Source organism: Calypte anna, chromosome 1 (genome assembly GCF_003957555.1).
Source record: "Calypte anna isolate BGI_N300 chromosome 1, bCalAnn1_v1.p, whole genome shotgun sequence".
In the NCBI taxonomy this organism is placed as follows: domain Eukaryota; kingdom Metazoa; phylum Chordata; class Aves; order Apodiformes; family Trochilidae; genus Calypte; species Calypte anna.
The window spans coordinates 29,627,263-29,875,111 of NC_044244.1; the positions used below are offsets into that span (position 1 = coordinate 29,627,263).

Below are 247,849 nucleotides of genomic sequence, written 5' to 3' on the forward strand. Positions count from 1 at the left end.
ACTCAAGCTCTTGCCTCTGGCAAGGCAGTCTTTTGCTCTTGGTGTTGCATTATTTGCTACGTGGTGGCACTGCCTCGACAGAAATGGTGAAGATTTCTCCCCTTGCTGCATGGGACTGGCAGTGAAGATAGAATCATAGACTGGCTTGGGTTGGAAGGGACCTTAAAGATCATGAAGATCCAAACCCCTGTATGGGCACGGACCTCTCCCACTAGACCAGGTGTCACACAGCCTCATCCAACCTGACCTTAAACACTTCCCATGAAGGGCATCAACAGCTTCTCTGGGCAACCTATTCCAGTATCCTGCCACTCTCCTGATGAAGAATGTTTTCCTAATATCTAACCTAAATCTACCCCCTTTCAGTTTAAAACCATTACCCCTTGTCCTGTCACTACTCTCTCTGGTGAAAAGCCCCTCCCCAGCTTTCCTGTAGGCCCTTCATGGACTGGAAGGTTCTCTAAGGCCCCCCCCCCCCCGAGACTTCTGCAGGCTGAACAGTCCCAACTCTCTCAGCCCATCTTCATAGCAGAGGTGCTCCAGCCCCCAGGTCATCTGCTTCTCCATGGTGGACATGCAAAGCAGTCACCTGGAAAACAAACACCTACACTCCTTTTGAAGCTTTTTGTAGTCCATCAGTTCCTGACTACACCTGTTTGTAACTCGCCGAGTTTGGACATCTTCTTCCTGGTGTAAGCACTTGTTGCCAACTGGAGCATCAGGAGAAACCTCTGCTAACAGGCTGGGCAGGTGTGTTCCTCAGTCTCCAGTAATGCTGTTCTAATACATTCCTCACAATAACTGCTCATCTGCATTCGCCAGGCATGGATGGATCCAGGCAGAGAAAGGGTGCACCTGCTTTCTTAGTAAAAGCGGAAAGGCTTTTACATCTTTCCAATTTGCATTCATAAATTTTCCTTGAACTTTTTATTTTAAAGTTCCCAGTGAACAAGGGCCCTGCACTGTCAAGTTAAGCATGCCCTAGAGGTAGGCTGGCTTTGGCTAGTTCTTTGTCATAGGCACCCCTGTCCACATGCTGAGAAGCACCATTCTCTAATGACAAAAAGAGGGCAACTACCTCTTATTTAAAGATGTCTGCTGTGCCCTGTGGTGTAGTCAGTGTTTTTAATGTGTGCTGTGGTCTGGATTAGACTCCATAGGTGAAACGTGCAGGCATCTGTAGATGTGAGAGGGCTGTGGGCCCACTTCATGTGGTCTACTGATGCTCTTGATTCCTTTGGATTCATAGGAGTTAGCAGGGGTTTTACAGGTCACTGTACAACCTGAGAACCTGAGAAATGCTGTACCAGTGCATACCAAATACCTAGCTCCACAGCACAAGCAGTAATATAAGAATAAAGCAAGCACATGTTAATCCTTCCTTGGCTCACCTTCTCAGTCTCTGGAGTGCTGCAGCTCAGGAATTTCTGAAGTCAGCTCTGTTGATAGATGGTGGGTGCCTGTGCTTTGTCAGATCCCCCATTGAAAGACATCAGGTGAGGGATTTAGCATCCTATTTGGGAAATGTGAAATAGCACTGTAACTGTAGTATGCAAGCTGTGCTGTGTAATGCTAGTCTGGCAAATACAAAGTCACTATGGAGACATGTCACCAGCTGGTGAGCTGGGAGTAACTGTGAGGACTGCAGCAGCCTGGGGAAATAGTGAATCTGCAGCTTATCTTTCCTCTAGCTAGAAGGGCAAAAGAGACCAGGAAAAGACTTCACGTGAATCCAAGAAATGAGAGGCAGGAGGTACTTCCCAGACACCCAGAGGTCAACTCTTATTCCACTATTGTAAGCCTTCAGGAGCACTAAGGCTATAAAAGATAAAGCAACTCTTGGAGAGGAACTTTTCCAAGAGGAAAGGAGAACTGGAGATCCAGCCCTAGTGGCAACCAAAGGTGTGGTTCTAACACAGTTACTTTAAAACACTTGAGCCTAAGTCTGTTACTAGTCCTTTGTTCTTGGTTCCTCCCCTGTGCTGGCGTTAGTAAAGGATAGATTTGCCGGCAAAATTACCATGGAAAAGGAACTTTTCCTTGACAGACAGATGTCCTGAAAAGACAGATGAATTTCTTGATCCAGTTAGCCACATATCCCCAGGACACCTTGGCACAATGTGGCAATGAGGATGCGTAGCCAACCTTGAGGAATTGTGCTTTCAATGGAAACCCATGCTTACACTGAAAATATCAGAGTAGTATGAGACTATAATGTTTGTCATCATATTGAGATTACCTTGACTAGCTGAAGTCACATCACATCAGCTCCCTCCAATCTGTCAGAGGGATCTGATATGCAGAAGTGGGATCTTAATATCTGCTTCCTATGAAACAAGACTGGTAGATATTGGTATTTTATAGCACATTTTTGGCAAAAGAGGTAAATTCAGAGTCTAAAGCATTTTTTAAAAAATCTCAGTATCACAAATATTTTCCAGTGCATGATGTTTGACAAAGAAATGTTGCACACAAACAAGCTCAATAAGGATTTTATTTTTATCGAAGATGCATAAAATTCTGAATTTTAGTATGCTTCAGAGTCTTACTAAAATGTTTTGATTTGTTTTGTTTTAATAAATTATCTAAATCATGAGTGTCAGGGTATGCATAGGAAGGTTTATGTGTTATCATATAAAGCAACATTTTTCTTGTGATTAATTGTATTTTCTTCCCTCTACTTGAATTAATTTTTCCAGTGTACATTAGGTTTTGTATCTAATCGAAGTTTTGATTGTTTTGGTAGAAAAAGCATATTGCAGTTTCCCAAATTTCAATTAGATTCTTTTAAGTACATATTAAATGGCATTTTGAAAAAGAAAATATTGTTAATAGATTTTGCTACACCATTTTCTGTCATTTCTGGGTCTTGTTTTGACTTTCAGTGTCTTTATTATCCTATGCATTTACTCATTTATTGATTTATGCTCTGCTCATGATGATAATTTACTAAATGCTGTGGTTATAATCTCTATGGAATCCTCAGTTAATTGTGTTCATAGTTCCATAATGGTGTGCAAACATTTTCTCCTGTTGTGATGTTGCCAGGAAGGCCTGTTCCAGGTATTGTTGTAATTGTCCACCTGACAATGGAAATGCACATTTTTCTTTTCATACAGTTTTTATTACTGAAGTCCATACCTGTCTTGAGGTGATATTTCAAACAGTAAACACATTTCCAACAGCTGAAGAGTGAAAACCTTTTTAATGGGCAATGTAACAATTTAATTTTCTTTCTGTGGAGCTCTATTGCCTGTACATCTCTATCGTGACACTCTTGAAAGCTTTAAATTAGGTTATTCTTTCTCTTATTTCAGGATGTTTCACAGAAATAACCATATTTTCACAAGATAATTATAACCTTATAAATGTAGACCACCAGCAAGATGAACTTTATTCCATATAGTATATAAGTCAGAGTGAATATCAACTACTTCCTTCTGAAATATGTGAAAATTCTATTTCTTCAACTCTGTTTGCTTCCAGTAATCTCCATTTCCATACACCTGTGGGTAGCTAAACAAAGAAATTAGAAATAACACCACTCATGGAGTCAGATTTGCTTTTAACTTTGAGGATATGTTTGAAAGATGTTCTTAGCAAAAGGGACTTTGATTTTTGAGCATGCCAGTGTTACTTGCCTGTAAGTCTCAATACATGTAGCTGTAAACAGCCAACACACTGTTCAAGCCAAATAAAAATGTTCTTTTTTTGGGATGGCTAGAGGTTATGGATAGTCTGCTAGTAAGAAGTATTGCCATAAGAACTCATCACTCTCTTGCCATTATGAATGTTTTTTTATTACAGTGTGGACAGCTCTTATTTTATGTTCATCATTAGGTCTTCTTTATAGCACTATGAATATATCTCTTAATTTCTTTATGCTCTGAGGTATTTCTCTTCATTTCTCATGAAGGAGCAAGTAAACTTTTCAACTCCTGTCTCTTAATATTCATAATTTCAGGGGCTTTTCATTCTGGCTGCTTAAACAGCTGATGCAGTAGGCGTTGTCTGTGGGTGGCCAGGAACGTGCTAGATAGACAACTATTTTAAACTGACTTACAATATAGTAGGTAGCCAAGTTTGACATACTGGGTTCTTCCTACTCACTGCCATAGACTAAAGCAGATTTGCAGCAATAGGTTTTGCTATCCTAAAAGTTGTAGACAGCTGATTCTTGTAATGTTTTGGTATGCTTTGATACTAAGAAACAAATGTCCTGTGAAATAAACTGAACAAAACACAAATGGTGGGAATTCCTGTGTTTCTTACATCTTTCTATTCTGTTAAGTGCTTCCAGATGTTGTTAAGGAGTTGGTTCTGAATATGGTTTGTTCATAAGTGTGTTCATTTCTAGCCCTTACTCTGATCCAATAAATCTGTAAGTAGACACTAGACATGGCATGGCTACCTTCTCTGGGCACAGCATATCAGGCCATATGATGGTCAAATTGTTTCATGCTGTCAATGATTTTTAAATTATTACATTAATCAAATGTGGTTTCCTCTTTTATATATTTCAGTAGTAGTGAGAAACTGACACGCAAGTACTACTGCAAAATCATTGTGGAAAATTATTTGCAATCCAGTCTCCCTTTCAGTCACTCTTTTTAGATTTTCTGTTCTGCCTTCATGGTGTATTAATTGAATGCATTTCTGAGGTGCATTAAACTGTATGGGTGATGTCTCTGTGTGTCTTGGTTTTGCCTTTTCTTATTTAAAACCTACGTTTGCTCTTTCAGTTATTGATGACAAGTTCAAAGAAGTTTCCTTGTGCATAGAGCACACAAGAGGCTTTTAAGAATCATTTTAGATGATGCTTAAAGTGATTGTTTAGTAGAAAACAACAAAACCTTTGTAAAGACCTGTGAAGCTCCCTTAGGCCTTCAGAATAGATTTATAAGTCACAATTTCCATCTTAAGCTATTGGAAGCTACTGCTTCAGGCAGCTACTGCATAGGAAGCCTCCTTCCCAGACCATATGCATGACCATGAATACCAGGTTTTTAAATCTGACTGGATTCTAGGGGAGGACTACACAGAAAACAAAGGTAGGACATGATCTGTTCCAATAGAGTGGCTAAAGATATGTAGTAATTCTTTATAGCAAGGTCTATTACATTGCTGTAGTCCAGATTTAAGATGATAACAAGGCAGTAACTAAAGCCATATTGCTCTCTTCATTCAGTAAGAATGAAATCTTCCTGCCACCAAGAGGAAGCTTTATATATCACTTAAATATTTAAAAATTAACATCTTGTATTTCATAATTTCTAAGGCAAGCATGAACTGCTTTTTGGGTTCATGGAAAATCTTATCAATCTAGAAAAAAATTCCAATTTATAATATCCATTTATTTTTGAAAAGGCTGGGTACATTTTATGTCTTTGTGCAGCTTCTCTTTTCACATTTTCACATCAATTAGGACCACTCTACCTTCCACTCCACTGGATTTGTTAGCTATTTCTTGATGAGGAAGAAAATGTGCTAGGGACTTTTTATGTTCCAGTTGGATGATCATGCTGACAGCCCTGAACATGGTGACTGTGGAAGGACCCCTTTTAGAAAGCTACTGAGTCCTGGCAGAGAGCCACCAAACACAGGGCTGTCTAGATTTAGAGTAGACCTTATCTGCCAAGACTGGTAATTACCTCTTGCAAGTGGGTGGCTTGTCTGGCCAGAAGTCAGGTCTGAAGACAGAGCAGCATTCAAAGTTTGTGTGGTCTGGTGATCTGCTAGGTAGTTTTGAGCGCTCTGGAAAGTAGTTATTTTCTTGAAGATTTCCTCACTCCAACACCCTTGTTAAAAAAAATAATAACAAGGCAGATACAATGATTAGGTGAAAATATTACAAAATTTGGAGGATATACTTTTGTTTTCCCTGGAATCGTGTGAAGGATGAATTCTGTAGCTGACCTTGATACAGACAGGACTTGACTAGCAAGGAGAATGTGATCTGCTTTTAATGGCAGATGATCTAAGATGGCACACTGCTGCAGCACTAGTGTGGATCCAGTCATTTTTCCTGGAGAACTTAGAAGAGAGATCCTAGGCAACATTCTCTCCACACCTATTTCCATTTTCTCTTAATATTTACTTTAGATGAATGCATGGAGTCATTGTGAAATGCTACCCACTGAAACACCAGCACAATGCTGAGTATGTGCAGCTGTTTATCTTGTTTTCCATCACTACAGAGGTGGCAGTTCCTCTCTAGTACAAACTAATGACAGATAAAGCAAAAGCAACCCTGGCCAAGGCATTGTTTGTGCTCTGTGTTGAAGACACAAAGTCCTAAGTCACTTCCTCTCTTAACTGGAGTGCTGCAGAGCCTCTGTACCTTGTTGTCTACATGTATTGATAGTTGAAAATTTCAGTCTTTAGTCTTTTTTTTTTTTGACATTTTGCTTATTCCTGAAACCCCAGATTCCTACTTGGTTCTCTATGGCTGTGAATATATTAGATTCCCTCTATGAGCTCCTTGTATTTTTCTCATTGCTGTTTTATGGTTCTTACCCAAGTTTACAAAGAAATTAAGAAAAGGTTCAAGCTGCTGTTAGATAATTCCACCTTTTGATGTAAGCATTGTGAGGACAGTTAAGACCTGAGGGATGCTGAAGCTGGAGTGAAAGAATGGGTGTACATGGGATGAAGGATTCCTCCTACTCATGGGGTCCCACTTGTGGGAGAGGAATTCAGTCAGATAGACCTTTTTTCTGAGTAACATGATCATAACTGGTAGTTACTACCCACAAAATTCTATTAAAAATAGTAGCAAGAAAACATGGGAAGTTTTATCCCAAAAGGCCTGGATGAGGCCAATTAGGGATTTTACTAGTATTTGTTTGCAGAAAGCATTCAGTGATGAGACAGAATAAAACTTGACCATAAGCATTTAATGTTCAAATAGAAATGTAGAAGAAAGGTGGGAATGACTTGCAGTAGAACCTAAAGTAGTTGCATTGTTGCCTTCTGCCATACAGCTCTGTTAGTGCTCAGCTCCTGGCACTAAGTTTCCAGCAGAATAAGACCTCACAGGCACACACAAACCCAGATGAATGCTTTGTCTCAGCATTAGCTAAAGGTCTCCAGTACTTCATTTTAGTTCCAGAAGATTCTACATGAATATATGGTGCTCTACAGAGCACTCACTGCTCGTATAAATGAAATTCAGTCAGCAAATAAAGGACATTTTGACTGCACTGTGCATTCTTACTTGTTTCTCTCAGGCACTTATTCAAAGTGCCTGTCCCTTTTCAATGGATTTCCAGCTGTTAAATAAATTATTACATTTATAATTGTAATTTTTTTATTTTTTCATAACTATGCTATTTCACAGTGCATTAGTGTGAGATAAAAATAACAGGCATTTATTACTGGCTATTTTTGGCCATGAAAAAATGTCTGCATAGTAGATACTGCATATCCCTATAGATGATGAAAAGAAGCTTTAAAGAAAGGTCACAAAGCTTGGTTTTCTCATCATTTGTTCAGAGCTAAAAATTTAACAGCAAACCCCCACTCCTAGGCTTAGTGTAGATGCAACTCTCTTATTAATTATCTCCAGACTATGATTAGCTCTCTCATGTTCAGTATTGGTACATTTGGTTATTTTCAGTGAGATGAGAGTTTTGATTCATAGAATCATAGAATTGGCTGGGTTAGAAGGGACCTCAGAGATCATCAAGTCCAACCCTTGATCCACAACCACTGCAGTTACCAGACCATGGCACTGAGTGCCACATCCAGGCTCTTTTGAAATATCTCCAGGGATGGAGAATCCACCACTTCAGTGGGCAGCCCATTCCAATGCCTGATCACTCTCTCCGTAAAGAAATTCTTTCTAATGTCCAACCTAAACCTCCCCTGGCACAACTTAAGACCATGCCCTCTTGTCTTGCTGAGAGTTGCCTGGGAAAAGAGACCAACCCCCACCTGGCTACACCCTCCTTTCAGGTAGTTGTAGACAGCGATGAGGTCTCCCCTGAGCCGCCTCTTCTCCAGGCTGAACAGCCCCAGCTCTCTCAGCCTCTCCTCATAGGGTCTGTGCTGGAGTCCCTTCACCAGCCTGGTTGCCCTCCTTTGAACCCGCTCCAGGACCTCAATCTCCTTCCTGAACTGAGGGGCCCAGAACTGGACACAGTACTCGAGGTGTGGCCTCACCAGCACTGAGTACAGGGGCAGAATCACTTCCTTGGACCTGCTGGCCACACTGTTCCTGATACAGGCCAGGATGCCATTGGCCTTCTTGGCTACCTGGGCATTCATTTGGACAGCCACACTGACATTGTTTTAGCAAGCACAGCTCACTTGTATTCCTGGGGTTTAATCTGCTGCTTGGACAAGCTGTGCTTTGCACAGGACACCCGTAGTGTCTGCCCCAGCAGAGCCAGATGTGCTCCTCACTTCTGTTAGTGCAGTGTCCAGATTGCCATGGCCTCTGCTGAAACATCCAGGGCAGCAGCCAGGCCCTCATAGCACTCCAAGCCCTGGCTGTGTTTCTGTTTCCCTGATCCACTCAGTTGTGCCAGATCAGCTCTCAGACTCCTTTTAATTGCATTAGACAGCACACTCCAATTTCAGATATGCAGAGATATAAAAATAATTTGTTTAACTGAGTTATGCTAGAGTGTAAAAGCAGTACTTCTGTCAAGATGCAAAATTGTGATGTCATGGTGCACCTTTTTCTTTTTTCTCTAATAGAAATGGGATCAAGACATGGAGTTTATATGATGACACAGTAAAGCCTTCAGATTTTTTTTACAGAGTCAGTGTGTTCTTATACTGTAGTTATAGACAATGCAGTTGTTTATTGCACTGTGGAAAAACATCATGAGATACAATACTTGGAAACACAAGACTTTTTTTTTAGTCCCATGTTTTTTCATGCAGTTAAGAAATTAACCCTCATTATTTTTAATCTCTTTTTTCTTTAATATTGAATAAACCATCAAAGTTTAAATTATTTTGCTTTTTCCTATCAGATAGCAATCTGTGACCTGCCTACATAAAAAGAATATAAAGCTCATACTACACAAAACATGTGACATATTCTTCCTACTAGAGTTCAGCAACATTAGAGTATATTTTCCCTTCTGTTACCATGTACTATTTTACTGAACTTTTGTCTTCCATCTTAAATTCTACCTTTCTGAAATCTTTTACCATTGCAAAAGACATGGACAGTATGTTTAAACAGTGTCCATGGAAGCCTGAACTCAGATACCATTTTTTCTTAATTTGTATTTTCTGTAATTCTCTATGTAGAGCTATAATGTAGCTGCAAGCTGATTGTTTCTTTCTTTTCCTAGTAAAGGTTGTTCTATTAGTTGAAAGCATCTATATGGCTATCAGGTGTATTTAAAAGGTGGTGTAGGTTCACCTCACTAGACAGTTCCTCAGTGATTTTATCTGGGCTAAGTGTGGGAGGTTGTCTGTTGAAATCAGGATGATTATTTCAAGAGAATGACACTTGTCTGGACTAAATTTGTTCTGGATGAACAGAAGTAAATACTACACTCAAGTGGAAGTTTTGTTTATCATCTGATTACAACCCTTGAAACTTTCAGTACAGCTTCTGCTTTAAGCCCTTTATCATTTGAGTCCAGGACTGAAGTTATTTTCCACCATATTTAAAAAGTCACTTCGAGTTCTGGCTCTACATTTTCCCTACAGCTTTTTGTCCAAGTTTCATTGGTAGTGCAAAGTTAAATATAGGTATTAAATTCTGCTCAAAATTTTACTCTTTTTGTTTAACCTATCAACAGTGATCAAACCACCTCTTCAACTTGGTAAAATAAAACTTTCTTGACAGGGATCAAAAAGTACATAATAATCACCCAGAGCATAATTTATACTTGTTAAAATATATATAGCCAAACCTTTTTTTTTCTTTTCTTTTCTTTTTTTTTTTTTTTTTTTTCTGCCTTATAGGAACAGCAGATACAGTTTGTTCCTATTCACAGCCTTCACCACAGTCTTCCATTTGTTTATTCCAGTTCTTCTCCCTTTCATTTTTCCCAGTAATTGCGACCTGAACCTGCCTTTCCCGTGGATTTGCCCATGCTTGCTGTCAGCCTGGGAAACCTGTAATTAAGTAGGTCATTGTATTTACCCTTTAAATATTGTGACAATATTAACTTCCTTCTAGTTCTGTGAAAACTCCCTCAGTATTTAAGAAGCTGTTAGAAAACAAATGTGATGATTAACATTGCTGCCTATCGTATCTTTGGATTTTTTTTCTAATAATTCTTTGACATGCTATTTAAAACTAAACATTTAGTTTAAGCTGCTGCTGTTTACTCTCCTTTTATATGATTGATTTGATGGAAAGTATTTCACTGTTACATAAGATGAAAGCACTGGTTATGTTTTCCAAATATGCAATAGAAATACTTTTGCTGCTCTACATTCTTTTAAACATGTCTGTTTTTTATATATTGTAGTAAAGCAGTACTATTATTTCCAGTGTCATTGTCAGTGATTAATTTGGGTATATTTTTGCCTTTCTTCTAAGTTCTTCAATTATTCAGCTCTGAAGTTATATACTGTTTTCAGCTTCTGGGGTTTTTTTTTTTTTTCTTTCTCCATTTGTTTTGTGCCTCTTTCTCTTTTCTTTCTTTAGACAAGAAGTCAGGGATGCAAGTAATGAATGAGTCTTAAGTGGTACAGCTGGGATGGGTTGCTGTAACTACAACTGTGAAATTTGAAAGGGGGAAATCTTTTGTTTCAAGGATGCTTTTTGCAGGTGTGCTGGACATGACCCAGGATTAAGTGAACTTTCTTCATAGCAGCAATATTGTGCTGTCTGTTTTGGGTTTGTGGCTAAAACAGTGTTGAAAACACACTGCTGTTTTGGCTGTTGCTGAGCAGATATCACGCAGGGTCAAGGCTGTCTCTCTTTCCCACTCTGCCCACACTCCCATCCCTGTGAGTAGGCTGGGGGTGTGCAGGAAGCTGGGCAGGGACAGAGCTGAGTCCAACTGACCACAGGGATACTCCATGCCATTTGACATCCTACTCAGCAATAAAACTGGGTAGAGAAAAAACAGTGGGGTGGAGCTTGGCATTAAAGTTCTCTGTGGGGGACTGACCAGGCAGGCATTGACCTGCTTGTGGGCCTTGGTGAGTAATTGCCTTAGCATAACTTTTTTTAAAATCCTCACTTGTTACATTTTATTAATTCTTCTTTTTATTCTTCACTTATTAACCCATCTTTATCTCAACCCATGAGTTTTCTCTCTTTTTCTCCTACTCTCTCCCCCTGTCCTGCTGGGGATGGGGGAGTGAGCTTGCAGCTTACCTGCTGGCCTGGGTTAACTCAGAACAGTAAGGTGGAAGAAAAATACATAGGAGCACAATCCTGAGTAATGGGAGTTTGAGGGAACTAAGTACATTTTCCAAGCAGCAAGCCAGGAAAGAGGCATTTTTGCAACCACAGATGAAAGAAGTGGGAGAACAGGCTGAGAGAGCTGAGATAGTTTAACCTTGAGAAAAGGAGGCTCAAGGAGGAGGAGTGTACTGACGTATCTAAAAGGCTGATAGTAGGAGTATAGAGGGTGAAGCCAGATTCTTCTCAGTGCTATCCAGACAGGCAATGGGCACAAACTGAAGTAGGAAGTTCTGTTTAACATATGGAAAAAACCTTTTTTTCACTGTGAGAGTGGTTGAACATTGGAACAAATTGTCCAGAGAGGCTGTGGAGTCTCCAGCCATGAAGATACTCAAAGCCCAACTGGGCATGACCCTGCTTTGAGCAGGGAGCTGGACAAGAGGATCTCCAGAGATCACTTCCAGCCTCAGCTACAATGCAACTATGAAGTTACATGAGTGTTAAGGGACCCACAGTTTTGTGGATCAAGCAGCCCAAGCACTTGGCCTATATAGATAGCATGGGGTATTAGAGAGCTTTCTTAGAGGAAGCTGTAACAATTCTTTCTGAACTCCAGAATTATCTTTCAGCTCTGAATACACAAGATTTTATAAGGAATTCCACTTCCTTTTAACTTTGCTTTTGAACAGAGGGATTACACAAGTCTTTTTAGTTTGGACCTGTAGCTTTTTCACTGACAAAACTAGCACTTTTGCTTTGGCATAGAAAAGCAGAGAAACCTGTCTCTTAGTACAACGTCATTATTTTGGAACATCCTATAACTCACTGTGTGTTCCTGCACCAGACAGTTGTCTGAGGCAGCAGAGTCTTGTAAGAGAACTTTCCAGTGAAAGACTAATATGCAGAAGGCTGATTCCTTCCATTTGAGTGTAAAATGCCTACAGAGATTGATTCAGCAGTACCATATACATACTGTTAGTTCAGTAGTCAGAGCTCTCTGCTGGACACCAAGTGTAAAAGAGTAGCCTTTACATGAGCTCTATTTTATAGTAGGAGTGCTGGTAAAATAGTTTCATTCACAAGTGTTGAAACTAGCATTTCAGGATGAGTCATTGTTCTGATTCAACCTGCTTTTTAGGTTCAACTTACTGGTTTTACTGCTAGCCTGTTCAGGTGCTAACAGTTGCCTAGATAAAAGTTTGTTTATATTCTTCTGTTACTGGCAATTCCTGGTTTTTACTGAGTGGGCTTGATTAGTCTTGTCTATTTAGATTATTTGCTTAATTATTGCTACTCCAGTATAAAGTTCATCAATTAAATCTTGATTGCTTTATCTAAAAAAAAAAATAAAAAAGGAATAGGAGTGGTTCAGCTTTTTATATATGAGTGAATTACTATACTTATTGGGAAAATAGTTTTCTCTAAGAAAGCAATTTGAAGGACGTAGATTGTGTGCCTGTGATTTAGGTTACTTTAGTACAAAAGTAGATGATTTCAATTTGACTGACTTAGTGGCTTAAAAACCTTGCTCACTGATTTACTATCTGAAAAAAATACTGTGGTTGCAGCATGGTTTTCCCTCTAAGCTGAAGAATATATTTGTGGTGTGTAGGTGCATGAGGAGTGTGGTATCTTCTGTGGCAGGTGCTGCCTCCTCTGTAGATTCTCATTTGTTGAACAGAAGGAGAATGATTCCTGCAAGTGTGGCAGTGCACACAAAGCTGTTGTGTGAACAGGTAGCACTGCAGTCTGTGTTTCTGTCCTGTCTCATTGCACGTGATGATTTTTTTGTCTGAGTATTTTAAATTTCTGTTTACTGTAAAGGAAGTTTGAGGCACAATAATGTTAAATATAGTTTCATCTTTCTACCTAAAACTGGGGGTCTCATAGGTTATTTACTCCACTGAAGAGGATAACATGTTGATGTCAGGTATCTTTAATACAGTTATGTTTATTTACAAAAATATATAAAACTACATTGCAGTAAGTACAGAAGGAATTCAAAAGTTTTAATCTAATGGTTACTCTTGTTAGGAGTTACCTGACCTTTCACAATACATTGAGGCTGTGTCTAGCAACTTTAAATTGGTTTCATCTATCTTCAGCACTGAGCAGAACTAGTATTGCAGTAAGACACAGTCATAATGCAATGCTAAGAGCATCCTCTAAACGTTTTCCTGGGATGTCAGCAATACCAGCACACTGGCACTAGGGACCACATCCCACATAAAAAGGCTGAAGTGCAATGTCAACAACTCTGTCAGGATGCACCGAGGCATTTTTCCCGACACAGTGACAATACCGACTGTGTATGCACCCCGGAGACTGGCGAGGCCTCCTGATAGCCCCCTCCCATGTGAGCAAAATGGGCATAGACCTCCTCCCCTCCCAAGCATGAGGGTTTTCCTAAATCATCCCGACTGAGCTGGCTGCTATTGCCAACCTTGTGTTGTAGCTTTGTGGTAACAAGCTTGTAGATTTGACCCTATATTTCCCGTATTTGTAATTTTTTTTTTTTTTACAGCTAATTTACTTAATGCTGAAGTGTGACCGCTGGGATGCAATGACGCTCCCTCTTTCCTTCACCTCCCTTGGCTCCATAAGCCCCCGTGGCTCCCAGACCACCATTTTTCGGGGAGCGGGGATAATAAAGTAACTCACGGAGAGAACGGGCACGTTTCTGGTCCTTGCGGGCGGGCTCCGGGGGCGGGACAGCCAGGGGCGCCGGGACCCTGCCGCAGCGGCGCCGCCCGCTGCCACCGTGGCTGCGGCACTGCCGGGCCCGGCGCGGCCGCGATCCCTGCACCGGCGCTCGCCCGGGAGCGGAGCGGAGCGAGAGGAGGGGCGGAGGGGCACCGGGGCCGCCGCATCCTCTCCCTCCCCGGGGCGGCTGGGGGGCGGGACGTCGCGGCAGCGCCAGCGCCGCTGTCAGCGCCCGAGGGGCTGGGGGGGGCCGTGCCGGCTGCGGGAGGAGGGGGCTGGCGGCGTGCGGCGGAGCGGAGGGGAACAGAGGGGAGCGGGGCCGCCCGCTGCTGACAGCCGCACCGCGGCAGGCACGGAGCCGCGCCGCCGCAGCACCGATCCCGCGGAGCCGGATCCCCCGTGGCGGTGAGTGAGGCGGACAGGAGGCAGCGGGGATCGGGCAGAGGGCAGCCCCGGCGGGGCGGTGCTGCGGGGACCCGCGTTCCGGTGCCCCGGCGGGGCGGCGGCTGCGGTTCGGTGAGGCGAGGCGGCCGCGGGTCCCCGTGTCTGCGCCGGGGCGCAGGGAGAAATGGGGCGATTTAACAGGTTACGGTGGGCGTCTGGAGCGCTGCTTTCTAGGTGCCCTCGGTTTTGGCGTTGAGGGAGTCAAGAGCGGGCTTTTTATTAGCGATTTCGCACCGCTGTTCCTGCAATTACCGGCTCCTCATGCTATTTAACACTTCCTCGGAAGCTGCGTCTTCAGTTGGGTGTCTTAATAACTCTCGGGTATCCCCCTGCTGCCAAAAATATCAGGACACAGAATGCAGCCCTTTTCGGGCTTTAAGATGGTTCGTACACCTAAGGAAGGATCGAAACTTTTTCTTCCTGTTATCAGGAAGAGAGGAGAGCGTAAAATAGCTTTGGACATCCTTATAGCTCTAGAAGCAGCTTAGTCTGCCCAGAGCGGTGTCTTCTGAGGCTACTGGACCAATGGCCATTGCTTTAAATCACTTTTTAAATCAAGTTTTCAAAGGGCTGACTCTTCCCTGTGCTGACTTTTTTAACTCTAATGGTTTAATGGTCTTATTGGTTTAATGGGTACAGCATTTGTAGTAATTTTACGGATCGGGTTATAGAGCTAAATAATTTTGAAAGGACTACTTAAAGAGAGACATTGTAATTCAAGCCTTTTCTAAGTTTGCAAAGTGATACTTAGTCAGATGTCCAAGAAGAGGTGTCCAATTGGGTTGGGTTTTTTTTTTTAAGTATTTTGCTAAGAATTTTTTTCTTTTTTTTTTTTTTTGGGAGGCATATGACATTGGTAAAAATTTGTACTGTTCAGCTATGTACACTGTATCCTTCAATGATCTGGTTGTAATAAGCAAGCAATATTATTAGATACTTTTTTTTTCCCCCCCTGTTTTCTTCCTACACTTTGTGTCCCTTGAATAACTGCGGTGTTCCACAGTACAAAGGCCTTGTATTATTGTGCATACAAATTGGTTCAACAGGATGAAACAACTGATTTGTTGTGAATAAAAGAAAAAAATAAATGAAATGGCCAACAACTGAAATGTTAACCATGCTCAGTTGCATTTTTATGAAGCCATATTTCATAAGTAGGCAAGTTTCAAAATACAGTTTTTATGTTGATGCAAAATAGTCTGCTCAGGGCACTCTTATTTTCTGGTTTTGAAAATATGCTTAATTATAGGTGTACTCCCTGAAGTCAATGAAAAGATTTCCACAGGCCTGTCTGAGCTGCAAGGGTTGACTAGTATTTTTTCCATCATGTTATTCCTTCATATAACCACAGGTTTCTAATGCTGCTGGAGTGTATGCTTGTAAACTTCCAAGAGATGAGGCAGTAGAAGAGTTCCCTGGACTTCAGGCTTGTTCTGTGCTTCTCCTATGAAGAGAAAGATTCAGCTTAGGCTTAGCCTGAATGTTTGTGAAACATGTGTTGTAATTTTTTGGAATGTGGATGGGAAGACACTCTGAGTAGCTGGTCATGTTCTTACATGCTGTATTTTCATGCTGCATACGGAGTTGTACTTTTAAAGAGCTTATATAGAAATGTCTGAGACTAAAAATCCTGTTCTGTATAATGTGTATCTATTTGTTTGTTGTTTTTACATTGGAATGCCCTGAAATTTCTGTTTTTCTGTACCTGGATCTGACAGTATCTTTTGATTGAAACTTCCACTGTTAGTCAAGTCAGAAGTGTTAAGAATGACTAATCACACAGTTATGGTGAATTTTGTAATGTGCAGGTATCTCCTTAGTTCTGAAAATCCTGTGTGTCTATAACACTGTGCCTTTATGTCTTTACATACAGGTGAAGAGCAGTTCTGCAGTGTCTGAGGATGGGTAAAGACTTCCGCTACTACTTCCAGCACCCATGGTCTCGCTTAGTTGTGGCTTACTTAGTGATCTTCTTTAATTTCTTAATATTTGCTGAGGACCCAGTATCTCACAGTCAGACAGAAGCCAATGTTATTGTTGTTGGTAATTGTTTCTCCTTTGTGACAAATAAATACCCGGAAGGAGGAGGCTGGATATTTTTGAAGGTGATTCTGTGGCTGCTTGCCATCCTCACAGGACTGATAGCTGGGAAATTTCTCTTCCATCAGCGCCTGTTTGGTAAGTTATATGATGCATCTACTGACCTACTGATAATGGCCTTCTGACTTCCCCTTTTAGCTTTCTACTCATTGTAATTTTGTAAGCTTTGCTATAAATTGCTTCAGATATTTAAAACTGGATAGAACTCAATACATCAAAGCTTACTTGGTTGTAGAAACTAATGCCGTGTCTGCTTCCGTGAGAAAAATTCACAATGATTCGAGTCAAAAAAGGCTAAAAATAGTGAAAGTTGACATATTTGAAATATTTGCGAGGTCAGTGATTTTCAATATTATAAAAACACTCCTTTGTACCTTTAGACCATTAAAAAATTCTTATTATATGATTTTCATTGGCCTTCTGCAGAAAAGGCAGTGACACTCCATGTCTTGTCAACAGTCATATAAGTGGAAGCAGAGGCTGTTGTTAATGTTAGCAGAGCTGTGCTGAAGAGCTCCCATATGACAACAGGAAATCTAGAGAAGCAGGACCTGTCTGTCTCTTAGTACAAGAGCAAGTCAGTGAAATGGAACAGTAGGAAATGGAAAAAACCATGACAGTAAATGCTTTCATACACAAACTGGCACTAAACTGGGGAATTTACTGCACACAGATTGACTGAAAGGAATGGAATGACACTGGATTAAGTTTTGAGACTGAGAATTTAGTGTAAATATATAGAGACAGAAAAATACCTGTCAATGTTTTATATGAGATATGTAGTAAATGTAGAAAAGGGCTCTAAGTTTTAGTGATAAGCAGAAATAATGAAAGAAATTACTTCATTCCAACCAGCTGCATCATTCTTTGAAGTGTCTGATTCTAGATGAACAGTTCTATGTTCTAAACTGGCAGGACTGCAGGATGGATGGTTATTGGAACACCTTGAGGCACATGAGTGATAGGCCATTTCCTTAGTCTGCCTTGTTCTATTAAGATAGAAAAATAATTACTATTGTTTCAATAAATCATATATAAAGCTCTTATGTCAAGGAATGAACAAGCAAAGCTGTAATAAGAGTCTCTTAATACTGACTTCTCTTAAAGCACTTATTCTGAAAAATAATTGAGCATCATCATGGCTATTTGGTAGATGTTTTACCTTAATGTAATGATAAGGGTAAAATATCCCCTTAAGAGAACAAGAGGACATTTTATCTTAATAGCTGGACTCTGGAGCAAGCACTGTCACAGTAATATTTTCCATTCTGGCTTCTGCAACTGAGGAATGATTTTGTTGAATTGGAGAAAATTCTGGAAAAGTAATAACACTGATGATAAATTGGAAAATAAGCCCTACAGTGAGAGTACTAAGAGGATAAAGGAAAGATTGGAGGGTGACTTGCTAAAATTTTACTTGAAGGACAGAACCTTCAGTCCAGCAAATTTATTGCAAGGTCCAGTGCTTGGAAATGGCATACAGCCAGCACTTTTTTTTTTTTTTTTTTTTTTTTTTTTTTAAACTAGAAGGCCAGATAATCAATGAAAGAGGTTATTCTAGGAGGCTGCTTTAGCATAACATGTGAACTTTCTTTTTGGGAATATGTTCTAGTCTGACTACAGAGTAATTCTCTCTAGGTTAAGTTGTTGTGATAATTCCTTCTGGATTTGTAAGCATATATCACGGCTAGGTCGTAGCTCACCTTCAATTTTAAAGTGACTTAAATCAGCATTACTGCCAAAAGAAGGTCTGTCTGGCCTTCAGTGTCTACTTTGTGCTTTTGTGCAGTTCTCAGTGAAACAGGGTAAGTAACTTGCCCACATTAGCAGTACCCATCTTTTATTTCTGTGAGGATCATATCTCTGGTCATAGCGATGTTTGTGGCAGCACAAAGAAGGGATCAGCATTGGGAGGAAATTACCAGTCAAGACATTCCTGCTTCTGATGGCAGTGCTGGCTTACGGACATTTATGGTTAAGTTCTGGGTGACCCATATGGGTGTCAGTACCATCTGACCTGAGGCTGGTTGCTGCACATTGAGTTTCATGGCAATTTGAGCCAATGTGGATCTGCCCAGAGTCCCACCCTCCCACAGCATTTTGGTGCCTCCCTTGAGCCAGCGCTGCTGTGAGTGTGATGGGGCAGTCAGCCAGCTCAGGCAGCTGATCCCATGGAAAACCAGTTGCTTCTGCTGTTGTCTCCAGCAGCTCCTTGAACCGATGTGATCACTCGGATGCCAGTGCTGTTGTGACAGCCAAGGACTGTTCAGCCAAGATAGCTGGGGGCCATGGCAGCCCTACCTGGTGTTGGCTGGAGTGGAACTGCCCCCACAGTGTGTCAGTGGAAATATGCTGCTGCTTGTGATGGAGAGTGAGCAGATGGCAGGCTGTGTGGCTGAGGGTCTGACTGTATTGATGATGGATGTGGCCATGCAAGCTGTAAACCAGCTGTAAACCAGGTAGTCATAACATTGATGATATGATGATGTGTGCTTACAGCTTGAGTGTATTTCTGGGTGTCCAGAAGATTTGTTAAATCTATGCTGACATCTTTACTGCCAGTTATTTGCCAATATTTTAATATATTTACTGCCTTGAATCCTTTATTTTATTGAGATCCTCATTGGGTATGCTCTCTGGATCTTCTGGCATCAAGCTCTTCATTAATTCACCCCTTGATTGTTTTTTTCCCTAGTTTACCTTTCTAAGTAGCTGCTGTTCCCTTTTTTCTATTTAATCCAGTTGTGCTTTTTAATGTATAATTACTTAGAACCATTCTATTTTTTGATCCTTGTTGATTTATTTTTATTTCTCTACTAAATTATGTTTGTAGAGGTAACTGTGATGGGTTGTTTGTTGTGGCCTGTGTATAACTTCCTGCAGTCAGGGAACCAAACAGCACCAGTCAATTTTCCCCTGTCAGATCTTGGTTTACAGCATATGCTGCAAATTGAAATTGAGAAGGATTAGTCTGCACATCTCACGTTAGCTGAAGAGGAATGGAGAGGATTTTCTTTCACTGTGCCCTTCCTGCTCTTCTGTCCCTTGCCTTCTGTAGTTTTTGCTGCTGAGTTTGCATGTGGACTAGAGGAATAGTGTAGCTAGAACTATGTTGTAATACAGCTTAGCATCTGTGTCAGACACTGACTGATGAATGGCCATGATTATTATGAACTACAGAAATAACAGAATTAAGTTCAAGCATGTTGTATTTCTAAAAGTGGAAGAAGGGCTGGAAGCACCATTTAGACATGATCTCCCTGAACTTATTGATATAAGAGACTAGGTGAACTATATTGTTGATAAGTATAGATCTCAACTAGAGAACATGGTAGGATGTTTCCTCTTGATAATATGCATTACAACCTTAAGGGGCTTACTTCTTCAAGGCACTGCTCTTGACTTAAAACAAGATTAGAAAAGAAACACATTTCTTTCTCTACAGTCAAGAAATAAATTCCTTAATTTGGTAAACATCTCCCATGATAAATATTTCCAAGGAAAACAGCTTTTATCTAGTACATGATTTATATCTTCATGGTATATGGTCAGAAGCAATGGAATTTTAAAACTGCCTTTTGGCTGTTACTATCTCCTTTTGATTCATAAGCTAAGCATATCTTTTATGGGGTAGTTACTGTGTTCTTCCATTCTTTTTATATTGCAATGGAAAATGAAAGGTCATAGATGAATATTGGAAGTTTGGAAAATAAAAAATAAGGATACGTACCCCTGTTATGTTTTGTTCTGCATGAGAGAGTTACTTGAGGCAGGGACCAGCATATCTTCTTTGTACTTAGAGATTTCTTTATTAAAAGCAGAAAGAGCTTACAAACTGACCCCCTTTGATGACACTATGCATTCAGAAAATGCATTCAAATCTTAAATCCAAAGAAGAAATTCCTGAATAAGCTCTTGCACATTTTACAAGTGGCTCTGGGCCACTGTCTAGAAAATTATACAGTATTTAAAGTGTAGAAAGTGTATGTTTTAATCACCACCTTCTCAGCAGATGTGCATTTGCAGGTCTGTACTCCAAACTCAGGCCCAAATTCTGAGTTTGGGGGTTGACCCAAAGGTCAGGTTGTGCGTTTTGTATCACTATATATATATTATTTATCATGTAAATTTAAAATAGTCTTTAATTTGAATAGGCTTTTAGCAGTGTGAATACATGAGCAATATACTTGGAAGAATAATATTTAAATTTTCTTAGTCTGGTATTTTTGCTTTGACTGTTTTCCATGTGTAATAATCCTTAGTTTATGCTTCATATTAGATACATCAGTTTTAAAAAACCCTGCTCACTACAAGTATGCCTGCCCATTTTTCTGATCCTAAGTGACTGTAAAGCTGTATTAAAATCTGGTGAAAAGCCTGTGATTACAGAGGCTGGACCTCATTGAATTGCCAATGAGTGTGCCTGGTTTTACATGAGTAAGTTCCCTTCTAAATTAGATGGATGAAACAGCTCTCCTACGAAGCCAGGCTGAGGGAGCTGGGGTTGTTCAGCCTGGAGAAAAGAAGGCTCTGGGGAGACCGAAATAGAGACCTTCCAGTGTCTGAATGGGGCCTATAGGAAGGCTGGAGATAAGGGCTTTATAGGGGCTTATAGTGATAACACAAAGGGCAGTGGTTTTAAATTAGAGAAAACTAGATTTAGATTGGATATTAGGAAAAAATTCTTTACCATGAGGGTAGTGGAATAATGGAACAGGTTGCCCAGGGAGGTGGTTGAGGCCTCATTCCTGAGGATGTTCAAGGTGAGGCTTGATGAGGCTCTGAGCAACCTGATCTAGCTGAGGGTGTCCCTGCTTACTGCAGGGGGGTTGGACTGGATGACCTTTAGAGGTCCTTTCCCACCCAAATTATTCTATGATAAACTAAATACTTAATATGTTATAACAATTTGAGGAAAACATGATATATAGAACTAAAGCCATATTTCTTAAAATAGGGAACTCTTAAGTACTGAAAACGAATCAGAGCGATTGAATAGTTCAGTTTAATAGCAATTGAATGTTCAATTTAATGGGTTGCTCCTTACAGATGTTCACAAAATTCAGTTTGCTTAGAATTAAATGTTAATCTGAGCCTCACAGACACTGAAGTGAATAAATAAAACAGTCATTATAGGAATTGCACTGAGCTGTAGGTGCTCACTAATGTTGCAGATTTTTTAATGGACAGTACTGCCATGCTGGGAGCAATTTCATGACAGACATTTTTAAACAAAACACCCACTGAGGGCCTGCTGTCTGAAACCATTATTCCTTCTGTAAAAAAATTTATCTGGGAAGCTTGAAAAGATATTCTAAACCTCTTATAAACATATTTCACCTTGTGCTTTTATGCTGGAAGTTAAATTGTGTGACAGCTTCCTACAAGAGGAAGTTAGGCAGTATAGGATTTAGTCAGGATGATGGTGCACTACCTAAGAAAAGTGAACCTGTTACATATATAACAGATATAGGATAAATTTGTACAGTAATATGCACATGATAAATTAGTATCCTGATATATTAGGAGTCACGTTAGTATAAAATCTAGACTGTGGTATTGCTGCCAGTATTGCTATGGCATATCACTTCCATAGTGGCACTTGCACAATAGCTGATGTACCAAATGTGACTTTTTTTGAAAAAAAAAAAAAAAGGACTTTTAAATGGTTGTTTTTTCAGCCAGATTGATTCCTGCTCTTGTTTCATAGTAATTTAATTAAATGAACAACTGTGCCACCATCTGTGGGGATAAGGGATGGTTGTATGGCAATACTTTGCATCAAATTCTAACCTGACTGATAGAGCATATTCTTTTCTTTTGTCAGCCCTTTTTTGTCAGCTAGTACCCAGCAACTTTGTTCCAGCTTTTTCTTTTTCATCTATGACTTCAGCCTAATAAAAAGCAACCAATGTGATAGCTGATAAAGCAGAACTGTCTTCCAGAGCCTGTTCAGTATGAATATCAATGACAATGACCAAGGTCTGTTCTGATTATTATTTCACAGTCAATTCACCTCTTGTTTCCAGTAAAATATCGAAGCACTACAATAAGGTTATTTTGATCCTAAAAAATGCGTACCTAGGGGCCAATCTAACAGTTTGCTAATAATAACACAGAAATGACTGTGAGCAAGCATTTTCTAGAACCAGAATCCTCTTTTAAAAAAACCCAACAAAAACAAACATAAAAAAGGAGAAGCTCTCAGCCAGCCCCTGAGTGAGCGCAGGCTCATCAGATTCCAGGTCTAGGGCATTGCCAGTAATTAAGATATCAGTTTAAAATGAACTTTACATCATTCATGAGGGAGACCACAAGTGGCCTTTGAAATATAAATAAAAAGCATGCAGGTGACCTCTTAATTTCTTCTTTTACTTTTGGATTTTAAGAAGAGCTATAACTTAGTTGTGCTTCCTCTCATGGGGCTCAATGAGAGGACTGCCATCATCTGCTCTTTGCATTAATTGTGGAATCAGTCTGATACCATCTTACCTTTGGGTAGTAAGTGATAGAGTTTAATTGGTACAGGCAGTACCTACAAAAAGATTATTCTCTCTTCAGTGAAAGCTTTGATTGTACTGGAGGCTTGTCTCTCCCTCCCCAAGCAGCAGCATGAGACTGCAAGAAGAGTTACTTGTGTCAGATTATCAGTAATGGGAATGCTCTAGAGAATATTTAGCATCCAGTGACTGAAAACTAAAAATAAGTTCATTACTACTTAATGTGTCAGCTGTGTGTTTTTATCTTTTTGTCATGACTTCCAGAGTTTTCTTTTCATTTGAGGCTGGGAGTAAGTTTGGAATGATGTCTGCCACTTAAAGCAATAATATGTCTCCCTTCCCTGATTTCCAGAAATAGAAGTGAGTGTATTCCTAGCAGGCACAGCCTGATGGGCACAATGCAGGTGCAGCTTAGTGCAGGGACAGATTTCCTCTACCCTTATTTCATACCACAAGGAGATGGAGACAGTCTTAATGTGGAACAGTCTTAATGTGCTGTGTGATCAATGGAGAGCTCCAAGGAGAACATGATCTCCATGGTCATCCTGTGTCCTTATAAAGGGCCCCTAGGACTGTTAGAGTGGCATGAAATGAAAGTCCTTTATGTACCAGACATTTCTCTATGTGTGATCCTGCTGGGACTCCAAATCAGACAGTGGGACTGCTTTATGAAGTTACATTTCCTTTTTAAAAAAAACAACAAAATTGCCCCCTCCCCCCCAAAAAAGAAGACAAACCCAAAACAAAACACAAAAACAAAACTCCAGAATAAAACACCTGCGTCCAGGTGGGAAAGAAGCCTCCCAGGGGCAGGCTGGGTGTCTGGGTAGAGGTAGCAGTGGAGCCTCAGGGCAAGGTGAACTGACATATGAGTTGTACACATCGAATAACTCACTGTTGAGTTATTCACTGTTCAGTTGAAGAAACAGTGGCCTGATGTACCTTTTACACACAAAGGAATTTTCATCCAAATTGTCTCAAAGCTTGGTTCAGATAAAATGTTAGTCTCCTCAGTTTTCTAAGTAAGTTTTCCTTACCCATCTACCATATTTTGCTCCAAAGCTGCATTTAAGTCCAAAGCAGAGTTAATTCTACCATATATTACATAAATACTTTTTAGAAATGCTTTTTTAAAAACTTTTTAGAATTTTGTAATTCACAAATAGCCCTCAGGTGTTATGGCCCAGACACCAGCATGTTTGGGTTCCTATGTCCCATGATGAAGACTTCATTAGAACTTCCACTTTGTGTAGTTATGCAGACATCTAGGACAGCAAAAGGGCAGGTAACTGCATAGGTGTTTTGGGAGCAACACTCTTCTTTTTAATTTTCAAGTGAAAATGCTGACTAATATATACTGCTGCTGCAATATAATGACTGTTATGATGATATTTTAATGATGAAAATAGGAATCATAAAAACACTGAGTGTTTTCCTGTTTAATAGAAGATGCTTAAAGTGATGCTCTCCCTTAAGATCACCAAAGTAGGAATTTAAGATTTCTGAGATTACTTAACCAAACAAAGATGCAGGAAACTCATTTTTTATGACATAGGTTAAAAAATGCAGGTGATTTTCATGTTTCCACATTGCCTTCCTGTTTCACTTGTAACATAGTAAATTCTGCCCTTTCCTTTGTCTTACACATCTATCACTTAATTACCTAGAATGATAACAATGAATCTTTTGCATATTCAAATTGACTATTGAATATGTTGTGGCAAAATAGCTGATTCTGATGTGATTGTCACATATTATTTTATGATTTATAAGACTTTAGAACATTAAAAACTTTGAGGGTTAAACCAGTGATGCTTGTGGCTCAGTATCTGACAGTAACCCCCTGTGGATGCTAAGATAAAGTATAGGAGTAGGAAAGACTGTACTGATAGCTCCCAGAATAGTTTCTCAGCCTCCAAAAATTTGTTCAGAGTTCAAACAAAAATATGTCTATTTTTAGATGCCTTTGACAGCAATCTGAAGACAAATAATAAAGGTAGTAGTTAGCAGTAGTCTTTGTTCCTGCCTACCTATTACTAAGAAGCAAGATTCTCTCAGAGTTTCATATACACTTATAAATCCCCAAATTAACCATGTTCTTCATCCTCCTGCTTCTCCTAAGATACTGGGAAACTTGTTGGTTTTGGCCAGTTGTTTGAAGTGCAGATAAACTGAAAATCTAAAAACCAAAATGTCTGTTGAGAAGAGGGAGAATCTTCTGCTGAGGTTGACCTGTCGTTTAACTTGCCTTGAATTCATCTTTCATCTGCAGCAGTGGGGTGTGGTCCTTTAAAGCAGGCAGCTGCTTAGGGCTTTGGAGGCTCACTTATGCACACGCTAAATAGTGTTTTCTATTTCTGGAAGACTGATGCAATATGTGTCTTCTAAGAAGCACACTTTCATTTAAAATTAAAGCAACGAAGAAACTAAATCTCTACAAGATTTAGTAAAAATCAGTCATGCTAAACAAATAATGGAAATAAGATATTGTGGCAGAGAAGGCATAAAGGGATAAGGCAGGAGTGAGGAAAATGTTCCTAGAAAGCTGTTGCAGCATTGTTTAATTTTAGTTTACTTGAGAGAAAAGGAACAAAGCCTAAAATCTGAGGGAACTCAGCTCAAAATAACAGAAAACCACAAATGTCCTAGCTCTTTAGCTAATCTGTGTTCATAGATGTGACAAAAAATATGGATCTTAATTCTTGGCATTATAATGTTTTGGAGTTTTGTGAGGTATAGGAAGTGAAGAATAAACGAAAACCTAATGTTTTATGTGGAACTTCTGTGAAGTTTCTGATCTGCTACTCCAAACATGTCTTTTCCTTGGAGTTACCTGTTTCCTGCAGAGCACAGGCTCTTCACTCATCTTCTCTTATGGGTAATGCCCTGGAAATTAGATTGTCACCTGATGTAATTACAAGACAGAAACTGAGTGTAGAAATTCTCATTTACTTACACTGTGGTATGTTCAATGTAAGCACATATTCAATCCTTCTTTTTCATTTTTATAATTACAAACCTTATCCCTCACGAGGCATGCCATAAAGCCCTCTCACATGTCTTGCTGAGGGAAGCAGGTTAATCCTGTTCCAGCCATTTTCTTGGTGTTATGTATGACAGATGGAAGAGCATGTGTCTTCCTAAGTATGTCAGTGTCACTTGGATGTCTTTGGCAGTAAGAAAAATGACTAAGAAAGTCATTTTGTGACTAATTCATATTATTCAAAGTCCAACCCCTTTATAACTAGCCCTCTCAAGGAATCTCAGTGGATATTTTGTGACCATTGTAAATGCCTCAAGACAAAATTTATGGTTATTTTTCAAGAATGACAAGATGTAGACTAACAAGATATTCCTAAAATAACTACCTCTTCAAAATGAGCAGACATTTTTTACTCTATTGACGACTCTATTGACCCTATTCCTTACGCTGAGAGGGAATCTTCCTCTGAAAAGTTTGAAAATACTAAGCAGCAAAACTGAAGAAGTGGCCCATAAACACAAGGAAACTAGTGCCAGGTAGTATTTGCTGTGCCTATTTCTTGTTAAGACACCAGCATCTTAAGATGGAGAGGGTTTTTTTGCTTATTTGAAGATTAAGATGCTGTACACTGTCCTGCTGCATGTAAAGCATTCTGGACCTGGAAGCTGTATCACTGACATGTCTTTATTTTTCCTGTCTCTTAGATTCTAAATTCTATAAAATATAATCCATCTAAAAGTTGGACAGACGCACCTTTGCAGGTAGAATGCTCTTCTGTAGTAGTATCAGATTTCCCAGAAAACTGCCTTTTGCACATTTAGATGTTTATGGAAAAGGCTTTCTTCCCAAACAGTTCACCAGCAGCATTCTCCTTTGCTTATTTCAATTTCAATCATTCAGACACGTCTGGTGAATTAAACTCTATGTGAGTAACCTCTGAGCTTGGTCAGCCTTTTCCCACAGGCTCTGCAGATGGTCAAGTGGAGGATTATACTGTGCTGGGGAAAGGCCACATGGATGTATCCTCACCAGACCTTCCCGGGGAGAGGAACTTAGTTTTTTAATGTTTTCATAGAATCATAGAATTGGCTGGGTTGGAAGGGACCTCAGAGATCATCAAGTCCAACCCTTGAACCACTACCACTGCAGTTACCAGACCATGGCACTGAGTGCCACATCCAGTCTCTTTTTAAATATCTCCAGGGATGGAGAATCCACTACTTCCCTGGGCAGCCCATTCCAATGTCTGATCACCCTCTCCGTAAAGAAATTCTTTCTAATGTCCAACCTAAACCTCCCCTGGCACAACTTAAGACCATGCCCTCTTGTCTTGCTGAGAGTTGCCTGGGAAAAGAGACCAACCCCCCCCCGGCTACACCCTCCTTTCAGGTAGTTGTAGAGAGTGATGAGGTCTCCTCAGAGCCTCCTCTTCTCCAGGCTGAACATCCCCAGTTCCCTCAGCCTCTCCTCATAGGATCTGTGCTCGAGTCCCTTCACCAGCCTGGTTGCCCTCCTTTGGACCCGCTCCAGGACCTCGATATCCTTCCTAAACTGAGGGGCCCAGAACTGGACACAGTACTCGAGGTGTGGCCTCACCAGTGCTGAGTACAGGGGCAGAATCACTTCCTTGGACCTGCTGGCCACGCTGTTCCTGACTGTTTGAACTGCATGGAGACTTTCTTCCTTTACCATCTGTCTGTGAAAACATCCTTTAACAGCCACTGTCTGGGCTTGAAGTGTTGATGAAATCCAGGCTCTCCAAGTATACCCTTTCCTTAGAAATTCCTTAGTGGTCACTTTTAGACTTGATCCAAAGTCTGCACTTAAAAGAGTCAGAATCTCACCTTAGCCCATCAGTCCATCCTCTTTTCCCCTCTCTCACTTCTCAGCAAAATCTTGCGCAGTCCCAGATGACATAAAACTCTCATTGAATAGCCTGAAGTTTTTAATTAGAAAAACTTCAGTTGTTTCAGCTCTCACTCGAGGTTTTTATTGTCTGTGTGAAGAGCTTACAGACACATCTTTGTGTACCCAGAGGTTATCAGAATGCCTTTCTACGTGTCAAACTGAATCTTAAGTTGGTTGAAACTCATAAAAGGTTGTATATGAAATACAAATGATTCATCCTTGGATTTCCAGATATGGTTTGGTGTCTTGATACTGTTGATGTGGAATCGGTGTAGATCATATGTTTATGTGTGTATGGTTGTCTTATAGGTTGTTTTTTTTACATCAGACTCTCCTTTAGCCTTCAGACAAGTGTGCAAATGTCTCTTTAGGAATGTGTTCTGCCCTAAGTTACTCTTGCAGTGGGTTTTTCCTAACCTTACAGAAACCGTGGCTCTTTAAAATGCATCAGCTCCACCGTGGTTTCTATGCCTCACCTTCCAGCAAAACTAAGCTGCTCAGCAGGGATTCAGATTTATCAAGAAAATGAGTGATAACAGTTCTGTTATTTTCATCCTGTGATAATGGTTAGGGCATATGAGGCCCTCAAGCTGTATAGCAGGGATGGTTGTTGCAATTCTGTAGGTTACACAGGCTGTGTAAGCAACTGGCCAGAACCACAGAGAAAAATTAGCTTTGAGAAGCAATTCAGACAGAAATAATTATCTTTCAACAGAGGAGCACCTTCTAGTGGTGTAGAATTAATATGGCAGCTAGTTAAACAGTTCTCTAAATGAGACATAAATATGCTAGACAAAGAATAGTAATGACTATTTCTGTATAGTACTTTTGTAATTAAATTGACAATTCATTTTTTATAAAGGAAAAAACTAAACCCAAGTAGTGATGCTTATAATTAGATAAAATTCAGCATTTTCCAGTCCTTCCCTGACAACATATTAGCTTAGTCACTTTTTTGCACTTACCATTAAGTAGTATTTTTATGTGTTATATTGTAGAACATAGTCACCCTTTGTTGTTTCACTATATATCTGATGCAGCTTCAGAGGAAAATTGCTGTGGACTTGGTATATTGTCCAAAGTTTCACTGATTGTTAACATGCTTTCTCCATCCTATGTGTTTTCAGTAAAGATTTATTTCTCAGTGTGGTATTTGCCATGGTTACTTACTTTTGCAGATAACACAGCATCAAATGAATGAAAATTAAATTTTCCCAAAGTTTGTACTAAATACAGTGGATATGGTGGTTTAGCTGATATTGTGGATTTCTACTCTTTCAGTTTGAATGTAGTAAATAATCCTTTTTGGACACCATTACATAGTGTACATCATAAAAATGAATAATGTGCTATTTCTAGAAAGGCAAATTAAGATTAATGAGAAATGCTTAATATTTCATTGCAGGAAATTTATGCATTAGTGGAAGCTATCTCTATGAAACAGATATTCATACTCAGATTTTCATTGCATTCCTTTGAGTTTTGAAACTTTTAAAAAAATGTCAAATACATGAAGCTTGATTTGCAGGTGGTTAACAGAGCACATAACTTCAGTTTCCCTTGTTCCACTTTTTAATTCTGTGAACATATTCCTGTGTTATCAGAGTAGAGAACTTGACCTTTTTTTTCCTGGATATCTTTTTCAGCATTTGGAAACTTCAGCCCAAGGTTGAAATAGATCATAGAATCATAGAATCATAGAATCATAGAATCATAGAATCATAGAATTGGCTGGGTTGGAAGGGACCTCAGAGATCATCGAGTCCAACCCTTGAACCACCGTTGCGGTTGCTAGACCATGGCACTGAGTGCCACATCCAGTCTCTTTTTAAATATCTCCAGGGACGGAGAATCCACTACTTCCCTGGGCAGCCCATTCCAATGCTTGATCACTCCTTCCGTAAAGAAATTCTTTCTAATATCTAACCTAAACTTCCCCTGACACAACTTAAGACCATGCCCTCTTGTCTTGTTGAAAATCGTTTGGCAAAAGAGCCCAACCCCCACCTGGCTACACCCTCCTTTCAGGGAGTTGTAGAGAGTGATGAGGTCTCCCCTGAGCTGCCTCTTCTTTAGGCTGAACAACCCCAGCTCTCTCAGCCTCTCCTCATAGGGTCTGCGCTCGAGTCCCTTCACCAGCCTGGTTGCCCTCCTTTGGACCTGAAATGATGATCTTACAATCATTTTAACTAGTGAAACCTCATTCCATATCACTTGTTTTGGGTGTGCCATCATAAAATAGATTTGTTGAAATAGCTAGAATTTTTGCATCCTCTGTCCCTTGATGGTAGGGCAAAAGGATGGTCAGACAACTGGGAACATGGCGCGAAGTTAATGGAGATGGGACTTTGTGTAGTGCCTCTGTAACAGTGGGAACAACATTCTGCAAAATACTGAAGGTGATTTCCACAATCACTTGTTAGAAATACAACTGCCCTATGGCTCTTCTGAGTAGAATAATGATCAGCTTTCCTGCAGTTAGATCTATGTGGCTTGCAGTATGTGCTGTTATTGATATAGGGCTTGATTTCCTGGTTAAATGCCTTTCTGACTCTCAAAGAGGTGTCTGTCTGGACACGTGTAGATGAGAATTATAATGCTAATTATATATGATATTATAATAAGATAATGATATATTATGTGATATTATGATAATTATCATTATAATTAATAGTTGAGAAATATATAGCTTTTCACCAGGTCTGAAAACTCTCAGATTTAAGTGTGTACCCCCATATTTCATGGTAGAAAGCCATCCTCATTGTTACAGAATATACTTTCTCTTGTCCCCAACACCAATTATTCTCCTGTCTTGCTGCATATGAAATGCACACGTGCTCGATAACCCCTGGGGTTTCTTTTTGTGAGGTTTGGTCCCTGTGTCCAAAACAGAACAGCTGCAAATATTTATTGGAAACAAGGCATAGAAAAAGGCTCATGCTTAATCTGCACATACTGGAATTAAATCAGAAAGCTACCTACTCCCGTCAAGGTTTCTTTCTTTCTGCACACTTTACACTTCCAGTTAGAACTGGAGAGAGGAAACCTCCTGCACAGGAGTGCTTTTCACCTGAGGTATTCTAAACAAAAAATAGTGTACTCTGTTCTTGACTAGGAGGGAATCTAGTTCATTTTTTTCTTAATTAAAATTAGCACTGTTTCACTTTCTTTGGTACAGTTTTTTTTTTCCTCAGTACAGCTGCTCTCTCCTGTATTTGACTGACCAAGTGACTATTTTTTTGCCTCAAGAAAATGTAAAGATCTTTTTTTTTTCCCCTCTTTCTGTCAGGCTTTGGTGGTGCAGCGTGAGTGCTTAGTAGGGACCCTTATGTTTCCTGCACTGAGTCCCAGAGAGTCTTAGTCCCATAGAAAATCTTTGGAAAGATTGTGATCAAATCTAAATCTCTTTTGAGTTCCAGTTAGCTGGGGGGGGGGCTCTTTTCTGTTGAACTCTGCTGTGTGTGTTTGATAGAAAGGGATGTTGCTCATTGAAATGATACTAAAGTTTATTATGCATACTTGCTATTGTTTAAACATGTTAAAAAACTTACCTAAAACATGTTAAACTTTGCTAATAGTTTTATATGTTTATAATAAAATCATGTCTGTTTTTTACTGTGCCATAATACTTCATTTTGGATCACTTACTGCAGTGACCATTTGGAAACCTGTAGATGTTCCTTGGTGGATAAGGATGAAATCTGCCTTGTTTTTTGAGTCATAACAATTCTTTAACAATGTTTATTTAAAAATAATGCATAGTATATAGATTTTAAACAACTCTATTTATTCTTAAAGATAAACCTGAGCAGTTTCAGTGCAGCTCAGGAGAAAAGAAGAAATGGCTTTGATAAAAACCCCAAATAATTATTTTGACACATCATTACATTGCTGAGCTGGTATTGAAAAGCAGAGATTACAGCACTGCTCTTTGTTGTTCAGCATCAGCATTATATAGGGTACAAATATGGTTATGCTTCTTTTTAGGTACTGTAAAATTTGGATACCTGTTAATTCAAAGAAGGAAAATGCAGATTTTTAGGTACTACAGATAAGATGATGAAACATTGTAACTCTAAAATGAGAAAAAGGAGGAGGATCATGAAATTACTTCTATAGGTCTGACAGATTAAAAAAAAAAACAGGTTTCTTAAAAATTTTAAAATTTCTGAAGAGTGCAAAAATATAATCAATACTTAACATGCCATCTAACCAATTTTTGTTTTGTTATGCAGCAAGGGCATGTAAGGAGAGGAAATTTTTTATCATTACTTTCATTTTACAGCCCGGGATAGAGTCTTATTGATTTAAAAAATCTGCACTTCAAGAACAAATGCATTAGCATTTTTGTTTGCTACCACAGGTTTTTAATCTGCTTCCCTACTAAAAAATGTTCTAAAATATTACAGAAAATCAATATCTATTTTTACAGGTTTCCTTTGAACTGCATCAGCACAATTGTCTAAACCTGAAGGAATAACATCAGTAAGAGTAAAGTCTATAATTACAATTATATGTTAAATCTGTATAACAGAAACTGGCAGATATAGAAGCCTTCCCACATACTGTAATTCTGGCATAGCTTTAAGTCTTCCAATATTGTCTGCATTTTACTGTTTTTTCACAACAGCAGCTCCAGGTATTGCATCTTGGTAACATCAATGATATTAATGTTAAGCAAAGAGGGAGATGTGGTATGAATCCCCTGCAGAATTTGGTAAAGCCCATGGCACTGACCATTAACCCCTGCTTTTGGTTGCCTTTGGGTCATCCACTAAGGAAAAGGAAATGTCAGCCCTTTCTTTGCAGTAGCTGAAACCTGTTTTCATGTTCATATTTTTTCATTAAAAGATACAGGTTCATTCTTACGAAGATTTCTCTTTGGGTTCTTTTATCTCTGAGAAATAGCAAGCAGGTTTTTTAAGATGGAGACATTTAGAGGAAGACAGAGTGCTATATGTTGCACCTGCATTTGCTCACCTGAGGTTTCTAGTTCATGCCAGGCCCTTGAGACCACCCAAATCAGGTAGAGAGGCAGCAGAAGAATCCCGATGGATAAACCATTGGCTACTGATGTCAGTCTTCTGAGCAGCATTGACTGGACAGGTGGGAAACTGGAGATCCTAGGTTTCTGTTGCTCTAGCACACGATGTTCTTTGCAAGGACATCACTTTTCTAGCTAGGGCAGGAGCTGAGACCTTGAATATATAAGTTTTGTGACATTGGGCTGCCTTTTACCTTAGACTGAAAAGCTGGGCACTGCAATTCTCCCTGATGAAGGTTCACCTTCCTGTCCCTCCCTGCTGAGTCATGTGAAGAGGAAGGGGTGGAGGTGGTAAGTGGTGAATTGGAAGAAGTCTTGAAAATAACGCTTGGAGGGGCCATACAGGTGGTAAGTTTCTGTGTGAGGGTCAGCACACCCCATCTTCTCTGACTGCAGCCTCCAGGCACAGCACAAGGGAGACTTGGAATCCCTGAGACTCAGATTTTTCTCCAAGACAGAGACAGAAAATCTGTATTTTCCAGAGAGGCAGATGGGTGTACTTAGCTTCTTTATGTGCCTCTGCCATGATTCTTCTAGCTGTAGAATAGTCTAGGCATAATTTTTCTTTTGCCTTTGGCTGCCGCTGATGAAACCATTGTACAAAGATGAAATATTTAAACCATTTTTTGGAACTATTTGTTGACATTTTTTTGCCAGCTGAGGTGTTTCTGAGCTGTGGAAAATTAAAACTTTGATATCAGAATACATTAATTTATGTATATTGAAGGGAAAACAACTTTCAGGAACACTTGAATATTTTATTTTAAGAAGATAAGCCTATGTCTTCAGAAGTGAAAATTTCAGGTAGTTTGTGAGGTAAAAGACAGATGGGCAACAGTGGATGCTTGGCTTTCCTTAGAAAGCATCTTTGGAACATTTGTTTCTCTGAACACAGCTGAGCACATACATGAACAGTCAAATCTTTCAGACCTTGCTCTATTTTGTATTTGTCTAGTATATCACAAAGGTGTCCACTACTGTGATATTTTGGGATCTAGATACGGTGCATGAAAGGTACCCGTACCTTGCCATTAGTTTTGTAAGTGAATATGTTATTGCAACATTCAATAATGCATTAAAGTCACTATAACAGTTGGGCATTTAATCAAATATTATGTCCTCAGATTTATTCCAAACACAGGTCTGTGAGAAACCAGTATTGCAACATACTTGCCATAGTATATGATGCTGACTTTGGCTCTTAGCTGTGTAGTTTATTGTTCACTTATTGTAGCAAAGTGCAATAAACTTATTGAATTTTATTTATTTATGTCATGGTATCTGGGGAATATTTTAATAAAACTCTTTTAGTAGCATTTGCTTCCAAGTGAAAATATCACCAAGTACATATGAACAGGTGTCTTGTGCTTTTTAAATCTATTTTGTAAAAAACCTTTCATTTCAGTCAGGGCAACATTAGGATTAGTTCAGCCTGGTTGAACAAAACCACTTTTAACAAGTGTGTTTAATTGATTATAGAATCACTTATAAACAGCAAGCAAATTTCCAGAGGTCTTGTTAGTTATTAGGGTGTATCTAAGTACCATGAGGAACATGAATAGCTGAGAGAGAGAGAATTTTTCAGAACTTTTGTGTCCTGAAGATGATTTTTAAAGATTACCCAGTCTTTGGATGCCTCCCAGCACAAGGCATGTTGTGTGGGATGCCCAGGACAAGAGAACAGATGAAAGAGGGACAGTGACACAGATGTTTTCTGTCACAGATCTTCTTTTTTTCCCTTTTGTTCTTCATTATTCAGAGTTGGCTGGGAATAATCTTTTCAGACATGTAAGGTGTTTAGTTTTGCCTTTTATCTTATGCATGTGAGTACCTTAGGACCTCTGTTAGATGGCTTTCTAGATACAAAACAAATGAGCTTTGTAAGATTATATGGACAATATAGGATTTCATCCAGCTACAGAAACAGACATGGAAGTAAGGATTTAGTTTTGTAACACAGTTTATTCCATATTTTTCTTTCAGTGAGACAAAAAAGGAGCAATGCAGAAAAACAGGTTTTACTAGACTTTCAGAGTCCAATCAGTTTGTCCTTTGTTCTGCAGGTGGGGACAAAACAGTGAACTAAGGAGCTGGGACACCTGCTTGATACAGTCCCACATAAACAGACTTAGAGGAGTCTCCAGTTTGCTCTTGCAAACAGTTTAGAGTAGGGCTGCCATCCACACTGCCTGTATCACTTGTTCAGATTCTTGGGGGTCAAGAGGGTTCATAGGATAAACAGCAGAAACCAATATTTTCTTGTTCTATACCTTTTCATGGCAATTTTTATCTTCTGAGTTGGCTGGGAACTGGATTCTCCCCTATGAAAGCAGGTCCCTGCCTGTTTTCATCCCTAGTCCTTCCCAGATGACAGGCACAGCACAGTAAGGTCTCCTTGACCCATTCTTCCAGAACCATGAAGGTGGCATTGCTTCATCTGCCCTGGACCATGCAGCTCTTTGCTAGGTTGGTGCTGATAAAAAGTGAAAAGCATCTCATTTTGCATCTTTTTATTTGAATGCACTGCCAAACTCGGTCCCACTGAGAATATAAAGGTCATTCTTTTTTCAGTTAAATGCATTTTAAGTTCTGATTACCTGACCAGAATGATATTACTCTGTAGATTTTATTTGAGTCAGATTCTCAATCTCTGACTTGGAAGCATTTTCTTACTGTTGCTTTAGTTTTTCTTTTCATACTGAAACACAGGCAGAGCAACTCCAGGCTTTGCTTGAGAATCTCTGCTATCTGCATTAATGCAGCTTGCATATGAGTTGAAGAAGGGTTATGTGTAAAGCTTTTTAACTATTGTATTAATCTTGAGTTCATTAGAGGCTCTCAATCTAATTTTTAATTGAAATTTCAAATTTTATTCTCACCAACTTTGAGTGCTTGTGAACACAGGTTGCATTCATAAGTGTTATAAAGGGAGTGCTTTAAGAGTTTCAAGATTTATTTTGATTTCATGTTGAATTTTACCAATCCTGAACACAGACTAACTAGCTTGCTAAAAAACAATAGTGAGGTGGAAAAAGGAGGAAAAAAACCCAGTGTATCTCCTCCTCTAAAGATAGACTGAAAGCTACAAATGGCAAGTGTTTGATTTGGGAAGTAGTTTACTGTTTACAGATTTGTGTGCAATTGGGTACGAGCAATAAACCCATTTAACCCAGAGCTTCACTCTAATCTCCTTTCTATCCTTTTTCATGGTGAGAGCACTTTTTTTTAGTAAATGGTATTGACATTTCTTTATCAACCTGAGATCTAAGTGTAATTATAGTAGGTAATTGTTTATGGGTACCCATTCCTGGTTTAAAAAGGTCACTTTCTTAAGGAAGCCAAGGCATTGTAATAACCCTGTCATGTTTCCAATATACAATTCCTGCATTAAAAAAAAAAAGGTGAAAATTTTTCTTTTAAAATGAAAGAAACTGAAAGAGTAAGAAATTATCCAAGGAAAAAAGCAGCACTTAAAATGGGGTGACTATGTAACTCCCCTCCACAGAAAATAGACATGCAATTTTTCTCTGAGATCCTGTGAGATTACACATCCAACCACATCTAAAGCGTTTCAGATTATCAGGACCTGTTTTTTTTTTTATTATATATTAATATATATTAATACACAGTTAATATATATTAATATATCTATTATAGTTTTTATACTATATATATATTATATATAATATATATAATATTTTAATATTATATATTCACATGCATTTACTTAATACAGTTGAAATCAACAACAAAAGATATTTAATACCAATATAGAAGAGAGTTATTTTCACATTGACACGTGAAGACAAAATGATATTAAAACTGTGGAAGTGAAAGAATTCAGACACAATACAAAGTATGTTAAAAAGTACTTTGTCTTAGTAACTTCTGAAAATAAAGTTAATGAGCTCACTGGTATATGGGCTTTTATAACTAATAAGGTATTATGTAGGACTTGAGAATAAAGCAGGTCAGCAGGTGGCTGACTGTGGAACAGGATTGTTTTGCCCATAAAATGTGTTGAGTGAACACATACTTAAGGACTCTTGAATATGGGTGTTCTTTGATGTCTATACACTGTATTGTTTTATTTATGAAAGAGCACCATAAACTAATTACCTTAGACTGTCCTGAAACTATGATGCTAAAACCCTAAATGAACAGGAGAATAACCTCTCCTGTGTAGCAGAATCTCTTACTCTTCTTGCAGCTCAGATACTTTTGTATTTCAGAAACATTTCCCATTCACACTTCTTGTTGATGTGTTTAGAGTCCATGGGAAAACAACATGCTCCTCTGAAGCAGAACAGTTATGAGAAGCAGCTGTAATTGCATAAGGCCTGGCAACACCATCAGTGTGTCCTGCCTATCGTTTTGGAACCACTGCTGCCTCGGGGGAAGCCTTAACAAAGCTCTTCAATCTGTCCTCATTTGCTTCATGAGCACATTCACTGTGGTTCTGGCTGTCCTCAGGGAATTTATCTTACTATTTGCTTTTTGTTTGTTTGTTTTTGGAAATGTGCTGCACTTATCCGGGTTAATGAGGTTCCACTTGCAGTGTCAGAGGAACTGTAGCTCAAGCAGCATTAAAGTGAAGTACTTGTAGAAAACCTTTCAGAAGTGCTCCAGAGGTTCAGCTATAAGCATCATGATTGGAATCAATTGTGCAGTCCAATTGCAGCAGTGCTTACAAACATATGAAAATAATTAACAGAAGCTATAAGAAGTCTCTTCAACATTGTGTGCTACTAATCTTTACTGCTTTTTCTAGCCAAGGATTACAGTTAGCAAGTTAGAACTTTTTTTCATTGTTCATTCCATATCACAGGTACATACATGTACGTTAAGAAGTGCTATAAATTAAGGTACATTAATGACAAGAATATTTAAAATGCCAGTTCTGTAAATCTAGGAGCTAATAGGTTCTCTTCTAGTAGATGTACACATAAAGCTTTACTCTGCCTTGCTGCTTATTCTTGCTTACTCAAGAGATAGCTATACAGTACAGGAGACCAAATTTTAAATGGGTCCGATGACACACAGCCACATGGGCAGTGGGAGATGCATGTCTTTGTAGACTGGTGTTTAAGTCATTGTTTTTGGAGGCAGAGTGATGTCTCTTACCCTTCCTATCAGACAACAGTGGTGCTGGCATTTGCGATGACATTTTGTACTTTTAATTCTTTGATAGAATGTCTGATTTGCTACCGTAAAAATGATTGGGTCAAGGCAACTATTGATGCTGCAGATTATCTCTGTGACTTTATAAATGATACTCAATGTGCTTATGTTCCCACAGGGTGGCTGGCAATTAATTCTGTAAACTAATATCACCATCATCATAACATGATAAGGTATGAAAGAAACAGCAAATACAACCATAGCAGCTGATATCAGTAACAGAGGTCTAACAAGTCTCTTCCTTCTTTGCTGACGTTTACTGAGTTGTAGTAATGCTTTGAGAGTCAGCAGATAGCACGTGAAGATGACCGTGACTGGAATTAGGAACCTCAGTACAATCTTGGAGAGTGTGAACAGCACTACAAACTGTAAAGGTCCTTCAGTGCTATCCAGGGAACCTGTGTTATCCTCTTGTCTTCCAGCTGCAACTATGCAGTAGATTTCTGGCATCGATACAATCACTATGAAGATCCATGCTGCAATGGTACAGAACACAGCCTTTCCTTTGTCCCACCATTTTAATGCAGTGAGAGGATGGACAGCACCTACATATCTGTCAAAACTGATGAGTGTCAGGAAATAGACACTTCCATAGATGTTAATACTGAAAAATAGTCTTATGGTCTGATAAAATGCTTGACTGGAATAAACAGCTAACTTCTGGAGACTATAATATACTGAGAAAGGTGCCATGAGAGTCCAAGTAAAATCACACAACGCCAAATTGAATAGAAATATAGTACTGGTAGTCCATGTCTTCATGTAGTACACATAATGTCGTAGTGCAAATGTATTGCCAAGAAATCCTATCAATAAAGTGAAAAGGCAAACGAGAATCAGCAAATAACAGTACCACTCCAGCTTGGGATTCCTGCTGCAAATGGAGATAGTGCATGTACCATTCATCATCCTCCCATGCAGTATGCCTGAAGGGAAAAGAGAGACCAACATCTTTTAATGTAAATTGATTCAGATGTATTGAATTTAAAATTCAAAACTTTTAAGCTAACCCAGTATGTTTGAATTGGCAAAAGAATTCAGAATATGATATGATATACAAGCTCTCCTCTATCTGGAAAAAAAGATGAATTCCAAGTAGGTGGCAATTATAGCTCAGTCTACAGGAATACCATCACAGGCAAATCTTCACGAACTTTTATCCAAGCCTTTATATTCTTTCTAATATTTATTGTAGTGTACAAGAGATGAGATAAAAAAAGCATACATCCTCAGTAACAGCAGCATTCCCTTGGCCACTAGTTGTATCTAGTGGCATATATTGTATCTAACTTTGGAAGAAGCAGAGGAAAGCACAGTAATTTACCTCACTCATTCCATGCTTGCTTTGACTGCTTTGAGTATCTGTAGTAGGTCTAGAGGTGTGTGTGATGGGTACAGCTGTGCAGTGGCTTGTGGATAAAATGCAGAAGACAATATCAAAGCAAATCAGGATGAAACCCTGCCACAGCAGGCCACAGCAACCTTTCTATGTGAAGTGCTGAACAAAATGCTTTGCTGGGGTTTTGGTGCGGGTTTTTTTATGTTTGTTAGTTAGTTTGTTTGCTTGTTTGTTTTAAACAGTCTTTAAATTAATGTCCCAGGCCAAAAGATTGTGCTTATGATAGGGTTGGAGAGAATTCATTTTGTTTCACTCTTTTTCATAATCATAGAATCGGCTGGATTGGAAGAGACCTCAGAGATCATCAAGTCCAACCCTTGCCCCACTACTGCTGCAGTTACCAGACCATGGCACTGAGTGCCACATCCAGTCTCTTTTTAAATATCTCCAGGGACAGAGAATCCACTACTTCCCTGGGCAGCCCATTCCAATGTCTGATCACCCTCTGTAAAGAACCTAAACCTCCCCTGGCACAACTTCAGACCGTGCCCTCTTGTCTTGCTGAGAGTTGCCTGGGAAAAGAGACCAACACCCACCTGGCTACACCCTCCTTTCAGGGAGTTGTAGACAGCAATGAGGTCTCCCCTGAGCCGTCTCTTCTTCAGGCTGAACAGCCCCAGTTCCCTCAGCCTCACCTCATAGGACTTGTGCTGGAGTCTCTTCACCAGCCTAGTTGCCCTCCTTTGGACCTGCTCCAGGACCTCAATATCCTTCCTGAACTGAGGGGCCCAGAACTGGACACAGTACTTGAGCTGTGGCCTCACCAGGGCTGAGTACAGGGACAGAATCACTTCCTTGGACCTGCTGGCGACGCTGTTCCTGATACAGGCCAGGATGCCATTGGCCTTCTTGGCCACCTGGGCACACTGCTGGCTCATGTTCAGCTTCCTGTCGATCCAGACTCCCAGGTCCCTTTCTGTCTGGCTGCTCTCAGCCACTCTGTCTCCAGCCTGGAGCTCCCCATGGGGTTGTTGTGGCCAAAGTGCAGGACCTGGCACTTGGCCGTGTTGAACCTCATCCTGTTGGAATCAGCCCAACTCTCCAGTCTGTCCAGGTCCCTCTGCAGAGCCCTCCTTCCTTCCAGCTGATCCACACTTCCCCCCTAGCTTAGTGTCGTCTGTGAATTTGCTGATGATGGACTCAATCCCCTCATCTAAATCATCAGTAAAGATATTGAACAGAACTGGGCCCAACACTGATCCCTGGGGGACACCACTAGTGACCAGCTGCCAACTGGATGCAGCACCGTTCAGCACCACTCTCTGGGCCCGGCCCTCCAGCCAGTTCCTAACCCAGCACAGGGTGCTCCTGTCCAAGCTGTGGGCTGACAGCTTTTTCAGGAGGATGCTGTGGGAGACGGTGTCAAAGGCCTTGCTGAAGTCCAGGTAGACCTCATTCACAGCCTTCCCCTCACCCACCAGTCGGGTCACCTGATCATAAAAGGAGATCAGGTTGGTCAGACAGGACCTGCCCTTCATAAACCCGTGCTGGCTGGGTCTGATCCCTTGCCCATCCTGCAGGTGCTGTGTGATTACACTGAGGATGATCTGCTCTATAACCCTGCCAGGCACTGAGGTCAGGCTGACGGGCCTGTAGTTTTCCGGGTCCTCCTTCAGGCCCTTTCTGTGGATGTGACATTCTGGTGTGACATTCACCAATTTCCAATCATCTGGGATGTCCCCAGCGAGCCAGGACTGTTTGCAGATGATAGAGAGAGGCTTGGGGAGCTCTTCTGCCAGCTCCCTCATCACCCTTGGGTGGATCCCATCCGGTCCCATAGATTTGTGGGGATCCAAGCAGCTCAGTAGGTCACTGACTGTTTCCTTCTGGATTACAGGGGGGCTGTTCAGATTCTTGTTTCTTTCCACAACCTCCAGAAGCCAGCTGTCCTCAGGACAACCTGTCTTACTGTTGAAAACTGAGGCAAAGAAGGTGTTAAATACCTCGACCTGTTCTTCATCTTTGATAATTATATTCCCGCCCATGTCCTGTAGAGAGTGGAGGCTTTCCCTGCCCCTCCTTTAGCTACTGATGTATCCGTAGAAGGACTTTTTGTTATCCTTCACAGAGGTGGCGAGATTCAGTTCAAGTTGTGCCTTTGTCTCTCTTATTTTCTTTCTACACAACCTAACTATATTCCTAAATTCTTTTTGAGTAGTTAGCTCTTTTTTCCATAATTGGTAGGCTCTCTTCTTTACTCTAATTTCTTTCAAAATCTCCCTGTTCAGCCAGACAGGTCATCTTCCCCACCAACTCGCCTTTCGGCACACCAGGACAGCCTGCTCCTGTGCTTTCAAAACTTGCTACTTGAAGTATGTCCATCCCTCCTTGACCCCTCTGTTTTCAAGGGCTGTTTCCCAGGGTACACTCTGAATCAGTCTTCTGAATACGCCAAAATCTGCCCTCCGGAAGTCCAATGTAGAGGTTTTATTGTTGGCCCTCCTTGCATCCCTGAGTATTGAAAACTCTATTATTTCATGATCACTGTGTCCCAGACGTCCACCAACCACCACATCTCCCACCAGCCCCTCTCTGTATGTGAACAGGAGGTCTAGCAGGGCTCCATCCCTGGCAGGCTCGTTTACCAGCTGGAGCAGGAAATTATCCTCTATACACTCTATGAATTTCCTAGACTGCCTCCTCTCTGCTGTGTGGAGTTCCCAGCAGACGTCCGAGACGCTAAAGTCACCCACGAGAACAAGGGCTGACGATTTTGAAACATCCACCACTTGCTTGTAGAATAATTCATCACCCTCATCATCCTGATTGGGTGGTCTGTAACAGACTCCCACCAGGATATCAGCCTTGTTGGCCTTCCCCCTGATTCTGATCCACAGGCACTCAACCTTATCATTACTGACTTCAACTTCCACAGAGTCAAGAGACTCTCTAACATATAGAGCTACCCCTCCGCCTCTCCTACCCTGCCTGTCCCTTCTGAAGAGCCTGTAGCCACCCATGGCAGCACTCCAGCCATGGGAGTCATCCCACCACGTTTCCGTGACAGCGACTACATCATAGCTTTCTTGCTGCACGATGGCTTCCAGCTCCTCCTGTTTGTTGCCCATGCTGCGTGCATTGGTGTACATGCACTTCAGCTGGGCTGCTGATTTGGCTCTTAACTTGGGCTCCTTTCTGGAGAGCCCGGTTTCGACCACATCCCCCTTCAAACCTAGTTTAAAGCCCTCCTTATCAGCCCCGCCAACTTATAGGCTAGAGTCCTTTTGCTCTTGCTAGATAAATGAGGGCCATCTGGTTTGAAGAGACTAGGTTTGATGAAATTTGGCCCATGGTCAAAAAACCCAAAGTTCCACTGGAGGCACTAATCCCTTAGCCACCTATTCATATGATAGGTTCTCCTACTCCTCTCCTCATTCATCTCTGCTGATTGAGGAATTGAGGCGAACACCACCTGTGCTCCTGACCCATCAACTAAACCACCCAGTGCCTTGAAGTCCTTTTTAATTGTCTTAGTACTTCTTCCAGCAATGTCACCACTGCCAGCCTGGATTACCAATGGTGGATAATAATCAGAGGGCCGAATTAGCTGGGGGAGTCTCCTACTAATATCCCTCACCCGGGCCCCAGGAAGGCAGCAGAGCTCCCTATGGGATGGGTCCGGTCGACATACAGGGCCCTCAGTTCCCCTCAGAAGGGAGTCAGCAACTACAACTACCCTTCTTCTTTTCTTTGTAGCTGTAGTTGTAACCCGTCTGGTAGACGGGGGGCAAACAGGAGACCTTCCAGACAAATCTTCCTCTTGTCTGTCCTCTGCCTGATTCTCTGAGTCCAGGGCCTCATATCTGTTCTCTAGGGGCACCTGGGGAGATGGTGGGGGTTGGGAGGGGATTCTTTTACCTCTCCAATGACAGACCTGTTTCCATTCCCCCCCATCCTCCTGGTTTGCATCAACTGCCTGATGGCTGGGGGGCCAGGGCTTCACTGTCTCCTTCTGGTATTCTTTTGGGGTTGAAAGGGTGTGACTCCACCAGTCAATTTCCCCTTCACTGTCCCTAATACTTCTTAGTCTCTCTACCTCTTCCTTGAGCTCTGCCACCAGGCACAGCAAGTCATTCACACATCTCACACAGACCCCACTCACACTGTCCTCTGGTGCTAACACGAGGCTCAGACACTACACACCCAGAGGCCTGAACAGCTACGTCCCTCTTGCTGTCCCTCTTCAGGGGTTCCGTCTGTGTGGACACACCCTGTGTCTTAACAGCACCAGGTTTTGCTTTTTTGGAGACCATTGCTCCTTCAAGGGAGCTGGGAGGTGGCTGTGCCCCTCCTGATTGCCCTGCCTGCTTGAACTGCCTCGCTGCCTGCCGTGCCACAGTCCTGCTTGCCTGCTCCTGTTTGCCATACTCCAGGTCACCGGCGCTCCTCGCAGCCCTTTGCATCCCTTTCGGCAGTGCTGGGTGCTGCCCCCTTATCAGCTGATTGGCTTCACCTGAGACCACCAGCCATCCAGTTTGTATCAATTTCATTTTTCAAAGCAAGATTTTTATGCCTGTAAAATCTTAAATTTAATCTAAATGATTTGGTACTTCTAATAAAACCAAAATAAAGGCTGGTATATTCTGCCAGAATTATCTGTCACCAACTGCAGTTTGTCATGCTTCTAGAATTTCTCTCCGAATGATTCAGCAGATGCCAAACTAATGTCTGTTCAAGTAGGACCTTTGTATAAGGGTCACCCAAGTAGCCATTTATAGATTGGAGTTCACTACAGTACTTGATAGGATGCCAGGATAAAATGTTACTGAGTACAAAGCACACTCTGAATGGAAGAAAGGACTTTTTCAAAATGTTATTGGTTCATCAAAAATTTTCAAACAGCTTCAACTGTTAAGTTGATAGTAGTGTTTTTTTCAAACCTAATGTTTTGTTTCCATGTCTACCTTGATGCAATATGACTTTTGCAAAGGTATATTCGCAGACACAGGTTAGAATATAACAAACATGAGCTACAGTTCCAGACTTGCTAAATAGAGACTGCATTATTGTGCTTTACAGATTTATGTTTCACTCAGTGAGCTGACAAAAACCTAGTTCAGACTGTTTGGGATGAAATTAAGTAGGAAAGTTCTTTCTCTAAAAGCTCAGCAACAGAGGCAGTTAAATGACTTTCCAGAAACTGAATATGGGTTGAAAGCCATCTGTTCTGCTCCCAGTGTATTTCACAAGTGAGGAATGTTTGCTCTCAAAATGTGTTTTGTTTAGTATTGAAGCACTGCACTTTAACTTGGGGCATCTGTACTCTTTCACTTTCCCTACTTTACTCCATTCCCTTTGTGAAATCAAACGTTTTGCACTGTTTTCTTCACCTGAAGTTAATAAGATATCTTTATAAATTCTTTAAAATGTAGTTACTCAAACAGGTACAATGCAGTCAATTAGCACTTACAGTGTGCTCAGTTAAAATAGGTTTGAATATTGTATAGGAAAATTATATTTCCCTAAAATCATCTTGGTTAGAGGCCATGTGCAGTTTGAATTCAATTATATATCCTTCCTCTCTTCTTTCCTTTACAATAATTATGAATGCAAGCACTGAGGACTTCATTGCAATTTGAGCTGTAAACCCTAAACTGACTACAGAGAGCACAGCCATTGCCACACGGGGGAATTGTAATGTCAGCTTGCTGAGCTCGTCAGACTCCTGGAAAAGGACTAGAGGTAGATTTAAATGGAAAGAAGCAGACAGCTTTGCCACCTGCTCAGCTTTGCTGTAAGTTGGCTGGAATGTGTAGCCTCCTAACTGTGTTAAGGCAGTTACAGAGCTGAATGAATAAATCTCTTGTTCCCTTCATCACCTTAAAATCATTGGACTGCACCCAGAGCTCCCCCACAGCTCAGAGCTGTAACAAGAATTCTTGGTCTTCCATCAGAAGAATTCTTAGGCTCTTCTGCAATCAGGGAAGCCTTTACTCCACTGAATAAGGCATAGACAGAATTCTCTTCTGTATCCTGAGGGCACTGGAGCTACCATGGTGCTCAGTAGGACAGCATACATCCTGTAATAATTTCCATAAGTTGCATGTTGTTTATATCAAACAACAGCAATTTTTTATACCAAACAGCAGCACCATGATGTTATCCTGTGATAAGGATCCTCCTGATGAGGAGATGCATTTGTTTTTAGTGCTAAGAACAGACTTGCCAGGCTGATGAAAGTAACATTGGGCTTTCAAGACTAGAATGTACTTCAAATTTACTGAGACTGATTTTTCAGCTGAACATTTTTAGCCATTGATGGAGATGGCCTTGAACATTACATGGAAAGAAAGAACAATCATGTGATGGGGCATCCAAAATTAAAGGAATACCTGATTTGATGATGGGTTTGATGTTGTAATACTACTCATATGCCTAGGAAAGGGTTGAAGTTTTGGGCTCCATCACTTATAATTAAAAGAAAAAAGCATACCAAATGAATGAGTAAGAATTTTATGTTTCTTCTATAAGAAACAGTCTAATGAGTCCAACCATCTTATGGGCTGTGGAGCTAAGGATTCTAGAAAAGTTTTTAATTTTTAAAAAAGTGACCTGTTTGATTGACTCAGGTTTTGTACTAGCTTATTGGGTTTTCACTTCTGGACTTGAATGAAAGATGGCTTAGATCTGTGACTCTCTGGCAGTTAAAATCTCCTCTCTCATTGTCCCAGACAGTGTCTGCAAACAGTTAAAGAAAATTAAGAGGGCTTCTGCTGTTGAGCTGATTTCTTGCAGGGCCCTAAATCCCATAGCTTCTGCTTTCCTGTGTCACCCTTGTACCTGTGATCTGACCTCCAAAGTCTTGTTTCAGTAAAAATTGACTTTTGAGAAAACTTTTATTGGAGATCAGAAACACTGTGTCACTGGAAAGAATCTTGTGTATAAACAGCTAATTTTAGCTCCCAATTTATCACTGGTAGCCATATATATAGCATTTAACTCATATTTGCAAAGTTTCATTAGCTTTAACATGTTTGTTTATTTAAAAATAATTCTGATTTCGAATATGTAAATATATACTAGGAACCATATTCTTCCATCATACCTGTGGATTTTTTTACATTTTAAACAAGATCATAGTAAGCTATTAACTTAGGGAAAAAAACAACCAACCAAACAAAAAAACCCAACCAACCAACAGCTTACTTTATGTAATTTTATTTTAATTTTATTTCTTATTTACCCTTTTTGCTCCCATCTCTTTTATGCTTCTAATTCTTTATGGTAGGAGTTCAGATTTTACGTGAACTTTTTTATTTGTTGGGATTACTCTGAGAATTATGTCTACCTGCTTGCAATTGTGTTGTAATCTCATACAAATCTATTCCAATTACCATTCAGTTTTTCCACATTTCTATCTATTCATATACCAATGTATTTCTATATATGTTCTCAAGGTGTATCGTTTAAGCTTAATCGTTAATACCAACATAATAAAGCATTTTACAGGGAGTCCTAGGTTTTATTATAAACATTATTTACAATTTTTGCTTTAGCATCTTACCTATTAGTTAGTTATCTCATGCATTTCCTTTGTATACTCAACTGAATCGGATATAATGCAATGTATAAAGTGGAACATTTCATATATTTAATTCAACTGCATTTAACCTATTATACATACTAATACAATGAGAACAATCAGTAATATACATCAGTATTTCTGTGCAGTTAGGTAAATAAATTGTGCTAATATCCAATTCTTTTCCTAATGATTCAATCAATATTGTAATTAAACTTCTGTTTCATTAAAAATGATGCTTATGTATTGCTACGTGACAAACATCAGCTCCAACAGAAGTGTAGTTAAGGTTTAAGAATTTGCCTACCAAAGACAATATATCTAAAAAAAAAAGTACCTTTAAAAATATGAAATTTATACCTGTGAGATCTTGTAGATCTTAGAGATCTTTTCCAACCCTGACAATTTTGCGAATTCTGAAAACTTTGTGTATATATAGTTCAGTGTTATAGATAAATAGAGAATTTTATATTGCTTTAGAGAGTACAAGTGCAATGAATCCTTAACAAATCTTTCTCTTACCTGTTCTAGAAAAGTTGGAATGATCTATTTTATAGAAGTTTAGGTGCCCAGCTGTGGTTTTCCTCTCCATTAGTCTGGACCTTCTAAAATCACAACTGTATTTTGCAAGTACTGTTTTTGATCCAATGTGTTGATAATATTCCATATGAAATGGCAGTTCTTTAGAGAGCAAGTGTCAAACTGCAAGGTAGATATCTTTCATCATAAAGCTCCTCCTCTCATTAAGTCAGGAGAAATTGCTATTGCCATAGCAGCCTCTGCTTGCTTTTTAGGGAAGGACAGACTTTCTGTCCATGCCAGTCTAGCTAGATCTGGGGCTATCATTGTTTCCAGCAGTAAAAAAAGAATACTAGAGGGGCTTGGGGCACAAATATGTGTTTGCACTGCCCCTTTCTTCCCTGTTCTTCACAGCCAGAATCCTTGTTATTGCTTCCCTGCTGCTGGACTGCTCTGTGTACCTATGTTGCTCTCACCCCATCACATAGGTTCCCCCCACCTACTTACCTATCACTTCTACTGCCCCACAGTTCCCACCCTGTTGCAAAATCCCAGCCCTGCCAGGTAACTCACATCCCCCAACTCTGCTTCATCCAGAGCTCAAATCCTGCCCACCACCTCAGCCCACAGACCAGGGCTGCTCCAGGTCCTCCAGTCTTCCTGCCCCAAACCTGCATTTCCAGTCTTCAGCAGCACACACCAGTCTTGGGATCTTCCTGATTTATTCCCTGGAGGAATACCTCAATTTTTTATTTACTTCCCCCACTTCATATCTTCCCCATGTGTCCAGTCCTAATCTGCCCTGAGACTGGAATTTACACTTCAACCAACAGCACCCAGAGATTGCCTCATGGTCTCCCAGACCGTTCTACCTCTTTGTCTGATGTATCACCTCTTGATATTTCCTGTCCAGCTCATCTTCCTTCTGCTTTCCCTGTTTTGACATCCTTTAGTACCTGACTGAACTACTTCATTAGATGCTGTCCTTCACCTTGAATCACTTATTGTCATCCTTCTTGGCTTCTGCTCTAGCAGTCTCTGCTTTGCAAAAGCACATCCCCATCTCTTTTATTTTGAGGTTTTCATTACTACAAATAATCACCTGGTTTTAGGAAAGAAAAAATTCTATCTGGAAAAATGTAGAACATCTGCAGTAACGCATGATAAACATGGTTGATTTTTTAAATGTTACAACTTACAGGCTTAATCAGTTTGTGGCCTTATTGTGGTAAAATGTAGCAGAAGTCTACAACGTAAGAAAGAGAAAAATATTATTTTTCACCTTTGTGGGTAAAAGACTTGAGCATAGGAATATAGATTCTTTGTCCATAATGTCACAGGAGCTCTCTGGTAGAATTTGAAACTGATTCTAAAGCTTAGCTGGTGAGATACCCAGTGTGTATCTCACCATTGGGTGAGTTCATCCCAGCAGAGCAATTCACTAATATTGGAGAATAAGACTTTTTTAGAGTTTCTGATGTTGATATTCAAGGACTGGCAGACAAGAATATGTGGCTGCCTTGCACTGCCTGACAAAATAGGGGAACAATGAGACTGCAGAGTATTGCCTCAGCTTTACTAAGAGGAGGGATGATTATTTACTTATTACTTATCATGTATTTTTGTGTACTTTTGGACTTAAGCAAGAGTTGTCTTTGATAAGTTAAGGGATGGCTGTTCCTCTGTTACATGGAGTTTAGGCAGTTTCTTTCATCCTCAACTGGTCCTGAAGACACCTCCTTAGAAAAGCAAATAATCTTTTTTTTTTTTTTCATGAACACCAGTACCTCAACTCCCCAGTTTTATACCATGTCAATGTTTTCACAAGCTACACAAATACACAGGATGAAATAGCTCTTATCATGTCACATGATATTTGATCCTGGTGCTGTTTATAGTCAGTGGAAAGAGACAGGCAATCATCAAGACTTTTTGTTACTGATCAAGAAATAGCTGGCAGCAAATAACAGATGTCACCCAGCCTGAGGTACTTAACAGCACTTCAAAATTTATAAATACTCTTATTTCCCAAAACATTTATAAATTGCCACTAAAAAGCATCTCTTGCCTTGAGGTCTAGACTGCTTTCATGTAATATTTCTTATTGTGACTTTCATTTTGGAGTGTCAGGATGTAACAGTTTCTAGGAAATGAGATGGCTTAGACAGTTACCCTTCTAATCCATCACTCCTTCCCATTTTTGCACACATGTGCAGCTGTTCAGTGAGCTTCAAGGTCAGCAGGTTGGTGGAACTAATTCACATGAAAGAAAAAACAAAAAAAAAAGAGTTAAATTTTCTTTTTTGTTTTCTTTTTTTCTTTTTTTTCCTGGAAGGGTCAGTTCCCTGCTCTTGTTCACTCGTGCATGGCTGCTCAGATTGCCGTGCCAGCATGACAGCTGAGTGGATAGAGAGAGTGATGGCTTACAGAGGAAAACATTAAGAGTTGCAGAATCAAGTATAGTGTGTGTAAAACCACAGACATTATTTGTTCAGGTACCACTGACATGATGTGAACTCCTTCAGACCTCCACCTCTGTGATTCTGATTATAAGAGCCCAGGCCAGTTTTTCATCAGTTTGTGAAAAGCAACCTTTGAATTTTGTAGGAATAATAACTCTTAATGATGAACTACAGCAGAGTAGTTTGGCTGCATGATACTAAACCTGCCCTCACCTCACACAGTGGAATAGGTGGATATAAAAAAAAATAAACTTTAGTACTTTATTTGGGTGTTGTTACCATGTAACTGTTATGGTTCGAAGTAACTTACAGAGTCCAACCACCAAAGGTTGGGTGCAGGCATAAATTTTTATTTGACACTTAACACAAGCAAAGTGATAGAACCCTGTGAAGGTATGGCAAATATGTTGTGAGGCAAAAGAGAGAAAAGGAAAAATACAAGGAAAAGAGAGCGAGTGAGAGAGAGAAAGAGGAGATGAAGGAGTAAGAAAACAAGCAAGCAAGAAAAGAATGAGGGAGTCTGAGAAAGTCACCACCATGGGTCCAGAGGTGTCTGGCTTGTTCAGGATGGTGTTCTGATTCTGGACAGGGCCCGATGCAGGGGGTTGGGCTGGTGAAGGATGACAAAGCAATGGTAACCTCAGTGTTGCTTACGTACCCCCAGATTCCTGCTGTTCCAGGCAAATGATTCACTGCCCCTTTGTTGGCTGGAGGAGAGGGGAAACTTTCCACCTTTCCTCCCCAGGAGGAGAATCATCATTAGCATCAGTCAGTCACTTCCCCATTAGCAGGAGGCTGGGGGTGTCCATTCAGCTCAGAGACAGAACAGGAAAGGGGTCAAGAGAGAAAGACACCAGTCCTGGATCCAAGTGTTTGGCCAGCCTGAGGGGAGGGTTGATGTGGAGGAGTCTCCCCAAGCCCACCAGTGCAGCCCCTCATATTTTAGTCCTGTTTCACTTAGCATGGTTGAGACATAGATTGAACAATTGGAGCAGACCTCTGCTCACTTCTCTCTCCAATCTTTATCTCTATCTATATGGAGAACCTATCTGTCTCCTTCCTGTCCAAAATGCAATTCCTTTTCAAAATGCTAATGAGGATTGGGGAGGGGGGGGTGTGTGTGCTGCAAAAGTGACTTGGTGCCTGCTCCCTGTGGAGCATCCTAAGAGGGTCTGATTCAGGGGGTTCCCCATCTGGTCCCTTACAGTAACCATAATGACTAAACTATGCTTTCTCATATTTATACCACAGGTCAGCTGCTCCGTCTGAAAATGTTTCGAGAAGACCAAGGGTCTTGGATGACAATGTTCTTCAGTACCATCCTCTTCCTCTTCATTTTTTCTCACATTTATAATCTGTTCCTCATTATGGCAGGAAATATGAGGTAGGTTGCAGACTTTTTTTTTGTCTCTTTTGCTCTATACTATATTCTACTGGAAAATTTTCATATTGTGCTGCTTTACAGTGAACAAGAGCTTACCAAAATATAAATATACCTTTTTTTACTCTCTTTTTTATACTCTTTTTATATTCCTCTGCTTTCTGAATTTAGGTAGAATAGTAATTTAATTGGTTAATTAGCCAAGAGAATTAAATTATCAGTTAGAAAAAGTGGGGTCCAGTTGTAATAGCAACTATTACACCAAGGCACTAAAGAACATTGTGTATATATTTTTTTTAAATTTAAAATTGTAGCTCAACAAATTTGTTTTTAAATTAGGGCTCAGGTTTTAAAGTACAATCATTCCTATTGTGTACACTCAGGAAATTCAGAGTTAAAGTTAAAAGAAATGGCAGCATCCAAACCTGATGAAGCTCTCGCTACACATTAAATGTGTAGCCTGGTGCTGTTCTCGTTATGTACAATACTTGCTGATCCAGTTTGTTAAAAATATTCTTGAACAATTTTTTCCCCATAAGGTGCTCTGACAGGGCAAAATTATGGCTGGCTAAAGGATGAACTTTTTTTAGTGTCTGGATATATTTTAAATGGAGTCTTTTAATTTGCTAGCCTAAGAAGACTTGCTTTCTATTATCTCAAAATTAATACCTCATTTGCATGTTGATTTTCCTGAGAAAAACTCTATTTTTATCTAATATATACAAAATGAGTTAATTGGACAAAACCACACAGTAATGTTTTTCATGGAAGGCAAGATAGCATCTGAAGAGTTTCTATCATGGAATAAGAAATCCAACATATATATGAGTTGAAGAACAGTGGAAATAATTGGATTACTTGTTCTTAGCAGAGTTATCAAAGCTGTACCAACAGAATCTTATTCAGTGGGCCTTAGTGTGGTGTGTTACAGATCTTGTGTGTGTCAAGAAAACATATGTGGTGTACAAAGTCCTGTTAACAGTGTTAATTAGCCAAAAGGTGAGTAGGACTGGAGGTCACTGAATGAATGTAAGCACAGACCAGCTGGGCTTATTGTGAGATCATGATGTGAAGACTAAATGTGTTGATTCAGATAAGGCAGAATCAACAAGTACTTTAGGAAACCATTACAGTAATGATGTGGTAGATATAAATAGGTGCCCAATAAGAGACAGAAGCCTCATCCCTGAAATGAGGAAGGTTGGTTGGCATTGTTGGTTTCTGGCTTACCTGCTTACATAGTATTGCTGTTATTGGTATTTTGTTAAGCTTTGTATTTGGTATTTCTAATGCTCCATAAAATGTAACTAGCTGTTAGACAAATCATTAACAACTTTGAAAGCTTGAGTCATGTCTGGAAATCAGAGTTAATTTGTCCTTGTCAGCATTCTTGTTCCTGATATCTGTTACAAGCTTCTGTTCACTCACTGAAGAGATTGCATGGCAGTCGTCATCCACGTTCATGGAAATAGACACAACCTAGTACTAAAACTGTTGTTGTCAATCAATCTGTCCTCTTGCTTTCTGAGGGGTGAAGCCTCCCCTTCCCTGAGGTTTATGCCCCCACCTTAGATTCATTGCAACTGTGTGCAAAGAATCACACTGCTTTTTTGAAGTGGACTGAAGGCTTGTTACAACTGGTTTTGGGTGTCCATTCCAGGAAAAAGGCAGTGAGTAGGTATGGAACAAGCTGTTTCAGTCTCAAACTGCACAATGGGAGCCGTCAGTCAAGCGGCCTTTGGATCAGTGCTCTCAAAGTCAAGGTGGAACAGCGGGTAGTACTTTTGATAAGAGGGTTTCTACAACAAACATCATCAAAGCCAACTACTTTATGTTGCCATAACAAAATGTTTCAAAGAGTGGATTATATTTATTATGTTTTCCTGAGTAAACATAAGCCTTATGAAAGCAATGTGCTTCCTGGTTTGTACTTCTGTGCAAAAGAACACCTGTTCCACAGTGCATTATTGCAATGCCTGGCACCAGAGGGACTGCCTTCCCTGGCAAAGGTCATTCTGCCTGCATGGATTTTGCAGTCTTTGAAGAGACATGCTGACCTTTGTTCCCTAGGACTCCTATGAAACACAGCATCCAGAATACACATCTTCCCAATACAAGCCTTACAATTGCTGTCTACAAGACAGAGTAAAAAAAGTCTTTTTTTTGGCTTGCCCTGTGTGCTAGCAGGAGAGTGGTTCTGACAAGTGTTTTTATGTCAGTTTGGTCTCATCAGTGAAAAATCTCTTTGTGGCTCATCAGTGGGAGAATCCCATGCTTTGCATGCTCATGCCAGTGTGGATGGACTCTGCAGAACTAAGATCCTGTTGAGAGATCAAGAAATCTGTGCCACAAGTGCTTGAAAGCTCTGATGTGTTACCATCCCTAAGAAGGTGTATTTTACAGTTGTCAGCTTAAGAAATATTTTTTAAGACACACTTAGTGTGGCAAACCTCAAAATGTGATTGTATCCCTTAAAAAACACATCAGGCCCAGTTCGTGTAACAGTCTGAAGGCCTGGCAGGGTTGAGGCATGGGCTTCAGGAAAAAAAGTGTTTTATCTGGCTTGGTCATTTTCTACAAGAAAGATGTGAAATAGAGAGGACAAATGTGAAAATGATCAAGAGGTAGGAAAGGTTCAGCCATTATTCAGGTTTAGGTTTAGGTTAGAGGACAGCTGGGAAGCATTGCAGGACAAGTCAGTCACAACAGAGTAGCAGCTGTAGATAGCAGGCCTGGTCAAGGCTGCTGTGAAAATAATTCGGAAAAAGCTATTTCTCCAAAGCCTGAATAACCATAATAAGGAGAGATTTATTTTAGAATAGATTTAATACTTGTAGATCAGTAAAACTAATTGTAGAGAATCAAAAAATACCGTGTGTGATACGGGGGGGAGGGCAGGTGTTGAACCGTGCAGTGGGAATGAGGCCTTCAAATTTGCTCTGTAATTCAGAATTTTATGTTTTTGAAGTAATGAGAAGGACACTGCCAGTTGCATCTGCCAATTACATCTTTTCAATGGGTGTCTGCCTGCTTTAGCCAGTCATACAGTGCTTTGCAAGAGGGACAGATGTTGGCTGGAGGATCTGCTGCTCATGCTGCAAGTCTTGTGATGGTTTTGTGCACATCATGGCTGTGCACAATGGTCCACCACACATGTACACCACTGTCCCCTGCACAGCAAACCCAGGCAGCCTTGTGTGGCCCTCTGTGTTAAATCTGTCACTGTCACTTTGCCTGCTCTGTGCTATTCTTTGCCCTCACGTGGCTGGAAAAAGATCCCTCCTCCATTTATCTGTCTTGTAACAGCTGTGGGAGCCTGTTTGGAGATCTTAATTCATACTCAGTGCTATTTTGGTCAACATGAGTCTGCGGACATCGAATGAACAGAAGTTTTTTTTGTATGATTATAGACAAGAAGAAGATGGTGGCTGCTCTCTTGTGGTAATGAGCTTGTGGTTTGCTGGTTTCCCATCTGTAGAAGTGTCTCTCAGTGCTTGTGATAACATTTTCTTTGACCAGCATTCTGAAGAGGGGAAAACTGGTTGGAAGCTGAATCAGAGCATTTCCAGTGGTCACTGGGTGAGGCTGAGAGTTGTGAGATGGTGGCAGCACAGTGTGATAAGAAGTGATGACAAACTATGGCTGCTCAGTTTTGGGATGCCACCAGGTCACACAGTTAGGGCTATGAATGCCCTGCAAAATGACCAGGTGGCCATCTGTCTATCTGTCCCTTTCAAGAGGTCACAGCACAACCTCTTTGGGAACATTTTGTGTCCATGCCATGTCTGAAATCCCCCCATCCAGTCTTGAACAGTGCGGTCCTGTTCATACAGTTTTGAGCAGGAGATCCTTCTCCAAGTACCTTAATGGTCTTTGAAAATGTGAATTGTGTCCTATAAGTGCTTATAATACCTTGTGCTGGACATTATCAATAACACACAGCTAGTTATTGGACAAGACTAAGGTTTCTGTTAGAAGCAGAAAAATTCAGCAAGCAGGAGTGCTCCAGAACATTTGCAGGAAATTTAAACCTAGTGTGTGCAGAAGTAGCTCAAAGCCCAGTGTGCCAAAGTAAAACCTTCAAGAGGATTATGCAAGCAAACTGTTTTGCAGAAGGAAATTCTAGAAAGCTAGGGTCAGCATCACCTAGCTTGAAGGATAACATTTTGCAAACAGGAGTTCCCATCACAAGTGGTAGCAAGGACAACATGAGGATGATCTAAATTTATTATAATCTTTTACAGTATTGCATGGTTAAAAAAAATAAATAAAAAAAAGGGGGGGGGGACAACTAACCTCATCAGAACTTGGAGAAAGATGGACAAGTGTTGAGCTATTGAATTCCTAGGGATTTCCCAGGGTCTCCAAACTCACAGGGTTCGTACCCACATAGGTGCCAAGCTTCTCTCCCATGTACTCTCCCATCTGCAGACCTTTCCCTAGCTCCTTGTAACAGATGGTTTGTGGTATCTTGCCACACATCTGGTTTCCAGCTTTGTCTTTGGACTTGTGGCCTCCATGTTTCAAAACATGGTGTAGCAATAGTATTGAAATTGGAGATAGATAAATGAGTTGTCTGGCAACTTTCACATAGTGCCAGTGAACACAACTCAAATTTTCTGCCCCCTTGTTGAAGGTGCCTGGAAGGCTTGTATCAAGGCACTTCAGTGGAACACAAAATACTTGTCTTGCATTTTGTAACTTATATTTGGCCATTTCTGATAGTTATTTTGGAGCTTGAGTTGAAAGACTGAAAAAAAAAATAATCAGAATTTCATTAAACTTAAGGGTTGTGATGTGCTAGTGAGAGCTGTTAGAATTTTGAAAATTACTCTGGAGTGGTCTTGGCTTTCAAAGCACTTTCAGATGTCAGTGAAAAAGCCTAAAGTAGTGTAAAGAGAGCTGTTCCCTCCTCAAACTTTTATTCTCTTTTATGTGGGAGGCTGACCAAGTCTGTAGATGTTTTCAGTGACCTCTTCTTGTACATGGTCATGGCCACTGCTGGAGGACTAATCAGTGTTGCTATGATCTACTTTATGTTTTAGTAGCATGTGTCCCCAGCACCAGTGGCATCCTGTACATGCTGTTTTGTACTCCAGGCATGATTTCACAGGAAAGGAAGACTTTTCTGCTCTTAAAGGTTCATATAAATGTTCTTAGTATAAATCTGCTGTGCTTGTCTTGATGGAAGATTTAATATGTTAAAAAGTGCCTATGTTGTGTCCAGGGCCCAGAGTTGTCACACTTCTCAACACTTTTCAGAACAAGGGAATATATTTTATTTGGAATGCCCATGCCACCTGTTCAGCATTTTGGAGCCATCTTATACCAGAGGAAATTTTGTCATAAATATTACCTGTATACGTGTGGTTCAGGACTTATGTACTTTAAAGAAACACTGTCTGTTGCTTAAGTTCCATCTAGCTCTCTACATGGTGATGTCTTGCAACAACAATTATGAATTAAATTAAATGAATTAATGAATTAATTAAATGAATTAAATTCATGACATCTGAACAGGTAGGGTTAAATGCAGGTGCTGTAAGTCTTTTATGTAAGCACAACTGAATACTTTTTTAAAAACCAAGGGACTTGTGTATTTATTAAAGTAATTTAGAATCTTGAACTTCAGCAGTGATTTTGAGCTGTGCGACACCTCAAAGATAAGGAACCGAGCGTATTTATTTAAGGCTGCGTCTGAAACATAAATTAAAGGAGGAATTTTGGTTTTTTTTTAATTCAAATGGGAAAAACGAGGTTTGCAAAGAGATGGAAATCATATTACTATTTATCTCCAGTGCATTGCGGCAAGGGCCACGCGGTGGCAGCAAAGGGCTCATTTTAACGATAGAAAAGCTGACTCCAGGGGAAGTATACAGGGACCCATTCTAGCAAACTTTTTCGCTGGATTTTTCTGTGCTGCAAACAAATTCACAGTCCTTAATTTATCTCGCTTTACTTTAAAGAAATTCTGGGTCCTGAAAGGTCCAGGGACTGTCCCATATTTTGTCCCATATGTGACTTTTGTATGGTTAGCATACTGAGATTACCTATGTCAATACCTACCTGCATGGAAGTTTTCCCATTTAAATTGCTTTTAAGTGGAGAATATATTGTCTTAAAGAAATGAATTATCTCCTTTGGGAGCCTGTGTCAGTGAAGAATACTTTGATATTTAGAAGTACAATAAAGTGATGTATTCTTCACATGACATCCAAAAATCAGAGTTGTGACTGAGTTTTTCCCATAAATGTTTGCTGTCTTGCCTTATAAAAAGTGATTTTTCAGTTGACCAAAGGATGCATCATCATTCAACATCGTGAAGTGTCATTAAAATTGTAAACAATGAACATTTTCTCTTTTGATACTAAGTGTCCCATTACTATAACCACAACACAGGTTGTTAGGATTGTCTTTTTTTTCAATGTCAGGAGAAGGTTTTGGTGTGAATTTATTACCTGTGCTGTCAGGGGTTTCAATGATTCTTATAAAGCACTAGGAGACAGTACATCTTTTTGGTCTTTTCTAATCACTCATTCCACAGAAGTGTGGAATAACAATATGGTTTACATTAACAGCAGAAATTCCTTAGAAATAAAAAATATTTCTTTAATTAATTTAATTAAGGTTAATTTTGAAGAGGATTCTGTTTAAGCGATTAATTTGGACCCAATGACAAACAATGTGCAGTTGAAAAATGAATTTAAAGAGGGTTTGCATTTCATTTAGCATTAGAAAACAATGAAACAGCTATAACCATTTAAAAAAAATCACAATAATTGCTTTCTATTAAATACCTCAGTTATATCCAAATGAGTTACTGTTTTATTTCCTTTTTCCCAAATTGCAGCTACATATAGTTTATTGTGTCCCTGGAAATGTCTATTAACTGAGACTTTACGTAGCATCTTGTTCAGGATTCTGTGTTCTAGTTTTTTGATTGCTTCCTAGTGAGTCAAGAATTAGTCATCATTAGCATAATTTTTAGAACAAATTTAAGGAACAAACATGCAGTTTAATCTTCTGTAAAGTAGACTTCAGCAAGCTTTTTGCTTTTCTAAGCCAGGAAATGAAAAAGCTAAGAAAATGCTTAATTTGCGTACAATTAGTAGATGAAAATTCTGACATCCCAAACCTGTTAAAGACAAAAAAATTATATCTGAAACAACATTTTCTGCTCAGAGGACAAAGTACAACATCACAGAACAACCAGATTAGAATCTTCATAGATCTCAGAGTGGGTGGATGTAGCCAGGATACCAAAGAGCTCCCTTATCCATAAAGACATCTCAGGAGTACATTGTAAACAGCAGGATCAAATGCTGTCAAAAAAGATATGGCACAGTTGGAGCTCTGTTATAACACAGGTTGATTGGTTTGAAAGCAATTTTAATCACTTTAACAGAATGACTGAAATTAATGGGAGTTCATGGAGAAAACCCAACTGCAAGGACAAAAAAAATATTATCCAAGCCAAACTATCATACTGTAAATACTTTTAGAAAACTTAAAAGCAAAGGGCAAACCACAGAGATTCAAGTGACACACATCAGTTCTGGAAGGAGTTCTTTTTCAAGATGTAGGCAGAGGATCCAGCTAGGGACTATAATTGTAGCACTGTTATAAAGCCCCCTCTCTCTAAGAGCTTTTTTTCTATTGCTAAAATTATTGAGTGGTTTTAAGAGGGTTGTCACTAATCAGAGATGCCAGAGGGAGAAACTCTTAAGTGCTGAACACATCCAGACCTGTTAGCTAAGAACAGCAAATACAAGAATGCTGGAGGCAGCAGTGGGAAGAGCTTGTGAGAGACAAAGACATGTTCAGCAAAAAACCCCATGTCCTGCTCAAGCCCTGAGTTGGCCAGAGGAGCAAATAGCCCTGTGGTTGTGACATAGCTGTCCTCTGTGTTGCCGTGGTGACACTGATGTGACTTTGGGGATCACAGAATGCTGGGGGTTAGAAGGGACCTTGAGAGATTATCGAGTCCAACCCCCCTGACAGAGCAGGATCATCTAAAATAGGTCACACAGGAATGCATCCAGGCACATTCTGAACATCTCCAGAGAAGGAGACTCCACAACCTCACTGGGCAGCCCATTCCACTGTTCTGTCACCCTTACATGGAATCTCCTCTGGTTCAGCTTGCACCCACTGCCCCTTGTTCTGTCATTGGACATCACTGAAAAGAGCCTGGCTCCATCCTCCTGACACCCAACCTTTACATATTTATAAACATTAATGAGGTCACCCCTCAGTCTCCTCCCAGCTCCCTCAGCCTTTCCTCAGCAGGCAGATGTTCCACTCCCATAATGGTCTCTGTGGCTCTGTGCTGGATAGCTTAGGTCTATATACACTGATTGTCCTTTACAGCCCTAGGGATAACTCACTGGATTAATTGATGTTGTTATAGCTCTCCAAAAGTTAATTTATAACAGTGTTACACATTTTGTTTTATTAGAAAAATTATGCTTGTTTCAAGTAAAAAACAAACAAACAAAACCAAAAAAATCCAAAGCCCACAATTTAAGGTATTAAAAATGTAAATTAGTGTATTTGTATTAGTGTGAACTGTATATAAAACAGTTCATGAAGGAATTGTTACCATGTGAATTTTATGATGGTATACATGACATTATTGTCTAAATTTCATACCACTCTGGTTTGAATTGAGATGTAGACACTGAGAATATTTTCCCTTAATCACTTCAACTTCCCTTAACACTACAACATTGTCACTGTGGCACTGTCTGTTAGGATTATGTGAAACCACTGTTCTCTGTCAGCCCACATGCCAGTTCAGGAACCATAGCATTGCTTCTGCCTATGTGTTTGTTTTCTTTGAGTATGATACACATGAGTTCAGTCTCCTAAAAGCTGTGGGTTATCCAGCTGTGACATTTTGTTTGCAGCTCGTGATATGGGGCCAGGTATATATGGCTAATGATAAGGTGGGAGGATGGAAGTCTGAAGACTGAAGTTTGTTAGGATACAGGCCTATCAGGGTGATCTGGGTAGACTCCAGTTTCTTGTACAGGAAATCAGATCCTCAGATCATTTCTTCTCACCCTGAACATGAAATCTGTAGATCTGTAATGTGAACTATTAAGAGGTTTTTCCTTTGCCAGGGATGAAACTAAAATTGGGACCTAATTTCTGCAGTCCGAGGGGACTGCCAGTTTCCAGCAGCTGAGTAGCCTGTCCATTGCTGTCTCTTTCTTTCTCCTATTTCCTTTGAGTTCATAGGAGGACACTCAGATCAACAGAAATAAAGTTTTAATAAATATGAATTTAACTATGACCACTCCAAAGAAGCAGATTTTTAAAAAGGAAAATGATTCTTGGCACTTTTCAAACTTCTTTGCTTTGGCTGAAAACCTTGATGGTGTCAAGTACCTGGACTGGGAAAACAGGTATCACAGCTGCTATCTGTTTGCTCTAGGTACTGCTGCTGTATTCTTTTTGCTTTTTATCATCCTAACAGAAGTGGGGAGAAGAGAGCCCATCTGTCCCTACCATCTATACCAGGAATGAGGTAGGTGGTAGCAGCAGATGGGTAGGCAGCCTATTCCCCAGCCTTGCAAGGCTGCTGGAGAGGAAGGTGCAGTTGTGATTGAGATTGCTGAGCATGAAATCATGGCAGGGAAATGAAAGAATTGAGAAGTGGAGGAAGACACTTTGCAGGCACTCTGGCAGCAGCAGTAGCAGCAGCTGATACCACTCAAGACACATTTGGCCCATGTTGTGCTCTCAGCTCCTACAGGGTAACACCTGGGGTAAAAGTCTCTTGTGGGCCTCTCCAATGGCCTTGAGCGCATTTAATCCCTCACCTTTGAATGGGGTTCCGTGTGTGAGGGAAGCACCAGAGGTTGTCCTTGCCAAATTATGGCCCTAATGCTGGTGGTGAAACTGCTCTTGCTAGAAAGGGCACCCTAAACAGGTGACACCTGTTGATGAACATGTTCATACCTCTAGAAATTAGCATATTAAGAATGTGCTTGTGCATGTGAACTTTTAAATGTTTCATTCAATTTAACAATAATTAACTGCTTTTCTTCTCTCCTAGAAATTTTGAATTTTTGCTTAAAAAATTATTTTCACCCAAACTGGAGAGCTGTATCACTTTAGCTGTGAAATTGAAACTGTGAATAGTTTCTGATTTTTTAGAAAAATTAGGTATATTTCAGTAAAAGAAAAAATGGTTACCAGAGAGTAAAGGACACAAATGAAAATGACAGAGTAATAGCACATCTGGTGACTTGAGTTACTTTAATTTATACTTGCTTCAGTTAATCTGAAGAGGAACTAGCAGTACTTTAATATGGACCTGGACTTGAATTCTTAGTCTTCTCTAAGCAATAGTCATAATATGGAGACAACTTCATCTCTAGTCTCCTGTAAATTTGGGGAGAAGAAATTGTCAAGATTTGATAAAGGAAATTTAGTCTACCAAAAATACTGGGGAGGCTAAAGACTTTCTTACTTTATGTAATTTTTTCCCCCCACTTGATTAATCAGATACATAGATATATTTGCTGTTTCTTCTCTCTGCTAATCTTCATGCCAAATATGAGTTATTTAGTCAGAATAACCACTGGCTAATCCAGGATTTTTGCTTGGTGATAGCTGCAATACTGCTTTCTTTTACTGATAAACAACAAATAATGTCATAGAATTTCTTCAGCCTTCTTAACAGAAATACACTTTTAAGACTTTTTCCCACTGCACTGATCTATAGGTTTTGAAGTGAATGTTTTTACTTAATAGAATCATAGAATGAATTGGATTGGAAGGGACCTACTTCCAACCTCCTGCATTTGATGTGCTTTGCAACAGTAGGCAAAGATTTGAGAAAGGACCTACTAATATTTTTTAATTGTTTTTTTTGTATTTGTGCCAGAACTGTGTGTTATGTAGGCTCAGATCCCAAAGGAACTTCACACTTGAATAAGTAGCCAAAACACCAGCTACAGCAAATTGACACAGTTATTATTTTGAATAAAACAATGAATTCTTGCTTTATGAAGTTAACAATCTTTAGGAATTCAAAGACAACATTGCATTATAAAAGAAAGAACTACTTATGGTTGTACCAGATGGCAGAAAAAACCCTGTTAAATTAATGAAAAGAACTTTTTCTACTGAATGTAGCCAGAGCTTTCTCCATGTTACCATTGTTCAATTAATTTAAGTGTTAAATTATCATAAGTAACACAAAAATTTTAGTATTATTCAGACAAAATGCAGTTACACCCACTGAGATTTTAGCTTGTCCCTTCTGAAGGGATATTCTGTGAAAAGAGGAATGGTCAATATGTTCAAGAGTTTCTTGGTTGTATTTGTGCATGGGTGCCTATATAGATGTAGAGACTGATGAATTTTAATGATATATGGATGTTTGAAAAAAAATGAAAAGCTCTTTTATAATCTAAATATGTATGCTTTTGACTAAAGGCATTACTGGGAGTTTCTTATATAAATAGTTTTAATATATTTTTTGTTTTTAACTAAGTAAAAACTTAATGTAATTCGCCAGTCTAAGAATGAATGAGCTTTAAAATAGCTGAACAAAAAATTTCCCCAAATCCATGCTGAAATAGTATTCCTATAAGTATGCAAAAAAATTTATGTAAGTTAGGATATAAACATTTTCCAAGGCAAACAGAAAGTTCTTCCAGAAAGTTCTTACAGAAAGTTCTTGAGTGCTGTAGAGATAAATTAGAAATATTTTGCCTCTTACCAGTGCTCACCTAGCAAAGTGGAGGTTGGGAATTTATTTTTAGAGACATTTTTACTGTAAAAGAACCAGCATGACTGTGATGGAGAGCACTGCTGGTTGTAAAAGTTATAATGAAACATTGAAAATGACACGGTTAGAACCTATATAAGTGGAATCAACCTGTAAAAAGAATTGTGATAAAATGCCTTCCAGTGACACATGCTCTGAAAAGTAAAGTGAAGATACACAATAGGTTCTGTTTCTTTCAGGTGGCCCATTGTAATACCTCTGGTCTATCTAACACGTCATGGTAACTGAGAGCATAAATTGATACCAGGTAGCAGCAGCATTTGACACCTACAATTAGTTCTCCAGTGATGAAAAAATGATAATAGAATCAAAAGAGCCTTTTTCTAGCCCTAAAATGCTTGTGAGGCTGAGACAGGTAGCACTTAGCTGTCTGAGGCAACAGGAGGATGACATCCTGCTCTGTATAAAGCACAGTGGGGGAACTTGCAGAGGGCTTTTGTTCTTCTCTTAGAGAAGCAAAGGGCAATAATGTGCCAGCTCCCTGATGCCTCCCCTTACAGAAAATTCTGGTTGTGTGCCACCAGCTATGAGTGACCTGCGTGTACTGTTCTTCTTGGACTTAGTATTGAGGCTTGCAAGACTGGCTGAGGGACCAAAAAAAAAAAAAAAAAAGAAACCTTACATTATAATGTATAATGACTTCAAAAAAGCATGTCACAAAAGCCTCAAAATTTCTAGGGCTGAAAATATTCCCCTTAGTCTCTGGTCATGTGTAAAAATGTGTAACATTTGAGGTTGCAAAGGCATCTTTTAGTTTTTTCAGAGTTATATTTTTTATAATTGAAAATGGCTTTCTCAGAAAATTTACCTGCTAGAAGCATTCCATGCTGAAACAGTTTTCATAAATGCATACAAAAAGGTATAAGTAATGCATACAAAAAGAATATAAGTTAGGATGGAAAAAATGCAGCAAAAAATTCCTGTCAGTAAGTTGAAGCAAAAATTCAGTAAGCTAGAGCTCCACGCCGCCACAACCAACCCACCTATGATCAATTCTTGCTATTCAGAAATATCCATGTTTTTAGATGTATCAGTTTGGGGCTCTTTTTCAAATAAGAAGTATCTGCCTCTTCCAAGAAATGGAAGGTTAGTGATCATTTCTCATAGTGACAGAGTTGAGGAGGAAAACCTTGGTTTTGATCTATTGCTGAAAGCATCCTGTGTCCAGGCTACAGGCCGTACCCCAGGATATTTCCACAGGGTGGATATTAAGATCCAGGTTCTTCCTGTTCTGCTTTGCCTTATGTTGCAGCTGCATAAATGAAGTGATTCACAGGCAGTAAATAACCAGAGTGCAGACAGTGTCTGCAGAGAGATTACTTGAATTCTGTAACGATGAGCATTGCATATGATAGTATGTGCCCATCTGGTACTACTGGTTTCAGCTGCTTTTCATTTTATAATGAGAACATGATGAAAATGACTGTAAATAATATAATTCTTTTGTTTACCACAAACTTATGCTCAGGATTTATACATGAACAATTACAGTTGGCTGGGATGGAAAATGTGAAATGGTGCTAGGACCTCTGCAATTGTTAACCTAGGTTTTACAATTCCACCTTTCCCCTCAGTAAATTTTAACTCTTTCAAAAAAAAAGCACAGTGGTTGGAGAATGGGGAGTATTCGTGTCTCTTGAGGGTGCCCTGGGAATATCTAGATGTTTGGAAACATTTTTTCACTGAGAGGGTTGTCAGGCATTGGAATGGTCTGCCCAGCACAGTGGTGGAGTTACCATCCCGGGAGGCATTTAAAAGGCATTTGGACCTGGTCCTTTAGGACATGGTTTAGTGGTTAGATTATGGTGTTGGTCAGAGGTTGGACTGGATGATTTTGGAAGTCTCTTCCACTTTGAACATTCTTTGATTTAAGGATCTGGTCAGAGATCTCTGTCCCAGTGAAAGGCTTGAGATAACCAGAGTCATTGTTCATTTTACAGCAGACTCCATAGCTTTTGAACCAGCGAGTATCACTGTTTGCTGCCTTCTAGCTGGATTCTGTTCTAGAGGTTACAGGATGATCTGAAAATTGCTTGAGGGTCTCTGGTACCATGATAGATCATGAGTGTTTCTACTGAAGTGAAGGGGTCAAGGTACAAGTCCTGAATGCACAGGATCAGCTGTCCCTGTGTGCTGAAAGGAAAGCCGGAGGGGAAGACAACCGATCTGGCTGAACAGGGAGATATTGAGGGCAATCTGGGTTAAAAAGAGAGCTTACAGTCTATAGGAAAAAGGGCTGACTACTCAGGAAGAGTTTAGGAATATAGTTAGGTCATGAAGAAAGAGTTAGAGAGACAAAGGCACTATTTGAACTCAATCTTGCCACTTCCATTAAGGATAACAAAAAGTCTTTCTACAGATATATCAGCAGCAAAAGGAGGGGCAGGGAAAAACCTCCATTCTTTGTTGGACATGGGGGGAAATATAGTTACCAAAGATGAGGGAAAGGCTGAGGTATTGAACACTTTCTTTACCTCAGTTTTCAACAGTAAGACAGGTTGTTCTGAGGGCAGCTGGCTTCCGGGGCTTGTAGAGAAAAATAGGAAGCTGGGCAGCTCCCCTGTAATCCTGGAGGGAACAGTTTGTGACCTGATGAACCACTTGGATCCTCACAAGTCTATGGGACCAGATGGGATCACCCCAGGGTGAGGAGGGAGCTGGCAGAAGAGCTCACCAAGCTGCTCTCTATCATTTATCAGCAGTCCTGGATCACTGGGAAGTCCCAGATGATTGGAAGTTGGTGAATGTCACAGCAATCCACAAAAAGGGATGAAAGGAGAACCCAGGAAACTCCAGGTCTGTCAGCCTGACCTCATTGCCTGGCCAACAGGTCCAGGGAAGGGATTCTGCCCCTGTACTCAGCATTGGTGAGGCCAAACCTTGAGTTCTGTGTCCAGTTCTGGGCTCCTCAGTTCAGGAAGGAGATTGAGGTGCTGGAGCGGGTCCAGAGAAGAGCAAGGAGGCTGTGAAGGGATCCAGCACAAGTCCTGTGAGGAAGGGATGAGGGAGCTGGGGGTGTTCAGTCTGGAGAAGAGGAGGCTCAGGGGAGACCTTATCACTCTCTACAACTCCCTGAAAGGAGGGGGTAGCCAGGGGGGGTCGGACTCTTCTCCCAGGCAGTTACCAGTAAGACGAGGGCATGGACTTAAGCTCTGCCAGGGGAGGTTAGCTTGGATATTAGGAAGAAATTCTTTCCAGAGAGGGTGATCAGGCATTGGAATGGGCTGCCCAGCGAGGTGGTGGATTCTCTGTCCCTTCACAGTTTTAAAAAAACACTGATGTGGCACTCAGTGCCATGGTCTGGTAACCACAGTGGTAGTGGATTAAGGGTTGGACTTGATGATCTCAGAGGTCGTTTCCAACCTAGATGATTCTGTGTGACTCTGTATGTCTCTTTAAAATGACCCCAAGAACAGAGGAAAAGTAAATGTTCTGGAAGTAAAATTAAAAAAATATGCAAATTATATGTTCAAATAATAAATGAAAATGAGTATTTACTTAAGGGCTTGAATACTTTTGGCAAAAATGTCTCAGGACTGGGAAAAAGCGAGTGGTGCCTCAGTAGTGCTCTTTATGCTGCACAGTGAACAGGAAAACCCATCAATTTTATCAACAGGGGGCTGAGGAAAGAGGTCCTACCTATCTTTGTAGAGCATGGTTTGGGGTTGTAAGCAGGATGCAGATATCACACGTGTGTCACATGTATTCAAGATACGTGTTTCCTTGTGACACTTTCAGGCAAAACTGTATAGGTGTCAGGGTTACTCCAGGTTTACTGTAACACTAACAGGCTTCCTCTCTAGATCAGTGGTTACTTCCTGCCACCTTTCTTTGATGGATTGACATCAATATAACTCCACATAAATCTATTTTATATTATTTATTACACTTCACATCACTATACTATTTCTATTTATTACTGACTCACTTTCACGTAAAATCACAATTTATACCTTGCTGACATTTTGTTTGGCTTTTAATTTTAACCTTTATTTTCATTACCCTTTGTATTATTATAAAGTGAGTATCTAATTTGTTAATGGAAACTTGACATTTATTTGCACTTAGGTAGCTGTGGACTCGGTGAAGAGAAATGGATTATCAGCCATGCATGCCCCTTATCTCTTGAGTAAGGCAAAAAAAAGGGGGATAGCCCTATTTGGAGGAAAAGATTTGAATTTTCTCAACTGTGGGGTTGTGGGTTGTTTTTTTTTTTAAGAGAGTGACTGCATTTGAAGGAGCAGTGCATGCTGATAATGTCACATGAAAGAGGAAGACTGGGCTGGGAAAAGAAAGGCAAGGAAGGGACTTTGCCTTGTCCAAAGCATTGGACAAACTTGAAGCTTACAGGGCACACTGCTGCAGATGGTTCATTGCAGAATAGTGTAAGCAGATATTTATTTTGTGAAGTTATGCAATAGACTGGTGCTTTTATAGAAATGAAAGTGACTATGATTAAAAAATTCCTTGTACGAGTGCCATCTTGTCCTTTAGAGGTTTAAAAAGAAGCTCATTGCGTCTTGTTACAGAGAATGCAGTTGTGAAGGAGAATATAATTAACACACCAAGTAGATCAGGCTTTCAGAGGCTATGGTTTAAGAGGTCTCAAGCCTGAAAAAAACATATCTCAAGAGAAGGGAGGAGTGAGAGAAAAGCAAGTGTCCATCAGACAGTGTTACCAAAAGACAAAAGACTGAAAAGTGACTCAGCTCTTCCCAAAACAGTTGGATTAGGAAAATAAGTTATAAACTTTCTGTATCTGCTTCAAGTGACTGGTGTCATCCAAGGAGAGAGCCTGGACTTCGTGTTTTATCTAGCAGACTGCCTTTTCAGGTCAGCTCAGATCTGCCACTCTTTACTGGTGCTTTCAAGTTCAAAACTGATGGTGCACGTAAAAGTAAAAAGGAGTGAAAGGTAGGATCCCATCCTTTCTGATGAGGTTGTTGATGACTTAATAGAAATTTTATATTAGTTTTTACATTCTTCAGCCTGTTTTCCCAACCTCTACTTTTTAGGCTGGAAAATTCAATATGAAAAATATGTTTTGTTTGTTGGATATTAGAGAAATTATGTTTTTGGGGTGAGGGGGTTGGTGGGTCATCATTATAAGGAAAACCAGGTAGGTGGATCACAGGTAGTGATGCTTGTAGTCTGCCTGGCAGGAATGTGGATTCATTTTTAGTGGTATAAAGCTGGTGGTTCACCCATGTATTTTTGGCTTCTGTGTATGGAGAACTATATTGAAATTATAAAATCAGAATTAAGGCAGCTAGAGGGCACTATAGCTAAACATTTGTAATCTGCCTTATAAGGAGACCAGATTTACTTGCCATACATAGAATATACTCTGGAGTTAACAAAATCTTTAAAGTTACCCCTTATGTCTTTTGTTGTTTCCAGAATGCATCAAAATTACTATAAGCAAGCATATGAAAGACATGCTCATTCTGTCTTTCATCAGCTTTCGAATGAAGAGCCAAAAAAAGACAGGAGAGGATATTATTGAATTGCTGAAAATGATATATTGAATGTAAACTATATGCATATTTAAAGCATCATATACACATTTTCAGGTGTGGAAATCTTTGATCCATTACTCACATTTGACTAATTAATAAATAGTTGTTAAGAGAAGTTGGTATCCATATGTTGTACTAGGATTTTTAGTGTATGCAGGTAAGAGATATTCCTGCATATGTCAAGAGTTGCTTCTCAGATCAGGGATTCAATGCAGTAGATAAAACATTATTTTGTGATTTTGTTTGTTCTTCACTCTGAACATTTGCAAAACAAGAGTATAACCAAAACAGATTACTGAACCTTCTCAGTTCCTTCACACTTGCAATAGTTCATCTGTGAAATAAAGCTCGTGGAAATTTTTCTGAAAAAAGATTCCGAACTTTGACTTGCTGAGAATGGCAGGTTCTGAACACACAAATTAGATTTAGAGTCAGATTTTATTGCTGAAACTTCTTCAAGTTATGCCTTATCCCCCCTGTGTGCTCATTTAAACCAGAACAACCTACTGTGAATTGCTACTCCTGTGAGGTAAGTACACAAAGTCTGTCCATAAGTAAAGTGATATGAGTTAGTAAATCAAGTGACAGACAGTTTACTCTAGATCCCAAGGTAATCTTTACTGGAGATGTGATACATGTACAGCTAATGGAGAAAAAAAAAAAAAAGGCTTTAAAAAAATCTCCCTTTAAAAGTACACCAAAAAGTGTAGAGAATCTTAGGGCTATGGTACGAATTAACATAAGAGATTCACAGTGCTAGCTTTTGTTTTCTTTATAGAAATGCTGATCATTAAATGAAATTTGAGAGTTCTTGGCATAATATATCATCAGGATGCAACCTGGCTCAGTGTACTGTTCTTTAATGCAAAGTTTATGCTCTTTAATCACTGGATTCTGGAGTTTACAAGTGAACATGGCTGAATGCTTTTATCTGCGTAAATCACATACCAATTAACTATCATTATTTAATTACAGCATCTATTTGATGGAATAATTTATTAATCCCACCTACTTTGGAGTGTGCTGATAACTGTTCACAGTTGTGCAGTTCAACTGGGATTAGTTTCATGATGGGTGTTGCAGCTGCACCCTGACTCCTCTGTCTCTCTTTTATTCAGGAGAGTGACAAGATAGGTAACAGCTGAGCCAGTTATCAGTCTTGAGCTTATTGGTGGATTGAGTGAATGCCCAAGGCAAAGATAAAATGATTTCTGTCTTTAGGGGGTGGTATTTTTCCTGTTCAGACTGCTTATGATTGAGCTTATTTTTCCTGGTTTTTGACTTCGCTGTTTTCCAGTGTTGAAAAATAAGTGTCTGCACCTTTGCAAAAGGATTAAGTATATACTGGAAGACATCTGAATTTGCAGCAGGCTCACAAATATAGGTACTGAATTTTTGTCACCCAACCAATAGCTATTCTAGTTCTGTGAATACTGCACCAAGAATACTCTTAAAAATGTTAATTGGGAGTTACTATGCTACTTAGACAAATCATCATGCTAGTTGTATTATATTAATGATTTGTAAGATTTGTTACTGGCTTAACCTTCAGTACTTTTAATTAAAGGCCACAATTTTTGTCAGTTCAGTTGCTCTTTACTTTCAAGGAGAAGACTGCTATTATAAACCACCAAAAAGAAATGAAAATGTATATGACTAGATATGAAAATAATAAAACTGACCTGCTGGAATCCTTAGATGAAAGGGTAACTACCTAGATAGTTGATTTCTCTCATTGAGCCTCAGTGTAAAAGTAAACTCCTTACATTAACACTGTGCCATTTTTAAGGTAGGAATAAAGCAACTGAACATATTATGTTCTTCTTTTATCTCTTTTTTTTCCCTTTTTCTGTCCAACAGGAGACTTGAGTCCCTTCTGTCTTCTAGCATTAAGATAAAAGCCAGAGTAATTCAGGGATTCAATTCAGTGTGTGTTTAAGTAGGAACAATTCTAGCAGTTCACTCTGCAGAACACTATTTTATAAATATAATTTTGTATAATTTAAAAAGTCAACAGAGAACTGGTTTCCTTAATCATTCAGGAAAATTAATGTAAACAAGGAGAGGCTTTGCTCTGCACCAGTGTTTTGTGACTACTGAAACGGTGATTTCATGCACATGTAATATGCATGAAAACTGCTTTTAATCTGGTGAGTTGATAATTCTTTATGTCCAGAGAGCAATTTTTGTGTCCATAATAATTCTTTGTCATTTTTGACAATGTACTGTATGTCTAGGGATTATAAGATCAAGCATAAAGAAATATTTTCTCTGGTACCTGTACTTTCCTTGTTGATGTGTGATAGTCAAGTACATGGTTAGAAGGACAGGCTGGATCCAAATCTGACTTATACTGATAAAAGTCTTTCCCAGTTAAATGGTGATGGATAGGGATTGTCTAAGTATCAAAGTGTATTTTTACTAATGAAATGTTAGAAGAGTATGGTGTATATCCAGTTCCCCACTTCTTGTTTAGCTGGCATTTATGTGGGTACAAACAGGTACAAGTTGGTACAGAGTTCCCACTATTATTGCAGTTTGTGATTCAGGTGTAACCCTTCCCTTAACCTGCTCTTAGTGATGAGCTTACTTGTCAGTCCTCCAAGTCCTCATTTGATTGCTTCCATGGTTGTAGCCGGGTGGGGTTGGTCTCTTTTCCCAGCTGACTTTCAACAAGACAAGAGGGCATGGTCTTAAGTTGTGCCAGGGGAAGTTTAGGTTAGATATTAGAAAGAATTTCTTTACGGAGAGGGTGATCAGGCATTGGAATGGGCTGCCCAGGGAAGTAGTGGATTCTCCGTCCCTGGAGATATTTAAAAAGAGACTGGATGTGGCACTCAGTGCCATGGTCTAGCAACCGCAACGGTGGTTCAAGGGTTGGATTTGATGATCTCTGAGGTCCCTTCCAACCCAGCCAATTCTATGATTCTATGATCAGCACTCACCCAACAGTTGAGTTTGCATTGGTGAGTGCCACACTGTGCAACCTGAACCTGTACTGCTAGGGTAAATGTTATGTCATGAGATGCTCATACTGCTCCAGGAAAGAGATGGGGGGTAGGATTAGAGAAAAGAATGAAACTGTCCAGCTACATAGATGATTGCCATGGAGGTAGAACACAGTAGCTGGCTTCTCATGACTCATTTTGTTAAATAATAAAGCAAATACTGAAATCAGTGCATTACATGTCAAATGTCCTCAGTGGTCAGCAGCTGAGTGTCTTTCAAGACTATGGTGAAGCATGGACAAGAGATGGCAGCAAGGTTTGTCTGGCAGGGGCTGAGTTAAAATACAGCCAGTAATACAAAGTTTAGAGGGCATGTTTGAATCCTGTATACTGGCACTGCATATGCTAGTAAGGAACTGTAGAAGTGGTTCTCACTTTTGGATCAAAAGTATTCTTGTTATGATTATTTGTTTCACATATAATTGTGCTTCTTTCATCCCTTGAGTATCAGACCATCACAGTGTTTACGAAAGGCTTTTTGAAGCTTTTTACAGTTATGGAAAATTACCTTATACCTGCTGGGAGAGTTTGTTGTTCAGTAACAGCTCTTTGTTGGGTTTTGTTGTTTTGGGCTTTTTTCCTGGTTTATAGTAGGTAGTACTTATTTTCTTAATAAATAAGAGTGGCTATTACTAAAATAATTGAAAATTCGCTATTCTGTCAGATTCCTGATTGTCCCCAAAGTGCTCATGATTAACAGTTAATTGGTTTAAATATCCATTATTTACTTCCATTCCTCCAAGTATCCTCAGAAGTTCTGTACTAGTCTTACCTTCTGGTCTGGAATCTCATGGAACAGTGAGACAGGGCAGCCAAGGCTTTGGATTTAGACAGTAAGTAAAGGTGTTATTGAGGTTCTGGTAAACAGATAGTAACTTTAAAACGGTTTTGTTTCTAGATGAGGTAATGGAAACAGTACAAAAGATACACCTTCAAAGCAAATATTAAAAATTTCGTCTCTAGCCTTACACTAGGCAGACTGACGGATTCACAGATGGGGTATACATAGAAATAACAGTAAATTATATTAAAATACAGAATAACACTTTTCAAAATTGCTGAAATGGCACTGGAAAGTTGAGGCATGTAGTTCCTAGATTTTTGGCCATTTTACCAAGCATGCTTTGGAGAGGGAAATGTTGCTATAGTCAAATAAGTTTTGTGGTGCATAGCTTAAAAGTCAAATTGACATCAATTTCAAAATAAACATAAAGTTTGGGGCCATTTTGGAGTTGCTGCTTTATAATGCAGTTAAAGGCATCTGGGAAGCCATAGGCTCAGAAGACCAATATCCCTACTGGACAAGTTGGTAGCATCAATGAACTATAAACCCATATCCTGTATTAAAGATTACTGTGAAAGAATCCTTCTGCAGGAGAAGGTCATGCCTTGCAATAATCTGTAAAAGTCCTTAAGGCATCACTGAATATGTGAACTAATAGATTCACCTGCTATACCTTACCTGAATTGCCAAGTCTTTCAACAAGTCTCTTATCTAAATCTTTAGAGAATCTGGGTCAGGATTAGAGTGAAAATGCATTCAGAGAAGAGCAGCTTGTTAAAAGACAAGAGACAAGGGGCAGAAATAAATTATTGGGTTTTAAGAATGAAAAAAGATTACTAGAAGTGTGTTAAAATTATCTGTGCTAGTGTCTGTACTGCTTGGTGTTTGCAGAAGTGTATAGGAAAGAAGGGTAAAGAGTGAGGTGGATGAATTATTCAGTGGAGCAAAAGAAAGCTCATTGCAAAGAGCTACAGAAGGGTTTCACAACGCCAAGTTAGTAGAAGACAATGTGGAAGATGACATTGATTGCCTCTGAGGGAACTGGGGTTGGAGTTAATAATAGATAGTTGTATAAAAATGTCAGGTCAAAGGTGAGAGGTGGGGAATGGAGAGAATCTAAGGAATTGCTTGAAAAAGAGCAGAGAACGACAAACTTTAGAACAAGGAGCATAATTCATTGTGATGCTCTTCATACCTGTAATATTCCTGCATAGTGAATATTATAGATGGTTCTGTTATACCTTCAGAAAATAACATGAAGAGCTCAAGAACACGTAAAGAAGGGCAACAACGATGATTAAAGGAATACCTTCCGTATAGGAAGTTGTTAGAACAAAGTCTATGAAAAGATCTATAAAATCATGGGTGGAACAGACAAAATTAATGAAGACCAATTTTTCACTGTTTCCAATTCCAGAAAATCTAGGAATTATGAAATAACATGAAGTGGTAATATGAAAAAAACCAGGAGGTACTTTTTTACACAACACATCCTGTGGAATTCATTGCCACAGAATATTGCAGATGTCTGTATAGATGATATGTAAACTTAAGGAACAAAAGTATATTGGAGTTTTAAACACAATGACATCACCTTTGGTAAAAAAGCCCTTGAGCCTCAATGTGCTGCAAGCTGGGAGTCTGTGGTCTGGACTGTCACAGACTGGGGACCCCGTCACCCATAAGGTTTCCCTAATCTAATCTTCGCTTTGGTCACCCTGTCAGAGGTGAAATATTGGGACAGGCAGATGCTCGATCTGGCAAAATACAGCCATTATTTTATTCCTGTTGTTCTGCTTGCATATGTTTTTTAAATGCTAGATCGTAATATTTCAAAAAGTGTCTTGTTTGTATAATCTGTATGAAATACATACCAAAAAGCATTACAGATTACATCTCCAACCTGCCCATTCTACCATTCTATTAAAAGAAAATTCATGCTTTTTGAGGCTTCCTTTAAGTAATTGCATGAAAGTTAGAAATTATCTTTCAGATACATGAACTGCTAATCCGGTCATGAGTGATAACCTTAGAAATCTGGACGTGCTTTGATGCTGAAAGGAAATTTAGCAAGATAGTAGGAAATAAAGTGAAAAAATGTGAACTTTCCTCTGATGACCTATGTAGTTAGACTTACAAATGGAAAGATTGGATGGATATGCTGGCCCTTTACAGTCACTTTAAAAGTGACTGTAGGTGAACGAAACATGCAGAGCCTGGACATGAGAAAATTGAAAGGAATTTTGGAAGCCTTTTGTGGTATGGCAGAGAGAAAATTGTAAATTCCTCAGAGTACACTGTGTTCTAGTTCTGACCAAGTCCTTCTGTTTGTTACCAAATCCACACTAGAGAGAAACTGCCTATTTCATTGTCTCCAGTTCATTCATTCACTTCACGCAGCACCTATCAGACACTAGACCAAATATATTCCATCAAACGTTTTCTCTACAGTCCTAAAATATTAGCTAAATAAGCCATCAGTAACTTGACCCAAAAGAGTGACATCTTGTTATAAATACCCAAAGAAGGAAACATTTGAAAGCCTGACAGGATAAATCATCTCCTCTCAGTCTCTCTGACACCCAGAATTACAAATGTGCATGTGTCATGCTACATATTAAACATTCAGATGCTTAAATTAGTTCAGTATGTGTCCCTGCATCTGCAGTTTTCATGCCGTTTATCACAAGTGCACACATATTATGGTTTCCTTTTTACAAATAGTGTAGATAACACATTTGTGTTGCATGTCAGTAGTATAATTTTGGTTTTGTCAGCAGACTGATAAATGATAGTGTGCATAAGACTGGATAAGGCAGTGTCTGCAGTGTGCATAAAGCTGCATCTTGTAATAGACTGCAGGTCCCATGTGAGAACTTAAAATGAATACATTTAAAGTTACAACAGTAGAACAGCCTGAAACACTGCCAGCAATCATTTGATTGTGGTGTGTGTGTGTATTTTTGACATGCCTGTATGCATGTCAGTGTATATCTTTGGTAAGGATCAGTGACAGCATTATGAACTCCAGTTAGTGGCCCATCCTTTTACTTAACTAAATTATATTAGTTCACAGAGAGAAAACTTGAAGGTCTTGGAAGGCAGTGTTTCAGTATCTCGTAACATGTACCTGCACATTCAGAAACCCATTGCTAAGTCTCAAGGATTTCCTGCACAGGAAAAGGATTGGGGACAGTAGATTAAATTTTAGATACACTTGTACAGTATAAACACAAAGGCTTAATAAAATTTTACATTACTGGAGATGAAATTAACAAATTATTTTTTCTCTTTTTCACTTATACCAGAAAGTCAGGAAGATTTTTGCATTGTGTTTTTTCTTAAATACCACAGGTTTTAGAACTGAGGTATATGGGAGGCATCTCTGTTTACTGTCATAAATTCTACTGGCTTACATTGTGTATAATTCATAGACTTTTACAGTCAGGACACTTCAAAGGTTAATTATTTTAACAGTTAAGACATTTCTACCTTGTTTCTAATTACATTCTTTTTGGTTGGATCGAAAAGCTCTCTGCTATCAATAATCTCCTGTGTAGTTGCTCACATGGTGTAATCAATTCCTCTCTTAATCTATGCTTTGATCAGATAGAAACAGATTCCTAGGTGTCATTGTAAGGCAGGATTGAGAGTCCTCTGATTATCTAGTGGTTCCTGCATAATTATTTCTCCTTTTTTTCTGGTGTTTTCTGTCAGAACCTGAAACAGCACTCTGCAAATACATTTGCTGTTCAAAAATACCTCTGTAACTAAGAGTGATGCCGTTATTGCAGTCTGGATAGGTCATCTTCAGCTTATATTCTCAGGGATGTTGTTATCCATTGGCTGTAGTACTGCATTGGGGAACTTTTGTTAGATATAATGATGCTCACAGTATGCTTCCTCAGATGATATCCTTCTTTTCTTGCAGATCAGAGTAATCTTCTTGAATATTAGAATGTTATTTGAATGAACATAATGTTGTACATGATCCAAACTGCATAGTTTTGCCTATCATTTGCTGTATAATTCTTCAATTTTATTAGCAGTTTACTCCTATTGTTTTCAGATGAGTGACAACTGATCTTGTAGGACTCCAGGACAAGTATGTACAGGGCTGCATAGAAACAGAATTATTTTGTTTGGAAAAAAACTTTAAGATCATCAAGTACAACCATTAACCTAGCATTGCCAGGTCCACCACTAAGCCATGTCCCTACATGCTGTATATACGGATTTTTAAAATACCTTTATGGGATGGCGATTCAACCACTTCCCTGGCCAGAAGAATTCACAATCTATTCTTTTAAAAATCAGGTTTTTAGAACAGGTTTGTTTGTTGTTGGTTTTTTTTTTTTTTTTTTTTTTTTTTTGCGTTCAGAAAACATGATGGTTTGGAAGGGTTGTATTCTGTCACTGCTACAAATGCTGGATGTTTTGGAAAGAAACTTCAATTTGGTAGGAGTTCTAAATTAGAATTTTTAAGAAGACTCACACACATGAGTATTTTGAGAATACTCATGAATATGGAGTCTCTCATGTCATCAAGTGATGCTTTTCAGGATGTTCATCAGTAGAGTGAAATGATGATGAGTCAGAAGTCTTTGTCAGCCATTTCAAAGTGTGGACCCTATTTTGTTAAGACATTTATTTAGCTGTTCATACATAAAGCGACTCTTAAGAGAGAATCAGATCCTATAGGCAGCATCCTTGCAGGCTGGTTGTGAAAAGTGCTGCCTTCCTTAACTCCTCAAAACCTCAAATCTATGGAGCTGTGTATAATTTTAAGTATCTGGCTTAGCTTGTATAATAAGTTTTGAATTCACTGGCTAGTTTGACAATTAGATGTTTTGATGTAAAATTTTCATGAAAAAAAAGTTAAAATAGATGCTTTGAAGATATCTCTATATGCTTAAATTCCCTCCCACTCCCTCCAAAAATACACTGCTTGCTCTCCCAGAGCGGGTGAAGTTTCACAGAACATTAGGAGAAAAACAGAGCTATCCTCCTGGGTGCTGTAGTAATGGTGCCTTTTTTTGAGAGGTATTTTCCACTTCTGTAATCCCTCTTCTTCCAGTCTTTTTCAAACCCAAGTGCCCTTACTGTACAGAATATTTTCTGCCCTGAACAACTTTCAGCATTTGCATTTAAACAACTTGGATTTAGGCACCTAGCAACCTGTTGTTAGGGACCAAGTTCTGCATAATGTTGGTCCAAACTCAGAATGACAGTAAATTAATTTTACTGCTACTGTGGTACAGGAAAAGCTACACTGGGAATTTTATTTTCTGTTCGGTGGAACACCAGTGAGTACAGAAGACTGCAGTCATGAAATACTTGTCTTATATGATTGTTTTCTTCTTGCTGCCATCTGTGAAAATTTGAAGCCTTAAACATTTGTGTTTTGCATTTATGTGTGGGAGGTGTGATACTTTCAGTTTAATAAATGAGTTTTAGCTTGTTTACCATATATCAGAATTGACTACAATTTGGACAGTGTGCATCTGTTCTGGAAAATGTCTGGTGTACTTACTTTATAATGGAGTGTGATTATGTTTATACTTGATTTCTCCTGCACAATGAACCATAATTAAAATTTAATTTGTAATCTGTTAGTAATACAGTATGAAGCGGCTGTCATTTAATTGGAAGCAATTAATTCACTAGATGGAAATGAAAGTAATGCAGGAACAATGGGCATAGATAGCAGGACAGTGAACACATCTTTGGGAGACAGACAAGTGTAATTCAAGTCTCAAGATCACAGATTTTCTTTGGTAGTAGGAATTCATTTGCTAGAAGATGTGTCTGTACCTGTTTTTTAAATCTGTTTTGGCTTTGTAAACTCCTCCTTGGAGTCTGACTTCATTTGTGCATGAGTTGCCATTCAGAATTTGGAAATCTGCTTCAGACTGATGAGCACGGTTTGGTTTTGCCATTCATTGCTCTGCCTTTCTGGGAGGGGTGAGGTATTGAAGGTTCAGGACCAGGCTGACCACTGAGTATTTCTTGATGATTCAGTTACTTCAGGAAACATTTTTTCCATTCTTGGCTAGAGGTGAGTTTTCCAGCCTGGAAAATAAAAAAAGAGGTTCAAAGAGGGGAAGAAACAGAGTCTGCAAAGCAGAGCCCTCTGTCACCACCTCCTAAAAGTTAAATACGAAGCTAAATGAATGCAGAGCTTCATGTCTTAAGACCAGACAAAGCACAAAATCTTCAAATAGATCAGATTGCAAGGTACTGTTCACAACCCAAAGAGAGGAGGGGATTTAGAATGTTTCTTACATATTTAAGTATTGAAGGACTTCAAATGAGTCACTTTACATGTATTAAGCCTAGCTGATTTCTTAAATATGGAAACAATGGACTTCCTTCCCATGGCCTTACTTTTCTGGGACTACCTCTGGGCTCCCAGTTCTAGTCTCATCTCCTTTTCATTGATGTTGCAGCTAAAAAGAAACTACAGTTACTCTCTGTACATCTTCCACATTAACATCCTAACTAATCGGTGTGTTCTGGCCTGTGTTAGCTTCAGGGGGTAACTTCAATTGACACAGCCAAGAAGTACTCTGCTTAGTTTAGTTCCTTATGGAAATATATATTTGATGGAGTTTAATTTCCTGAACCCTCAAATCAATTTGCATCTCAAAGAAGATCAGGTCTGAGGCAGGTTCCATGTCCTGCTGTGCTTATACTTGCTCATTCCCTCGTGGGCTCAATACAGAATGGGTGAGCTCTACCATTCCTGAAGGGCTGGCTCTTATTGTGACACTCACAATGAAAATTCACCTTTTGATTTGGTATGTGTTTTGTGAGCTTGCACATCAAAACATTTTCCTGTGTAAAGCCTGCATCTAGTCTAAGCCAGCTTTGCAGAATTTGTTTTGCCAGGTCAAAATTTGACCTTACAGAGAAAAGTGAAAGACCTGGAGTCTCTTTCACAGTTAGATACAGTCTAAGTGACCAGAATAGGCTCTTTGCCAACCTAGGACTAACTGCTAATCTTCTCAGATGATCAGATAAACATACTGAAAATGCTTTCAGCTAGGCTAGAGAAGCCTATACAGCCTGTATCTATGTTAACAAGTTGTGTGGCAAAACAGGAGTGTATCTGTCAAACAAAAAATATGGTGCTGAGAGCGAGCATCCTCACTGTATGCAGTTTGGGGTGTGTGAAGGAGTTACTTCAGCCCAGCTCTACTCTGGTCCTGGTGTGAGCACCAGTGCACATAGGAGCATAGGAGGTGGGAGCTGAGTAGGAAGGTGGGACCTCTGTAGCATGCAGCCTTTCAGTTTTGTATTTTTCATATTGCTTTCTATGTTGCTCACCACTGGGAGGCAGCTCATGTCCAGGATCCAAACCAGCACTATTCTATTCTGTAAAGCAGCCTGAGAATGGTTTGTGTTTTGTAGAGAGATGTGGAGCAACATCTGACCAGGTGCAATGAAAGCTCCAGTTTTGTTCTGTCTCGGGATAAACAGGGAAGAATATTGCTTCCAGGACACTAGGCTGCTTGCAGTAATTTCCTGCTCTGTGATTTCTCTGAAGGTCTGGTCATTACTAAAGTGAGATGTGCAGAAAGCAATGCTTTTTTGGATGCAGTATTGTAGAGAAGTATGAGCTAAACTGAGATAACCAAATTTTAATTCCTGTATACCAAAGGTGTGTATTTTTTTATCATAGCATCTTTTACTCAATAGATGCACCAAGTTAGGATTGCCTATTGGTATTATGTAACAGGGACTGTCTTGTACTGCTGTTCTTCTGTGGAGAAAAAGTTCTTTAGAAGGGAGAGCTGCTGGTGAAATCTGTTAAACATGCAGAGAGGTACCACAAAGTATTTAAAAAGTTCTGGAGTTGTCTGCACTGAAGACAAAGTGTGATTAGTTGCTCTGTGAAGTTTTCCAAAGTGTCCTTGGATGAAACTCTGTTGTACCAGGAGGAACATTAAGACATGAATAAGTTATTTGTCAGTGTTGCCAGCATATACATAAATAAACACTGTTCCTGTAGGTCACCAGGACCTAGCATCAACAAAAAGCTTCTGTGGTGATTGAGTTTTTCCATCCCAGCTTAAAGGGATGGAAAACCAGAGGATTCAGTAGAACACCTTCTGAAAGTAACACACTAACATATTTCTAATAGCTGTTAACGCACACTGAAGTAATTTTTTGTTTAGTTTTATGACCTGTGGATATCTAGAATCTTAGAAGAATATAAGAAAGGCTGCAATGTGTCACAATGTTCATCTAACTTTTGGAAACATCCTATTTGTGACAGTGGTCAGATGTCTGGGAAAGAAGGATACAGTGATGCTTCCCCCAGCTTACCCTCACAGCTCTCACCAATGCAATGCCTAGGTGTTTCCTAACCTAGATGATTTATCTACTTATTAGTAACTCTAATAGGCTTTCTTCAATGAATTTGTAATACCACTTTTTGATATTACCTGATTTTTTTTTGCTATCCAACAGCAGAACTCCAGACTTATGCACTCCATGGAAAATACTTGCTTTCTTTCAGATAGTGATAATTTCTTTGGCTATTTCCTGATTTCTTGTTAGGAGATAGATTGAATAATGTCATCTGTTCATATTGTTTCTCTTTTATTTGGGCCCTGTGTAGGTATTTCGCTGGCATTTACTTTATATTCTATGAAATACAGAATTAAAGCTTTAAAAATGTCCCTGTCTTCAGTGGCATGACATTATTGTTCATACAGGGTCATCACCAGTGAAATTTCAGTTTACATTGAAGGAAAAATAGCAAGAGAAAGTGCAAATGAAATGAAATTTACTTTTTGAGACATACAAAAGAAATTGAACTAAAAAAGCCCTGAAAACAACAACAAAAAACACTATAAAGGGAGATTAATAAACTTTACATAGACAGATTCCTTAAATTGTCACAGTCTGCATTTTCCTTCATTTTGTTATGTCTGAATGCAGCTGACATGGAAAAGCAATATCTGCTTTTCATCTATTGTACTGGCATTTGTAAGTTAATATACAAAGACAACATGTGCTGAGGATAGTTGGGTCTTTTCAATATACTTAAAAAATCCTCTTGTCCATCTGTGTTTATTGGTAGAAAAGGTGTCTGTGGGACCACAATTTGATTTGCATTTTATGGTTTGCATAGTGGAGGTTTCTACACTAAAAGCTTTTCCCCATCTCCTTTCATCATCACAGAACCTTCATTTAAAAGAATTTTATCTTGCCTTCTGCAGGTGAAACTAGTTAAAGACAACAAGAAACTTTGATGATTAAATGGCTTGAACTACAGCCCAAGGCAGCAAAATTCAGGGGTATCACTGTGGTGCTGTTACCACTTTGAAACTGAAATAAACTGAAATAGTTCAGAGAGTGATGGAGCAAAAATACACATTCTCTTCTATTAGAATTATGATGATGATTTCTCCTGAGATTAGTGATTTCTCTGTGCAAGCACATCAGATGACTGAGTCTCATAGCAAAGCATTATTTTTGCGTGGTATAAAAACTTCTCTGTATAAAAACTTCTCTAGAGAAGTTTTGCAATGTAACTTGAAGAGCTTTATTCTATCTCCTGCTTGTAACAAAGGCTTTAAAAGTGATATTCTGATTGAAAATGCTGCCATTCCAAGGCTGTCCTACTACCTGTGGACCATGGAGAAAGAGAAAAGAAACAGCATGGTTGAATTTGGGTAGGAGACAGGACCTCTCTGTGAGGTTATAAATTCAGGAGAGAGAACAAGAGAAGGGGAGGTATGTTTGTTTCCATTTGTGGACATTGTTGAGACACTTAGGTTTATGTACATACTTCTTTGACATCAGTAGTTGCAAAAGTTGAGTAAAGCTAAAAAGCTTCTTGAGAAGCCCTTCCAGACCCTGGGAACTAGAACAGTGATAACTGAGTGAGGTCAAGAGAGACAAAAGGGAAAAAGCGAGGTATAAGTATTTCCAAATGTGCTTTCATCTCATAGAACTTCCTCATACATCCTTCTAGAGGCCAGTGGGAATCCATACACAAAATACCTCATTTTCTGCCTTTAATTTCTTCCAGTTTGACTTCACCATTGCAGCACAAAAAGAAAAAGGTTAGCTCTGCTTAAAGCTTCTTACTGAGACTTAATAATGGGACCCTATAGTGTCTTAAAGTAATTCTAAACCCTTAATAAATAAACTGATTTTGTTATAGAAGCAGTAATGCTCTTTAGCACTTGGGTAATTTCTTCAAGCTACAAAGAGATTTGCATTCTTTATGTAGTTATATCTTCTATCAGCCACTAAAGCTTCTGGAGAAAATGTGGCAGAGAATTTAAATGACAGGTCTGTAGTTAACAAAAGTTACTATTTCCCTTGATACATCGAAACTATTGAACTACTGGTTTTCAGCACTCCTACAGTATTTTATTAAAAATGTTTCCACATTCCTGTTCCTGAAGTCTTTCCCCATATTTGCTCTGCATGTTTCTGATTTCCCTATGGCAGATTTTTTTTTTGACATCTTCTATCAAGATAACTCAGGCTTTTCAAGTGTGCTGCTTGACCAAAGACTGATACTACAGACAAACTCAGAAGGGGTGAAAAAAACAACTAACCCTCATACCTTTGTATTACAATGGAGTAAATCTTTCAAGTCAGAATTTTCTACAGGAAATGTATTTTTTGCCAGACAGAGAATTTCAGCAGGACACTCTTTGCTTTACTTTTTCACTTTTAATGCAAGGCTGTGATAAATGCTGGTTTTAAAAAGAGTTATTCATTACTCTTTGCATGAATCTAAATTACCATGGTGGTTTATGGGATTACAGGAAATATGGTCTTGATAACTTGTGTCATAGTACTTCCACGTGTTCAACAGCCAGGTGCTTCCTCTGGGGATGTTCTGTCCCTTTTATGGTAGGGGGAGAGTCCACAACACAGTGTAGGAGTTATATCTGCAAATGATGTTTTGTACCTGAAGGTTGCCAGAATTCTCCTTTGCTCCATCTTTTTCCCCATATCAACATTTTGCCCAGCTTTCAGAGAAAAATAAGTATTGAAATAAGAATTATTTTTTTTAAAAAAAAATTGAAAGCGTTTAAAAATTTATCTTAAACATGCATATGAAATTAACATTTTCAAATAATTCAGGACTTTTTCCAGCCACCTTAGAATAAAGTACAGACTATTTTACATATTTAGCCTATATATGGACTATATAGGACATATATGGACTAGGAATTCAGCAACTGCAACAACTTTTTTTACAGAATGCATGCTTTACATTTTAGTAGTTGGTATAAAATGAATATGAGATGTGTTTATGTGGAGAGGAATAGTTATACTGGAATGAAAAATCTTTTAACTCTTTACAGCAGGTATTGCTGATTACTTGAGAAATATAATTGCAAATACAGTGTGATGTATTGGTTGATGCTGAATTCTTTTAAGTTGTGAACATCAGTACACTTCCCATTAGTCATTCATATTGTGCAAAGGAATATTCAGGGTCTCTAAATAGTGAGAACAAGCCTTTTGTAAGCAAAAAATAGCATCAAAGCAGCTGCAGAAAGATACAGCAGGACATACACTGGCTTGTGAAAAGTAGAGACAGCTAGGAAACACATCAAGTTCTACCCGTTAAATACTTCCACAGAAGGAATAGTTCTCTTTAAGCTATAGAACATTTATATAATCAGACTTTTAAAGTACTGCCAGATCTGACACATAGATGACATATATAATCTATTAGTGGTTTCAAACAGATATTTTTTTACCTACTAACCAGTAACTACAGAATGTAGACAACCTTACCATGAGACATGACAAGCTCCTGGGGAGATGTAAATAGGAAAGAGCTTCTATACTTGGCAAGAAAATGGGTTTAATATTAACATGCTGCAAGCAATGCAAATAGTTCATTAGCACAGTTGCTTATGTGAGACATATCTGTATTTTTCTCTTGATTTTTTTGGCAGTGCCTCTGAAGCCAGACATTTATGGAAATAAAAATGTGGGAAAGATCTCTGGGTTACCCTGTTTGCATTACCCCAAAAAATTAACATGAGCAGGCAATGGGCACTTGCTGCCCAGAAAACCAATCGTATCCTGGGGCTTATTAAAAGCAAAGTGACCAGCAGGTCAAGGGAAGGATTTCTCCTGCCTCTACTCAACTCTCATGAAGGTCCACTGGGGGTACTGCATCCAGCTCCAAGGCCCTGGCACAGAAAAGAGATGAGCCTGTTAGAGCAGGTCCAGAGGGAGGTCATGATAATGGTCAGAGGGCTGGAGCACCTCTGCCATTAGGACAGGCTGAGAGAGCTGGGGTTGTTCAGGCTGGAGAAGAGAAGGCTCTGGGAAGACCTTGCTGCAGCCTTTCAGCGTATAAAGGAGACTCACAAGAAACATGGAAAAAGACATTTTAGTAGGGCCTGTATTGATATAGCAAGGGGTAATTTTTATACACTGAAAGAGATTGTAGAGAATGAAGGGGTGTTTTCCAATGAGAATGGTGAGACACTGGAACAGGTTGGTCAGAGAAGTCGTGGATGATGCATTGTAGCAAGACGAACCTCTTTTAGGGCACGGCGCTTCAAGGTCCAACCAGGTGTTCCAGCAGAGACTCATGAATAGTGCTCTGAGCCTATTGCCCTCAGGGTTGACTAGCCTCGATCAGTGCTATTGCTCCGAGAGCAGCTAATCTCTCTGCTGGCTTGCTCAGGACTGAGCTGAACCTGGGAGATTGAGCCTTACCTTTTATTGGCCCCCCCGATCCTGCTCATGCGCAGTTAGGGCCCGCCTTAATCAGGCACAGGTGGGTTTAACACAAGCTCATGCCCACTAACTGGCAATTAGTGGCACCTGGTTGCCTCATTTCACTACAATGCATCCTCTCAAGAGTTCCAAGTCATGTTGGGCCATGCTTTGGGCAACTTGATCTAGTGAACGATGTCCTTGCCTATGTTGTGGGGGTAGGACTAGAAGACCTTTAAGGTCTCTCTCAACCCAAACCATTCCATGGTTCTGTTATTCTCTGGAGTGTTCCCAAAAGCCTACTTATGTCTGACTTATAATTTATACATCTGACTTAACTTATAAATTTATAAATACATAAAGGGTGAGTGCCAGGAGGATAGAGCTGGAATCTTTTCAATTATGTCCAAGGCGCAACAGGTACAAGCTTGAGCATAGAAGGTTCCACATAAATATGAGGAAAAACTTCTTCACTGAGAGGGTTGGGGAGCACTGGAACAGGCTGCTCAGGGAGGTTGTGGAGTCTTCTCTGGAGACATTCAGAACCCACCTGGATGTGTTGCTATGTGACCTGGTATAGGTGACCCTGCTCTGGCAGAGGACTCAATGGTGTTGGACTCAATGATGTTTCGAAGTCCCTTCCAACCCCTAACTTTCTGTGACTTCCATGATTTTGCTCTTTTTCTTTGAATGGAGAAATGCAGGGCAGTCACTTATTGAAAGTAGTTCAGAATTTATAGTAATGTAAGCAACAACCTGAACTGTGCTGAGATAAACACATCAAATTCTGCATCCTATTCTGATGTAGAGTTTGATACAAATTGCACCTTTGTGCTAATCTGTACCAAGCAAACTTCTTTCTTTTTTTCTCTGTAGACTTAGGAATCATTTGAAATGCCATCTGTCAAATTGCTAAACTGTGTTCAGTGCTTTTCTGAGAGCAAATGTCTGTCTAACTAGGAGTTAAAGTAAATGATTTCTATTTATGTTTGTAACCTTGAAAGGTAAGTGGGAATGTCATCCCTTCTGATTTTGGCATTCTCTCAAGCAAGGCAAGTGAATATAGCAGCATAATCTTATTTATCTCTTTTCAGCTGCAGGTGGTTTCCGTGGTGTATGTCTGTGATATTCATTATTAACAGAATTATTTCCTCCTCAGCCAAGCAGATTTGCAGTGTCAGCATCTCTTAGTTCACACTCTAGTCCTGTAATCCACAATCTAAGCAGACAAGATGAATGTTGGCATAAGGAGAAATAATAGAAAACCAAAAGATTGACTTGACAGAACAAGGCAAGTAGATAAAAGATGTAAAGAAAGTTTCAGGAATGGGAATGTGAGCATGGGAATCAGATAACACCCACACTTAAGTATTAATAACAGAGAGAAATTTGTACAAAATGCCAATTACTTTAAATTGCTATAAAACAGGGGAAATAAAAATGCAGTAAAATGTCTGCTGGTTTTAAGCCTGTGTCAAAAAAAGCTCAGAAGCATAGGTGTTTAATCTGTATTGTGAGCTATTAATGTAGATTAAATGTGCCCTTTTTTGTTGATGATGCTGTTTCAGCAGAGCAAATTCTAACATGTAATAGGCAGAAATTTGTAGATATTTCATTCTTAAGTTTGCAGAAGTTTTTTTAAAACTACTATAATTTGAGTCTTCATTATATGTTAATACCAGTATTTGATGTAATCAATCTCTATGCAGTTTAACAACAAGATAATATGCACTGTTAATGACCATCATCCATCTCATCATGGGATTCTTATTTTATTTCCTCTCTGGATAATCACTATCATTAGTGTATCTTAATGAAATGGGATAAATGTGAAAGGTAGGGTCAGCTCATCAGTGGATGTAAATCAGTGCAGTCCAACTGATACCTGTGAGCTCACACCCATTTACAGTTTCCCATAGCCTTGTGCATCATTTCAGAATTACAGTAAATACTTTATGTTCCTTTTGCTTGTTTGTCTTGTAAAGCTGCCATACAAATGGAGTTTAATAAGTGCAAAAGAATTTTTTTATCAATGAATAATGTGGAGCACCTATTTATTGAAAAACATATTTGATATCTGCTTTTAGTAGAGAATCAACCAGATATAGGTGGAGTTTTATCCTTATCTCTTGCATTTACTTACTGATCTACTTTTAAAAAGTCTTTTTGAAAGTAATTACTGAAAACTTGTAATAAACTTGCAGTGGTATCCTGAATGTTGCAATTTTTTATCTTACTCTGTGGAGGTTCAGAAATAGGTAGTTCAGTATCTGATTGATTAGGTGAAAGCATTTAGAATTGCACTTTTGCATTTAGAAGGCCTTATTGAGCTTTAGCCCTTTCTGTTTAAATTGAATTTGCTGTTTATTTTCAACTTATACGACCCTGAAAATGTAAGGAAACCAGTTGAAGGAGGGAGGGCTGTCTGAGGTGAAACCATGAGTTGCTTCAATTTCTAAATCCAAGGGACTATGTGCCTTCCTTAGCTATCTGATCCACTGCTTGTAACTTGGTTGTATGTTGTGACATGGTTAGCTTAGTTATGTGTATAAGGAATTTTTATCCATTTTCCTGGATAAGGAAACATCTCCAAAGCAAATTAGGTACCATTTTCTTTAGTAAGTATATTAATTTCATAAGAAGAGCAACATATATCACACAGAATGGTAGAGAACTAGGTCTTCAGTGCTTGTAATTTTAAATCAGTGATTTTAAAAGCTGTTTAATTGAGCTTCTAGAATTACTGACAGTTACCAGTTTAAAAGTTAATGAATTCCCAATGGGACTTGTTTTGAGGCTGGAACGGATCCAAGAAACAAGCCCTTGGACTAAGTATACATATAAAACCCTAATCTCATTGAGCAGGTTATTTTAGGGAAGCCTAAAAGATTAGTAACATGATGCCTTGCAATTCTATTAATGAGGTCCTGTCATAATAAATTAATGAATAACATACTGATGTTTTAGGCTTATTGTTTGGCAGTGTAAAGCAGTTGTTTAAGAACTCATTGCAGAAACCATTTGCTGATGTGAAATAGTAACCCATGCAGTTACTATATTACTCAGTCATTTTAATAGTAGCATTAAATTTCATGAATTGCGGAATTTCCAAAAGTCTTTTCAGAGAAACCTGGCTGAATATGACTTAGGTTGCACATTAACAATATGAGTTCTGTACAAGACTGGCTTAAAGAAACTTGTGTGTTGATTTGAGATTCATTGTGATTCATAACACCTATCTGGATTGTATCAGCCAGGAAAGAACTTAAATGCCTTCGTGTGCAAGTGCATAATTTTTGTATCTACCTATATTAATTTTTTATTCATACAATTAAGTATTTTGAATTGTAAAAAGCATTAAAATGCATTGTAGTCAAAGGCATTAAAGAAGACTGTTAAAAATGCATCAGGATGAGGGATGCTCATCCTGAATAGGAATAACTTGGTCTCATTTCTGGAATGAACTGGAATAAAATTAGTCTCAGAATATCACATACACACTGATGTTGGAACTTAAGTATAAACATTGTTCAGGTATTTAAATGCCCGGTTTTGGTTTAGCTTTACAAATCTGTCCTTAGCTTGGAGTCCCTTTAGGTCGCTGTGGGATTTGTCTTTATGTTGCACAAGGCTCTGAGAGTGCTAACTGAACAGAAAGGATTGGATCTCAGGAGAGGACATAATGAACAGCAGATCTTAAGCATGTTTGTTTCTAGAATCTGTAAAAAAGAGGAATAAATAGTCAAGGTGCTGAAAACTGGTGAAAATGGTATCTGTACTTGCCTTTGCTGGTTGGACTATGGTCAATCTATTTTATGGTGATTCAGTCTTCTCCATTGATTTTTTTGTTAACATTGTGAGTTTCTCCTTCTGTCCGAAGAACTTTGTTCTAAGAAACTCTTCTCCAATCAAAAGAAGCAGCTGTTTTAAACCAAATTAAGTAAGTTTACACTATCTGCATTCACAAATATAGCTTCACTTTGCTGCTTCACACTTTCACATTCAGGATCTTACTTTGTCAAAGATTCTCAGATGGGGGATAGAAGCCCAGCAGATTTGTGTCCCTCTGTCACAAAAGTGTTGCCCCTGCCTGTAGGGCCCATATTCCTCTTGGTTGAAAATGGCATTTTGATCTGGGGAATTCAATATCCATTGTACTGACCTTTTTGGGTTTTGGTCTGTTATCCCAGAACAGACCCATAAAGAATTCTTTCTCCTGGGCTGGGCACAGAGTGGTTAGAGAGCAGCCAGACAGAGAGGGACCTTGGAGTTTGGATTGACAGGAAGCTGAACATGAGCCAGCAGTGTGCCCAGGTAGCCAAGAAGGCCAATGGCATCCTGGCCTGGATCAGGAACAGCGTCGCCAGCAGGTCCAAGGAAGAGATTCTGCCCCTGTACTCAGCACTGGTGAGGCCACACCTTGAGTAAAGTGTCCAGTTCTGGGCCCCCTCAGTTCAGGAAGGAGATTGAGGTCCTGGAGTGGGTCCAAAGGAGGGCAACCAGGCTGGTGAAGGGACTCAAGCACAGATCCTCTGAGGAGAGGCTGAGGGAGCTGGGGCTGTTCAGCCTGGAGAAGAGGAGGTTCAGGGGAGACCTCATCACTCTCTACAGCTCCCTGAAAGGAGGTTGTAGCCGGGTGGGGGTTGGGCTCTTTTCCCAGACAACTCTCATCAAGACAGGAGGGCTCGGTCTCAAGTTGTGCCAGGGGAGGTTTAGGTTGGATATTAGAATTTCTTTATGGAGAGGGTGATCAGGCATTGGAATGGGCTGCCCAGGGAAGTAGGGGATTCTCCATCCCTGGAGATATTTAAAAAGAGACTGGATGTGGCACTCAGTGCCATGGTCTAGTAACTGCAGTGGTAGTGGATCAAGGGTTGGACTTGATGATCTCTGAGGTCCTTTCCAACCCAGTCAATTCTATGATTCTATGATTCTGTCACTCTTAAGAATGCCTCTAATACTCAACAAAACCAACAACAACAAAACAACAACAACAACAAAAGAAATCTTCAATAATCTTTGTTTGGCATATGTATGTAGTGAATTTGTAAATGTATTAGGAAAAGAGTCCCATCACAAATCATTCTGCAACTTTGATCTGTCCTTGCTACTTGTTTCCTTTGGAGGGTTGATTGTTTTCTGAGTCTAAGTTTGCTAGGACTGTAGAACTAATTATTTTAGGGAAGTCAGGTGGGTTCTTAATGTGTTCATCCAAATTGCATCAATTACCATAAAACTTTTCACACCTTAAAAACAATTTTAGTGCAATCAAATTTAGCTATCATAATCTTTTTCTTTTTTGACTTTGAGGAAGTAGGGAAGTAGACAAAATGAAAAGAGAGGGTAGGTAACAGCTTTTTCCTTCATCCTATAATAAGCAGCCAATTTTAGTACAAAAGCCCCCATCCAAGCACCCCTTCCTCCACGCTCTAGTGAAAGAAATTAATTAATCAAAAGAACTATCTAAATGCAAAAATTTAAGGAAGGGAACTTCAATTTTTCTCATTAAGAAGAAAAATGAACCCTTGTAACTCAGAGATCCGTGCAAGCACAAACCTCACAGTTTAGGTTTGGCTCTTATCTGTGTTATTGAGGTTCAAGTACTTGCACAGGTATGTGCACAGTACCTGAGTAACACTTTGGATGATAATTTCAACAGAATCAGCAGATTTGAAAATGAGTACTTGTACCAGCAATACACTCTCCTGTTCCTGCACCACTCATACAGAGCAATGCTATCTTTTATTTTGTGTGTGGCAGGAGTAATGTTACCATATATCCTCCATTAATGTTCACATGATTTTTAAAAAAACTTGGCCAAATGAATTAATGTAGGAACTTGGATGTACAGAAAGGAATTTCTTCTCTGAAATGAGATATGAATACATTGTACAGATTCCACATGAGAATTCAAACCCACCAGAATGCAAAACCTTAAGAATAACTGAAAGAACAAAAAGCATGCTTTGTGGTTTGAGACTGTTTGGTTTATACAAGACTGGGTCATGAGGAATTTGAATGAAGGCTTTAATTACTGAAATAGAAGGTAAGATTTCTAGTAATAGAGTTTTTACCTTAGCAAAGGTGCAAAAGATGCAGTAGCTGAAAGCAGAATCTAGACAGATTCAAAGTAAGAATGAAATGCAGATATTTCATAATGAGTTTGAGTAACTATTGGAAGAATTAAGTGATGTGTACATTCTCTGTATGTATTCTTAGAGTACTGAAATTGAGACTTTGTCATGGACCTAATCTTGTCTAGAAAAATTCAGTTTCTGCTAGGAAATACTACATAGAATTTTATTATCTGGATTATGCAGATTAGAGTGGATTACTGTGTTTTAGATTTAAGAGCATCAAAATCTGTTAATTCATAAGTAACTACTGTGTTACCCATCATGTCTTATTTTTAAATTGAATAGCAAATATTCTAGACAAAACATGGAAAACAAATAGTTTAAAAGTTCAAACACGGAAGGAATTCACCTCAAATGGGCAGCATGCAGGTAAGAAGTCATGGCCTGAAAATCCTACTGCAAAACTCAAGGTGAATGATCATTCCTTTTTCTCCAGATATAAACTTACCAGCTATGAGTAGTTTCATTCCATCAAGAAAAGACTGATGAATGAAACTAGAGGCCACACAGTGTCTGAAATTACAAATACACAAGAATTCCTCTTTTAAGATCACTTTTTGGCATTGCCACACTAGTGTTTCATGTCCCATTCCAGTCAACAGTAGTCACTTAGTCACTCAGATTGCTTGAAACATATTTTTTTTTTCTCCAGCCATGGGCATCAGTGCTTGAAAGAACTGCCTATTAATAATGAAGGGCTCTCTATTGTGGCAAGAATCTCTTTACAGTAAGAAAGTTTCCTTTAGTTCCTCCATTGCCCAGGAGAAAAGAGATTTAAGATTAACTTTTTCATTACCATTTTTTTCCTTATTTCTGATGTCTTCTGTATCAGGTCAGATTCTTTTGCTTTATGGCCAGAAGAACTTCAGGAAGAAACATGTTGAATAAGGACCTTACTTTTATCTTATATTTGTATACATTTTATTCAAGATTACCGTAATGCTTTTGATTCTTTGAAAATGCCTCAGAAAAAGTATTAAAGAATTCTTTACAAATGAATGAGGTTTTTTTTTCCTTACAACAGTAAAAATACAAAGTGTCAGTGTTCCAAATTTAGCCTGTCAACCTTGTCATTGTATATTACTTTCCTTTCTCATCCTTTGGGGAATTTATCCCCAGATTATCTGTGAGAAAAAATGCTCCCAGTAACATAAAAGCCATTCCATTTTCTAGTTTCTCTTTGCCCTGGAGGTCATCTGAGAATATTGAAAGCTAATATTTGTTCCAAATTGGCACTGCTGGTAGCATCAAGAAAACAGTACTCTTGACTATTTTCTCTCCTGAAGGACTTGAAACACTGAGTGCCTCTACAGACATTCAGCTGCTAGAGAAGTAGGATCAACTTCTTAATCCCACTAAGAAGTCCAAAAGAAATCTTTTCTTTCTTCATTGTTTTTAAGGAACTCTTTGTTTAATGCAGAGATATTTCTGCCACAAAATTGTGTGATGGGAAACATGATCTTATTTTAATAAAAACAAATCCCTGACAAGGGAGTACATCCAAAGCATAGCTGTTTTATATCTTGCTGCTCTGGCTAAATGATTTGGCATTTTACTTCCATATTCACTTAAAGAGCAATCATCTATGTTGTGTCTAGATAAAATCTACTTATTTACCTAGTTTAATGTCAAACTTGTAAATAGTAATTATTGAATCACTGATTTCAATGTAAAAGGATTTACTCCTTATGTTAAACAGGTGAAAAGGCTTTAAAACTAGATTCTGAATATCTAAAAATTTCAGTAATTAGAAGGTAATAGAGAAAAATGCAGCACTACACAGCTACATAGCTTATATTTAAAGAGTGTCTATTTTGCAGGCAAAAAGGCTCATTTCTATATTTTCTGTAAATAGATTTTCATTTGAGAATTTCTTTTTGTCTTGTTGTGACCGTGCAAGATTTTGTGAGAAAGAGAAACCCTGACAAATAAATGTGAAAACAAGATGTGTGCAACAGCAGGCTGACTGCTTGGACTGCAGTAAAGAAAAATGGCCATAAGAAGTGATAAAAAAACTTCAAAAAAACTATTTTGGTGAGGCTGTTTCTGTTCCATACTTAAAGCATGATACCATCAGAGTTCATGTACTCTGACTTACTCCTCTCTCTGGATAAACTCTAAGCAGTTTCTGAAGTGTCATCCTCAACATAGGGGTAGTTATCCTTTGGGCTGCTCCTCATCTCTGACTCAGCAGAAGTCGTGGAGGTCTGAAACTTCAACAACATTTTGGGCTGTGTTCTGCTTTTGAGGGAAGATGTTGACTTCCTTCTACCTCATCAGGTTGAAGTCAGCCCTGCCTTGATCAGGACTTCGGACTAGATGATCATAGAATCATAGAATCATAGAATTGGCTGGGTTGGAAGGGACCTCAGAGATCATCGAGTCCAACCCTTGAACCACCGTTGCGGTTGCTAGACCATGGCACTGAGTGCCACATCCAATCTTTTTTTAAATATCTCCAGGGACGGAGAATCCACCACTTCAGTGGGCAGCCCATTCCAATGACGGATCACTCTTTCCGTAAAGAAATTCGTTCCTTCCAGCTTGTTCTATGTTTTCATGAGAAGTATAAAACAACAAAAATATGAGCAATTAGTTCTTTTGCACTGTGACTTGGCTGTTTTTTTTTTCAGTTGGAATAAAAATCACTGGTAGGACAGTTGAATTCTGGTCAGTCCAGAAAAGAGTACAAGCCATCAGCTTTAGGTGCTGGCAAATGACCACCCCCTATTATAATGGAAAATTTGAAAGCTGGATGTGAAAGAGTAGAACTGGATTCCTGCAAGGGGCAGATTTCCTGCTGACTCTGAGACACAGCCTTTGGGGAAATTAAGAGATGACCCAGTGCAATGCACACAGTGCCTGTACAACCCGTAAATCAAAAGGGACAGGGTCACAGTCCATTCTTTTTTCTCTTATCTAGCAGAGGATTTTGTTTTCATTTGCAGTACAGAACAAGAAATGGAATTTCATTTCACATATATGGCAGGCTACTGACTGAACAGCCTTCAAATAAAGACAAGAAAGGGTTCTTTAGTCATTACAGATGATAAACTCACAAAGATGGGGATACTTATTTTTTAGGTTTTTCATATATCATCTGCATTGTCCTACTATTGTGATTTCTCATGAAAATGATATATTTATCATAAATATAAGTAGATGCTATTATGGTTTCTGGTTCATAAATTCTGAACTGAAGACTTAAAGGCTGTAAACATCCCAGACAATGACTGAAAGTGTATGATATACTTTTGCCCTATAAATAGGATTGCTGTACTTCTATCTAGATTAAAGTGAGTTGAACAAAATATGGAAGGGTTTGGTTTGTAAATAAGTGATGTTAACAAATGAAGGTCAATTGTTTTTTAATTTCTAATTGTGTTTAACATTTAGCTCTAATTGAGACCTAAATATCTCTGAATATAACATCCAAATAGATGAATGTAGGTGCTGTGCATCTCTCAAAAGCAGAAGTTTTGCATTATGATTCATATTTGCAATGATATTATGGTAATATTTAAAGTAAAAAATATAAAATAAAGTCAGGATTCTGTTTTAGGAGTCGTCAACTCTTTTTGCTACTAGAAGGTCAGCAGGAACATAAAACATTGTGCAGGGCTGACCTCAGCTTGCTGCCAGACTCCCACCCAGTCACTCTGTCACACCCCCTCTTCAATAGAGCAGAGGGAGAAAATAACAAGCTTTTGAGTTGAGGTAAAGGCAGTTTAATAAGCAAATGAGAAGTCACACATAGAAGCAAAGTAAAAAGAGCAAATTTATTCACTGTTTCCTACCAGCAGGCAGATATCCAGCAAGTTCCCCAGAAGCAGGACCTCAGAAGTGTAGCAGTTAACATCAGAAGACAATTATAACCCCTACTCTCCTTCCCTCCTCCTTTATTCCCCCACAGTTACTGCTGAATATGATGCCATTTGTATGGAATATCCTTTGAGTCAGGTGTCCTGGCTACGTCCCCTCCCATCCTCAGCCTCTTGGCCTTTTGAGTAGTGGGTTGGAGAGCCAGCCATGATCCTGTGTTTGCTCTGCTCAGCAATAGGCAAAACATCACTGTGTTCTCAACACCACTGCAGCTACAAATGTACAGAATAACACTATATGTGGTGCTGTGAAGGTGGGTTTGTTCATCTCAGCCAGACTCAATGTATATATGGAAAGGAGATGTGCAGTATTATGTCTGATTTATTGCTGTCACCTGTCTTTAGATATGAGTATCTTTTTTGTTCACAGTAGTTCATTGAAAAAGACATTTGAAGAAACACAGTGGGCATTGTATCTGACATGTAGCTAGTGAAATATTTATTCTGAAAAATAATAAAATTTTAATGAAAGTTGTGTTTAAATTTTAAAACCCTGAAATATGATAATTTAATCAAACTTGACCTCTAGCCAGTAGTTTATATTGATTAGATCTCACAGTATTTTACTACCTTCTGTTTTCATAGTGATGTGTCCATTAATGCTTGAAGATGAGCTGTTAGGTGTCTTTATCTTCTTTAGGAAAAAAAATGTTGTTATGCAATGCTTAAAAGATATGTTTTTAACTGAGGAATTACATTCTGTCTTGTCTGCTTCAGAGCAGGCACTAATAACCATTCTCACATCCTCAGCTGGTTTCAGAATGCAGAGAGGATTTTCATAGTGATTGCTGCTGAACAGAGGGAAGGGTCTGTAATTGCTCTGCAGAGCCATCCAACAGCTTTCTATTTCTTACTTACAAAATCTCCCACATAATAAATAAGTAAACTAAGGAAATACTTGCAATTAAATACATTGGCAGTCTTCCTGAGGCTTTGTGTGCATCCAATGTAAAGATCTCAAGGTATTCTTATGAATGACACTGCTTGCTTCATCTAGTAAAGTGGCTGATTTTCAGATGGTATAAAACATTTTTGGATGAGATTAGCATTGATGAGTCGTGCTTTGAAATATTTTCCACAATGATCATCAGACAAAGATAGAATATTTTCTCCATAGTTTATTTAATTATGGTTATGTCTATCCTGCAAACCATCTGTTCAAATTCAGATTTAACTTACTATTTTAATGAAATCTTAATTGCAGTTTATTCATTCTTGTAAAGGTTTCTTAATGATAATGCTTTATCATGTAATCTTTTACACTATTTAGAAATGTCCTTTTCACCCTTATGTCTAAATAAAAACTAAGTTTTCTCAGCTAGAATGGTATTTTCCTAAATGGCATATCTCAACTTCAATCTGTCACTGGTTTCAGTTGGACTTTGTCATGTGTGTAGACTTGCAAGGACATTTTTTAGATCTTCAATCTAATAATCTAAGATGTGCCACTCTTAAGACATAAAAATCCTTATCTTGTCATATCTCATTGTTTATGAATCCAGTAAAGATGAGTTTAAAGATAACCAACTCCTCTAAGGCTGAACCAAAATCTCTAGAAGTTGATTCATCTGATTTGGAGATGTTCTTGCAGGTTAACCTTGGCAGGAAGCATTATTGTGTTAACAGCACAGCTTTGGTCACAAATCTAAAACACAGCACCATATGTGCTGCTATAAAGAAAATTAACTCCATCCCAGCCAGACTCAGTGCAGATGTCTAAGATAAGTAAGATGAATTGCATCTGTAAAGGGCTTATTTTTCTCCATTGACTATGGAGCAAAATGGACTCTTCTAGGGGACCCTAGAATTACTAGCTGAAATTAAGACTTTAAAAAAAGTTTGTTCTTAGATGAGATGAAACTCAGTATTTGTAGCTAACTGACCTTAAAAATTATAGTCAAAGCCATCAATGTTTAATGTCTGGATGTCAAAATGCACATGCATACATCTCTTTCCATTGTTTGATGATATCCTTGTCCTTTTCTTGGAAAAGATCAGATCATTTTTTTTTGTTGTGGATGTAGTTCACAACTTTGTCTTTTCTCCATTTGTGGCACTTAAAGCTGTGCTACAAGTGACAGTGCCTGACCAGATGCTCGCAGTGTGTGACATGTTTGCCTTCTGATATCTCATCTTCAAGTAATTTAAAAAAGACAGTAATGTAAAATTGGCAGTCTTCAATAAAGTTATGTACATTTGAGGATAAAAGCCTCAAACAACTTCTCACAATTTCCCCCCTTTATTTCGATGATAATTTTATTTAAAAGGCTGCCTAGTGCAGAGGCAAAAAATACAGCATTCAATACAACACAGAGCAAATTCAGAGCAGATCCAGTGTTGGTGTCTTTCAGAGATCAGCTTTTTGATGGTTAAGTACTTATGATAAAGATGTTTGATTTGTCAGCCAAGGAGTGCAAGAACAGGCTGTCTTCTTCCCTCCTTTTTCCATGTGAAAACCTCTGCCCTGATTATATGCCAGCTCTTTTCAGATGAGTGGCCCTAGACCCAGTTGTTCTTTACACACCATTTTCAAGTAATGCAGTAAAGAAGCAAGCTCCTCAATTTAATAATTTGTACCTTGCTTGAAGTCTAGTTCTTTTCCATCTGCTTCTCAATCTGCTGCCGTTATTATATTACGTGGGAAGCCAACCAAACCCTTCAACCAGCTCCTGAGTTTTCATGCCACATTTTCCTTCCCTTTCTTCTCAGAGGTACCTGTGAGCATGGGAGATCATTAGTTCTTAACAGCTCCAGCAGTTTCTGTATCTCAGTCTAGTTTTACAGACTGAAGGAAGACTGATGGACATCAGTCACCTTACACAGATGAAATACCAGACATAAGAGCAAGATATTTCCTGTACTTTTGCTGCTCTAAGTGGCTTTAAAGAATAACTTCCTCTCACATATGATTTTCCTAATGCATTTTGATTGAGAATGAGTATTGACTATGTGAGTGCAGGCTGTAGAATCTAGATAGCATTTTAGAACACATTTGCAGAAAACTGTTTCAGGGGGGTCTTATTTTGTGTTCATGTGTGGCCGTATCAGATTGTAGTATCCAGCTTCAATGTGAATTAACTCTTGGGTTTTTTGGCTGAATTATTGTATCTGCTGACTTGTTTCTCTGAAAAGCTTTGCAAGGCTGACATGCTAATGCCATTTTCAATCTTCAGAAGACACCCACGCAGTTATTTGTGCCATTGCATGCTGATGTTTGGGGCTCCTTGCACAAACAGCAGTTTCAGTCTCCTTTTATCTGCACACACCTTTGTACAGCAAAGGATGTATAAGCAGCAATAAGGTTTAAAATAACATTACAAAAAGCTGAGACCTGTTCCTTTGTTTGAAATCAAGATATTAACTGAGTGCATTGCAAAGAAGGATCTTTTCTTTTTGATGAAACTTGCTCTAAAGTGCAGAGTCTAAACACTTTCCCTAAAATAATTTGAAGATTGTGACCACATTCCCTCCATTCTTGGCTACAAACTTTCTTCATTTTAAGACACTTTGAAATTGGAATACATTCCTGCATTTCTGTTTATAGTAATCTTGTCATTTCCATCCACTTTGTTATCCAATTTCCCAGGTCTCCGACGCCTCTTCCTTTTTTAAAGTATTTTTTAATATTCTGCTTCTCCTGTTGCATAAATTTTAGCTGATTGAGGGTCTCCCTGTGGCCCTTTTCAAGTTCAGTATTCAGTAACTTGGCATGACAAGGGATCCCAGCACCCACTGGTGGAATCCATCAAGCAGGTGTGAGAGCCATTAGTTTTCATGAAGAAGCAGCTGAGCAGAGATTTTCCAAGGGCTTTTGTTCCACGTTTTTTTAGGCTTTGCCTATATACAACACAAATAACCTACACTAAATGTAATTTGTACTTAAATTTAATTTTACTCTTCACATTTTGACTTGTTCTGTCTCTCTGGGTCAAAAAAACTAACTTATATTCTGCATAAGCAATACATGCCTGTTTGTATGGTTGACTTTTCTGGGATTTATATTAATATGAAATACCTTGGTCTTCTTTTGTGGGAGAAATTTAACAAATAGTAAACTAAGTAATGAAGTGGAGTAAGAAATGAAGTGCTGTCTTCCTTCAAACTGTTCAGGATGAGGTATAGCAGCATATACTTTATTTTATTGAATGTGAGTGACAGCACAGGTTGTTTGCATAGAAGTATTCAAATCTTTGTCTGCTTTAAATGCTGTGTTAAATGGATGGGGTCTTGACATAATCCAAGGAGACCACTTGAACTAGAAATTGGGAGCAGTCAAATGTAAAGTGCCCTCATTCGTAGTGGCTTTTAAAATCTTGTGCAGACATTTAAGTAATGTTAGGTTTGCTTTTGAGAAAGGATTTAGGTTTAAATAAATAAACTTAAACATGTATAAATTCAAATAATCAATATTTAAACTGAAATTAGGCCTTGGGTGATCTGTTTTAATGCTAGTTAGCCGTGTTTAGCATGATGAGTTTATCACTCGATTTTCCTTCCAATCTAATTTTTTTCCTGTGATTTTTCTTGCTTTATTTAATTCTTACTAATTGCTTATTTGATGGATCTATCAATATTCTAATGTGTGATAAATCTTTGTCTTATCTCCAAATTTCCTTGAAGGCCAATCTCCATTCTTATTCAGCAAACATCCCACAAACTCCACCACAGATATTTCTACTTCTGCAATGCAGAGTAGCAGGACACTTCCCCACCATCCATCCAGTCAGTTTCAGATATTATCACTGACTGGTCTTGTTCCTGACTCATTAAATTCAAATATTACTTGTCTGTATAGAGAATTACTCAAAAAAATACTTATGTAAAAAATATCAGTTAAGTTGAATTGCCTGTTCTACAGCCTTGACAATTCTGTAATATTTTTTGCAATTTTAGTAATCATGATAAAAAGCCTCAGATTGGTTTGTATAATTTAAAATAGTCATTACAGGACCTGCACAGTTTATTTTATACATTCTCCAACAACTTTGCTTCCATAGTGTGGAACTAGTTTCTAAGAAAAAGAGAAGTTTCTTGTGATCAGTAATATGTAAATAGAAGACAAAAAAATTGGTAAATATATTTTGATACTATTCAGGTGTAATTAAGCTTTAAATTACCTTACTGCTGAAAGATGGATGTTTTTCATATCTTCAGTTAAACTCTGAATCCTCTGAAGGAATATCTGACCTTATTCTGTACTGTAGTTTGAGGTAGAAATACATTTTTCTGAGAGAAAAAAAAAAGTACTATAAATGCTAATACAAAGTGATTTGGACATGAAACATATTTTGAGTCTCCCAAGAATTTTTGAAGATTAGAAATATATCCTGTCTCAAACCAGCAAAAGAAACTAAAATAATGAAAATGTGTACGGTGTGCAGGTTTGGAAAGGAAGCTGAAATGATTGTGGAAGCAGGTTAAAAAAAATAAATCTAAGTCTTTCTAAATAGCTTAATTTTTAGATCAAACCACAAGATTATTTTCAGCTTCAGAATTGGAAAGGTTTTTGCATTTTGTTAGTATGCTTGTATTTTCAGATTTATTTTTTTTTCCCAAGCTATTAAGAGCAACATGTTTCTTGAAATGACTGCAGACCCCACATGACCTACCATTTTATAGTAATAGTAAAATGCTCCTAAACTTTTTTACTCCTATTACCAGCAGCACTGCCACTACAAGCACACAAGCAAACCCAAATATCTTCATACCTTATGCTGAAGATAATGGGATTGGATTTCAAATTGTCATTTAAAGCCTGTGTGTCAGGGAAGTCACCTATAAAAGATGTCTTAGCTTCAGGTACTCTGACATGTCTCTGCAGGAAAACTCTGGAAAGAAAATGTCAAAATTAAAACTTACCACATTGTGCTGATTTAGTAAAAAAGAAAAAAATAGTTTCAGCCTATTTAACAGCAATTATACTCCTACACCACACGTTTAGATACTTTGATGCATATCGTAAGGTGGGTCAAATGACAGTCTCCAATGCTTTAAAAATGGGCACCAATATGCAGGTTGCCTTCATCTGTATTTCCAATTATTTCTCAAGTTCAAACTCCATCTGAGAGCTGCCAGTATTGGTCCAACATTTGCTGTAGTGAAACATCTCAGGTTGTTTCAGTCACAAATGTATAGGATATTGTGGTGTCTTCCAGTGTTCAACAGAACACGAGAAGTCCCCTGGTCCATGCTAAAAAGACAGTTCTTTGACCACTTGTCACTCAGGGTCACTGCAGGATATAAATGGTTCCTGAAAAAAAAGTGTTGAAAGAAGGCACATGTCTTCTGCTTCACCTGTTACCCACAGTACACCTTTTGAATTCAAACTAATGTAAGTCTTTAAAAACCTTAAAAGATTCTCATTAAAAAAGGGGGAAAAAATTACTTTGTTTAAACTGATGGGTAATTTTCACATTTTCATTTCATATTATGGGTTTCAGATTTTTTAAGAGCCAGATCGGATTCTTTTCAGTTATGATTGCTGAGAGTCTGTCAGTAGAGATTCTGTGCTGGCATTTCTGTGCTACCATTTTGGACCTTTTTTACTGTAAGACTATTTCGGTAGTGGTTTAGAAGTGTTTCAGGCAATGTGTCCTTTACTGAGTAGTTTGACAGCTATTTGATGCAGAAATGTGCTAAATGCACTTTACAGTATTTGTTTTTCTTTTGTCTGACTGAACAGAATATGCACCAGATGATGCACATTGCACAAGAATAGCAAAAATCTTGGAAAATTTGGAAAAAAAGATCTTATGGCTGTAGTAAATTTGAAACATCAATTTGTTGTGTTTTGTTCCTCAGGTATCTTTTTTGCTTTTTCCTAGACTATCCTTTCCATAGGAAGCGCTTTTGTAGTGGAATCCATAGGGTTAATATAGCATTTTCATCAGAGCACTTACCTAATGATTGAGAAAGCTGCTTATCTGATAAGGGAGAAATCTGGGTTCAGTTCCCAACTCAGTCATTTGTTGGCTCTCATTTTATTTATGTCATTTAAGCTTTGACATTGTAAAAATATAAGTGTAGCAAATCCTGTCATTTAAACTCGTTGGTGGTCTGTGCCAGCACTTAGCAACATTCACCTTTAGCTCTTAGATGATTTCTGCCACTGTGAAACTCTTTTAAATTTACAGATCATAGAATTATAGGATATTAGGGGTTGGAATGGACCCTTAGAGATCATCTAATCTAACTCCCCCACCAAAGCAGCATCACCTAGGCATCCAGGTGGGTTTTGATTGTCTCCAGAGAAAGAGACACCACAGCCCATTCCAGTGCTCCCTCACCTCCTCTTGTTGAGATGGAATTTCCTATGTTCTAGTTTAAATACATTATTCCTTATCCTATTACTGGGTACCACTGAAAAGTTATTGGTCTCATCGTCTTGACACCCACCCCTCAGGTATTTATTGACATTATTAAGATCCCCTCTCAGCCTTCTTTTCTCAAGGCTAAACAGTCCCAGTTTTCTCAAACTTTCTTCATAGGAGAGATGTTCAAGTCCCTTACTCATCCTCGTAGCTCTCTTAGCCTCACTCTAGTAGAACTCTGTGTCTTATGAACTGGGGAGGCCAGAACTGGATCCCTAAGATTTTTCCAGTAGCGATGCAGGCTTTGACATAACCTGGAACTAGTTCTGCCATTATGAGTTATTTTTTGCAAAACTGTTAGAAGTAAGCTGTTGGCCCCAGGTGTGGCCAGTTGTGAAAATCACTTAAATTAACTTCCTTCTCTGGGTTGCTGTCAAATTCATTAATTGGGGAAGACATAGTAGGAAGACTAGCATCATCAGGCAAAAGTTAATCTTTATGAATACCACATGGTCCCTAGAGAGATGGTCAGACTATTGAGCATCAGGTGCTTGAGAATTGTTGGCATAGGATCCACTCAGATCCACACAGGGAACAATAAATTCCTACAATTTGCAATATAGAAACTATAAGGACTCGTATATCTTTTAAATCCTGTCCCAACTTGCTTGAAGCATCTTAATTAGGACTGTACTTGTGATCTAATCCAAACTCCTATCTTAACCAGTGGTGTCCATTCCACTTCACTGAAAGGAGAGGAAAAGGAGCATCTGTTTTTTATGTGAAAGATGATGTCTGTACAAGACATACAATATCCATCTTCAGTTTCCCCTCATCTAAAGGAGGCTGAAGCATGCATTTCTCACCTTCCCTCCTGGAGAGTGCCATATAGAAAAAATGCTGTGCTGATAGCAGTCCATCAGCACTTTTTCCTATTGGGAGTGACAGTGAGATAGATGCATTTGGCATCAATACAATGTCCCTTGGAACAAGGAATGGACCTCACGTGTTCCCTACCTTTTAAGTTATGTGTGTATACCTCTTCTGCATTAAAAAAACAGAAATACAGTTGCTTCATTTTCCAGTTGGCCTTATCTTCTAAGCAGCTTTCAAAACACTTCACCAATGGAGTTCTGCAGGCAAACCAAGTGGAGGAATAACCACTTTGTGAATATCAATCAATATAGGATGTGAGCTAGAAGCCAAATGCTTTGTGTCTGTGGAGAGTGATCAGCTCCTGTAGATACCTAGCAGCAGACCATTAAATGGCTTGAGAGTTTGAAAAGCCAAGTCCCTAAAGAAGGTAAGGCTGCTCTCAGGCCTTCAGACTGAACAGAGTTTCAGTTCTGTTGCCAGAGTTCAAAAAAACACATAGAAATAAGTTACCAACCAGTGATGCTCTGTTAGAGCATCAGTCCATCCATTTCAGTTGTTCTGCACTGTGCTATGGATCTCTCTCACTATGGCCAAGCCATTTTTGCAGCCATTTTGCAGTTTTGTTGTGTCCTGGAGATTATCCTGCTTAGCCTCCTGTGGCTGTTACCTTTTTGATGTCCAGTCAAGTAAAATCCCTGGTTCATTGTCTCTTTAATTTTTTCTGTTCTGGTGTCATAGAAAAAGTTTCATCTGTGCATCCAAAGTGTGTACTGGGGATGCCAAGGGACTGTTTGACTGGATGTTGTTCTCTTTCTACTGTTTGTAGGTAGCTGTGCATTAAGCTATTCTCATTCTCATGTGCCAATTTACAGGACAGCAGGTCTTGTTTACTCTGTGCCTCTTTCAGTTTCTGGCTCTGACTTCAGGTTTTAGCAGTACTGGAACAGCTTTTCAGCTGAGCAAAGTGCTACTAAGTGTCTCATTTGCCATCCTGTTGTTTTAGAGTGACAAATATGGATCAGGAGCTGTATCTGCCATCTTTTAGGTATGTTTTCAGTTATTCTGACAATCTTTGCCTCTGCTAAATTAAGAGTAATGGAAGCTGGTGGTACCATATGAAAACAGGTACTTCTTTGCAGCCTGTGTGAACTCCCATGCTGTCACTTATTGGCTGTTTTCAAGGTATTTCACTTTGTCAGGTGTGCCAAGGAAGATTAGTTGCATATAGATGATCAGCCATTTGGGGACAATGCCAGATAATAAAACCACTTCAGAAAAGCACGCATCAGGCTGCAGAACATGTACAGACTTTGGGTTTGTTTTTTTTTCACACTCCTTTTCAAAGTTTCCATGCTCTACAGGTATAGTTCTTGTAGAACCTGTACAGAACATGCCCTGTGCTCCATGTGCCAGCCCAGTGCTTTTGATACAGTGTATGAAAAATGTATGAAAAAATATATGAGAAGGGTATGAAAAGCCAGATGAAGGGTAGTTAAGTCACCAAGTGACCAAAGGAGTTAAATGACCAAGGTCACCAAAATGGCCTTTAAAAGAAAGTAAAATCTCTCAGAAGTGTCTATGCTTTCATTGCAGTCCATGGAGACCTAGGGTTCAGTTCAGATGCTTTTGGTCTTGTCAGATGCGTCACAGCCTTTACAAGATCTCTTTGGGTTATCATCTGGAGACCTAGATATGTCACAGCACCTGGAATTATTTAGCCATGTAGGTTTAGCAATACCTTTTTGGTGTATGAACATACTGTTTGGATGTGCTAATCATCCTGCAGCAAGATAAGGCAGACGAAACCTTCACCCAAGCATGTCTACAGTAGCCTAAAGACAAATCATGCTGTAATCTACATTGAATATTCTGACTAGGGCTCCACTGAGAATCTGAATCTTTGACTTATATTTAAATGTCTGGATTCAAGCTATATATCTCAGTTTTAGATTCTTGTGATGGTCAAGAAAACACCATCTCCGCATTGAGTTTTAGCCATGACATTTATTTCAGTGCCTGAACAATGCTGATAGCACCACAGTAGCTTATATACCTTCATCCAATTTAAAATTAAAAACATTGAATTTGTCTTCAGACTGTCATTTTGGCAACTGCTTAAGTATCATCTCTCTTTGGAAAAATGCTCTAATGTCTTTCTTTGAACGACTTCTCTAGGATAGTGCTTTTGTTTCCCACTTTGTCTGTTCTGTGCACATTGTGCTGCTAACTCCAGAAAAAATGATCCAATACATTGGGGTTCATACATATTTTTACTAACTGCCTGTTAGTAGAACAGCAACAAAAATTGCAAATTATGATGGGTGTTTGGACTCTTAGAACTATGTGTCTGCCTCAAGTCTCTTTTGTCTTTTTACTCCTCTGTTTTGTCCTATTGTTTCAAAATTGTGTCTGTCTGCCATAGGCTTTGGCCTGCAAAAAGCAATTTCCCTGGCTTTGCAGCTTCCAGCTTTGTTGTCAAAGGTTAATAATGGCTTTGTCCCAAATCCCAATTGCAAACTTCTCCTTTATCTATAACATTCACAAGCATTGCTTTCTCAGCCTTTAATTATTTACAGTTATCCTGTCTGTTTCTGAAGAGCTTTTTACTCCGTTAAAAGCTTTAACTACTGGGTTTTTCCACTTGATGTTTTCTTAGAATGTGCTATTCATGTCACATGAATGTACCTTGCTACAGAATATAAGTGTGGCAAAACAAAAAGTAGGTAGGGAAAATCTGGGCTGACCATCACAGTTAACGTGACTCCTACCCAGGAAGCAGACTAATCAAGTAATGAAAACTGCTCTAATCAGTAGCTAAAGCTAGAAAAAAGTGGTGATTTTTCCACAGCTGAATTTTTGGCCTGTCAATTTGCATGTTTAATTTACTTGTAGAGTACAATGCATAATTTATATTAGACTTAAAGACAACAAGCTATTGGAGAGCATCCAAAGGAGAGCCATGAGGATGGTGAAGAGTCTGGAAGAGATGATCTATGAGATGTAGCTAAGGTCACTTGGATTGTTCAGCTTGGAGAAAAGAAGGCTGAAGAGTGACCTCTTTGCAGGGGAGGTTTAGGTTAGATATCAGAAAATGATTTTTCACCCAGAGGGCAGTTGAGCACTGGAACAAACTCCCTAGGGAAGTGGTCACAGCCCCAAGCCTGCCTGAGTTAAAGAAGCATTTGGATGATGCTCTCAGGAACGTGGTGTGATTCTGGGGGTGCCCTACACAGCACAGGGACAGGAGTTGGACTTGATCCTGATGGGTCCCTTCCAAGTCAGCAGATTCTACGCTTTTTTGATTATTTCATGTTTCTAACATTCACATTTCAATTTACAAAAAGAACTGTTTGGATGATCTGGTCATTTGGTTTGTTCAGGACTTTTCTGTACATTTGAGTATTGTATCCAGCTCATCTGAATGTATTTTAAGCTTTCAGAGACTTTTCAAGTCTGTAAAAGCAATTGAATAAATGGATAATTTCAATTTCAATCAAATAATAGCTTATGTCTAGTTTGATAAGTAGAGCAACCAGTGACCTTTCAGCTTTTTTGGATAACCTGTCTTGTCTATATCTGCTTTGTTTACAGAAGCCATGGGGGGATGGTGGCAGGCCCAATATATCTGACAGGGCTTTAGGAGTTACCCATCTGGCCCATTTTTCAGGCAACTTGTGAAAATGCTCAATTAGTTTCCGTACACCTGTAATAATGTATAATGCATATGAGAATGCATAATGCATGTGAGAAATGGGAATAAAAATGGTGAGAACTGTGGGGCTTTTGTATGCATTTTACACTGATGAAAAAGACACAGGTTGCTTTTGGGGGGAATTCCTTACAACTGTCATTTATTGCCATGCCTTTTTTGTTAATGAGACACCTGCTTAAGGAATGCAGACTTGACCATTTTTAACCTTCACAAATGCTACAAGAATGCAATGGGCAAGATTCAGGGGAAAAAGTAATTCCAAATGCTTCCCAGTTATAAAGAGGCTGGAGGATGTTTTTAGGGGGAGTTTTCTTGCTTGTTCATGCAGTCTTCCCTAGAGACTTTAGGCTGATGCAGTAGAGCTGTTCCTGTTTTCTTACATATTCACAACACAACAAATCCTGAATACTGATGACCTTAATAACTATGTGGAAAATAATTAAAAATAGCTTGGAAAAAAATGTGGGTTTGTGGGTTGTTTATTTTTAAATTTCAGCAGAAAATCTTAGCCAGCATTTATATGCTGCTCAACAGATGAAAGAAAATTAATGGTATTTTTGTTAGTGGGATATTAGCTGAAAAGGTCAAGAAATGTGTGTAATGAAAAGAGTCTGCCTTTAGACATGTGTCATGAAACTATTCAATAACATCGATATTTCTACTCTACAACATATTAACATGTATCTAAAATGTGCTTAAGTCCTGTGCATGGATTTGTGGTAGCAAGATCTCTTAGTCTGGTCAAATATTTAGATTTTAATAGGACTGCCCCAGAAAGTGGAGCAGTTGCAGGGATGTGGTTTAGTTCCTCAACATTACATTTGGTCTATATTAACAGATAACACAATGATTAAGGAGGTTCTTACATAAAGCTGGATCAGTTGTGTGCGCCCCTAAATAGGCATAACATTATATAAGCACTGTTTTCGGGTATCTTGAAAGCACAAATATCACTTGGGAAGTTAAAATATAATCGCTATCAGTATCCAATGTGTTAGATACACATTGAAAAGAGTCATCTCTTAAATACTTTAAAAGTCTTTTAGGAAAGGATATTAGTTTATTAAAAAATACTTTAATCCAGCACAAGTAAGTTTATGTTCTTAATTGTCTGTACGGCATCTTTCTGAACTTGAAAGTAAAGGTCAAACTATTGTGTGATATTTTAAATCCTAACTGTTGCATTATTTAAACAGAATAGAAACCCTTCTGGATTAAAGTAAAATGTATAAATGAAAATATATTGTTTATATCAAGAAACAGCATCTTACTGAAATTCTGCAAAGCTTGCTTGAACTCTTCTGTTAGAAAAACATGAGGTTCTATAAGTGGTGGAGTGAAAAGCCAAGTGGTTTAATTATCTTTTTAAAGATAATTTTAAAGATCTTTTTAAAGATAAAGGTTTTCCCTTTTTGTCATAAAGATTTTGCAAAGTCACTGGTTCAGGGAATGTTGCAGTTCCATTTAAACAAAGGAAGAGGCAAAAAAGTGTAAAATAGTTTATATTTCCAGAAGCCATATATAATCCTAAAGCCTTTGCCTGTCAATTTTTTAGGTCCATCAAAAGAGACATGGGCTGTAAAATCACATTCATATTTACATTTCTAATTGGAACCGACCTATTCAGTACTATGTCAAGATTCATATCTGTCAGAAAAAGTGATTTTGAAAGAAATGGAAAATCTTCCACAGCTAATAGTAAATTTTGTCACTGAAGCAAGTTCTTTATAACTGCATTATATCTTACGGTCTGCATCCTTGTTTCCACAGTGCGTACATTATAACAGACTTCATGGGCATGAGAAATGAAAATTTTATGAAGGTAGCTGCCGTTGGGACTTGGATGGGAGATTTTGTCACAGCATGGATGGTAAGAAACATAATATTACAATTTAAAATAATAGGAATGGGTTTGTTTCTTTCAAAGGAACAAGGAGAAATCAAGAGAAGAGAGAAAACTCAAACCAGCACAAAGTTAGCAAAGGCAAAGTACCATAATAGTATGGTGTTTAATTAGCTGGGAATCCAGAAGACTTTAATTAAAAATATATCAGTTATTTTATTTCTTCTGTTTGTGGATGGAAATTTTGCCATTGACTTCTGCAAGGAAAGCACAGTCACCCTTCTTTGCTATGAAATAACACCATGACCTGCTATCTGGTACAGTGAGTAATGGCTGGAGATAAACAAGTCTAATGAAAAGGATTAAAACAAACAAAAAACAACTGAAAGATGTGATGTGATGAAGAGTGATAGGGTTAATGTACTCTAATAATAATACAAGCCAGTTGCATCCCATAATTTGAATGTTGCCTGTTTAAAGTGAAACTATCAGATTGTTTCTCTCTAATTCAAGTATTAGAAGGGTAAAGTTTAACAAAAGATTAAATCAGTTAATGAAGCTGCTTTTAGCATGGATTATAATTGTATAAAGTTATCTCCCGAAATATGGGCAACTCAAAGATCAGCTTAGTGAAAGAGAACCACTAGGGGACAGTTAGCTGGGAATAGAATGAAGCATGTGCACATGTTTTGTTTATTGTTCAGGGAAAGCATTTCTTAAACACAGAGTGATTAAAAGTGGGGTTTTTTTCTTTTTTTCTTTTTTTTTTTTTCTTTTTTATTAAGTAAAATTAAGTTTCTATGGTTAGTGCAGGCAAGAATTTTAAAAATTATGATTATGACTTTAGTAACTGAAGTGAGAATGACAGTAATTTTAATTGGGAAAAGAAGTGATTTATAAGGTTGTAGAATAGGTTTTATAATTAATGTATTTTTTTGTTCCTATGTTTCATTGATACCTCTGGTTTTCTGCTCAACATAATCAACATAATTTAATTAACACAGAGAACATTGCCTGATGTTGAATGTTTATCACATAAATCACAAACATGGATGGAAAAGATGTCAGCACTGTATGTAGGTAGTGACTTCAATAATTGACATAATAACTTGACATAAGCAAAGAAACAAAGCAAGATGAATGAATTTTAGGACTGTGGTATGTTTTACAAGAAAAACTACAGTTTTAATCAGAAATGACCATAAGATGCTAAGACCATAGTCTATAGGACTGTAGGAATAGTCTCAGAAGGGTCTCCTAAGTTTCTGTCAATTTGTATTCTATCTTCCATGTATTTGGAACATATTGTACAACAGATAGAAGGAAAAAAAAAAACAAGCCATCAAGGACTTTTTTCAGCATATTGTTCTGTATGCGTCAGCAGTTTGTCCAAGACAAATTATGCTCTGTAAAATGGTGGCCATGAAAACCAGCTACAGAGCAAGCCATCTGTATGTGCATTACAATAAGGACAGTGAAGAATTGGTGCATTGACTGATGTTGTCAATGAATGTGGATTTTGTGAATCAGTAATAAATTTCATGGCTACTTCTTTACCTTGATCTTGTTTTTAATAGGATTCCACAGCTTTATCCCACTGTGGAAGGCAAGAGAGAGAGACTGCAGAGACTGTTTGGAGAGGGGAGGCTGTTTGCTTTTAGGAAGAGGGCTGGTGCTTCCTGAATCCCAGAGGGCAGGGTTTTGGAGGGCAATGGGGAAGGACATATTTTGTTTGCACAAGAATTTAGAGGTGTGGTGATTGCTGTTTACATCTTCAGACCAGAAGGGAATAGTAAGATTTCTGCTGCTTCAATGCAAACCTCTAGGCATGGTGTATGAATCAGTCAGTGGAAATTACAGTGTTTAAGGGCAACTAAGCCAAGGAACATCAAGAAAATCTACAATATCAGGTAGAGAGATATGTGTAACAGAGGAGAGTGGACACTTACATTGGTGAATGTACAGTGGTGTAAGCCTCCTCACAGCCTAATTTTAGCAATCTCATTCTATATGAACAGGAATGAGCATGTTGCTTATAATATTGGAATTTGCATGTCAAGCCCAGCATGGAACTGATATCAAAGTGGCATGAGTCTTTGGTGGGTGTATTTTACTTCATGAAGTTCTCCAATCCTGTTTTAAACAGGAAGGAAAAAGCAAACCTATAAAGGAATCTTTGCACATCTTTCTATTCACATCAGTGCTTATATTTTCCAATGCTGAAGAAGTTTCTGTAAAGAAGCCACCCATCCTTAGACTACAAAGTAGAAGACGAAAAAGTAGATGTAGCTCACTTCCAGTGAACCACACTGGAATTAAGATCTTATTCCCTATTTTATTGGAAACTTTGGAAATAAGCAGCAGTAATGTAGAACAGATGGGATTCCATGTTCAAAATGGGTAATCATTAAACAATAACATTGCCCTAGTACATTAAGGAGAGGCATATTAAATCAGGAAATTGAAATGGGAAAATGTTTTGGATTTTTTGGGGGGGATTTAAAAGGCAGAAGGTAGTCTTCCCCTCAACACCTTCTAGTTCTCTGACTAGTTTGGTGACAGGGTCTGTCGCAGTTCCTAATAAAATCATGAATATTTTGTCCATCATGTGTAATGAGGATGGGGCCATGCCATGGGTGCAAAGGAGCTAACTAAAAAAAGCTCCAGGAAGTGCATTTATTTGGCCAAATAGACTACATTTTCAGCCTTATGATCCCATTATGTGTTATGACTTTGCTAGCTGTGAAAGAAATAGATTTTGTTCTGTTCTTTTCAGTCACATTTCTCTATTAGGCAATTTGTATCTTCATTCTCTGGTGAAGAAGACTTCTATATTACCCTGTTTTATGAGACTAAGATGTCTTGCATGGCAGGTCACAACATAGCTAGTAGAGGGGCCTGTGGGTTGTTCATAAAGAATACTCTTGAGAACTGAAGCCTGTGTATGTGGTCCTTGATGCTATTCACATCAACAGCTGACAAGTTTAAGTGAATTATTACTGCCATGCAAGCACACAGTAAACTTGTAGACTCCAAAACCAGAACTTCTTTCTCTGATGTGCACCACATAAGAACTCAGGCTACATCTAATAAGAACATAACAGTTGTACCAAATCAGACCAAAAACCCATCCAGCCTCATATCCTGCCTCAAACTATGCCTATGAGCAGAAGCTTACCAGGAGAGTATAAAGAAGCCAATCTTGTGCCAATCCTACATGGTGGTGTCTTCTAATACTCTTTCCAACTACACAAAGTTTTCTGTATGTGGTAACTCTTGATGGATACCTCTTTCCTGTTCTTACCCAATCTTGACTTGAGCCTGAGAACATTTTTTAGCATCCAGAATTGGCAACAAGTTCCAGAGATCACTGAATAAGGAATCATCTCCTTTTGTTTGTTTTGTTCCTGCTAACCTAATATGATAGCTTTAGTTCTTTTCTGAAGAGACAATGAACACTTCATCCTTGCACACTTTCTCCCTAATATTTATGGTTTTGTAGACATATGTTGCAGTTAGTCTAAATTATCCCTTTTTCAGGCTGATGATCTCTAGCCTAGTAAGTTTTTCCTCATACATGGGCTGTTCCATGTATTTGATTATTCTTATTTCCATTCTTTGCAATTTCTCCAGTTGTGCTGTGTAATTCTTCATAAGGAGATTGATCACAACTGAAGGTGTGAATGACCTATGGGTTTTACAGTGATGTAATGATATTTCCTGATTTTCTGTTCCTTTCCCAATAGTTCCTCACATCCATGGTAGGGAAGTGTTGACAATACATGCCACTAAGAGCATATTTTCAGGTACTGAATTATAACCTCAAACCTTGCTCCTGAGCTATCATGGTCAGGAGAGGGGCGATCGTTTTATAAGTGGTCCTAGAATTGTTTTGTGCATCATTTTGCATTCATCTACAAAGAATTTCATCTGGTCTTTTATTGCCTAGGGACTTACTTCTATAAGGACCATTCCCAATTCTTCACAGTCAGCAAACCATTGTCCTTATTACTGTGCATAACTTAATATCATTATAAAGCCTTCTCACCTCACAGCTCACCCGGGTTGCTTAGGAATATGATGAATGACTTCATGCCCTGCACAAATCCCTGTGGAACTCTGCTAATGACCTCCCTCCATTTCAACAGCTGTCTGGCTAACCCACTTACCTTCTGTTCCTTGTTGTTTAACCATTTATTTATCATCATAAAGACTTTCCCTAAAACTCTAGCTGTTGGATTTCCATAAAAGTCTTTGATGAGGGATTTTTAAAAGCCTTTTAGAAAATTCAGGTTAGGCTATTTCAAGCACATCTGCTTTATCATAGGCTTTGTTAACATCAGTCAGTAATCCTGTTCTGAAATATCCCCATGTCTAATATTTAGAGATCCAGCCACTTAGCACTCTTTTCACAGCCCCAGTGTTTCCTGCTGCCATAAAAGAAGCATTCGAACAATGTTGGGTGGCCCTGAAGGTACAGTCTACATGAAAGACATAAGGTCCCAGCTCAGGAGCTATGAATGTATGGAACAGTGTGGAGTCATCTTCATGTGATTTAGCAGTGACAGTTTATTTCCTAGCAGTTAAACTTTTTTATGTTCATTCCACCTCATTAATTTTCTCCATCCTTTTCCCTCCACACTTCTTAGTCTTATGGCCTGGGTGCCAATTTGCAGGTCAACAAAATTTAAGGTGGAAATATTTTTTTTTCCTACGTTCTTGTACATTGAAGAAGGATCAACAGAGCCAATGGCTGCTGATGTTATTCTGAAGACAGATACATCTGCACGAGATAAGACCTATATTCATGGATATATGCATGGATGACATGTTTCAGAACATCAGCCACAGATACGTAACCTTGCTTTCCTAAAAACTTAGGCTGTGGATCTCAGGCTGAACAGGGAGAGTCTTAACAAGTTTTTGTTATTTTTGTAGGCAGGTGGAATTTTTGAACTCTAACTTTGGACACAGGAACCTGTGTCTGCTAAAGCCATTCTTTGAATCTGGGCCCTTGATCCTCTTGCTGAGAAACCTTTCTGTTTGTTCTCTACTGTACAGGCAGCTGACACAATCTAATTGCTGTAATTTTGGGATAAAAGTTTTCAGCTGCCTCAAATGTATACTTGCTTAGCTCTTCAATTAGACTCTGCAAATGGTGATGTGGTCTTTACCCATAAATTTGAAGCACAATGGTCTATTATACTGTACAGTGTAGCAGTGAAGTTGTGAAGCACATGCATTACACTTTAGTAACCCCATCACTTGATGTTGTCTTCTGGTAGATAGCTGTTACCTGTAGATTGCGCTCCCTGCTTTCTCCTTTATTAATTTTTTAAAATAAGAATAGTTGTTTACTACTGCCATTAAAAATTTTTGATGGCTTGCAAACTTTTAGAAAGAGCGTTAACAATACTAAGAGATACTTTTCATTGTTGTCATTGTGATCTTGAAAAAAGACGTTTATTTATAGAAAAGAACAAGCTGTTAAATGATTTTGAAGGGCTTTATTTATATCCATTAAGAGAGATTATTTGCTCATTTGCTCTGAGACAGAACTATCTAAGTACACATGCTAAAGGAGTGAAAGATTCATTGCCACTGTGCAGAAACTAGGTTGATTTACCTCTAGATTTCATCTTATAATGTGAATGTGTTTGGGTGTGTTCAAACAACATGAGCCAATCCTGATGTGGAAAATACTATTGTGTTGCTGAAAATAGCTGCTACACTGAACTATTACAGTGCAAGTATTAAAGAATTATGGAATCATTTTGGCTGGAGAAGACCTTTAAGATCATCAAGTCCACCATCATTGGGAAAATGATAGGTAGGAGAAAGGATTGAGGACAGCCTTGAGGAGAAGGACTTGGGGGTGGTGGGTGGTGGATCAGAAGCTTAACATGAGCTGTCAGTGTGTTCTTGCAGCCCAGAGAACCAACCATGTCCTGGGCTGCATCAAAAGAAGCACAGACAGCTGGTTGTGGGAGGTGATTCTCTGTCTCTTCTCTGGTTTTGTGAGATCTCATCTGGAGTACTGTGTCTAATTCTGGAGTCACCAAGATAAGAAAAACAGCAGTCCTTGAGTGTGTCAAGAGGAGGGACACTAAAATGATCAGAGGGCTGGAGCCCTATGAAGGCAGGCTGAGAAGTTCGGGTTGTTCAGCCTAGATAAGGGGAGGCTCTGAGGTGACCTTATAGCAACCTTCCAATATCTGAAGGGGTCTACAAGAAAGCTGGGGTAGGGCTTTTTGCATGGAATTTAGGTTGGCATTAGGAAGAAATTCTTTCCTGTGATGGTTGTAAGATGCTGGTTGCCCAGGGAAGCTGTGGCTGCCCCCTCCCTGGAAGTGTTCAAGGCCAGGTTGGATGGGGCCTTGAGCAACCTGGTCTGGTGGGAGGTGTCCCTGTCCATGAAGGAGGGTTGGAACTAGGTGACCTTTAAGGTCTCTTCCAACCCAAACCATTCTATGATTCTCTGAGTCCAACCTTTATTCTACCACTGCCAATTTCATCACAAAGTCATGTCCCTAATAAGCCCATCTACATTTCTTTCAAATACCTCCAGGGATGGTGACTTAACTGCTTCCCTGAGCAGCCTGTTCCAATGCTTGATAACCCATTTGGTGAAGCTGTTTTTCCTATCTAATATCCAATATAAACCTCCCAGGCAGAACTTGAGGCCATTTTCTCTTGTCCTATCACTTGTTACTTGACAGAAGAGACTGATCTGCATCTTGCTACTACCTCCTTTCAGGTAGTTGTAGAGAATGATAAGGTCTCCCCTGAAGCCTTATTTTCTCCCAACCAATCAACCTCCGTTCCCTCAGCCACTCTTCATAAGACTTGTGCTTTAGACCCTTCACCAGCTTCTTTGCCTTGCTTTGGTTTCCAGCATCTCAGTGTGTTTCTTGAGGTGAGTGGCAATCATGCTGCATGGTCCAGAAGCAGAACATCTGACATTACATGTTGAGATAGTTAAAAATCCAAATACTAATGCGACTGAAAAATGAAATCTTCTTTAGTACAGGGAAGGACACCAGTTTAAGAAATATTCTGAAAGTTAATGTAACATCATCATTAAAAAAATATTAAAAATTAAAGTTTCTGGAACTTTCTATGTAACTTTTTAAACGAAAAGATTAGGCACAAATATTTACTCTGTGATTTATGTGAGACTCAGTAAATAATTCTTATTTCCAGGAAATGCTTTCCAGCACAGCATAATATGTGACTTTATTAGCAAGCTGTGAAGAATCCAGTTTTTGATGGGCAGTGCAAGGTAATTTGGAGAATCAGGAGTATTGAATGACTGACACCTTTTCTAACTCATGCCTCTGTCAAGGATTAGGCATGAAAATTCAGATTATGATCATTGTCAATCTTCTTGATTGTTTCCATTCCAGAGACATATCGAATGACAAAATAAAACTAATTGAATATACAGTGGCATCTGAAATACTGTACAGCTCACAACTCTTCTGTACTTAAGTGGAAATTAAATTGAATTATGAAGCACAGAGTGGAAGGAGCAAAGCAACTGACGTGTTACTTAACTCACTTGCCAGGACTACACAGGAATGTGACTAAGAACATCATTGGTGTCAAGATGTTTCTTTCCATTCAGAAAAGCAGGCATGAAGCCAGTTGCCCTTTCTGTTATTCTGTGTTTCTGGTTTTGTTTTTCCTTCTTCGTCTTCAGGGTCAGCCTAGTGTAGAGCCATTCTGTAGCGAGTTGTTCTATTTCCAGGTGATAACCCACTTGTAAATTCATTGACACAATGGCTGCTCGTATACCCAGTCATATGACAACTGCTAATTTTGTATTTTCAGTTTTGTAGGGCATGAATGTGCTCACATCCTGCTCTGCTTTGTGTCTGGTGTTTAGTTACATATGGTAGAGTGTGCCTGATGTCATCTGAGTTCATCCAATCATCCCATCAAGTCAGATTGCACTATTATTTATTCATTGATTGATGGTGTAGCCATCTGTTCATATGCTCTAGATTATAATTATCTACCTTTTCAAGCTTGATCTTTTTTTTTTTGTATTCCCCTGTAACCTTGTCATTTGAATCCTGACCATGGATTGCCAGAGGTTTTACTACATCCTTGACTGTTTCTCTGCCATTTAGTTCCTTCAGCTCACTGTCACAGGAGGTATCTTTGCCTATAACCATTTTCTGGTCTTTAAAACATGCACTTGGTATATTTAGCAGTAAAAGCCTCTGGACTTTCTTCTGAGGAAAGCCACAGTCAGCTCTACATCAGAGCTCAAGAGTGAGAATTGGAAGCCTCAGAGTTGGGTCCCTAAATTTATCCTAGAGTTTCTCCAAAGCAACCTCTGACAGGTTTCTCTGGCAAGCAAAAACAGTTTAGGAGTTCTTCCAAATAGATGAGAAATTTGCCCCACTATTTCAGATTTTGTTTTAATATTTTTTTAAGAAATGTGAACTCATACACATTTCATTAATTTTTATGCACATTTCTGTACTCTTTAGTGAGTGAACAATGAGCTTCTTCAACCCTACTGTACTTAAGGTTCTACTGGATTTAATTAAAAAGCTCTCTGGGAAGGATCTAGGGTGATTGAGCTGGGTGCTCCTGTGGGCCTGGTGTTCCAGCCTTCTGCATTGTTTGCTGCTGCAACTTTTGATGGGAGCATCCTTCATGGATACTTCTTCAGTAAAGAGTATTAGGTACCAGAATACAGGGATATCTCTTTGCTTTGACAGACCATGGGGTAAGAAGCAAGCTGCTTCTTCCAGGAGCTTCTTTCCATCATTGAAGCCCATTTCAGTTATATTTTGTCCTACAGCCCAGCTGGGAATTGTCCTGCTCCTGGCATTGGCCAAAGGTTCCCATAACTGGTACAAAGTTAATTGGGTAGTTCCACTGCTATATGCTACTTAAATGCCCAACCTCAACCACAGGCCAAATAAACAAACAACTGAGGGTAAAAGAAGAGCTTTTCTGATAACAGGAGGTCTGTAAGAAGCAAAGGTGACTGTCATCTGGCTGTGATGAATGTGAAACTAAGGCTGAATGCTCGCTGCCTTTTTATCTAAGACATATCTGTGTATTTGATTCTGAGAGTAAAGTTACTTTTAATTGTGGAACAGGGATATTATCTGTTCTGAAATCTCCAGTGCTCTGAGATGCTTTAAAAATGTATGAAGAATCATGTCATCTATATTAATGGTATTCTTTTCTCCAGATGTTGTAGGTGAAATACGTGGCTCTGTCTTTTTCAAAAGACAAGGTGTAAGGGAGAAGATACATTTTGCTGCTCCTCAAATTTTCTCTAGTTAATTTGATTTTGTAGCCATACAGTTATAAATCAATGACACTTGGGGTCCCATATTGCTTTTCCTTTTTATCACGCTCTCCTTTGCTCTTTTTCATGTAGAACTGTATTTGCTTCTTGATGGTATTTATGCATCAAATCTTGATACACCCTGGTTACATGGATTTAAAACTAAAGTCAGAGTACCATGTAAGTTAAAGTCACTGCAGCAATTCTGCCTTCTGATGTGATGTACTCCTTAGAAATGGTGTGATTGAGTGGGTGTTAGAAAGGCTGTAGAAGTGGGACTCTAGAAGCTCCATGTTCCTGCTGCAGATCTGTGAGTGCAGATGGCAAATGTGTAAACTGTTGGAGTCTCTAAGCTGGACCCTTCCTCTCTGGGACAGTCTGACTCTGTATGAGATTGTAAGCACAAACCTTTTTTTTTACTGAATAGCAGTAGAAAAGAATTTTTCTTACTGGAACTGAAACTGAACCCATTACCTCAATAAATCTGCCAAAATATGCAATGAGAAGCTCTATAACAAAACAGGAAGAGGTTGTTTGATATGTATTGTAAAATAAATATTGAACTGACCGTGCAAAGTCAGCTGAGGATCTTCAGTGGTGAAATAAAATCTTTTTTATCCACAGGGAGATATTAGCAGCAGATGGCAGTGGTACACAGTAAAGCATTTCTTTAATCCTGAATTCCTTCAGGGTCTGTAGGATGAACTACCAAAAACTCTGTAAAGGGAGAGGAGAAAAGAAGCATGTTTTGTTATGAAAATTATTACAATACTCTTGGCTACCAAAATAATATATAAAATCTGTGCTTCTCTATGAAGAGGAGCATTTGGAACTGGTAAAATAAGAAATAAGAGTCTATTGCTAGTTTTACACATTATTTTGAGGGTGTTCAGCTGAGAAACTTTATTATGAGGTTGGAAGAATCTGCAGATGCATCTGGTGTCTGTTTTCCTTCTGTATAAACTTATGTCTTCTCTATTTACTCTCTTCATTTCACATTTCCTCAAGTGTAATCATCATGATTGAAATCAAGGATAAATTCCTATTGTCTGGGTTTCATCTCTGATGCTATTTTGTAGACTGTAGATATATTTAGACTTTGGCCAGAAAGAAATGGTTTAAGTCCTCACGTTACCAGAACACCATTCACTTTGCATTTAATTATGATTATTATTTTTATTATTCTCACAACAGCTACAGTACCTTAAAATGGTATCCCATATTGCCATAGGTTAACTCAACCAACCTGGTGTGAAGATCAGTGCAATATATCAGAAGAACAATTAAGCAAGTAAATACAGCACAGGATTAATTTTTCTGTGTGGTACTGCATAATATATGAATTTGTTGTACTGAAGTGTGAGGTCTTATCCCACGCTGGTGAGAACCCAGCATCAAACCAGGTGAGGATTCCTGACTTGAAAGTGAAATAACCAACTCTACCCTGTGTGTGCAGAAGATGACTGTAAAGCTGAGCCTAAAATGGAGAAATCTTATGAACTGTCAAACTTGGACTTATGATACTCTAGAAGGTAATTTTTTCAATATCCATACTTAAAATTGTGCTCAAGAATCACTGAAAATTCAACATGTTCAAACACAGCTTCCACAGGAAAAAAAAAAAGAAAAAAGCAGATCTATTGACTTCCAAAAGGTTTTTGTTGCCAAAATCCAAGTCTAATTTTGGTGCAATTCTGCTGACTGCAGTAGACTTAAAATACAATTGCTTCTTAAAAATGAGATATTAAAATAAAAACGTTTCAATGGATTTGAATTAAAATTCATTATAAAAGTTCACTTAATGAAAGGCACTCAGTAAGATGAGACTGATCATGTCTTGGTCTGTTTTCATTGTTATTTGACATTAGATGAAATGGGAACTTGAAGTACTTTTTTAAATGGATACAAAGATAGTTGAGTTTCACTTAAACTTTTGTAAGTACCTTCAAAACCTCCATTAAAAAGCTATTTTTGTAATTTCTTAAAATACTGTGCTTCTCCAAATCGCAAAAGAAATCACTGCCTATTACACTGGCAGTGATAAAAAGGTTTTACATTTTGCAGACTTTAGGGATTGATCTTTATAGCAACTCATGGAGATAGGTATCCCTCTGCTTTACAATAGAGAACTGAAGAAAAGGGAGATTAAGTTTTCTGAGGCCAAAGTATTTGTGTGTATATTTTGTGCATGCTTCTTTGTATCTCTCACAGGCCTCCAGAATATCCACAGTAGATGATGAACAAAATTGATACCTGTGTGGCTTTATACCATCTAACAATAAAATCCTGATGTATCCATTTGCCACATGATCTTCAGTACCCAAGAAGCAGGATATCTGTGATATGCTCAGGTTCATACTTGATCCAGAGAATGAGAGAAGGATTTATGCAACCACATGGTGGTTTAGTCAGAAGTGGTATGGTTTACATTTGGACAGCTACAGATTTGACTTTTTAATCTGAACTGATTTTCTGAGCTATATTAATAATCAATAGAGAGAAAAAGGCCTGCTAAGTCATTGGAGTATAGTTGACATCTGCACACTGTAAAAATACTTATTTCTCTCACAGGCAATAAAGAAATTGTGAGGTGTCTCAGGTTTAGACATTTACATTCAAGGTATTAAAATCATGTTTTTGGATACATACCAGAAGTTGTCCACAACCCAGTAGCATTAAAGCATAGCAATATTTACTGTCAAACAAAACTTGGGAACTAAGGAAGGTAAAGGAATACTTCCAGAGTGGCAAGGCTTTTTCCTGGTAAAATATTAAAAGAACTTCATCTAAAGTCTCAGGCTTATGCAGCAATGAATAAATTAAAATATAATGCAAATAAAACATAAAGAATTCACATAAAACAGCAGTGTGAAATTGAGAATTGTGTGAATGGTAAAGGGAACAAGCATGACTGTGTGTCCCCCAGAATTTTAAATTTTACCTTGAAGTAAGCAAGACTGTTAAAAAGAAATGTTATTAAAGTTTTCTAAATTTCAATACTCATTTCAAAGAAAGTCTCTGGGCATTTATAGATAAAACTCTGTGTGTGAGCATGCACAGATTCATTACTGTGCCTGAGAGACAGCCTTTTTGTGCTTTCTCATTAGTAATACAAAACAGCCTTAATCTTTATGAGGCAACTGAATATTATTAATATGAAATTGTCCTAATATTGTATAAGGCAAAGCAATATACCTTATTTGTTACTAAGCTGGAATGTGACCACAAAAAACCTCAGCTCATTCATTTCTCCTGAATCCTACATTCTGCAGTGATTTCCAGGAATTGTCTTATTGGCGTGACCAAAGCTAGACCAAGTTTATACCATCTACAGTGTTTATTCATGCTTTGCTAACCTACCATTTATATTGATTTAACTTATTTTCAAGTTCATGTTTTGTTATTCATTAGGCTAAAGGCTATTAAATGAGTTCAGGTAGCAAGAATGGCCTCAATCAGCCACATGATGCTCCAAGCCAGATATCTGGGAATGACTTCAGAACAATGCCAGCACTGGTTTATTATTGCTCTGTGAGGGCATAGTTACATCTTTGTGTCAGGTCAATTGTGCATCCTCTTTCACCTTTGGAAAGGCATAGAGATTTTGGGAGCTGAAGGTCTGGTACAGTGAAAGCTGCCTGTCCCTCTGTCATTGAAGGATAAGTGCTGCTGCTTTGTTGGGTTATTGAAGACTGAGTTGGTACTCAGCAGAATGAAACCTTGTATTGCTAGAGTGAAACCTGAATTACTAACAAAAATTATAAAATTCCAGTTGTTTGAAAATCATGAATAACAAGGAGTCTGCTGAGAAGTTAGCTGGAAAGTTTGGTTTGTATTCAAAGCTCTGAAATCTATGAATGATGCTGTAATAATCTGTTAATTCAGAACTTAACTTTTTCCTCTTAAGGTGCATTTTTTGAACTCACCCCTGTCATTGTCTTTTTCTACTCTTCTGTCTCTGTCTCAGCATTGTGAAATATTCCTAGTGATTCCCAAATATCTTTTATTTCAAGTTCTGCCTGTCTCCCTCCCTGCCATCTTCCTTTCTGTACACTGCACAGCAATATCTTAAACTCTTCAGATTTCTTTTTGCCTTTGTAATTTCAAGACTCTTGCCCAGTAATTTTAGGCTGAACAGTTCATACACATTGAACTTCAGTTCTATCACATGGAATCAAAAATCTGCCCACTTAATTGATGATGACTTAATCTATTGTACTGCTGTCCTCTCTGTTTAGTTTTCTCTGACACTTCAATGCTGTAAAAAAAAGGCACTATGTCTTGCACTGTTGTGGGGATTTTGTATTTAATTTTTTTTTCATTTCTTTTTTTCAAGCTGTACCATGTTAAGGCTATGCTTTAATAGAATTCATAAGCATTAATACTGCTAATTTTTAGCATTAGCACAATTGCCTCACTATGGGCAATGGCTGAATTCCTGCACCCCTGTGTTTGTTGTCTCTGCTGTAATGATGCAGTTTGTTTTGATGCTCAGAGGGGATGGTGTACAAGCTCAAAGCTCTCACTGGCACTGAGGACCATGCTTTCTGAGCAGTGCTGATGTGTGTTCTCTGATATGTGTGTGTCTCTCTACACCCTCAGGGAGACCTCTCTGTCAAATGTGTCAATAAAAGGTAAATGGTTGAATAACTTTTATTGAGGTTTTAATCAAAGTGGCCCACTAGACTGTATAAAAGGAACTGAAACGAGGAGATTGATAGGAATATAGCAGGGGCACGACCATGGCAATGCACTAGCAGTTTCTAATGGGTATAATTTCACAACACTATTAAATGAAATTGCAGAAGACATGGTGTGCTGCATTAACCCTAGCTGTAACTGTTGTCTTTTACAGAGTTGTACAAGGTGGGATTTGGTGCATGGGGTCCTTTCTCTGAAATTAAACTACCTGTTTACACCTGCTATGTGAAACGATGCACAGATGCTGACTGGAATACATTGACTGTAGCACTCAAATGTAGAGCAGACTTGTCAGAGAAAACTCAGATTGGCATTAGATAATGTGATTCATGAAATAAAATTCATTGCTAAAATGTAATGCATTTCAAAGTTAAGTGTACAACTGCTTCAAATGATCAGTTCATTTTTGGTAGAGGAGCAGATTGAATGATTTGTATTTAAATAAGAAGAAATGTTAAAACATAGTAGTAGCACAGGAAAATTGTACTCACTGCACTGCATTAGCTTGTGTACAGTTCACAAGTGAAATGATAGAGCAGTCAAACAACATGGCTCTGTTACAGAAGCACTCAGTGTGCTGTCCATGTATCCACTGCTTGTGAACATCTAAGCAAAGCATCCTGACTATCAGCAATACTACTGATGAAGTCAGAAATAAACCTTTTGTTGTACCCACAGGTTAAAAGTACTGATGAAGTCAGAGTCAAGGCATTTTTAAAAGAAAAGAGAAGGCTGAATCAACACAAAGTCTATAGTAATCCAAACTACACCCTTACCAGTACTGGTGTGAGTACATGAGAATGATTATACCCTAACTGATACAGCTGTATTTTTCAAGCAGAGTTTAGACTATGTGCACACACCAGGGAATGAGGGGGAGTCCCTTAGAAATTTAAAGAGAGCTCTCCCTCCTTCTAGGCTGTAGCAATACTGGCTGCTGCTCCAGTTTCAGTTCACTTATAAACATTGAAACCAGCCCCCAGCATCATTTCACTGAGGTCACTTGAGAAAAAAAATTGAATTATTCATTGTGTTTTTAAAAGTTTTTGAACTTCAAATGTTGAGGAGTTCACAGTCTATTGTCTATAAAATACTGAATTACTTCAGAGAGCAATGTTGATTTTGCTCTTGGGGCTCTGCTGCTGCCCATAAAGCATTCAGGCAATGCACTTGTAGTTTATGATGTCAGAAGTGTAATGCCTTGAGTGAATTATGTATGTTTGTATTCATGCCAGGTCATGTTATTACCCTAAAATTTACACACAGTCTGATTGTTTCCCCCAGCTGACAGGTTTTTAAAGTCTGGGCAGCACTTTTCTACAGCAGCACCCGTATCTCAGGTGAGGGTAAAGTCCCAGGACTTAAGTGTGACATCATGATAGTATGAAGAGTGTTAAAAGTTCAGGCCCGTTCCATCTGGTCCTGATAAATGTTTATGAGTGCATCTGCCCTTTTTCTTCCTGATGCTAATTCATGTTAGAACAAGTATAGTTCCTCTGAGAGTAAATCTTCCTTATTTCCAAAAAATACTTCAGTCCATTTCAAGCACTATACTGTTTAAAATACAGGACTTTTAAGCAGATTGCTTTGAATTTCCTATCGCTGTTGAGCAGTTCCCCTGTGTAAAGAAAAAGCACTTTATGGGAAGAGAGAAGTGTCTTTGTGGGCCATTGTCTTTCTAGGGAAAAAAATCTAAATTTTAATTACCAGTAATTCTAATTCAGTGAACTAGGATTTGGGAAGAAAGACTTGAAACTCAGTTTTCAATTATTTTTATTGATCTCAATATAAAATACACTTACGATAGGGTAAATAGGCAGCCTTCTAGAGTTTTTTTTTCTAGTGTAGAAGCAACATAATAAGAGCAATTATGAAAGTATATTAGTCATATTATTAGTTATGCTTATTTAGTATTTACATTTGACAATGATTGTACACTGATGGCTGGTACCCAATCCATCCATCTATTTTGTAGGATTTGGTTGGTTGGTAGGAAACTTATTTGGGAGGGTAAGCTAAAGGACTGAGAACTGTAGCTGGTGAACTTCAGTCGTTTCCCCTTCTTCTGAGTGGTAGGGCTCTCATGGATATTTAGCTTCTGTAAAATCAGGTCTTCTGCATTGCTGAGCCTCCTCTCTTGGCTGACAGCTTCGTTGTTCCATGGGAACATAGCTGTCAGAGGAGGTCAGCACTGCAGAGGGGTGGAAATCTCTCAAGACTACCCAGGGCCAGTCCCACAGAGAGTTTTGACGACCATGGCAATGACCTTCACCTGGGCACTGAAATCATGGTGGAGTTTGTGCTAAGCCCAGCATGCCAGGAGGATGTGTTCATAGTGGCTTGTGTTGCTAAGCAGACTAGTAGCTGCTTTGTGTAGCAGCAGGAGTTTTTTCACAATATATACTTTTCATTCCTGGATACAATGAGATGCAGTAATCAAGCCTGGAGATCATACATCTGTGGATTCTTGCTGCCAAGTCAGTGTCTGAGGAGATGGTGGAGAAAAGTATGCTTTTCAGTACTTAATACAACAAAATACTGATGTTTAGTAAAGTGGCAGATTTTCTTCGTTTCTTTGTTGTCTTCATTGTGGGTGAAGAATTAGTGCTTTGACAGGATATGGGGATAATTCTTGCCCCCTGTGCATCCCATACATCCTCAGGATGCACAATACAGATTAAATCCTGTTCAGAGTTTCCATCCTCCCCAGTTTGCTCATAGGGTGGCAGTTGTTGACCAGAACGTTCTGTTAAGATCTACAGTTCAAATTTAGCTCTATATTAATGTCTGTGTAACTAAGGAACAGCAGCCCATCTGTAGTCTGATTGCTTTCCTTGCTTCTCCACTGCTTTTAATTTGCTTGAAAATAACAACAAAAAGCATTTTGATTGAACTAATTGATTCTTTAAGAAAAAAAAAAATAAAAAGGAGCATATCCCTTTCTTAATGTAAAAAAAGCAGACTTGGTGCTCACAGGCATGTCTGACATCTAGACTAACTACTCTGTACCAAGAGTTTTCATGCATAGTCTTGAAATATTTTCACACAGAGCAGCTAACAAGACCTTGAAGGATTACTGAAAATCTTGTTTCTGTTCAGCATGTATTGTCACTTAAAAAAAAAAAAAAGTAGAAAACCCACTATTATCACCACTACAGTGCTGTGAATTTTCTTGCACTGGTGTATATGGATGGTGACAAGCAAGTATTTGTGCACTTTAATAGGCAGCCTAGCAACTCTGCATTCATCATATGTTAAAAACCAGGAGAGAGGAATTTTCATCAAGATTTCTGGTGAGAGAGGTCTTGGGAATTGGAAGCAAGCAATCTGTCTCCTGCTGCTGTATTGAGCAAGCCACTTTGCTGACTGAAGCCCTCACTGCAACACCCATGTGCCACTTCGCCACCCTTCTGCCTCTCCCTAGAGAGTGGAGAGAGACTGCTACCAGTTTCTGTTCAAAAGGCAGAGCATTCTCTCCAAGAGCTGAGTGCCTTGGAACCATGAGTTATGTGGGAGAAATCAAGATTGTTGTGTGCAGTCTTGGTAAGAGCATGTTCATGTCTATAATGAAGTTTATAATTTTCTGAAAGAAGAGAATGCTGAGTATGCCCAAGAGAATTAGCATGCATGTGCCCTCACACTGTCTGCCAGGGATGCTAGGTACAACAGGACAGGACTGAACCCAGAAAACAAAAAAAATAGATAGTTTGTACTTTTTTTTGTTTCTGGTTTTTTTTTTTGTTGTGTTTTTTTTTTTTGTTTTGTTTTTTTGTTTGTTTTGTTTTTTGTTTTTTGTTGTTTTGTTTTTTGTTTTGTGGTTTTTTGTTTTGTTTTGTTTTTGTTTTCTCCTGATGTTAATCTCATTTTATTTGGCTTCTGAGGTCAATCTGTCAGAAGCTCAGCAATTTAAAAGCATGTCCTGAAGAGAAAGATTATTATTTTTCATATCATATATTCCTTATGCTTATACTAGTTGTTATTAAATAATTTGAGAGCTTTAATCCCCTTTGTGCTCTGCAGATGTTACCATTTATTAGGACATCTCCATGTGACAGTATAATTAAAGAATGCTCAGTTTTCTCATGCTGATGATGCCAGATGCAACTTCTAAAGAAAAATCTTTTATCATTGATCCAAATAATTCTTTCACCCTTTTCTAGTGCGTGGAAATAACATTATCCCATAATTACATTCTTTCTTTTGTTATACCAAGGCTGTTCTGGTTTAGTAATTTTCCCTGAGGTGACTAAGGAAAACCCAGACTGTGTGAGTAGATGGATGTGTGTCTGTTACAGTTGTAAGTGCCCACCTTCCTCCCTTCATCCCTCCCTTCTTGCAAAGCACCTGATTGTGTCACCCACAGTAAGTCTTCTACCAGTGAAACAAATGTTTCTCTGGAGGTACAGAAAAATACTGGGAATTTTTATTTCCCTGTTCTCTAAATTCAGTTATGGGCTTTCATTTGAATATAGATGGAAACTTAGAAAGGAGTCCAAGGTTTGTTTTTTGTTGGTAAGATGAATATAATTGCTATACATATAATTTTACTGAATTTACAGATCTTTCCAGGTAACCATCTCAGAAAAACGTATTTCTAGATGAGGTCTAGGAGAGTTTGTCCATGTTGGTCTTAAAATAGACAAAAGGATATTAAAAATTTCTGGAAAATTTGTTAGTCTAACAGGGAAGATTCTGGGGCTCCTCCAAGGGCTAATTTAGACCAAGAATGTGAGAGTTTGAGAAAACAAGCTATTATAAAACCTAAAATAAAAAGTTCATAACTAATTTGCTGAGATTATGAATATTAATTTAGAAAATGTTGAGATGTACTGTTTATTAGTACAGAATAAACAGACAGCTGGTAGAGTCTTTTTTTCATACTTAGTACAGATACATTAAAGATAAAATTAATTCTGAGATCTCAACCAAAATATTATTTTTATACAAATAAGAAATGCTGCCTATATTATCATGTAAATGGTGATACAAGTAAAGCAGGTAGCATTCTTTAATCTGGTAAGATGCCACAAGTGTATTTTGAAAAACCAGGAACATGGGTGTAGAACATCTAGCAAGAGCACAGCTGTGTGTGTTGAATGAGTTATCAAAGTCACCTCATTGCATTTTGTATCTTGTTAAATTTCTGCTGCATTCTCTTGGCTTGTGTAGACAAGTAAAGCTTGAAGACAATTAACTACAACTACTGAGGAGTTCAGTAGTAAGCCCAGAAGAATAATAAAACTATTTTAAAGTCAATAGCTTAAAGGGAACATCTGTGTAAGAACAATGACTTCTGAAACGTAGTTTATCTTGACAGAAACTCAGATTTGGTATATTTCAGTCTTTTTCATTTGTCAACATAAATGCAAGATAAAGTCTTGTGGGATTAAGTAAACTCTGTAGCTAAAAATATAGTTTGACACTTCTTGTAGACACATGACAAGTATACAAAGAATATATTCGTATTCTTTTCAACCAGAAAAGAATATGTTTTAAGAGAGGGTGAATACTTCTATTGAAATTAAATTCAAGCAGCGTGGTATTAGTGTGCTTCAAATATTTTTAACCAGATGTTGTTACATTTTTCTTCTGCTGAAATTTTACAAATGCAGATGTAAAGGATTTGTGTGTGAAAAATTTCTAAACAGAATTCCTAATTAATATTTAGAAACTATTTTGAAGTTGATATAATTTCTAAAAATGTTTATCTAATTTCTGAAATGTGTGCCATAATTAGAATTGGATAATATTCTCCAGTTTGTTCAGTCTTTTAAGAGTTCTGTATTTCATATATCCATTCCAGCAACTTTATTACATAGGTGTTCCAAAATTGACCGTGCCACCCATGCTGATGCTAATTGAGCTATATGGAACCATGCATTACATATTGTACATGAGGAACAGGTGACAAACACCGAGAATGTCAGATCAGATCTGTAAGATCTATAATTTACATCAAACATTTCTGAGCACTGAGACAGGAAAGTCTGATTGCCATGTGAAGCACCACAATGAACGAAGAATAGGAAAGTCTTTAGGCTAAATTTTGTTCTCCTTTAGGGGAGTAGAAAACAACAACATACATTCACATTGATGGCCTTGTCCTAAAATGTACAGCTGTGTAACAGAGAACAGAATTTAGCCTTTTCATCCCGTTCGTAGTAACTTTTCATTGATTTTGGCAAGATGAAGATCCTGAGTCAGAGCTGCTGTCAACTTTCAGAAATGAGCAGAAGTTGTTTTGGGATCTTTTGTGAATCACAAACTCCTCCATCTTTGTTTTGGTTTGGCAAACTCTTTTCTATTGCCATGTGCAGAACAGCTGTTGTTTTTCATTCATGTCAAGCAACGCAGGGTTAACTTTGCAAAGGCAGTTCCACAAAAATATGTTATACTTTTCATGAGTGGGCAGTCTCTTGGATTTTTGTGAGAAGCATCTTCTGCCAGTGAAGCCTCCAGTAGGAGTAGTCCTAAGCCATCCTTCCATTATGTATTGCATTAGCAGCATCTTGTCATTAACATCTGAACCAAGAAGAATTGAAGAACTAATTCCTACGCAAGACATAACTATACCTGTTCAACCCAGGTGTGTGAACCTTACTGCTTCTAGAGGAGTGAGGTATCTACTATAAGGTCTGCATATTTATAGTTGGATTTGCAGGTGTAACAGGCCATACCCTTTGCCCATCTGGTCAATGGGAAATTGGTATGACGATGACGATGATGATGATGATGATGTCTTAAGGATGTGGGCAAACAATGTTGATGTTTAGCATTCTGAACACTAAAAGCTAACATGGCCACACAGAACTTTCTTAATTGGCCTCTTTTGTAATTTTCTACCACTCTTCAAGTGGGGATTATGAGAACAAACACCAGGCAGAATGACTCACATGAACCCTCTCCGTGCACTTCAGTGCCAAGACAGTGGGCTTAAAATGCTGCCAAAAAATTCATTATTTTGATCTGAAAAAGATAAATACAGATTTTAAACTTCCCATCCTTACTCATAGTGGGGAAGGTCACAAAACAATGTAAGGCATAGGAGTCTGTTGCTAGTCATTGACAATCTATTCCTGATCATTAACCCATAATATATATTAGTGAATTTCAGATTTACGGTGCAATTAATGAGAAACTACTGTAGTTGGAAACCATGAGACTTATTTTCAAGTTGGAATTTAGTTGGTATCACACTACTAACAGGAAAGAAAAAATCTTTGCAAATGACTTACCTATAAATGTTCTAAAAAGCTGCTAAAATTATTATAATTAATAGATCTCTGAAATGGAACACATTTATACAATGTATGCTGATAAAAATACTGCAAAAATTAAAAAGTCAGAAACTTCTTGGATTGAAACATATAATGAATCTTGAATGGAAAAGAAGACAGAGGCTGTAAAAAAGGTAATTTGGGGATTCATTTGTAGCAATTCAGGTTTTCTCACTCAGAAATTTAGATTAAAAAAGCCACACTCAAACTAATCACACAGTTAAGCAACAATTACATAACCAAGAATGAGTACAGGCAAAACATATTTGAACTGCATTTCGGTATCTTCCCACAGCAAAATGAGTCCTGGAAAAGAGTTTAGTAAGAGCAACCATACGTATGTTTTCTATGCTTGTTGTACATTATGCTGTAAAGTAATGTGGATTGTATGTGCCATATATTTAGGATGTCATAGAAGAATTTTGGCATATGAACACTGCTCGCAAGTAGCACCCTTCAGAAATATCCTTTTTTGGTGCTCATATTAGAACTTCTGTGATGCTATAGATAAAGACAGATGTGTAACTAGACCTTATTTATTTTACTTGGATCTGCACTTCAACCTGATATTAATTCTTCCATTTGAAGGAGTTCTTTTCTTTGCTTTTGTAACACTTTTATAGCAACAATCTTCAGCTCTGCTTTATTCTCCTGTTTAGAAGCACTTTCTCACTGCTCTCTTTTGTTTCCTACCATTTTGACATTTTTTTTGTTACTGCTAATGGCAATGGAGTTGTGACAGTATAAGGGCAATGCAGATTGCCAGGAAGCTGGGATACTTTGAGAGTCTCATTGACTCCCAGAAAACACTTTTGGACCATTTTATGTAACCAGAAGAGTGAATGAAAGAAATCCCTTTGAAGTGATGGAATAGAAAATTAATCCCTGAGCTTGTACCAAAAAAGTCCTGAGCCTTGAGTTAATTTGTTTAATTAATAGATATTATTATTTCATTATAGGAATGGGAAGATGCCCAGTGAGGGTCTTGTGAGGATGGCATGGTCTTGGGAGGCAGGTGGCAAGAAGAGTCAAGTGGTAGATAGTCCACTATAATAGACTTCCCTGCTTTCCTGGGAGAAGAGCTTGATCTTGGCATTCCTCTTGACTGAATTTCACTTTGCAGTCTGAAAACTTCTGCTTACACCAAAAAAAAAAAAAAAAAAAAAATCTTTGTGGAACTGGGACCTAAGTTCATTTTCATACAAAATACTTAATCCTAAACTTATACATAGAATGCATGCAAGGACACAAGGCCCTGCAAAAATGCAAAATAAAAAATTCAAATGCTCCTATTTTTCTATTGAAATTTATTTTCCTTTATTAGCGTGTCACTTGTGATTGCTACTTCTTAGTCTGCTGTTAAAAAGTTCACAATTAAAAATAAGCTAATCACTAATGTAATTTTACAAATTTTAACCCCCTGAGCAATTTTTTTTCCAAAATCCTCTTCCTACTTGTAAGAATGATCAATCTCTCTGACACAGGAAATCAGATGCTCATTTGCTGTTTTATGCTACATTGGTTATTATACTGAAACAGCTAAGAAATTGTCATTTTTTATGACCATTTTCATCAGTTCTATGCACCAGATCACAAATAACAGCTCCAAATACATCCTGTTTACCATCATTGGTAATTGCCAGCATATTTTTGTAATTGTTTAGTCAGCAATAGGAAAAACTATTTTGCTAAAAATTACAGAAATACTACTTTCCAATACAGACTGTGATTGTTGTGCTGTGGTTAAAGAATTGAGACTGAAGAATGTTATTCTGCAGTCAGTCCTTCCATTGCCTGAAAAATCTGTGTGCAAATTGTCTGCTGGATTGTCTCAATTTTTTTTAAAGCCTCATTTTTCTAGTGGAAATTATTAAAAGTAGACACGTTTGTGTGGAAGGACAGGGATAGACAGCTTTAAAACACAGGATTCAAGAGCTGTGCATTTATGTCCTACATTATTGGAACCCAAAATTTTTGTGGTTGCTGAGATGGGTCTTGGCTTGTTGAAGATACAGTGTTGGAGGTGTCTGGCACAGAGAGCCTACATTCAGCAGTGCTAATCATGTCCCCATTTGTACTTCAAGTACATTGCATATTCTTGTGCTTCTTATGCTGGTGTTTACACTTCAGATTTGGATTTAGGCTGTACTGTCTCTGGTTTTTTTCCAGTTGGCACATATAATGAAGTTTAACTGGTTCATGATGTGAGTTTTGGTTATTTTTTCAGTCAGCTAATAGCCTAAAAGGTTAAATTATGTTGCAAACATGTATTCAGCAGACAGCTCTTAAATTTAGTTTAGCATTAGCAGAATCTTGACTTTTCTTTTTGTTTTGCTTGCTGATCTATGAAACACATTGGTGCACTGATCCTAGTTTAGAGATTTCTTTACTGTACTCTGAAATTGCTGCATTGTGAACCAAAGTTTCTCAAAGACTCGTATAAGGTCTCTTCATTTATCAAATGAGATGGTAAAGTTTATAAATTACTTCACAATTATTCCATCATTTCTCCAGCAGACATGAAAGACATTCGTGACAGATCTGGATTCTGTGCATTTTCAAGATATCTTAATTACTCACAAAAGTGCAAAATCTAGAGACCACTCCAATTAGGAGAGGTTTCATAATTAAAAACTTTAGTTATTATCTATTTTCTGCCTCTCTTTCAAGCCTGTGATAACACTGGGGTCTTAGAGCTGAGCTTTCTCTTCCCAGAAGTTGTGTCATTAATCCATCTTGGCTGGGTTAATGTCCTGTGGGTTGATCTCCTGTATTATGTGAACAGCTGTTTGAATTTTCTTTTGAACACTTTAGGAACAAATGGTTGATCTCAGATGTCCTGGGAAGTGTTCTAATATCTAGTTTAAAGCAATAGCCTTCTTTAATCTACGGATAATCTACCAGTTAGTGTCAACCTTCATTTCTGTTGAAGGAGGTGTAAACAAATACTTTTAAGCTCTGAACTGGTTCTTCATTCTTTTGCAACTTTACATTAGTATGTCCACTTACTGAGCTTATTCCAAAATCATGTTCTCATTTTTAATCTTTTTACATATCCTCACTTCTCTATTTCTTCCATCCAGGTCCCTCTCTTTTTGAAAGTTTTTAGTCATCTCTGACTGTCTATTTCTATTTCCCCATCAAAAATCAACAGATTTTTCAAAGCTGAAAAGCGTCTTTGTTAAACTTTGATTTTGTGTGTATATCATTTAGGAGGTCCTATTACAAGCTTAAAATACCTGTATACAGGAATTATTCATTCTAGACCTAAGGTCATACCAATTTTAGCTAATCTAGAGCTCTAATTGTATTTCATTCTTCATCTGTTATAAAACATTTTTGCCAATATACACAGGAAAGTTATGATTTTAATGAAAATCTTTACAGTTATTACTGCTTTCCAAGCATATTTCGTTTTATATTTATATGCTTATATAAATAAAAGTTAAAAATTCTGTTCCATTTTCTCCAGCCAACTGACATGGACATTCTCTTGGGATTCCTACTTACGTGACAAGATAAATCAGGAAAACAATATTCCAGCTTTATGTATAATATATATACTGAGCATCACTACTTATATTTGTCATTTATGCTTAAAGTTTCACCATATTAGCTCTGCTAGATATTAGTTAAGCCAGCAATATACCTCCTAGGTCTATATGTACTTAGGTTAAAATGCAAGTGCATCAATACTAGCTTAGGTTTTCCACTTAGGTTTTCTTTCAAACTGGAGGTGGAAAGGAGCTGACAGGTACAATGTCCCTGTGCCCTCCTGAGATTTGGCTACTGGTCTGAGCAATTTTTAATATCCAGTTTTATGAGCAAGGACTTATGATTAACAGAGGCATTGAAGTGAGTCTAGGGACTGGTTCAAATGTAACCTATTATAGTTAAGGCAGGGGGAATGAAACCTTAGTATAGCAAAAGTATATATTTAATAAAGAGGTGCTGTAACTTAAATATAAAGGAAATTAACTGTAGGTATGTGTTTGCTCTACCTATTGCAACAGTGAATATCCAGTCAATATAGTGTCTTTATGTTTTCCCAGATACAGTGATTTTTGTTGTCTCATACCCATTAGGAATATGCAGTTATTGTATGAGAACACTAATAATCTATTGGAATTTTTGCCTTGTCTTTACAGTTACAAGGCAAAAGGATATATTTTTTTAGTCCTTCTGTTTATGCTTAGTCATTGGAGAGCTTTTTATTTCTCATTTATCAGTAAAAATTTTAGAAGGCAATAAGGCTGTGATCTGGAGAAAGGGCTTACATTTTCCCAAATTATGATGTTTCCTTCTGTGTGCTAAGAGAACAAGGGAGAGCTGAAGCTCAGCCAAATGATCTACTCAGAAACACCAAAATGAGAATACTCCTGGGTCATGTTAATATCATAAGGGACACATATATCAACATAGGCAGGATGAACAAAATAAAGGTGATTTTAAATCCTAAAGTATAGCCAATTCAAGCATGTAAATATAATCTACATTCAATTTCCTGAGAACTCTAGGGGGAAGAGCAGAATTACTTTGTCCAGAAAAAAATTACCAAACACCTGATTTGGCTAAAGAAAAAGGGTGCCTTAACAAAACAGTCAGAAAAGAACAGAGAAATACAATACTAAGGCTAATATTTTATTGGTTTAGTTAGAGGCAAAAAGCTAAAGGCAAAATAAGGCATTTTTCTTCTATTGTCTCCATGGCATTATGCTAAATGTAAAAACAGCTTAAGAGCTTCTTTGGAAGCTGCTCACCAGCATTGTTAGTACTGAATTTGTGATGATTGGAGAACATTCATTATTGGTTTCTACGGAAAGAAAGAATTTAGGATACTGATTGTTATAAACCTTTCCAAACTTCTGGAATAAGAAATGGCCAAAGCCTGAGTAAGATTTTGAGAAGTCAACTGGTTTTCAAATAAATACCAGACAGACAATTTTCAACAGAAGGTGCACAATCTTATGCAAAACTCTGATTAAAATGCTTAATCAACTCAGCTAAGATGACAAACAAGAGCAGCTGTAGAGCAAAGATTGTAGCATATCAGCTGAGCACACAGTATGGCTCAGCCTTGAGAAATGTCTGTATGAGAAATAATAATTGACCAAAAACTGTTGTTCAAAAGAGAATCTGATAAAAAAAAAATCTGCTTTACACCATATTGATAAAGCAGCATTTTGTAATTTGTGACATCTTAACATTTAAGAATATCAACTTTTCTTTCATGTGAACTTGGTTTCCTTGAGATTTTTCTCCTTTGTTCTTTTTTAAAGAATATGTAGTTTTTCTTTACAGTATGTCCTATGAATATGTATAAGGTAAAAGTAGGTTTTAATGAGTGACCATTAGCTGATTTTGTATGGCTTTTCATGTAGACAGGAGAAAAAAAAGAAACATGTTGAACAAATGGTGAATAACTGTGCAAGCATGATCTAGTGTTATTTGCTTCCCTCTAAATGATATCAGTCCAGCTTCCCCAAGGGATGAGTGTTTGCAGACAGATAGGATGCATATGAAGCCAAGAAAGAAAACTTGAAAAAAAATCTTGATTCTTTGATTATATGAAAAGAGACTCAGTTTCAAGTAAAGTATAACATGGGCACAGGCTTTACAATATAGGAGGCTGAATATATTAAAGATTATGCTCTCAAGTCTACTTAAAAGTGGAACAAGTTTCTTTCCATTCTCTTTGAATGTTCTGTTTGCCCAGAGGTCCTGGCATTCTTTCAGTCCATATTGAACTAAAGCAACAAAAATAGAAAGTTCTGCTAATACTCAAATAAGTAAGCATTTTGGTTAAAGAGTATTTTCCATAGCCAGGGGATGTGGGAAAGCAGTGTTTCTACAAATAATTTCTAGCCATCTGTGACTTCCCAGCCTGCAAAACCAGGTATCTACTTACTGTCAAATTTGCCATGGAACATCTTTCAGCAGAATTCCAGAAGGAAGTGTTGCTAGAATTACAACAATTTCTCTCAGCTCTCATCTTACTGTACCTCCTTTCAAAATACCCTCCAGCAGCCTCACCAATACTTAAGAATTCTTCACAAAATATTATCCCCTGTGTGTCTTCAACATTCTTCCCAAACAAAGAGCAGTATGAAACTTTTTTAGTTGTACCCATTAATGTCTAATAACTAACTTTCCCCTTTAGTGTTTATCACACAAAAAGATACCAATATTATCAGTTGTTAAAAAATGCTATATTTTGTCTAAACTCTGCAAAAGAAGGGATTTTATCTAAAAGCCAAAGTTTGGAGTTCTGTGTGACTGTGACTGTCTTCTCTTTCACTTCCTTTCGAGGCATCATATTTGCATTAAAACCTTAATGCAAATAAAAGGAAAATTAATTATCTTTCATAGTTTTGTATATCTGAGCAGAGCTAATCAAATAATTTTACAGAAACATCAATATCACTATGCTTAAAACACTAAAGGCTTCCAATATTATGATTCTTAAGAAGAGACAACCTAAATGATTATCTCAGTTTTCTAAATAATTAATCCCAAAAGTTTCCTCTTAAGGGAATAGGGAGACATTTCATTTTGTTTTCTTTTTTTAGCACTGAAAATACCTTAAACATTCCTGATATAGTTTTAAGAGTAATCATCTCTCTGCTTCTTGAAAAGACACTGCATTCCTTTTGTGCAATTTTTTTGTGAGTGTTTTTACATTTTAATTATAATTCAAGGTGTTGAAATAATGACTTTCTGAATTTACTTAAATAACAAAATCTGATGGAAAAAATAGTTGGATGACTTTTTTAAAGTGAAATATTTTTTATTCAGAATAAGTGACTTTGCAATAGAGTGGAGCTGTTCCTCTGTTGAAGTGGAAGCAGTGCTAACCATCTTCCACTGAATACCTTCCACGTGTATTATTTCTGAAGTAAGAGCAAAGTAATTTTTTCTAAAGAGGATCAGACAAAATTGTGACCCTGCTTGCACCTCAGCTACAGAATTGCACAGGAAATGTGAACAAATAGACAGATTTCTAAATTGGCGATAGATTACATTACATTCTTAATGTGGTTATAGCTTCAATTAAAAAGGGTAATTAAAAACAATTAATGATGTTGTCCATAAATCTGGCAAAGAACCAAGAGCTGAGCAGAAGCTTCCTTTAGTTGCACAATTCCCCGTAGTATGATAATGAAAATACTGTAAAGAGCCATGGGAAGGTTTTTCAGGAGTACTTGATGAATTTTTGCAGTTTGTTTTCTCTAAAGTTTTCATTTTCAAGTTAGTATTTCAGGAAAGTCTGAGAAACTTGCTTTGTGCAGGATTCCTTTCATTCTCAGAGTGAAAATGTAGTCATATAGCAGCTATGCTTGCTATGAGTGCAGAACAGTAAGACCATGGAAAGGAAGTTTCTGGTTCCCATTTACTTATTCTGGAGCTGCAGCTTCTCCACGGCAGTCACAGTCAAGAAGTGAATAGGATTGAAACCATTCTGAGCTGTTAGCACATGGCATCTCCAAATCAACTGGGAAAACAGCACAGTGTCAGCAGCCTGGAGATGGATTATCCTTTAATTAAGCTTTTTGTTCTGGTAAGAGGAAGAATGTGGGTGTCTCAGCAGAGTGTCCTCTGTGCCTCCTGTGTGTCCCTGAGGACCTCCCAGGGTTCAGATGGTTCTGTGGCCAATATGCCTGAGTTTGAGAGAGTGGTGGAAAGCAGAGCAGACCATAAGAGCTTCATTTTTACCAGGTTCTTCATGATCTAGACAGCAACAGAGATTTTTGAAAGATGATGTGATGCTGGTATTTAACTTGCGGTGTTGATCTTGAACATATTGTGTGAGATGAAAATAATTCCTAAAAATCCAGTGGCAAAACACAACCATTTTATCATAGAATTATAGAATATTTTGGGTTGGAAGGGACCTTAAAGTTGCAACTCTGCTGCATGGGCAGGGACACCTCCCACTAGACCAGGTTGCTCAAGGCCCCATCCCATCTGGCCTTGAACAATTCCAGGGAGGGGACAGCCATGCATTGTCATGTTCTATCTCACATTCACTCTGCCTTTTCCATAAGAAAATACTCAATAGTCACTAAGTGGAAGCTAAGTAGAGAAGGAAACAGCAAGCACCCTGAATTATTAATTAGTAATTTGCTATTGTCACAAATTGTTGTCACAAATTTTTCTTCTTTCACTCCCTCACCTAGCACAGAACGTAGTACAATATCCTATATGTACCTATACATTTGCTGGGCTCCTCTCATCCATAAACTCACAAATATAGTTAACATATATTAGTGGGAAAGGGAAAGGGAGGCAAAAAGGCACCAAGTGACATATTTGTTGCCATTTATGGGCACCAGCTTTTTTCTGAAGAGCAAGAACTTCAAAACCACAATTGTCAGAACAGCAAATGGTGATGTTCTGACACATCAAAACACAGACTACACAGAAGCTGCATTGACAGGTTACAAGTATAACTGTGAGTCTCTGGGTATCATGATACAAATATAAATGATGATGCTGTCTGACTGTAATAGTTAATGGCCCATTCAGAAAGCTGTCTGCATCTGTTACAGCACATTAGTGCATGCAGGTCTTACTGTTAGATAGAGATGTTGAAAGAAGATAGGCCTGAAATTAAATTTGATCAGTAGAAACCTTTGTTCTTGTGAACATATCTTGGATGGAACTCCTTTGTGTCTTGAGGACCGACATGTGGCTTTGTTTAACTACATGCCTAGGCTGGTAGAAAACTCCACAGCAGATACTGTGGTAAGCTTCCTGTTTGCAAAGTCCAGAAGAACTGTGTACTGGGTCTCTATGTCAAGGTTTTGGTAGCACAGGGGCTAGAGTGGTGGGTTCTTCTAGAAGCTTTCCCTGTGTCAAATAAAACCAATTCCAGACAACTTCAGACTGGGCAAGCTAATGGCCAGGGCTGAGTCCATCGGTGACAGTGGTAGCACCTCTGGAATAACATATTTAAGAAGGAAAGGGAACCCCCACTTCATGATACCAGCAGCAGTCAGAAGAGAGGCGTGAGAATACATGAGAGAAAACACATGAGAGAAAGAGCTCTGCAGACACCAAGGTCAGTAGAAGGAGTGAGAGGAGGTGCTCCAGGTGCTGGAGCAGATTCATGAGCATTCTGTGATGAAGATCATGGTGAGGCAGCCTGTGCACCTGCAGCCCCTGGAGGTTAATGGTGGAGCAGATATCCACCAGATGGAGGACCCCATGCCAGAGTAGATTGATGCCCAAAGGAGGCTTTGACCCTTTGGGAAAGCCCACACTGGAACAGGTTCCTCACAGGACCTGTGGACCCATGGAGAGAGAAGCCCACAGTGGAGAAGGTTCTCTGGCAGGACTTGTGACCCCATGGGGGACCTGTGCTGGAGTAGCCTGTTCCTGAAGGACTGCACCCTGCAGAAGGGATCCCCAGTAATGAGGAACTGCAGCCTGTGGGAAGGACTTGTTTTGGAGAAGTTTGTGGAGGACTGTCTCCTGTTAGAGGGACCCCTTGATGGAACAGAAAAAGAGCAGGAGGAGTCTCCTGAAGAGGAAGGAATGACAGGAACAATGTGTGATGAATTAACCAGAATCCCCATTCCCATCCCCCTGCACCACTGAGAGGGAAGAGTTAGAGAAAAACAGGAATGAAGTTAGGCCTGGGAAGAAGGGAGGAGTGGAGGGAAGTTGTTCTAGTGGAAGTTGTTTAGTTTTCATTTCTCAGTACCCTACTCTGAGCTGATTTGTAATAAATAATTATTCTCCTCAATTTGAGTCTGTTTTGCTTGTGACAGTGATTGGTGAGTGAGCTCTCCCTGTCTTTACCTCATCCCATGAGCCTTTCATTATGTTTTCTATTGCTTGTACAGCTGAGGAGGAGAATGATGGAGTAGCTTTGGTGGGCACCTGGTGTCCAGCTGGGGTCAACCCACTACGAACTGTCTTTAAAGACATAAATCTTCCTTGTGGATAAACCCAGAGCTGTTGGCAATCTAGGCAGAACAGCTCTATCTGTATCATAGCTAAGCCAAATCAAACCAGATTTTTTCCCAGTTTTTCATTGCTGCTGGTAGGGACCCTTCTGAGCTCTGTATCCTTTATGGGATTGGTAACTTGAACCTATCTGTGGCATGCAGGCATATTCAGAGATCAAAATTTTGCTTAGGATAAGACAATCTCAGAGAATGAAGTACACCCTAATTACTACGTGCCACCATTTGGTGTATAGTTTCATATATGCTAACAGAAAGACTCCCGTGTTTCTGTGCTGTGAATATACAGAGGGCAGCCTGGAACATGGATGTTGCTGTAGTCTGGAGGTAAATGGGGAAGTGCTTCCATCTCAGCAATGTTCCAAGATATCATGGATCCCACCCTAACTTAAAAACTGCTTCTTGCCTTTTGCATAAACACTCCCTTTCAGTGTCATCAAAATCTGAAACTTCTGTTCTTCCCATTAAGATAGATGAGGCTGCCTGTGTGGTAATCGCATAATGGCTGAATTCTTTCTTCAGTTTTTGTAGTTAAGTGCAAAAGATTCACAGGCTGAAGCAAAGGACAAATTGTGAAAGGGTCTGATTCTGTAGATGGAGGAGATGAGGAGTCCTGGAGGGTGATTCTTAAGCCTGGGTACTTGGTGTGCCTTCTGTATTAAAGTTAATGGATAAAGCCTATAACAATGGTTAAAAAACTGAAAGACCAGAGAATAAAAACGGGCTCTGTCATTTTATTGGTGTAATCAATAGTCTCCTGTGCAAAAATAAAACAATGCCTCAATAGCATTATTTCCTAGAGAGCTCTGCATTTTCAGCTCAAAAATACAGGGACACATCCCATGGAAACCTGAGTCAAGCACCTAGTCAAGTACCTCTGCCTACAACAAACCCTCATCCCTCATGAGCCATCACGTATTCCATTAACTTGGTTAATGACACTTTGATGAGAAACACTAAGAAATGTAGGAAACAAGGTTGAGTTTCATGTTACCACACTTTCAGTGTCAGCAATGTAAACATGTGAGCAGGCTCAGTTTTAGAGGGAAGAGAAATAGTTAGAGTTTTACAACAGAACTTGTTTTAAAATTCATTCCACCCCAGAAATGCCCTTTTCTTTTCACATAAAAAGAATATACATCAGTCTAGATGCATATGGTGTCTGTGCATCAAACAAGGCATGACTTCTACTGCTGCCCTTTTACCAAAACCAGCAACCACCCTAAATGAGCAAAGCGAGCTGCTGAGTCGAATGCCTGAAATAAAAATCATGGTGTGGCTTTATAGATGATATTTCCCAGATCTCCGCTTCTGCATTTGTGACACTAATAAGAAGCAGTTCAGCGAGCAGAAAAGGCTTCTGAAACATGGTGTCAACAGTTTTATAAACAGCAAGTGCTTGCCACATGGCAGCCAGTATATTTTGTAGTGATTTGTCTGCAGAACAGGGACTTGAAATACAGTAAGAAATGAGATGGCGAAGCTTAATTTTTTTGCAGAAGCCCTCCTTCAGTTGTACAATTCTTCCTAAACAGTTATTTATATTTATGAAGTGTGAAGCAATTACCAGTTGAAAGTAAATTCTTCTTTTTTGTTTGTATTAGATATGTGGGGTGTTGGTGTGGTTTGGATTTTTTTTTGTAGTTTTTTTATTGATGTTTGTTTTTGTTGTTGTCATTTGGGGTTTTTTACTTTTTTGGTTGGTTGGTTTGGGTTTTTTTTTGTTTGTTTGTTTGTTTGTTTGTTTGTTTGTTTTTTAATGAATTGTTCAGGAATTATTTCTGCTGGTATAGAAATACAGAGTTTAATTTCTAGAATAACTTGGATGGACCTAAAACATACCCAGACAAGATTTCTCCCTAACTCAACTTTAGATATCTAAAGAATTTTTTCCACCTCAAATTGATTGTGGGTTAGACACTGGCCTCATGAAGCATTCTGTTCTATCTCGATTTGGAAACTGGAAGGAAGTGCTGTCAGGGGTGGCTTTGCTAAAATTAAGCCTAAAGTTTATATACTTTTAGTTGTTCTTGTTGAGTTGTTATCCCTGTATGAATTGAGGCTATGGCAGAAACTGCTATGATAATATTTGAAAACCAAATCAAGATCTTCTGGCTGAAAATAAAGAGGCTCTATGCTTTTTCAGTAGATGAAGGAATAAATCTGCATGGTTCAGTAAAGATGACAATAATTAATATAAGCCCCTTCAGCTTTTGTACAAAAATTTTTGACAGTTTTTGCTGGAAGTTCAGATGTAGGACAGTGCATGTGGGCAAATATTGTGGATCAGGAGAATAGTAGCTTGTAAGAGCAAGACTATGGAACAATTTTATTTTTGGGAAATGTGCAAATGCAATAAAACTGGGGGCTGTTGCAGAAGTGTCAAAAGTCAACCATACTTGATCATTCATATTGATAACTGAATTGTGACAGCAAATTACTGGTTTTCAGGATCAACCTATTGTTACAACAGTACATGTTGGTTAGACAAGAACAAGGTGCTGGCTTAGACTAAAATGAGAAAAAAATTACAGAGTTAATTGAAGAGGACATATTTTGCCTCTGTGATTGCTGTTGCTTTGGAAATGCAAATATAAAAAGAATTTCTTACAAGTAATTCTTGTAAGGAGAAATAGCCTAACACAAGCTTGATTGTCTCCAGGTTAAGAATGAGGCTTCATTAGCAATATTTGAAATTGTAGAAAGCAGACAAAGCTACTTTAAAATCTAGCAGTGTGTTTACAGCTATTAATATTTAGCTGGAAAAATATCATCTCACTTATAGATCAGTAAGCGTAAGTACAAATAGTCATTACATTTGTTTTCAAATGTTTATACATTTTGTATGTTCCAAAATGCTGCAGAGTAGATTAAAATAAGTTAACAGTTTTTGCTGAAGGCTGTGTAACAAAGTTTTCAATACTTCTGCTCAACAATATCATAAGTAAAGGAAGTATTTCGTATTATCATTGTGTAAGCCATGGAAGTGCTGAAGTATGATCCACAGAAGACAATTTTCTCCCTGACATCCACAAGAAAGACGTGTAAAAGCATTTTCCATATAGGTTACTTCTGTACACCAAGTGAATAGCTCTGCAGTTTTTAAATAACTCAAAGAAGATGAAGGCAAATGTGATGGATAGAAGCTTTTAAAAGCTGAATACTAAATGTTTCCATGGTTCGATATATGATCACTGTGCTGTAGTATATTACTTAAGACTGAGATATGATAAAGAATTGATGTGTAGTTAGTGGGACACCTATATATAGCTCTCACCTAAAAGCACATAAGAGCAAAGCAAAGGGAGTGTATGCACTCAGCAGTATACATTAGCTCTCATTGGCTTTGCACTCTGACTTCAGGAAATATAATTGCCTTAACCTGATTTAACCCCACTCTCTAGAAAAATATGCCTACATTTCAGAAAGACATAAGGGCTGTTGAGCCTTTGCAAAAGATTTCAACAGATTCTTTTGATGAGGAACGTGGTACTGCATGAAAGTAAGCAACATCCATGCCCTGCCCTGGGAGACATCCCATAGACCTGCCCCATCACTATGGCATCCTTACAACTTCCAAAAACTTTTAGAATTTCTGGTACTTGTTATTACCAATTCATTTTTTCAGTTGCGGGTCTCAAAATAATGTTTTAGTTGTAAAGAGTTTGAAGAGAGCAGAAAAGTGCTATTTATAAACTAAAGGCTGAGTGTCAAATTAAATTAATTTAGTGCTACTTATGGTTTATGATTTAAAATGAGAGAGTTTGAAAATGATAAAAGTTACAAAAATATTAACACTTCTGATACATGAAACATGTCCTTGACAGTTTTAGCAATATCTTTTACCAGATGCAGAGCTGTTCAAGCTGCTCCATTCTCCAGCAATAGCACCATGATGTCTTCCTGGCTGAATAGTTGCATATGAGCAACTTCTTCACTGATATAAGGTGCTGGAGTCCTACCATCCACTAGACCTTTCACTACTTATTACTGTAAGAAAATAATACAAAAGATTTTGGAGTTTAGCACTTGGTTTGTATTTCCAGGCTTTCCTTGTGGATCTTGGCTTCTTCTACATTCTGTTAATTCTGGAGGCCTGCCCTTACCCTGTTTTGTTGATTTATCCAAGTGTGATTAGTGCAATGAAAATCCTCTTCTGAGGGTTGCCCTGCACTTAATGAATGTTACAATATGGAATACATCACATCCTACAGAGCTTTTCCAGAGTCCTCTTGTTTTTCAAGCTACAGCTTCTGTAATTATCTAGGTGAAGTGCTACCGTGATATTATTTGATATCCTTTTATACTTCTAAGTTTCTAAAATGCAATGTGGCACATGAAAACACCTTGGTCAGCAGCCCATGCTGCATTAGTTTTCCAGGGATGATCTGTTTGTGGTCTGAAGATGACAGCAAAGTTCCTGCCAGTGAAGAATTTGGGAGACACTTTGAAGGCGTGACTGAAGTATTAGGTCATTTTCTGCTTTTTTATTTTTTCTTAAAGAAAGTTTCACTTTCAGTTAGATTATTTATAGAAAAGATATTTATCCTTACCTACAACTCCTACTGCAGACTTTGCCTCTGCTGGCCAGAATTCTGTGATGTATAATGTGGCATTGTTTGACATGACTAAGGAGAGATCTAAAGCATTTGAAGAGCATCCTGAGCAATGTGCTCAAAGAGCAGCTGCATGGAAGGAATAAATGATCCTTAAGGTGTCTTAGTTTGTTTCCACTTAGTATATCTAAGGTTATCTTACTGTTCTTTTGGGTTTTTTTATGATTTTGCTTTCTGTTACCTGCTCTGAATATGACTTTGAATCCCAGGTTTATTCTTCTATGTGGTACATTATAATTTTTCAGATTATTGTATTATATCATATCAAAAAGAACCTTTTAATTTCCTGTAACAATACAAGAAAGGGAATCAATATTATATTAATTTAATAATAGTAATATTATTTTTAAAGCAGTATAAGTTATCTTCATAGGTAATGCAAAATGAGTAATATGAGCAGTTATTAATTATTAGTTATAGTCCTACTTTTATAGAGCAAAGTGAGATTTAAGATTCCATAATAAATACATGGAATACTAATTTTTAATGAAAATAGTTTGCTGTGGCAAACTATTGGTACAAATTTGTGTAACTTAGGAACTCAGACTGTGTGTATGGTAGCGTTTTGGTTCTGAACTTTAGTACAGTGTAACAGTTTTTCTCATGAAATATTAAATAAAATGAAAGAGTATCCTGTCATTACATTTAGGGTCCATCCCTTTCTGAATTGAAGCAGTGTAATTAATTGATTAAAGCCTATTGCATCTCTTAATTCAAGAAAAAATACATTGCTTAATTAAATTGTAATTAGCTTTCCCTACTTTATCCTGATTACGTAAAATGCATTCATAGAGAGGATTAATGGAGGGATCATTTTTTAAAATTATTTTTAAGAGTCAGCAAAGTTTTCAAATACAGTCCAATAAAACAGAGAAATATTTGCTCGCCAGCAAAGAGAGAGAAAAAGATGGATATTCAAGCATCCCTTTATATTAGGTTTTGCAAATTAAATTAAAATTTATATTTCTTTCTTTTTCTAACACCATCTTTCTAACAGCATCAATGAGTTTTGATGTTCCTATCTAAAACTTATTTGCACTATGACAGTGTTGAGTGTTTTTCTCCTGAGAGCTGTTTTCCACAGTAACTGTCCTTGACCAAGCCAGAAAATGAATTTGATGCAAAAGGTAATTGGATTTCTCTTTATGGAATGCATCCCTTTAATGACTGTCTCTGCTTCAGCCAATTTAGCTGCAACTGACCTGACATTGATCTGGTGATATGACTTTAAATAAATGGCAAAGCTGGGACATGAAAGACCAACTGTCTGATATCAGGGAGAACACTTCCTGCCTTCTCTTGCCATTTTTCTCAGAAAATGTCTCCTTATTGAATGTCATTCTTATGAAACGTGCTGCTCTAATAATTGGTCAGAGATTGCGTCCTTCTGCCAAATATAAAAAGTATTTCCCAGAAAGTGTCTGGAGAAAATATTTTGAAAACTGAATAAAACCTTTCAAAATACCTGTTTTTCTTTTCAAATATTCATTACTATGCAGAATCTTCCTAAGAGAAAGAGGTGCTACCAAACTAGTCAACTAAATCTTCACAGAGGTCTTTTGCAGCATTAAATATTTATCAAAATGTTTATTTAGGGAGTAGGAATCTTATAAAAAGTATCATATCATGTTGATCTGAGAAAAGGTTTGCCTACATACAACAGTTATCAAATATGTCATTTTGTGATATTTCTTCAGACTAGCATTAACGTCATCATAAAATCATAGCATGCGTATTTATATTTATTTAATATATTAATTATCTTTTGGACCCAGCCCATCTGGCTAATATTTTGACTCTTAACCCCAAATGAACTTATAAGCAAACTTTAGAAGCAGAATATAGTTTATATGTAGTTTTAATTTAATATTGGGACATGTATTCTTTTTGATAAACACTGTTTATATCTGTTTATATCATTGATGGAACATGGTAATGCACTCTGGATGGTAAACGGGATTTCAAAACCTCTGCATATCAAAATAAATGTAGGGGAAAGTAGAAATAAGAAATCTTTACTTCAATTTCAAGTCATTTCCTTCTGAAATATTATTAAGGATTGTTTTCATACTAATCAAAATAGTAATTTTCCACTTTGTACTGATACCAACGACAGATACTAAAAGTTTTTGTTTTACTTATCTGTATTTTGAAGCAAGTGGTCACCTCTATTTCCTGTATCTGTTCAATTATTTTTTAATCTTTGTGTATGGGTAGGCTTTCCACTCTGCTGGATCGCTGGTGCAATAGAATTGATGAGTTTACTGTAATATAATTCTGGTGCTTTTTAGTACAGTTAACTTGAAGTAAATGGATATGAAAACAGATTCCCAAGGGTGCAAGTGCCTGAGGGGTATTCACCTCCCTCATTTAGCTGAAAGTCATTTTTATTACTTTTGTACCACCCAGAAGTACTGCATGCATATGAATCTCTGGGCAGAGAAAGCAGATGGTCCCTTTAGATAGAAATTATGGAAATGAGAATAAATATTTCATACTTTTTAAATATCGTGCAAGTTTTAAGGAATTTTCATGTCTCCAGTCCCAAGCGTGCTTTTCTTACTGATACCAAGAAGTTGGAGGGGATTATAAACAGCACATAGTGCTGAACTCATGGGCTTGCACTCCCTGCCTGCAGTTCTGATTTCACGAGTGGAAATTCTGCTGATGCTGCTCTCAGAGAAGTGCTTCTGATCTCCCAGGCTGGACTGGAAAGCTTTGCAGCCATAGGGGAACATATCTTATGTACTGTATATTGCTGTAACTTTTGGATTGGTTCCTCTTCTTTGGAGCTGCACAGATTTCCTTGTTTCTCAGGGAGCTGCATGCACTTGTAGAGGCAATATAGGTAGGCCAGTAAACTTTACCTTGATTGCAAACAACAGTATAGATACTATTTGTCTACTAACTATTAAAATTATCAGAACTGATGCAGGTGTATCATACATGAAGTGTTTTTTAAGTCCATGTTAGTGGTTTCTTTTGTGACACCAGTTTAACTGTATATTATTTCTTTTTGCCCGGTAGGTCACTGATATGATGCTTCAGGACAAACCCTACCCAGACTGGGGAAAGTCTGCCAGAGCTTTCTGGAAGAAAGGCAACATCAGGATAATTTTATTCTGGTAGGAAAAATAAACCTAAATGAACCTATTGTAGAACATCTAAAAATACATCTTCTGATTGTCTGTGTCACCAAGAAATATAAACAAAAACAAAGGGACTGAGCTCATGCAAATTTTACCAGTACTTAATATCCCACTAAAAAACTGCATTCAGTTTTAACTGAATGTTAAAACTTGTCTATTGTTTATTTGGGGGGAGAAGGGGGTTTGGTTGCTCTTTTTTTCTACAAACTATAATTATCCTACTGACCTGAGTCTTAGTTCAGGATCAGCAAAATGGACTGAATAATTAATATTAGAATCATGAGAAAACTCTATTGAAATTTGCTAGAAGGAGCCAGGGTATCTTTGCTGAAAGAAAACCTCTGATCTGTTAGAACTCTTTGAACATGTCATCAAAATAATGGATGAGGAAGAAATATTTGGCCTAAAGTATTTGGACTTCCGAAAGGTCTTTGACAAAGTTCTTCACTGAAAGCAGTAAAGAAAAGTTAATACTTTGGAGCCCATGGGCTAGTTAATACTAGCCCATGGAGTATGCTAAACATTTAGTAATCATCTCATAAATATGTAAAAACAAAAGGTATAAGTAAAATAATAATTTTCTGCTACATTAATAAGACAGGAGAGTCCCATCATTTAATAATTGAGGTAGTATTCCTAGTTACTAGCTTTTATTTCCTAATTTCAGCCAGACATTGGAATGGTCTCCCAAGGGAAAAGGTGGAGTTCCCCACTTTGGAAAGTTTTAAGTCTCAGATCAATGGGGTGCTAGGGCATATCATAAAAAAGAAATAATATTGGAAGGGTTGGATCAGATGATCCTTGAGATCCCTTCCAACCTGAATCATATGATCCTATGATTCTATATATCATATATTGTATATTTTTCTTTACATTTCTCTGAACAATAGCTTTTTCTGAAAGACTAGAAAGAACACTAGTTAAGAAAAAATTAACAAGACTGAGAGAATAGATCAGTTAAAATGCAATAGATAAAATTTTCTTTATTCTGTTAACCTTATCAGTGAGGGTTAAAAGCAAAGCGACACAATAGGGAGATTTCAGATTTACATATGAGACAGGGAGAACAGTGAAATACTATTAAGAACACTTAACTGTTGTGAGATATGTTTTGACTTCTCGTGGTGTGAAACGTTATAAATTACCATTTTTTTTCAAATAATAATTCATATTAACAAAACCTAAAAAAAAGTTCAAAATTGAAATATGGTAAAAAAATGATTGTTTTTTTTCATGCATGATTCTCGTACTAAAGGATGTGCTCAATGGAGATTTTAAAATGTAACAGGTGACATAAATGTCTTTATTTTTATTTTTAATCAGTGAAATAAAATAGCACCGGGCAACAGTCTACATTCTATAGAGACATTAGTTAGTCTGTGCACATTAGATATCAGTAAAAATAGACATTTTTTCCTCCTAATAAGTAGGAATGCATGATAATGTGAAGGATTTCAAATATCATTGCTTAAGCATTGTGATGAAACTAGCCTAATTTCTAAAGTGTCCTAAATGAAGCATTTGCAGTAGTATGTCCTACACAGATACTGTATTCAAAAAGGCATTTAATCAGGATATTTCCTAGGGCCACACCTGTTTAGCAGAGATAGTGTAGTACAGTGCACTGTGTTTTAATTATTCCAGGTAGAGACATGTGATGCACAGTTACCAGTGGTTAATGAAAACAGAAATTTTAGATACACACTAGACTTCTTTTTCTGATAATGTAATTTTTATTTTCAGGTTTACTTTGTAAAATTAGAAAATACCTACATGGGTACCAATGACAAACAGATTTTCCAGGGGATGGAGGTGCTATATCAGCCACTTGTTTATAACAGTTGCTCATGTTTTGTGTTCAGAAATGTTTTCAGCTCTCCAATGCAACTAATTAGCAAAGGTTTTAATTTAGCTTATCATCTTCTGTTTTAAATCATTCCCTGGAAACCCCATCAGCAACTGGTTGTTGATTGGTTCTGAGGATTCTCTGTGCCTTTTGTGTGGCTTTGCAATATAATTCTTCCACAAACAGCTCAGAAATAGCTCAGAAATGTCCATTTGCTATTTCCCTTTGTCTAGCCCTTTGTCTACCCCATTTGTCTACATTCTACCTTTTTTACAGCAAAAGGCTGTCTTCTTCTTTATAAAAACATCTCCATTTTGGTCATTCCCAGCTCTCCTATTGGCTAATTCCACCATCCAGAGACACGTATTTAGTAAAACTGATAACTTAGTAATACTGTGTGGTATATCGCACAGTATGCCATAATATAACACCATATATCAAAATATAACTTGAAAATGGCTTTCAGAAAGCCAGGAAGTTTCTGGAATGCTGTCGGACTCACTGGGATGGTGCAGAAGTGTTTGTGGGTAACCAAAGAACCTCTTGGAGTTCAATATCCTCAGATATTGATCATGCTGTGGTGGAGAGACAACTTTCTCCATGCATGGATCTGTGGATGCTGTTGCTATTGCAAAGCTTGGAAGCTTGAATTGGAAGCTTGAAATGAAATAGGCTGATTTGTATTTTTGGGGCATGTTGGCAATTTGGTAGATTTAGGAGAGAGAGATTATATATGGCATGAGTGGATTGGCATTTAAAAGAAGCAACAAGAAAAAGAGGTTGTTAAATTAATACAGATGAAGGTCTTGAACAAGACTGATGACAAGCCAATAGCAGTAGCTAGTGTTGAGTTAAACAAATAGGACAGTATTAGATATTTTTGATATTGGATATTAGAGAGGACAGAGAGGGAAGTACAGTGTGAGAAGACTGATTATTTTGCAAAGAACTTGTTATTCCCCTGGAACCCACAATAAGTCCAACGTACGCTAAATGGCTCTTTTTATTAAGATTTTTTTAATAATGAAACCACTTGTCAAGACAGAGGAAAAACAAATACATACTTGAAAAATGAACTGCAAATGGAAAAGAATAATGTTAAGAGAGCTTGTGAAAACTTAATTTAAATTAACTTAGTAAGTAGTTAGGGTGTGTCTACTTTTATAATATTCTAGTATTTTTCCAAGTGAAGAAACCTGTGCAATAGTGAGCTTTCTAGATGGTATGCCAAGGTTTGCTGGGAGCATTATGCTCTCCATGGAGTCATAGAATTGGCTGGGTTGGAAGGGACCTCAGAGATCATCAAGTCCAACCCTCTTACACATCTGCACAGGAATGAGCTCTCACAAGGAGTACATTGAGGTGGTTTTGCTAAACCACGTCACACTCCAATGCCACAGTATCTGCTCAGGTTATGTAGTTGTTGCTCATGATGATACAGAGGTCCCTGCCAGCCATGCCTGTGGTTAACCTATGCCTGGCTTGTGCTTGAAATTACCATCTCCTTATTACAATGTCTTCTGTGGTGGCTTGCCATCTCCAGTAATAATCAAGCATAGTACTTGGTATAAAATCCCCAGGACATCTCTGGGGCGTGCAGTGGTTTTTGTTAAGAGGCAACACCTGAATATTTTCTCTTCACAAACTGCTACGATACAAACTGTCCTCAAAACTATCCTAACAGAGGATAGGGAAGATTATAATGAGCAAGGCATTAGGTGTGCTTCATGTGGACTTTTAGCTATAAGGAAGAAAATGAACACCAAGAAAAAAGAAACAAGCTCACTGGAAGAGAGGACAAGAGCTGCTGAGATCTGTGTAGCCAGGGAAGAAAAAAAAAAAAAAAGATATATTCAAAGGTGGATTATCAAAACGGGGGAGTGTAGAGACAACAGTGGATTGTGCAGCTGAGTATTGATTGCAGACAGGGTGATACAATAATATATATAAACTGAATGGTTGAATATGCAAGTAGCAGACTGGAATCCATTCCTGTTGTGTCCCTGGACAGACACTCGTTGTGCACATACACGGTGAGCAGTCTCTATTGGTGCAGTTATGTGCCTTTGACATAAGAGTCTGGTCTGAAATAATACAAAGGACATACCAACATGGAGAAGAAGTAATGTAGTATGGAGAATTGTAAATTTGTGATTCCCTGTGTTTGCTGTGCTCGACTTTGCAAATGGAATAATGTTATTTTAGTTTGTATTTCCATGTGCCGTCTCTAGCTTTCTTTAATAAAAATCAAAGCTACCCATGCCCCAGAAATGTGTGTTGTAACAGAGTACATTGATTCAGCAAGTTAGTAATATAGGTTTAAAAGCTTTTTTTCAAAAATTTTTCAAAAATAAATGTTTAGAATTAGGGTTCTAAGTCCTGTACAAATGTTACATTTATAGAGAATTCTGTTAAACATGGATTTGTTTGCAGTTCTTAAATGGACAGTATTTTTTACACTGCCAATAGAGGAAGCTTCTTTATGAGAGAGATAGCCACTTCTATACAGAATAAAGCATAGTTTATTTAAGTGATTTATTTAGGTGATGGTTGAAAAGTAGTTCTTTTGTAGAGAGAAAAGCAAGAGTTGGTTTCAGGACTGGGCCCACAGACTTCAGTTCCACCTTTGATTTGTCTTTTATTCTCAAAACTGCTCTAATAGATAAGTCTTTTACAGCATCTTTTCAGTTCTTCAGCCTGTTTAAGCTTTTGAGTTATATTTGGTATATTCTTGCACTTAAATAGATGATAGCGTGTTAGAAAGAGAAGCTGGTTTTATTCCTACATAATTTCTAGACCCCTAAGTATAGCCCTCCTAATTGGATGGATATGACAATCCATCTTCACCTCTTTTAAAAAGTATGTTTTATTCTATCCAGGTTAGTGAGCAAGAGGCATATAACTAACAGTTACTAAAAATATTTTATCCAATGTGTAGCTTTAATAATGCTTCCTACAAGTGCAGTGTCTGCAATGTTGCAGTAATAACAGTGCTTCCAAATGAAAATACTTTTACAAAATCATGTCCTATGCCAAAAATTGAAAATCCCTAATTCTTATATGAAGATTTTCCTTAGCAGGTTTCAAAAGGTCTTTCAAACAGACAGATGCAATCCTCATTTCAGTCACAGGGCCAGCGTAGAAAGGATGTTGCAACAAGCCCTTTTTTATCATGTTTTTTTTCCATGGTTTTGCTGAGTAGGAGAAACCTCTGCTTCCATCCAGGCCCTGTGGAAGATTTTCTGAGAGAAGAGCAGAATCCCTGATGTAGCTGCTCACCCTGTCTGTGCCCTCTTTCTGCTTAAGTGCTTTCCCTTCCTTCCTTCCTTTTCTACTGTATAAATCTACTTGTTATTAGCAAAAACATTTTTTCTATCTTTAGAATTTACAGCCAGCTTAGGCCTCATTCCAGGTGCACTCTAAAGGCAGGATTAGTAGAGCTGTCAGATAATATGATATGCATTATGTGAGCATGAATGCAGAGAAAAATGTTGAAAATTAAATTATAACAATGTGTAATCCGATAATTGTGACAGCCACCCCAAGACAGAAGTTCTAAATATTGCAATTAGATCAGCATGCACACTGGACTACAATTCATACAGCAGGAGGATGGATTTCAGGTTTTCAAGGTGGAAATTCAATGTTTTGCATCTTTTCTTCAGTGTTCAGAGATCTGGCAAAATCATAGCCATGGTCAGTTCAACTCATACTCAAGGCTCTTAGAGGAAGCTTTAAAAATTACATCTCACAAAGACATGATGCATGGGGAAAGTACAGCCTCAGCCAGTGGTTTTGTGCAAGATGTGCACTCTGAAAGCTCACAGAGTTCAATGGAGATCACAAAATTGGGGTTTCAGTTGCTCATGCTCACAGCCAGAGTTCATAGATTTTGTCATGGCTGAATTCCAAAAATCAATTCAGTTTTGTAAAATAAATGTGATGATTAAAGCAATTAAATTATTTCCCTTCCTGGAATGCTGTAGTACCTTTTTTTTTTTTTTTTTTTTTTTTTTTTTTTTTTTTTTCTTTTCTTTTTTTTTTTTTTTTCTTTTTTTCCCCTAATGGCATGTTTAAATTTGTGCCTTAGAATTTGCTGATGTACTTAGCTGAACTTCTGACTCATCATCTTTCCATATTCCTGTACGTCCTATGAATACTGAGTATTTACCTGTTATGGACTGGAAAGCCCATAGGAATACACAAAGCTGCAAATTTCTCTTGATGTTAAAAAAGGCTTTAAGAAACACTGATCATATCAAGTGTTCCTTGTTTTTCAGATCTGTGGGAAGAAGCAATTCTGAAACTAATTTTAGTCTAGTGAAAATCAGCTTGGAAATTATCTGGTTCTAGGGCTTATGGATTTCAAGCACTAATACAGTGAAAATGTTCCACCCACAGAGAAAGGATTTCTTAACAATGAGAACTGAGAATGCTTGCCCTGGGGACATGCTGGATGAGTTAGAAGTCTCTCAGTGTTTTCAGGAGGATATAGCAATTGTCATCTATTGACCAACTGATTTTAAATGTTTTATTCCTCTTGATTTTCTCATGGTCCTCGCCATGACTTTTTCCTGTGTCTTCGCCATCAAAAGAAAATTGCAAATAGAATTTGGAAAACTCTCCACTATATTAATGCTTTCTGCTGGTGTAAACTGGCAAACAAATAGAAATTGTTTAATGATGGTTCCAGCAAAATTACAGCTGGAGATCTGAAGGGTTGCTCAGGATTAGAATGTAGCTGGACTGATGCTGAGTTACATTCTAATTGGTGATGCTTTAAAAGGAGGGGAAAAAATAGCTTGTCACACCCAAATGCAATTATTCTGGACTAATAGTAAAATTATGAGACTCTTTAAGATGGGACCTAAATGTGGAGCAGGAAACTGATTTAAATGTTGCCAGTTTTCCTTTCCTGTTCTCTTCAGTCCTCTTCAGGTTCTAATACCCCATGGCCTCTATCAGAGTAGAGCCATTTCAATAAAAATGAAAACCTAATTAAAATGATGTTTTAGAATGTGCTTAACACAACTATAAACACTGATGTTCATATGGTAAATTAGTCCTTGCATGAAACAGCCATATATATGTAAGAATCATTTATTTTGTTTCTTACTTCCTTCTACTTAAAAAGCCCAGTAGGATTGTGAATCTAAAGTAATTTGCTGACAGCTATCTTAATCAAGACATTACAATTTAAAATACATATTTTTAGACTGAATAACACAGTAAGAATATTGTGGCTATAATTTTATTTCAAATAATTGCAGTGGTCTGTCTGTAATTGTGACTGCTGAAAAAGTAATTCCTAAAGCAAAGTGTAGATTACATTGTCAATAAAATCACAGCTAAAGGTTGTTAACAAAAGATGCCTGGCAGAGCTGTTGGTTTCAGAATTTATGTTTTGATACTTTAGCATCTTTTCTGTTTTTTTTTTAAACAGGAAACTATGTTAGCAGTTAAGACCTTACAAAAATAGACACCAGTTAAATTTCAGACCATGCATATTTGAGTTATGCTGTCTAGTGGGAAGTTATCTTGATGAACATAATGAATTTGTCATACTGACTAATCAAAGTCAAGAGCTTCAGCAAACTGTGTGTAAACAAAGATATTAATTATACAGTCCTTAATATTTTCCATCCTTTGACATTCAGCGCTTATTAAAATGAATGATCTGCTCCTTGAAGAAAGTACACCTTGACTATAGTTTACTGTTTGCTTTGTATTGCTGCTTGTACTGACATAATGTTGGGCACAGTGCTGCTCCTCATGTGGACAAAGAGTAAACCTTTCTGGATTTCCATGGAAAAGGGAAATCTTCTTGTCTCTGGTGACTGAAGCTGTGAGGCAAAGCCAGTGACAACAGTCAGAAGAAGGTCTCTTCAGACTTGAGAAAGGCCCCTATTTTTGCAAGCTTTACTTCTCAGACTCAAGTTCTCAGCTTTGCCATTTCTTTTTTTACACACCCTACCTGAATCAACTAGTTCTGCCTTACAGTAATTGAATTTAATTTCATTAAGTGAAGAATATCTTATAACTGGGAAGGTAAAGGACAAAGGCCAAGAAGTTTTTAAAATATTAAATTTAAATGGAGAATTACAATTTCAGTTTCATTACTTGCTATGACAGTTTTAATTTATTCAAAGATGTTGAAATTAAAAAGAAGGCATTTCTTTTTAAAGATACTGCACACAGCTTTCTCCCAGTGCTGAAAAAACCTTCTCTTCAAGACTGTGTTTTTTCCAGTGCAATCTCCCAGGCCTTTCTGCTTTTTCATACATTAGGGAACTGCATGATGTGTAAAATGATCAGAATATGTTTTTTCCCTTTTCTTTCTTGTTCTGGTTGGATAGTTACTTTTTATTTAGATGGATCAGTTTTAATTTTTATGTGAATTTATAAATAATTATTGGAACTTCAAGTAATGAAGCGCCCTAAGGTGTCTCTGCTATAAACTGAAACAAACAATGCAGTTTTCAGTAAATTAATTTCCTCCAAACAACTCATGGCCATATTTTCAAAACAAGCAGCTCTTAAAAGTGTTCACACTTGGGCCCTCCATTGGGCAACATGGTGCCCAAGATGAAGTGCAATGTCTGCCCCAGGGAGGTTACCATCTGAAATTCCAGTTTGAACAAGAAAAATGCCACAGAGATGAACTTATTCCCTCATCTACAAAAGCATATTTTCTGCTCACAAAAGTAGCATGTCAGCAAAAATAGTGGTCTTTAATACATGCTCACCTTCCTTTCATAGGCATGCTTTGACCTGACCTCATTTATTGAAATATTCAAGGTCGAATGGTATAGCACAGGGAGCATAGGTCTTGAGTGAGGAAATAGAGTGAGGCATGTTTTCAATGACAATAAACAGGCTAGAAATATCTTATCTGACTTTTAAATGATATATTGATTTGAAAGAGCTGGAATTTAGGTGAGAAATGACCATCTTTCAATTGGATACATTTCATACAGAGAATGTAGAGAATAACAGTACAAGCAAAAGCAATGTGATTTTTAGTGCATTAGTTGTCAGGATGGAACTTCACCCAAAAGCAGGCCCTGATTTCTTGTCTAAAATCCTCTGCATTATTCTGTCGCATGAAGTCTGATATACTCATGCTTCTAAACCTTACTTGTAAAGTATAATAAGAATTGAAGTGTTTCCAAGGGATACAAGCTTGACCAAGCTGCATGAATAAACCTCTGGTATAAGGAATTGTGTTTTGACTGTTAGAGGAACTGTGATACGATTGATTTTAGTTTTATTGTGCTACAGATTTAGAATGTTTAGATCTGTTTTAAGTGCTAGAGACTTAAGGCTATCCATATTTTTCAGGTGAACCCAGAAACAATACAGTGCTTATGATGACATTCAGGATTGTTTCCTGAGGGTGGCTTACTTAAGATTTGAGCTGCTGCTATTTAATCCTACTGCCTTCAACAGAAAAGTTTTGGTTTGTAGTAGAATAATTTACACTTTACAATACTATCTAGAATTGAATAAGACCTTAAAACATTTAGCTTTTCTAGTTGTGTGCAGGTGAATCGATAAAATTATCTGAGCTTCTTTGGTTTTATTTCTATGAAATGTAGAAAATATATACTGTTTTTAGATACATATATATATATATAAGAAATATATATACTTCTCCTGCAGCAAATTAATTTACAAGATGCAAGCATAGGAAGAAAGCATCTCTTATGTGTTAATATTATGTCAAAGCAAGATTGTGTTACATTTCAGATAGATGGACTTACAATTAAAGTGCTGTTTAAGATCTTGTTTAGCAGAGTTTTCTGACCCATAGTAAAATGTGTAGTGCTTCCTACCTGAAAGATTTCTGTGTATCAGGTTTTTGGTGTCTTCAGTTAATAGTACCACTTTCTTCTTGTGCCATGAGATATTTCAGTGACTACAATGTATTTTGGCTGGTTTCAAGAAGCACACACTCTCTTTTAATCTATACACAACCTCAATTAGTGTTCAGGTCAGTAAGTGGGAAGACATTTATGGAATCAATCATTTTGGGTTAAGGAGTACATATACTGCAAGTGTACTAATGGAATGGAAATAATGCCTGGAACATCTCCAGAACAGTCACAGTCTCAATGGAGCAATTAAATATGTATGAAGAATGTATGCAGTGAAGTTCAAACACATCACCCTGAGGCTTATATTTTTGGTTTAATTTATTCACAGCCTTTCAGTGTACTGCTGCTTGATGGCCCAAAAACACTTCTGCACATTGCCTCCTGCATCATCCGTGTGTCCCCTGACTGACAGATACAGTGACAGTTGCTATTTTTAATCACCATCTCAGGAGCAAGTAGACTCTGTAGTAGAAAAGTGCAGTGTTAGTATTCAGGTTAACAGTTTTTATTCATGAATAGATTTGACATCACTCACAGTATGGGAAGTAGTATTCAGAATTAATTCAGACAGTGGTTGAGTATTTAGCAAAACTTATTAGCCTGAATACTCTGTCATTAGGAGGTCTTCAAATTACAGTATTGCAGATTATGGCCTGTATTCCTTATCTTCGCATCAGTGCTTTTACCCTTCATGGAAAAGATGCTTGTACTCTAGCTAGAGTCTGGTTTTTTTGTAGCATCATGAATGCCAGAGCTCTTTAAAAAATTAGTGGTTATATTACCTGATCATTACTGTTCTTTGCAAAATATATAAAAGAGCAGATGCTATTTTCAGGTTCAGTAATCCATTGCTCTCTCTACTCTTTTAAGTAATAAATAAAGCCAAACTATTTGGGGCTTTATAAAGAGAGTTTGTCCCTTTTTATGGGTCTGAGTTCTGCATTTGTCACTGACCAGAGAGTGCCAGCATATGAGTTTATTCACCTATTATCAATTAATACACCATGAGTAAGTGGGATTGTCATAGAACCAATTTAGAGTCATTGGCAAAGAAACTGAGCAAGGACAGCCTTTTAAAAAGATTACTTGTAATTTAATTACTTGTGGAAGATGTATTGCTATCCCCTGCATGAAAACAGTAGCATCTTAATATGTTCTTTAAGCAATAACATTGGTTGAATGAGAGCTCATATTCCAGTAATGACATGCTCTACTGGTGGGCTCTACTGGTGGATAGTGGCACAATGAAGCTAAGCCATTTGTAGAGCAGAACCACTGAGCTAAAGCCAGAAACATGTTTTTGTTTCTGGAACTAGTTTCCAGGCTGTTACTGAAACTGTCTAGTGACACTGTAATTACTTTATTAAATGCAATGGAGTTACGAGGCCTCAAAGCTCCCAGCATGCCTATATAAATCCTTAAAACTGTAACTGGGTATAATATGGACAATGCTTATGAAAAGTATGCAGTGTTAATATGATCCTTGTTACTGGGGATGCCAGCAACTTTTCATGGGAATGCCCACAAATTATATAATTTTCTAAAGAAAAAGAATTATTTTAGGACCTTCAGTTCAGGCACAGGGTAAGCAATTTTGGTGATGTTGCAAAATTAAGGGAACCTTTGGACTTGTGAATAGTTGTAATCAATGGCTTTTGATATTCACTTTAACCATCAAGATGATTGACTTTTCCTAGAGAAGAACAGCTGCATAAATATATTGAAATGTTGAATATATACTTGATTTTTTTGAAATCAATGGTAAAATCCCAGAAATCTTCAATGAAACTCAAATACTCTTTTAAATATGGGTACCTTTTTTCAGTTAGTTGTAGGGCATGCTTTCCCTGCAGTATTCCAGTACTCAATAAGCTCCTTGGCATCCATATAAATAGATTTCTGAAGCATACAATGGGAGATATGCTGTTTGGTTAGTTAAGCCTTAAATACGTTTTTCCTCACCTTTGATAATATTTCCCTCTTGCAACTTTTATATTTCTTTTTCACAGTGTTGATTCATACCATCCCATTATTCAACAGGAAAAGATCTGGTGCTGGGTATTATGTTTCTGTGGGGTTTTTTTGTTTGGTTGGTTTTTGTTGTTGTTGTTTTTTGCTGTTGTTTCCATACCATCAGGCTCCTTTTCCCAGCTATTTACTGAGCTTTGCTGTTGTCTTGTTGTTTTTCTTAAAGGCTTATTTCTCAGATTTTGATTAATAGTATCTTATATCTATATCCTTATGCTTTTTGCATCAGAAACATGATTGGGTTATTTCTTATGATATGTAGTAAATTATCTGGCTTTAGGAGTGTCAGAAGTTGCACAGTTACCTTTTGTATCATGCCATTCTAAACTGGAATGGTTCTTGTGATAGCAGGTTACGCCTCACAATAGCAAGATCAGATTAATAAAGGAAGGTGACACTAAGATATAGGTATGTGTACCCAGCAAGTGATGCATATGAAAAATGTTTCAGCCTTCCATGAAAATGAGTCATAGCCAAAATATTCATACCTTTACCATCCAAATTTACAATGCTATATTTATATTTTAAGCATCTAAATAAATAAAAATATTCATTGAATTTGACCAAATGAGATTTGTGGGGCTGGCGGTACTCCAAAATGAGACCATGTAAATATAATTCTGGGTATGGGTTTGGGATCCTAGCTTAAGATGCAAGATAAACTTGTATCATGCCAGCCTCAGGTTCAATAAAGCCAAGTGCAAGGTCACATATTTTAACTATCCATCCATCTTGTCAAGCCATCTTAGTGTGTTAATTTTTGTGTTTTCTGATCAGCTTGGAAATAGTGAGAGGTTAAATAATTTTAGGAGACAGGAAGCACTTTGTAACCCCTTTATTCAATGTACCACCTCTTTTTCATCATTTTAACTTTAAGGTAATTCATGCTATATGGGTATCTGCAGTGAGGTAAGGTAATTCCCAGAACAAGGATAAAACCAGAGCTGCTTGAACTCAGAGAAGCAGGATTCCACTTGGGCAGTCCTCCCTGAAAGAGTAGATAAAGAAGATAGTATTATCCCATTTTCAATTTTGATTGTATGGACATGGTACAGATGATGCCATCTAAAGTCTGAGTTTTGGATTGTTTTAGGAATCTTTTGTTTTATGACATGGTTGTGTTCATTACGACATCCACTGCCTATCAAAGTTCAGTTTTATTATTCCCTTTGCAACATGACCAAAGTGGATGAGCATTAATAAGACTCTGCTTTGGCAGCAGGTGTGACTATATTGTAAAACAACCAAAAAAATAAACAAGCAGTTCAGTTTGCTCTGTTTTATTTAATTTTTCAGTAATAAATCAACTAAAACTAAACAATCTCTAGTAGACCTTGGGTTGAAAACAGGCTTAACAAATCATTGCTCTGTAATAGAAAATATGGTAACATAAGTAGAGAGCTCTTGGAGATGTTTTTCAACAATTCATTTTTAAAGAGCTCCTTGGGTAGGGATATTTTGACTGAAATTGATGGCAAACTCCAAGGTGGAACAATCTGTCAACACAGCAGGCAAACATCCCCAGCATGGTGTGTTAAGCAGAAGCTGAGATTTTAAGCAGGTGGGATTAGGTAATAGTTCATTCCAAACTTCTTGACATTGTGAGCTGTTCTGCTGTCATCTTTCTAAAAGACATTTAAGGACATCTGTCCACATAAGTCCAACCAGAGACTAGTCTTGATACATCAAAATGAATAATGAACACCCCCCTCCCTCTTTCTCTTCCCCCTTAAGTTGGAAGTGATCAATAAAGTTCTTGAATTATGTCTTATAACCAAAAACCTTCATATGCTTACTTCTTCCCATCTGAGCAGTAGAAGAGCTTTTGCTGACGTTCATTTCAGAGACACATGTCTTGTCTTTCATCCAATTCCAAAAATATAAATAGAATTAAAAATGTTTTGCCCCAGCATTTGGATTTATGCAAATTCAGGGCCACTGTCATTTGATCAAGAGAAATTGGTCGCAGCATCCGTCACTTGAAGCATTGTTTAGATTTATTCTCTGAAGCAGCATTTTCTTAAGAACTTGTGGGCTGTAGGAGATCCCACAGTGAATGGAGCTGTGTGTATCTTCCTTGGAGGGGAGCTGGCTGTAGAGATGTGGGATTCTGCAGTTACTGCTCATGGAACAACTGGTGGTTACCCTACTCCTGTATGATCCATGTATGAAGCCACCTTTAAATATTGCATGATGCATATATAAACAGTTACTGGTTGAAGGTTTTTTCAAGACTTGAAAAGCATCTGTTCTAGTACAGTATTTCACAATATTTGGGGAGTTCTAAATGTGAAGTCCATTTTTCCCTATATTGTGCATTAAAATATCCCCACCACAAAGTGAAAAGCTGCTTGAAATTGTGCCTCAGATGAAATAGATTTCCTTTTTTGGTAGACATTGATGGAGTTATCAACCCAGAAATCTCTGTGATAGATTGCCAGTAATGGTTGGAAAGGCCCAGGAATGATTGTAAGTCACACTAATCTTTCAAGGCCTCCTTGCTAGAGATCACAGTTATTTTCAAGGCTCCCAGGAAGAACATAAGGAAAAAAAAACCAACACAAAAACCAAACAGAAAAAAACCCCCAAAACAACAACAAAAAAAACCCATTCAGTAAAGAGCTGGGCAAATTAATTTAATATCATCTCTGTACAGTGACTGTATGGCCTAGGAGAAAACTGAAGACAATACTAACAAATCGAAATGACTAAACAAAACTTTCTGAGAGCCTATACCCAGTCTAAAAAGCTGTCCTCCATTTTACAGCCTTTGTGAAATAGATGTTGTTATTTTCTCTGCAGAGGTATAAGAATCTGGCTGATTCTAGCCTCTCTAGTGGTTGTTGATCAAAGAAGCCAAGTGCATTCATCTGTTCCAAATGCTGATTTGTTTCAGAGTCTTATCAACAGTACTAAGGCTCCCTCTTTTGAGAGCAAGTGAGGCCCTGTAAAATACACCCCTTCCAAAAGTAGCCCTCTGGCTGCTCTGTGTAGGTGCTTGCTGGAGACTGATTGAGCAATCACATAAGTGATGGGGAGACAGCCTGTAGGCTTTTATGCTTGTCAAACACATATCTTGAATTATTTTACAGAAAGAACAGGCTCATATAACTGCAAACTGCATGAAGTTCAGCAAGGCCAAGTGCAAGGTTCTGCACCTGGGTCAAGGCAATCCCAGGCATGAATAGAGGTGGGGAAGAGAAAAGATTGAGGACAACCCTGAGGAGAAGAACTTGGGGGTGGTGGTGAACCAGAAGCTCAACATGTGTGCTTGCAGCTCAGAGAGCCAGCAGGGTCCTGGGCTGCATCAGTAGAAGCACAGACAGGCAGCTGGCTGAGGGAGGTGATTCTCCCCCTCTGCTCTGCTCTTGTGTGACCCCACCTGGAGCACAGTGTCCAGTTCTGGAGTCCCCAACATAAGAAGGACACAGAGCTCCTGGAACGTGTCCAGAGGAGAGGCACAGAAAGGGTCAGCTGTGTGCAGCACCTCCCCTATGAAGACTGGATGAGGAAGTTGGGGTTGTTCAGCCTGGAGAAAAGGAGGGTCTAAGGTGACCTTATAGCAACCTTCCAATATCTGAAGGGGGCTACAAGAAAGCTGGGGTAGGGCTTTTTACATGGGTGTGTAGTTGAGAGGACAAAGGGGAATGTTTTCAAGCTTGAAGAGGGGGATTTAGGTTAGACATTGGGAAAAAGTTCTTCAATATGAGGGTGGTGCGACACTGGCACAGGTTGCCCAAGGAAGCTGTGGCTGCCCCCTCCCTGGAAATGTTCAAGACCAGGTTGGATGTGGCTTGAGCAACCTGGTCTGGTGGGAGGTGTCCCTGCCTATGCAGGGGGGTTGGAACTACGTGATCTTCAAGGTCCCTTCCAACCCAAACCATTCTATGACTCTATGATTCTATAAAGCAAATGGTGTTGGGTAAAGTGTTTAACAGAATTATAAACAGAGAATATGTATTTAATGAAGTAAGGGTCAGCATAATGTCCATTAGACTTCAGGTCTCTTTAGCACTACTTAATCTACATCAAGCTCAGTGGAGGCAGAACAAAACTGATGTAGTATGTGGGTCTCTGGAAGGTAAACCTGACCTAAAGAGTTCACCTATTCCCTGGGCAAGAGAAAAGGGCTGTCCCCAGCTTGTACCGTGGGTCTGATAATGGCTACCTTGTTGGATAGGTATAAGAGGTGGGATGCTGAGAGATGGGATGTTGATTATGTATTCTTTAATGCTTTCTGCAAGATGGTTATAACCCTAAAGGAGATCCACAAGAGAAGGCTGTGGTTGAAGCAACAAATGCCACTAATTACATTCCAGAAGAAGTTAAAACTGATTTTTTCCACTTGATGTCAATCCCCACTGTCTGAATAAATCATCAAAATATTGTCTTTGGGCCAGGGAGTCCATGTTACATGTTGTGGACCACATTGAAATTCATGCAGAACTGAAGTCAGGTCAAGTAGAGAGGACAGAATGAAGAAGCAGTTCCAAAACTGAACAGGGAAGAGACAGAAAATTACAGCAAACCAAATCATCTGCTTTCTCTTAATGTATAATTACACGGGATTGTGCTGGCAAATTGTGAACAGCTTCATATCTGACTCTTACTTTTTAGGACATTAGAAGCTGAAGAGACCAAGGCTGGAGAGTAAAAGAGGGCAAATGATTTCAGGAGAGGGACCTTGGCTTACATCTTGTTGTAAATACTGCAACAAAAGATTTTTTTTTATTTTTTTTTTTCCTGATCAAAACTAATGAATGACTCAGTCTTCTCAGAGTAGAACACAGGGCCTTTTCTACAATACCGAGAAGTTACTGTTTGAAAGGGATAACTATTTCCTCACAAGTTCAGATTTTGACCAAATCTGTATCTGGGAATCTTAATGAATTCAGCCATAACAGTTCTTCTGTGCTTCTGGCTTCTTGGAAGTCCCTCATCTTCATCTATCACTGGAAAAAAGGAATATGGATACTGTTACACAATTAGGCATATAACTATCACAGCAGTACAGACCTTCCGTCTGATAAGTCTCTTTATTAGCTTCCTTTTTGCTCATTCTTATTTCTAACCCTGTTCTGCTCATGGAAAGGTCAACTTTCCCAAGGATTAATATCATGGTGATTTGGATGTGATTTTCTTTGTCTTCCTAGAAGACATGTCATCCTTATACTGGAACTCACTCAACTTGTAGAAGAACACATATAGTAAATTTTCTTTCCTGTGAGATTTTTGAGTTGGTATCAATTCTTTTTGAGTCATCTCCAAAAAGTATTATTCCTTACAATTACTGTAAATGTCAATCAAATAAGTGTTAGCATATATAGTCTTAGTTGGATCAACAGTGTGAGCTGAAATTCAGAAGTACTCTGACAGAAAAATCCCTTCTGTTTTGATTGTATAGATTTTTTTTCAGGAGGAATTATAATGCTTTTTGTTTGTTTGAGGTTCATGCCATTGATACTCAATTTTTTCTACAGGCAAATTGAATTGGATGGCAAAGTCATGTTTCCTTCCTTAAGTTAATGTTGGATAACTTACATGCTTGGCTTCTAGGGTTCTTTTCTTGCAGAGAAAATATCACAGGGGCATAGAATCATAGGATTATTCAAGATGGAATTCAGGTTCTCAGGAGGTATCTAATCTCCTTCTCCAAGCAGGTTTAGTTTTGAGCTAAGACCAGGTATCTCAGAGCATTACCCAGATGGCTTTCATAAAGCTTTGGAAAGAAGACTACACAGACTCTCTGGGCAGCCTTTTCCACTGCTTGATGATCCTCATTGGAAATAGTTTTTCCTTATACCCATTCTGAAGCTCTCATTTCAAATACATGTTGTCTCTTGTTATGCTGCCATTTACTGCTGTGAAGAGTCTGGCTTCATCTTCATGCCAAGCTCCCCATGGTCTGGGTACCTGCTAGGTGCTCCCAAGGCCACTTTTCCTCCAGGCTGAACTCAGCCACATCCCTCTGCCTCTCGTCACAGGACAAGGGCTTCAGCACCCAACTGGCTTTAACATGTTCATTTATTGGTGGTTTTTTATGTGCTGAGGGGGTCAAAAACTGGTTGTGATATTAGAGGTATGGTCTAGCAACTGTGGAGCAGAGGGAAGTAATGATTTCCCTTGATCTATTGGCCATGCCTGGGCCATCTACTGGGGTTAGTAAAACCCCAGACATTGTTTGGACCTCTTTGCTGCCAGCACACATGACCAGTCATGCTCAGCTTGCTGTCTCCTAATGTCCTAAATTTTACCTCCTAGGGTAAAATTGGTATTCTTTGGAAGATTTCTGACAAAAAAATGCATTGCTCAGGAGGCAAGATTAAAGCTTTTTGGATATCTGTGTTTGTTTATGTTGGAGTTTTTTGGAAATACATTTAATCAAAATTCAATCACGGTTTTAGATGAAAGAGTCTGCATTTATTTAAAGAGCTGTGCAAAAAAGCCCCAAACATTAAAGAGCTGTTCAAAACAATTGTAATTATATTTTGCTTTGACAGGATTTGCACGACTGTAATTGTAAAAGGCACCACAGCTGATAAATGAGAACTTATATCCCATAGATTGTGTCGGGTATGAAACCTAAAATAATGAGAAATTTCTTATTCCCTCAAACTGTTATATAGGTAAAATATATAGCTAATCTAGTCCAGAACACAGAAAGCTATTAAACTAATATGATTAGCTTGTTCTAAATTGGAACTGTTAGTTTAAAATTTTGGTTTTGGATATAATATGTTGTCTGAAAAGCCAGGGGAATACAAGGGTATACATTACAGCCCTCCCACCTGCTCTTATCAAAAGCTTTAAGAACAGCAACATGACAGCATTTGGGCAAGGACAACGTGTTCCATGTGTTCTACGAAGATAATATCAGACTCTGTCTTTTTGATTGTGAATTACAAAGCATTAAGGACAAAACCAGAGAGAAAATGTATAGGTTTTTTTCTTGTTTCTTCCAAAAACTTGCAAGGATAATTTTAAGATGCACCAGCATCAAAATACTTTGCAAAGTAATTTCAGTTTCTTAAACTGCATTTTAAGTCCAATTATTTGCTATAAAGACAAAGTCTTTAAGCAAATAAACCCCAACTTTTCAGTGGCATTTTTCATTTGACAGTTTCTAAAGAGATTTTTTTTTCATTATTGTATTCAAAGATGAGTTTTGACAGTGACAAAATAAACCAATTTTTTTTTCAATTCAAGGAGGCTTTTCACTATTTTCTTGAAAGAAATTAAAACATTGAAAACTGCCTTCAGTTTTGATATTCAACTCTAGATTCAGATGCCTGGTATTTATGTCTTAATGATGGTTATTGAAATGCCAGCTCCTTCTACAGCTTGCTCAGATGGAACCTGATGGTTCCAACGCAGATGGTGGTCGTTCATCTTGCCCTAAGTAGAATCTTGCATTTAGTCAGCTGAATCATTTTCCAGACTTCCAGATAAACACAGGTACTGACTGTAATTTGAAGTGTGTAAGGGCACAGCCCTGGTAGACATCACACAGAACTCAGAGGAGATCTGAGTCAGGCCCATATCACACTTAAATGCACACTAGTTGCATGTAAGTCAAGGCAACCAGATCTCACACTACATCTCTCTTGACTGTAATGAGAGACCAGGTGTGTTATCTCACAAGTAGATTTCTAGAAGTAAAGACCTATGATTAAGTTTCTGGCTCTATCTGAACTCCTTATGAAATGTTTTAATTGTACTAAACTAAACCATGTGTAAAAATATTCTGTGTTAAAAAAAAAAAAAGAAAGATCAGTTGTTCACTTGGCTCTAGCCAAAATGTAGCAGACTTCACATATGATTTGGGAAAAATTTTTGAATAATCTAAATGCAGAAAAGACATATGAGTCTATAATATCCTGACAAAAACATTCAGAGTGTTGTCTATGTTCTAAGATTTTGATTGGTGCTCAAGTTTAATTAATTCTGAAATAAACTGTGAATACAAACAGTGATAGTAAATTCAATAATTAGGAAATATTGAAAAGTTGTTTATTAATGAAATTATTGATGTATTAATTCATTGATTTTTGCATTCTTTATGGCTATCTTGTTGTTAATTGAGACTTCTGAAAATCAATTTGTCTTAAATCAACTATCTAGAAGTACATATGAACCAGATCAAAGGTAGGCTTGAAAATGTAGTTTTAAATCCACATTTGGGATCTTACTTTCTAAAATTAGAATTTAATAGCATGTTTCAACTTGGGAAAATCAAGGAGGAGTTGGGATATACCTCTATCTCCTGCTATACATCTGAAAACCCTAAGTCTCTTAAAGTAGCATTTCAATTACCATCTAAATGCATTTGAAATGGGAATTGCCTTATAAATGTAAAGACATGGGTTTTTTTTCTGTTTCAAAAGCTTTTCCTGTCTGCACTGCAGGGAATTTAAGATTTCACTGTGTCCTTATGAGAAAAGGAGACCAAGAATATTTCTCCTCATAACCAGCTTCTGTGACAGGTACTGGGATGCTAGAAACATGGGAAGCCAAACACATGAAGTGTAGCATCTAAAAGCCTGGTTATTAAAGCGTTCAGATCATCTCTTAAAGACTGATAGACAAACACCTGGTCTGAATGACACAGCAGAGGTATTGGCCCCTCATTTGCCTCATCTCCTGCAGCTGAGAGGCTGCTCTACCTTCTTCCTCCTCAACCACAGCAGGAGTGATGCCCAGCTCTGACACAGCTTCCCTCACATTACAAAACCCAGCCCTTTCACAGGAAAGTTCCACGTGTTGCTGAACTGTCCTTAGCCTGACTATAAACCATTTGCACTGAAAAATTGCCAGGCGAGTGTATCCTGAGGCATATTTGATGCTCTCAAAACATTTTTGAAAATCTTGTTTCTGCTGTTTCTCGAGTCAGCTGTCTTCCACCACCCATTCTGTTGACACAGTTAAGTGATGTATGCTCCTGAAACTGAACCAGAAAAATGGCTTTCCTTTACTTTATCTAGAATTGTGGGCTTTTTCAAAATTCTCTCTACCAGAGTTAAGTAATTAACTTCGAACTTTGGAAGTTGAACATGGAGTAGAGTTCCTTGGATATAATTCATGTGAGTCCTATACCGCCTTGCATATGATAGGTGTTGATTGAAAATGTTTCTTACAAGCCAGATGACAAACCTTTTTAAACTGTTTTTCCTTTTCTGTGTCACAGATAGGAAATGGCATTTGAAACTTAAAGCTTATGCCTGATGAGTTTAATTTAAATGAGCTGCTGTTTGAAATAGATAACACTTTCATTTTAGTAAATTAATGGTGTGTCAAAAGAAAACTCAAAGATGCTTCTACCTATAATAAAAAATTGATGCTCTCTAGAATTCTAATATTTCACCATGTGATTACATTACCTAATCTTATTCATTTTATTACATGAAACATACTAAAATGTTTCCTCTGTGCATTAACATAAATATAATTTCAGACTTTATACAAATCTTTGTGCAAAAAACCCCAAATAGCTCTGGAATCATATTGATACATTCTAATAAAATGGCAGCTGTTGCAGTCAAAGGATAGAAGTAAAGCAAGGTTTTTGGAAGAGGTAATATCTTTTCTTTGACAAACTGATATAACTGGCAAAAATAAAATCATGCTGTTTACATTTGCAAACACTTTTTTTTTATTATTTTTCTAAGAAAAATGAATTCATAAAAAGGCAGGATAGACAATTATAGTTTTGCCAAACACAGAGCATTCTTCAGACTATGTGGTATCTGGTTTCTTCAGTTCACAAGGGAGAACAACAACAAGCATAGACTGGAAGAAATATCTGGAAATGCTGAATTCTCAGGCTGTGCAATACCTGCTAATGATGAGCATTTATAAGCCTGCACCAAGATAAAGTTTCCTTTGCTATTCCCTTTCTGAAACAGAGTATGGCAGAGCTTGTGATTTCAGAACAGATATTTCAAAACTGCCAGTTACTGGCAAATACTGAATTACCTGAATTACCTGCTCATTACTTCCTTCTGTTGGATAGATGGTAGAAATACAGTATTTTGTGACAAGTTTTTTTAAGAGATAATGGAATTAAAAGTTTGAATTGAAACTAATTTTCTTCTAATTGGTATTTAACTAGAGATAATTAAGTCTTTTTTGGTAGTAATCTACATTAATTTACTTTCTTCCACTTATTTATGCCTGTGGAGCATGCTGTGGGGAAGGTGCTGCTCTGAAATCTGGCAATAGTATTATTCCATATCTCTACCACATATTTTTCCCCATCAGGAAAGCACACACAATATTTTAATAAAAGAGATCCAGAGTAATTAATTTTCCAAATATTCCTAGATATTTATTGCTTGTGACTTCTAGAGTGTGTCCATATGAACAGTTCTTTAGTGCAATTCTGAAGTGAATCTCCCAGTCATCTCTCCACCTGCCCTTTGGTTCATGGCAAGGATTGGCCTTGGGGTGCAAAAGTGGGATCTGGTCCAGGTTCATCTTCAGTGAAGGATGGATGCTCTCTGGGATCTCACCCAGTAAGCTGCAGCTACAGATGGGTGCTCAGCTCAGCCCACAAGGTGCAAACACTGCAGGGTCCTCACCATCAGCTGTGACACTCTGTGACACCCTGCTGCCTCCTTGCCCTGCAGGAGCTGCTGATAAAGGCAGAGCTCTCACATCTTTGCTCTACCTCCCTTCAGAGCACTTCCCCAGCACTGGCAGGAGAGCCACGGCCACCAGGAGGTTTGAAACCATGCTGCTCCAAAGAACCCAGATGCTTTTCAGCAGCATGTGTCATGTGTCCCTTACACTTGCTTAATTGCAGAAGTGGTGCTGACACCGAGCAACAGGCTGACTAAATATTTTATTTTAAATGCTTATAGAGTTGCTATTTTTGACAGATTTAATCACAGAACCCGTCTTAATTAAAGCAGCTGAAAGAAAAAGTGTTGGCATTTGCATATGAACATCTGCAGTGGCATTGTTCTTTATAGTTATTATACACTATGGGATGGTATGTTTGGCCAGTGCTGATTCGGGGACTAAAAAATTATGGAAAGTATTTAACTTGATGGATGATCTTTCTTTCCTGAGGACTGGAAAGCATTTCACAGGGTGCTTTTAACTATTCTGGCAAGTTAATGAAAAGCTGACATTATAAACCACAGTCACTGAAAACATAAATAATTATTTATAAAACATTGATTAGAATTGCATTTCTGTTTCCTATAGCACCACCTGAAGCTGAAAGGTTTGATGATTACTGATTAATTGCCAGGTGGTTTTGCTCAGTTTAAATATAACTACAGTATATACTAGTTAATTTTCTTTATTTAGTATGTTCACATATATATTATATATTTTATTAAGTATATGTGGTCATTTCCTTAATTAATAGAAATAGGAGCACAGACCTTATGATCTCATTTCTTTATTAATGTGTCTTTCTGTCCCAGATGTACATAGTACTAAGCAATACCTCATTTGTGATGCTTAACAGTTTTTAAATAACTCAGCTTAGTGGCAATTCTGTGTGAAAGTGATTGAAAGTTCTACCAGTCATGCAAATCGAAGAGCTACTTTTGACTAAGTACAGGTAGGATTTTTTTTTTTAAAAGGTGTAGTCAAAGGTCAAGATACTGTTTTTTGCCTTGCATAAAAGACCAAATGAAGATGAGACAAATAGCCAAAGCTTGTCTTTCATCTCTTCTGTCAGTCTTAGCAGAAGTCTTGCTATCTGATCATCAAAGCTGCAGCTTGATAAAAGATTTGGCAGAGGGTCACACAAGGCGGAAGAAAATTATAAATAGCTCTAAGTCACTGATAAATTGAAGGTAGCATTATCTTCCTCTTATGTATAGCTGCACAAAGAATTGTGTTTGATATCTGAGCAGTAAGAAATGACAATTTGAGACATGAGGTCCCTTCATAGACCAGAATTTGGGTTTGGTACATTTTTTCCTAATGGTTTGGACATGAAGAATCAGAAAAATCAGATTTGGAACAGTTCTTGTTTCCAACATTAAATGTTCTGTGAACCTGTATACGTTTCTTAGCTTGTCCTTATCTTTCCAGGGCCAAATTCTGTTTTGGTCAATTTTCAACACAGTACAGGCAAATAACACAAACTATTTTCTGAAGATGTGATTGTATGGAGTTCAAGACACTTCTGGCTTGGTCTGGAGGGAATGTGATAGAAATGGTTTTGTGGTGCTACACTGGGGCTGCAAGATGATGAGTCAGGGCCTCCTGGACTCTGCCTAGGGAGTTCCTGAGGTAGGAGGCAAGACACACAAAACAGCAGAATAGGTTGTCCCAAAGAAGCCAGGACCTAATATCACTGCAGAACATTGTGTCTTCTCTCAGCCAAGACCTCTAGGAATGTCCGTAACTTCATGCTTATCATCTTCATTTAGTAAAGCAGTACAGGCAAGCAGTTTGAAGTGCTTTTGACATGGCCCATAATGTTACTGAGTGATTAGAATGTGAGCACTTTGCATGGGCAGATTACAGATACAGCCAGGGAAAGCTCTTACCAAGAAGGCTGCTGGCAGTGCTGTTATTTTGGAATTAAAGCAAAACTAACTGATGTGCCCCACCTGAAATAAAGCCAGAAAATATTACTTAAGTTTTCATCACCACTTGACACTACCTGTAGCAGACTGCAAAGGATGAGTGTTCCCTTTCTCTCCCTTTCTGACCCAGGCTCTCACAGCCTTTCCTTCAGAGCCTGACTTCATGTTTAGGAGAAATCCATCTGCTGCTCTGGCACACAGTGCTTTCTCAAGACAAGGACTTCACAGGCATTGGGTGGTGTCAGAGGCATTTCAGATGGCAGGGCTGGGATGTCCCTCTAGGCAGACAGACTGAAAACTCACATATGGCAGACAGTCTGCACACTTAGTTATTTAGGCTCAACTGTGATGTTCCTTGCCACCCTCTTTGAGAAGTAGTTCCCGAATTGATGGCTTCTGATGAGAGAAGGTCTTTATTTCTTGGTTTATCTGAATGAAGTTACACATTCCAAAAACAAAAACTTCATTGCCAGTGTCTTTTTCTCTTCTACACAGACAAATTTGGGCTCATCCCATTTATAAAGAACTTGCAGTTCATAAGCTCAGGATTTTGCAGGTACAAGACAAAGGGAGAAGAGTTACGTGCTGCTCAGCTAGGGCAAGGAATTGAAACATCTGCTGGGAAAAGTTTCTGGCAAAGAATCCTTCAAAAAAATGTAGGTCCTTGCAGAACTGGATCAATTACTTCAGGAAAAGGTTTTTTAGGAAATCCCAGCCTATCAGTAATTTGGAGTGGATGAAGGCAGGTCACCCTGGCACAGTATTATCTGCTGAAATAGGGCACTTCTAACCCAAATGCATAGTGCTCTAGTTTTGTTTTCTAGGGTTTGTCTTGACTTCAACTGGCCCTACTCTGCTTCTGGTACTTTTACTTGGTGTGGTGGAATTAGTGCATTAGTTTTGTGTCTTTGGTATTTGTGTCCAGGTTATTTTTTTTTTCATTACACTTTGTTTATGGACTATTGGACCTACTGTTTGTTCATGGATATTCCCCAGCAACAGCAGGGAATATGCAGCACTGCCTACAGTGCAGTACCTGGCTACTGGACTGCCCCAAATCAAAGATGCTCTGTTTTCTAAGCATATCAGTCAAACATGTTAATCCACCAGGGTCTGCATTATGCTGTAGTGACAACTTTATTCTAATCACATAATTATGACCTCCACTGAAGATGCATATGTGACCACCATCTCAGACTTTGTGAGGTTCAAGAGAGTTAAGGTATAGGTGACATCTGTAATTAGAATGTATGACTGGTGTCATAACACACCAGCTCTGAATTTTCCTGCCTCTAAATGCTTTCCAAATAACTCATTGAGGTTGGGATATCCACACTTAAGATGAAGTCGGCTGCTTTCTTGAACACTAGGATGGAAGCATGGAGACATTTAAGTGAAGTAATATCGAGTTCTTGGCATAGTCTGCTGAAGATTGCCCACTCCATGTGAATTCTGTACTTGCTATTGATTGTACTCATGTTGAAAAAAATGAATTGTCACAATCATGTTTCTCTGCCAGAAATGGTATTTCTCCATGATGGAGACTGCAAGGTTGGGGTTATGACCCTGTCTGCATGAGGGATTATCTTAAACCATAGCCAGTGACAAAATCTTGCTCACGCCTCTGGCCACTATTGTCCAAAACTTCTTTGAGTGTATCATGTGCTGGGTGATAGATGCTAAGTGGTTCGTCAGCTTGGTCAAAGCTTGTGGTCAAAAAACCCATGTTTCACAAAGTTGCAGAAGGCAGACATCTGGTTTTGACCTTGCTAAGTGTATGAGTACAAATTAATGTGTTGGCAAATGCGAGCAGCCATGTGGATTCAGTTTGGCATGAGTGACTTGGTTTGGCCAAGGCCAAACTCAGTCCTAGCTATCAAAGATGATATACAGTCTAAAAAGATTACCTGCTTCTTGAGTGATTCCTGGCAGTAAAAAATTTCTCTCTTCAAGCTTTTCTTCAGTTCATTGTAGAACTAAGGGGTTATCATCACTGGTATGATAAGCACACTACTGACTTTTCCAGACCTACCTGATAATTTTAACTTCTCAGTGTGCAGTTGGCCTGGACAGTGTTTTTTGCAGATGTGTTTTATTTTTATCCTTCATAGCAACTTTGTGTCTTGAAGATTATGGGCTAGGTTGTAAAATGTATGTTATTGTAGCTGAACAGGTGCCCAGGGCACATAATCGTTCAATACAGCAAGGTAGAATTAGAAAAGAAATATAAAAGTGTATTTCCTCTGTGAAAATAAGTTGCATTTCTTAATATCTGGTACTGAGAAGAGTCAATCCTCTCTCATCTTTCCCCTCATAGCCCTTCTATAAGCTAGAGGGAGACGTCCTGCTGGCAATGTTTTGAATAGTTTGATGACAGATCTTCTTCTCAGAAATTAGCATTGCAGAATAAAGGACAAACTACAGCAGCCTAAATATTGCAGGTTAGATCACATTGGTTCATCTGATACCAGTTTTGCCAATTTAAATTAATTCCTCAGCTTCTTCTAATTCCCAGGAGAATAGGGCAATGCTGTACTGTCACGGGAAGTAAACTGAACTCTAACCTAGATAAAGTCAGTTTATAATAACTCCAAAATAATGCATTGAATATTTTGCTGTGTCACAGTATCATAGGTCAAAAATACAACTGAATGCTAATTATGCTGTTTAATGCAATAATTTAAAAAAATATTTCTAACCTCAGTATTGGTTTCATATTTTCTTATTCTATTAGCAGCCCACTTTCTGCTCCCTTCCCTTCCTATTGGACATTTCAGAATGAATAACGAAGCAGTTTTTTAAGTGCATATGCATTTCCTCAAGGAAATCAGGGCTTGAGCACACAAATTGGTCTTTGCATGCATGCCAATGAAGGATGCATAAAAATGTCTGCCTTTCCTTGCACACATGCCAAATTCTGACCTTCCATGCTTTGAACTCTTGCTCCAAAATTCAAATGCATAATTCAAGAAGACAGAGGCAGAATATTGTTGAGCATAACTTCTGGGTACATGATTCCCATGGCAAACTACACAGACTTAAATTACAGTTCTAAACTGTCTGTACACCTGGGGCTGTGGGCTCCTCAGAAAGAGGACAAGGAAAATCAGTGTGCTCAGTGGCCAGGGCAGCCTACACTGGCTGGCAGACAAGCACAGAGAGATGTATTATTTCTGAAGAACTTATCAGCTAAAGTGGGAACATTTACAAGTGAATTTCAGGGATGAAGGTGAAATAGGTGGGGAAAACCCCCTCAGTAGGTCTCAAGAGACTATATGCATGAGAGAAGTACAGTAATGAATTGCCTTTCCTAAGTCTACCATGCTGGGTATGTGCCAAAGTGGGGCACTGAAAGGTTCAGGTACTGAAAGTTGAGATGGTAGTAAAGCAAATGTTTTGGGAATAAGCAGGCTTGAATATTGTTTAGGTCTAATTAAATCTAATAAGCCTCATTCATTTCTTTCTGACCCAGATGCTGGTAATAGATTCAAGGGACAGGGATATTGTTATGGTGCCAACCACAATGATATGTAGAATACAACTGAATTCATGTATTAAGAATAAAAATAAATGTTCAAATGTAAAAGTGGTAGCAATCAAGTAATTTTGTGTCTCATTACATTGTGAAGAAGTGCAACCCATGCCACAGAAGAATAATACTTAGGAGTCCAAGTGTGTACACTCCTGTTTATGTGCATATTTGTTTTGCCTTCCTACAGAGACAGAGCCAAAGCTGATGTATGAAAAAAGGAACCTACCAACTGGTAGCCTGTCACTACCAGTGTGCAGATTTTTCTTTTACTCTTCTGAACATTTCCCCATTTGGAAGTGTCATGGGAAATATTCTTCACTGTTTTGCAGCCCCTGGTAGCTGAAAATAATGAGACTTTATTGCTGTATAAAAAAACTCCACCCTGTCACAATTATTTAGCAGCGTGTGTGCATCCTGATGTTGATATGTCACTATTATAGCACAGATTTACTGACAGCTATAGCTACCAGGAGAAGCTTTGTTTCTCCTCAAATCACCAGCTAAATTTGCCCACTTCCATGGAACCAGGAATTCAATCAGTCATTGCTGCCAACTCAACAATATCACCAAAGTGAGGCTGGAAATCATTATGCAGATCTGGTTTAGGGGGATAGCTTAGAATGGTGTTTTCTTAATACCATATTGCAAAATTGTATGAATTAGGCAAATGTGTGTTCTGGAATTCTCATAGCATTCATATGGAGGCTCTATTACTTCTGTAATTCACTCGTTGTTGACTTCTCAGAAATGCCATAAGGTATGTTGAAAACTTGTACAAAGAACTTAAAAGACACAAAGCAAAATGTTTCTACAAGCCCCAGAATTTATTAAAAATTAATTTAGCAAAATGAAATTTTCTCTCATGCAGATGTGCTTCTATCAAAAATTAGACTTCACAGTTAGTGCCCTGTGGCTCCTACAGCTGACAGAAGACTTTTCAGAGATTCTACTGCCTTTGGTGCCTTAGAAAATGTTTTCTAAAATACTGTACATTTGAATTTGGCCTGGATCATATGGTCCTAGGTACATAATTGTAGTTTATTTTTTCCAATTCCACTTAATTGATTTGCATATTCAGTGAAAAATACGGAATGAAAACCAAGAGTGATACACCCCAACCTAATTTTGCAACATGTTCAGTACTAAATGTCTTTTTATGAAGGATGCAGCTGACTGCTTTCCTATTTTGAATTAAATGATTTGTTTGTACACTTAATTTTCTTCAATCTCTTTTCATCAGGGGAAAAGTACTGATAAAGCACTAGTTAGAAGACAGATGAAATAGAATGATGCATCTTCATTACTATCATATTCTCTCTGAACTAATTTTTTTTTCCTGTTACAGGACAGTTCTGTTTACTCTGACCTCCGTAGTTGTGCTTGTCATCACTACTGACTGGATCAGCTGGGACAAGCTGAATCGTGGATTTCTGCCAAGTGATGAGGTCTCAAGAGCCTTCTTGGCTTCTTTCATCTTGGTGTTTGACCTTCTTATTGTCATGCAGGTACACTTTCCTAATGTTTCATTCAAGCTGCTGAGGCTGCCTGGTCACTCTATTTCTTCCAGAGCAAATGGTGTTTAGCTAAAAGTACACAAAGGTTTAGTCTGCAGTTGCTGTTACAGAGGCATTTTATGACAGCATTCTTGATGACTTTTTGCAAAAAGCCTGCTGGTCTTTTATTTATTTTATTTATGTGAAAACATTGCTGATTTCTCTTCTTAGGCTACTGGGGAAGAACTGCATGACTTTCCAAATTAGAAGGTGTTTTCTGCAAAACAGCAGTGTAAGGGAAGGGAGTTCTTTTGTAAATTCAAAGCTTCTGTTAGGAAGATGAGAGAAATTCAGTCAAACAGGAAAGAAATATTTCAAGCATTTAAAATATTGAGCATACACATAATATAGCATTTTAATAGGTGAAAATTAGTATTTGCTATTAAGATTCCACTTCCACATGAAGATCTCCACTTTGATGACAGCTCCTTGTACTGCAATGTCTTCTGCCAGCAAAGTTAACCAGGGAGATGATTCCCTGTTGTCTGCCTGATGTCTCCTCCTTTGAATCTAGCTGTGAAGAATGGAATCTGGGTCACAAATATGTGGCCAAAAACCTCCTTCATGTGAGGCTCTACTGAACGCTTTGCATTTGTCTGTGATTCAAGCCTTATGTGAATAACTTGCCTGTGCTCTGTGAAGAATTAGGTCATTTGGGCTGAGGCAAGGAAAAGGAGCATCAAAGGCCTGAGTGGCTTTAGGTGTTAGTCCTAGACATGTTAGATTGCTGAGCTGAAGTTTAGCAAACAATTTTAAAAGTCCTTTCTCTTCAAAACATTGCCAACCAACTCTGCTGGCAAAGACTATTCCCAAGACACTCAGTTCCCTTTAACAAGTTAACTATTGCTTGAGGAGTTATCATAGAAGTGACATTATATAGGTGACACTGTATATATGTGTCACTTTAAGTGACAATATAGTGGTGACACTCAGAATTTATCATTGCTGCACTAGGACATTAAAGCTGCATAAAGTCCCATAGTTGAGTTTTATTTTTGCACTGTCCACCACTGTTCAATGCTTGCTGCTGTTCAGGGTAAGAACAAGGAGGAGTAAAAATGGAACATCATTTTTCTAGTAAGGTTTCTCTTGCTTTATTTTTACTCCCTTTGTATTTTACATTTTGTTTACTGTTTCAAAAACATTCAAGAGAATGCATAATAAATTATTGCACTTCACAGGGCTGTAATGAAAGTGTGAATGGAAATACATGACATATCAAGCTATACTGAATTTGGTATTATCTGCAGGGCAGAGAAACAGAGTTGTCTTTATACCAAATGTTAAATCCTCCTTTCAACTTTGAAAAATGAAATTCCCATATTTGGCCTTGGAGTTGCGAATATAGGGAAGAATTTTATTTGAAAAAGCCTGGGTGGCCCAGGTACTGTTTCAAATTTTTACAACACAAAGCAAGAGCCTCTTTTGAACTACACTATGACTGATGTTTGTATGGTGGAATAATTTATTTATTTAAAGTTATTTGGATGGTGCAACTAAATTGGCATGTTATATTTACAGTTTAGTTCTAGCATCATTGCATTGCAACTTCAGTAAAGTCAAGCTGAGACACCAAATGCTGTAGAATTACATGTTTCTAGAAATTCTTTTTAGTACTGTTGTCTTTTTTATAGTTTTTTTCCTAAATTAACAAGATCTAACAACAAATTGGTAAAATTTGAAAAAAAAAAAAAAAGAAAAGAAAAAAACCCCATGCTTAGTATTAAACAATTTCTGGTTGAGGCTGTTGCTACCTAAAAGCAAAGATGAAGACTCATCTAAATTTTGAGTACAGGCATTTTCTGTCCCTCTGAATGTCAGCATTAGTACTAAGTTTAGCAACAAGAAAAAAAACAACTGAGTTTGGAAACCCATTCTCAATGCTGGGAAAAATAATCACAGAACTGTAGGACAGTTTTGCCGCTATATTATTCTTATTATTAACTATTAATATTCTTCATTATTAAGAAATAGCAATAATAATATTTTCTATTTAGTTAAGCCCTATGTAGTGTACAAATAAGAAATAAATGACTGAGCAGTCCTTGCCCTGAAGAGCTGCCTTTCTTCAATTAGACAGAACCCGACTGACATGTGAAGAGGAAAGTATGGACAGCTGAACCTTATACACTTACACATGAGTGATGCTGAAGGTTATGTGTACTTTTTAGCTTTGGTTTCTATTCTACAACAAACCCTGGCTGTGTCCCAGCCCCACTCTCCTTGTAGTGTGCAAAGGGTTGAGTGATTCACTAAAAAATCAGGGAACAGATCAAGGGGAAAAGCACAGATGAGAGACAGAACAGAAGACAGAGAACTGTATCTGAAATGTAAATGTGAAAGTTTTGACTTCTTAAGTTCTTAATCTGAGTAAAGAGATCATGGAGAAGGTTACAGGACTACAACAGGACCTCATGGATAGTGTGTCATGCTTCTGGCTCAAGCTGTGTTCCTCCCTCTCCTGCCAACCTCCCTGTGACACAGTTCACATCCACCCTCCTTGGAGTAAGAAAAAGAAACCTCAAATGCCTGTTTTAGATGGCTGCTCTGGGTATATTTCCATCTGATTTTAATCACTCTGCCCTTATATTCAACGGTGAGATTGAGGTAAAGTTGGGATGCTTTAAAATATCTACAGTAGAATGACATGCAGCAGGCCCTAGGGGTCCATGTTTAACTCCATGGAGAATAAAGACAAGATAAGAAGAACCATCCCTTAAGGCAGACTCAAAAGAATGGTTATGATGGTGCCATCACTCCAGTCCACAGCTCTGCAAGGATCCTGCTCAGCTATTTCCACACCTGGTCAGTGGGCCAAAGGAGCATTCCCTGTTAGTGTTTTATCAATGAGACTTTTTTTAGAGCATGTCTGACTCTTGCAGGCAGGGTGATTGATCTCCAGTTCTCCCACTGCTTCCTGGCCACAGTTTGAAAGGAATTTAAGTGTCACTTGATCGAGGACATAGTATCAGTGCCCATTTTAGGCTGGTTGTGAGGGAGCACAGAGGTCTGGACAGTCATGGCTGTCAAGACATTTTGTCCAATATAAATACAAACACTGATTTTTGTAAAGCAGAAAATGCACACTTTCTTTCTGAAAAACAAAAAATCAAATTCAGTCCAACACAGGTGAGCATTAGTTGATTTTATGAGATGGTGCTTACTTAAAATAACAAAGTAAAAATCTACATGTTTGGTATTTTTATCCACAGTATGCAGGTGATGAAGATAGTAATTTTCACTATGTATACATATTTTGTATTGTATGTGTACATACAAGGGTAAGAGTGTCTGAAAAGCAGCCTGGTGGGAGTACTGGTGGGCAGCCAGCTGAACATGAGCCATCAATGTGGCCAAGTGGGCAAGAACACCAGTGGCATCCTGGCCTGTATCGAAACCAATGTGTCAAGCAGGAGTAGGGAAGTGATTGTGCCCCTGTACTCAGTCCTGGTGAGGTTGAGCGTTTTGTTCAGTTCCTGGTGCCACATTTAGATCCTGGAGCATGTCCAGAGAAGAGCTACGAGGCTGGTGAGGGGTTTGGAGGGAATGTGATATGAGGAGCAACTGTGGGAAGTGGGGTTATTCAGTCTGGAGAAAGATCAGGTGAGATCTGATTGCTCTCTGCAACTACCTGAAAGGAGGTTGTAGAGAGGCCAGTGTTGGTCTCCTCTCCCAAGAAGCTAGCAATAGGAAGTGAGAAATGGGTTTAGGTTGTGCCAGGGGAGGTTTAGGTTAGATATTAGGAAAAAATTCTTTATTGAAAAAGTGATGAGGATTTGGAATGGGCTGCCCAGGGAGGTGGTGGAGTCACCATCCCTGGAGGCATTTAAGAAGCATTTTGCTGTGGCACTTCACGATTTGTTTTAGTGGTTGTGGTAGTTGTATTATGGTTGGACTCAATGATCTTGAATCAACCTTAATGATTCATTGACTCTATGATGTATATATTTCTGGCATCTATAGCATTCCCTGCTGTACATGGGAATCACTGTAATTTTTAGCCTTGGTTTCAAACTGAGTGGAAGACCACACTTAGGATAGCTGGATATATAGTAATGCTATCGTGTAGTAATGGTATTAATGTAACTTTTTTACTACTTTAAAGAAAAATACACATATTTAAATACCTTTCCTGAGAATGAATTAGGAAAATTGTTAATTAAATTTGTTACTTTGTTAAATTGTTAATTGCAATTGTTAATTGTAAATTAATTTTATATAAATATACAAAATTGGACTATAATCTCACATTTGGAATACCTCTATGGCAGCAAGTAGACAGTAACTCATGCATTAGTCTATATATTGCTCATTTTTGGGGTCTGCTATTGGTGCTTTTTGGTTTGGGTTTGGGGTTTTTTTGGTGTCTTGTTCTTAGTGACTTTGCTAATGGTTAGAGGCCTGTGGTGACAGGATTATTAAACTTATAAAAAGTATAAACACATATTAAACTAATATGTGTCCAGGGAAGATGATTTTTTTTTTACCTCTGTAGCATTGTTTGTGAGCATTTACAGATTTCTCCAAACTTCTGAAAGACCATGGAGTATTTGAGCATCACAGGGGAGCTGCACACCACAGCTACCTAGCTGAGCACTTTGCAAGCCCCATGGTGTAGATTCTTGTACCTCTTATGGTTTACTGCAACTTTTTATCTGACAGTACAATCAGATACAATGTCTGAGTGATTTAAAAGCTACCTGAAAATACTCTTGATTCCAAAAGGAAAAATTTATTCTTCAATAAACTGCAGAAATTCTGTAGCAGCTGAATGGAATAAAGAGAAGCCAGGAAGTGCCTCTGTCTAAGATTCTTAGGGAAAGCTCTTGGATGTAAATCTTTAACCAAACTAGCAAAATAATCTTATCAATACCAGTGACAATACTCATTTAAACAAAGACAATAGAATTGTGTCCATCTGGTAACTAGAAGGAATCCGGTAACTAGAAGATAATTAACAATATTTCTTATGACTAGTGCTGGACCTCTGCCTATGTAGGTATTAGGATATCAGCAGACAGATTTTTTTTTATATATATAATCATTTTTCATAAGTATTTTTCACAGTATAGTTCTTTGTAAATTGTTTTAGCATGTAAGTGTTTTAACATATAATGGATGGCCTGTCACTTGTTTTTGGTGGTGTTGTTTTCTGCACAATGCCTGGTCTTCTGGCTTTGGTAGAGTTTTAATAAGATAATTAGAAGGTTAAGAGATTGAAGAAAATCTGTATTTAGGCTGTTCTGTGTTTTTTGCTTTAGTTCTTTGAAATTCCCTGAGGGGGGAAAAAAATTAAAAAAAAAGATTAAAAAAAAAAGTGGTTAATTTACCTACTTTTTAATGTTACTAATGGCTTTTATGTGCCATTGTTAAACAGTAGCACAGAAACATTATCAGCATAATGGAACAGACTCTGGTCTTGTTAGCAAATACATAAAGTGGGGACAGTTCCATTTAGTTTCAGTTTTACACTGATGGAGAGGCTGTTTTGATTAAAATCTAGTACAATGTGTGAGCATATTGAAAAACACCACCCACAACATAAAGTGCATAGAACTAAGAATTTGCTTCAATAGTTAAAGATGGACTAGAAATTCAGGCTTGTCTACATATAGTGTGTAAAGACTTGATTTTTAGAGGGCTTTTTTGGTTGTGTTTTTTGTGCGGGTTTTTTTGTTGTTGTTTTTTGTTTGGTTTTTGTATTTTTTTTTAATCCATTTAACTTTGCAAATGTAATTTGATTGTAACTTTTAACTGGATTTACACTCAGTAATTTGAAAGAATTTGCACATATACAAATAAATGAGAGGAGAATCCTAATTTAAGCTTTATGGAGAATATAGAGATAGAAGTTTTTCTTTTTAAACAGATAAACAATAAATGTTTTTGTGTTGATAGCCAAAGCTGGATGCATAAAATAATTTTTCATTCCTGTCAGAGTATGTCCTCTCAGCTGTACATTTGATTCGGAAGACACATATAAATTTTTTTGTTTCTTAACAAGCAACAGCAAAAAATACTGATGTATAGTTTGTTCCTGAGGAAGTTACCGAACACTGAATGAAAATGTCCTTCTAAAATCCTCCCCTCTTCAGCACAATAACTTTTGAAGAAGTGAGCATTTGAATGTCAAGGTACTTTCCATCTACCTTTGCTGGGTTTTGTAACTTCTGAAAACACAATAATAAATAAAAGTCAAAACCCATGAGAAACATCTGTGTTAGTAGAGTCAGCAAAGGATTTCTGCAGCGTGTCTGACATGCAGGATTTCTTTATGTGAGGGGTTACTGTGGGTTTTTTATTCAGGTACTACTTGCCCTTCCAAGATGGGTACCTACCCAGCCATGAGGACAGGTGACCAGTGGCAAGTGTTTTAGAGGACTCAGGACAGACAAGAATTCACCTTTTATAAATCTGATGGCAGATCCAGCTCCATTACTGCTGTCCCCAGCCACGACCATATGGCAAGGTTCTACAGGCAGGAGCCATATACTCTGGGCTGCTTTTTTCAGCTATTATGTGGAGTGTTTCATTCTGCTGAGAGCACATTGCACTTCATTAGCAGATTTTAGACATGCCTGTCAAACACCATTACCAAAATGGGTAAGCAATTTGAACACACACTTGTACTCAGCTAATTGTGCAATGTTTGCTGAAGAACCCTACTGTGAGCGTTGGCTCTGTGATACTTTACCTCCCATGGCCTGCAGATCTCTAAAGGAGAAGGGGACAAGTTCAAGTGAGGTCACTTTGAGAGAAACCTTTCTTTCTTTTCTTTCCTGAACTGTCTGTCGCATAAGAACTTTCACCTCTTCTTTTGTTCTTTCTACATCCTCTTCCTTTTATGTATCAGGAAGATTTTCCTTATCTTCACTGATATAAAACGTTCAAAAATAATCCTGAAACATAAAAGTGAATTGGAAGGACTAGAGGGGAACAACTCTTGCTCTAGAGCTTGGTTTGATTTATGATTGCTATGAATCCAAGTGACAGAGTGAGTACATTCCTAATCATGGTTTAACCAACAAGGTGCTAATGCTTATCATGCATTATTGGCACCCTGGTGTTTCTTTCGAGGTCTTTCTTGCCCATTCTAAAATGATCCCTTTTTCTTGAGTCTGTCTTCACAGCTGCTACTCATGGATTTGAAACTGCATTGAATTTCTCAGTCCCAAAGTTCTTTGGTTTATTTCCCTGAGAATCATTGGCTTGAGGGGTATCAAATGTTTCTGCTTTTTATTTTGAACACAGAACTGTAGCTGTCCTCATCTCCACTTTTGTCTGTCCCACCAGACATCTGTTTTTTTCTTAGCTTTCCTCTCTCTTCTGCCTGTGACTATTATTAGGGGAGTGGATTATTTCCTCACTCCTGTGTACTGAGAGGAACAAGTTAGTGTGCTTCTGGAAATGGCTTATTTGACAGCTCCAGAACAAGAAGCTAGAGATGATTTGTGTCCCACATTGTCCCTGTCACACCCCTGGCAGGGAAATGAGGTTCTGCAGAACAGCTATGTGGACCCTCATGGTGGTGTTTTCTGTGGACAAGGGAAAGAGCATGGAAATGTACTGTACGTGTAGATCAGAGAATAAAATAATGCATTTGAAATCCACTGCTTTTATTTTGTAAAGAAACAGCTTTGAGTTTGATGGAAGTGTTTCTGTTTATGTGAAAGGATAATGAGGGGAGAAAAGTGCATCATTGTTATGTGTGTTTAAAACTCAAAAGTTTTTGTAGAATATTTTCAAGATACACCTGAATGTATAAATTATTTTTGAAAATCCTTGAAACATTCCTTTGTAAAGTACTGTTTATTTCTTCAACTCTTTCAGTTACTTTGGGACTAAGAAAATTACAAGCAAAATTATTTTCCCCTGAGAAAAGGTTGGTGTTGCACATTGTATACACTACATTTTAATGACTAGTCTGGTTTATACTGCAGTGTGTTCATTCTGTGCTTGTCTAGTTTGATTTGCTGTACCACTATTGTATGGTGTGGATTTTGTCTAACAAGACATGTGAAGCACAGTATTTTAAGTACATTTCATCCTTCACACTGGTTGCAGATGTTTAAATCTTACTTGGATGCATTATATTTGTCTCAGGCAGTATAGACTCCAGGGTTTGCTTCAGCTGCTGTAACTTGGTGTATTTGTGCTGACCTGAGTCCTATTGTGCCAATTCATATTGGCTGAGGGCTGGGCCCTTTTTTTAGCTATGTGACTCAATTCCTCATTTGCTGAAAAGGAACAACTGTAGTTCTTTGCTTTCACTGGTTGTCTGATTGTGTGCTTAGCCCCTAAGGTGCTCAGGGAAGGATGCTGTCTGAATTGGTAGAGCTTCTAGCATAATAAGGCATCAGTCCCAGCTGGAGCCTCTTGGCTCTGAGATGACTACACACAAAAGGAATTAGCTGAAAAAGCTTCTCATTTGTCACACTCTTCCCTTTTAACCCTGACAGTAGGTACGTGCCACACGTGTGACACTGAGACCCTTCTTTTGCAGGGGAGGTATTTGCCTGACATAACAAAGTAGTTCTCCAAAAGCAGACATAGCATTTTCACACACTGCCCACTGAAACCACCATACCCAGCACAAGTGCACAAAACCTGTGGAATTCTGGGGATAAGAAAAGCTGGAAATTGTTTACAAGTCTTTGATATTTTCATCCTCAGTTCCAAGGAGAACTTTTCACAGATTCTGCTATAATCAGTCTGTGATAGGATTTATTGTTATAGGGTGTATGCCTGATGAGTGCTGCATTGCTTAAGATTATATTGCAGTGATGTATGTTGATACAACAGTAATGATGACATTCAGATAATTGCAACTCTCCACAGCAATTCTCTGGTATATATTATTTTATTGCAGAAATTTGTTTTGAAATGAGTGTTGTTACATAGGTTTTATCTAAAAGTGAAAAATCTGAGATGAGATTGAATCTGGTTCAGTTGTTTTCTAAGAGACAGAATTGCATGCAATTCATAAATGCAGCCATGTGAGTTAAAGGAAAAAAAAAAAAAAAAAGATAAACCTTAGTTTGCCATCACTAGGTAAAGTGTTGCCTTAAGACAAATTTTATGCCTATCTATATCTTACCTTTAGCTACATGGCACACTGAACTCACAGGACCTAGTGACAGGTTGTACTTGGACATACAGATCCACCTAACAACAATACTGAGTTCAAGTAAGTAGAAGGAGCAAAACCACCTTGGTTGCTCTTAATCAGACCTTAGAGGGACACAGAAACAATATGTCTGATATTGTTGCTCCAACTAACAGCATTATTTCTGCAGAGCTGGTTGAATGACTTTTTATACATCCTTGGAAAGCTTGAAACCTGTTATATAAAACATTAGCAAAAAAGACATGCACACTTTTATTGCCTTTGAGTTCTTCTAATGTGCTATAAAGCTGTTGCTTTTCTTTGTATAACAAAGGGAACGTATATAGTTAATAACTGAGTATCTTGAGATACTGAGTATATTAGATATTTTGCATCTTTTAGAGTCAGACTTTATTGAACCCATCAATAAGTAATTCATTGTCATGTGTATAGAGGAGGAGAAGGATTCCCTTGTGCTTTTAGTTATATGAAATTATAGTTGCAATGGTTTCTGATTTTCAACTGACATTGAATGCTCAGCTGTATTTTATTTGGTGTCATGTCCCAGTGGGTTGTAGCTGTTGTGTAAGCATGTCCTTAAGACAACCAGGCTTCTACTTTCTTACAGGTCAGAAGCTAAAAAGTTTCTCTTTTCTGATCATGTTTGCCTCCCTCTTGTGTAGTGTTCATTAGGGATTCCCCAGCATGTCACTGGGGAATCTGCCAGATCTGCCAGATAGACTGGGGACCAGCATTGCATGACACACTGTGAATCTGTTTCCCAGTGGAGCAGCAAAGCAAATAAATCCACATGGCTACAGAGTCTCCCAAATAGTCTCAATAGCACATTGTATCTGACTTTGGACTGTACTATGTCTCTGCTGGTCCTCATATAATTAAACTCTTCTCTCTCCCCTGTATCCAGGTGTTATATGCAATATAATTTTTCATTAAGATTTTTTAGAGCCAACAGGTGCTGTATGTGCATTAATGCAGCGTTGCTATTGTTGAAATGCTACAGAGACAAAAAAAATGTTGATCAAACTGGGAAAGTGATATATTTTTCACCTCACTCCCCCAGTACTTGACTGCTTCAGTAACCAGTAATGCTGAGCTTGTCTGATGCCAGAAGAGCACAGTTTCAGGTAGCATGTGATGGGTACAGCTGTCTCCGTGTGCCTTCATCTCCCACTTCTTTAGCAGGGAGGGCAGCTGCAGGCATGGAAGGGAGGATCTATTATCAACCAGTCCAGGGTGAAGCTCTCAGGACCTCTGAACCCAGTTACAGTAGGCACTGGATCCATTTCCCTCTTGGAAAAAGATAGGTGAATGGAAGAGCCACTTCCAGAACTGTCTCTAAGCAAGGCAGCCCATGTCCTAAGGCAGCAGTTGCCAGAGGAGGTTCGACGCTCTCAGAGGGCTGCAAGGGAGAGAGGGGCTCAGGGATCACAGCCACAGCTGCAGCTCCATGCCTGGTCACCTCCAGTTCAGTTCAAAGCAGCAGTCTGCAAGCTTTCTGAAGAAGGACCATGGCAGTAGCCAGCTGGTTCTGCTGGCAGGGTTGCATAGAAGCAGGGAGAAAGAATTGGAACTGGTTGATCCCCTCAAGTCTTCTTCCTCCATCTATCAATGCTGGAGGGTGTGCTGGAGGCACAGAGGCAGGCTCAGAACAAATGTGGATGCTGGTGGTGGAGCCCCACTCCCAGGATGACATACCAGTATTGTTTCAATGACCCAAATCTGGCAAAACTGCTTTTCTACTGCTGCTACCAGCCAAATTTGGCTTACACCTTCAATGAGTTTTTGTTTTGTCCTGGTCAACTGTATTTCCATCTCTTCAACAACTTTAGAAGCCTATGGTACACTGCATTTCTAAGTGCAGCTATGGCTTGCACCCTCATGAGCATCAACTATGTGATGCAGTCATCTAGATGACACCACTGTCACTGGTTTGGTTGATATTGGTCATTTTGGGCTATGATTTTATTTCATCTCTCAGGATAGACATTGGAGTTCTTCTCTTCATATCAAAGAAGCTTTGATTTCACCCTATTAGTTCTCAGTGAGCTCTGCTATGATGTTGTTTCCCACATGAGGAGTTAATGATGGAAATTTGTGGCTACATAATCCATTTTATCACCTGTAGATGAAAATGAGAAAGTGGTGTATATCTCTTTCTAATGTATCTCACCATGGATTTAAGGATATAATCTTACAATCTTATCCTCCTTCTTGTATATCTCTTTGCTTTTAGTTTCTCTCAGGTGGTCTTTGGGCTTGACTGTATATAGTGTGTGCACTAGATTTATATAGTCTTTTCATTCCGCTTCAGAACTGTGTGCCCAAAGTGGAGAAACAAACAATCCTCAACAGCAGCAGTGATCTTATGGTCTATTTACGAGCAGGTGGCAGAAAAAACAAAGTAATGAAGTGGTCTGCTTTACCAGGCAGCCTGAGTTAGAGGAATCCAAAGGGACTGTTGCCACACCTTAATTCTGTGAGTTTACCTTTTGCTGGCCTCGATTTGGCAGTAGTTTCTGCAGTCTGTGTTTAGGAGAAAGCAGCTCAGACCATCCAGACTGTGCCCTGCAGCATTTCTGAAGGCAGCGTGCTCAGTGCTGCACCAGCCACCTGTGGCTGCCGCCTCCCCACTGAGAGCTGCAGCATCTTCTCTTGGCTGCAAGTTGAAGCTTTTTGTTCTGACCTTAAGTTGTGAAGCAACAGCCACATCTTCTGAATGAATGTTAAATACCCCTGGGGATGCTTCTGGCAGCTGGGCCAAAAAGTTACTGCACTAATCCAAATTATACAAACTCCCACTATTCCTCAAGGTCAGGATGCAGAGATTTGCATATCAGGACAAACTGTTCCAAAAACAGGGGAGGAGGGAAGGAAAAACATGACAAAAACAAATCTGATATCAGAAATGAGGAGATGATGATTTTAGCAACTTAGATACATTTACACATTAAAAAATGCTGTTAAAAATGAGACACCTCTACTGAGGCTGCAGAGTCATGCTTTCAGAAGTTAGGAGATGCCAGAATTAAGGGTAGTGGTATGAGCTTTTCACCCCTATTGTGTGTATGCAGTAAGATACAACCTTTAATTCTCTAGTCACATTACCAGTTTTCCACAGGACCTCTGTCTCACTTGCTGGACTAGATGAAGGGTGTCCACTTAATGAGAAGCTATTCCATATTTTGGTTTACCCTTTCTGTGCAGCATGTGGCCTCAGACCCTACTTACCGCACACTACTGAAACGTGGATATGAATATGAAAATCTATTTCCTTGAGGGTTTTTTTGTGACACTCATCACTGTACTTCCTAAGGGCTTTTCAAGCTTTAATATAGTTATCTTCACAATAACCTTCACAATAGCAGTAATATTGTCCATTATTGTGCACATTTTATACTGAGGCACAAAGAAATTATAGTCAAAACGTCCCTAATTTGAGATGTCTGAAGACATTATTATGAAAATTTATGTTATTACCCATCCTTTAGCTGAACAATTACCTAACTGGGGGAGGAGTGTCTAGCATAGTATTTCATTAGGAGCAGACAGAGCCACATATTTACTTGATGTCATCTTATATATTACTACATCAACAGCCCCATTTCCCTTGTAGAATTTGAACAGTTGTAAAAGCAGTTTCTTTACTAGAATTGTACCATATATTTAGCTACATAAGAAAGACTTATTGCTTTTTATGCTGATCTTAAAGGAGTGCAGGGCTATGCACTACAGGATTCTTGCTGTCCCTATGGATATTTTGTCAGCCCTTCCTCTTCTCCCCAAAGGCAATATATCCAGGTCCAAGTCTCATTGCTTTCAATACTAGGCATGGGCATTTTTCACGTGAATAAATCTCAACTTAGGTGGGATGTAGAGGCAGTCGCACAGAAAAATAAAGGCCAACAATTTATAACTGCTTGGGAATAGTTTCATTTTAGAAAGTCACTTATCTCACAGACATGTCATAGCAGTGCTAGCCAAATTCTGGGCCTCCTGGCAGCAGTGAACCCATAACAAGAGGGAATTGTTTTCACATCTGCTGCCTCTTGCATTTACCCCCATCCTCCCACACACCTTCCAGGTTCAGCTGCAGATGCAGAATGCAGGACAACTGCTGGGGTGTATGTCACTGTATATTCCCACCTCACAATCACAATTTAGATCCACTTTAATGCAAAAGAATCATGTTTTCTGGATAAAACAGTGTGTGATTGTGTGACTAAGTAAGAATTATACTGTGCAATACTGTGCATACACATGTGGTACAGATAACCTTAGCCTGACATCTCCTAATTCATGGGTCTTCACCATTGAAACCCAGAGACGATTCCCATAATGCAGGACTTTTTGTGTGCATATATTCTTTGACAAAAAGATAGCAACCTGAAAGGCAAAAGTCTGGCATATGGAGCTGATGTCATCTTATCAGGGTACTGGAACTGTTAGCTCCCCTACAGGCATGCTTCCATGTAAGCAACCTCCTAATACTGTGTTTTTTCTTCTGATGAGCCACTTCAGAAGGAGAAGACAAGTACTTTGCCTCTGGGCTTCACATCTGCTTGTTAACAGCAGAGGGTGGTGATAATTGAAGTCATGGTGACTGTTCCAGACTCCAGAGCCAAAGAGACACTTGCACTTTGCGACAATTTCCCCAAACTGGGCATTTTTCTTCCTGTCATTTCCAGATGCTACCTCTCTGCCCCATTCTGGGTCTTCCTCATACCTGTTTCTGTGACACATCCCACTACTTTTATCAAGTTCTAGTCTTAAGTCTTTGAATTACTCAATTATAGCCTCCACATTCAGTGAATCCTAATCATCCACCTCAATACTGCTGTCCAACCCCAAATCTCTCCTTTTCTCCCTTCCCTTTCTCCCCATGTCAGTCACTTTTCCTTAGCCTGTAGGTCCCTCCCACCACTCTTTGGCACTCTACCCTCTTGTCCTGATTCAAATCTCTCCCCTCCTCCTGCTTCTTCTGTGTAGGCTGTTTTGACTTCCCTATCAAGCCTTTCTCTCTCTACACTCATTCCCCTTCCCAGCATGGCCCAGGTGGATTCAGCCTTCACTGAACCATGTGGCTGCACACGGGTATGCCAAGCCTTCTGCTCACCCTCTTTGAAAGAGCTGGGAGGGAGGGAGGGAGGGAAGGGAACCAGGGATTGGGCCACTGCATCCCCATTGGACTCAGATCCAGAGCCAGGAGCCTTCCCATCTTCCCTCAGCTCCAGGTTCCTGGCTCCATCTGCACTCAGAGTACTTGGGATCAGTAATTAGAGGAAAGTTGGCCCTCTCTCCCTTAGCTTCAGTGCAGGACCAGCTCAGTCCCTGTTTGAGAGCAGCTCAGAATCCTGCCAGCAGCAGCAGCAGGGGTGTGGGAGGCAAAGGAGGAATGGAGGATGCTCTGTCTCTCTTCTGAGAGTGGCAGTCTCATAGTCTGATGAGCTCTAGAAGCTGAGAAACACAACAGCATGCTGAGTGATGCACAGTTTGTGAAGATAGATGTTTCTGAACCTTTAGCTAACTTGGTGTAAGTATGAAACTTACTGACTTTTCAAAGGTAACAAACTCTCCCAGTTTGGGGCAAATATTCACAGGGAAGCAAAAGGCACATCTCTGACACAGTTACTCCCTTGCTAAACTGTATGTCTCTGCTTCAAAGGATGAGGCATTTCTACAAAGCAAAGCAGTGTTTTTTCTCTTTGGTCTTACTCTCAGAAGTGTTTGAGTGGTGGTAGTTGAAAATGTCAAAACCCTAAAACAGAAACATAGAGCTAAACAGAAGAAAACAGCCTGAGGCAGACACCTGGCATGGGCTCTGTTCAACCCAAACAGTTAAATTTGGAAAAGTTATAAGCAAATGAAGTCAGGATGTTGTACACAGGCACACTTGAATAGTATAAGCAACAGTGCTGTGACTTCTGTCTGTTCTGTATGACACCTGCTAAATGGATATTGGGTGCCCTTGTTATACGAATTCCTCCAGTGCCATTTCTATAGCAAAATAATCTCAAAACTGCTCTCTTCTCACAGTACATATAGTCTGTTGCATTTCTTTCTTTTGCACTTATAAAACTACACTCAAGGACTGAGAAGGGTGAAAATCACCAGGCTTCCTCATACAGAGTTTTCTCTCTCTGTGGTTGGTAGGAATCCAGAAGGAAGAACAGGCTCTGCCCCCTTCACCTGCTGCATTTCAGATTGACAGAGGTGAGGCTCTTCCCAGCACTACAGGATGTTTTGTTCCACCATCCTCACTCCATTTTTAGCTTCCACTTAGACAGTGCCTCCAACTTGACACACTGTGTTTGTAGGCAAATTTGCAGGCAAAATGCCTCATTCCTACTGGTGATACTCAACCTCATTGCTCAGCCTCATTTTCATATCCATTTTTATAGTAATAGTACTCTTGCTTTTCCTTTACATAGTGCTTATAGGTAAGTATAAGTAACTTTGAACACTTAAATAATCTGAACAATAAGTTTTCAATGCCTATACAGAGCTGGTCAGTAATTTCCACAATGTGTCCTAATACAAATACACACAGTTATGTTGTTTCTTCTACAGGGTACCTCAGTAAGTATTGCTGAAGGCACTGCCAGGACAATATTATCCATCAAATGCAATTATTTACTCTATCAATTACCAGTATTCTTAATTTATAAAACACAGTTTACAATTGGAAATGCAGAAAGGAAGTGAGAGTCATAAAGAATAGCATTTAAAATGCAAATTCCCTTGGAGGTGGGATAAATATATCTCTATAATCACACAGAACCATATCAGCACACAGGCTAGATGGGCCTTTATGTTGTATAAGAAAATGAAATAAAGTTATTAATATTTTTATGGGGAAATTATAGATTTGTATAACATTAAACTCAGGATGAGAACATGAAATCAATTTTGCTCTGTGATCTCGTTCTAAAAGGCAACACGTTCTGATAGAAATCTTTGCACAGAATCCTACTCATAAAAAGAGAAATTGATAAATCAGATGCATGACTGACTGTATGTCATGGAAATCAATGAAAGCTTTCTGATGTTGTTTTCAGGGAAGTAGAATGTTCTTATTGATACCAATTAAGTAGTGAGCCTTGAAAAACTATTTTCTGTCAATAAAACCTGCTTCATGGGGCTTTTTTTTTTTTTTTTTTTTTTTTTTTTTGTTAACATAAGGATTTCCATGCTCCTAGTCAGGATCCATAGAAAACAATTAAGTCTTTAGAATCAGGTGTGTATGTGTTTATCAAGAATTAAAATAGTACTGCTTGTTCCTTAAATGCTTGCAAGAAAATATACATGAGTGACAAGAGTGATACTGTGCTCTTATTTTTACTCAGCATTTGAAGGAAGAATTTTCATATCTGACTGCAGGAACACTCAGAGGACACTCTGGGAAATGCAGTTAAAATGAGGGTGGGAAAAGCCATGAACATTTGGGGGGGGAGCAGTCAAATCCTAAATGTTTCATGAAACTGTTATTTTGAGGTTTTATTGAAAGGTTTGATCATTTTAAATAACTGTTAAGGAGCAGTCTATACTTTGATCAACCTTCATAGTGACCAAGATTACAAGAAATGTTACAATGAGCTTTGTGTCTTCAAACCTCACAGATCCCCCGTGCTGCTACTTTAGAACCTTCTTATCTTCCAACAGTGACCGCCCAAGCCATAAGCAAAAAAATTTCTGTCCTGGGTGGTGTTTTTTACAGCCCAGATCAGGGGAATGTGTCTTCTGTGAATCTGATTTGCAGTGGGAAAGCCTATGAGATGGAGCTCTCAGATCCTTTCAGCAATGTCTAGCAGGGTCTTTGCCAAAGTACATTAGCAAATCCTATTTTATTAATAACTCAGCTTTTGAAGGTTTGCATTCAGAAATTGCTTTTAGGCCAGACCAGAACATTTGGCCAGCCTCTGTTGTCAGACATGCTGATGCAGACCAATAGCCCAGTGCTCTTTAATTCCTAAATAGTACATTGCTGTAATAATAACCTGTGGTGTAGTTCTAAACAGCTTTCCTTCATTATACCTCTCCATTGCTGATTATAGATACTTTGAATCTGCAGTAATACTTATTATAATCTGATGTGCTCATATTTCTTTCATACTTGCATGCTTTGCAGTCATGCTTCGTACATGCAAACTAGGTGTAAAAAAATACTGAGTCTTGAGGAGATATGAAAGCAATAGTCTCAATTTTCTTTTTAAAAACATGGTAGCAATGACATTGCTGTCTGGGCTCTGTTAATTTACATTTTTAAAAGCAGAAGTGCCTGGCCAGTAGTCATCATGAGGGAGATAGCACAGCTACAGACTAACACAGCCCTTGTCATGGTTTAACACTGGCCCGGCAATTAAACCGAATAACAGACGCTCTCTATTAATCTGTCTCTCCTTGATAGAGAAAGGAGAGAGAATAAGGGAGAGAGACTTATGGGTTGGAAACTAAACTACACAACTTTAATGAAACAGTAGTGATAAATAGGTAAAATTACTAAATATATACAAATATACAGGAAAATGGAAACCACATTCCTCCCCCCTTTCCCCCAATAACTCTCACGTCACCACCGAAACATCAAGTGTTATCAGTCCTAAAAGCACACACACTGCATGAGAAACTTGCTGTTAATTAACAGCAAATGCAACTACTTACAAGGGACTTAGCTAAAAGCAAAAGTACAGAAACAGAAAAACCACCTTTATCCTGGCCCAAACCAGGACAGCCCTAAATATATTTTGTGGTGCATTTCTCATATATGTAAACTGGTACATTTAAGCATGCAGGTTTCATCTATTTGTTATTTTGGTAAATGTAAATTGCTCAGGACCCTCCAAAATACAATTATATGTTTGAATGAGCACAACTTCACTAGCAGACATTTGTTCTGTAGACATGGCAGGAGAATTAAAATTGATGCCTTTTTTATCACTGAATGCAAAAAGATAAAAGTGCTGCTATAAACTGCAAGTTGAAATAAATTATGTAAAATACATAATTCACATAATGACTGTCCCTATATAAATGTTCGTATTAAGTAACCATATCATTTGGGTAATTCCTCCTTGAGGAATGCTGTGAAAGAACAGCTCATTCATTATCTTGACTTGGTGAATTGCTTTAAAACAGATTCTCTGATGAGAAAATTGATTTAGCATTTCTTGAAACGATTGAAATTAATGCTTGAATTCTGTATTTTTCTGTCCAGAAGGTTTCAGTAATGGCCTACATTGTATGGATTTGGCTGGTAAAACAGGAACACACCAGAAAACACACACATCTACCTCTCCTTTTATGTGCATATATGGATGCAGAACCTTGCTTTGAAACTCCACCTGGTCTATTAATCACACTGAGAAAGTAATCACTCAGCTGCTGTGTTGTAGCTCACTTCATTCATTGATGCCAGCAATTAAAAGTTTTGGAGTCACACTTGGAAGTTTGGAAGCCATGTGTTTATCTACAAGCAGCACATTGCATCTGCTGAGAAATTAATGTTGATGGAGTTAATTAGGAAATATGATAACCTGCATTTTTTGTGCATATTCTTTGATTTTACCTTTTTGCCTTTCTCTCCCATTTGCTGAGTTAACCCTTTTAAAAACTGGCACGTAATTTTGTAATTATACATAACTAAAGGCAGAGCTTTACTACCCTTGTAACAGTTGTCTCTGAGAGCAGGCAACATGTTATTTTCTGAGACTTTTGTAAGGAAAGCTCTTAAAATGAGAAGTACAAACTATTAACTGAATTAAGTCTACTGCTTGAATTAAGTCTACTACTTGATATTAAGGAGAAAGTTTAGGAAGAAAATACATTGAGGGGGAAAGCATGTAATTGCTACTGTTAGTGTCAAAGCTTATGGAGATTTAAGGTTATGTGGGTAGGTGAAAAAGAGCCAAATCTCTGAAACAACAGAGAGTGGAAGAGACCATCTTTCTCTCCAAAAGTAGGGGCACTTATAATTGACTCCAAAGAATGTTGCAAGATGAACCTCTCTTAGGGCACGGTGCTCCAAAGTCCAAACAGGTGTTCCAGCAGAAACTCATGAATAGTGCTCTGAGCCTATTGCCCTCAGGGTTGATTAGCCTGGCTTGGTGCTATTGCTCTGGAATCAGCCAGCCTCTCTACTGGCTTGCTCAGGAATGAGCCAAGCCTGTGCTTCAAGCCTCACCTTTTATTGGCCCCCTAATCCTGCTCATGCGCAGTTGGGGCCCGTCCTAATCAGGCACAGGTGGGCTTAACACAAGCTCATGCCCACTACCTGGTAATTAGTGGCACCTGGTTGCCTCATCTCACTACAAAAGAAAATTCTCTGTGGAATGAAATTTGCAAGTTATCTTCCAAAAGTAGCAGTGGCTGACTAGTAAAGAGTGACTTGCGGTAAAGACTGACTAGAAGGGTTGCAGGAGGGCATCTTTCAGAAGGGTCTGTTAGTTGGGATATGCTTATGCCAAGTGCTGTTATATGTGGTTTCTTATCTACACTGCATTTCTGTGTTTTCAAACTGTTTGAGGTTGTCCACCCTGTTCCATCTGTCATTTTAAAAAAAATTATAATTCAGCCTTTCTTTGTGATCAGCATAGTTGCTATATTTAGATGTAAATCTCACTGGGAGAAGACTTTATTCATTGCACACCACCAGCCTCTGATTGTGTCTTTGAGATTCAAAAAGACACCTTAACAAAATTCTCTCTGCTCCCAAGGACTTTGATGGGAACAGTTTTGAAATTCAAACCAAACCATTGTGTTTGTCAAGACCAGGGTGAGTTTGTGCAATTAGAACTTGGTTCACTGTGTTTTTGACAAGTTCTCCCAGGAGTTTTCTAAACACTGAAAACCTTTTAGGATGAAGTTCATGTTTTCTGCATGTGCTTGGCAAAGGCAGATGTATTGCTCTGGTATAAAAAGCTGAAATTGCATTATTCCTTTCTCACACTCAGGAAGTGAGCTTTTGCATTGGGGTTGGAGAGGAGGCTGTAGAGAAGAGTTATCTTCCCTAATTTTTATTCACATCGAAGGCTATATTTTTGGGTTTATGATTTTGTTCATTCTTTAAGGCACATAGTTTATGTTTGCATAACATAGAGTAATGGCAGCATTTCCCTAAGGGGTAAGAAAATGAATGGATTTTTGGAGTGGGGAGGGCAGATGGGAAGGGAAAAGCTTAAGTAAATAATTTCTGCAACTTCAAAGTGATATAAGTTCTCTGTAATAAGAGGATATTTCATGTCATTGAACTGCAGTGAATGACTAATGTAATGCCATGGTCTATATGGAAGATACAGTCTAATAATCCAAGCTGCACACTAGTTTTATACAGCCTCCTATAATTACTGAAAATAATAAAACTGGCAGACCTCTACTTACATAGGGAGATGTTTATTTTCTTAACTTTTTTCCAAAGTCCTGTTAATCAAATGATGTGCACTACAATGAAACGAGGTTATCTTATGACAAAGGTCTTATAATGGTACTTAACTGAATTTTCCTATAATTTTGCTTCTGTATATTGTTGATGAGCATGTTGGTGTCTAATTCAGTAAACTGCTTAATAACTGAGGAAAGTGTTAGTTTAGAAAATGGGAAACTATTACTATAATAGAGTAATATAGTTAGAATTTAATACACTTATGAAAACACTGCACATCACTTTGAAGCCATGATCCAGGGCTGAGTTTGGTACTCACCAGAAATCACCTGAAAGCACTGCCAGTGTGAGAACCTCTGGTTTTATCTTTCACTGTCTCTCCCTTGTGTTCAAATGGTGGAAGGAGCCTCTATGTTCATAGGTCTTTTTCCTTATCTAGATGGTTGGTGAAGCCCCAGTTGCTGTTCAGCCTCTCAGTCTCTGTAAGGCAGAAATCCCTCTGGTCCCTGCAAACTGCTGAAGACTCTGATCTGACAGCTTTAGTTCTGTGGTCAGCCCTAGTTTCCTGGGGGGGCTGTTGTTACTGAATCTGACAGTCTGTATCTCATGCATCAGACTGAGTCTGTATTTCACACCAGCACAGTTAAGAAGTATCTTAACTGTGGACTTTTTTTGGTTTTGTTTTGTTGGATTTTTTTTTCATGGATTTGCACTTTCCAGGAATTTTCCCAGTCCATTTCTATCAGAAGAGTGGACTCACCATTCCATTCAAATTGAAATAGGTAATGGTTTGTACCCAATTTTAATTTCAGATGCTCCCATCTGATGATGATGCACTTCACCAGAGCAGCTCAGTGACCATTCTGCTGTTTAGTTTCTTGACCTGGTGAAGGACTTGAGAGAAGCTGTCTTATATGATTATTAAAATTATTATGATTCATGGAAAAAAGTAGGTAGATCATGCCAAACACAGTAAAGATATTCAGAGGTCATTAGGCCAGACATCATTGTCAGCCAGGGCTTATGTATTCCGAGGAACTTCAGTGTGAGAAAGCAAAATGTGCTGACAATCTGTGAGTGGTTCCTCAGGCTTCTGGAGTGGGACTGAGCTGAAGCATCCTCAATATACCTCATCCTGAACCTCAGGACCCCTAAAAGTTGGTAGCTACAAGGGAGGTATCTGTGTGCTTGTTCCCATCCTGAGGAATGGCAATCTAATGAACAAAATGAATGTGAGAGGCTGGTTTGGCAGCTTTTATCATGAAAATGAGGATGGACAAAATAAACGCCCATATAATATATATACATTTTCACTTGTGTCCTAGATTGTTGATAACAGTTTGAAAACACATTCCAGAGATACTGATATGCAAGCAAAACTGATTTTATTTTTACATCCATGCCTTCCACGCTTTATGTGTTTCCTTTTATCCTCTTTTGCTACCCAGATGTGTTTACATAGTGGCTATGCAAGCATAATGTATGTATTTTCCTACTGCCACCGCAAATGATACCAAACAAGCTGCTGTTACTTCTGAAACAGATGTGCCTAATGGCCTCACCACAGCTTCTGAAGATAAAATTGGAAGTAGAGAGGGAGTGTGGTGGAGGAGTTAAGGAACAGGATATATTGCTTTCAGTAAATGAAGGCAATTCCTTGGCAAGTACAGGATGCTGCTGCAGCTAATCCTATTAGCAGGCTAAAACTGAGGGTGCAGAAAATTATTTTAACTTAAACTGCAAAACAAGGGAGGGAGCTGGGAAGACCAAATATATTTCATATTACTGTTGTTCATGACTCAAAAACTTAAGTGCAATTATGGGGAGAAAAATAGTTCTGGAAAAGATTTACTGCTGATTTTTTGAAGGAAAGGTAATTTGCACTGACTTTTCTCTAAATTCATGAAATATGTGTCTCCCTTCATTCCATATGCATCCAATGTTTATATAATTTTCAGTGTTGGAAGGGACCTTTAAGATCATCTAGTACCAACCCCCTGCCATGGACAGAGATCCACTAGATCAGGTTGCTCAGAGCCCTGTCCAGCCTGGCCTTAAATAATTCCAGGGATGGGGCTTCCACCACTTCTCTGGGCAACCTGTGCCAGTGTTTCACCACCCTCATGGTGAAGAACTTCTTCCTAACTTCCAATCTAAATCTACCCTCCTCTAGTTTGAGTCCATTCCCCTAGTCCTATCCCTACCTGACATCCTTCTGACATGTTCTTCCTTTCTGTGTTCTTCTTAAGCTCTGTTAATTTTCTCAGTATGATTCAAATACATCATATAATCCTGGTTTTTTCTTCAATAGAAAATTATCATTATTGTTTCACTACCTTAATCACAGCCAGTTGAACCCTGCATAAGCACATGTGTAATTTACAGTTACAGCTAAATCAAAACAAATTGGATGAAAGTTTCAAACAGAAACCATTGCTCCAAACCTGCCACTTCAGGTCAGGCTTAGTACCAAAGGGTAGTTTTATAGTTTTGTCTGTAAACAGCCCCAAATTTTCTCAAAACAGGTGGTGGCAGAACTCCACAGAGCATGTATGATCAGAAAGAATTTTCTCCAGAAGAGAATGGCTCCTCAGTCATCCATTTCTAACTCTGAGGCAGCTGATATATTTTCCATCCACAGTGAACAACATACAGTAATCCCCAGGCTTCAGATTCTCTTCACTTCACTAACACCATTTTTATTATGTTGTAAAGCTCATAGAGAGGAAAAGATCTGCTCAGGTATTTGCTGCAAATTTATCTTCTTTGGTTTAGGCAACACTAAAAAACACTGTTAAGATTTAAATATCAGACAGCAAGGAAATCCATGTGTGTAGGTATATGAAAAGAGAAAGGGACACTATAACTTGAAATGCAGCTGAAATTAGCTGAAGACAGTTCCTTTAGTGCAAAATGACTTCAGAGCTGCAAGTAGAGCTCATTGCTCTCAAATAGGTACAAATAACATTAGCAGTGTTTAGAACTTCCAGATTTCACATTATTGTTCAGTTGCAATGTGGGTATATTTGCCACAATGCCACGGTATGTGTGTTCGTGTGTAAGTACTCATATTGTTGAAGCTGATCACATAACAAGGCATTTAAAGTTTATTTTTATTCTCCACATCCTAGTAAGAAATTTGGTCTTCTAGGGTAGCAGAAAGATTGGCTGCTCTTTCCTGAGTGATTTCCCTTGACAGCAAGCTGTAGTCTCAGGAAATATGTAAACATAAGTATTGCATATTATTAGTAAATGTTCATTTCTCCTTTGCAGCAGAAATGGCTTTCATAAAGTGTGTTGCTGAGGTAGCTATGAAAACCCTTATGAATGACTTGCTGGTGGTTTAAAGAAATTTCATATAGGGAATAAGGCATAGTTACTTTGCAGGAGCTGATTTCTTTGTTTCTTGCAGGTACACAATATTGAACACTACCACTTCATTTAGCTGCTCATGAATTAAGTGAAAAAGCTCACCCTGGTGTTTCTCATCCAGATAAATTATCTGATAGCTATTTAGCTCAACCAACATCAGATTCAAGTCAGACAGTAAAGCAAGAGTAAAAGCTTGCAAAAACTGCAGAAACTCAGAGGCAAATTCAAAACGCATTTACTTTAGCAGCTTTTATTTGTAACCAGCATTTTCAGCCCTTGTGAATAACTAATCAACAGGTGTGAGGTATGAAGGAGAGGAACCTCACAGTGTTACTGAGATTGAGAGTTAGCATTTGCCTGATGGAAAAAGTTGTGGACTTGCCCCTGGGGCATCCTGGGTGTGCAGAGAGGCTGTGCCTAATGATGTCTGCTGCACCTCTGACATGGAAAATGTTGTATCACCTTGCTGGTCTTTGACTCTTATGAGCAGCTGAAACTTAAAGGGTAGCTTTAATTAACAGGAGCTTTGCCCTCAGTGGGAAATAATAATTACTGTTCCTGGTCACTACACATCTGAAGATGTGAGACTTTCTAGTGTCTGTCCTTCCCTGTGCACTGTCTTGTTTGCAAACACAATTTGCTCCTAATGTAACAGAAAGAATGAATAGTCCTAGCAGTATTTGTCCTATGAAGGAAATAGCATATTTGTCACTATGAACTGGGGAAGTATTGTGCTAGATAATGCTCAAAGACAAAATACAGCTCCAGTCCTAGAGCATTCCATTGCTAAAGAAGAGCCAAGAGTTTTGGTGTGTTAGACAGGTGGGTGAAAACAACAGTGAATTCATTGGTCAGGATGACAGATGATCCAGGACACCTAATGAGTGACATCCTGATGTTTTCTCATACCAGGGAAGAATTATAAAGGAGCATAAGAAAGGAGAAAGCTCTTACAGCTATTAGGGAATTGCAAGGGGAAAGTTTCTTTAAACAGAGAAAAGATTCACTGCCTGAATTTACAGGCTGACTTTAAGGAGCAGCTGTCATACAGACAGTCAGTACCTAGGGTAGTGAAAGATCTGAAGGGATTTGAATATGAAATGAAGTGGCCTATATTTTCTTTGATCAAAGAGAAGAGTGACATGGTCAAAGAAACAAGAGTAGGAGAATGGTCTTTGGAGCAGCAGTTCTGTATTGGTGGAGGACTGCACTTGTGAAGGCCAGAGGGAAAGATGCTGATGTAACTGAATGGCAAATGATGAGAGCCATGATAAAGATTGTAGCTTTGGGGTTTGATAGGAATTGTCATATCTGTGATATGTTATGCAGAACAGATCTGCAATATCAAGGCTCTGCCGTGTTGTGAGGACTGAATAGATGATACTCAAGCTACAGACACTGGGGAGAGGCAGGGAATGCAGTCTATCACAAAGCAGGCATCTGCCAGGAAATAACAGGCAGGTTTTTCAGACAAAATAAGTGTCTTTCAGTGAAATGCAAGCATTTCTTACTTTAGATGGTCTGAAATTCTGAGATTGCTTTGAGCTCTTTGTGGAAAAACTAAATACCAATTCAGATATTTCAGTAACAGTGGTCACTGTTTTGAGGACATGTGCATACACAGCTGTGTTTGGGCTCAAAATGCACTAACATGGAAATTCTAAGTGCAGAAGGTTTGGAACTTGGATGGCCTGGGATTTGTTGCCTTTAAATAAGCAAATTTGGATAATAGGCTAAAAGATTCAGTAATGATTTTTTCTAATGTGAGGGCTCATTCAAGGCCAAGCACACACTTAAAAAGAGGTTGTATGGCTGCTTTAGCTCTGAAGGAGGTTACTGCTGTCTTGTTGTCATTTTCTCAAATAAGGGATAAAAAAGCAAGTTTTGCAGTGGTGGTTCCAGTGAAAGGCCAAGAGCTTGAAGAAACTAAGCAAAGACTGAGGAGGAGAAGATGCTGAACGGCAGCAGTGTTTGGTCCTGGAAGCTGTCTCCAGTCCTCTGAGCAGCTGAAAGCTCAACTGAAGCACTTATTCCATTGTTACAGTGGATTTTTCTTATTTTGAATCCTTTAAATAAAGACTAAGATGCAAAAGGTGTAGCTGTGTCTGCAAGTAGCTACTTTGTGCAATGGTTCCTGATGGGATTTTGTGACTGTCATTGCAAGTAACAATCCAAGCAGGTGAAGCCAAAACAGGTGAGCAGATCAAATAGGACTTACTGGATTTGGAACTGTGAATAGATTGCCACTGGTAGTACCAACATGAAGTAGGAGGTCTTTTGTAAAGTGTCATTTCACTGTGGGAACTAAGTTGCTTCACTGAGGCCATAGAAGTCTACAGGTGTCAGTGTCAAGAATATATTTTTCATTTAGTGAGGGCTAAACCCCACAATGTCTATCAACCTTTCTTCCCATTTAAATAAGGGAGAAACAAAGAATAAAGAACAGAAGTTCAGAAACTCAGTGGTAGATTTGATCTCATAGGCATGAAAGTGAATTCTGGTCATGTCTGTTGCCTCTCCTTGTTATATATCTTTGAATGAAATATTTAAAAGCTGTTTGTACTTTAGCAGTGCACAGCTCCAGAGATCACTGCAAGTTGCAGCACTGCAGTGTAGGCAGTGATAACCACAGAGGAGCTGGACTGACTCTGAGTTGACTCTGAATTCCAGCTGTTCATCTCTTACTTCAAACACTGGCAGAATTATACAGCCATTGCCTCTACTTAAATTTCCTCTAGCTGTCTGCCTGTTTGCCTTGTTTTGAGAATTGAAAGAAAGCCATCTAAAAGATGCAAAGGTACCTAAAACCTCACAGTCTTCTACTTCATGAGTTAAAAGGATTTTAATAAATTAAATAAAAATTGCTACAGGCAATATACACAAATATACACATTCATATATGCATTTTCTCAGTTCCTTCCCTCTATTTTTATTTATTATTCCCAGGGGTTTAAATTACAAATGACTTCCTAGTATTAAATATAGCATAGATCATCACTACTTAAAACAGAAATATTCAGTATTCATTTATCCTCTCTCATTATGTCTGAACAGTGTTTATATAATTGTTTAGTGTTATCTCCTACTTGCTGTGTACCAAACACTCCATGAGCTACAATCAGACAGGAGGAGAGATGAAAATGTGGCCCATTTGTTTACCATTAACCATTACTGATTTTTAAGCCTGGTCCCACCTTCTCTGAAGCAGTTTTCCTTCAATGCAAAGGGGCTGAGGGCTGTGGGGTCGTTTGTGTTTGTAGCATGGGATGCAGTTAGTGGCGGGCTACCCTTGCCCTCCTAGACAGCTGGTGATCCTTGTTGAATCCTGCTGGCACCTGGTCTTGGTCCTCTGGGGCTGGAAAACACGTCCCAGAGCCTGCAATGAAAAATGCCAAAGAGCAAGGAGCAATCCTGCAGCCAGGTAAGGGTGTTGGGTGTTCCACATGTGCCCCTGGGCTGCCTTGCCTGGAGCCCCAGGGCAGTTGTGTGTCCTGGCTCAGGATCAGGACAGGGTTTCCCCAGGAAATGCTTTCTCTCTCCCTCAGGTGGTGGCAGGGAAGGGCTGGGCCATATCAGAAATCGTGGCTTGATGCTCAGTTATCATTACTGAAGATATCTTTACTTAAAAAGATGTCAGATCAGTGCTGCCAGCTCCCCTGGTAGGGTCTTAAACCAATACCTGGTGATGAAGCAGGGAGTGTCTGCATTTGTTTGGCATGTGGAACTAGAAGCAAAGGGAAAAAAATCAAAATACCATGACCTCCTCTTTTGTAGTGTCCAGTTTTATCTGTGCTTCTGGGTTTAATGAGGGAGCTGGTGGCAATCAAAGGTGCTCCTTTTGCCCATTGAAACACTAGGGTGAACCCTGCAGTGATCTCAAATTCATCCTCTAGCTGCCCTTTCCTCATGACTAGAGTGAAATGAGGCAATAACCTCATTTGATTTGCACATCCCACAAAACTTGCCAGTGAGGTTAGAGACCTCTGTGCTGCTGATTTAAGCCTTCTGGCCCTGGGTTGGTTTCTTCTTCATAAACTGCAGGGAGCTATGCTGCAGACCCCCCGGGCTGGAAACCACTGAAGTAGATGAATATCAGAAATTTGAATGGATTTAAAGAAGCAACAATCTGTTCATGCAATATGAGAGAGAAAAATATGAGCTAACAGTGCAGTTGTATAGCTTTATTTTTCAAACTCTGCAAGTAGAGTTACAGTGTAAATATGGTATTTTGGGCCCCGTTCCTAATAAGATCCAAGATATGGCAGAGTACAGACAGCTCAGCAATAAGGACTAAAGCTGATCCAGTGAGCTTTGCATAATGATGACCAACTTAAATGCAACATAAGCAATGTAATTATGAGGACTTAAAGAACATAGGGCATGCCACGTGTCCCAGAGATGAGCACAGACTGATATCAGAGACCACAGAGAGAAAATACTGTGTATGACACCATGAAGAAGACCCTGTGTTCCAGGGAGAAAAATGATTAGATTTATGGTCTTGTACACTTGTGCCTATTAACAAATGAGGTATTTTGTTTCTCCTAGGCACCCTGAGTTTATTGGAAGAACATTTTCCTAGGTAATGCTGAAATTAAGTTTTCTTCTGCTTGTCAGCAAGGAAAAAAATGATAATGTAATTAAAAGATTTTGAAAAGACTTTGGATAGCATTTTCTTAGAATCTGGATAGCAAAATAGGCACTTCTGGGTGTTTGGAAATGACAACCTGATATTGGCATTAGCCCAGGAAGTTAATATTCATCTGCTCTTCTCCCACACAATAATGATACTGCAGCTGTGTGTCCACAAGTGATAATGTCACGACACGGACAGTAAACGCTCACACTGACCAAACACTGTGAGCCAAATGAAACTCCAGAGCGTATTTAATCACCTGAATTGAAGCTTCATTTCACAAGTGCTGTGGCTGTTGTGACTTTCATGGAAATCAGTAGGTTTAACTCATTATTTTAGTTTCCTTTTTTAATATTGGTTACAAACACATTTTACTGTGTTTTGGTTTATTTTGGGGGGCTTTTTTGTTTTGTTTGTTTTGGTTTTGTTTTTTGGGGGTTTTTATTTGGTTGGTTGGTTGGTTTTCTTGTTTGGTTAGTTTTTTATTTTATTTCCAGGAGGAGCGTTCTGAAATCACAGACTTTATTAGACACTGATTTCCAGTGCTATTCTGTGCCTATCTCCCTAGCAAGGGCAATACTGTATTATTGGAACAGGGCTAGAGACTAAGAGAGGTCATGATACAATTCATGTGTGCTTTATACGGTGTGGGGTATATGTGTAGAAAAAATGAAATAATGTGCACTTAAAAGGTAGCCATACTTTGGAGTTCAAATATGTATTTTTCTGACAGGCCTTCTGCTCACCTTTCTGTTATAATGGGAACAGTAGCACACTTCAGGGGTTAGATCTCTCTGTTGTGCTTTTGTTTTATGAAATCTTTTTCAGTCTTTGTAGCTGTTTGCTGAGACAAACAATATAGTAAACAGCACTTCTGACAAAGCTGGCATTCTGGATGCTCATATCAGTTAATATTCTTATGGATCAGAAAAAATGCTAAACTTTTTTATAAAACTCAGGTGCAAAAACACAGACCAGTACTAAATTCTGTATACTGGCATTTTGTCTCCAAATCAGCAGAAGTCACAGTAGGAGCAGTGGGTCAAGATGAGCATGAGGCTGGACTTATAATCCCACATTTACTTATTTCTAGTACAGAGTCCAGAGCTCTCCATTGGTTTATCTTCAGGAATATGTAGTGTATTTCTTCCTATTTATTCCTAGGTGAGAGTATGTATGACTTAACATGAGACACCAGTCCAGAGATGTATATTAGATACTCTGAAATGAGAGAGTATAGCCATAAAATTTTTATCTCTGGGAACTTGTTTGAATGTCTACTGCCTGCAAGGGGATGGTTGCAGGTGCTCTGTGAGGGATTGTGCAGCTGGGCCTTTATCACCTTTCCTTGTGACCAGAAGTGCATGTGTTGAATTAGTGACAAGGCAAAAAGGAGACCATCCATCTTTCTTTTATCTTCTGCATCTGTATACTGTCGCTTTGTCTATCTGTGAACACTGAGAACCAGGTGCAGAGGGTCAGGTTTTCTCTTTGCTTGTACTCCTATTAATCCATTTATCCCAGTATCACAAAGAGTTAGCACAAATCAGATGCTCTTAGTGCTTGAGCCATTCTATTACCTGCTGATAAAATTCTTCCATTTTTCTTTCATTGTAGAAAATGTCAGACCACTTAGTAGTTCTTGGAAGCTAAGTTACATAGAGAGATTTATGTTTCAGAGATTATTCTTAGTTTGGAATATTTTTTTCCTTACCCTAGTAGAAACTTTTCAGCCCTATAAAACTGGAAAAAAAATTGAACTGGTGCTCTTGGGGAGATGTCTGTGCAGAATGATTTTCATGTGAAGGAAGCCCAAGTCACTCTCAAAGCTCCTCACATTTCAGATTCCTTAATTTTAGTAATTCAGGTGCTTGTTGCACTAACTTGTGGAATACAAATCCAGGGATATGCGTGGAAACAGGGCCAGTATGTGATGAGGAGCAGATCCCCAGCAGTCTGCAGTGCACCAAGTAACCGCTCTGGCAGTAATTGTACTGATTCCAGGACTACTACTAAGCTTCCAGTTTTGGCTCTAATGAGCCATGCCATTAAAGCCATTTTCAAGTGACTGATGGTGGGTGCAGATAACCAAGCAAAAAATTCCTTTCAGTACAGCTCCTCCTCAGCTGGGTGACCATGTCCTACAAAAATATGCATAATGAGGGGTAAGGGCTTCCACTTTTCCAGCATTACCTCGTCAGCTGAAATACAGCAGTGGAGAAAACTGTGCTTGGATTGATTCAGGCAGATCATGCCTACACTTCCAAGGAGTGTTTATTTGGATGTGTTAAGGACAAATACAGAAGACACCCTGTAAGTTGAAAAAGTAGAATACAAACACACAAAATGTTTGAAAGTTTCAGGACTTCGCCAATTTCTTACCTGTAAGCTGTTTGCCAAATAAGTAACAGAAGTTGCAGGTAGTACTGTAAGGCTGCTATATTATATAAGCATATTCATATACTTTGGCTATTTGGTACTATCAACTGGCACAGAAAGTTCAATATTATCATCTAAGGTGAACTTTTAAAACATATATGAAGCTGAAATAAAAATCATATTGCAATATCTAACATAAGTAAGGTATACTATTTCAAGTGGTTCAGTCAAATTTAAAGTACAAAAATCCAATAATGGGAGGCTTAAAAATCAAATCTCCCTTATATTAATTTAAGCCATTTTAAAGGGCAAAAATATACTGTGAAAACTTATATTTAAGATCTCATTTTTCTTCTTTTCAACAGGACTGGGAGTTTCCACATTTTATGGGTGATGTTGAAGTGAATCTTCCAGGTTTGCCATCTGCACACATGCAGTTCAAAGTACCTTATTTCCAAACGATCTTAAAAGAAGAATATCACATACATATAACAGGTATGTAATCTTACAGACTGTAACACAGCCACCCAATGAACTGCTTCTGTGTAATAAATATATGCTAACATGTTCTTAACCACATACTTCTTTTTGCATATACATGTATATACATATACATCTTTTTATCTGCCTGTATCTATATCATCCATTTATAAATGTCCCAGGGAAAGGAGGAACCTGTATCTATCTTATGAGTCAAGGAGACCTGCTGTTTCTCATGGCTTTCAGCAACTTTTTGTGGCACTAAGTAATACCTAATGTAGCTTCAGAGATCTTTTATCTAAAATTACTCTCCAGGGGAATTAGCAGCTTATTTCATTTTCAAATCTCTTGTGCTTTTAGATGCCTTTGCTATGATTTATGCTAATATCTTTTCATAACTTCGGTTATTCTCATCTGGCAAAAGGCCACTCAGAGCCATTCTTCCATCAGTCATCTAACCAGAAGTAGACAGTTAAATACCCTCAAATATAGTAGAATTGCAGTTTTCAAATGGATGGTATATATAGATAAAAAGTACCTTACCCTTGCATTCTGTGAGACAGTATTTTAATAACAGTAGGGAATGAAAAAGAGAAGAGGTTAAATAGGGGTAAATAGACTGGTTTTACCTTCAAGCTATGCAGAAGGAGTGTAGCTCTGCAAAAGAATGCAGGTGTGAATTGACAGGAGTCTTTAACTGCTGATATAAACAATCACAGCACATGGCACTGTACAGGAATAAGATAGATGAGGGTACCCAGTGGCACAGCCATCTGAAACTCTCACACAGCAGGGGAAAAAGGAGCACTCAAAGATAAATCCAGGAGCCAGCAGGTGAGTCACAAGTTCACCAGGAAGAAAAAGAAGGGAAGAAAATGTATCGAGGAGGAAACAACGAGGAGCCCAGGACTCAGTCAAGATGAGGCCTCAGAAAACACAGAAGTCTAAGTGATCAGATTAAAAACCTGAAGGGAAAAGATGAATACAAGTTACCTGCTGGCTATAGAATGAGGGAAGTTAAATGGACCAGTATGAAGTGCAGATGGAGGGATGGAAAGCTTTTCAAAATTGGATGTAGATGCCGAACTGGAATACTGAGAGAGAGCAAACAGACAGCAGGAATAAAAAAGGTCTCAAGCAGGTCTGAGTGAGACTGTTTGAAGCCCTAGTGTTTTATGGAACAAGATGAAGTAAATGATCTCATGGGCAGTGACTAGAAGGTGTAAGGTGAGAGAAGATGGGATGTGCACATGATGAATGTATTTTTCTCTTCCAAGTGAATAAAAAAGGAAAAGGAGAAGGGGGAAAATGTGTGTAAGCATCAAATATTTGATGTGAATTATAGGCATAGTACTCAAGAATAGTGGAAAAAAATGGGCTTTTTAACCTTCTTAAGAACAAAGAATGAATTTGGAGGGGCTTTGCCCAACAAGGCTCCCAGATGCCCTGCAGTTACTCTATAAGGAGAAGTAGTGGAGTAGGAGCCCAGAGGAGTGCAATGACTGAGGCACAGTGTGGTAGGCTGTGCCATCCTCAGAAAATCAGTATATAATTGATGTAAATGAAAAACAATGGGTGGTAAGAGAGTGACTGGAAAGCAGGACACAGTTTTACATTGCAGAAGAGACAGGGGTATTGATGATAATCAAGGAAGAGTGAAAAATAAGCAACATAAATTGGGGATCAGAAATACAACTGCTAGCAGTGCTGCTGTTTGAAAACAGACAAAGAGAGAGAAACCAATGTTTATGCATTGTAGAGTCTTCTGCAGGGAGGACTGGAGGCCTTTTTGATTTTCTGGCGAGCAGGCATTCTTTTAATGAGGATGAGCTAATGAATAGGGGCTGAGGAATATTTTTCCCTGCTCAGCATTAGCAAGATCCATTTATTAGATTCACTAGACAAATCAATCCATTTGACTGCACATCACGTACTCTGTCTACTGAGTGCCTGTTCTATCTCAGTGCTACACCACCCTTTAGGAGATCTAATAACCAGCCACAACACATGGCACAAGAACGTCCCTTTGTGTAAGTTTGCCTGAACCATCTGTTGTTGCCATCAGTTCTTGTCTTAGGTTAGGGGATCGTCTTGGATCATTTTCAACCCCTAGTTATTGTGTGCATGTGTAGATACTTCTAATTTTCCACTCAAATCAAGGAGCTAATAAAAGAAAGAAAGAACTTGTTCAATATATATATAGCAAGATGAGCATAATCTAATTTAAAATGAGGGTAGAGTGTGATGCACATGAATGCAACTGCAGCAGATGATATGGGGGTAGGACACCAACTGTGGCAGGAAGCCTGCTGTATTTAAGCCCTATTTAATGCTTGAGATCCAGAATATTAAATTTAACCATAGGATTTCTTTTTAGTAACCAGCAGGATAAGAAGCTTAAGGCCTGAAAATTGTTTATTTCAGTACATACTCTAGGAGTAAGTCAGGTTGTAAGTCTATGACCTGTGCCCCGTTTTGTAGAAACCAGAAAGCATTTTCTCCCCAGTATCAAGAGGAAAGAAAGCATGGCTGACATAACATTTACCATATTTTTCCTGGCAATTTTTATTCTTCATACTATCTTTTACTGGCCTATTTTGGCCATTCTTAGGCCTGACTTGTGACTTCTGAGTGTTGTAAGTTGGCAGTAATACTGAATTCAGATCTGCAGCCTGTAGCTGATATGCTTCAGTGTAATTTTACGTTTACTATCAAAAGCATATCTTATTTTTACTGGAAACTGAGTGCCTCATTTTGCTCAAATTTCTTTGCCACTCAGATCTCCTAGCAAGCATCTGCTCAGTATTAAATGTTTTTATCTTTTTTTTGATGGCTGCTTTTATCTATGAACATCAAAAATAACTTGAATTCCTGCATTTGCTTAACTCATCTAGATTTCCCTTGACAGATGGTCCATTGCAAAGTGTGTGTTTACCTTTTGGGGCTTCTGTTTATGAAAACACAGTCTATTCTAGTTCCCATAATACCCAGGGAAATTCGAAAAAGTTAAAAGTAAATTCTGTTACTTCAGAGTCTTTGATTGTTAAAAGGGACCAATGGGCCTGGCTGGTACCCTTTAATGCACTGGAGATCCAGATAATGTCAAGTGTGGGGATAAGTTTCAGATAGGAAATGTTAAGGTTTAGGTATCAAAACAGATGGAAGATTTTTCTGGCATGTTTGTAAAAATGTTCTGAGTGCTGATCTACCCGAAGTGCCCTTCCACCCAAAGGTGGAAGGCCAAAATCAGGGCTTAGCAGAGCTGGGGTTTGTGCAGTTAAATCAAAAGTGTGTGTAGATTCAGACCAAGCACTGCCTGCACAGGGAAGCCTGAGGGAGCCTGTGGGCAAAATTAGATAGTTTAGAGGTAAAAAGAAAGCTGGCCAAGCACACAGATGTGAAAAAACCTCAGAAGATTTGTGTTTTAGTTCAGCTGGGAGTGGTCTGTACTCATGTATCTAACACTAATGTGACAGAAGACGTTTCAAAGATACCTGTATGTTTGAAAGAGGTGTCTGGTTTTAGTCACAAATTGCAATTGAGATAAGAGTCTAAAGTCAACATTTGCTACCCTAGCCTCTGGCTGTGGTTGCACAGCATGGGGCTGCTTGAATCTAGCCTTAATAAGTGGAATTTTCACATTGCCTCTTGACCCCAGCAGGGATGCTGAGGATTGGCATCTACACAAGATCTTTTTTGCCGGGACATAACTCTTTTGTCACAGAGTAAACATACACAAATAAAAATCCTTCAGAATCAGCAGCTGGTTTGGAATATCTGGACCTGTGGCATCTGCCTCAGTTGCCCTGTAGATCTGTTGCATTTGGGCTTGTGGACTGGTTGCTGAACCAGACCTTATCAGCCTCTTTAAAAATGACCAGTACCAAATCATCTTGTTCAGGTGGCAATACGAGTTGCCTTTCTGGAAGAAGGAAAAAGAAAAATCCATATCTTTTGCATCAGGAGAAGGCCTCTGGCATTGATGTGCAGTGCACAGTTGTTCAGCATCAGCAGGGAGGGGTGAGAATTTCTAAGTAGAGTCCTGTATAGGCTGGTGTTCAGAGCATGGCCCTATGATGCTGGTCCAAATTACCATAGGAGATTACTCTATGGTCAGGGTCTTTCCATCCTGGTGAATGCCCTACCTACCTATAAAATCTTCCTCCACTGCCACAGTTTATCAGAAAACAGAGCTTTTCACACATGACAGTGATGCAGAGGATGGAAAAATTTTCTAGAAATGAGAAATTTAAGGACCTTATAGAAGAGAGGTAGGTCTCAGGAAACTAGCTGCCATTCAGACACGCAGGTTGTGATTTATGTGAGTTAACTGAGGTGTCTGCATCTAAGCTGTTTGTCTAAGCACACTTTATATTCCCTGCTGACCCAGTGACCCCAACAGCAGAGCTTAGAGCTGTGCTTCTGTCTGCCTGACTCTGGCTAGGAGCTAAGTGAGGGATTTCCAAGTTCACACTTTTTGTGGAACAGGAACAATTGAAATGTGTCTCTCTCTTAGATGAGGTGAGCACTCTAATTCTTAATTTAAGAGTGGAACCTTTTCTATATTCTGACAGCAGCCAATTGATCCATTAATATGTCTGTCCCAGCCAGCTCATCAGCACACACTATGCAAGATATATTCTGTCTCTGTCTGTTAAAAGGTCATATGTGATGGGGAAGCTCGGGTTATTCTGATGGAGAGAAACACATGAAGCACAAGGCAAAAGTCCACAGGAAGCAGCATTGAGCTACATTGTATTGTTTGTTATTGTATTTCAAATTTTAGCATAATTTTCAGTGTCTTAGTGTTAGTTTAAGAAATTTTAATACTATAAAATGTGTTGATTACCTTCTAAGACTATAATTTTCTTTCAAAGTTCTACTACAATGTTAATGAAAACCCAGAGTTATTCAGGAATTACATGAACAGGTTGGCTGTCTTTTCAGGACAGTTTTATTTCTGAATAGTAACAATAACACAAGAAAATGAACATTCTTACTCATTTTCTATCTAAATATCATGTAGACTAAAGAGGACTATTAAACACAATTGCTGAAATTCAGGGAGTTACCTCCTGGAGCATTCTGTTTGTACAATTTGAGCATACAGGCACACTCTCAAGAATTTATTCATGAACATTTATCCTTTACAAGCCAATGGCATCAGTCCTTTGATAAATTCTCCAATGTATTAATTTGCTGTTTCACTTGAAACATACTTAATGTGATTCCAGTGTAGATCAATATCATTCATCACCAGCAGGAGCATTGCTCCATGGATGTCCTTTCACGTAATGCTGACATACAGATTTGCTGGGTTCTTGGGTGGTGCCAGTCACCACTGCACAGGCAAGATCTTAAAATATGTCCAGCTAGAGTGCAAGAGAGGCTTCGACTATGGAAATAGTATAAAATAGTATAATGTGTTTTGTGTATTCATAGAAGAATTTAGGTAAGAAGGGACATCTGTTCCAACATCTTGCTCAAAGCAGGGTCAACTTGGCAATTGTAGAAAGTAATCTGTAATGCCTTTTGGATGCCTGGAGGAAGCACAGGAAAGAGCAATTTTAAATAATAAAAGGAGAAAGGTTTCCTCCTCCAGTAATGCAGAAGCTTAATGTTAGACCATGAATCACCCCTTGGAGGAGTTTTTCACTACATGGGCTATAGAAAAAGCTAAACTGACTGGCCTCTCATGACTATAATCAGCCCTTGCTGTTTCTTGAGGGTGTAATATCTCAAAACCACAGTTTATCTGAGTGCCCCCACCTGAATATGTCTGCATACTATAGTTAGTATACCGAGCAATATGTGTACATACTCTTAAAATTAATGTAATTACCATCCCCCAAAACTTCAGTCACTTCAGTCTTTCCTGGCATATAAGCAGATCTATTAAATAATGGCCTTTTCATGGAAAATTTCCATGTGAATATTTTTAAGCACTGGAATTAATCCTTTTTTAGGTTTATTGATCTGTACCACATCACTTAGTGGTCTAATAAACAGGTAATGTAGAAACTGTAATCTGAATTCAATTGATATACTGCTGTGCTTCTGTTACAAAATTATCTTATTCTGTGCCCAGACCTAATTGTAAAATAGTAGCAAATTTCAGCTATGCAACTATGGTGGAAATTTTATTACAACTTTGCTTTACAGATTAATAGAGAATTTTTTTTTTTCCACTGAGTGGTTTTTACATATGACTGCTGCTTCTGAGATGGATACATCGGATGACAGAATTTTCTTTTTCCAAATAGGCAAGTGGTTTAACTACGGAATTATCTTCCTTGTTCTAATCTTGGATCTGAATATGTGGAAGAACCAAATATTTTACAAACCTCATGAATACGGTCAATATATCGGTCCTGGACAGAAGATCTACACAGTGAAGGACTCAGAAAGTTTGAAAGACCTTAACAGAACTAAGTTATCTTGGGAGTGGAGATCGAATAACACAAACCCATTAACCAACCGGACCTATGCTGAAGGAGACATGTTCTTGCACAGCAGATTCACAGGTTCTAGCCTTGATGTCAAATGCCTGGCTTTTATTCCAAGTTTGATGGCTTTTGCTTTATTTGGTTTCTTCATCTGGTTCTTTGGGCGATTTCAGAAAACTGACCAAGGCATGGAGAATTTAGATAAATCATACACAAGAATGAAACGAAAGTCACCATCGGATATGGGAATGACCCGAGAAAACACACAGGTGTTGGTGGAAGAACCATCAAGTTTTCAAGAACCACACCTCGTATCCATAAAATCAGACTTAAGTGAAATAGTTTTTAATTCTTCTCTCTTAACTTCTGAAAACTTGAATGCACAACTGAACGAACAAGATAGCCCTTTGCAGCCAGTACCAGAGTCCTCTGTCCCTAAGACTAATCCAGTGACATAGAGGCAAATACCCAGGAAAATCAGTTTAAATAAACAGTTACTATAAGATTTCAGTTCTACCTTTTGTAAGTTAAGATTTACATAGTGTTTAGAATAAGAAATTCAACCTATACCAAAAGGTGCTCAGCATGCTTTTTCTAGGAATTTTGGGTTTTATTTGTAATATAGTACGTGCCTATTGTATATCTAACATTCCTGTATAGATTGCTCCCCAAAATTGCACAAGCTATTTATTAATACATTACCTTAACTGTATAATAGTGTATTAGAGCGATTTCTTGCAGGTAAAAAATTCTACCATGGTGGTGCCTTGAGACATTAAACTGTTTTTTAACTCAACACCAGATGTATAGCACAGTTCTAATCTATTTTGCAAAGCTTTTTCTATATGGTTGTTTCAAGTATCATTTGATGTCTTAACAGAGGAGATAAATACGGTTATTCCTAAAGAAGGTTTTCTGTTAGGACATCACAACTTGACTTTGTTATTTATTCATCTGCAAAGCCAGTGACTTTGATGACCAGACTGCAGAGAAGCATGTTGATTACCTTTTAATTTTTGCTGGCTGGCTGCCAAACACAAATACAGATTCATTATGCGGTAAACAGCAGAGCGATAATACAGCATGGGTCACTACTTATGAAAATATTACTTTCTCCATCAGTAAAAGCAATTAGGTGATAATGCCTAATTATATTTTTCATAATTGAAGATAAACTGCTCCTTGATTAAAAGTTTTGCCCTTCACCTTTTAGAAAAATAGGTGAAAATGCACTGTTGAAGCAACGCTTTCCATCATCGTACCAAACCTATGCAATGTCAAGGAGCCTGTGGAGTTATTCCAGTAAAGGACATGGAGCCCATTAAATCCAGTATTTGTGCTGTTTGGGGCAGATATGGTCTGGACATACATGAAACATACATAGAAACACATCACTTGCAGACAGTCTAACTTCTTCAAATAGAGAAAAAATGTTTGGAGGGGGGGGGATAATTAAAATAGGTTAATAATTGAATTTTATTGTACCCTTTTTTCTTTTTTTCCCTTCATTCATTGTCCATGAATAAATGTGACCTAGAAGCAGAAACATGGAGAAACTGGTTTTTTTTTCTTTTTTCAAGGGGACTTTGTAATGTGAATTTCTCTACTGTATGATCAAACTATATGTACTAGAGAAACGGCATATCTAAAGTATCAGAAAGACTGATTTGCCTCTAATTTAGTTCTATAAATTGTTGTTACAAGTTACTAAATAACGAGTCATTTCTAAATCTGAGTTATTTCCCTGTCATCAACTGGTGTTGCTGTATTTTGTCTTCGTGACTTTTTTATCTCTGTTGTTTTGATCTATCTACTACGCTTTCGGAATGCTGATTTTAGCATGCATAATAGAACTATGCATTTATTAACTGTCACTTGAGAGCCAGTTTTAATAAACATCATTCAACAATTGTTTATTATGAGGCAGGAACAGGTTCTGTTAGTTTTGCAGTTTTTAAAAACATTTTACTTATGCATTGTCGAATTAAAACCATAAAAACTTCCGACACTGAACAACATGGGCTGTACATCAGCATAATGTCAAAATCAAATATTTTTGCTTATGAAACATTTAATATTTAATCAGGAGAAATTTGACTTTATAATCAGTTGAAAAATTCATCCATTAAAAATTATACCTAAGAATAAATCTATTAGCTTTTGCCTAGTGCAGACTATAAATTTATTTGTCTTAAGATATAGTCAAAGAAAAGCCATTAGTTACTAAGAGAGAAAACACCGTGAGATCCTACTGGTACTCTGAAAAAGGTGACTGTGTTGATGTTTGATTTTCAAACAGCATTTGCTTTCTTAAGTAGTTACAGAAATAACTGATTATTTTGCAGATACATGATTTTCTGTATGCTTTGGACACTAAACACAAGTACTGAAAATCTCCCGTTAACTCATTTCTCCTTTTTTGTGCACAGGAGTGCTTAAATCCATTAATATGTAGGCAGAAAATGAAAGAATTGCTTGACTTTTACAGCCTGCATGATAACATGACTCTGGGAAAACTGTTATTAAGCAACTGATACACAGCTAAAATAATTCTGTGACCTCGCATTGAGTTAATGCTTTTAAGGTCATTATAAGCCTGCATGAAAGAGGGAAAAGCAGCAAGTAATCCAATACTTTGCATGAGTATTTAAATTAAGGGTCAAGCAGAGAGACTCCTTATATCATGGATTCATAAGAAGTTAAAAGATTCAGTGTAGCCACTCACCATGGTCAACTTATCAGTTTAATTAAAGGAGGAAGGACTCCTCAGCTGTGTGGGAGTTTCATTTGTAAACACTGACATGGATGGGAGAAGAGAGTATTCCCACTCTCCCCTTCCAGTCTTAAGTTTGAGAAGCCTGAGTTAGGTGGCTGGGCTTGCCCTAAACTTCTTCTGAAGCAGGCAGAGATTACTTGGGACCTGAACAGCCTGGGGGTGATTCACTACCAAACTTACCCATTTATCAGTTGATAAACTGAGCAGTGAAACAGTGGGTGCTGAGGACCCTGAACCCACAGTTTGTGCATTTCAGGGTTTTACTTTAGTTAGCTCTTGTCTGGTCCTTATAAACAATGCACAACAGTGGCTGGAGTAGGTTTTGGACAAATCTCATGTATGTGCAGTGAATGCAGCATTCAGGCACAATCTAAACAACATTCCTGAGCTGAGCTATTAATGCAGAGTCATCCTCAGTCTTCATCTGAAACAATTTGCCTCCTCTCTGGGCATAGTAGTAGGGTCCATTGGGAGACTGGGTCACTAAGTAGGAGGCCTCAACTTGGTTACCCAAAATGTAAATATTTTTCCTCCAAGAACATCTGTTTCTTTCAACTGTTATTCATTATTAATATCCTGAAATGCTTTGCTAACTCAAAAGACTCTGAAATGATTTCTAGGCTAGTAACCATCACTGGGACCTTGATATGGATGATTGACCTTTTCCTGAAAGCCAAACTATTACACGTTTTTTTTTTAGTATTTTTTTCTTTTCCTGAAGAAGTCAAAGAATCCATAGATGGGAAGACAGTTGAGGAAGTGTCAATTTTTTCACACACTGCACAAGTCTGCATTCTACCCTTATAATAAACCATCTAGCAGCTGCCATTGCTACAGGGCTGGCTTGTGTCTGCTATGTCAGATTTGGTACAATAGTTGTGGTTTTTTACCATAGGTACACTGTACAGTGTTAGATGATAGATACTGCCTGAAATAGCACACATAGAGACATCTCTAGGATAAGCACATAAGATTTATGAGCCCACAGATGCCTATAAATTACCCTAGCATCCTCAGCAATTACCTTTGCTGAGGCAGAAATGACATAGAGCAAATAGAAGGTAAGAATGTTGAATGTTTGTAGAAAGTACCATAAATATAATATTCATTTGAAAGAGTGTATATATGTCTAAAATCCAACTTTGTAAGATGTGTATGTTTATGTATGTTAGGAGCCTAGGGATTAGGGAAACTTGGGGGAAACTACCGACTCTCAGATGATTTACTTCTGCCCTCTGTATTCTACATTGCTACAAGACTTACTTACTTCAGGTTGCTTTATCCCCTCTGCCTTCACTTCTATTGCCTAGAAAATATAAAATGAAAAAGAACATTTAATTACACCATGTGCTTCTCCAAACTATTTTTTTTGGGTCTAATTTATGCAGAAAGTAAATTTGTTCTGATTTAAAGGATTTCTTTCCCTTCCAGCTAGTATCATCATACTCTGGGCTACTGCACTGTATTACAATATGTGTTAAATTACTGCTTTCCCTGCGGTGAATAGTTGCCATCATGACAACCATCTGGAAAAAAAAGAGCAGACACTTCTCAAAGACTGGAAAGGCAGCAATTCAGACACTTACTAGACTGGCAAGCTCATTTTCCTGCAAGTGAGCAGGTTATGACTCACTAGTAAAAGACTTAACAGGTTTTTAATACAGTGCCCTTAATTTTAACAACTTCCTAGGAGGGGCGCAGTGGGAGAGAACTTTTTATCTCAGGCCATAAAGTTGAAGTAGTTACAGTCCTGCAAGGAGAGTGCTTCAGCTTTTTAGGTTGTATTTAAAAGCAACCCATTTAAACTTTGAGCAGATTACAAGAACCATAAAAATTAGACTGACCAAACTGTGAATAAGGACATGAAGTTGATTCACTGGTATCTGCTTGATGCAAGATACAGACAAAAGATACATTGATCAGCTGTTCAAGTGACCCTGTGCTTGGGATTATGGATAGTAACATGCAAAGATTCAAACTGGGTTTATCAACAGTTACAGTCCCTTTATCAACTGAGATGCCACTGCAAACACCAGACAGACCAGCTCTTCTACCACACAGTCTCTCTCCTAAAGAACCATTATGTGACAATTTCAGAGGCAAACCAATATAAATGGAAGTCCCGTTTTACAGGAACATGGAGGGGTTAAACAGAGACACAGCAAATCACTAGAAATCCTTTCCATCCCTTTCAGATATCCAAACAGAAGTAGCAAGTCTGGTTTGGCAAATGCTCACAAACAACTCTCAGTTTCCAGATGATTTCTGGGTGAGTATCTCTTCTGGGTGACTGGGTTTTAACACCATCTTATTTCCCTTCTAACATGTCCTCTGCACAGGGGATGTTGCAGCTTTTCACTGTTTGGGGGGAAGGGGATAGTTTTCTGAATGGGAGTAGGGAAAAAAGTTATGCTGGAGAAACCCCATGAAGCTGGTACTCTCCACAGCATACTCCTTACTGGAGAGAGGAAGAGCATGAATCCAGCTGCTTTGCAAAGAGGAGTGAAGACGCATCAAATCCTTTCAGAAATACAGGTTACAGCAGCAGCACAGTCACAGAGATACTTCTAATCCCATGTTTTTCCTTTGATGTGTGGCAATTGGAGTCTGTGGAAGAGCAGCTTATCTGATTCATGCAGGCAGGGTATAGACCTGGGCCTCATGCTGCTCTGCAAAGTCTGGAGCACTTCTCTGTATATTGAATTCCTCCTCTTTTTTTTTTTTTTTTTTTTTTTCCTTCCTTTCTAAAGCCTGCTTCATTCTTCTGTTTTTATTTCCAATAAATCTTTATTGTTGGTGACATAATTCTCTCAGACTCACCAAAGGTCCATAAGTGCTGTTACTGGTGCAGTACCATCTGGGCACAGGCTCTGCCTAGACAAGGAGATTCTACCAAAGCATCAAGAGGTACCTTTCCTAAGGTTCTCTCACAATCTAGGGACAGATCTAGTGTGATCATCGTTCATTGCAATACTGTACCGTCCATCCAGAAAAGTTTTGAGTCCTTCTAGTGAGGTCCCTCCATTAAAAAGGAGTGCTCATACAGTTATTTTTATGACTGATATATTTATTCAAGAAGATGCCTGTGTAACTTCTTTAAAACAACCTGTGCCCTGTCTCTCTGGTTGCAAGTAACCTGCCTTGCTCTCAACTTTGTTCACAGGAGACAAGCCCTGTGAAAACATCACAGATGTTTTCCTCAAGTCTGCCTTTATTCAGCTCTTCAGTTCTTCAGTTCCTGAGGAAAAGAGGCTTTCAGCCTGCTCATACACTCTGCTTACTTCCCCTTCCCTTCCGTAGGTTTATAGGATAAATCATATAGGAAAGGGTTTCTTGCCAAACTCTTGCACAAATCCAGGTCAGCTCTGAGCTCAAACCAGGTTGCTGAGGGCTTTTTCTTTGCAGGTCACAAAAATATCCAAGAGTGGAAACTGCACAACCTCCCTGAGCAACTTGTTCTGTAACCTTCTCAGTATTGTTGTATAAATGTAGCCACTAGTAGAAATCTCCTAAGGAGATCCTCAGTGGTAATAAATGGAAATGATCAAATCATGTGCAACCATGAGAAATGACACAGTGTGAAGCCAACACTATCAAGATGTGACTGTGGCTCTATTCAGGTACGATCTGCCCTGTGGGAGTGAATCCACACAAGCTCTCAGTAGCTGCTACACAGGCAGAGCTCAAAGCAGAAACCAGCATGCAAGCATTGAAGAAAATCAAGAGAGTTGCTTTGTGATGCTGAAGTTACTTGTAATTATATTTCATACTGATGTAACTGGTATCTGTTTATTGCTTGGTACTCTATTTGCATATTGAAGAAGTCAATTATCTCTTCAATTTGCAATCTTTGGCTCATGTAATCAATTACTCTGAGTGTTTAAAATTACTTGTGAAAGAATCAGACTGTATTATATTTCATCTGAAAGAACCAGTAGCACCCACTAGTAGAATGGATTATTAAATTGTTGGAAAACCTGTTTGGAGTGGTCAGCAGGAAACAAATTGAATAGCTGAATTTATGCATTGCCCGAGTCATTAATCTATACAGTCATACTGTGATCTTTATTAACTGAAAAATCATTTGGATTAACTGAAAAAATACTTCTTTCTTCTCCAACTTTCATCCATATTGACTTTCCATTACTGGCCTCGTGTATGTCTGCACACACAAGTATTCAGACTGTTCTCCAGAAGGAAAAACAGATTAGAAACCAATGCTTGTGTATACTGTGGATGAAGACTAGGCTGGTCAGGGGTTGGTTTTGTTTTAATTAAGGTTTACAAACTACAACCAAGGAGCCCTTGTCTCCCAGCAAGTGCAGCTCAGGCAATCAGAAGAAAGCTGCATTTTGTCAAGTTCTTGCCTGGGAAGGTGGCAGATTGCTTAAACAAATGTGAAAGGGACACAGACAGCTTTGCAGAAAAGCAGGACATTTAAGCAGTAAAGGAGAGGATGGATGTACAAAGATCAAACAAATCAATACCCTTTAATCCACATTTGTGTCTTAGAGCAGTAGTTTATTTGAAGAGCCTATGTAATTTTCGAGGATAGAAAGAAAGACAAAGGCAAAGGGACTAAGTAATAAGATACTGTCTTATTCAAAAACAGCCTTTAGAAAGAGTATTGAAGGACTTTGCCTCCCTTTAAATAGAGATAAATGTCAATGGTGACTGCTTCTGGGGCACTACATGCCTCACTGACTTTTCCTTTGAGAGATTTAAGGGACACATAAAGGGAGTTGATGTGCTGGTGGCAAGACTTTTGGACTATGGGACACATACTCAGACATGGTCACAGTTGCAGTATTTAATTGTTCATAAAATTACTTGCTGAAAGCAGGAGTACCTTGAGCCAAGAGCACCTAGAGTTGAGATATTCCAGAACTACAGTGGCTCCAGTTGCTCCAGATGTCTGAGGACCTTTGTGAAGCTCATGTCCTGTCAGCTGTGGCAGCCTGGCCAGGTAACACTGCTCAGGATGCATGTGTGGCTGAAATTCTTTGTCATCCAGTGATAACACAAACCTGATACCACAAGTACAGATAATTTCTAATAATCGTTGTTTCTATGTTTCCATGGTTACTGGGAAAAGAAAAAATTCTATTTTTGCTTCATGAAGCTATAAAATACTGGAGTGTTTTCCAAAATCTTTGCAAGGTTAAAATTAAATTGTGAGCATCCAGTGTAGCTATTTTTCCTTCATGTGTGCCATCTCTTTACTCTTTCCACACTTTCCATCACTTCTGACCTGTACAAATCTCACCAGCTCTGTAGCAAAGTTACTCCTTGGAAATAATTCCAAAGGGGACAGAGATCAAACTCTTTCCTATGGGGTTCTGGAGAGACTTCAGGCATTGTTCATTCGAAAAGAGAAAAAGAAAAAAGCCTATTGATTCCAAGGTCTAAATAGTTTATTTATATAAAAGCACCTAGAGCAGGTGCAGCAAAAGTCAACAGCAACCTCCTGCTCCATTTTCACAGCAAGTCTGCCTGGGAGGGCAAATATAATTATTTGTTGAACCTACCAACTACGGGTAGGCTTAGTGTGTAGCAGTTAATGAAACCTCCATGAAAATGTGTATTGCTGCACCTAATAGAGTGGTTGGGGTGGGGTTTTTTCAGTTTTCAAGCCCAGGAAATACCTATATCATGTGAAACAACACAGTGGTGGGTCCTCAGCTTGCTACCAGTCTGTGCTAACAGGTTCTTGAAATTCATGCAGTGCCATCCAAAGGTACCAGCTCAGGTCGATGTGAGCTATATGGCTATTTTAGGTCACTGCACCTGAACAGTTAATCCTGTTGCTCTAGAGAATGTTACAAAGACAGTGGAATACTGGTCTAAATGGACTTCAAAGGCATCTTGTTCATTTAGTTGTATGTTAGTGTCTTGCAAAAGGCACATTAAGGAATAAACATAGATAGTGCAAATGTCCCTCCAAGTGTTTTGATTACTCCATTTTTACATCACAGAAATACCAACCATTTCTTTGGAGAATTTAACCAGGTAGCTGACAAGACCTTTTCTAGAGGCCTCTTTGTTCCATCCTCCATGTGGAAAAATGTACTTTACTCAAAATCCCCTCTCCTTATATTGCTTCTTTTACTATTTAGATCCCAGTACCATGCAAGTGCCTTAGACAAATCAGACTATAAAGACTGGAAAGGAACTGCTTGAGGAATTTCAGATACAAAAGACATGCAAAGGTAGAAATGAGAATTAAAATGCTAAGACATGAAATCACTTGCCTAAGTTCTGAGAAGTCATGTATCCCACTGCCTGTCTATTTTATTAGGACTTTGGTTGGTTTGTTGCTGTCAAATATTTTATTTGCTTTATGAGATTCACACACACACGCAGACACAGCATGAAACATCCTAGGAACACAATTAGTCATATTTCACCCTGGATTATATTCCATTTGCAGAAATGTAGTTTTTGAAATCAGAAGACAGTTTTGCTAGCATCAGACACCTAGTGTTTCCTGCCATGGAAATGCCTGCAGGGTAACCATAATGAGAAGTGGAATCACCTCACTTCTTCCTCAACTGCCCTCCCAGGGTTTGCTGTTCTCAGTCTGGGCTCAGATATTTTGAGTCTGGAAAACAGACTTGAACAATGCTTCAAATCACAGCAAGTAACGTGCAAAGAAGTTATAAAGCTGCTCTTTTATCCTCCCAAATGTTGACATCCTATTGTTTCTTTGCAATAGATATTTTGGAAAAAGGAAGTAGCTAAATTCCTTTTCATAGCAAATGCAAGGCCTATGAGTGACTTTGGGATGGCAGCGTCAGAATTTATACTGTGTTGTTTCTCCGTCATCTGTGTCAAGTATCACTGAGAAGGAACGCTGGAAATTCAAGAAACAAGCATTAAAAAATATCCTGCTAACATGTTCCTGTCATGTATGCTGTGAGTGCATTAATTTTTGCTTGAATGGTGAAATAGGGAGACCTGTAAAACAACAATCTACTTGTAAAAAGGTTCTGCTTGTGGCATCCTGACATACAGTCTCATTAGGGATGTGAAAGGGCCCTGCCAGTGTCAGTGTGATAAATATTGTTTTTAGGGATAAGATGAGGGGAAACATGAACAAAGGACAAAGGGTAATGGTTTTAAGCTAGAACTAACCAACCAGTAATCAGTGGACTATATATTCAGGTCTGATACCAGCAGCACAGCAGATAAACTGCATTACTAGATGCTCAGCTGAGGTTGATAAACACAAATAATTCCATAACAACCTTCTAAGCCCAAAACATCCTGGTCATCCTCACTAACACACGTGTGCATGGTTGCAGTGTGGGTTACAAGCACATCATGTCCTCAGGACCAGCTGCTGTTCCAGTCTGCCCCAGCTGCTCTGCATGGGAGGGTGCCTGCCTGCTTGTCTCAGCCTCCCCAGCACCACACCACACATCTGCTCACTGAAGGTGTTCTCTGTGTGGAGCTGTTTTCCCTTGAATGGGTGCATGGACATCCTCTGGGACTCCAAAATGCCCTGACTCTGTCTAGGCCACTGCTGAGTCTCCTGCTTTTCCCTCTATAGTGATTAGAAGTCAGTTTAACAGTATTACACGTTTCCCTTATGTGCCTCCCTGACCTTGGTCCTTGGCTAGCTTCACCCCTCTTGGGAATCAGTGGCACATCACTGCAAAAGCAGGCTCCTCCTGTGAAAGCATACAGCTAGTGTGCATGGATTTTGCAGAAAAATCTTTTATTGCATGGATTAATTGGCAATTGCTCCTGGGACAATCTCAGAAATGTGTCTGTGAAGGTTCACCCCATTTGAGATGTCACATTCCTTTTCATTCAGGGCCATGCTCCTCCACAGAGGATTGATCCTTTGTGGCTGCTATGATGATGGGCACCCTGCCCATGATGGTGGATGTGGTACAAGGAAGGTCAGAGGTGCCTACCAGCTCATACCTGAATGCCATGATTTTATTTTCCTTGAGAGTGCTGGTGATAGGCATGGGTTTTGGAAGAATCAGAGAACTGGTAAGTTTCATGTCCTCGAGGGGATCCGTGTTTGTCTGGGACTCCAGCCTTGTCACTTCACTTCGGTCTTCCAAGTAACATTGTTCTCCCCTGCTGCTGAAGCCACAGTAGAGGATGATGCAGTGGACAGCATAAACAATCTTTTTGATACGCCTGTGTGTCCTGTTAGCAATATCTGTTGTGAAGACAATGGTTTCTCCAGGGCAATATATGTTTTTTTCCAGGGAAATCCGAAGGATCACAGAGCCATGACTGAAGCAGCAGAAATAATCCACATCCTTCTTAGCTTCCAACACCAGTGGGGCCTGCATGGAGAGAGTGAGCAGAAAGGCAAACCACGGTGAATTCTTGTTGCTGGATGCAGGGTGATTCCCAGGCACCACAGGGGCCAACTTTGTAATGCTTGCCCAAGGCTTAAACTTCAAAGCAAGAGAATAACCCCCTTTTCCCTCATCCTGGGTCACAAATCTCTCCCTGAGTCTCTTGAAGTCTTTCAATGCACCTTGCATGCTAGAAAAGTAACATTTGGTGCAAACCACAGGGCAAAGATGGCAGAAGATATTGAAGTGTCATCTGAAAGCAGGAAGCTCAAAGCTAAAAGTTTGTGGACACTCTGGTAAGTAGCTACAGGTCTGGATCAGGACAGGGTAGGTCTGCAAATCTCCAACTCAGATAGCTTGTTCCCCTTACCTTATCTTTCAAATGTCTTTTGCTGTCATCAGAAGTTCCTTGCACCAGTAAACATCTCTCCTCTCTGGCTAAGGGAATCCTGCGGCTCCAGCAAGTCCCTTTCACAAAGTAGGAGATGCAGCCAACTTTGCTGGTGAATGTGGAGGGAACACTTGGAGGAAGGCTGAATTGGAAGTCAAAGGTGTGAACCCCAGAATTCAGACAGTTATCTGAAAGCCAAAAAACATGCTGTTATCAGAAGCCTTTTAGATGATATTTGTACCTTATGGAAACCTCCCTGTTTCTCCAATGAAACCTTGATGTTTCTCTCATTCACCAAGGTGTCCTTACCCTCTAGTATTGCACCCAAAATGACATAAAGGCATGGTATGGGGTAGACTGTGCATCCATTGTGCAGGTGAGCTGCTGGAAGTATGGAACCTTACCAGTCCGCAGACTTGAGAACTGCTAACCTGCTTCCTTTTAAGACATCATCAAACCTGCAGCTCCCCACAAAATGTTTAGGATTTTCTCTTATTGCCATGGAGTAACACAGACTTTTAGCTTTGGAAATAACCACTGGTAGATGTAGAGAGACATTGTCAACCAGGTGCCTTGAGTTGCCAAAGAGTGGGTGTGAGTCCACCTGTGCCTGATTAGGACAGGCCCCCATTGGGCATGAGCAAGACCAGGGGGCCAATAAAGGTGGGACACACACCCACAGAAGGCACCTCAGCTCACTCTGGTGTGAGGCATGGAGAGGCCAGCAGCTCGTCGAGCCTCTGGGGCAAGAAAGACTCTTCCTGCTACACTTCTACCCTGGAAGTGCTCTGTGGTGGCTGGAGTCCTGGAAGAGACCAGCAGCTCGTCAAGCTTCAGGAGCAAGAATGGCTCCTCCCGCTACAGGTAGACTTTTAGGGAATAGACATTTAGAGAATAAAACAGTGCATTAACTCACTCCTCTTTTATCATTGTCTGTGCATAGGATCTGAAACCTTTGGTTTTCCCTCTTCTCTGCACAGCTGTGAGACAGGCAAATTGTGATCTGTTCCTTCTGAAGTCTTTGCTTCTGTGCCATTTCATCTTAATCAGTTTTGTGTGGGTGAGGTCCTATTGGCTGTGATGAAAAGCTGTCCCACCTCTGCAAGGATGTGTGTGTCCCCTTCTGGCCAGATAAGACCAGTTCTTGACTTTTTTCTTCATCCAGCACCTGTGTGTTTTGAGCATATGGATCTGCTGGCAGCTTTATCATCCGGAATTAAGATTTCCTTCTTCCCAGAAGATTGTGCCAAAACTTTCACTTTGAATAAAAATATCAGAGGATGTGAGACTGCTAGAAATTTGTCTTGCTGACTGCATTCTTTTGCAGATGAATTCAATAATGCCTTGAGTTTTCATAATCTAAACTGGATACTATAGTTGGCAGAAGAGCTTGGATATTGTTTTCTCCCAGCATGAGGGATTTGCCAGATGGCATGGCAGCAATTTCAATCAGAGTTGTAACTCTGAAGAAGAAAAAAAATGTCTAAAACAATCTCAAAGGGGGGAAACTAAAATTCATCAGCCTTTTAGATGACTGCCACACAAGAAAGTCATGTTCTCCATTCTGACAGTATGTAGAAACCTGATATCCCCAGGGCCTTATTTCACACAACGTTTAATTTAAGTTATTTTGGCAAAGTTCTTGTTTTCGTAGAAGGAAGGGCTTTGAACTGTGAGCAGATCTGCATTTTAATGTTGAAAGAAATCACTGTTTCCCTCCTGGAATGACCTGCAGTTGGGTCATTCTGGTGTGAGTGGTCTGTTTTGCAGCCCCAGCACAGTATGGGAATTTACTTAAAGAGTTTGAATTTCTCAGTCCCTGCTGCAGGTATGGTCTGAGAGCCTGGCTTTGTGTACAGGGCTAAAGTAGGCCCTGTGGTGCAAAAATGCTTGCACTTTCTTGATTCTATGTACATCTCTAATCCCACTTTCCCTGGCTTGTTTTGCATCACCTCTAAAGAGACTTCTTTGAATTGTGCCACCTTGCTAAGCTGTGCTTGACTTTCCCCATTGCACAGGGACACCTGCACTCTAGATGGGCTCCAAAAACCCTATTCCCCTAAAAACATGCAACTGCTGGTAGGAGTGACTTGAGGGTTCACCTTTCTCTGAGGGAAACAAGGGATGTCCTGGGATGTGACTGCGGGTACTCAGCAGTGCTGGAAGAGTTCAAAACTGCCTTTAGTTTTGTGAGCTCCTGTCTCTAGTGATGAGGATGGTGTCCTGGTTTGGGCCAGGATAAAGGTGATTTTCTGTCTTGTACTTTTGCACAGATACTCCTGGTAACATTGGAAATTTTTCTTTTCTGAATGTAATTATCCGAAAGCTTCTATGGATTGTACTCGTTAACAGCCAGTAGTCAATTTTTCCAGCAGTCTTTATCACGTTGAATTTCTTGTGCAGTGGCAGAGCTTACCAGGGTTAAAAAGAAATATGTCAGCAGGCACCTGGATCCATGTATATCCACTTCTTACAGAGACATCAGATGTGACCCAAGTAGGGCATGTGGAAAGATCAAATACAGGACAGTAAGATGCTATCAAGAGCATATTAGCAGCTGAGTGTCAGAAGCTGACACAGGCAGCAATCTGTTCAAACATACGTCCCTTGTATGCCAACAGCAGTGGGGGGCACAGAGTAGCTGGGGTAAGAAAGGTCAGGTTTGTAACTTCTTTCATGTTTTAAAATAGCTTTCTTGGACTTATTAGAGCACTTCAACAGAGATATAATCAGTGATGGCAAAAGGAGGAAAAAGACTGAGTTACAGTAGTAAAAAATCTGCTATTAAACTGTGCTGCATTGACAAGTCCTGATGGAGGTGGATGCTCAGCTCTTCTGAAAACACGAGTGCATGTGTAGGTGGCAGAATACAGATTGAAGTGTGTCTTTAAGCAACACCAATTTGAACTGTAGCTGAAAAGATCCAGAACTGAGGTGCTTCACAGGTACTTGTTCTTATAATGGAAAAAATAATTTTCCAGCACTCAATCTTCCTCTTTTAAGTCAGGGTTGTGACATCTGGTAGCCTACAGGAAAAGTCAGCATGCTGCAGTACACCAAGGCTAAGACTCTAATGAATGTGTAATGACCTTTGGGTAAGGTTGAGTCTTCAAGTCTCTAGATGAGAGAAAATGAAGCCTGACCATTGTAGGTTGTAGCTCAAAAGCCTGTTTTCCACATATTGGCACAGTCTAACATCATTACTAAACTAATCTAGAGCAGCGACCACTTAAGATCTGTAGCCTGAACTTTTCAGGATTCCCAACAGACCCTAGGAAAAAGAAGCTGATTAAGGAGAGTTGACATCCCAGGAGGCTTCTATTTGCTTTAAACATCCCCAGGAATAATTCACTTAGGTCTTAGGTTATCATTACATCCCACTGACTTACTCTTTTTCACAAATCTGTACATTTTAATAGTTATCTCTGTGTGTGCATAACATCTGAAGGGAAAATGCAAGGAATCACAGCATAACAGAACTATGAGAGTTGGAACGGACCTCTAGAGACGTAGTCCAACTCTCCCACTACATCAGGATCACCCAGAGCATATTATACAGGAATGCATCCAGAGGGTTATGAATATCTCCAGAGGAGGTGACACCTGCTCTGTGCCCTATCACACTCATAGTAAAGAAGTCTTTTCTTACGTTTAAATGGAACTTTCTATGTTCCAGCTTGTGCCTGTTGCCCCTCATCCTGTCACTGGGAACTCCTGAGAAGAGTGCAGCTCCATCTTCCTTGCACCCACCCTTTGGATACTTGTAGACATTAACAGGCTCTCCTGTCAGCCTTCTCCAAGGCAGAGTGCCAGCTCCCTCAGCCTTTCCTCATAAAAGAGATGCTTCAGTCCCTCAGTCATTTTTTGTTATCCTCTGCTGGACTCCCTCCAGTAGTTCCTTGTCTCTCTTGAACCAGGGAGAAGACAGAGCCAGGCTTATTTCCGTGGCAAGATAAGAGGCAATAGGCACAAATGGAAGCACAGGAGGTTCCCTCTGACCATCAGGAAACATTTTTGCACTGTGAAATAGGTTGCCCAGGAAGGCCCAGGAGTCTTCTGCCTATGAGAAAATAAAAAGCCATTAGTGTGTGTTCCTGGGCAGCTAGCTCTATGTGGCCCTGCTTGTTGGACTAGATGATAACTAGAGTTCCCTTTCAACTCCAGCCTTTCTGTCATTCTGTGATTCAGTGAATCACACTTTTGCAGGGTTTTTTTTTAGTGTATGCCTCACATTTTTCTCATCTCTCAGTAAATATACAGCAGTAACTGAACTGAACTGGAAAATGCCTTTACTATAGTTGTAAAGGTAACAAAACCTGTATGCCCAGTGGATACTTGCTGACACATAAGCCAATAAAACATGGACAAGCAGCAATGAGATGACCAAAGAATGCTTCAGTGATGTGCTTCTGACTACAAGTTTCCTATCTTCTGCTAGACACCTTGTGATAGGTTTCTGTGCAACAAATGTAGACATCAGAGAAACATCTACTAGCTCATGGGGGACTGGTCACACTGTCAAATAGTGCTTTCTGTACAACACTGCTGATCACCATGAAGCCCTGGTTGCCATGTGATGTAGAGAAAAGGAGTATGCCATGGGATAGAAACAGAGCACATGGACACTGGCAAAAGGTAGGCTTCCTTCCCACTGGAAAAGGTCTAACTCTACCTTCTCTAGCCCAAAGCTAAGATGCTGGTCAGTTAAGCAGCACCTTGTTCCAGTGTTTTACCTTCTACATGGAAAATCTTAGATGTGGAGACATAGACAGCCTGGTTGGTACAAGCTGTAGTCTTCTCATACTCCAGGTCAGGATTATCCTCCTGAAGCCACTTCAGGAAGCCTCTTCCCACAAGTTCCACCTTCACAACAGGGTCCACCAGGGTACTCCTGACATTGAGAACCAGTTGACCATTTATGCTGGAACCAGCCAAATACACCTCAATCTCAGGCAGCACCAGGTTAATTGCCCTCACTGCCGACATGAGGGAAGAGCAGGAGCTGATGGTGTCAGAGGGCTGGACTGCAAAGTCATCTTCTCCAACCCCACCCCATGACTCCAGGGTTTGTGAGGTCATGGCATGGAGGGGGGGGCATGCACAGGGTTCCACAGAGGGAGAGAGCTCAGCTCTTCAAGTTATGCCAGAGGGGATAGGAGGCATTTATCTGATTATTAGCACGATCTAACTAACTGGAAAGCATTCAGCTACACATTTAGGATCTGTATCAGCAACACAGCATGTAAACTATGATTCAAGATACTCAGCAAATGTTGATAACCCTAGAAATTTCTAAGACATAACTAATCTCCAAAACTTCTAAGCATGCACACACACACACAGACATGATCAGGTGCATGAGCCTCCTCTGGTGTGCTAGTTGCCCAACTCATGCTCCTCTCCTTGGAGTGACATGGGTGCTCTATGTGCACCCTACTCTCTAATCCATCCACTGGTGACAGCACACCCCACAAGCCCCCCCCAGCCTGCTGTGCTGCACCCCATCAAGATCAGAATGCTGGCTGCTTGTATGCTGCCCATGCCACCTGGCACAGGTGGGATGCTGGCAGCACCAGCCCTGCCTCTGCTGGCTGCTGCTTCCCTTGTCCCACTCCCAGGTCTTGTCCCTGGTCACAAATTCTAACACTTCCTTGAGATGTCTTTCCAGGCTGAATCTTTTTACTCTCATAAATCTCCTGGTAATTCCCTGTCTACTGTTTAATTCAGCTGGTAATTGTCTCAAGTAAACTTCACCATTCCTACTTTTTACCAGTTTTGGGCAACCACCTTTCCAGAATGCAGTTTTGTTATTGTGTCTGCACCTGCTGTGTACACTCACCTCACTAACATTTCAGCCACTGGTATCTGGGGATGCTATCAAGAGGGATCTGTGAAAATCCTCCCACAGCCCCACACTGAATTTTTAGCAGGTAGTAGGTGTGGCTGATGTTGCCAGTACAAGCAGTGGCCAGAAGACTACAGCAAGTGTCAGTGAGATCTGAGGAGATCAGGGCAGACAAGTGGCCATCACACCACCCCACTGGGCAATGAGGTCTTGCAAGTCTGGCTGAAGCAAGCAGGGTCTCATTCATCAGTACAGGATGACTGGAAAGATTTTATGGTAATGCAGGATGCTTTCATGAATGTGCTAAAAGCAAAAGGCTGAGATGAAGCTCGGCCCAATTTAGCTCCTGAGCTCCTTTTTGTCAAAGCAATTCCAGCAAGTTGAAGGTGCTTCAACTGAATCATAACATGAAAGGGAAAGAGATATTCCTTCCAAAAAACCAACAAAACCAACCAAACAAAACCAAAACAAACTACTGTAAGGCTTATCTGAGATAGACCTGAAATGCTGCTGGACACTTGGACCAAGTGCGTATGCCATGCTCTGACCCTCAGAGATGTGGGAGAGGAAGAAAAAGGCTGCAGCAGAGAGATCAAGGATGCAAAGAGTGGTCAGAAAGACATCTTCAGCTAGGGAAGCATGTATGGAAGACAACTACAGCAAAGGCTGCAGCAAGGATCACATCTGAAGCTGATCCCAGAACACATCTGTGAGCCACTGACAAATTGTGAGCCCAGAGTGAGAGTACTGGCACTGGTTCTGCAGAACGCAGTTCCAGAGACAATGTTCTCAGCTGCAGGTTGAGGATGAGGGTACATGCTGAGAAAAGCTGCAAATTAGGTGATGAAGATGTCCAGAAGCTTAGGAAACAAGTCACAGCAGAATGTTGAACTGTGAGCCTTTCCTACTCCATACTAATTAGTCTCTAGGTCCAAGGCTGTCAAGATTCTCTCTCACAACCTCTGTACCACCTCATCCTTGCTTACAGTGTTTTCAGGTGTTTCTTTTCTACGGGAAAAAAGCATTGAATTAACATGCTAAATGCAAACTGTCAGTCTCGGTTCTTGCCTGCTTCATCTTTTTCTCTGAGCCTCTGCTTTCCTTGCCTTGTTGTCAAAAAAAAAACAACTCCTTGGTAAAAAACCTGTTCAGTGCCCTCGATTGTTGTGAGAAGGAAGCATTTTTCAACTGAGCACAGCATTACAAATAACAAAAATATCCTTTCTGTTATTTATGCTTGGCAATTTTCAGCACTCATTGCTTTGTGCACAAGTTGTATGAATATGGGTAGAAAAAATTCCTTAGAGCTACTGGCATGAGTGATGATATATCATCAAGTAAAAATTACAATTAGTGATAATATATAAATTGAAACCTAGAATCCCATGGTTTGGTGCTGAGGCACTGATTTATGCTTTATAAAAATAGCTTATGGCTATGATCTCTATGCTGCCATTATACTAAACCAATATTTCATCATAATCTGTACATCCCCTGAGAAACTTTAAGTGCAATCTGGGTATGCAATTGTCCAGAAAAGCAGGAAGCATTGCTTTTGTGTCATGGTTTGTTCTCCTTCCTTAATTCCATTTTCTATCTTGAAGTTAGACTGGCTAAAAATGAGTTGTGCAAATGTTTCTTTGCACTTTGTGACATCTCTGCCAAAATGACTTTTAAATTCTATCTCCCAAAAGAACAGTACAGTATACTTGTAAGAAATGCAAGCTTCAAAAAGTACAATAGGGAACATTTTGTTCTGTCTTTGTGTATGTTGATGTGTGGTGTCATTGATTTTGAGCTTTCCATTGACATTAGACAAAACAGAACATTTGTCTGAATCAGCTACACCTCAGAAGTTACAAGGAAGGAGAAAGGATCCATGCCAGGCTGTGTATAATTTTGCAAGCCAAACCAGGTTTCCATAGCTTCATCTCAGTCATTTAAGAAGCTTTATGCAGTTCCACTATGTTTCATAGTTTTGTGCAGGCACCATGGAAGACTGTGTCATTGTTAGCTCCTAGTTTCATTTTCTGAGACCCACGTGAACATTTCCTTAGGTTTGAGCCTCCTGGTTTCAGTTTAAAATTTTGAACCTGACAGCTCAGGGGGAAGTGAAAGGCCATGCCCTTGATCTTACAGAATTGCACTCTGGTAAAACACAGAGGTTTAGAGTTGCTTTGACAAGGACCCAGAGTAACCACGTTCAGCCAAAGGGAGACCATTGTCACTCTGGGTCTGCACAAGGACTCTCCCCAGAGACCTGGAGGTCCAAAGGAACCAAAGGAACCACATGTGGCAAAGCAGAGGCAAGACCCAGGCTTATTACAGATCTCAGACTGGCTTGCACTTTAAGAGGGTTTAATATGAATGTGTTACACAGATCTTTTTTGTATTCTGCTGCTTTCCACCAGCATATGACGGGCATACATTTGCACACAAATTCCCTCTGTTACTTGAGCAGCCCCTGTAGCTCTCCTCACGGTGACATGTGGAGAATGGAGCACCTGTATTTCAATTTTCATTTTCTAGTATTACAGGGGAATTAGGGCATACTGATAATACTTTAGATACACTAAATGCTTTCTTGAAGCCGACTTGATGCCAAGTTCAAAATTTTATGAGGAAACCAAGTGTCGGGTCCTGCACTTTGGCCACAACAACCCCATGGGGAGCTCCAGGCTGGGCACAGAGTGGCTGAGAGCAGACAGGCAGAAAGGGACCTGGGAGTCTGGATTGACAGGAAGCTGAACATGAGCCAGCAGTGTGCCCAGGTGTCCAAGAAGGCCAATGGCATCCTGGCCTGTATCCGGAACAGCGTGGCCAGCAGGTCCAGGGAAGTGATTCTTCCCCTGTACTCAGTGCTGGTGAGGCCACACCTCGAGTACTGTGTCCAGTTCTGGGCCCCTCAGTTCAGGAAGGAGATTGAGGTGCTGGAGCAGGTCCAGAGAAGAGCAAGGAGGCTGTGAAGGGATCCAGCACAAGTCCTGTGAGGAAGGGCTGAGGGAGCTGGGGGTGTTCAGTCTGGAGAAGAGGAGGCTCAGGGGAGACCTCATCACTCTCTACAACTCCCTGAAAGGAGGTTGGATCCAGGGGGGGCTGGCCTCTTCTCCCAGGTAGCTACCATTAAGACAAGAGGGCATGGACTTAAGCTCTGCCAGGGGAGGTTTAGGCTGGATATCGGGAAGAAATTCTTTCCAGAGAGGGTGATCAGGCATTGGAATGAGCTGCCCAGGGAGGGGGAGGATTCTCCATCCCTGGAGGTTTTTGAGACTGATGTGGCACTCAGTGCCATGGTCTGGTAACCACAGTGGTAGTGGATTAAGGGTTGGACTTGATGATCTCAGAGGTCCTTTCCAACCAGGGTGATTCTGTGATTCAGTGAAACTGTCATGAGGGACTCTTCATGCATTCAGCCCCTGTCAGTACAGAAGTTTTAGAAGAGACCATGAATCAGGCAACTGAATGGAGGGGTTTTTTTTGACAACCAGCATCTGTGTATGGAAAAAATAATGTATGATAGGCGCTGTGAGTGGGATGGCCAACTAGAGCTAAATGGATAATTCTTACTTGGCATTCCCATGCCATGAGTGATTCACTTGGCAATCACAAGGTCCAATTATCTTTTAATACTTTTTTTTTTTTTGGATGTGATTATGATATGTTGTGCATAGAAGTAGAAAATCAATGCTTTCACTAATAATGTTTTTAATTTTATCAGTGAGTGTGTTGCAAAATGTAACTTTTTTCAGCTCTCTTCTATCATGGAAGATATTTTTTATACCAATATTAGCATTCTGCCTAATCTGTTATTAAAAGTGAGCTGTTATTTTAATATGTTCAGTGACATCCACAGAGAAGAAAAAGAGCACTGTTTCTACTGCTGTTTGGTTCTTCACCATTTTGTTCACAGAAAGAGCTGTGCCATACAGCTGTACAGGGAAACTAATTCCATCAGAGAGCACAGAAGTGTATTTGCCAGGTTTTTGTAAGCCAAAATCTCATGACACCTTTTCTTGTAAGGATCAGCATAAGTCATGCTCACCATAAATCCAGAACATCTCCTTTATACCTTGGCTAATCTCAACATTTAGCAAGCATATGCAAAAGTAAGAACAACTTTAAGAATTTATAACTGTTCTTGGCAAGTGAGGAGGGGTAAGAAATAAAGCAGAGCCAGCAAGACTATAATGTTCTACCATGATAGATCTTACCTGGAGAAGGTACTGCAAAGCTGTCAATAGCTTCTTGTAAACAGTAGAGCTTGAAATAGGGAAAACATGCTTTTTCCCTGTCAGAATGGCACAAAACTTTGGCTGAAGCCCTTGCCTGGTCTATCCATCTGGTTGATGTGAGAAATGAGATATTGATTTTACTCATACCATAGGATCAGAAACTTAGAGGAGCTACAAAGCTAGCAAACACACAGAGTTTATTATGCTCTAAGTGAGATGTTGGGAAAACGTTTCCAACACACAATTTGTATTTAACAAAAGCAACTTAATATTATTAAGAAAATAAATATAGATCACACACTCCTAGATTTGCTTCTGGTGAGAATTGATGTTGCTAGGAACTGGGTTATATGCTACAGCTTTCCATGTGACAGATGATTTTTACACTAAAAGGAAATAATTCCTTTGTTAAAAAAAAGCTGCAAGTCTGCAATTTTTCAGAATCACTACATTAAATTAGAAACACAGCTGCTGCTCATTTCAAGGAAATGTGTGAACTTAGATCCTTTCTGTACCCTTGAATTTATCAGTCTAAGCACTTAGAATGATCTCTTATCAAGAAAATAGAATACAAGAGGAAATAAGAGTAGAAAACTTCATGTATTATAATTAAGAATTACAAGGTAAAGTCAAGAGTATCTGTAGGTACTTGCAAGAAATTAAGATATCAATATACCACAACATATTTAATTTTTTCTAGTCAAAGTCACCTACCTACATGAGCCAAAACAGAGAAGTCTGAATATCCAGAAACATTAGTGGCAATGAGAAAGTCATGCTGCTGGCTGCAATATTTGGCGTTAGTTGCAAGTTTCTATTATTTTGTCCCTTCTAGAGGGACACATCAGTCCAACACTTTCTTAATAAACCAAAAGATCCCAGAGGGGTGAAGTTTCCCATAGGAGGTATTTTAATGATAGACCAGCACACACCTCCTAAGCATCTGTTCTGATGGCTGCTATGTTAAACACCCACCACATTAGCCCACATACATTTAGATAAGAATAAATAGGCATAAATAAGGATAAACAGGCCTATTTCTGTTTCAGGTGGTGTTACCACTGAGGTGGATAAAACACCATGGGGATGAACACAGCAAAAGTCTCAAATCCAGAAGGAGCCACAAGCCCCAGGCTCACAGTCCCGGCCCATCTCATGATTGTCAGTGGCATGGTTAGGAGCAGAGAGGGGATATGGTGCTGTTCTTGATGAGCAACTTTCTGAGGTTTGTTTCAAAGCAAACTGGTTCAGAAACGGGAACATTCCTCAATAGTCCACCCCCCCCCCCAAAAAAAAAAAAAAAAAAAAAAAAAAAGTTAACAAAAACACAGAGTGAACTCAACTCTGCAATTGTAATGAGTAGAGAGAAACCAGGCAAAACCCAAGCCCAGCAAGTGACATAAATAACCCTCATAACTAAAGCAAAAAAAACCCCACAAAAACAACCAAGCTTGTCTGCCTGTACAAGTATCTAATCTGAGGAAAATGCAAAAGATCAAGTTCAACCCTTGACCAGCACTAAGTGGAGCTCCCACTTCATGTGCCGGGAGTTTTCGGTCAGGGCTCTGTACCTGGTCGTGGGGGCTTCTCTGCCTCATCAGGGTCTGTGGGTACCTCCCGGGCACATCATGCAAAGAACTTCCCTTCCCCTCCAGTGTCATCAGAAATTCTACTGTCCCTTAAAAGCCTGTGTCCTTTTGTGCTGGCTCCTGCAAATCTGATCTGGTCTGTGCTCCCCGAAAGCAGGTGGGCAGTCCCCATGCCCACACGGCCCTAGGAATATCCATCCATCCATCCATCTCAGCAGTGGTGTTCAGGCAGCTGTCAGGGCTGAGGTGCTGCTTCATGGCTGGATTGCACACAGTTGAGTGTTTGTTTTTGGAGATGGGTTTTCCTGCCAAAGCCAGGGAGGAATGAGGGTTTTCCCAGGAAAAGGGTGATAGAGTTAGAGCTGCTCCATATTTTACCTGAAATACTGCATCCAAAACACTCTCTGCATTGATGAATAGTCTTCCTAATCTGTTTTGCTGTTCAGGAGAGTATAACTGCTTAGCTACAACCTATCCTGTCCTAGGAAGGTTTGCAGGACCTGACATCCTCTTCCTTCTACTGGAAGAAACATTTCCATTCCACTTTAAATATTCATTGCATCAATGAGAAGTGCATACGACTGCCTTGTCTAACTAATTTTCAGTGTCATTCCTTGTGAATACAGAGTTGATTGCTACTGACTTCCAATGAGAGCTCCTTGCTCCACAGCCCCCCACAGCATATAGCCACAAGAGGACTGTGAGGTCCTACTGAAAAAGTCCCTCTGGGCCAACAGGCACCTCGTGTGCCCTTGGATAGAGGAAGGCAGGGAGTGTTGAGTTACATGGCAAAAGCTGCATGCACACACTCAAATAACACCACATCTAGGAGAACTCCCAGATCCTCCTGACGACCTCCTCCTGGAACCTCACAGGAGCCACAAGCCCATGCAAGGCTCATCCCCACAAACCCAAAGGAACTGGGGGAACCCCAATGTCCCAGTCAGAAAAATGAGCTCCAGCTCAGCCTCCTGGGCTGTCTCAGGGCAGCCTTATCCCCACCAGTTAGAGGACACCCACCACCAGCAGTCAGTGAGGTGGCTCTCTGGGTCACCCCACAGAGTGGGAGCACTGCCCAGGAGTACAGGGGTTACTGTGGGGTGCAGATAAAAGCATTTTGGGCCTGCACAGGATGTTCAGGAGAGGTAATAAGGTGGGGAAATAGAAGGATGACAGTGGCTTGGTGAGGAGCAAGAGTGGGGAAACAGAGGAAGAAGTGAAAGGTCGTGACCAAAGAGGATGCAGTTAGTCCTGAATTCTGACTAAACTTTATGTCTAGAGGTTTCTCCAGGTGTGGGACTCTCTGTGCATATGTGTATGAGGAAGCTGAGTATCAAGGATGGACCAGGGATGGGAGTCCCATGTGCCCATGGTGCCAGCATGGAGCACAATGAGGGTGTGCTGTCAGTGTGTGGCTCTGGGCAGCACCAAGCTAGACTGGCTGGCAAATGGGGCAAGTAGGTTGGGAGCCCAGGGAGGATGTTTCTGGGAGGGGGACACCTGGATGTGTGGTCCTGGGGCAGGGATCTGTGGCAGGGCCCTTGCTCTGGGGCTTGGGTTCATCACTCTCTAACAGGGAGGACTGACTCCAGCACTTGTTTTTGAGAGCTGGGCAAAGACATTTTCCAAGCATATAGATCAGGTCAGACACATCTTATGAGATGTTTATTTTGGCTCCCATCAAGGCTTAAGCAGGATCTAGATGCTGAGCTGCCCAGCACATTAGTCTCACACAAGCTAAACACAGCCCCTGTGCTTGGGAGGCACGTATGTGTTTGCATGTGTCTCAGCTGTACACCCAAACAGCATATTAAAAAAAATGTATCAGGCTGGAGCAGTTTCAAATGAATACTTCAAACAATGTAAAGAAACCCAGATGCCTTACACCCCCCATGACTTGTGGACCAATGAAGCATGCCAGGAAGATTTCACACTATTTAAGTGAGCCCAGGCTGGTGCTGTCCACTTCTATTGATTTGTGATGCCATTTTTTCTCCTCTAGCTTTCAGATTCAGGCCTAGGAGTGAATTTGTTCAACTAGGTTTGGGGTCATAAATAATTGAAATGCACTAAGAAGTGGTAGTTTTGGTTGACTGATTTATATAGTGAGGAGAGTAAAGCAGTTGTGACCTTCTGGCTCTGTCTTTGACAAGCATGTAATTGGGAGACAAGAAAGAGGCTCAAAAGCATGCTACTACATGGAAAACAAGCCTCTTTTGCTTATTTAGACACAAGGTTGTCCTTTTAATTTGTCTCTCATTCATGCAATGCATAATATATATATATTTGCCTCTTAACACCCTTGTTGACTTTTCCAGTCATGTTGGATATTTCCCAGTGGCTTATTTGGTTAGGTTTGGTTTCAGTGGTCAGAGAATATTAAAGCAATGCAAGTCTAATGAGTGAGATCATTGTGCATTTGGAGCCAGGAAACTCACTAGATAAACCCCAGGAACACAGAAAAGCCAGAACAGGGAAAGAAAAAGGAGGAGAACTGCCCAAGCTGCATCTTTGCTTTATTTTTCTGTCCCACTAATGGCCCTCAAATAAAGGTGAAAAGTCCTTCACAGAGAATGAAGGGAATAAATACACTTGGTTTAAATGTGCCACAGAATCAGCTCCCTTCTTGATCACTGGTGCTGCCTGTGTGTGTTTATGCTTTCTGAGGAGTTCGCTGCCTTTAATTCTGCCATGTCAATGTTAATTACTTGTGATGAGAAAGGGAGAACCTGGGTCCTTACCTGTCTTTTACCACCTAAATATGGGATGAACTATACTGGACCATAATACAAGCCACTATGATGCCACTATTTCTGCTCATCTGCACCAATGTAGTGCTTTCAAGCAGTTTATTATTTATGGAGACAATTTTAGCCCTAATGTGAAATATGTTGTTCTTTTTGAAAAATCAAACCACAGGATATTAAGCATGAATTGTACAGAATTTTTAATATTGTTAGTTCTTGGTGTACATGAAGAAATGCACTTTGCATCAGTCTTTGCAGCCCTTAGTGTCAATTTTTTATTAATGCTTCCCTTGTAATTCTGTATTTGTTCCTACAGCAGATAGGGAATAAAATGGGAGTTCTCCAGTGACTAATATGACATTTTTGAATTTTCATGTATGTTAACAAAATACTATGAGGTCCGGTGAATAAAAGCTACTTAGTAAGCTAAAAATGACACTGAGATTATATCCCATGTGGATCGTTTTTTAAAAATTAAAAATAATTCATTAAATGATTGTTATTTTCCTGCAAGACAGTTTTCCTGTAAGACAGTCCACAATAGGCAAGTTCATGATAAGCTGGCATTCTGTTATTTGATTAGCTCTAAATCTGTGTGGGTTGTGAGTGCTGCCAACCTGCTATCACTGGGCCCTGGGTCTGTAGCATTCAGCTTTCTGCCTCCTAGAAACTCACAAAAGGGCATTTGAAAGACCCAACCATGGGGCTTGGGGGGCACACTGATGGTGCCCACTCCATGCCTTGTGGTGACTGGACTTTGTCCTGGACACAGCAAATGAAGAGACCAACCTAAAGACCAAACAGCTGTGCTCAAGGCTATGGTGCTCAGCTCAGAGTGCAGATGGCTTTTTAAAATTAGATTAGTGAAGCAGCACAGGGAGAATGTGGGGATGGTACCAAAAGGGTGCAGCACTTGCTTCCTGGAAAAGAGGAGAAGAAGGGAAGGGTCTTACCCATCAGGGCCCTCCATCCCAGAAGAGCACAGAGACATGCCACTGGAACACTGCTCAGATGAGCATGGTTTTTATTTAGGTGAGTAATTCTAGCTTTTCCCAAGGAGCCCTTTAAATCAAGCATTCACCTGATTCATTACTACTCTCCGAAAATTTACAGTGTTGAAGCAAACATTTCAGCAAAAATATTCTCTAGTTCTATTCATGTCTTCAGGCTAAATATCTTCTGATATATACCTTACAAGTTCAGGCTGTGATAAATGGTGTTGGCTTGACACATTATGTCATCGTCCCAAGTGAAAAACATTGCCAGTTCTAACAATACACATTATCTGGTGAACTTTCATATCTATTTTCATGAAATCAATTGAAAAACTGTTTGCTGCTTTAAGGGAGTGCATACGTAAAACTATAGCATAGGCCTGGTATGAAAGAAATACAGTTTGGAAGTACTGCTACTGTGCAGAACTAAAGGTGAAAGTGATTAAGAATAATAAATGTTATTCAGAGTTAAAAAGCAATTTTGTCCCAGAATAAATATAAATGAGCTTTCTGCTGCTCTGGTGTTTTGGGGTTTTTCTCTGGGTTTGAAGCTATTATTTTGACCATAAAAGAAGGAGGGAAATTATATGCAGTCTTACAAATAGGATCAAAAATTTGTTCCATTTGAACTTTAGCCTATGAACTAAATAGGTTGTGGATTAATTCAGGCTGCAAATCTGAGTAGAGTAGGGAAATGTCAGCTCTGTTAATGAGCAAGCAGACATTTATCAGGGAACCACTGCAAGTGTAATCTTCTTGCTAATCCATTGAAGATATGCCAACAGGTTGAATCAGTAATTGGGGGCACTAAGGCACACAATTAGACAGACTGGACCCCTCTTTTCCCAGCCATGGTGTTTCAGTCAAATCTCTGCAAGACTTTCTTGTTCTTTGTGTCTGTAATTCTGTACATGGCTGCCCCTAGTTGTGCACCCCTTGAAAGCTGCCCTTTATCAAATGGATCCTTTCCTTTGCAACACTACAAAGGACATAGCCAGAGCCTTCCGGATGTTACCAACCCAAGCTCTGTCTTGGAAACCAGGGTAGCTTTGAAACAGATTTGAAATTTGTGTGTGTGTGTGTGTGTTTACTTCTGTCAAACAAAATAGACTAACTTCATTTCTAGTTGGCATAATTTTCATGTGTGTGTATATATTTCTAGCCTCTTTGAATGTCACCCCTGCAGAGAAAGTGATGGAAGTGCACATCCGCATCATGCCAGACATGGCTAATGACCATGGGCTAATAGCATTCTTTTATTTAGCATGTTTCAGAGTCCCAAGATGAAGTAAAAGTTCTACTCTATTCCCTGGGCCTTGGATTCACTCCCTGAGGTCTTTTTGGTGTCTCCTTGGCTAGAGGTCATCTCCCTTCAAGAACCTGAGCTAACATTTGGTAGCCTCTTTGCCAGCTGCTGCCTGTCTCAGTGACAAGATTGTTATTTCACAACTGGGTGCATTTAACCTGAGCTGATGCTAAGGGTATGGCTGGACAGACACAAGCCACAAGGCAACCACCTCCTGAAGCCCCTCAACCCCAGTGATTGTTGTACAGTGCCTGTAAGGAGGCAGCTGTACCCCAGCAGAGCAGAGAGGGAGAGGGGCAGCACCATCCCTAAACTGCTCCTCCAGTGCCATCTGACCAGGTGTTCAGGTACCTTTCATCAGTTGTGCAATGTGTCTTAAGCTCAGCACCAGAATTTTTTAACTCCAGGGCACTTTTTCATCTTGAGGAAGTTTTTCAACAGCTGACCAATATCTGCACTATTCAGTTGGTGCTGTCTCAGGATTTTCTGGTGTAGATTTTCCAGGTTTATACTTCCAAATTAGATTAATGCAAAGCTACTGGAACACAGCTGAAGAACATAATAAAACACAAAACCTACTTCAAATCAAACTCAGCTTTGCCTTCATTATTAAGGGTACTGGGTCAAATTCAGCTGTCTGTAGGATTTGCTTCTGCTGACCAGGTATACACAAGGATACATTTCATATAGGAACCTAAAATCATAATAGCTCAAGAAAATCCAATGTAACACCTGAGAAGCTCTATGTTATCTGCAAATGGATATTACACCCAAGAAGCCATTCAAATACACGAAGCATGCAAAAATCATTTGAAAGCCACATAATTGATGAAAAGTTGCAATATAAGAAATGAAAAGATCACTTAAAGGGGTTGTATAAATGTCTGAACATCTATAGCTTTGCTAGGAGTTGAAGCATTTTAAATTTTGTTGGAAGGTGTTTCAAGAATTTAGACCTGTGAGAGGGGAGCTACAAACTGCCCTTCTGGGCTGCAGATTTTTGGAAGCTGCTTCAGTTAAAAAGAAAGCAACCCTGGATCCTTGGTTTGCTTTAATCCTCATTCAGAACTAAACCAAAGATAGTTAGAATTTCAGCAACCTGTTTCAAGTCCCAGAGCAACAGGAAAAACAGATGAGTCTGAACTGTAAATATTGGGACTAAAGTAAGAATTTGACTTCAATTTTATCCAAATGCAGTGGCATTAACTGTACAGTATCTTAGGAGCATGCAAAACACATAGTGGGCATTTAGATATTTTGGTTTTTGTAATGAGATGGTTAACACTGTCTCCTCTAAAGTAACAGGAGTTACTATCCCAAGGAGTAATAAATTCCACGTAAGAAAGTTTAAAGACATGGCAGAATGAAATGATTTGTTATGGGGACCATCAGTGCCATGCTGAGATAGGCCAGAGCTGAAGGTGTTCTGCCAGGCACTGATACTTGTGCCCACAGAGGAGATGTAGGTGGAGAGCAGCACATCATTTTCTGAATGAACTATCAGGCAGAGGGTAATGTAGTTGCAAAACCCATTATCTTCCCTTTCCTCAATCTATTTTGAGCCAGAGGAAGCTTCTGAAATAGCTTTGTGATGAAGGAGTTAACTTCTTGTGACAGGTGTGTTAAAAGCAAGTGCTCTTGCTGCTAATGCTGATGGAGCAGGCAGGGTCTGGTCCAGGTGTGATGTGTGCTTCTACTGAGTTGTGCTGGTTCGGTGGGATCACAGGCTCTGTGGGTTGCTTCTCTCCTTCCTTTGAAGGCAGCAGCAGCTGAGCAGCCTCACAAGTTTACGAAATAAGGAAAGAATTATTTCTTCCCCACCTGCTGTGTTCTTCACAGGAACATCAGGGCCCATCAAACATAATTATTACCCAATGGAAACTTATAATGGAAAACAGACTAATTAAAAAAAGATCATTTAAGCAGTATCAATATTACCTTCTCACCATGCCAACAGCAATATCTGCAAGGCCCAATTTTCACATCATCTCCCTTACCTGGCCTTTGATGTCCATTTGTCACAAGCCTAACCTGGCTGGGCAGGTGGAGAGGCGCTGCCCCATCCAGGCCATGCAGGCACCAGCTGCAAAGTGGCATTCACAGGCGTCTCTCCAAAAAGCTCCTACAGAAAGCTGGCCAGGGGAGGAGGCTCACCCTCCATTGACTGCAGAGCTATATGACCACAAAACACCAAAGCTGTGAGTGGAGGTGTTTGTGAGCACTCACATTTTCTCCATGGCCAGTGTGTATGAGGCAATAACAAGGTTTTTGCTGTGGAAAACTAACAAAAAGTGTGGCTTCTTGCCTCTTCCCAGGGACACGTATTTTTCAGACAATAAGAACTTTTTGTTCTTGAATTCAAGGCAGACTTTACTTTTCCTAGGCTACGGGCTGCACGTGTTTGGGTGACATGGAAGCTCCTGGAACTGTCCCAGTCCTACTCCTGCACCTCTCTGCACTAAAGAACCACTTGCAAAATCCAGGTAGGGCAGCCAAAAGGGGAGCTTTTTTCTTTGCAAGGTTGCAAGAAGAAGCAGTTTGAGCTGGATTGTTCTGGTTACAGCTTACAGATGACCCAACTATACATAGGTAATGAAATACCAGAACTGCATAGAGCTGGTGGTTCTGCTACCCCCACCTGCCCCACTGGTGTCTGTAGTTTGCCTGGGGAACTGGGTGGTCTGGCTTCAAACTGGGCCAGTCCCAACCTTGCAAAAACACTTTCTTGCACTGTGATGGTCCAAAGCACTTTTTACACTTTTACCAAAGACATTAAGAAAATAACCAGCAAAGGGTTGTGGCCTACTCAGTCAGATGAAATATTCAAAAGCAGCATCAGCTGAGGAGTGTCTTGTAAGAACTAAGGTAGCCATGCAAAAGAGACTTATTTAGATCATCAGTGCTTAAAAGAGGGGCATAAAATCATTTGGATTGCTGGTTTTCTGTTTTGTTCCTCCTTCCGCTCTCCTCCCCAAAATTGCACTTGAGTCAGTAGTTCATTTCTGCTATTCCATTTAGATGGATGCTCTAGCTGTGGTGATGCAGTCCTAGTTATTTTGGGTTCCAGCTATGACTCAGCCCTAAAATAAGCCCTTAAACAATTTTATGCTTTCAAGCAGTGCTCCTGACACATAAAAGACATTCTGTGAGTTGTATTTGAAGTCTGAAAGAGTAAAATGAGATTTCTGATAAAAACAGATTTTAACATGAAACATTCTAATTGAGTTTGGCTCTCTTATGGATGAAATATTAAATGATCAACAGATTATTATAATTTGCAGTAGCTGGTGTTTTATATTATTGAAATAATCTATGAATGGATTAGTAGAATGTTGGGTTGCAGATCCCCTGTTGTAGTAAAGAAATGCTTATTTTCCATTTTACAGACTGTAAACTCTGGCAATAAGAAGATACTGATTAGTGCAGGCCTACATGAGTAATTGATTTTAAGAATTGATTTTTTTTATTTTGATCATTTTGCATTAGCACCATACTGACAAATCCAAAAAAGTGAAGTACACTGACATGTTAGTGGCTGTTCACAGGGCTGATCAAAACAGGGTTTGCAACACTGTCTTTTAGTTTCCAGGCCCTCTCTAAAATGCTTCTTCTTAGTCACAAAAAATGTCAAAAATCTCCCAGCACAGTGATTTTATGATTATGCTAAAGCAACAAGAAGTTTTAAATTTTTAATTTGAAATTAAAATAGCAACAGAAGAGGTTGTTTTTGGTGAGTGCAGCTGTGACTTGGGCAGAAGACATGACTGCAGTGAGCTTTGCAGGTGCAGAAAAGAAGAGATGATTTTCCACAGGTCACCCACTCAGGAGATGCCACAGCTGCTCTAGTCTTCTTACTGCTGTTAACTTTGAAACAGCACCTTTGTATAGCTAGCAAAAGCTATCTGGTGATTTTAAACTTAAATTATTAACTGGCCTGGGGACAAGTTAAACTGCGTTTGCCTGTAAGTAAGTTTCACTATTAAAAAATAACTAGCTGAGCCCTACTTTAAAGCTACTGCTGTTTTCATCTGAGAAATCAAGGGAGTCCCTTCGTGTCAAGGGGCCACAGGAGCTGAGCATCATCTCAGGGACACATTAGGAGTCTCCTCCACTTTACTGGAGACCCACAGGTACTCTCTGGCCACCCAGCCTGCTCCACAGCTGAGCGCTTCCCCATTCAAAGACTCAGCATGTCTGTGGAGGAGGAAATGCCCCCCCAAACACCTCCTGCGTTTGAAACCAACAGGATCCAAAATCTGGGCTCTGTGGCTCACGAGCTTGTGCTCCTCTGAGCTCCCCTGTGCCCCAAGTGAATCTGCTGTAACCCAAAGCAAGCCAC

General features: G+C 38.9%; 3 protein-coding genes across 3 annotated transcripts; 1 reads left to right on the plus strand and 2 right to left on the minus strand.

Moving 5' to 3' along the window:
* The first annotated feature begins 14,315 nt into the window (after window positions 1-14,315).
* Window positions 14,316-217,061, plus strand: TMEM117 (transmembrane protein 117). Its single transcript, XM_030454385.1, has 8 exons — window positions 14,316-14,440; window positions 16,353-16,657; window positions 51,349-51,481; window positions 109,002-109,101; window positions 147,983-148,080; window positions 177,284-177,443; window positions 208,745-208,874; window positions 215,123-217,061. The coding sequence occupies exons 2-8, from the start codon at window positions 16,381-16,383 to the stop codon at window positions 215,761-215,763; spliced, it is 1,539 nt and encodes a 512-aa protein (XP_030310245.1). The 5' UTR covers window positions 14,316-14,440; window positions 16,353-16,380; the 3' UTR covers window positions 215,764-217,061.
* On the minus strand, window positions 38,100-47,708 carry LOC103530205 (P2Y purinoceptor 1). Its single transcript, XM_008495747.2, has 2 exons — window positions 47,639-47,708; window positions 38,100-39,121 (listed from the first exon to the last, which is right to left on the minus strand). The coding sequence occupies exons 1-2, from the start codon at window positions 47,706-47,708 to the stop codon at window positions 38,100-38,102; spliced, it is 1,092 nt and encodes a 363-aa protein (XP_008493969.2).
* An 8,831-nt stretch (window positions 217,062-225,892) lies between the features above and the next one.
* ARRDC5 (arrestin domain containing 5) lies at window positions 225,893-231,782 on the minus strand. The gene is made up of 3 exons (XM_008495753.2): window positions 231,530-231,782; window positions 226,776-226,984; window positions 225,893-226,390 (listed from the first exon to the last, which is right to left on the minus strand). Exons 1-3 carry the CDS (start codon window positions 231,780-231,782, stop codon window positions 225,893-225,895), a joined length of 960 nt encoding a protein of 319 aa, XP_008493975.2.
* Window positions 231,783-247,849: the final 16,067 nt, after the last annotated feature.

What these genes read in the sequence shown, in the direction of transcription:
- TMEM117 (XM_030454385.1), top strand. Translation starts at nt 16,381, where the DNA reads ATGGGTAAAGACTTCCGCTACTACTTCCAGCACCCATGGTCTCGCTTA. An exon ending in ATTTTGTCACAGCATGGATG is followed by an intron (nt 109,102 to 147,982) that starts GTAAGAAACATA and finishes TTTGCCCGGTAG; the next exon opens with GTCACTGATATGATGCTTCA. An exon ending in ATATCACATACATATAACAG is followed by an intron (nt 208,875 to 215,122) that starts GTATGTAATCTT and finishes TTTTCCAAATAG; the next exon opens with GCAAGTGGTTTAACTACGGA.
- LOC103530205 (XM_008495747.2), bottom strand. Translation starts at nt 47,708, where the DNA reads ATGGAGAGGAAAACCACAGCTGGGCACCTAAACTTCTATAAAATAGAT. An exon ending in TTCCAACTTTTCTAGAACAG is followed by an intron (nt 39,122 to 47,638) that starts GTAAGAGAAAGA and finishes TTTTCCCTTCAG; the next exon opens with GCATACTGCATGGGAGGATG.
- ARRDC5 (XM_008495753.2), bottom strand. Translation starts at nt 231,782, where the DNA reads ATGTCGGCAGTGAGGGCAATTAACCTGGTGCTGCCTGAGATTGAGGTG. An exon ending in TAAGATTTTCCATGTAGAAG is followed by an intron (nt 226,985 to 231,529) that starts GTAAAACACTGG and finishes TTTGGCTTTCAG; the next exon opens with ATAACTGTCTGAATTCTGGG. An exon ending in AAAGACATTTGAAAGATAAG is followed by an intron (nt 226,391 to 226,775) that starts GTAAGGGGAACA and finishes CTCTCCATGCAG; the next exon opens with GCCCCACTGGTGTTGGAAGC.